The sequence below is a fragment of the Gavia stellata genome, chromosome 14 (assembly GCF_030936135.1).
Source record: "Gavia stellata isolate bGavSte3 chromosome 14, bGavSte3.hap2, whole genome shotgun sequence".
Classification (NCBI taxonomy): Eukaryota; Metazoa; Chordata; class Aves; order Gaviiformes; family Gaviidae; genus Gavia; species Gavia stellata.
Window position 1 is genome coordinate 22,129,728 of NC_082607.1, and position 251,676 is coordinate 22,381,403.

Here is a 251,676-nt window from a genome sequence, read left to right on the forward strand (position 1 = left end):
AAGTGGCTCACTACTTTGCAAACTCGAAGTACCAGTCAAACAGATGAATTTAAACAGTGTGATGGTTTTCTATTTACATAAAGTGAAAAAGACAGGAAACTGAGAGAGCTTGGGGAAAATACCCACTGGGTGAGAATGATCGTGTTTGATTTATTATTATTTTAATTGCCTAATGGTGCTAAGGGAGAGTCTAATTAAAATCCCTGGAGAAGTCTTCAAAGGATGAAAGATAAATATTCTAAAATGTTATTTATACCCTTTAATGTTTCTTCTCCCCACATAAATACAAAAATTAAATACAAAGGCTGGATCACATCTTCTGAAGCTTTTCCTTTACATATGCAATGTAGAAGAGTCAAACATAGCTGCCTAGCAATGTAGGGACTTCATAATGGCTGTGTTGCCTCCACCGGACTGCATGTCCTGATCCTTGTGTTCTCATGCTGATCTTGGCAGAACGTGAATACAGGATGGACTCCTGTCAGGCTGTCATGTAATCTTTAGCGGGCCATTGAAATGTGCCAGCATGGAGTTCTGAACTGTATTTTGATTTGGGATGATGTTTTCTGGAAAAAAAAATGGCGTAGGCTACAGCCAGATACATTGTCCAAACCCTGTCAGAGACAGAGTAAGAATTTTCTTCTTTCAGCTGCTTCCCATTTTCCCCTCTTTATGGCTTCCCATCCTCCTGATCTAGTAATAGGACTGCATATTTAATCGCACTCTAATCCAGTTTACTAAAAAATGATCCAGGTTAGTCTAAAAGGATTTAATAATGTTTTTTTCCCTTGGATTATTTTGAGAAACAGCTGTGGCACTACACTTAAATTTAAAGGGACATTATGATCCAGATGAAGGGTAGTTATGCACAGGGCAAGATAGGGGGAATAACTTCTTGTTTGACTTAGCTGTAGCCAGAGAACATAATCTGATACAGTGTTTAGGCTTAGAAATAATTACCTAGTGAATGAAAGAGATTGTCTCCCCCAAATATTTATTAATATATGCTTTGAATACTTTTAAAGTAGACCTGATAGAAAAAATTCAGGGTGAAGATCATGAAAAAGGAAAACACTTTTTATTGACAAGACTTATTTTAAACATCTCATAGGGAGGTGCTTTGTATCCTGTTCAAACTCCCATTTGACATCTAAAATAGTCTCATGTGAAATGTTTCCTTTATGAACAGTGGTTGTTCTGAAGTACAATCAGTGGCTTCAGTGGCTCTTCTGCCCAGTTTGTCAGAACAGCATGATGTTGCCTGACCGCCTGGCAATTCAAAAAGGTAGACCGGAGCTTGTTTAGAAACTGCAAGATGGTAATTTTGAATATGTTGAATGTGAACCTGGTGAATCGCTATGCAAGTTTTTTATTTCAATTTTAACAGAAATTAGAAGGAAAAAGAAATTTTAAGTTAAACCATGCATTTCTGGTATACAAGTATGCTGAATGACATGTTGTATGTTTATAGCTCTTTACTTGCTATCCTTCCTTGTTGATTTGAAAACGGATCACAGAAAAAAAAATCTAGAAACTACGAAAAAAGTTTTCTCTCACTCTCCGTTTCTCTGTCACCAATACCTTCACAGAAGCTGTCGCCTGCTTTTCTCTAGAGGTAGGCCTTTTGATGAATTGAGATTTGGGTAGCAAGGTAAAGGTCCTCTTCCCTTTTTTCATGTGTCTAAAGTATTACAGCTTCTTTCTTCATGAGTTTCTTGGGAAATTAGTTTATCTTCTACATCCTTCATGTATAAGAGGCCAACACAGGTAAAGGGGCTGGTGGAACTGGGAAAACCTCCTTTCCCAAATCTGTTAGAGAGCAAATGTATGAATTTCTTTGAATGAAAAGCAGAGCAAAGCAGCATGTATGTGTCGTCTTCTCTGCTAGCACGTATACTTCTATTCATATAAACAGATCTGTTTGTGTGCATGTTCTATAACATGTTGCTCTGTCTTCTAAAATGTCCATGCAATCATATAACACTATAATATCAGTGAACAGTTTTAGAAGATCCTGAATTAAAGCCATGCAGATATAGTCTCAATTTCTCACAGGGCTGAGTTTTATAAATATTTATATACACAAGATTTTCTGTTTGCATTAAGATATGCCCATTTATTTTAACCATATGAATAAGAGATTATTAGCAATATATTGGAGAACCACCCACAAAATGCTTACAATCAGTAAGATCTTATCCTGTGTTACAGGTTTTCTTCCTAGTTTAGTTTGAGACATTTATGCCTACAATTTAATAATTTAGTATTTATTTTTGAAGAGTGTTATTCTTGTAACTCCTAATAGAATTACTTCCATGGAGTTACTCTAAGAGTTATTTGTAAATAATTGGAAAACAGTTAGGCACATTTTCAAATTTATCTAATTTATTGAATCCAGATAATGAGTGCTTTGGCAAGTTCTGTCCATGTTGCTCAGTGCATTATCAATGCTCGTTGACATTAAGAAAAGCAGAATGTCATCTGCTGTTTCTGAGACCGAGAGTTTGATGTTGTTGAAATAAGCGATGCATGACTTTTCATATGCCAGATAACGGTGTTTTCTGTTTGTTTTCTTATGTTTTCCCTTTTTATTACCTTTGCTCCTGGTGACATTTTCAGTAATATTAAATTTTTCCAATAGAGCACTTACTTGTATGCTATCAAAAAGCTCATATTATTACGAAATTCCAACGACCAGTTCTACTGAAGGGTTTGGGGATTTTTTTTAGTGCTTTGGGTTTTCTTTGTACTTTTTCCAGACTCGTCAGTTGTCTCCAAGATACCATTGCTATCTTCTCACCTGCCAACATGGACCAAAAATTAAAGCTAACCACACTGTGAGTGTGTTTATCCTTAATTTGTGCTCTTTCAGGGGTGCACATGGAGCGAACCCTTCTTTTTGTTAGATGCTTGCTATGACTTTGTGAATGCTAAGCTGCTTGATAACAGCTTTGAAATACAGTGTCAGCTACTTTGGGATATTTCTTGCCTTTAGCCTGAAAAAAGTGTCATGTAAAATCAGTGGCTGAAGGCTGCTACTATTTCACTTAAAAGGTTTAGAGACATTAAACAAATTCTTTATTTACTTTTGGTGGTTTGCTGGTAGTAACGGTTCTTTTTCCATTACATTTGTGCTTATATTTCTTGAGCAATAATATGTGCATTCATTGAAGATTGAAGTCTTCCAAACTATTTGGCATTTACTAACATGCATGACAAATTGCTGCATTTCTTATACTTGAACAAATCTTGGCAGGTTTGGTATGATATTACATATCTGTAACTATTGCTTAGGAGATTGGCATGCTTGAATACAATTACATAGGGCAAAGAAGATTTATTTTATTAAAGGCAATATGTTGGTATAGCAACATTGTTATGTTTCTTGAGTGTTTAAAAGTGTTTTAAAAGGTTTTGTTTTCAAAAAGTAGCGTTCTTTTCAGTACACTGAAGTGTGAATATTTATTAACATCTACGGTTTACTCTAATTATATAAAATGTAACAAACCAAATACACGCAGCGTATTATATTTTATGCAATAGTACTCTATTTTATAATCAGTTCACTTAGTTTTCTGTGTTTATATATAATCAGACTAGAACTACGCTTACTTGAATCCTCAGTTGTATCATTCTTTGTGTCAGTGTCTGAAGCAAATTACCTCCTACTCAAAGACTTTGAGTGATGAATCTTAGCAGCGCAAGTTCCCTGAGATTTCTTCAATAATTAAAATGTTTTGATAATAGTCCCAGATCCTGTACTTAGAAATCAGCACTCTGAAGACAGTTAAATGAGAATGATCCTTTGAAAAGTTGAGTTTTCGCGGGGGGGGCACGGCGGGGAAATCCATTCTTGCTTTTTCTTTTTTCTTTTTTTTCTCTCTGTTCATTCTGAAACTATGACTTGATGAATGTCATTAGGCTGTAATCCATTTATTCCATGTGGCGGTGGGAACAGAGAACTAGATATTTCATTTGGACTGAGTGAACCTGAGTCACTCTGAACTGAGCCCCCGCTGCCATCAAACTGAGATATTTTCTTCTTGATCATTTTTCTTTCTTTGGCTCGGCGATTCTGGAACCAGATTTTCACCTGTGGTGTTATAAATGATATCTGATTAATTCAAAATAGTGGTCAACTTTTTACAGTAATAGTAGCAATGAAAAATATAGGTATGTTAAACAAACAAACAAAACCAACAAAAAAATCCCCACAAAAAACCATAAACCCTAAACCAAAAAAAACCCAACACTGGATTTGTGCACTGAAAAATTTGTTAGTTACTCTGTATTCATTGTCTACGTCATAATCAATAGAAAATTACTTTCTTTTCTTAGACCTGGTGTAAAGTGCACTTGCTGTGTTGTATTTAGGAACATAGGGGTCAGCTTAGGTATTTAGACTCAGGGTCCACCTAGTTCATCACCTAAGCTTTGACACTGCCATGTGTTGTTACGGAATAATTTTGAAGATTACTTCTTCATCTATGTTACAGATTAATTCAAACACAAGTAGGAAGGGTCCTTTTTCTTCATTTATATTGTGAGTGATTTGTGTGTGTATCTTATTATGTGTTTTAAAAGTTTCCCATTTTTTTGCTACTGGGCTATACATATATATGTACTGTGTTGTGTATAAATAGATATATCAGCACTACTTAATGACAGTGACTTTCCCATGCTAATTGTGCATATGAAAAGGCTCCTATCTGTTTGAAATCTACTTTTAGTTTAAGTAGCTATATTTTCTTTCCTTATGTGAAAGTGTGAACGAGTAGAAAACCCCATTTTTGTTTTCCATGTTATTAATTTTCTGTGTTCTCACTTTACAGTTTCTGTTATATCCTTTAAGGTGTGTTGAATACAATATTGCACAAAAAGTTGTACCATTGCTTTAGATTAAAAATCTCTTTATCATTTTCCAAATAGTTATTTTTTATTACCTTGCTGGTAATGACAGTGAGAAGCATTTAGCTTTGTCATAAGTCCTGTAGAAATGCAAATAGATTATGTATTTTGTCTATGTTATACTTGAAGGAAATTTACCAGTCAAACAGTGGATGGCTTTAAGAGCAAGAGCTGTGTAAAAGGAAACTACTGATTTTATGCAGTATCCCTGGTTACTCCAGGCATGTCTGTGTTCTAAATCAGCCAGCTTGCATGACATTAAAGCAGAGGTTTTGAATCTTTTATAATTGCAGTTCTCTGAAAATTTCTGATGGAGCTACATCCTACTGTATAACAAACTTTAGTCCATCAATGATAGACTTGGTTTTTGTAGTTCCTTTCTGGGGCCACGTACAGTCTGCGGAGTGTAATCTATGTACTGTTTAAGTCTGAGATTGTACATCACTGCATCCAGTGCTTGATCCTAAAATATCATTGCTTATCCATGTATCTTTACACTTCCAGCTTCAGTTGGTCCCTCTCTATTCCATGTTCTTGCACAGACTGAATGCAGAAGCAGAGGAGGCCACTGAAAGAGGAGAATACTTTAGAGAACTGAATGTGTATATTCAGAAAGAACAAAAGTTTGTGAAAATCTAAAAAGAAAGATCTCTTGTTTAAATTTACCTGGGGGCAATAAATCTGATTACTAAGGTACGAGATGCCTTATTCAGTTTCGCCAAATCTTCCCTTATCCTCCAACTGTAGCAGAACCATTGCAATTCTGTTGTATAAGGAGGGTTGGATTCAACAGTTACTATATTTGCAGACTGCAGAGCTGTGCTTCGTAAGTGTGCTCTCCAACACAGTGATTTTAGGAAATTCTTTATCCTGAATTCCTCTAGTCTTTGTATGAACACAACTAAGATACCTGGGCCCCTGCTCAGGAGACTATTCAGGACAGAGCTTGAATATGTACTTGATAGGAATGAATGCAGAGCTGCATTCCAAAGAAGCAATGGATCTAAGTATGCACTTGAAAATTTCCTGAATGGATTGTCTTGGCTACATATATGTGTATAATAGGCATAAAAATTTGGCATCAAATTTTATTTTAATTTTATAGCCTAAAGCACACTGTATATAGTATGAACCTCTACCATAGGTGGAGAACATAATAGCAAAAAGAAATCCTGACTTGAAAATCAAAGGCTGTAAAAACTCCTTAAAATGTGCTGAAATCTAACTGACTGAGGAAGAACGTGGCCTGTGGAAATAGTGGCAATAAATTTGTAACCAAAAAATACATAGATAACTTGTTTGATTGCTCTTTGAATGCTGAGTTTGCATTTTCCTGGCTTACAGCTGAAATGTATCCAGTGCTTTGGATTTTTTCTGGCCACCATTCTGTGTGATTGCAAGAAGAAATGAAATGGTGAATGGCATAACTATTGAGAACATAGCTAAGATAATGTTAAGCTGAACTGTTTAAATTCTAGCTGCCTAGCAAGCTGTTATGCACATAAGAATAAGTACTTTGTCTAGTATAAATGAATTCCTAATGTTTAGTTACCCGTAATTTGAGGTTTCTGTCCAATTAGCCTGTTTATTAATTTGTATTTGCATAGTGTATTCTCTGTGTGTCAAATATACTCACAAACTTTGTTATGGTTGCCTTCTCACTACTTTTGGATACAGAACGTGAATGCTGCTCATGTCCTCTGGCAGTAACAGTGTCTGGTGAATGGGTGCGTACGAATGATGGATAGTCTCTGTGTACCTGTCTTTCAGATAGTCCCAGGTTTGCTGCAAGTTCTGACTTTCTCCTTATTGTAATGTATCTGTTGCAGTGAAATTCCTTCTCTAATTCTAGTCTCTGATGATCTGTGTAAACAACTCGGTACTTTTCTTTTGTTCTTGTTTTACCTGTTTAAGAAAGAAATATTATTAATATGTTGAATTTGATTTTTCTAGACCATCTTTCTTTCAAACATCTCAAACATTTTACAGACATTCATTAAACTACAGAGTACTTGCATGGGATTGTTTTGTGTTACAGAGAAGGAATATGTGGTGCAGAGTAAGAAGTGAGTATTGGTTATCACAACTGTCTTTCCCTCTTTATCTCCTTCTCTCTGTAAACATACATTTAAATGTAAAGCTCAAGTGAAAAACACCCTGAAGTCTCTTAAATAATTCATAGCAGTACATAATTGGTGCTGGCTATATTTGATCTCAAAGGGTTTTCATTTCAGTGCTCATTGAAGTGACTTCCGTGTATATGCAGGCATAAATACACAGGCTTTCAAGAATGAAGTTCAGTCACAATTTGTTTAGTTGTACCATGTCCTAATTCTTTGAGTTTTTAAAGATCACCTCTTTAATACAATGAAATGTCCTACTAGAAATGCTTTTGCTCTCGTGTGGCCATAGGACATGCTTGTAAGTTCAATAATAATTTGCATTTATTTTTTTCAGAAGGGTCCAGTCTTGCAAGATGCTGAGTGCCTGTAGAGCTGTTACTGTGGGTGCTGCATGTGCTGAGCTTCCCTTTCGAGTTGAAGGCACTTGGCAATTTGTAAGGCGGGACAATAAAATACTTGTAAAAGGATTTCTGTATCATCCTTTCTCTAATGTATAAAAAATATTCTTAGATATATTAGATGAATACTTGATCAAGCATTACTTGATGTTTAGAAGGTATCTCTCATTTCATAGACTTTTTTAAACAATTCTTCATGTAATAATAATAGAGAGATCACTTTTCAACTTATTTGTTGTCCTTTGCGCTTTCAACAGCCAACTAGATAGTTTTCCTTTTTCTTCTGATCTTCCCAGTTTTTTTTTGATGTGAGTTTTCTGGGACAAACTGTAAGACAAAGACTCCTTTAAAGTGGTTCCCTAAAATCCATTGAGGTGTTAAGATGAAGCACACGCCACACAAAGGAGCGACAAGGAGATCTTATCAAGAACCCCTTTCACATTCAGAAACACAAGCCAATTGGTTTGGAATTTACAAGCCCTAAACAAATGTCAGACTCTTTCATCTTAGCAGAGGAAAAAAGGACAGAAATAGATGAAGGAATATTTTTTCCTCAGTTCTCTTTAATTTTGGACCAACACTGAGGATAGACTGCAAAATTTTTATCTGAATGCTACAGTTAGACATAGCTGAAGACATTTTAAAATACACATAATTAAGGGTGTTTTCCCAAACCCTATGCTACTTTGACTTCTAGTATGCAAGGTTTTCCTGCCTAAATTTGCAGGACTAGAACAATCATCAAACTGAGTTTACTTTTTTCAAGGTACAAATTGTTGGCTTTGAAATATTTGCTCTAAGTGATAGTTATAATGTTAACAATAGTATAGATATTCAGGTTCCTTGTAAACTGAAGGCTTAGAAGGTAATCTTTGAAAACAAGTTAAAATTCAACAGGGTTATTCCGGCTTCACTATAATCAGCAAATATAACCATGATTTGAGGGGGTGGAGAGAAGGAGTAGTTTTCCCCATTCCCCTTGGTCATAAAATTCACAGAGCATTTCTTCTGAAGACAATAAAGCTAGGAGAAGGCCTCTTTATTTGCTGTGAAAATCATCACCCTTTCCGGCAATATAACTCCTGAAGAAAAGAGGGAGAAGGAAGAGACAAGACTGCATATCAAAGCAAAGAGAAGTGTTGAAAGGGTCTGTTGCCTCAATATGACAGATAGGCCTCAAAACCTCAGACAATGTAGGCCGGTGGAAAATAGATGTCACAACTAGTTTACAAAGCAAAATAAATTAGCATTAGAGCAGAGGCCTGGCCTTTTTTCCTGCTTTTCTATTTTGCTTTCTGGCTGTGTTTCTGCTGTGATGTAATCTGAATTACTTGTACATCACTGCTTGTTTAAACAAAGACATAAAATGTGTTGCCTATAGTTAAAAAAAGCAAAGCTGAGGCTGATCTTGGAAAATATAAAAATAATGTTGTCCTTTTGTGTAGTCCCTCTAAAGTCCATTCTTCTTCTGAGAAGGGTCACTCCCAGATGAAGTTTCATATAAAGTTTTGAAAGATACAAAATCTATTTTCTAGGGCCTTGTTTAGATACCTTCTTTTCAGTAAGTTTCATGCCTTTGAAGGCTTACTCGCTCTCATAAAATACACATTTTACACTGTTCATTACACAGGTTTTAGAAAGGAATTGGTCTGAAGTTCTGCTCTTACATAACTGAAATTGATAGGGCATTTTGTCATTGATTTTTGACAAAAACGGGATCAGACTGTAAGGAATGCTGTAGATGTTCTTTTTCTCATTTTGACAGCCTGTCTGGGAAGATATCTTTGCCAAGCCCACTTCTGATGTTTGGTTTTTAAAATTTCTTACCGCCTCATATGTTTGCAATGTCTGTGTATTTGAAATAAAAAAAGGTTTGGTTCTGAATATACAGTTACAATCTTTTAGTATGAGGATTTATAATTTCAAATCAAATTTTATCTGTTGAAAGGACATAATACTTCTGTCTTCGTGATGTTTCATCCTGAGAAAAGACTTGGTCAGGTAAATTTTCGTTTCATGTTTCCTGCAATTTAATTTTTTGTATAAAATGCTAAATACAAATGTTGAATCAGAATATAGTGTATTTAATAGAGTCTAAATAGAGGGGGGGAAATTCCCATTAACGTCCCCTCCTCAAAAATAATTCCCATTGTCTTTAGGACAGTATTTCAGTAGGCTCCCTCATTTGATTAGATGTGTTTTGATTTCTGTTATTCCATGCTGCTCATGTACATCAATGTGAGTACACACCGATAGTGAAGTTAAGGATATACACATATTTATGTATACAAATACATTTATAAAGTTTAGGGCTGTAATTCTGAAATTTTAGAGCAATGAACTGTATTAAGCAGTGATAGTATAGAAGGGGAGGAGCCAGTAGCTACTTTGATAGCATGAATAATAATATGGCGATAAGGAAAAACAGAGCAACTCTGTTTCAAAGAGTGGTTATAATGGCATGAAGTAAGTTTTCTTATATTATCTTCTAGAGAAAGAATTGATAAGTTAATGTGTAACTGTTACATGCATAACTTTAGCCTTGTCATTATTTGTTTGAATTTTCTTTAATTTTTCACAACTTTTTATGTGTCAGTATTAGAATTTTCAGTTTTTATAGTTAACATTATTTTAAAAACACCAATGAAAACCCAAATCTATTCGGTACTTTTGTTGTTCTGCAAAATACCACATTGGTGCTTTACTCTGCCAACCCCCTTTTTTTTAAGCTGGGTTGCTGTCCTGAGCCCAATTCTGTGAAGTCCTGAGCTGTTTTTAACACTTCAAAGGATTGGGCTCCAGGAATGTACAGCCTCAGGACATGTATCTATTGACAGGCCCTGACTCACCTGGGCAGTAGAGTTCAGGAAGTGTTTCAGCATGTGTGTTAATTCTGTGTAAGTGCTTTTCAGGTCAGAGATTAATTTAAGCACATAACAGCTTTTCTGAATTGTATATATATTTTATGAAGTGTGAGAAACCTTTCAGGGTCTTCCATGTCTGTGCAATAATTGTAAAGCTAGGATTTAAAGTTTTAAGTCTGTTTTATTCTTTAAGAATGCTAGCGCATTTAAAATTCAGTGACAACATGACAGAGGCAGGGTTGCCTCATTGACATTCAGTAGTCTCAGTTGAATTTGGTCTACACTCAAGTCTTGCATCACTTCTACACCTGGAAATCTCTAACGATGTTAATGAAGTTACTGCTGATTTACATGAGTATACATAAGGAGGAAAAAACAGACTATAAATCTGCCTGGCTTTGAAGACCTTTGTAGAGGCTCCAAGTGGAAGGATGGCATTGTGATATCTTAATGTTCACTAGGCATTTTATATTTAGTAACAGTGGGAAAACTGTGTGTATCTGCTTTATAACTAAGAAACAATTACCAGACTAATTTTGCTTGTGAGTAGTAACCATTTGAAGGAGGATTGTGTCTCAAGCAGCAGTGCTGATTTTCTGTGTCTTCTAAGATTGCTCCAATTGCAATTGCTCTTCTTTCTTTAGAGTGTTTTCTTTGATGCTGTCTAACACACACTTACTACTTTTAACCGTAACAATAGATTTAGCAAACCTTGCTACACCCAATTTACACCTTGGGAATATACACCGAAAGGTTCATCTGGCATGCAGCTTGTGACAGAACCAGGCGCAACAATGAGTGACACTTGCAAGAAAGTGATTTTTAATTGTGTAATTGTGGCAAGCTGCAGAATTCTGGTACGTGAGAAAAATACTGTAAAACCGATTTGAAATTAAATGAAAAGGAAGCTTAACTGATGAGATATGTGGTCTGCAAACAACATAGTCTACGCTGATCATTTGAGTCAGGTTACTTCTCTAGGAATATTTCTCCTCACCTAATAAATCTAGGTAGAAAACCAAAAGACATGGGAACAACAGCAGAAAATTGCATAATCACTACAGTTGGATCAAAGCGCACAATTTTCTTTAAAAGTATTGAAAAGTCTGTAAAGATTTAAAAAGATCAACCTGATTTTATATTGCTATTTACCTTGCGGCACAAAATCATGAGGTAATATTTTTGCCTGGAACTGTTAAATGTTGCTACATTTGTTGCTCCATTAACATTCTCAAGAGTATCATGTTTTTCATCCAAAATGCTTTACAGAATGTTACAACAAAGATTCCTGGACTTGCGTGAGATGCAGCCATATCTAAACACAACAGCCATTCCACTATAGTAACCCTATAAAGCCTTTATGGGATGAAAGTGAAACTAGTGCAAATTTAGTTAAAACTGCATTAAACAGCAGTAGGTTAAATAAGTGTCATAAATGGCCCACCAGCCTATGTGCTTCAAGTAAAGTTAATTATTTATAAGACCAGCGATAGCAGAAGATGCTTTCTCAGGCTGAAAGTTGAATATACACTTACCAGTCGTGTTAGCTTGCACTGTTTTCCTCATCCATTCATAAGAGCTGTGCCTTTGGCTGTTGGGAGAGATTTGCTGTGTATTAATTGTTTCTACAGGAGGTAATCCCCCAGATCCAGCAGGATGGAGGGAGCTGTAATCAGCAGAACTGTAGGAGACCTGTCCAGGAGACGAGCCATTGATCTGCGCAGCAGCAACCGTGCTGGAAGGTCCTGGGCCGTAAGCGTTCCAGTCTTCCCGCTGTGGGCCATAGTGAGATCCCCAGGTTCCCGCAGGCTGTCCATGGTTGTCCAGAGTTGGCACATGATGATATCCCATGTAATCTGAATAGGGTGGAGTGGAGACAAAGTTTTGCACTGGCAGGTTGTTGCTGCCGCACCTTGCAGATCCTGGATACATGCTGGTTTCTTTATCTGAGAGAGAGCTCACATACGTGATTGTCACAGATTGTAAATACGTTGTCACAACATCTTGTTCTTCCGTATTTCCTTTCACCGCTTAAAAATAATTGTGGTTGGTTTTCTCTAATAATGCCACTCTGCTTGGAATCTTCTACTTCATCCTCTTTTATTATCAACTGTGTTACCAGGTGCTGGTGGTAATGGTTTACCAAGATCTTGTCTGACGTCAGCCTAACTGCCTGCCTCATAATTACATTTACATTCAAATGAAGGGCTGACCAACCCCACCTTTCTGCTAGTTCTGGTGCTTCCTCTTTTAGAGAACTTTTATCTATCCTATTACCCTTCCCTGATACTCAACAGCAATTCCAGTACTGTCAGATGATGCAACAGTTGCTTGCATTTGTAACTTAGTAAATAGACCGTTTTTAAGAAAAGACAGTGGTAACTGTAATAGCAATGTTTGGTGTTCAAATGATTCTTGCCAGAAACCTTTATTTTTGTGATGTGTTGTCAGTGGACAAGTAAATCTGTAACTCTCTTAATTTCTCATATACTCAAAAAAATCTCATTTTTACTTCTTAAATCAAGGGACACAGTCAATTTGAGTAATTGTAAGGCAGTAACTTCAGAATACAGAGCACCTTGTAAACAGCATGTCTTGAATGTAACTCTCAAAAATTTTCCTCCCTCATTACTGATGTTTGTAAGTGTTTGTCCAGCATGGGAGAAATTAAGGCTCTAACTGTAATGCACATGTTCACACTCCCCATTCAGAGTGATTTAAAGAGATGCCTTCATCTGGTGGCCACTGCAAACTGATAAATTTTCAAAAGCAGACAATAAATCTTCCTAAGAAAGATGGTGCCAGAAGGACAAAGAAAATGACACTAAAAAGTAGCAAAAAAAAGTCTTTGATTAGGCCCAGTAATATTGTTGGCTTCTGCTTCAAACTGAAGACAGCCTTTATCTGCCTGAAAGGCTGGGCTCCTTCCTCTGAAACTGCTGTATAGCAGTCTGTTTTCAGTGGTGGCAGCTTGGGTAAGTGCAGTCGGCAGGGAGAAACATCTGGGTTATCAAGTTAGTGGGTCAGAACTGCCTTGATGCTTTTCTGTAAAGCGCCTGACACATGGGTACTCTGTAGGTCAATGTAAGCGTTCCCACTGAGAAAAATCATTCTGAAAGTGGTTACTAAGAGCTTGATATTAACATGGGGGAACTAAACCTTACCTTATGATTGAGAATTGCCTCTATATGGTTGTCTAGCTACAATTTTAGAGGGAATTTGATGTATTTTTGTCTTGGATGGATTTCTTTGCAATGAGCTATTTGTCAAGGGGTATGCTTGCAAAAGAGGTGCAAATTACAATGAGTTGTTTCCCTTTACAAAGGTGTGGTTTTTCATTCAGTATCCTTTGTATTTTGACACTACTCATATTCACACATTCCTTCTAATTCCACCACTACAGGATTCTAAGTGTGTACTTAAAGAGAGGAAAGATACTCCTCTTCTGGGTTTGTTTTCTTTTTTTGAGGAAAGAATTTGTACTGAGAAGTATAGCAAAATCTTTATAATTCAGTTTGCTATATTTACAGAGTTCTTTATTAATCCTTGGGATCCTGAGAATGTTGAGGAAAGTTGCATCATGGGATAGGACATGGAAAAAGTAAGGCCTTCTGTAATTGGTGGACCCTTATAAAAATAGACATTAAAAAAAAATCGGAACAGACTCTTGATCCCTTCATCTTGAAAGAAAAGGAATTGTAATACAATTTTTGAGACCCCACAGACTTTTTAGTACTGATGTGTACTAAAAAGAACAAAGAACTCCACTGAGCATCGCCCAAATTAAACATGGTATGTGTCTTTGGCGTCTTTGGCCTATTTGTGAGCATTATGCCAGCATTTCAACTCCGATGTATTGCTAAATGTTATGCAGAGCTGTCAGTCATGGGCAGATCCATAGGAGGGTGAAGTTTTGTCTCCATTGACTGTGTCTGAAATCCATTGATATAGAACATGTGAACATTGGTTGCTCATAGATTTCACATCAGGCACGTTGTTTGACTTCTGCTCCTAAGCACACCATTTTCACATCTCAGTGAATGACATTTAATTTCATAGACTGGATTAGATGATGGTAACATTTTTAATCCCTGGTCTTTCTCTTTCTTTATGGGACGCCTCTGCGCATACCCCCCACAATTTCACTATCACTTAATCCTATTTTTTGTATCTCAGAGCTTTATCCTTTATTCTCTGTTCTTCTTTTATCTTTTGTTTATGCTCCTCCTTTCCCTTTCTTGTTTTGCCTGTTCCATTATCTGAATTTTCTTTAGATCTATTTCGATTCTTTCCAGAACGTAATTAGATCAAGATACGCCGACGGCGAATTGCTACACTGATTTGATATCAGCTAACAATAGTAAGCTTTGAATAAAGCATTTTGTTTAAAAAGATTTACATAGCAGGATAAGATTGCTGGGTAGGACTGCAGATTTTTAACACCAAAGTGAGAATAAGATAACTAAAATGGTAACCTTCAAATGGTCTTCTGCACCCTGACTCTTACGCCTCCCATTTTGTGTAACAGAACCATGTGGATATATTAAAAAGGATCCATACCTTTGCATGTAGTCTAGTAGTTTGAGGCTACTAAAATTTTGGGGTTGATGTTTTTTGAGAGCTAATTGACTTTTAATCTGAGTCTGCCTTCCCAAGAGTCATTTCTTGGTCATGCACATATCCTTCCATCTCAGATCCATCATGTCAGTAGCTTCAGAGCCACAGAACAATTGCATCTTCAGTGTATAGCAGTAACTTACACTGTAGTTCCAGAAATGCTTTTAGTGGGCATTGCTGTCAAAAAGAAAAAAAGGGAGGGAAAAAAAAAGTGAACTGCCCTTGCCCTGTCCCTATTTGCACTGTGAGGAGATGGCAGTGAGTTGCTGGTGCTAGAGGAAAGGCTAGTGTGCTGTCTGTGCCTGTTTAAAGGGCTTGTGGAACTGTTGTGTTATCGTGGGCCCTCTCCTGACTTTCTGGGGTGGTGGGAAAGCAAAAGCAGTTCAGAGGTCGTGGGCTAGACATCCAGAAATCTCATCCATATGGAGGTTTGTGTTTATACCATTTTCTGCAGTGGGTGATAAAGACCGAACAGGAAAGATCTGTGTGGTGTTGGCAGCAAGAGTGCTGTGCTCTTTGGCATACTTCAGAGAGATGGATTGCCAGAATAACTGAACTCCAAGGTTATAATTTTCCATTTTTTTTCTCCACCTGTTAAATTGCTGTGTATAATTTATCTACTTAGCCAATGTCCACAGGAGTTGCCTCAGTGTTTGCTGAACTGAAGTTTTATGTCTGTAAAATTAAATCTACTTTCAGATCTTTGGAGAAGAAATTTTTCTAGTTTTCTAACAAGTGGTTGATGAAAATCTAGCAATAATAACAAGCGCGGTGATAACCATTGGAACTAGTAAAGTTTTGTTTGTACAAGCAATGTAAAAGATATACTATGGGATATGTGCTGTTCTAAAGACCATTTCCAAACCGGGTAATAATACTATAATCACAAATGTGCAATTAAATGTTTCAATGACAGCTATTATAACTACAATTTCAGGGGCTACTGATAGATTAAAACTGGCCTGTACAACAATAATTACATTAACGGTGTTCATACCTGTGATATTCCCTTATTAGGAACCCTTACTCATAAAGTTACTCTTCCTTTTATATGGAGGTAAGAAACAAATCTGTCCATCTTTGAAGCTTGAAAATTACACAAAATCTATCTGGGGTTTTGTTCCCGAGGCGAAAAAAGCAGGTGAGCTTAGCATGTCCCATTCTGGCTAAGGTGATAGGAATAGATGTTTGTTTCCTTGCCTCCAGATGACCACTCTAATAATACATCAGTAACATCAGGCTTAGGAATGCTTCTTGCCCATACCTTTATAACTGCATTCTTGGAATTTCAATGGACTGGCTAGCTAAGGACTTTGTCAGTGACCTATGTATTGCTGATAGTTTTAATGCAGTATTTTGGAGGTGTTATTGACCCTTTATTCAAGCTGGGCTTTGCACACACACCCATTCCTCCTAAAATTAATAGTCAGCTGTAAAAATCTTGAGGGAAGTTCAGTCAGTATGTGGCATGCTGTCAGCTGAGGTCAGTTCTGTTGGAAAAAAATCTGACTAGTCATGAAGGAAGGAAGATGGTTTAAAAATTTTAAAACACACAGCTAAGGAGACTGCTCTTGCTTTCACTGAAGCTTCTACAAACACAAAGCTTCTGAAAATTTTATTTACCCTTTTTAATTGGGCTGGTTTAGTATGCAACACCCTAGTTAGGTCTCATTTTCAGGGCTTGAAATGCAAGCACATGCCAAATTGTATCTATTGACAGATGTGGCACAGCCTAGAGAGCTGAACAAGTAATGGTAGCTGAACCATTTTCACTTGCTGAACTGAGCTCTTCTGGGGAAAAAGAAAAAGGCATATATCACAAGTTTCAGTTCTGTACTGTATGTCTCTCTCATCCCTAATGTGTATTTCTTTTTCATAAGAGACCAACGGTAGAAATAAAAATGTCAGTTGTCCATGAAGCCTTCCTCAATGGTTTCCTTTTTAATTACATGCTCTGAAATTTTGGTTGTTAACAAATCCTTTTGCAAAATGATGAAAAATGTCTTGTTGGGAGCATGGTGATTGTATTTACCTTTCTGTTTATTCCACTACTGTTTTTCTAACTGCTGCTAACAATGACTTATCTTTCATTTCTTAATGCCAACTTTTGCATTTTATTAAAAGTAGCGACAATATATTTCATGTATGGCCTGCATCAGTGTTGTATTTGCCAGGAAAGAATGGTCTGGAGCTAAAGTAGAGTCTTACTATTCTGAAATCTAAATAATTTAAAATCTGCTACAAAATCAGTACTGACAGTAATAAGCGTGTGTCTTGCTGCTCAACAAGCAGACTTAATACGGCAGGAGTTACAGAGCCTGCTTGTGAACTCCAGGTTAAATTGATTCTTTTTCACAGACCCATGAAAATGAGCAGCAAATCCTCTGTTGATACTTATTTGGTTTCCTTCCTGAGTCATGTAGTGTAGGGATCCCACTTACCGTAACTAATTTACACTGACCAGAGTATAGCTAGATGGGATTATTGGGTGCTCACTAATGAATCCTTGAGACGTTCTTTGGTGTGGTCTTTCTTTCATGAGGTAACAAAGGAATTGCTTGCCTTTACTGTTTGCCATTCTTGCCATATGCATGGTTTATATCCCTGGCAGACTGACATTCCTGTTGCACAAATTTAACTCTTCTTTCATACTCCCAGGTAACAGAGATTATTGTCTATATAAAGTCTGTCCTGCCTTAGAGTGACTGTATTTTATTGTGGCTTAGAAGACCAAGACCATGCAGGGTGTATCTTAATTAAGCCTTTCCATTTATTGTGATACCTCTTAGAACAGAGTTTGTTACAAAATGTACAAGAAAGTGTTTGTGCTCTTTGAGTATGAAAACAGCTGGCAAACATTTTAATCTTAAAACCTGTGCCTATTCTTTTACACAGTGAGGTTTGCACAATATTGTGTCCAACTAGTAACATACAGTGCCGTTTCAAAATGTAACTGGCTGTGTAAGTCATTCCAGGGACGCATCATGTCAGCGTATGCTCTGGGTGTAAAAGCTTGGGTTGGAGTAAGCCTGTACTGCACCAGCAAACTGAGTAAGGGTGCTAAAGTAGGAGTATGCTTTTTAATTTTTATGTTAACATCCAGAATGAATACATTTTTGAACCTGCTCCTTGAGTAGGAGGTAGCACATACTTGATGCCCTCTCATATGTACGTTAATGACTGCATAACCCCTAGGCAATTGCAGATACTGCATATTTGAAGTTTTTTGTTTTAGAAATGTCATTTTGAATTGTGTATCTTGCTTAGTTGCATGACGTTTTTGTAGAAGGTCCTGTTCACTATGCTTTTCTTGATCTTTTTGTACCATATAGATCACAATTCTCGATGGGTAGCGGGGTTTAAAGGTTAGTGAATTCCTCTGAAAATTGGATATACCTTGATCGTTCTTTTAATCGCAATTAGGATTAAGGGCTTAGATATTCTTGTGATGTAGTCTAAGGTATGCTTTTCTTCTTCAAGGCACTTTGCTAACAACCAATCAATCTTCACAGCAACTCTGCTTTAGTGACCCTAGTTTTTAGCTGTGATAAAAGTGATAGGTTATATGATACACCCGAAGTCAGGAAGTAGGTCAGTCTTACTCTGAGGACTGGCAGCAGTATTTCATGACTCACAATTTTGGGCCAAAATACTTTCAGTTGATTTGCCTCCAACTTTATGTCTCTCTTATTTTTAATTATACACAATATAGCATCTAAGCAACAGCACTACATAAGCTTCTTAGAGAAAAATAGCTTGCTTTTGGTTTTGGTGGGCAACTGTTTAAAGGATTAAAGCACATTGAAAATATTTCGTTGAATAGTTTGCTGGTAAGTTATACAAAAAAATTGTACTACTTGAAACAATCACTGGCATAACTAGAAGGTTAATAATCTCTAAGGTATTGCCCTGGTTTATAGATACTGCTTTTGGAGCAATAAATTTTAACCTTTGAACGTGTGCTTCTGCAAATAAAATCCAGCCTTATTTTGTGTACTTAACAACTTCTGATTGGAAACACATAGCAACCTATAGCAAGCATGCTTTCAGCAAACTGGAACAGAAATGAGGGAGATCTTCAAAGTGGTCACTTATCTTCCTCAATAACTCTTCTACATGTAAACAAGATAAAACAGGTCGTTTTTCCAGATCCCCCTCTCTTTGAATGATGTTTAAATAATTTTAAAGAGAAAGAAGTTGTGTTCAGATATATTTCTTTTCTTAAAATTCTTTCTTGAAGGTCTTTTTTCTTTGTCCTTCTTAAAATTTTAATTCAAAATTAAACTATGTTATGGCAAAGTGATTAAAATAGGTAGCTATGAACTTGATCCTGCAAAACCCTGGGGCGAGTGTTCTGTGCACTTAGCTAGAACTAGGTCCTAAATTATTGTATATCAGTACAAAAGACAAAGTTTCCCTCTGTATTCTTACCTTTTGACAGGCTAATTCTGGAAATTTTTATTGACTTTTCTCTAGTATGCGAGCATAATTCTGTTTAATTGGCCAATGTGAGGATGCTTTTCTCGTTGAACCTTTTTCAGTCTCTGTAGAGACTAACAAAGTTAAATATATGTGTGTGTGTGTGTTAACTGTAGGTAAAATGCCTCTAGCATTTCCCTCTGTAGACAGAATGGCTGTTCTGTGCATTTCCAATGGATTCCTCTTTTGGACACATCCAATGGATCTCTCTTTTGGGAGACCAGTGCTTTGGTTTGGTTGCCATGCTCATCAATATGGATGGTAAATCACTTTTGTTCCAACGTGCTGTTTCTCATGTTTCGCTTTTCATAATATGTGGAAATCAGTACGAGTCTTTCTGTTGCTCAACTTTGAATTGCAGTTTCTTCATCTCATCTGTATCACCTATGCAAAGCTTCAAACTGCTGTTGCCAGCAAATGGAGCAGCATTGTGACAGGGAAGAGTGGGGATTTTACAGTGTAGATACATGTCCATTTAAAGTTGGAACTTTACTCTTATTTAGTGCTGTCCTTCTTGCAACCGTAAAATGATAAATAAAATTAAGAATTAGTGAAAACTGCCAGCTCCCTGAACCATCCTGGTCTTATCATTCTCCTCTGCTTTTTTTAAGCTTTTTTACCATCACTCTGCTTTTAAAGTTGGTATTACAATTCAATAACAGACTAATCATGAACATCTGCATGTTCACTTGCTACAGTAGCTGATACCACATTGGAAAATTATTATGAAAAAAGTCATTTATTTTAATGTTCTTTATATACAAAGTAATTTCACAATACCGACATTTTGATCATCTAATAGTACTATTTGTTATAGTTAAGGAAAAAAACCCAAGAATGTAGTGCCTAAATGATTTAATGCTCCTAAGTCTTATTTGCATCAGTGACAGAGATATTTAGGAGGACACCTTGATGAAAATTAGTGAGGATAGGCATCCTAAATTTCTGAATTGCTTTTGACAATGAGGGTATAAATTCCCAAATCACTTGCACATTTTAACAATTTTCCCTTTGCAGACAGAAGTTATGCACATGCATTTGGTAGTCATATTAGGAAGTAAGTATCCGGATTATTCTTAAGTACTGATTACTTACCAAATTCTGCTTAGTATGGAAGGGATCAGCACTTCGGGAATTGAGACCCACTTAAAAAATGCTGAGAGCTTGCATTTAAGTGAAATATTTGTTTGCTTTGTCTTCCATTAATTTGGCTTCTCAGATTTTTTTAGTGTCACAATAGCTCTGAAAGCTGGACCAAATTTAAAACTAGTTGAATGTGATTGTTGCATCTTTATCCATGGGCTATGCTGTCTCATGAAATGCAGTCACTTTTTAAAATACCTACACTTCTTAAAAGGATTTTCCCCCCTTTGCTCTTTCTTTTAGGATACAAAATGAGTCTGACATGATTTTCCTTCAATCGAATGAACTTGGGCTAAGATTCACAATTCCAGAATGCTTTCAAAACATGTATGGTAAGATTGAAGAGTGCATGTTTATACTAGTGTATCGAGCATTGGAAATCATACCTGTCAAAACCAAAAAATTCCAAAAAGCTCATCCCTGACCTTTGCCCTTAACATGTAGTGAGTTCAATCACCACAACCCAGGCTTTCCACCAAGTGAGTCAAAACATATAAGCCAGGTTTTCATTTATCAAGATCCATGTGTAAAGTCCATGAAAGTGAGATTAGTACATGGAACCTGTGTGGAGATCAAAGGAGAAGGAATATACTCTTTACCTAGGGACGAGGGACAGACAGAGCACTTGCGTACAGCTGCCGTTACTGCCTCAGAAATGTTTTACTGCCTGTGGCCCATTTTGTGCTTTTTTGTTTTTCTGTCTGCAGTGTGCTGTAACAAGTGGCCGTATCTGGTCCTCAGCTCTCCTCCCTCCCGGTGCCTACCCACCTGCTGCATGGCTGGAGGGATGCTTGCCTTGTGGCACAGACTCGGCATGGCATCCTCTTGCAGAGGCTCCCTGCAACTAGGACTCCTGGCACGCAGCAGTTCCATTGCCCTTGGGAACTCGTGCTATCCTGCAGACCTGGCAAGTGGCTCTTGGCTTACTGTACTTGAAGCTTATGTGCACAGAACTGTGTCATGCTGGGGACTCCTGCAAAACAGCTACAGCTGTCCTCTCTTACTGTAGTGCTCCATGTACTGGTAGTTTATAGAGTTCGTTATGCAGTAGCTCTTCAGGCAGCCTTACTGAGAGGCCACTACCTGCTGCAGGTTCCCGTTGTGCTGCAAACCATTCATGGGAAGTGGAGGTGGAGGAGGTGGAGGCGGGAATAAAGAACTGGGCATTTCTGAATGAGTCTGTTGGTCAGGAACTGGCATTGGGCTTACTGAGCCAGAGTCACTCTGCATAGAGCCAAGATTGCTGCCATCAAAATGAGTCATTTTCTTCTTCATTAATTTTCTTTCTTTGGCTCTGCGATTCTGGAACCAGATTTTCACCTGCGGAGGAGCAGAGGAAATTTTTTTTCAGTTGCTAATAGAACGCAATGTGGTCTTTTATGTATACAGTCAAGGGTCATAGGTAAAATCAATTGCATGAGGACCAGTGAGAAAGGCAGTGGCAAACTGAGACAACAGAACTGTTTGCTTTTCATACAGGTAATCTTTCCTATCTGGTAATAAAATACTTATTAATAGTTTGATAAAAAGAGTTTTTCAGTGTTAGTTTTATTTTTAGGAGGTATTGCTTTATGGAATGGGCTTTGATTTTTTTTTTTTTTTCCCCCCCTGTACAAAATCTAACAGAGCAGAATCTCATGTGTCATAGTGATGGCCCAAAGAATCTGAGAGTATCTTTACACTGAAAACTATATGCCCTAGTCAGAGCAAGTCAAAACCTGTTACTGGCCTATAAACTGAGGCACAAAGGCTTTCCTGTTTGGATGCTGCACATTAATTGCTTAGCTCCAATGAGTAAGCCAATGGAAATACACTTCTGAGTAGAATTTCACCAGTGCGCTACTCTTGGTACACAATGTTACTTCAAAATATTGTAGAAGCGGTGCCTTAATAGCTAAGTGCCTTTTATTGCATCCATGGATGGAGCCAGAATCTGCTGCTGCTTCCAGCACAGTCCGCTGCTTTATACCCTAGCCACTGCTCTGTCACAGAAACACAGTCATCTTTGGGAAGAAGTGAAGCAACTATTGAAGAGTACATGGTTTTTGATTAGGACAGAACAAGTGAGCACATGAGATGAAGTTGATGATTAACGGTCAATTGAAAATACAGCAGAACTTGTTCAGGTGTGAAAGGGTGAATATTCTATGCCAACTGAAAAGTCTTTGGACCTGAATCCCCAAAGTTGGATTTAAAGTAGTGCACGCCAGCTATTTATTCTTGGAAATGGCTCTGTATTACGCCTAGTCAGTGTAATGAGTCAAGCTACCTCATTCAGATATGTTGTGTTTTCTTGTTGGTGTTCAGATGGCAAAGGAAACACTTTTGTCACCATTTTCTGTAACGCAAAGAAAAATCAATGGTTTGCTGAGAAATACTGATTTGTTTAGTTATCCTTTGCTAGAAGCTAGAACGGGAAAGAGAATGATGATCAGAAATGAGGTAAAACAATAAGAGGTGATAACATCTGTGGCTGCTAGGTTGTGTTTTAAAAGAAAACCAGTGCTGAAGTCCCACAGAACATCGTAAGGAGTCTCTGTGACAGTCTTGGTGTACTTATCCTCGAGGCATTACTATTCCCGTTTTACAATTGAAGAATTCAGATACATGCAAAGCTTGTGGAAATTTGAACTAGGTCTCTTAAGTCCCAGGCTATCATGTGAGACATTTGGCAGTTCATTTTGTTGTCTTAGTTTCTGGAATATCATTTCAGTACCGAATTATGTTCCATTAAACCAGTCTCAAACACTCTCAGATCTCTTGCATTCTGATTGTGCTGAGGTAATCTAGTTTCATCCGTGCATTTGCCAAAATGCATGAAAAGATGAAACATTGTAAAAAACAAACTAACATCTGTTTCAGAATTACCCTCTGGCTTCAGTGTTCTTACCTGCCTTTGAATTTAGGTTTTTGTTCTGGTTTGTTATTAAACTAGGAATGCAGATCTGCAGCAGTGATCCAGAGAGAATTTTAGTAGGCACTTCAAGGTCATATGCCAATTATCAAATAACTACAAGTAAATAGAGATCTGTAATGTGAGACTAAAAGCTAACATGGTCAGTTGCATCTGACTTATTCTTCACCTGTTTGCCTGCCTTCCCTTCAGTATTTTTTCCCACTGTTCACTTGTTGTGCGAGTAACTCTTCTCCTGAAGTCTAATTTTCTCTCTTCTTTCTTGTCCTCATCATATCCTTTATTTCTGTATCCTTCCTATATTAGCAATGCTTTGGTTTGCCTTTTTTTTTTTCTTCATTAGATATTACATCTTTTCTTCCTTGTATAAACGATTGTTCTTTGTCCTTTTGTCTTGAGATATTCCTTCCAGTGTCCTGGATGGGATTTTGGCATAGCCAGGACAAAAGCTTTTCCAGAAAATCATTTCAGGTTTTAGGCTGAGTGCAGTGGAACTTGGGATAGGACAGTGTGTCTTCAGTCATATTCATACAATGGGGTTGTTTAATTTGTACGAAAGGGTAGTGGTGGGAGTACAGATCCCATATTACTTTCTGAATCTTACATTTTCAGAAGTGACTTCCGAGATGTAGGCTTTATGCACTGGAATTAATTTCGTTCATGACATATATTGAAGATGAAGAAGCGCAAATATTGCAAGAACGGTTGCCATGTTTCCCCAATATATGTCAAAGAAATGTATTGCATCTTTTTTGTATCACCCCTTCAAATATACTAACAAAAAGGTTTATCAGGAATTATCACTGAACTAGGAAGTTTCAAGTAAATATTGTTGGTCATTTACAGAAGCAGGGTCATAATTTTTAAATTCAGCATAATGAAGTCAAGTTATTAAGGTTTTAACAGCCAGCAAAAAGACACACAGTGTATTTTTTTTATACCTGGTTGAAATAATTTTAATTTTCAATAATTAAATACTCACATTCAGCAGCAGATTGAGAAATATTTGCAAAATGGGTATTTGCTTCTCCATTTCTGTAAGCTCTTTCAGTGTGTGCTGTGTAAGACAAGTTCAAGTTGGATGAACAGTGCTACAACTAGGTGGATTTTGGACTATGCCTGCTCAGTAGAGCCCGTAAAACAATGGTGAATCAGGCGTAACCTTCAATGAGTGATACTGACTAATAACTGACTGAGAAAACAGTGCTGTGATGGTTTGCAAATAGAAAAGGCAGCAAATGAGCATATTGTGTCCTGAAATCGATTCAGGGAGATACTGCAGTAAAGCTTTTAATTTTCTGTTTTGCTGCTTGCTTCAGCATACTGTATCAAGAAACTCCCAAGTAAAATGGGACCAAACATAGGCTCAGGCCATGTTATGAATGTCTTTGCGGGAGATCTGGCTTGGCATCTTGTCTCGGTTGTTTGCATGAGCCAGCTGAAGTGCTTGAGAGCCAGAGGCCATGTACCTGCTTTGCTTTGGTAGGGGGTGGCACAGGTCTTGGCAATTGCATGATTGAAGAAGGCAGCACAGAGTGGTTCTAGAGTAAATCGTATGTATCTTTTGACCAGAAAGGATTGTGTTTTGATTTATGTTGTGAGAGGAGAAGTGGAATTTGGAGGGGGTGGGAGGAAATAGTGTCAGGAGAAAGGAGTAGCAAGTATGTAGGAGATCTTTAACAAAAGGTAAAAGGCAGCCAAATTAGAAAATACCTTCAGGTGTCCTGAACATACTTGAGCTCATCCCTTCCATTCTCTGCTAAGACTGACCTTGTTGAAATTGGTTAAAGAATTCCCACTGACTTCAGCAGAACCAGGACTTCGGCTTCAGAAATCTCAGAAGAAACTTCTCCCTGCTACCACTATCCCAGTAAAACAGCGAGAAATCTGGGCAGGATTTTGTTGATATTTTTAAACTCTTGTTTCTCAGAACAGGAATGTATGTAAGACTGGTGTTTGCTTTTTCTGTGTTGTTGCACAGCTCCCTGATGAGAGCTGAAGTAGCGCTGATGGGATATTTAGAAACGAGTGCAAACAAGGCTGTCAGGCCGTTCAGCTGGATAGTTTGAGTTCCTACACTGCAAAGGGAACCCAGTCGCATTGTTTGGTTTTTAGAGGCATTAGCATTTTTGTGTTCTTAACCAGTACGGTTGTCTCCTCATCAGCAATAATAAATTCAAAGAAATCCTGAATGGGTGATCAATACTCTACCTGTCTCTCGGAAAGTCTTAGGTTTGCAGCAAGTTCAGACTTCCTCCTGATTGTAATGTATCTGTTGTAATGAAATTCCTTCTCTAATTCTAATCTCTGATGATCTGTGTAAACCACTCGGTACTTCTCTCTTGTTCTTGTTTTACCTGTTTTGAAAGAAGAACACATTGCTTCAAGCTAGAATTTTTTAACTTTAGTAACACAAAATATCTGGCTTTACATTTGAAAATATGTTTGTGGGTATTTTAGGCCTGATTCTCTATGCACTTACCCAGAGTAACTCCCTTGACTGCAGTGGACTCGGTCTTCATTTACAACACAAGAGGTTCATACCATCAGATTTTGGGTTTGCTCCTTAGAAAATAGATGATAAACTGGTCCTCATATTCTTTATCACCCTTGTGTTATCATTTGGGAAAGGGAAGGCATTCTTGTTAAGAGCAAGGAGCCAGGAAACCTGGGTTCTGTTCCCAACTCTGATGCAAGCTTCCTGCCTGGTGTTGAATTGCTCTGTTTCTGTGTCCCTAAAGCTGATACACTGCTACCTGTTTCAGAGTGAAATTGTGAGGGATATTTTACTGCATAGAAAATACTGAGAGCTTCCAAAGTTCCTCACTTCTTGTTGCTAGAAAAATTAATACAATATTGTGATTGTTACTGCAACTTGGAGGTTGTGTTTTTCCTTCAAGTCTGGCACAGTCTATTCACGACTTGATAATAGCACAGGGAATAGTAACGTAGATTTTCAGATGACAGTTAATGAAAAAAAGAAAGCAATAATACTTAACAAAGGACATTGAACAATGATAGAACTGCAGCATCTGTTCTTTTGCGAGCAGCACTGCTGCATCCTTTCAGCTGTGGGTACAGCTGACTGAAGCAGACATGGCTCAGCAGTATCTGGGTCGTTAAAAAGTAATGGCAAATGACATGAGCCGGTGAACACAGATGCAAGTAGCTGAAATTTGTATGGATTCTGTACAGGATAATTTCTGAGGGCAGAATATGTTGGCAGTAGTAAAAGAGAATTGAGAATGGGAAAGGCTACTGATGCTTCCTGTCTCACCCACCTTTCCTCTGTTGTTAAAGTTTATGTTAGGCAATCAATATATCAGAGATCAACACCTGCTTAAAACTAAGGCCCCTGAGCCCTAGCCTAAGGTCTTTCTACATTTTTGAAAGATTGGATCATTGTTGTGTTAAAGACCAGTGTTACACGTTTGCTAACCACGGTCTTACCATGTTTTTGTGCTTCCTTGTCTGTCTATATTTATATGGACATTTCTTCAGATGTATCTATTTAGACTGTAAATTGTCTGGGACAGGGAATGTATTTTTAGTTGGTATTTTTTTGCAGTGTGTTCCACTGTGGTTCTGTAGGTCATGAATCTTTGTCTCCTTAGTGGTCACTATAGTAGAACAGCTCCTGTAGACTCAGGTTCTCTCAGATGATGCGTAAAACCTGAGGCATATTGTGGCTTGCTGCCTGTAGCAGTCTGCTGTTGCTGCAGATGTAGCTTAGCTTCGTACAATAGCTCAGATTTGCTTACAGATCTTTTTCTGAAAAGAATGCGTGGATGCCTAACTTTTAAAAAAACAGGTTTCTCAAACTCATAATAATTGCACTCCTAATAAGAGCAGTTAAATTTTGAATGGAGAGGACTGAAACAGATTTTCAGGCACTGAACTGGTAAAATTTCAGTCTCCGAGTCGATCACCACGGCACACCGCCGCACAGCAACCAGCTTCCCCCCTGCAGGAGAGAATAGCTGGAGGTTTCATGTATCAGTGGTATCAAAGGCCTGTTTTCTCCCCAGCCCCTCCTTCCAACTCCCCTTGCTTTTGAAGTTTAAGTAGCACCCAAAGATCAGAATTCAGGGTACAGAGCTATAGCAGAATCTTGAAGTACTTTATCCCTTAATTCATAATTTAATTTCATGGGTTAATGTTTTTTTTCCTCATCTGTGGAGGGAGACGTCTCTTTGTTTTAATAGCTGAACATATTTAAGATTAACATTGCCATCGACATGCTGTATACACTGTATGGTAATGACTTGAGAGCGATATCACTTTTTTCTCTTCCAGCATTTGACAGTGAGTACTTTGCTACTTGTAAGAATTTTTGGCTCACCAAGGTATTGTTTGCATGAGAAGGTTCTTCAGGCTCTGATCCTTTTTGTACTATTTATATGGAACCTAGATACAGAGTTGTTTAGCACTGGAAGTCCTGGTCAGTGCAATGCTGTAAACAAATATTGTTACACCTCTGGTTTTGGATAATAACAGGTTCCCCTATGTGACAGGGTTTCTCTAGGGCTCTTCCTCAGCTTATAGAACAAGGTCTATATCAGAATTTGATCCTTCAGCTTCTATGCTCCATGGTGTTCAACCCTGGGAAAGCACTATGCATTAATAGTGAGTTTACAATGCAATGGGCGTTTTCCAACTGTCTTGAGGCCATCAGCCTGTTTACTTGGAATATTTCAATAGGGAAAATGGGTGTGTGCATGTTTGTGCGCGTTCCTTATGCTGGGGTTTCTGCTCAGTCCGTGCAGCCAAAACCACTTTGCTGAAATCTGTTAACTTCCCTGTGAAGGTTCTGCTGTGCTGTGCTTGGCTGGGGTAGATATATAGGACGTTCTCATTTCAGTAGCATTTCTATCATTGTGAAACTGTAGTGAAAGCAGAATTAGCCCAATTATGTTTACACTGATAATCAAGTGAAAAGTGCTGTTAATTTCACAACATTATGGTAAGAATTTTAGAGTCTCTAAAGAACAGCAGTTATTCAGTTCAGTCCACATAAATACTAGGACATTTGTTTTCATTCATTCGAAGTGTAAATTGTTTGTTTAACATATGGTCACCTGTGGTGCTTTAATGCCTCACTTGATATTTTTTAACTTTTGATCTCTCTGGCCAGTGGTTTGGTTAGGTTTTTTTCCTCTTTAACTGAGAATTTGGGGTCATTCTGAGGGACAAAATGTTTAAAATGTTTCCTTAGTCTCCTTTGTGTTGTTAAGATGGAGTACACAGAAGAGCAACAAGGTGATTTTATCTTGAACTCTATTCTCATTCAGAAGCCGTAGACAAATATCAAATGTTCTTCTATTGCCAAAACAAGGTGGTATACTTCAAGATAAACCTTCCTGTTTCTGGTTTTGAGTGCTTAAGCCCTTATTATCTGAGTAGGAGAGGGTTGGGTTTTTTGCTTTTTAAACTGAGGAAGAAATTAAACGTATGTGGAAAACAGAACTTTCTCCCATAAAATATTTTACTTTCATATGAATAGCTTTCAGTTTATTTTTAGTAGGTATGATAATATCTGGTTTCTTTCTGAAGGAAGATTGGGAGCTTTCACATCTAATTTCTTTCTTTAAGGTAAGTTAAGAGAAAGGAGAACATTTCTTTCCTCAGAGTCAACAACAATCTGAGAAAAATTCTCTATGATTTGTCACATAAAACTTGTCTTTAATAATTTGACTTTTTTGTGCAGAGTAATACCTTCTGTGAGAGACAACAGACAGTGGGAGCTGAGATCTGCCAGGCTCTCCCGAGAGGATACTTTTAGTTCTGGCAGGGTCATTTTGTAGTCTGTTAGGCCTTTACCCAGGCTCTCACTGATGTAGTGAGAGTCTTCCTAATGCCTTTGTTGGATGCTGGGTTGGAATTAGTCTGCATATGGCATTTCCTTTCAAAGGCAAAGTACACTTTTATTTGCCAAAGTTAACAGCAGCAACAAAACCTATGGCTAAATAGTTTGGGACTTTAGCCTCTAAATCAGATGGAATAGATCCACTCCACTGCATTCTGAGCCAAATCTTGCAGAGCTTCTACTTTATTTACAGTGATGCATTTTATTTCAAGGAGAAGTATTACCTGAGTAAAATTTGAGGTAGGACTAATGGATTCACCCCAGAGACAGCAGAAGGATGTTCTTCACTTCTCAGACTTCTTTAGGAGATAATGGCAGAATTTAATGATGCAATGATAAAAGTTAATATTTTAATCCAATTCTTTAGTCAAATCCTGCATATTTTACTCACTTAGGTGAGTGAAATTACCAACATTTAACTCTCTACAATCTTAATTAATCTTTTGTTAGTGACAGATCATCATTTTAATCAGCGATATAGCATCAGGTTTATTGGAAATGTGTTCTGTCATGGACAGTTATACTACGGAATTGCAAGTGGTTGGAGAGGTTATTAGTAGTTGGGGGGAAGAAAAATGAAACAAAAGAGCTTTGAAGCAGATACCTTTGCAGTATGACTGCCTTTGTGTTGGGGGAGTGGATTTCCTGGTTTTAAGGAGCTATTTAAGACCAGCAAGTTTTGTCAAAAACCTATTTTGCAAATAGTGACTCTTGAAGAGTGCCTTCAGAGTAACAAGAAGTAAGACATTTTTCAGACTTAGAAAACTTCTCATGAGATATGGTTTAACAACCCTGTTCTATCACACCCACTCTAGCAATTTTTGTGACTGGCCAAGTTTTGAGCTGGGGGAAGGGAACAGCTTTCCCATTGGTCATAAAATTCACAGAGTATTTCTTCTGAAGACAATAAAGCTAGGAGAAGGCCTCTTTATTTGCTGTGAAAATCATCACCCTTTCCGGCAATATAACTCCTGAAGAAAAGAGGGAGAAGGAAGAGACAAGACTGCATATCAAAGCAAAGAGAAGTGTTAAAAGGGTCTGTTGCCTCAATATGACAGATAGGCCTCAAAACCTCAGACAATGTAGCCCAGGAAAGGAAAAAAAACCCCACCATCGGACCTCACAACTAGTTTACAAAGCAAAATAAATTAGCATTAGAACTAGCCCTGGCCCCTTTTTCAGTGCCTCTTCTCTTAACTTTTCAGGAATACTCTTCATCTACTGAAATTGGCATCATTCATAAAATCCAGAAGCTACCTAATTTAGACAGAAGATGCCATAGTCTAGAATAAGTTTGGATTACTACAAAGCATCATAATCTGGATTCCATAGTTTAACATTGTTTCAGAGGGAGTTAATGTCTGTCCTTGACGATTGGAAGTTAGCTTAAGTCAGCTCGAAATGTGAAACAGCTTTCTGGCCTGAAGATATGCTCAGTTCAAATCTGCATCTTCACGTTAGCTCAGCATTAAGAGACAGATTAGTGATTAGAGATTTTTGAGTTTAGAAAGATATGGACTGTCAGAGATCAGGCCCCAGAGTTTTGTTTTGGGACCATCTCTGGATATCTATGCACTTTAAAAGTGTAGGAAAAGAAAGGGGCAAATTCTCCCTAGTGTAATTTCACTGACTTAATTGAAGCTGTAAAGCAAAAGTAATTTTAAGTAAATCTTGAAGACAGACATTGTGTGCTGCACATGATGTTCTGTAAAGTTAAGTTAAAAAAACCCCCTCACACACTGCCATTGTATTAGAAATTGTTACATGGATCCAATCCTGTATAATGTGGGTAATAATATTCCTGCCAGAAGTCTTGGGGCGATGAGTAGGACTATTCATTATTGCAAAGTTGGATGCCTAAAGGTTTGTGAAACATGGTGAAATTCTATGTTTATATTTTCTGCTGAGTCTTGATCATTTGTTCTTGTTACACATGTTCAGATGACTTGTGCTGGAAAGAACAGAATAGGGTCATAGAATTGGAACCTTTCAACAGGCTTGAAGAATTTTCCCTTCTGTTCTGCTGACTTCTATTTAAAATGCTGATGTTTTCCATTCTGAATATGTTCTGCTATTCTGTAATAAAGCTCATTGGCCAAATTCTATCCTTCACTTTTCTACCGTAAACTTTTCTATTCATCTTCAACGTACAGAAGTGATTGAATCCAAAGCAGAGTCATTTTTATCACCTTTAAACAATGGTTGGACAGACTGCCCTGTATGGATTTTGTCTGGCAGAAGGACCCAACCTGCAGTAAATGTAGGTGGATTTCTAAGTGGCAAGGTCAGGGGAAATCCCATTGCCAATGACCGTATAGACTAAAAAGCAAGTGATTAACTGAAATTTTTTCCAAGTGGTGTATGTTCTTTAGGCATTCAGCATTTTGCAGGAATGGCTTCTTAAGAAGCTTGTTTTTCTTCCTTAGATTTGAAGGAGTATAACTTCTTCCTTCTTCAAAGACTAGATGCTATACATTTACAGTGCGTTTGGTAATAATGCTATCAGCACCTGTCATCAGCATCAGAAAAACTGTCTTTTTGTCTTCAGAGTAATTTTTTTTTGAACAAGAATGATAGGAGAGTTGTCATCTACGGGAAAAGTCTCTGCTCATAGTTTACCTCTGTTTCAAAACTTGTTCCTTCCCTGTTTTATGGTAATGTAAGTGCAGATCTTAAAATATACTTTCAGCTTTGTGAGCAAATTCTCATTGCTGCTGGAACTGCCTGTAGTTAACTGTTCAAACCCATTGCTTTAGGCCCAGTTTTACCACAGATCTATGTTGTTTTCTCACAAAGGCAAAAAGTATACTCCTGTGTGAGTGATTGCATACCTCCATAAAAATATTGAAATCAACAGAAGATCTGTAAATTGTTCTAAGGTGGTTTTATTCTACTTTCCATCAAAGAATTTGCCTGTAATTATGATTTGTGTGTGTGTGGAATTGCCACCTCAAATCCCTAGCTGTCGTGGCTTTCTTCTGTCCTCTGTTACAATTGCTAGTTGCCTTGGCTTTGCTCGCCCTTTCAAAGTGGTTGTTTAGGAGAGGGGACAGGAGCAGTATAAGGCTTAGAAGAAGGGTCCTTTTCAATTGGTGTTCTTGGTTGAAAATACTAAGTAGTCAGTGTTTCCTCCTTCAAGTGTTCTGAGTCAAAACACATTTGCTTTCTCCTGTATCCTGAACACCCTCAAGAATGCCGTGACTAGGCATTGGATCCTACGTGCACTGCATTTAGGATTAAGTCCCAGTCCCTTCAGTTCCAAATCTGGAGGGAGAGACATTCAGACATCCTTCAACCAGAGAAAGAATGATGGATGAAAGCCTTGGTAGGTCTTTTCTGCAGGACATGCATTCCAGTAACACTAGACCAGGATGACAGTCTTGCATTAAATACTGAGATCTTCCAGTGGTTTCAAGTAGCATAACCTCATAAACTTCACTTAACACCAGTTGAAGACATGGTTTTATATTGGATGTTGTTTTTAAAGTTACGGAGCAAGACTTGAAATAACTCCTTCCTTTGTTCCAGGTTAGTTGTGTAGATAACAGAGTATCAAAACACCTGTAGGGCATGAGGCAGTGGTAGAAATTTCAATAAAGTGTTTTGTTTGTCATCTATCAGGTCATGAGGCCGCAAAGCACCAATAAGAGAAGCTAACCGTGAAATCTCTGGAGATGGAAATGTCACTGATTCTGGGCCTTGTTTCTGTAGCTGTTACAAGTCAGACTACTCAATGTAAGTCAACCTTTAGAAAGATTCTCTCCTGATCTTAAAGGGTTAAGATTACAGGAACATTTCTTGCACACTTTCAAGAATATCTTGCAAAAATCACCTGTCGTAATAATTATTGTTTCCATCGTGGAATACTATTTTTATTGATAATTAGTATTTTGCAAGAAGTAATGAACAAAAAATAAAATTAATTTGTCCAATTAATTTCTGTTCTGATTACTTCAGGTAAGTCTGAGCCTCAGTTTTTCCATCTTTAAGAATAGCAGCTCATATCTGTTTCACAGGGAATAAGGAAAGCTAATAAATAATGGGTGTGATTCCTTCACTTCCCTATACAAAACCGCTACTGAAATTCCTAAAGGTTTTGCAAAGAGGCGGAAGGGTAATGCTCAATGTATGCATACAGCTTTAAGGATGTCAAAAGCAAAGGATTCCATCTAAGAAAATGCTGAGGATTTTAATCATGGTCCAGCAAACAACATTGGTACTTGCAGTTAGCCTAGTCATGCATTTGAAGTCATTTGCAACTCTTGCATGCTCAGAATCAAACTCACCTGAGTGCATTGCTAGAGCTGACATTGCTGTTAGGGCAAATTTAAAAAAATATTTTATTTTTTGGAAAAGGGGGAGAAACAAAAGTGCCCTTGCTTTTAAACAGAGGAAAAGGAGCAAATGACGAAAAAGGAACCAACTCCAATGAAGCAGATCTGTTGGCACTGAGCATTCCTGGCCTAGCAAAAAAAATAAGAGGGGAAGAAGCAGCAGGAGAATTACTTATCTGGATTTTTCCCTAAACATGATGCAGTTCCTATTAAATGAATGGATGGGCTCCCACTAACTTCAGAGGGCGTTACACTGGCCCATGGGCATTTGGGAGGATATGCTCCTATGACGTGCTGATTTCTTCAGTTCTTCTTGAGATGAAGATGCTCAATATCTTGTTGGACCATTCCAGAATGGAGGGACTCCCAACACCTCCTGTGAATGCTCTGACCCTTGCAGGCTTGAAATTAGGGAAGTTAGAAAGCCCTAAGCATGCTTCTTAAGCAGGCAGTTAGAATGTGGTGTATTGTTTGATCGATCGATCGATCGATCGATCGATCTATCTATCTATGTATCTATCTATCTATCTATCTCACAGTGTCCCCACTATAAAAGGGACAGCACAGACAGATCAAATCAGGTCTTTCTCTCAGAGAGGCTGCAATTTAAATCCACAGGAGCAAGAGGCAGGTAGGTAAAGAAGAGATGATTAGTGTTTTTTTGAGCAAGTATTCTACTATCTGTAAATCACGTAGTTTGTGAGCAATTTCATTGCCCTTGTAAGGACTACTCAAAAGTAAACTGTAAGTTTTTGCAAGACCAGCCCTCTTGTTTTTTCTTGTGTAGTAGTCAATGAAGAACAAATATGATTTTAAAAAACCCAACTACTCTTTTTTTTTTTTTTTTTTTTTTTAAATTTACCAAAATTCTTATTCACCCAGCGTAACAACCTACTCTGATTGTCCTATTGACTTCTATGGACTTCTAAGTTGTGTTCAGCAGGAGTGAGGATGACTAGGTCTGTCCCTATAAATTAGATGCATTGTTTTAATAAAGACAATTTTTCTATATAGTTGCTTTCATTTTTCTAAAGTATGTTTTAAGTAATTACATTCCCATCAGAGATTGATTCAGTACTTGCTTTGAAAACTATTATTTACAGGCATGTGTGGAACAGAGCGGGGCGGGAGGAAGGGCTGAAAGGAGAGGAACCTTCCTGGGATGTAACACTGAAATACTGTGAGCATCTCTTTAGAGGAGGTATTGAGCATCCTTAATTTTACCGATCTCAGTGCATGTCAAAGTTGCTCAGCACCTTGTAGGATAAAATACTTTTATATAGCACATTGTGCCTCTGTTCTTTTCAGGCAGTTTTCCCTCTTTTTCTTTTCCTTCTCCACTTTCTTGTTTCATTTTTTTTTTCTATTCATACAAGGTACAGATTTTTGTTTTAGGGATGCTCAATATTTATATTTTTTCCTATTGTTCCTCATCACAATCAAACAGAACCTGTTTCTCATGCTTCATGACTTATTTTTACTGCTTAAATCCAACTGAGGAATTGTTTTGTACTCATCGACTATTATGCATCAGAGACTGATCTGTCGCTGTATTAACTGATTGTGTTACCACGGATCTTTGTATTCCTGCATATTCTGAGAGCTACTACTACAAAGTGAAGCAAGCCTTTCCTTATCATTCCTGTTTTTAAAGCATTGACTCATTGTTTGATCTTGCAAATCTCATTTCATTTCAGCGTTCTGAGGTTTAGAGAGGTTGTTTCTAATACAAAGCCTTATTTCCAGCTCCCCTACTGTATATATTTTACTTGAACTTTTCATATGTACTCTAAAACTTGCGGAAAATAAGCAAAGTATAGGTGATGGTGAAATACAATACTTTCATCATGATTTCTTTCTACAGACATGCTGCTTCATTCCAATCTATAGGACTCCTATTAAAAGCAAGTATTTGATATCACAATTTTTTTTAACATATCTGAGCTGAAAATACTTCTCACTGTCAAAGGACATGGCTTTTCATTTGCCTCAGCATTAAAGGTCAAGAAAGAAATATAATAGTCAGCTGATCAAAACCAGCATCCAATAATCAAACCAATATTTAACTGCTAGCAAGAGAATCCTTCAGAGCAATTAGGATCTTTCTTTGTTAAACTGTACGCTTCCCTCTAAACAAGGAACTTTGCAGAAAAACCCCCCAACAATGCAAAAAAAGTGAAATCTCTTCTCAGTGCCCTCATACCTGTAGAAGTGGATTGCACCGTTTTCCTCATCCATTCATAAGAGCTGTGCCTTTGGCTGTTGGGAGAGATTTGCTGTGTATTAATTGTTTCTACAGGAGGTAACCCCCCAGATCCAGCAGGATGGAGGGAGCTGTAATCAGCAGAACTGTAGGAGACCTGTCCAGGAGACGAGCCATTGATCTGCGCAGCAGCAACCGTGCTGGAAGGTCCTGGGCCGTAAGCGTTCCAGTCTTCCCGCTGTGGGCCATAGTGAGATCCCCAGGTTCCCGCAGGCTGTCCATGGTTGTCCAGAGTTGGCACATGATGATATCCCATGTAATCTGAATAGGGTGGAGTGGAGACAAAGTTTTGCACTGGCAGGTTGTTGCTGCCGCACCTTGCAGATCCTGGATACATGCTGGTTTCTTTATCCAAAAGATAACTCACATACATGATGCTCACAGCCTGGCTTTGTCTTGCTGGGACATCCTGCTCCTCACAGTGTTTGTTTGATCTCTCTTCCCCTCCTCTTTCTTTCTCTCTCTTTTCTAGCCCTGACTGGCTCTATAAATGACTCACGCTAGCCCTGATGTCCCTTTACTACACATGATTAACAATGGTTCTACCAGGTGCTGGTAGTAACAGTTTACTAAGGTCCTGCCTGATGTCACAGATAACTGCCTGCCCCAAAATTACATTTGCATTCAAATGAAGGGCTGACCATGCAGGCAACCCCACCTTGCTGCTAGTTCTAGTGCTTCCTTTCTCACAGATCCTTTATGTATTACCATCCCTGTTCTATACTTCTTGAATGTAGTTTGAAATCTCGTGGTCTTCAAGCAAAGTTGCATACATAACCAATAACTGTTCACACAGTAACAGTAGTACTTTTCTTGATCAATACACATCAGAAGCTAACTTCAGGCACTAGGTTATAGTTAAAGCCTCGTATCTGCTAGTCTGGTAGTTCTTTTGTTAGAATGTGCTATATTACTGTTTTTTTTAAAAAACTGAAAACAAAGGACCAGTTCAGTCTTTATGTCTTTAGTAAGATGCAGCTCTTACATTGTTTCTCACATGAGCACTCTTCTTGACTTCAGCTCTTAGTCCATGTGGGAGAGCACTTAGAAACCCCAGTAATCCTCATGATTTTAACATTACAAAGGATATACAAGAAGTCTCATAGTCATTTTGAGCATTTGTTCATACGAATAGTCTTGTTGATGTTAGCAAGCCTATTCATGAGCTGGCTGCTTGTCACAGTGATTGAAGTTTCTCTATTCTAACTTACAAAGTTAACAGAAAGAGAATCTGTTATTGAGAGAATGCAAAATTTGTCGCTTTCCCTATGCTTATGTCTTGTTTGTGATATTGAAATGAGTGGTAGTTTTCCCTAAAGGTTTTTCTGTTCTCATTGCTGTGCTTGTTCACAGTAAGTAACACCTTTTCTTAGAAATATGGGAACAAATTCTAGCTTTTTAGCTCAAAAAAGCAGTTTCCTAACTTTCAGGAGCAATTCTGTGTTTGTAAGTAACAAATTCCTACGAGATCATCTATAAGCAGGAGTGAGGAGAGAAAGTGTTGACTTCTTTTTTTTTAATGAGATAGATACCTTAGCATTGTCTCTTAATGAGAATTTACTCAGTTTTCATTCCTTTTCCTTTAATGATGTGATACTTAATTGCACCTTTATTAATGAACCAACTTGTTAAAAGGATTTTTTTCTTAAACAGGTGCAAAGTATAATGAGTTTTTTCTTTGTTCAGAGGTGTATTTTTTCTTTGAGGGTCTTTTACACTTAAACACCATTTAAACTTACAGGTTCCTCCTCCTGGTTCTCAGGAGGAAAGAATCACTTCACACACCTGACAACACGGTTGTTCCCTTTGGTGAGAGAATGGTTTCCTTACGCTGTGTTCACAAGATGGTTTGTAGCTGTAGTTGCGGAAAAAACTTTTTTGACTGTTAATTTCAGGGCTATGTGGAGAAGCACAGGCTACCTTCTCCGAGTATTTAAGATTTTCCTACTGTGCGCTTTGGTAAAACCTGTGCTCTTTTACATCTAGTGAGTTTTTGGAAAATGATGTTTTGCTGGCATAATTGTTGAAAGGTATTTTAAAAATCATTGGGTGGAGGGAAGCTGGGAGAAACTGTTTCTTCTGCTTGCATATGTGAGCTTATTCAGCTGCAATTTACACATCTGTGACAGCTGGCCATTCAAAATGACCAAGTATAGCTGCTGGTATAGACTCCTCAAATCTAGGGAAGTCAATAATCAGTCCATCATGTATCTGAACAGCTTAATTCTCCTATATCAGCAAAATAAATCATGTTCATCTAATAAAGAATTAGGTGTCTCTAGACAGCCTGTGTCTGTAGTTACCAATGCAAGGGGATTTAAGTGTAGCATGACCTATATATACCTTTTTTTTTTTTTTTAATAGAGTGTTTCACTCCCTTTCTCAATCACCTGGAGCATTGTGTTTGCTTGGTAGCTCTCAAGTTCAGACTGTATTGAAATAGTTACAAAGAATGATTCTTTACAGCTTTTTGTTGTAACTTGATTTCTATTTCCTTTCCTCCTCTTCAAAACTGTTGAAGACTCGTCCTTTTAAGCATTTCTATACCTCTCCTGAATGCATGTGTACCAATAAATCAGGCAGAGGTGGAAGCAGCATTTGCTCATTTACAGTAGCATTAATTGTAGCCCTCCAGCTGTCTGGAAAATGTTCTAATTACGTTCATTCGATGAAACTTTTCCTGCAGGCCTTGGCTACCTAATATACCAACAGCACAAAAGACTGCAAAAGGGCTGGGTCTCACTGCATCATTTGGATCTCAATCTGCCCTTCTTCAGCATTCAGGAATGTTGGATGCACCAGACTACAGTTGTGCATTCATTCACTATCCTAGTGCAACATTGTGACACAACAAACATGTTGATCCATTTTTTCGTAAAGGTATAACTTGGTTCATGAAACTACTGAAAGTAGTAAAACAGTGTTTATTCATGTTTATTAGAAAAAATTAGTAATTATGATATAAAAATACCCTTTGATGCTTTCAACTAACGTGTCTATATTGACAAGGATGGAGACTGTTTTCCTTGTTACATACTGCTTAAAGAAAGTACTTTACAATATATGATTGTTAAGCTGACAATACTTTACTCCTTTGGCCACACACTGTGACCACTAAGCAGGAAACTGCTTCCCATGGATTCCCAAGTACCCTAAGTTGGTCTGATTTCAGCAAGTTGTATTTTGTTTTCAGTTAGTCCGAGTATTTTTAATTTATATAATTTGAATCTAACCTATTAGTTGAACCACAGTCTTAAGACTTAGATGTTTTTTAACTGCTGGGGATATGTGAATAATCACATGCTGATATAGTTCATTTAAAACTAAACATTTTCATAGGTTCTCAAACACAAAGTATAAAGGGATTTGGATTTGAGTTGCTTTTCATACTTTCTAGCAAGTATATGTATTAGTAACAGGTGTCGTCTTGGGGAGATCGGTCTATATGTATTACCCAATCCTTTATAGATATGCTATTCTTTAGTCAAAGCTGCTTCTGGAAAAAAAATTCAGAAGTTTCCCCAGTCAATTGTTACATCTGTAAAGTGGTTGTACACAGTACTGTATGTGTACGGTATTTGGAGCTACTTATTTTGGTGAATAAAGCTTAAAGTCTGTTAGAATGCACAGTGCGTTCATATGTTAAAAAAATCACAGTTCACTTCAGAAAGGCATTCAGTAGGTAGCTAGTGGCACATCAGATGCCCAACATTTTTGTGTACATTGATACTACATACAGCAAAGTTCAGAATGTGAAACTAAATTGTAGATTTCAAACTGAGAGGAGTTTTGTTTCAGGATTTTAGCCCATTTTAAAGAAAATTGCCAATATATTTTGAATTCTGAGCTCTTTCTCTCCAACTTGGTGAAATTTAGAATTCACATTTTACTTCTTACATTATTTTACTAATAATCCTGCACTGACAATTCTGAATTTCATTTTGCTGTTGTGAATAAAGCCCCCTGCAACATTTTGGTTTAGTGCATTATGCTTTGACGTGCAGGAATGATAGCTGCCAAGTAGAAGAGAGGTCCTTCCAGAGCAGAAGCTTGGAGTAACAAAGCAGGAATCTGTCTCTCTTTCCTAAGTATGTTTTCCCTCTAACTATATTTTGAAGGATATAGTAATCTGAACCTTTACTACCCTTCTCATCTTTGCTTGACTGAAATGTAGCAAAGAGAAAGGATAGAGTCTGATCTAAATAGCTGACTTCAGTGACAACTGCCCTTGCATGACGTATTAGCAGTGTCACTGGCTAGAGGGGTGTACTGGAGGCCTGGCACATTAGAAGTGACATTGTTTTGTCTTTGATTTTTTATGAGCAAATATTATAGAGCAGATAATGGGTCTGATTTACAAAAGCTGAACAAAAAGCAATAAATAGCATCCAAATTCATAACTTACATTTTATTAAGCATATGCAGTCTTTCATCATTCTTTTGTGAGTAGCAGCATTAAGGCTAAAAAAGCAATTAAGGTGGAATTAATTGCCTTGTAAAATATTATTCTTCATTCTTAATAGCACCTATTATATGATAATAAATCCCAACCATTACAAACATGAAATGAGATTTCTCCAAGTTGATTTGTGAAGAGACCAAAGCCAAAATCTTGTAGATCTAACAAATATAGTGACAATTCTGTGTTCTGGGCTCATGTTGGGAAGCTGAAAGATGAATGGAAATGAGAAATTGTCCCGAATTCTCAAGAGAGGAAAGAACTTTATGGTTTTGAGATGAGCCTGAAACACCTTCACCTTATGGCCTCTCTGATATACATTCTTCCAGTTCTAAATTTGAATAGTTTCTATATTCTGAGGTTAAGAAGTAGCGTCCACCATAGATACTTGTTGGGAAAACATCTTTTAAGGTGGTTTTATCAGATACTGCAGATGATGATGTGATGGCTGTGGTCAGAGACTAGGCAGGAACACTGGAATGCTCCAGTCAACTTTGATTATTCCTATTCTGCTGCATGAATGGGTCTCCAGGGCTTTCCTTTGTCATGTCATAAAGCCATCGATCTGCTAAGACTGTATCCTAAGCTTTCCATGCTGATTCGTCTCAGATTGTAACTACATCACTGTCCTGGGATGTAGGCCTTCTCCTACACATCCAGTTTTTTATCTACAGACTTACAGAACTGTAGTAGCTCGTTTTAATATTTCAGAGTTTTCTTCCACACACCGCCCCCCCCCCCCCCCCCCCCTCCAAGAGTAGCAGCACTCATTTTTGGAGGCACATTTCGTTCCATTTCCAACACTGATCCTTTACTCCTGTGAAGCAATGGGGACAGCTAGTGGTCAGCTGGCTGAATGGCAAGGAGACGTTTCAAATAAATTTTTCAGTGACTATGTCCTTATTCAGATTTCAAAGTTCTTGGTCTGTTCTGTTCTCTACGGAATAGGAGTGCCTTAAGTGACGTGAATCCTATCTGTCACATGCCCAGATGCAGGAGACAGCAAAGCTAGTGGAGAGTCCTGGCTTAGAATTTTGGTTCTGTTGGAGGGATTTTTGCTATGCGATTTAATTAACTGTAACATCTGTCTTTTGAAACCTGAAGTAATACTATTACAGAACATGCCAGGCTTCTTAAAGTTAACTTTTGCAAGTAATTTTCTGTTTGACAGAGTACTCAAAGGTGTAAAATGTGCTGCAATATCGAGTTGGAGTGTGTGAGTATACAGGGCTGGTCCCTGTTACACCGATACATTGCCTCTCATGTGTCTAATATGGCATCTAGTCAGAATGCTGGTATTTCACACCCACTTCACACGAGTAGAAATGTCTTCTGAGGTGATGACAGTGAAGAACCAAGAGCAGGACTGTAGTATTTTAATCTTGTATTCTTTAAGGAGTAGCTGTGTTTCTAATGTATTTTCTTTGTTAATCAGTATATATGCTCTTAAAAGAATGATACCAACTTCCAGGATGGCGCTGCTTAGCTCTCTGTTGTGTGAAGAGAGAACTGACATATCTGAGTAGATAGTAAGATGTAGAAGGGAGGTGGAATGAACACCAAGATAGATGATTCTCAGTGCCACTAGTTTGTTCAGTTACCTTGGGCTAACCAGATAATGTGTGTTCCATATTAATCTGTAAAATAGAAGTAACACTCATGACCTCATGTGATAATGATAGAATTTAATATACCACAAAAGAGATCCTGTATGAGGAGTGTAAATCATGAATTCTTTCTTTCATCACTTACAAAATGAATTAGCTAACATATGTTGACATATGTTTAGCCTTTAGGATGGCTAAAGTAAATGGCTGTCTCATAAGAACACTGAAAATATTACTAGTTCTGAAAAGAGTATCTCTTTTCCTAACTGTTAGTTTCAGGATGCTCTGTGCTTTGAATTTTTAACACCTTGCAAAGCACTGAATCTCCTCGGGCTGTGTGAGTCATGCCACTTATGCAGTGTGATTGAAAGTGGTGAAATACTTGTAGCCTAACCTGATAGTTCACTACCAAACGTAGGAATTAACCAAAGGGGTCTGCTCAAGAAGCTTTCCAGCACACAGTACAAACAGATCCGAAGTCCCTGTTCACTGCCTCAGTCTGCTTGCACATTGCCGTTGTTGCAGGACCTCAGCTCATCATTTGGCTGCCCGCAGGAATAGGAGGGAAAACTTGTCCCGTAGACAAGCCCACTTCGGTCAGTTCATACCTGACATAGCAGCAGACCTGATATATAAGAGAAGGTTTTCAGTCCCTGCCAAAACCCCCACAAACTGTGAGGTGAATGCTTGCTGTGAACCCGGTGGCCAGCTGAGTTAAGTAAAATGTAATCTGGCATTCCAGTACTCTGGGTTTTTGTGTGTTTGTGTATATATGTTTAACACTCTTCTGCTGGTGGAAACTTGCGTGTCTGCAGCTCTTTGAAATTTAGAAGAAAACTGTGGGTTTTTTTGATATATGGCAAAACTAAATGACGGCTGCTAAATCCTGTCTGGTGAAATTCTTTTATCTTTTTTGAGAGCTCTATGAACACAGGTCTCTAGGAGCACATTCTGTTCTTTGTACCATAGATACTATTAGGCAGTTAGCTGCTGACCACAGACTGTATATGGATTATTTTAATCTAATTCTTAACTAGCATCAAGGATTTTTTTTTTTTTTTTGGGGTGTTGCTGCTGGAACTAGCATGCTTCCCCCCCCCTTTAGTAAGGAAAATATTCCTGGATATGACAGAGTGTCTAAGTATAGGTGACTGAGTGATCTATGGCTACATTTCATATAGCTGTATGGTCACTTATGAATTAAAAATAGTCACCGAAATAGCCTCTCATTAAAGTGATATTTTCCACTAGGTGGCACTTTCAATACGTAGCACAGACAAAGCCTACATGGCTGATTAAGTACCCCTATTAACTGCTATTCAAATTTGTAGTTAGTAATTGACCAAGCTAAAAAAGGATCAATGTAGTGCTGCCTGCAGCAAGTTTCACAGCTCCTTTTAATACTAACATTGATTAAATCCCCACCCCCAACTCGGTGTAAAAGAGAATTAGCGCAGAAATTATCCCCTCTCCAAATCCCTGCATCCAGCCTTCTCCGCTGCCCCACCAATCCCCCCCCGCCAACAACCCAACTAATCTTTTCTCTCCCTGGAAATTAAATGTAATTGCGTTGTTTAAAAAAACAAGTTTTATTTTAAGTTGCCAGATACAACCAAAATGAAGTACTGTTATATTTCCCCACTTCTAATAAATGCGAGCAGGCATCAAACGTCATTGCTGTGCTCCATGCTTCTTCCTACCCAGTTCACCAAGCTCCATTCCCATTGCTATTCAAGACTCTACTCAGAGTGGCGCAGGAGGTTGGAGTACGCACAAATAAAATAGGCCAATAAGCAAGGACATAAGTGACAGTGTAAGTAAAGGGCAAAGAAATAAATGACTTGGAGAAAAATGGCAGGTGCAAAGGGAAAACTGTGTAGGGACCTGAGTAGTATTAGTTTTTATATTTAGAGAATAGTTGTTTGAACTTTCCTAATGTTTCATTTCTGGTTTTGGAGTACTTTACAAAAATGGGTCTACCTAATGCCCTTTCTATGCATGAGACAGGTGACCAAAAAATCACACAGTGTAGAATATAGTTACACTAAAGCTTCGTTCTCCAGTTCCTGTAGTTTCCAGTGCTGTTGGAACTGCCCAGGAGCTTCAAGAAAAAAATTGAAGGAAACTCTGTTTGTTTTGAGGCGCGTGAGTTTTAATCTATTCAGGATGGAGTATAGGCAAGACCTAAGAATGAGAAGATCCTCAGTAAAGTGATGTGATGTTCACTGCCCAAACTGAAAGCTATTGGGGAATGGAAAGAGGCATTGAAAAAGCTTTAAACATACACATCCATAACAGAGTTGTATTGACTGATACGGGCTCAGTGGTCATCACACATCAGTTTACTACCAATAAATACACTACTCACTGCTACTGATTATGCTTATTATCCTAAATTTTTGAGTGTACAGCTGTTCAGTGAGAGCAGAAATGATAAAGATACTGAACAGCAGCTGAGGAAACCTAGATTCAGTTTTCAGCTCGTATCACCAAGTTTTGTTTTGCTGTTGGCACGTTATTTAATCTATTTGATTTATGGCAGTACAATGAATCTTGAACTGTTCAGGGGTACAATGATGAAATTCTATTCTTCACCGTAAGTTATAAATGGATGAGCTCAAGTCACTGAGAGAACTGAACTGAATTGCATCTCTTCCAATGGCTCTTGTTAAGGATGCAAGTACATTCTCAGCAGCTGAGATGTGTAAGTGTTTTTGAGTATTAAGCTTGCACATGGTCTTCCAACTGAGTGGTTTGTAGGGTTCAAAATGACTTTGTAAACTCAAAATGAGCCTTTAAGCTATTTATGTTGACTGTGCCCTTTTGAGGGAAGCTACTCTAAGTAGTAGGCTTGCAATTAGCATTGTTAAAAATTCATTATGAACCATATGAGATTATTAAAAATAAATCAAATACTTTGGGTTCACTTGTTCTGATTAGCTGAATGTATTTCTGCAAGTCCTGGTATAAACTCATGAGTTGGAAACATTCGAGTTTGGTGTTAAAAGCAAAACTTCCAATGTCACCCTGAAAGAAGCTCTGAAGTGTCTTATGTGGGAGGTTTGTAACTGTACAGCTGTTGCTTAAAGTGCACAGCATCTGCAATGCTGAAGCAAAAGATGGGTTTAAAACCAGAAATGTGTGGGCACTGAATCTGCTTATTTGGGAAGGTACCATACCTCTCATTGCCCAGTGAGCAACCTGTTTGATTGTAGCCTTAATGTGCTGAAGAATCTGTAGTGGGGAGGCTGTTACTCAGATCTGTACCTCAGAACTTGAGGGGAGTTAGGCAAGCAAATGGTTACAGTGGCAAACGTTTTCTAAAAGGGAAAATGCATAGATGCTGCTCTCTGCTTTTCTTTAAAAGGTGCTAAGTGGGAGTGGTTCTAGTTTTTAGACAGGGACAAATGGCATGTGCAATTTACTGCTGCAAGATATTATTCAGAACAAAGACCTTAGAAGGATAATTACATGAGTCATAGGAAAGACAATGTTTAAAGAATCTCAGTCCTTGTGCTTCAAGGTACAAATTGTCAAGGGTAGTTTTCCAGAATTGTCTAGTGTGTGGTTTACTGAAGTTTTCTGTAAAGTATCTGAGTTTAGGTTCTGATTATTTGAAAGACAGTATACTTGAATAAATGCATCATTGCATTTGTTTTGCATAACAATCCTTGTTTCCGCTATTACAGCTGTATAATAGCATTTAATATATTTTGTAGTGCCTTATATTAATGAAGATCAAAGTATTTTGCAGATATTTTCTATCTTTATACTTCTAGCAGCCGGATAAGTATTTTTGCTCAAATCTAATCTGTTACACTGCCACTTCTATGGCTGCTAAACTGAGCATGAGATAGTTTGGGGGTAGATGATTATCTGCATAGATACTTCTATGAACTATTTATAAATCACTTGGCATAATTATATGGAGTAAGGGCATCTTGAGAATAAAGAGTCATGGCTAACAATGTCTATTTGTGTGTTTGTTGAGCTTAATATCCTACAGACACTCTTCCTAAATATCTAGTTATTTACATAGCTGCTGCTAGTGGAACATAAGATCATCTCACAACCATTAACTAGGTTAGCCTCGTAATACTACTTGTAGGTACAAATATTCACTTTCTATAGGTAGAGAAATGAGGCAGAGAGAATTCATCTGGCAAGAAGTCAACAGTACAGCAAGAACTTTAAGTACAACTGGAATATATCTCTTAAAGCACAACCCAATGTCTTACCTACTGTGCCATTCCTTTACCTCCTTTATACTTGTTGTAACTGAGCAGATGACCTGATGTGTATGATGTATTGAAGCACTGAAACTCTGATTATGAAGTCAGTGGCAATGTCAGAACTGGGAGGGGAAAAAAAAAGACATGTCAGAACTCTTTCATTGTATACCGACTTTGTTTTGCAAATAATCCTTTTGAAGAGACACACACACACAGAGTCCTAGGATATGGATTCTGGGAAAATAACTCAAGAATACCCTTTTGATAATTTTTTTTTTTTATTTATTACTACTTGGATAGCACAAGTGGTGAGTCTCCAAAAGATACAGGCAGTGTAATTAGAAACATATCTAAAGCAGTATAAATCTTCCTTCGGGCCTGTTCAGGTCTTTCAACACTTAAATGCAGAGCTGTGGAGAGGAAGGCGGTATTCCATTCGGCTCACTGGACTGAACTTGAAAGTTGATGAGAGAGTCTCAGCTGGCATAATTTACATGTAGAAATGCTAAATGAAGGTGAAAATTACATCAGTTTATTCTCTTATTTCAATCTCTCTAGTTATTGACTGACACCTGAGTTTAGGTTTTGGAAGATGCTGCTTGTGTATTAAGGAGACAGCATAAAATAACTTTGTAGTAGGTTCTTTCTTTTCTACTGTGTCTGTCTGAAGTAATTCTTCCCTGCCTCAAAAGGCTTAAAGTGAAACTTTACAACTCCAACCAGGCAAGGTCTTGTGCCGAGTAAGGCAGAGATACCTTTCAGTTTTGAAACCAGCACAATAGGGCTGTTGTCAATGTGGCAGGAGATCAAAAGGTACTGTGTGACTAAACAGTGCTTGATGTTGCTATGGCAGATGTTTCTCAACAACCATCAGTCATACAGAGGAAATCTCAGAAATACGAGTAAACAGGATTATTGTACCAGCACCTTTAGTTCTACACAGGCTTTAGGACTGAAAAACTTATTGGGAGTGCCTGGCTGACTTAGTTTTCCGGTTGTCCTTACCTTGAGTCCTCTGAGCAGTGATCCATATATGGGGATCCATAAAGGGGTGGAATGAAAAATCCTATTGGGGTTGGAGAGGAGGGATACAGCAGAGTTTAAAATCGAGGTGATCTTTAAGGTGATTATCACTACACTAGCAAAGCTTTTCCAAAACCAAGCTTGGAGGCCACAATGAAGACCTCTGAGTATCCCACTGACTTATTTTCCACTCATTCTTAGGTGCTTATTGTTCTTAGCTTTGGTGACAATGACAGAAAGAGGAAAACGCATGCAGGTAATTGCAGTATGGTTGCTATGCAAATACATAGATTCTTTCCCATATTTTTGTAGTATAAGGCATCAGTAGTCTGCCTGCCAAAGAACATGTGCTATCTTTGGAGATTAAAAAAACCCTTATCCACACAGGTAATAATTCCATTAACTGATTTAGGGAACTGCTCAAGTCGTTCTGTAAGTTCAAGTACCTCTGACCCCTTTATGGATATATAAAGGGTGATATTTGTCTTTGGAGTGTTAAATATATGCTGTGTTGGATCCAAGAGCTTCCAAAGAGCTTTTGAATAAGCATCAAAAGTCTAATATGACATAAGTGTTAGCTTCATTTTTCGTATGGGAAAATGGGGCACTCAGATTTGCCTATGGTCACACCGTGACTCTGGAACAGAACCAAGAAGCTTCCCAGGAGTTTTGACTCTGCCTATATTTTTTCCTGTATCATTTGCTTTCTGCAATTTTTCAGATTTGCACAATTCTCAAATGTTCATCCATCTCCCTCTGAGTCATGTCCTACTTGTTCTTCTCTTCAGAACTTCTCAGGACCTAGCTGTGAATATCACCCAGGAGCCTTATTTTGCATTTCTCAGAAAACTAGTATATTGTAGCTAGAATAGTTTTAGTTGTATATGATATGTCAAAATGTCATTCTCATTCTTGTAGCAGCACTCTGATTCTTCACAGCTAGTCAGACTGGACTAGGGAGCTACTTAGTGCATGTTTATGATTTAAACAGCCTGGATAGATTGACCCTGTGGTACAGGTCACGCTTACAAAATTCTTTTTCCTTTCACATTATAAATAACCGTGGAGTTTTTTATTTTCTTTTTATCTTGGGATACAGGTAATAAAGAGTAGCAGTGTTAGTGTTCTCATGTTCTCATACTTTGCAGGCAATCTGTGTGTTTTCAGTTACTGTAAAGATTTCAGGGGGGTGGATTCTGATTATTGAAAAAAAAAGTTTTAGTTTTTTTTCCTATGGGGTTGAGAATTTCTTCTAGGCCCACACAAGCCTTTGCACAAAGTGATTGCTCAAAAGAACATTAGGACAAATGGATAATGATTATCCTAGCTTTGTGCTAAAATTCAGCTGGTCTCTTTGATTTAAATGTCTTTTTTTTTTTTTTTAATTGGCTAAATTAAAAAAGCTCTTTCCTTAACATCAAGGGTTTTCTCTTACAGTCTTAATTCCCATATCCTGATATACTGAGCATTCTTGAATTTTTTTAGCTGCAAACCTAATATGACTCCAGCAACTTTTTAAACAGAGTGAGATATTAAAGTACAGTCTTAGCAATGATAATGCATTGATTTAATTAAACATAATATTAGAAGCTCCAATTCATGGAATTCTATAATAATGTTGATTGTTTCAATGACAATAATTTTTATCTTCTTTATCTTTGCTACGTGAATATCCCTTCCTAACTGTCATGTCATGCCTCCTTTTTGACTTGCAGCTTTGGAAGTAGAGATTGCCTCCTATTTTAAATGGGTTTTCTTAGCACTTAGCATTTGTGGACTCCTAAGTCTGACCAGGAACTTGGGAAACTGTTGTAGTGTGATTTCCTTTCTGAAAAATGGAGATAAATTCTGATAGTTGAGTTCTGATGAGCCCAGCTGTGGCAGGTAAGATATAGCTGTGGCTGCCTTCTAACTACCTGCTCTGTCCCACTGAAGGAGATTTCTGCCTTCCTTGAGGTTAGCTGAATGGGCCGTGGGTGTACTGAAAAGGGAACGAACCAACCCATCCCTCTCAAATGGCATGAGGGAGCTGTGAGTTTATTTTCTTTCCTTTTCAGTTCAAAGTGCCTGAAACAATGTACAGAGTGCGTTGTGGTTTGCCAGACTGAGATTTTATGACCCTAAAGCGTGTGCTTCATGTTCTGTATGTGTCATGAATGCATGTGGAGTGATCTGAAGGTGCAACACCTGCTGGGGTAGTCATGGCAGACATGTGCAGAGTGGAGGCAGCTAGGCTTGACCTAGTCTCATCCCTACTGCCTACAGAAAGAAGATACTAGAGTAAACTGTCCTTAGAGCTGCATAAGGAAGGGTGAGCAGATTGGTTCATTCCAAAGGAGCTTGGCATAAACTAACATCTGTAGAAGGTGGTGTATAATCAGAGTACGTAAACACAGGGTGAAGCAGGAAACTAAAGTAAATACCTGATGCTGTAGATGTACTCTGAAGGCTATCCAGAAGATCTCTACAGGGCTGGCAGATATGACACAGAATCTGCAAAAGACCTACATTACTCTAGAATGGTGGCTGGAGGCTGAAGAGGGTGCCCCACAGTGTCTGAGATGGCAGTGGAGGCCCATGTTCAGGCAGCTGGGTTTCGCTCAGAAAAACATGAGCAAAACCTTACAACTTCCTTTTTACTGTCATTATTTCATCCCCTGTCTTGCTGTATAAAGCTAACGTGGAAGTTGCTTTGACTATTAAAAGCATGGAAAAATACTACTGAAATAAATATTAAGGACCCTGTGTAGGAGACGACTATACAGATGGCTATCTGGAGCAAGCGCACTTATATTTAGTGAAGATTCAAAAATTTTCTAATTGAGTTAGCAAAACAACCCTCTGTTTGTTCTGCTCCTGCTAAAGAGCAATACAATAGAGTCTAGTCCATGAATGGGGCTCATACGTGCTCCTGTGAAAGTGTTTTACTCCAAGTTTACAATATTGAAAGGGGGCTTTATACACAGTATGTAGGAACTTTCGTGAAAAAATAACCATTTATATAATTATAATTATTTCTGTACTATTTATTCCTCACGTATTGCTCTGACTGTAACTCCCAAGTGTTTTTTCCTGCCAAATTTCCTTTTTTGACTAGAACTATTTCTTTATTTCTCTTAAGGTACAGGAAGGAGTACTTGAGGTCCCAGGCTCAGTATGTTCTTTCTTTTTTTCTCAAAGTCTTCCAACAGGATATCCCATTTTCAAAATAAATACAGCATTTTGTTTTTGGAAAACAGGAAGGGCAGGCCATAGAATGATTGGCAATAAAGATTGTTGCTGAGATTTCCAAACTTGGATCTCAAATTTTAGCAGAAGGTGTACAGAACAAAACCATGAACCTTCCCTTTTGAAGGTTTTTAAGGAAAAGAAATACTAGCAGGAAATGTTAGATGGAATCTGTTTTCAGGCTTTTGTCTAAAGATACATCTTATCTGCAAACAATGCCACTTTGAATAGAGACTACCTTGTAAACATGAGGAGAATTCTTTTGTAAACTAGGTTTAGAAATTAAGTCTGCTGATCAGTGCATGAATAAAAACTAAAAAAAAAAGTTTTTATTACACAGCAAGCAGCCAATGCATCTTATTCCTATATTTGTGGTGTGGGTTTTTTGTATTTTTTTCTTCCTCTCCTACTACAGTCATGGTGCAAAAATTTAATGAGCCATCTGCTGAAAAACAGTTTTGCTCTGTAAATCAACAGGGAAAAATAGCAGCCTCTTCCTCAGAAGAGGTATTCCTTAAACATGTTCAAAGTGTGATATCTTCTCATTTTAGTGACAAACCTTTTCTTTTTTTAATTCCTTTGAGATTCATAGAGCCTGAGAAACAGCTCTTGACTGATCTGTATTCTTTACAAATGAAACTGTTAAGCATCCTGTTATACAGACAAATTTTGTCTTCAGTCATACCTGTGAGAAACACTGTCAAGATTGTGTATCTGGCCAGCTCCCATGCAAAACAGTCTACTGCTCTGCAGATTTCTCAGAGGAAGTTTGTGGTAGTGGTGGCGCTCAAATGTTAATGCTGATTTTGTTTAGTGACATTTTAATAAAATCATTTTTCATAATACAGCAACAATTTTAACATTTAAAGCAATTGAAAATATCAGCCTTAGGTTAAGCCCTTGTTTGATTATACGTAATCGGTAGTTTTTCTACGACAGAATACTAGATGCAACGTTACAGGGCATATTTTCAAAGTCTTTTATGAGATTTTAGAAGTTCTTCCATTGTCAAATGTTACCAGTCTCATCAAATCAAATCAGAGGCAAAGGATGACATTTGATAACAGTTACTTTTTCATTAGCATAGATGTATTATGCTTATGCCATACCTGCAGACTGAGTTGGAAACATGCTTCTCTCATAGTCTCCACAGAAATATATCTCAGTACAGCTATATGGATCTTGATATGTCATCAGTTGCATACATTTAGGTGTTTTCTTGCCTTGCAGTCATGATAGTTTTTATCAGCAGCCTTATTTCTCAGGAATTTATGATGAGGGTATTGCTACTTATCAGAGTGCCTCCATTTGGGTTATCATTTGTAATCCAAACCCCATCTTGTGAACAAATCTTGCATGTAAAAATTTTTAAAAGTTTACTACAACTAGGATTTTTTCCTATCTCACCCAAAAACTTTCATTTTATAAAATCTGGGCTTAGATACTGCCTCTGCTGAATGATCCACTAATAAAAACAACCCCAACCCCATAAAACCAAACTAACAGGGTCTGGTATAGAAATATCTCTGCAAGCCTGGCTGTGCTTGTGATTACCCTTTTTTTTGTTTGTTTGTTTTTTGTTACTTTTAGATATATGTAGTTCTTAAAGTAGGTTTCAGGAAAAACTTGTCAGTTTTGCTTGCTGGACAGAATACAACACAAGTCCAGTATGGTGCGGTCTTCCTTGCTCCAGAAGTTGTTGGGAAGGAAACAGTAAAGATGCTTTGATAGGTTTAGGTAGTCCTGAGAAAGACTAATGAAGAACTGTAGCTTCTACTTCTGGATCAGTGTCATGAATATTGGTAATTATATCACTAATGTTACTATTGTTAACAAGAAAAGAGTTGCACCTTTCTCCTGTTTGTAACTGCTAACTGATTTATGAACACATTAACTCTAGGGGATGTAATTTGGTTTCAAGGCATGTCAAAGTGATATTCCAGATCCACTGAACGCATCTGATTTTGCCTAATGAATAAGCGACAACAAAAAATGCTCCAGCTGGTGATCAGTGCTGCTTTTTCAGCAAATGATCCTGTTGCTATGAGACCACAGGGACTCTCAGCTAGCTGCAGTGGCGTGGCTTGATCCAAACCTAGTACAGAAGGTTTGCTCTTGCCAGATGATGCAGTTTAAGTGAGTTTGAGTATTTACAGGACCTGCTGAAGACTTGCTAATATAATATTATTTCTTTTATAAGGATGTCACCAGAAATAGAAAGACCCAGACTTATTTGTGAGGTAGATTTACAAAGAATAATGGCAAATTAAGGATTGCGTTTAAAATGAGAAGATTACAGATGGGAGAGGATCCCTGAGGTTTTGCATACCCTGCATGCCTCATGGATCAGGGAAGAGAAACTACGCACAAAGACCTGCTGGTCTGTACAAAGATCTAGTGAAACATCCAAGGGAGAAGCTTTTATTTATAAATTATTCTATAAAATGTCAGTACGCAATAGGAAGAGATAAAGGAGATGCTCTGTTTGCCTCCATTCATAGGCATTAGGCCAGAGAATACTATAAGAGTTCTAGGAGTCTTTGAGTGCAGTCTACTCCTTGAATCTCTGGTTAACACTAAACGCTTTGAAGAGAATTATAAAAACAGCGTATATATCAAGCCACGATGTCTTTAAATAAGGAAGATGAGAATGTATTGTAGTTTTTTAGTGTCAATAGAATTAGAGTATTTCTTCTTGCTATTTCCAGTTCCATCAACTGAAGGTCTAAGCAAATGCTGTTTTGTGATAGGGTCTTTGAGCTTGTAAGATAGAATTTTAGAACTGTTGCATCTTTACTAGAATAATCAGTGTGAGCTTCTTCATATGCTTCTTTGGCCATGCCTTTGCATGCTGACATCATAAAATAATGTTGTGTATAAATGTGATGAGATAGGTATTCTGCACAAACAGTTACTGGGTGGTATTCATGTGAAATGAAGATATTTTATAGCTCTGAAACAGAACTTGAGTGCACAACTCGGGAAATGGCTCCCTTGTGCTTCTCTGTAGTCAAATTGAAATTCAAATATAGAAAAGCTTGACTGATTTAATAGAATCATTTGATTATTTTCAGCCTACACATCTATAGATTTTAGAATATCAACAGAAGTGCTATGGTAAATAAGCAAGTCTGTGACAAGGAGAGCTTTTTAAAAAGATGCAGATGTTGTCGTCTCTGTCATATCTGTATCCCAAACCCACCTGCACAGTGCAACTGCTCAGAAACAGACTGGGGGGGGAAAGAACTATTTCAAGATGTTCCTTTCTTATTTCAGCTAATACAAATGCTGCTTAGGGTATATGAGAGAGCAAATGAAACCTTTGCAGACTGGTTTTTTTTTTTTTCCCCCTTTTTTTTTTCCTTTTTTTCTTTCTACTCTGTCCTCTTTTTTCTTTTCTTTCAGGGATGGTGTAAATATTAGCAAAGAAAAAAAAGACACATTATTTTGAACTGATATTCATTTGACATTAATTAGCAACATCTTAAGCCAACTCTAATGCCCTTTTGGAAACAACCACTTCCATTCAGTGTGATTAGAGTAGGATCCTACTCAACAGTAGGATGAGGAGAGAACAGAATTGCTTTCCTTGCACATTTGCTGTATCATAGAGGAGATGGGAGCTATTTTTGCTCCCTTCTGGTGATGCTGTAAAGAAACTAACAGAAGCAGAGTGGCTCTTGCAGGTCCCATATTGCAACATAGTGTATAGAAAACACAGCTTCTAGCTCAGAGCTTAGTAATCCTTAAAAGGTTTGTCAAGATAGCTACAGTCTACACCAAGCTACCCCTAGCCTACTGGAAATGCAGCTTATAAAAGAGGATTTTTTTGGTATAATCTAAACCAGTGATGAAAATAGTTCTGCTGTACTGGCAAAAAATAATTTGCTATTATATTTCAAGTCGTGCTATGTTTGTGTGGGGTTTTTTTTGGGGGGGTCACTCCCCTCACAATTGGGTAGTTCAGAAAAATTTTAAGTGTAAGTCCAAGCCTCAGAGATTCTTGTTGCAGCTCCCGTTGGACTGCTGTTGAGGTCAGGTCCTGCTATGTAGCACCACGTGATGGGAGGGAGCATGCGAATTGCACCTTATTGCTTTGCAGTAACAGGGTGGGCAGTAAGAAATGCGTACACGGAGAACTGGTACCTTGCCAGGTCAGAGGAAGGCTTGTTACCTGGTTTGAGTCATGATATCTTCCAAGTCAATAATGAGGGCCAGAGTTCAGAGCAGTGCTTGGGAAAGCTCGATTTAAAGGAGTAGCCAGCAAAGCCTGAGAAATGTGGTTGAGGGCTGGTGTTATCTGTCACAAATACTTACCAAAGCAAGTTTCTTAGGTTGTATTTTCCAATCATGGGAGTGGTCCCTTAAAAAACATAATCAGACTGTTCTAAGCTCAGTAGGATTTCAACTTCAGCTGAGCTGCTTGCTTTTCTCAGCTGAGTCACCTCCACATCCACCCCCTCCTTTTGCTGCAACTAGAGGGCAGATGGATGTTGCTGGAATTAGCCAGGCACTATACCACCTGCTGCAAGTTTCTGTATGTTCGTTATCTTTGCAGCCATCTCTTCATAATGAGGGGGAGGAAGGGCTAGAAACTTCTTTCATGCTGTATCGCACTACGTAGTATCTCTGAGGAATGGGGTTCCCTCCCCTGGGCTCAGCAGATACCATGCTTCACCCACTGAAGAATGCACCAGAAAGCAAGCAACAATGCAAGAACAGAGGGCCGCCTTTAATCCCATACTAGAGCACAACAGAACAGAATTCCACAGTAGCATCAATTTAGTGGAAAATAAAAGTGCTCCAGACTACCAGGCATTGCTGTGACATGAGATCCCTTTGCAGTGTCACGCCTGTTACCACCCAGATGGAACTGACAGCCGTGGGCAGTTTTATGGGGCTCATTGCTCCCCTTGTGTGGAAGCATGGTGTCCCATTCTTGTCACTAAGTGTCAAGAGTAGTCAGCAGGGATCCTGCTGATCATCAGAGAGACAGAAGTGACAGCAATACTTATCTAACATCTGGAAGTTCTATGCTTGGATAACACCATGTCATTTTAATCCTCATCTTATTAGATCCTCCTCTGCTAGGAAATAAGGATACCTGAAGTTTTCCTGATGGGTAAATGAATGCAGCAGTTTCTCCTGGTAGATTTCGGACTGTATCACTCTGTTTTGTTCACGTTTACCAGCTGTGTCCCCATAACCAAGTGGACTGGGAGTGTGTTCATTTTTAAAGGAGAACCTGTGGCTGTGGTGTGATCATTTGACTTGCAGGAGTAGTTGCTAGACGCTTGTTTACAGAGCAAATATATTAATCCAGCCTTTTATGTACTGAGTAGTTGTTTGCCACTCTTTACAGCAAGTCAACTGTTCTGATCTTCACATGTTCCTTATCAATTAGGTTTTATTCCCATTTTTCAAGCAGTAGAAATTTAGGCGTGGAAAAGCTAATTGCTGCTTTCAGAATTTAGGAACTACAATCTTGCAGGCCTGCTCTGAGTTCACAAGATTTCATTGCCTGGTCACACAGCTAGATGGGAACAGTGCTAATTCTGGCTGAGGTTTCTTTCAAAGGAAAGTATTAAGATATTGCTGTTCCTCCCCTCTCGCATTTCACTTATATGGATGGTATGTGTCTTAGCTGAAGGGGATTGCTATTTTATCAAACCGTAGAGATCTATCTTTGAGCAACTGCCATCGTTATTCCAAAAACATATTTGACTTTCCAATTGCAGATAGTTAAGGAATAATGTATAAACCATGTTGGACCAGTACCCCCTGCTCCCAACCCCTGGACTGAGCTCAGAAAAATGATAGTTAATCTGTATTATCATCATCTTCTGTTCCAATGACTTGTTAGTTGGGACGTGCAAAAAAGAATGAAACTGATTGCCTACCATCTGACTCTCTGCAGCAATTTCTTGGTAGTAAAATGTCTTATTCTGTACTAATGATGTGCAGAAATGCTTAGTAACACCCTTAAGTTGACAGACAGCAGGAGACACAGCTTGTATTATATATGGTAGCTTTTAATATTTTATTCAGTGCTCTTGTGTAACTGTACTTTTACATTTGTGCTTTGTGGCTTTGGAGTTACAAATTAGATGGCTTAAGCTTGCTGTAGAGTGCTGAGAAGTGTTTGTAGCTTTTGTTGTATGAAGTAGAGGTTCTGCTAAACATTTATTATGTAATTATGGAGGTAATTGGCTACAATGATTAAAGTGATATTTCTCAATTGTACCTTTGTGTTTGTCTCCCTCAGCCTTTCCACAGAGGAACCAGCTTCTCCCACAGTGCTTAGTCGCTACAGTGAGAGGTTAACAAATTTGCAGTTGCAGCTCAAACAGTTGGCAGTTTCAAGTAGGGTCCCCAGTAATTCAGAGGGTTTTTTATAGTGTTTGTCCTATAAAAGTGGAATGCAAAGCTGGGACAAGTTTGGGAATCCCTGACTTCAGTGTTTTCTGCCTTAACATTAATCGATCTTTTACCTTTGATGTAGCTACCATAAGCATTTCTTTTTTGTATCTTAGAGTGCTGCTCACTGCACAGGCAGATGGTAACTTTCATTCCTTTTGCCAAAGAGCTTACAGTCTAATAGATGATGCAGCCAAGAAGTGGGAGAGAAAAAAAAGGGAGAGAACATTCTTTACTGAGTATCACTTACCAGGATAGTAGTAGAGCTAGAACAGAAGCATCACCTAAGAGTTGGGTGGGAAGGACATCACCAGCTTGAGGGTATACAGGGAATGTGCCAGCCCAGGGCAGAACTCAGGCCTTCAAAGCTTTCAAATTAAATCCTCTTCTATCTCCAAAGAAAATCAAAGGAAAACCAGTCATTTGTTTAAGGTTGAGGATACTCAGCCTTTTCAATAGAAAATCAAATATAACCTCCCTTTGGAATAAGATGAACTGCTGAGTTTCTGACCTCTTGTGGTCAGTTATGACACTGTGGTATTTTTTCTATGAGTGGAGCTTGTTATCTTACTTTAATTTGAAGTCCTGGCCTAAATTCAAGAGTAGATAACATAGGCTTTTATCTACCTATATTCCGTCTCAAGAGGGAAAGTTATTCCTAAATAGTTATTGAGTGCTGTGAGCTGTTTTATGTGACTTCCTTCCTCTGTTGCCTACCTGGGCCATAAACCTTGTGCAATACTAGTACCACTCCTATAAATGCTTAGACCTAACCTTCCTTTGGATTAAAAGTTTTTTTCTTCCACCAGGACAGTAGATAATGGGCCCACTGAGTCCTCTAAGTTTGTATGCGATGAGATGGATGCTCATCTACATGAGGAATATTATGTTTTATTCCCAGATAGTATGGGAGCATAGTTGCAGTCATCTTCTTTCTAGCAGAATAGATGTGGTCATGAAATATTTTCAGTTTCTAGAAGAACAAATTCTGGTCTCAATACAAGGAATCTTCTGTTTTGTACAATCTTCTGCACAGTCTGATATGTTCTTCGTGTGGTCTGAACTTGGGGAACATAGGTAAACACTGATCCCAAAGTGGTGTAATCAGGAGGAATCACTGGATCTGAAAACAGTCTTTAGACTGATGCTTGCCTACATCAGCCTGTCTTGGAGTTCAGGTGAAGAGAAATCAAAGTGTAGAAGGGACTGTACCTGAACACTGATTTCAAGTACAAAGTAAGTTTATTTGGAGATTTTATAAACATGCAACTAAAACTGAAGGTCTGGCTAGGTATTTTTTACTTTTTTTGGATAACATTATAGTTGAGATGATCTGTAACAAAGAAACGTGATTAAGCAGAGTCCACTATTTATTTTGAGGAATATCTTCTTTTTCTCTAGAGCAAGATGCTTTCTTCTTGTGTACTGAAACACCCTCCCACTTTGCAGCTGTTATTCTTAACACCAGTACTGTTGATATAAAAAATAATGTAAAAATAATTGTAAGATTAAAAAAACCCTCAATTTTCAGACATGAAATAATTCAGAATTTGTGTTTTAATATCTTTAAATAAGTATTTGATTAAATTGATATAAACTAATAAAGAACATCAATGAAAAACAATTGTTCCTGCAAAATTGTTCTGATCAATTTTGAGTCTTCAGGACAAAAAGAAAAGTTTTAAAGTAGCTGCTTCATGTTTGTTACCTTCTGGCACCATTACCCAGCAAAGGTCTGAGGTCATTCCCCAAAATCATCTTCTCTCATACATCGCCTCTTAGAAACCCTGCAAGGCGCTGCAGAGACAACAGCAAGAAATGGTGTAGTACAGCTGTGTGACAGCTACTCAGCGTACAGATATGCTTTGACTATTCAGTGTAGAGATCTGTTCAGCTGAAATGATGGAGACAGCAATAGAGAAGATCAGGAAACAAGACCTGCAGGTTTTTTTTTCCATTTAGGTGAGTGGTTTCTTAGCAGGCAGTACCATTTCCCTGCATTGCTCATAGGACTTTTTTCCTATGCAGAACAGCCTCAGTATTCATCTCTTCACAGAGGTGGACAATGAGACACATCCTGCATTGAACTCAGGAATGAGGCTCCAGAACAGGCATTCAGTAGGAGCGACAGAGGCAAACACTGTACCTAGTCTTAAATTAAACCTTGATTAACAGGTAACAGGTACAGGGGACTGCACTCAGTGAACCAATGATGTCCTTTTCAGTCCTGTGTCCCCAAATGATGGAGCATGTGTCATCAGTAATTGCCAAGTGCTTACAGAGGGCACAAAAGTGCTTGTAAAAATAAACTTGTGATGGCACACAGATTACATAATGACAATGTCCATGTCAGGGGCTGTAAAGACCTGTGTCACTCAAGACTCTGCTGCTTCAAAGTCAGATGTCATAGCAGTATCACAGCACTTAGAGAGGCTCTGGGAGAGAGGAAACGGGAATTGCCAAGAGCATTGTGCCTCAAGAATTCACAGTTTGTATCTTCACACAGTTTGAATCTTTACACAGTTTGACAAAGCTCATACTCCCTTTTTGGGGGGTTCCCCAGTGAGTCACCTTTCTTCTCCCTTGTGTAGTATTGAAAGTGAGGACCCGACTTCCCACAGCCACTCGCACATTCACAAGGCGTTTCACTACACATCTGGGAAGATGTTTTGAGAGGAGTGAATGGGGAACTTCTGGCTGTGCTGCAGCTGCAGCTACTTTCTGGCAGTGGAGCTGACCTAATGTGGCAGCAAAGCAACTGAAAGGCTCCTGAGAGGAATACTGTGGCTTGAGGAACATCAGAGTGGGTGTATGTCAGATTGATATCTTCAGACTGCAGGAGACGTGCGGATGGCACATCATACACAGAACACATTAGAAATTTTCGTACTTGATTTGTTCCCCAGTACTGTAGTGGTGCATAGGATCACTGCAATTGGGAACACATGAAAGCCTCTCGTGGTGCATCTGTGACTTACAGTACATGGCATCTTCCAGATGCAAGTATACGTCCAGGATACTTGGACGTATAAGTCACAAATTCAGTGCTCGTCTGTCCCGATAGACTGCTTGATGGAAAAGCTTGGTTCAGACAGTGATATTTAGTTAATTTTGATACCTGTGAGAGGAAATTAAGGCATTTAGGAAACAAAGGTAAAGTCCTCCAACAAGGATTGGGCCTTATTGAGTGCATATACATTACAGTGCTACAGAAATGCCAGAGGCTTTGCAGGACTGGCGTACTGTATTGCCTCATACTTTCAGAGCAATATGCAAATACTAAAACCATTAAAAACCCACTTGACTCACAGCTCCTCCTCCATTTGACATTTAAATTTCAAGATCAAGATAAGGAGAGTCAAATCAGAATACCTGTATTTAAAATCAGGTGACACTCTACTGGTACTACTTACAGATGGCTGAGTAACTATCAGCTGAGTAGAGGAGAAGTCTGACCATCAAAATCTGTTTTCAACAGAAGTGCGTAGAGGTATCCTCATTAAGCATTTATAGTCATATTCACAGTGGATCTATGTGACATTACTATGGGTTATGAATGTTAGGAGTTCTGTGACAGGAGAAAGGCTTTATGTTTGTGGGGAATTCCAATAACTCTGGAAGAAACTTCTTTACTACTTCCTTGGTAAAAAAACCCAACCAACCAAAACCCAAAACCACCACAAAAACCACACACACACACACAAAACCAACTAACTTCTGGGAACATGAAAGTACATCAGAGTACATTTTGAGTAAATTTTCTTGTTTTAGCTAGATATTAAGGAACAGGGAGAAAATAAGTTACAGATTTTAAAAATTCCATTATTTTGCATTATTCAACTTATGGCTTGCTTCATTTTGTCGGCATGTATTGTGAAGGGAGACAGCAAGTTAAAATCATAGAACAGTGACATTAGACAGATTCTGTCCTCTGAAGCATATGGACAGCCTGAGACAAGTGTACAGGAAGTATCATTGACTTGCTAGTGTTTTGGTTTGAACCCCTATCAGTAATCAGTGCAGTAATTAAATTACAGTGGAGACTTCTGATATTTTTACTAGTTTTTTGGTTCATTGTTTATCCTGCATAAGTGCATGTCAGCTGACAGTTACAGCTTAGACTCCTGTTGTGTTCCCCTCTACCCTGATCGTGCAATCCATCTTCCCAGCATAATTTTGTTCCACATAATCTTCCTTTCATGCTTTTCTTGCAGAACTCTTGAGTCATATTCCTTCTAAAGACTTCTACTTCCATGTAGTTTGCCAACTCTAAGCCATCTTGGCCAACAAGCCTTTGCACTTCTTCCAATCTGTAGCTATGCTGCTGCAGAGATGAGACAGCATACTGGATTTGAGACACTGTGTTCCTCTCAGGGAAGCTCTTTTTCATATTCCTTGTTTCATAGTTTTTCTTGACCATTTGAAAGATAGAGCTGCTCTTCGTACATAGCACAGGAAACAGCCACCTACTTGCTTCTGTTCCGTGTTTGGCTTTAGTATGTGAGGAGCCCCAGTGACTGATAGTGCAGAAGTTCATGCATTCAAGTTCTTTGGTAAAACCATCTATTTCCTTTCTGCTCTTTCAGGTCTTAGTGTGGTAATTCCAGTTACTAAATTGTTTGGGCATTACAGAGTACAGAACTCATTCACAGCCTGAACCATGCTTAAAAACACAATTCTGAGGAGGTCCCACTAAAGACAACCACAACTCTGAAAGTCAGAACTAGCATCTGAGACAAAAAGAAAGGTGTTTTATTTCAGCACATTTGATACATTTTTAAAGCAAACCCCAAATTTAATTTCTATTTTTACCTGAAAAGCATCAGCACTGCAAAACTCATGCCGCATGTAACACAGACAACTTAGATCTGGAGAAGTTTTTCTTATGGTGACTGACAGGTAGTATTTTTCAGTCAAGTCTGTACCTGTCTTCTTCCCTGAGCTGAATGCATCTGGCAGACAGACATAATCATTGTATGAGAAACAGCAGATCTACTGTAGGAAGTACAGGGCAAAAATATTGCTAGATGTATCTCTGCAACATGACAAAAGCTCTGAGCTAGTTTATTTTCCAGTGTTTACTTATTCCTAGTAAATTCAGTTGCTTAAGCTTATTTTGAACTAGTCCTAATCAAATGCTGACCCTGCCTGCAAGAAATATTTTTCTCTATCAGCTACTTGAGCATTTTGAAGCTAATTTCGGTCACTAATTTATGCATCTATATGCATGATGATATATGCATAATGTTTTTGGAGAAACATTTGTTAAGGCTGACAATAGTAACTGCCAGATATGTTGTAGGTGGATTTTTTTTGAGTGTTTGCCATCCTTTCTAGCGAAAACCATTTATGTACTTCTCCAGACTAAGAACTTCATTAATGACCTTCATTTAGGAACTACATAGCAAGAACAGGACTACAACAAAGAACAGAATTCCCAAAGCGCAAAATCCTAATCCATTGGCCCAGCCAGCAAATCGCCTTAGCAGAACGGGGTTTGCAGAGGTCTAGAACAGTGCTTACTCCTCTCAGCAGAAGAGTAAACAAAACCACTAGGCAGTACACTGGATCATTTTAGAGGTGAGAGGGCTGAATATTTGCATGACTCTTCTTTTTTATCTGCTTCCTGAGGGTATCTGAATAAATTGTGTTAAATTATTGACATGTCTTCTCTCTTCCATCCTCAATTCTTAAATTTCATCTAACAACCTTGCCACAACTAAATTTGTGTCCACTGACCTAACACTCCCTCGCCCCCACTTCCCTTTTAATCGCTACAGACAGCCATAATTTTTAAACCATATGGAAAAATAAACCTTTCCTTTAGAGCAATTTACAGCCTGGTACCTGGATTTTGCTTGTTTGCTAGCACATTCATTTGATAACTATTTTTCTGTTGCTTTAACAGAATGTACAATCCTGGGTAGTTTTATAAGGTGGCCTGTCTGTTTCAGCAGGCGTGGGTCCTGCCTCGCCTCTGTTTTATCAGCTGCCTCCAGGTTGAGACTAATCAGGCAATACAAAAGCCAGCAGGCTGCTCTGATTGAGAGAGATGCCAGGAAAACTCTGAATCAAAGACTCTAGGAAACAAGTGATTACCCACAGTTGGCGCTGCAGCAAGGCACGGACCTTACAAGACAGGTTAGGAGAAAAGGCTGTTTGTAATAAGGATTACCTTTTTCTGAGTTTAAGTAAGAAATGAAGCACTGAGGCTGAAGGACTTTCCTGGGACAGAGGTCCTGGCAACTGTATTCCTATGATGTGAAGGCCTAGCCTCAAAACCACTAGCTTACTGTACACAGGCTAAACAGCCATCCACAGTTACGACTTAGTCACTTCTGAGCTGAGACTGCACTGCTCCAACGAAACAAGTTGCTGGCCACAGAGCTGCTGAAGACAGTTAGGACTCCTAGATGATGGAGGAAGAAACAAGGGGCTGCAGGCATTTTTTAAATTCCTGTTTCACTCTTCAGCTGTTTCACTCTCGAAATCCTCTATAGTTGAATGAGGAACAAAGCTGAACAAAGAGAACTGTTTACAAATACAAAATGAAGGGTGTGGAGGCAAAGCTTATCTGACTCTCAAACATACCATGTAGGTAAAATGCATCCACATGTGTGATGACATTAACTTGAACTAAATACAGTGCTTCAGGAGCTGGCCTGCTGTACTAGTGATGCTGAATGAACAAAGGAAAAGATTGTAATATCTCCCAGGGTTATCTAAATGCTGTGTCTAATTTTGGTCTCCCTGGGTTTCTGGAGGTTGCTGTTAGCAAAAGGCAGCAGCACAGTGCGGGGGGGGGCAGTTCCCTCCTTGGCAGGTCAGCCAGAGAAGCCTGCTGCAGCGCACGTCACCTCCCACCTTGAGGGCTGCTGAGAAGCTGAGCCAGCTGGATGCCATGTAGGAGGAAATTCCTGCAACCTTTGCTAGAGAGACCCGTTAAATAACTTTCCCTTTTCCTCTTATGCCTCCAGTGCTTAGATAATGCAAGGACAAATCCTACTAATCCTGAGGGGTCTTCAGGTGCCGTTTGGAAATATCTCAGCAGTCTTAGCCACAGATGACCTTTAACTTGCGCAGCGCTGTGCAGTTGCTGAGTGGTAGGAAAGAAGTGAAGCTTCAACTATTCCAAATCTGGCCCTGCAAGGTAAATGTGAAATACTGAGTTTGCTTAGCCCTAAGAAGTTAATCTCTATGTCCTCTCATTTTCCTCCCCTGTAGTTGGTGGCAGCAGGGAAAATGGGTGGACAGGGAAAGGCAGAACTGTTGGAGCTGAAGAGGGAAGGGGGACATGACTACAGGGGTAGGTAGGTACATAGAGGTCTGTGTTGACACACTTTGAAGAGTTGATTTTATCCATTGAACTGATTTGATAGTTAATGTGATTTTGGTCTCAGAGACTGTTGACTTCATAAATTTTTAAAATTACTTCTCACTTCCAAAAGTTTCGTCATCCAGATGAATAGATTTTCCCCTATTGTTTTAAAGGGGAAGGCAATGGCTGGCTTAGAATTGTCAAATAAGTGGTGATTTCTGGAAATTTAAGATCCAAAATAGTTTTAGAATTTCATAAAACAATTTACCTTTTTTTTTTCCCAATGTTAAAAACTTTAAAGAACTGTTGCCAATCTTGCCAAGTATTACAATGTAGTACTCTGCTGGGACTGTCAGAAAGTGAAAGACTATGAAAATAAGAATGACATAAAATAGTCTCCTTTAAAATCAGTTTAGTTTTTACATTGTACATTGTGGTCAAAGACACAGGATTTAGATATTAAAGTTGTGTTGTTAATAAACAGGATCCTAATGAGTTAGCAGATGCCTTAAGTTTAAACTGATGCAGTTAATTCCATGCATAAATATTTAAAAACACATTTTCACTTACTTGAGGGAAGGAGACTGGAGTTGGAGCAGTAGGAAGGTGAGCACAGTTATAGTCACAGAGTTTCTTTATGTTCCAATACAGAACCAAAATATATTTCCAAACCTCAAAAGGCATTTGTGAATCAAGTTAATGTTCAAGCAGCTCTGTCATGTTCCTTTGGTCAGTATTATTTGCAAAGCCTCTTATTTTCATGGGGCATGCCTTCATCCTATGTTTCAAAATAAACCTTGTACTGGACTAATCAGTGGGACCAAACCAGAGTGATTTAAATGTCTATTTTAGTAGAAATTACCCCTGTGTCCTCTGCTTTAGTATCTCCTAGATCCTTTCTGGGTGTCTGCACTTGAGAAGATTGCTTTTGTCCTTCCATCTCTCTTCATGAGACTTGAATCCAAAACTCATAGAGAGCAATTCAGAGACTTGATAAACAATCATCCTTGCTTATCAGCTTAGCAACATGAGGCACAAACAAAGCACCCCAAATATGTTTTCATACCCCAGCGTGACTCAGTGCATTGCTAAAGTCTCTACTACATCAGACCCTCAAGCTAACCTATGGAAAACAAACCATATCTTAGAAGGAGGTTCATTTCAGAAGCTGATAGAGTCTGGGAGCATTCCAGAATTGGTTTAGTTTGCCTCTGGGAAGGCTTGAGTAGCAGTAGCTAGGGAACTATTCAGTAACAGCAACAGCTTGTTTCTCAAAGATTTAACTCTGTATTTGTGGTGCTTGCAGGGATAAGGAAATAGCTTCTCTTGATCACTTTGAATAAATGTTTCATGAACACATAAATAGCTAATGTAAAAGGAATTTAAACGTGTTATCCAGAAACAATTCACTGTTACTGAGTCTGAAATAGTAAGCAAAAAGGCAACAAAGCCCTGCTGTAGTTAAAAATGCTGCAAGCAATGATGTGCCTCTCTGCACTGAAGATACTACATGTGATTGTACTGGCCAAGCACAGACATCCAAATATTAACTTTTTGTGCCATGAGCTGGCATTGGCAAAACAAAAGTAAGTTACCTTTTAAAATTACACCGTTAACATTAGACTTCTGATTTATTCTCCCCTATTCACATTCTTCAGTGTCAGATAAACGATACCTCTCATGAATCAGGCCTCTTCCTCTCCAGGATTCAAAAAGTACCACACCTGCTTAGGCCACTAATACGGAGGGAACAAAACCAAGATAAATACACTGGAAGTCGGTCACAGTATATGAAGGCTGGGGCCTTTTGAGAAGGCAGTCAGGACTTAAACCTAGTAACTGTATAAGCAGGTGAAATAACCACTGTTGCTTGCTGTCTCCAAGAAGGAATTTGATCTCTTATCTGGCACTGCATCTTCTAATGGGGACCTTAAGCATATTCAGTGGAGAAGACGACGTTTTTGATTCTTATTAAGCTTTACTTTATATGGCAGAATTTATTTAATTTTGAACTATATGGTAGGCTCAGGACTCCTTTGCACTTACAAAGGACAGTCACTACTGTAAAGTGCTGATAAATAAAAGGATATGTGGACGGAAGGGGACACAAAAATAACAGTACGGCCAAGTGATGCTAGTCAAGTCAATTAGTTTAAGTATTCTGGGATTGTAGGTAGAAATTGATACCCCAAATTTAAGTTTTTCTCCCTGCTATAAGACCATTCTTTCTTTATGCACGTAACCAAGAAGAGAACAGTACTTGTACGCAGTATATAATAACTGCTTTTGCACCTTGCTCAATGTGAAATTAAAATGATCCAGAGAAAGAACAGGTAGGATGTTAACTCTGCCAGGTCACTTAAAATGTACATCTTTTTAACTGGGGAAGTAATTCAGATCATTAAGGGGATTAATAGTGAAAAACCTCCAGATAAAGCAACTTTTCTCAGGAACACATTTATCTTGAAATAGGGAAGCTGTAGAATTGGAAGAATTATATCATTCACAAAGACCTTGTTGAACTCAGTGCCCGGAAACATTTGGGAATTATGCGAGTGACCTATTTTGATTTCACCAGAGGGTGAAGTAGCTGCCTAGTCAGTCACCTTTGTACAGAAGTTGTCCTGATTAACAGGCAGTTAATGGGAGCAGCTGGAACTACTGCTAAACTTAGTGCATACCAGTGAAACTTCTTTTTCAATGGCAGCGTTTGCATTTAAATGAGGAAGTCAGACACCTTGCAGTGCAGCAGTGGTTCTGAAGTACAAAGACAGCATTAATCACTGAAAAGAGAAAACAGCAATGCCTACCCAATTCTACAGCTAGGTCTGGAATATTCACCTGTAAGAGATATGCCATCTTGTTACTTGAACTGTAATCCACAGATCCTCAAAATACAACTCAATTCCTATACAAGAGACCTTGCCTTTCTACTCAAGCAACAAAATTTTAAGCTACCCTTCTTAATTTTGTTAATTATTAAATGACAGGAGGCCAGCTTCAGACAGAAAATCTTCAACATGTCAAAGCTTCCATGAAATTAATTTGTTCAGAGCCACTATGAGAGTTTAAGCACAGGCAATCATCCTCCGCTTTCACCAAAAGGCATCGATATAGTCTGAGGTATTTTGATGAAAGAAGTGATTTCTTCTTATTTTCATCCCTGCTTTGTTCAAAGAATGTAATTATTCTAATACCAGTTACAAATTGTAGAGAAAAAACAAACTAACAAAAAACCTTCAGAATATTTTTAAAGTTACTCAGTACTGAAAGATACAGTGGACGATCTTATTTTTTGATTTTTTGCTACCCAATGGATATAATTTGAATTCTCACAGCCAAGTTGCAATTTTTCATGAACTGCCAAGGTACCAAAAATTGCTTTGTGGACTGGTTTTTATGCATTTGTAAATGCATTTCTGCTCTTTACCAAAAGAGATCAGAATCAGTGTTTTCAGATTCTATATAGCAAAGTTCACAAAAATTCTTGTTTATCTTAACTATTTGGAGTGAGATTATATCAAGTCCTGGGAGGGCACAGTATGAAGCAGTGACAATCATGAAGTCCCAATTAGGGAATGGGTTGCAATGTGGCTAGAAGGCAAAATTTTCCCAGTAAGGCAACTTAGAAAATGATCCAGATTCTTTTTAAAAAATAAATAAGCAAGTACTGGTAGGTGATGAAGTAATCAAACAGTGACCTTTTAAACTGTATATACCAGAGCATTTCCTAGTTTAGTATCTGACACCTAAGGTCTGCAGAAGCTCTGGTGTCTTTTGGCCTGTTCATTCACGTGCCTTAGTCACGTGGAGATCACTTGACTTGAAACTGCCAGTAGAGTGTCGGCATCAAAGTATTAAAGCACTGGTGCCACACGTGCGATACTGCTTTTGCGCATGCTTAAACCCTTTGACTTCTCCCTTAGGGACAGATGATGTGTAATATAATTGCATACTTAGAGCAGAAAGGCTAACCAGTGATTTATTTAACAGTCTAGGTAGTACAGTGAACCCAACTACTAAGAACTTGGCTCAGATGTAACTCCACATCACACTAATATAAAAGTTACTCTGAGGTGATCATGGCAGCTTTTCTAAGTAGACTAGGGATGAACTTGACAAGCATTCTCTAGTTTGTGCTCAAGAAAGCTAAATGACAAAGCCAGGAATATTTCCACCTAGACAGATTAAAGTATTTTTGAACTCTAATGGGGGCGAAGGGAAGAGGGCTGAGATGGCACCTGTCCATTTCCCATGACTTAAGGTATGTGCCCTTGACAATAAATCCACGTTCTCCGACTTAAAGACTCTTTTTCTAATGGCTTGTGGTACTTCACATAAATCTTATCTTTGAAGAGCATCAAATCTGGGATCTACTATGGAAGTAGAAGTAGTACACTCAATACTAAAACAGCACCTGTCATCTGGATGCTGCAGGTGTATGCAATATAAGGTTTAAATGGAAATTACAGTGTTCAGTTCTACGCCAAAGTAAAAACTGTGCTCAATCAGCAGGCAGGCATGTCTGAAGGAACACAGGGAAAAAACTACAGCATTCAAATCTAAACCCAGAGGAAATCAGATAGCATCAGCTTTCATGTATTCAATAGGCTTCGTGTAATTAACTGTTCCAGAAAGGAATGGAAAAACCTGATTGTTTGCAGAAGTAATTTAACACATCTTAGACTGCATTGGCTTATCCCAGAGATTGAAAGAAATTTCTGCAACTTCAGTAAAGAGTCACTCCAGCAGATAGCTTTAACACTCTAAGTCAGGAATGGATGAGGCTACAATACACATTGTCCTCTCTAGAGGGAGGAAGTTAATTTCCAGCCTCTGAGGCCCATTATAGCTCAAAATTCCAGATGGCCCATACTTATCTCAGTCAACTTCAGTTTCTCTGCCTTGCTCAAAGTCTATTTTAAGTCATTCCATCCTTGAGGAAAAATTTCCTCTGGAGTTTCACAGAGATTAGACCCAATGAACTTCCATGAGAACAACTGTTGCATGATTGGATTCCCTAGGATTTTAAAATCTTGTAACTTACTACAAGGACACAAAATACAAAGAGATACCATACATACTAGCAGCGCAGGTCTTATCTAAGCTAGATGATGATGATGACTGGAGAAAATGCTAGAATAACAGCTAAAAGAAAGCAACAGCTGTTCTATAAAGAGAGGCACTGATTATTAGCCATATTCTTCAAACCATTTTAGTTTAATTACATTTCATTTTACTGGCTAACATTTTGATGAAGTAAATTTAGAGACTTCTTTATGTTCTTTCAAAAACCCTAGAACTCAATTAACAGGCTTTGTCGACTTGGACTTCAATGTCTTGGGTACAGAGTAGTTTAGAAACTTAAATAAAGAAGCCCATTGTAAACTATAGAAAGCTGCAGTTTCCTCCTGAACTTTTAACTCGGCCAGTTAGGCAGGTGTTAGGACGTAATTTCCATTACTTTGACTATGCTTGTATTAAACTGTATTAGTTAGCTGAAGTTATAGTGCACTTCTAAATCCTATCCCAGAACATGAAAATAAAATGTTATACATCAGTTTTCTGCAATTCAGAAGGCAATTTTGAAAAAAAATGCAAACCAACAAACCTGACAAACTTAAGTCCCCTGTGAATTCAGGGCCTCAAAAATGACTTATTTGTTGTCCCAGGTAAATTTTTGCATTCAGCCCATTTTGGACCTCACAGTTTACCGTGGTGATGCAGCTCCAACAGCTCTCTCTCATCAACTTACCATTTGTCTTTGAAGCTGCAGATTTCTTTTATTTTGACCTAAAATTAACTAGTAAAAATTATTTCCTCAACTCTTAGCTACTGAGGTAGGTCCCAGATCACAGTGACCTGGTTTTCATAAAATATAATCAGTGTCGAGAGTTAGGCATTTTATAATTCTTTATGAGAAAAAACAGACTCCCAAACATAAAGATCCTCTGAATTAAAAAACTATTTCCTACAAGCTCAAACCTTTCCTTTCTCTCTAGCCCTCCATGGGGAAGTCCTAGAGGTTAACAAAAGTTCAGGGATGAGGTTGCCTTTTAAGACTTTTGTCCATAGTAACATAAGCACCTGCAATCTTGAAGAAGGACATTTAGTCATAGATGGGAAGGAATTATTAAAGTTACTGTCCTGGATAATACAACATTTTGTTACACCCAGAACACTACACCCACAGGCTAGTTCTGTATGAGAAAGGCAAAGCAAGGCCCCTGATCCTGGGGAAATTGGGTTATTGGCTTTTCCTCCTCTTGAAGCCATCTTACTGGAGCATGCTCATGGAGGACGGGAGCTGGACTTTCTAACTGAATCAGCAAAAAATGGCAAAGAAGGTATTTCTAACCTATAATTTCATTCCTACTTGTTTTCACAAAGGTTTTTAAAGAGACAGTTAAAGTAGCGAACTTCTGAAAGACACAAAGCTCCTTCAGCAATTAAATCTTCACTATCAGTTTGCCTGTGCTATGCAGAGCTGTGGGAGGAGCAGGCTATAAAGCTTCTGTACCAGGTGGGTGGAATTTGTTTGAATGAGGGTTGAGGAACAGAAAGGACAGGGCTCGAGCTGGGGCTGCTTCATATCAGGCTAAAATTCTTAATTCTACCTTTCTTTCTTTTTTTTAAATTTTATTTTTACTTTTTCCATTTAGAAATAGGTATCTTGAATAGATCAGTACTAGTTAGGGAAGTAGAATGGATAACCCATTAGGCTTCTTGTCTTTTTCCGATTTCTCAACTTTTTTTCTTTGCTTATTTAAAACATTTCTGTCTATCAAGAAGGGCTATCATCTGTCAGCTCTTTCTTTTGAACTGCTAGACACTAATCTCAAGTCTGGATCACACTGACTCATGAAGAGAGATAAAATTATCACCTTTGAGTCACTTGACTGAGCAGTGACCTAGTAGGATGGGAATACGACTTTAAAAGGGAGCTGAAGTACCAGTTGTTAAGAAGACTATGTGGGGTGATGCAAACAGCCTAAATTAAATTAAACATGCAAATCTAGCCCCAACATTTAGACAGTAGTCATTCTGGTGGGAATGGGACATTCCTGGGTGTTTGTTCAGGCTGAGCAAAGCACCTGGAAGCCTATTATCAAAAATGGTTCTGTGCTTTTATTTTGCTTTTTTTGGCCCATGTGATGCTCCCATAAACTGTCTGTACCAGTCTGCAGTACTCTGTCTGCCATCTCAAAATAGCAAAGTGAGTCCTGTATCTAAAGGTCCGTACTCTCAAGCTCTCCTCCTTTTATCTTCAAATGAGAGCTCTGCCAGAGATGCAGAAATAGTTTCACTTCACTAATTTCACCAATAGATGTCTCTGACCGATCATGGTTACTCCAGCCAGTCCTGCCTTCGTAGTGCAGGCAGCACTGCGTCATACCGGCATTCAGGGTCATGATGGCAGCTCTGGAGAACTTCTGGCAGGTTAGGTGGGGCTTTGGACAGAGAGGATTGCTGATTTCCTTCCCTGCTGTGCAGGTGGGAAGCAAATGGCGAGTTCAGGAAAGCAGCAAACTTGTTTGCTAGTCCCAAAGGTTACCAAAATATTATCCTAGGTGATAGCATTTGGTCCTCTGCTGAATAAATTCTTCTTTGCTTAATGCTAATACGTCTTTGTCTACTTAACGCCCTGAAGATAAGAAGTGCTAAGTGTGATTATTTTTAAAATAGTACCCAACCACCTTTTGAGCATGAGTTTGAGTACGCCTGGATTAAGTTCACTGCATATAGTGATTGCCCTGAGTGCAGGAAGAAGCAGAGCTTGCTTATCAGGGAGAAGAAAAAAAGCGTTCCGGGCAGGATTACAGATTACGTTTTGCAGAGATTTGCTTTGTTATCTAGAGATGGAAGCTACCGTAGGGCCGCTTCTTCCATGCCTCGTGCCTCTGGGGGAGACATCACTGTGTTGTTGGGGGCCGTGGCCTCTGGTTATTCTTGCTGTTGGCTAGTTGAAGGCTGCTGGATGCTATTCTGGACGACTGTACATGCAAAGGACTTTTGAGAAAATGAGATATTCCTTTTAAACCTGTAATCACATGAACATTTACCTCTCATTGTTGAGACTGTGCCTTTTCAAAATTACTTAAGCCCTAACAGAGTCCTGTCAGGTAAATACTGTTACTCCAGTGGCAAATTTTGGAACACAGCTTCACATCCCTGAATTGCATTCATTGTCTTCTCACTGAAACAAATCTGGTTTAACTGTTTATATGTATGTTATGAATCTGTCTGCATTTGTTTCTGTAATGATCTATTAGCTGGGTAGTGGTATACATATTAATAACAAGCCAATGGTTACTGCTCAGTATTCATTTCAATAATGACGTTAATTATTTTCTAGAGGGCTACCAGAGTGGACAATTCTGACAAATTTTTCTTCTGTGCGCAAACACAGAGAATAAATTCAAATTCAGCTTTTTAAATGAAAGAAAATGGGAGGAAATATCTATTAAAAAGAGTTAACATAAATGCACTTTCTGAGTGAATGTTGCCCTTATGGTAATGTTGCTGTTTGCCTTTGTAATCAGGACTATTTTTATATAACCCACTTCATTTTTTTTGCTCTTTGGTTTTTCAAATATTGTTCTCACTGTTTAAATTTGTATGCATGAACCCATGTATAGGGCTAAGTACATAGTAATGTAGAATAAAGGGTAGAAAGATTTGCTGTGCAGAAGATAAGAGATTTGCTAATATTCATCTGTTAAAATAAGATGATAAAATAGTCCAAAAGAAGGCAAATGCATTTTATTCCATATGCCTTTGTGCCATTCACCTCGGGGAAAATGAAATAGAATGCTCTTGTGTTTATAAAAATAGCAGAGAAGTAGGATTACTGTGGTAGAACTTAAACTTACGCCACTGTAATCCAAACCTATTCTTTTCCTTTTTCATCTAATATTTCTAATTTACAGTCCAAGTAGGCTATAAATACTTGGAATTGTTTATCAATGAAGTCATCACCGGAATGGCCACCTCATGGAATTAGTTCCTAATGAGATTATTAGGCCTATGTTTATTTTGTGGGCTCTGTATAGCTGACATAAACTTAGACATTGTTATTTTGCTGTCAAGATTGTGTCTGAAGCTCATTTTCTTTTCCAAGACTTTAAATCTAATATAGCAGAGCTCCCAGAAAGTAACAGGGCTATTTCTGTTATAGAAATCTTCATTAGGCACTGGGGAAAAATGACCTTGACCAAGCTGCCAGCCAACTACATGTTTATACTAATCAGACAACTAAAATACAACACAAAAATCAAGAAGAGAAGTGGGTTTTCTCTTTTTTGATGCATTTTCATAGACCCTTGTTCTAAATGTGCTGTTTTTACCTAGAAGAATAACTTATTTCACCAGTGAGGTGAAGTCTTCCATGGACGAACAGGGTTATGCAAGAATTGTGCATGATGATGATGAAGATAAAGTGGAGCGCAGTAGTGTTTGACAAAATCTCACAATGACAATGTTCAGCACTTTAGATGAGGAAATGATGAAAGATTCTGTCTGCATGTAAAATCACAAGGGAAGTTTTGCAAAAGCAATGTATAATTACGCAAGTAGCAATTTTCAGTGCCATTTCTCTTTAATACATTTGACTTGTCTGTGGAATTTTTTTAAGTGCAGTTGATCAGAACACTATTTAGGCCTAATCTGAAAGATTGTATACACTCAGCACTCTGTTATATGGCAGTGGGACATTACTGGTTGCGTGGAACATAAGAATTGCCATGCTGTATGAGACCTCTGGGACTCACTTCCATTAAAGTGTCTCTGACAGATCAGAACTAGATACCTCAGAAAACAGTGCAAGAAGTCCTTTGAACCACAAAATCGTAATTGACCAGAGAGGTTGTTTTATCAAATCAACCACCAACTGTCCCTGATTATGTTCTAGAGATTGGATATTATCTTTTATCTTTATCCTTACTAATACAACTAATTCCACATTCCCACCTCATACACCTCCTTAAAGCATACAATGTACTTTAATAAAATGTGCAGGTAAAGAATTTTCTGTACTAATTTTTGGAGCATGCTGTTTCAGAAGTATTTCAGTTTCTATCAGCACTGTCACGTGCTGGGTCATAGCAGATGTATGGTATCATCCCTACACCTGGGCTGAGCTTTAACCAGGATTGATTTGGTCTATCAGGTATTAATTTGTTTTGCAGAGCATTTCCTTAGTCAGATGTCTTTGAAAGAGGTCTCACTGGCAGTGCAGGATAAGCAGAGATTTTTGCCTAACCAAAAAGTCCCTTGATTAATTATTCTGTTTTGAGGTGTGAAAGCTCTTTGAACTTGAACTTTTTCTCAGTAGAGCTGAGTTACTGGAGAATCAAATTCACGTCAACAAAAAGCCATAGATTACTTTTGTTCCAGTTTTTCCAGGATCTGTTCCACTTACCTAGGCCTTCGGTATACAAAGAGCAAAGTTAAAGGAAGTCCTTAGTATAGTGTGACTGTCAAGTAATTTATTCAAGATGGGATTACATCTCTTTCCAGATACAGGTTAATGTTCATACTGATGTAATGCCACATCCTCCAGTGAGATTTATATTGGTGTAAAATGAGCATCTTCTTTTCAAAGGTATGCTCTTTCTACCATTTGTTGATTGGTTTTGTATCATTGTTTCCTTTAAGAATGAGCTTGGGAATAATTATTGCCTTTTAGCATGGAGTTTCCTAGTAGCCTTTTTTTTAAAAAAAGGAAGCATTTAGTTTAATTGTTGTGAGATTAATAGGCAGGACAAGGAGATACAATAAGAGGTAGCATGTTCATATTTGTAAAATCTTTAGACAAGTTTGAGTGAGTTCTCTAATTAACCACAGGAAGACTATATAGCTGCTGAATAAATGAGCAGAAAAAATAATACCTGTAGTCGATTAGAATGCCTGAAAACCAGGAAATATATTGTTGATCTTGCAAAAAGTGTTCACATTGGACAAATGGTCAGGAGAACCGAAAATGAACGTCTGATGCCTTTTTGCTTGTGTGAGCATACTATGAAGTAGAGTTACACTGTGATTTACAGTGATGTAAAAGGGAATCAGGTCTACACTTTTTGCAAACTTAAGACAGTCCATTAACTCTGTTTTAGCTCAGTAAATTTGTTCTATTTAATGGTATTTTAAGTCAGTTTTAGAAACAGAAAAAAAAAATCAGGGAATCACTTGATAACGAAGGTAGTATGAGAATTTTTGGAGACTGAATTGCCACACTATGTGTGCTACGTTAACAGACCACTATCTGAAAAGCACCCACATTCCCATTTGTGGTATAGAGATTTGTTGAATGACATTTATTGACTCTTTCCTCAAAATGCTACGATGTACAGGACATTATAGATATGGCAATTTCCTTAACGGCTTCTTGTCCCCTGGAAAAAAATTAAAACTTGAAACCCACGAAGAAGATGATTTGTAGTGCAGTTCCTGAGCATCAGTACATTGCAGTTATATCAGGCACAATTGTGGTAGTTACTGCATCAAGTGTTCCTGGAAAGCTGCCAAAATTAATACTCAGCTTCTCGGAAGAGCTAACAAAATGGCTACTGTAGTCAAATCTCTCAAGATACTGCCTTCTTTGCTGGCCTTTGGATGTGGAAAACAACTTTTACTGGGCAAATCCCTTGTGAGGAAGCCCCAGTTTCTAGGAGAGGCATGCAAATATTGAGCAGGATTGTCTGTCTGGATTGCCTACCTGTATTTTGAGAGCAAATCTGAGCTGTACACTAGAGAAATATTCCTGATTTGGAGCCACAGAGTAGATGATATTAAAATGGCTTTGTGAAGCTGAGTCTTTTGCTATGTAGATGAAATTTTCTCATCACAGTGTAGCTCTTCCATTTGTATGCTTGATTTCAACAGAAGGGAAGAATGAGGTGAATCACAGAAACAGACTGTCGTTAGAGGTGGGATACATATCATCAAGAATACATATCATCATACCCTGTGCTCTACTTCTTCCATGATCAACAAGGTGGCTTCCAGTTTTAAGGACTGTGAGTGAAGTGACTTTCAGGCAGCATGCTTAAGAAATTGTGTATATCTTTGTGTGGTAACAGGGAAAATGGAGTGCATAATGCTGGACTTGTGAAAATGCACTTTCAGTGTTACAGATCAGTGGGACTGGGAATGTATCTGGAGTATTACATGCTTTACAGATACTTCCCAGATGCTGTACAGAGTGGAGCACTCACAGTTGCTTCTGAGAAAGTTATTTCTTCACAATTGGTACGTACAGATGAGGAACTAACTTTTAGTTCTCATTTCACAAGGAATGTTTTTGAAATCACTTGTTACATGAGAACACGGGGTGCCATCTCATACCCAGCTGCTGCTACATTTAGTATCCAGCATTTTGTAGTACCAGAGGTTTCAGAGAAAGGCGCAAAAAGTTGCAGAGAGGATGAAAATGTAATAAGCAACTTTTGGGAAAGTTTCTCTCATGTGTTCTGACTTTGAATCCCAAAGCGTTTCTATTTCTTCTCTAATATTGTATTTCTTTGACCCCTTCTAAATGTGGATGTTCTAATTATCCACACAAATGTTCAGTTCTCTTTTGGCTCTTACTGAATTCCTGCAGGTCACCAGCTCTGGCTCATAATTTCATGAGTCACTGCTGAATATGCACAAATGTTGGTAGTTAGGACAGTCTGACCCTTAGCTTCCAGCACGACAATGTTCCATTCAATCTTTTAAGAGATTACTTCAAAGAAACCCTTTCTCTTGGATATCCCATGCAGTTTTGTCATTATTTGAAATTATAAATGTATTTACCTTTTAAAGATGGTTTGGTGAGGCAGTGGGTTTACTCTTGGAGCAATGGAAATGCAATCCACAGAACAGGCTTGCTCAGTATGAACAAGTGATGCATCTGTATCTCGTTGCCCTTTTCCTTTCCACAGAGGAGCTCCTGTGATGCCACAGGTGTATCTAATGCAGAGTCATTACCTTTCACAGGATCTGTGAAAAGGAGGGCTTGGCTTCAAGTTACCCTTCAAACATGATCAGACTCTTCTAGAAGACTGTTCTGCTCAGGTGCGTAGTAAAAGTATTAATCTGTATCTGTATTAGCATTAATGATATTAGTGATGGGACAGTAAGAGCCTTATAATGTTATAATCTATATCATATAGGGCTATGGATAGAGGATGTAAACCTTGCTGAATGACCAGTTACACTCTTTCATAATTCATAGCTTCTACTAGAAGCTTCTCACTTAATTTCAAAACATTTAAAACACTGATTAAGAGATGCTTTTGGTTATTTAGGGACACAGATTTTCTTTGGACAGGTTTGGATCTTGTGCTCTGGTCAAAGGACTGTCTGACCTCAGACTGTTTAATTTCTCTTTCTTTTGTTTATGACAACCAGTTCTCAAAGGCAAAGCCATTGTTTGTATTATTTTGCTGAGTAGTTCTAGGAGACTCGTAACCAAGCTGATATGCCAGAAGTAGCTGTACATATTTAGTATATTGCTATCAGGTTTCAGTCAAATGGATTCACTTGCTGAGCAGCAATTGAAAGTGTTTCTAACCTGTGATCTTGTAGGTATTAGAAGTATGTGGAATGAGGGTGACACTGAATCAGGTATTGCCCTTCAAGAGTAGTTTGAATCAAGTCTTTGAAAACAATGTATTTTTCCAGTGCTTTTCAAACTGAAGCACTCTTCTCTACAAAATTCCTTGTAGAAAAATGGGTAATTTGCCCTGCTCTGGAATGCAGCCTCTTCTAGAGTGCAACGTGGCTTGAATTACTACATGGCAGTTTGGGGAGAGCAGGTGAAGAGAATGGTTTTAACTAGAAATGCAGGAGGAGGGAAGGCAAAATAATCCCTTATGATTTAAGTCTGCAAGGGGCAGAAGGAAGTTCTTTTAAGTCACTTGAGGCCTACTTGCTTGTTCATAGATCTACAAGGCCAGGAGGGACCATTAGATCATCTAGACTGAGTTGGAGTATTACAGACCCTAGAATATGCAGGTGCAGTGATTTGCCATGTGGAGTTAATTGAACAAGCTGGGCTTCAGACAAGAGATGGCCAGGACCCAAGATGAGTTATGATATTTAGGTAAGGAGTGTGCAAAGCAGTGGCCTAAGGCAGATCCTGTCACTGTCGTTCTTCAACAGAAGACTTGCTGTGGGAAGCTGAATACCCATCTTTCCTTCTTGGTCCCTGTCAATGACAATGAAGATTGCTGAGAACAGGCTGCCATTCTGTGAATCTTGGTAAAAGCAAATGCCACCTGGGTATTGACACTTTGGTTGGGCTTTTTAGTCCCCTACCCCATTGCGATGGGAATGTAGTTGGGAGTGCTGCTTGAAAGGTAGTAGAGAGCTCATTTTACTCTGCATTTTATGAGCTTATAACCTTAACAAATCTGTAGGAGCTGTTTACTGTCAGAAAGATAAAATCATCATTCATAGACTCAATATTTCAAAAAAGTGCTTTTTTTGGTCCCCTTTGCTACCTTTTTATAGCTCATAAAGAATGATTTGGTTTTCCTCCTTTGTTTCTGTTGTAGTTTATGAACCTGCCAGCTAATAAAATTTCAGGAAAATCTAATTCTATTGAAAAGTTCAATTCAATTTTTTTTAATCGGAATTTTATTTGAACACCCTTGTTTTAACATAGCTGCCAGCAACATGAGCAGTTTTAGGGTTTGCTGGAGAATGCTTTTCATTTCTCATTCAAAAGATGTGCTGGATTTTAATAATTTCCAAGGGCAGGAGTTGATACTAAAATGACATACTGCTGTTGCCTGCACAAAAAGCCTCCAGGCACCCTAACGAAAGCATTGCCAGCAATAAGATTGCAAGCAAGGACATTGTGCTTTTGACTCTCTATACTGTGGAAGTGAAGAAGAATAATGGAATTCCCTTACATCCATTCTTGCTCAGTGTACACCAGCCTTCTGAGTTTATGAATAAAAGGTGTTTTTCCATTGCACAAAGACCCTTATAAAAACCAGGAATCCCCTGGCACTGGCTCATCTCAACATCTACTGTAATTTTGGGTGTACCAAGAAAGGCCAGAATGCATTGTGTGCTTCATGCTAGCCATTCTTGGGGATTATCTACTGCTGGCCTCTGTGGTCGGAGTGAAGTTGCAACAGCCCTAAAGCTGCTGGCTCCCAACTAAATCAGAAGTCATAGTTTTGTCTGAGCTGATGGACAATGCAAAGGTGGATTTCAGCTATTTTTGCCTTCTCTTTCCACATTCTAACTGCGACCTTGAACTGATGGGTGCTTTTTGTCAAAATTTTTCAGAGAATATTCAGCTGAACACTTCATAAAAATATTTTTGGTTTGATATTTATGTGCTGTGAGTGGTATCCTAGGACACCTGGCAGGGGACTGCACATTTCAACAGAACATCAGAAATGATGATGTAATTAACTTAACAAAATTAACAAAATACTGCAAATTTTCACTTAGGTTCCTTCTATGACCAAATGCTTAGAAGAAATTAATAGTTTTTAAGATACTTTTCACTTCTAGAATATATATTGTCCCAGCTATAGACTAATTAAGGCTTTGTTCACTCTTTTACCCTAGTACAGTCTTACCTCCAGTTTTCTCTGTATATCCCTCTTGGCTTTCTAGAGTAGTCTGACTGGCTAGCCAAGCTGATTGCTTAATGCTTTGATAGCAAAGTTTGCATTTTGCATAAAACTTTTTGCTGTTACAGTTGATTGGTAACAGAACTTCCCTTGTCCAGTGGTTGGTGGAAAAATCAACATATACCATGTGCTGATGTTACCAGTGATGTCTGCAGGATCAGTGTAAGACGTTCAGAGAGTGCTTTCTTCTGAGATGTGCAGGTTCTTTTATGGAAAGGATATGGAAAAGGTTAATCTTTTTGGATTAACCTCTGCCTTAGGAACAAAGCACAGTCAAAGGGTGCTTTCTCTAGCGCTGGGTGAAAAAAGAGTTCTTTGTACCCTCCCACCCTCAGTAAACTCAGAAACCCCAAAAACTTACAGGCTGTCCCCCAGAATCCTCTCTGGTTCTTGTGTTCACTCTTGTGCGTAAGCTGTGTCTGAGTTGATAGTGACTGTTGTTTATATTCACAGTCACTGTTTATCTGTCTGGTATCATTTGTGTTGTTCCTTTCAGGAGCATAGTACTTCAGACATATATACCAACCTGGTGTCATGCGTTGTTTTGTACAGTGCCCTATGCACACAAAGTAGGAAATGGAAAGTTCTTGTTTCTCTTTGCATCCTGATCACCCTTTTCCACCTCATAAATCACTGAAACTCTCAACAATCACTTCTGTATTGACTTATGCCACAATGTCAGTGCGTTCCCACAGTTGGCTGTGTTGCTTTCTGGTTTCCTTAGCGGTTGTGCTAGATGCGCAGACACCAATTTGTGGGGCTTCTTGGAAGGAGATTGAAATGAATCTTAGCATTGACTGTGTTGTATTCTGGAGGATGTTGCAGTATCTTAATGCCGAATCAATGATAAGCTGCTTCTCGGCTGTTTCTGCCAATACTTTCAGATCTGGGATCAAGGAATTAAGAGCTGTCAGTGAACCACTGAACCTGTGGTATCTGCCAAGATCCTTGTTCTATGCAGTCCCACAGTTTGAGGCTGAGGTTGCACCTTTTGGGCTGCAGTGTCTACTGTGCTGTCTTGCAGTCTTAAGCAGTATTTAACACCCTTTAAATAAATCTCCATGAAAGCTTTGGATCAGCTCCTTCTTTGTGGTTTGTGTTGCTCACGTGCTCACGGTGCAAGATCTGAAAGTACATTCTTACTCTTGATATGTCACAGATTACTGAAAGCTCCTTAAATTAAAGCCCTAAACTTATGCAGTGCGGTGTGTAATTCTGAGCCATGTTACCTGTGTTTGTACAACAGGGATATGGTGCAACACTGGTCAAACTTCCAGCATCTTGTTTTAATACTGTGAAAACTAGGAATAATTATTTGTTGGAAGGTAAATTTCTTCTTTGGCTTTTTCATGTTGTAGATAGGGGATGAATTTTGGCACGTCTACTTACAGATATTTATGATACTCCATCTCTCCTTTTTCTTAAGGCAGTGGCAATGAGAACAATGATATTGTGTTTCCTTTTATTTCTTAAGTGTGTGGTTGGTTAGTTTGTTTGTTTTAAATATTCCATTGAGAATCAGCCTGGGCAGGTGCAGTGGCTGACATATGTGCACCAAAATAAAACAAGCTGATAGAGGAAATCTGAATAAAACCCCTTGCCATGGAGTCAGCTGAGAATGACAGTGCTGTGCCAGTAAACATGCTTCATCACAGGAGTGTCTCATATTTCTGTTTGATTTTCCATTTGACTAGTGAAGTAGCAGCAATAGATTCAGGCCATGAAAGGTGTTTAGGCCTGGTTCAATCAAACCAGCTGTTGAAATCATGGCTATTTCTCAGAATACCTATTCAGCATACCCTGTTGATGCTATCAGGAAATTCTTGGAGGTGAACAAATTTACACTGAGAACCTGACCTAATGCCAGATTCCCTGTTCTTCAACACACCCTGTGTGGTTCAGCTGCTGAGCTACAGTGTTCTGTAGTCTCATGTTAGCAGGGTTTCTATGTCAGACCTTTACATGTCATGCATAGGGAAGTGAATGAAATCCAAAGCAAGATCTGTAGCTCCCTGTGTGTAGGAATTAGAAAGATGTATTTGCTTGGGAATAAATTTGTAATGTTTTGCAGAGATCAGTTTTATAAGTTATATAAGCATTTGTAAGTTTATAAGTTATATAAGCATTCAACAATCTTTGCCTAAAAAAATAGAACTAAAAGTTAAATGGGGTGAATGACCCATGCTACTTCATTGTCAGAACAAGTATTACTAGTAAAATGTCTAAAACTACAGTGACACATAGTTCTTCACTATAATTAACACAAAATAATTGTAATCAGGATATTATGGTGATGGTTTAGTGGAGTTTTGAAATACTCTTTTACACTGTAGCTGGCTCTTGGATTCATCTTTGCCATGGCCTTGTTGCAAAGAAGATCAGTCAGCAATAAGTGTTTATAAATGACCAAAATCTGTTCAAATACTAAAAAGCAACATAATAGATCTGAGGAATATCTGTTTTAAGGGAGGAACTTCCAGAATGGTGGCATGTCCTGGATCAATAACTTTGTATACAGAGTTGAGTGAATTTACCCCAGTCTTAATTGACTTCTTTAGTTCCAACTTGTAAATCCGGGGAGTAATTGTCAACATCTGTGGTGGAAGCTGTGGGGAAGAAGACTAACACAAGATCACAGGGTTCTTTAATGCCTTAAAATCTTTACATCAACACTGAAATGAGCCTAACAGAAAGGGAATTGTATTTCAGCATTTCTCATGGTTTACATGTCTGTTAGTATAATTTCTCAGCTGTTTTAAATGAAGTGGTCCAAGCTATTGTGTGGCAGATTTTTGAGTCTGTCTTGTCAGAAGGCAGACAGTTCAACTGAAGTGTATACAAAGGGACTATCTTTCCCTTTAGATGTGCATTGAAGTGGTTGAGATGAAACCTTACACATAATTTAAAAAAAAAAAAAGTCAGTTATTCAATTCTATGGATTTTCAATCCTAAAGACTTCAAGATTTTAATGTCTCTTTCTCAAAAAATTCAGCACATATTTATTTGCCTTCTGCAAGTCTTGTTAAAGGACTTTTTCTCTTGCGGACATCAACTAACACAACTAAAACCAAACTATCCCATCCAAAGACTCTTTCATCTAAAAACATAGAGAAGTTTTTAGCAATTTAATAAATTCATAAGCAAAAACTTTTCCAGTAAAGAACTATGGTCATTTTTCTCTCTTGAGAAGATGAGTAAAGAACTATGGTCATATTTCTCTCTTGAGAAGATGAGTGCCTCATCTTTACAAGTAGTGTCTACTCTGAATTGATCAAGCTTGATGTTTTACTAATTTTCATAGTTTCTACACATTTTCTTAGCTTTGTAAGACATGTGAACCAGTGATGATAGATTGAAATGATTTTGCAAATATATACACATTTTTATCTGTGTGGCAAACAAAAATATTGAAATATGAAGTGTCATTATTACAATTTGAATCTTTCTGTGAGCAAATTGTATTCACCAGTAAATGTAAATATTGCAGCTGTGTTAAAGTTTTGTTGACTATCTTTGCAATCCCTTTCATCCCTCATTAAAATAGAGTCCTAACAAGCATTCTTTGCAGGCATATGTGACAAACTTCTTTTAGTTGTCTGGGAAATGCTTTTCTTTCAATTTCATACTAGAAATATTTCATGTGATGCTTCATGTCACTTTTTGGGACTTAGCTTTTAAAATAAAAGTACCATACTAAGGAGTTCTTCCTTTTATGGGAGTTTTTCTTTATCTGGAATGTATCTTATGCTCATTTCCTTTTAAGTATATAACCATGATGGAAGAAGAACGCTTTCCTTTATGACTTTGTCATCCCATGCCAAAAATTCTAGCTTAGAGCTTTTGCTTTCTATATATAAGAATCGGTTTTGCCAACCCGATTCCAATTGTCGTCTTGCAATATAATTTTCATAATTTAATTCTGGTATGACTTCCTCATGACATCTTGATGATGGTGGAAAGAATTAACCAGCTGCAAAAATGCCTGAGACTTTGCTAGAAGCCTGCTAATAGCCTATTATGGTCTCAGAAAAAAATGGAGACAGGTGGGGACCTGGATGGGCTCTGCTATGGCTCTTTGTCCTGCTTGTCTTGCTTTGGAACAGTAGCACTGCTCAAGTGTGATTTCACCTTCTGTCTCTTCAACTTGGGGCTCTTTAGACTAACAGGTTTTTTTGGTGGTTCATTGCTTTTGTGATAGCCCTCAGGCATTTTAACTTCCTTGCACATCAGAAGTGACAGCATTTTGAAAGCTGGGTTTGTACCTGTTCCAAAGGCCACCTGTGCCATGGATGGACTCTCCTTGGTCTAGGTCTTCCCTAACTTCCTAAACTTTTCTGTGCCCTTTTTTTTTAATTTTATTATTATTTTTGTTTGGTTTGGGGTTTTTTGTGAGTACAGATTATGTATTAAACATAGTTTACTTGCTTGCAATATCAGCACAGATCAGGAGAGAATCTTTTAGCTATTAGTAATAATCAAAAATATGCCTGATCCTTCCAGAGCAGCAGCTAAGACTGAACCCAACCCAATGGAGTAACTGGGAATAGCAAGATGGTATCTGAAGTGTGGGAATATAAACACCAACAAATACCCTCCCATGAAATGCAGCCTATACAGTATTTCTTTTCCGATTTCAGGCTCCCATTGAAGAGTCATCAAAAACAAAGGGAGGGTCTTGAATCTGTCTTGGGATTTATGCTGTCCTTTGCTGGACATTTTTCACGTATTTTGACATAACTTGTACTGTGCTTACAAAATGATTTGCAGCCTTTGCCTGCCTTTAAAGCAAATCAAGCATGCTCCCTACATAGTCATTTGATTTGAATTTCCTAAACCCCCGAATACATGGCAGGGAACTAGAGTAATGAAATGGTCTAATAGTCACCTTTGTTTTGATGTCTTCAGTCTCCCTCCAGTTGTGATCTTTGCTATGAACTTTAGAGAAGTGGTAACCTCCCTGGAACCAGTAACAACACTAGCAAGAAGATCTAGGAACTGATTTACACAGTGGCCTCAGCTTGCATTTTTCATATTTATGCTGGCAGTTTCAAAGATGAAAATAACTGCAGGGGTAGTTTTATATTCACTTTTTGGAGGTAAAGATCTACTCAGTGGGTGCTGATCAGGTACTTGGTCTTCCATTATTTGAATTTATGAAATACAGACAGGCAGAGATGGAGTTTAAGCTTCTTTGTTAAGTGTTATGCTATGTAACGGGCATACTATTTATTTTGGGTATAATAGGGTTCATCCGTATCAGAGCTTTATAAATCTCACTTAAAACTTTCTTTGTTGTTCTGTCTTAGTATTGGCATGCTGTGGTGGTATATTTCAGTTTTAGGAGAACAACATTCTACAGAACAAAACAAAACTTAGTTATTCATTATCAAGACAAGAATACTTGTTATATGTTGGAAACCAGAAAAAATAGTCATTACTTGTAAAGGATGGTATAATCTTCCCCTATGTGTCTCATTGCACTCAGTCTGAATTGGCACATGCCTGAGAACACTGTCAAGTGTTTAAATGTAATTTAAAAAAAAACGAACAACAAAATCCTATGGAAACTTGATATGGTCCGTGACAAACTGCAACATATAATGATGCACCAGGAAGTACCCCTTAGTAGGTCTTTCACCGACCATCCCCAAGCTTGCAGAGATGGGCATGGGAGGACCTGGACTGAAAATGAAACAGTGTCTCTAGAGAAAATTTCAAGGCCCTTCACGAGCTAATAGGCTTCTTTTCTTGTTTTCTGATGTATGACAGACTAAACATTCTCATCTTGTTGTCTTGATATTGAATACCCTATACTGTTCTAGTTTTGTACAATGTTCCTTAAACATCTGTTGTGCTATACATTCACATACATGCAGAAGTCTACTACCGAATTTTCCATAGATATCCCCACAACTAAAAAACTTTAGTCACCACTTGCTCATAAATATGTTCGCATGAATGTAGGTTTTTGGTTTTGTTTTTTTCTTACTTTCCCACAGCCCAACAGGAACGTTGCTCTGGTTCTGTTGATGTATACTCTCTTCTGAACCACTCTTTAAGTACTTTTCACTATCCTTGGCAAGCACTGAGAAACTTCTGCCATCAGTTTAAGTTGAAGGCTTGGCTATTGGAAAAGGAGGACCAAAACGGAAGAGAATACTCAGCAGAGGAAATAGTTGGGAGATGTTTCTGGTTTTTGCTTTAGATGGCGTCCGTTCTTCTGTAGCACTGTTGCTGAGCACTTTGCATAGAAACAGAAATGGAGTGAATTTTCTGAAGGGCAAATGCTGGACTATATCTGAATCAAGTGGTCTGACTATACACTAATGCAGATATCAGTGCAGCTCAGTCTGTTAGGTGTCAGGGGGACTTAACTAAATCCTTGATGCAAGCAAAATTTATTAATGTCACAGTACCAAGATTCTTCTGCCTTTGCATAGACTTTCAAGCTACCATGATTACTTACTTTCCCTTTTCAGGTCTATTCCCATTATATCAGATTGGAATAGGGCAGTATGAACAGGTTTTGCATCCTCCGTTCCATTTCTCTTTTTGCTTACAGACTACTCAGTTAGTAGTCAATATTTAAGCCTATTAAAAATATCGCTCTTTGCTGAATGGGCTTAAAACAGAAAAAAAGATGGGCGTTAGTCTTGCTTAAATAAAAAACTCCCTGACACCTAAATACTAACTGCAGTCTTAGGAAATAGATTATTGTTAATTGTACCACTCTTGGGAGAACGTTAGGAGGACCGAACTACTTAGTATGATTTAGGGCAGTATTACATTGCATTTTTTGCTTAAAGAGCTGTGGTTTGCTCAAGTCCAGAGAAAATTTTGAATAAGTAAAATTTGTTCTTGGGTACATCTGGAATCTAGTTTTCTGTCTTTATCAGCTGGGGATATTCTTTCTTCCCTTGACTCAAATGTATGTAGGCTATCAGAGGCACGGAGTAGAGAACTGCAAAATCAGTGCTTCTCTGTGTTTGAGTGGAAGTTCCCTTAAGGAAGTTTGATGCAGCAGTGCAGGACCTGGCACCAGTAAGAAGTGTGTACTTTACTCACAAAACAGAGAGAAGCAATGCATCATGGCCAGCTCCAAAACTGCCCTTAGCATCATTTGAAGAAGGGCATGTTTTCTTCTCATTTCCTAGCTTTTCCTTTCTGGAAGGAAGTAATGGTACAAAGGGAAGGAATGAAGTTGACTTCACTTTTTCGTTGCAATCTGTTGGCATGTCCCGCTTATTACAAAATCCTGAAGGCATCTGGGATCTCACAAATTCAAAGATTAGTATCAAGGCAAAACAGTGTTGCATCAGCACAGACAAAAATATCATTCAGCAGTGGAGGGATGCTGAGTCAACAGGTGTCAGTGCAATGGTCTGATCCATTTATGAGTCATCACGACAATAGGAGGAATTATTGAGGCAACCTCCAGTGCAGTTTGGAGTTCAGAAACAATCCGTCAGGGAGACAAGAAGTCGTTTGTGATGTTCAGATTTTGATCTAGTTATTTTAGTGCATGGGGAGATAATGTTTTGGCTTCAGTCCACCATCCTATCCTTCTTTCATGGGGTTGTAAAGTCATGTTACACTTCTATCTTGACATCGTGTCATGAGGGTGGTTTGTTGCTTGTTTCAGAAGCTTTGGGGAAAGAGAGGAAAGTAATTCAGTACATCTCAGATGTTTTAGGAGACATGACTAAGGAAGCCCATTGCCTCGATCCACCACATTCATGATTCTCACCCCCTTCCACCTGCTCTCCTTGCCTTACCCCTGCTTGTCTTTGTAGTTCTGCTGCACGCTAAGATGGCTTGTGACATTCTAGCTTGGGGCATAAACAGTGAAAGACAGGATTTGAAAAATATACATGAATAAAAGGTCAAAACTCTCCCAGGAAAGAATAAAGTTCTTGATTTTTTTGTGTGTTTTTTTTTTTTAAATGCATAGTTATGAAAAGCAAATTAACCTTTGGGTTTTTGAGGAATTCACTGTGACAATGGTCCAGCTTAAAAATAAACAACTGCTACTCCAAGTAGAGTGTCCAAAGATGCCCAGGTTTATTCTGTTTGCCCTGAGGATCACCAAGTGTGCAGTCCTTGCTTTAAAAAGTCATGCTAATATTGCTCATCCACAGCAGCCTGGAAGGGCAGAAGGCATGGGCCTACATGTGGGAGTTGCGGGTATAATTTTTTTTTTTCTTAGTTCAGCTGGAAAACAAGGACTTCATTATGATATTGGTCTCTTTGATCTTACCTGCTCTCAGGTTACAATTTTTCTTTAGCAATGTTACAGTGGAAGAAAGAAAGACAAAAGAGCAAAACTATAAATTACAACGTTTTCACGGAAACAACTGTGAAAAGAAACATTTGTGGAAAAAGGAGAAACACTCTTGTATCTTACTCAGTCAAGTCACAGTGTATTATTGACAGATGCATGGTCCTCTTCCCCCCATGTGACCTGGAGGAAATAAGTCCTGGCTTCATTTGCAAAAAAGACTGTAATCTTAGGTTTTAAAAAACTTTCTATAATGATTTTAGAAATTTGATTTGATTTTGAAGACTTGCCCTTCCAGAGAATTATGGTAAGAATGTGACCCTGAAAGAAGTTCAGGAAAATGGACACTTCACAATTAATATAGTGGACATGATTAGCTAATGACTAGTATCACTATTTAGGTGTGATAAATGGAAAAATTATGGTATTAGAGAACACTGGGGTACTACTTGTTATCTGACAAGTGAAGTAGAGTAGCATTAAGAAAAAACAAAAGGCAGAAGTGTATATATGAAGCCATAAGATAAAATTGCCTGTAAGTTTTCTTAGAGTAGCCAACTTACTCTTACTTGTACCCAACAAGAATGCCATTTGTTTCACTTCTGTATGTGAGATCAGTGTTGCCACATCTTTTGTTCTGATGCAGACAAAACAGTAATTAACTATTAGCAGATGCCACTTAACATATGATTCCCAGAGCTCTGCTGAGGCTCAAGGTGAATCACTAACCTAATCGCTAACTAATCACTAATATTTTGAAAGGCTAGACCTGTGTGGCATGGAGGTTTTACGCTGGTAATTTGGCTGCGTAGACAAATATAATTTACATGCAGAGAGGCTATATTAGAATGAAATAATGAGCCAGACTCGATTGTAGGATAATTCAGGTTGGAAAGGACCTCAGGTGGTTTGTAGTCAACCCTCCTGCACAGAGCAGGGTCTGGGCCTCTCTGGGCAACCTGCTCCGCTTCTTGACTGTTGTTGTGGAGAAAAAAGTTCCTTTGTATGTCCATATCTGCACCTCTCTTGTTTCAATTGTCTCTCATTTCTCTTCCTCCTGCCATGTACCACTGCGAAGAGCCTGGCTCCTCCTTGACAGCAGCCCCCGCATGCCTGTGATGAGGGTGTTAGGTCCCCCTGAAGCTGTCCTTTCTCCAGGTTGAACAAGCCCAGCTCCCTCAGCCTCTGCTCACAGAGCAAGTGCTCTGAGTCCTGCCCGTCTTGGTGGCCCTCTGCTGAACTCAGTCCAGTTATCAGTGTCTTGCTTGTGCTGGTGGGGGATGCAGTATTCTAGATGTGGTTTAATGAGTGCTAAGTAGAAAGGGATAATCGCTTCCCCTGGCTGTGCTCCCATTAATGCAGCCCAGGATGCTGCTGGCCTTACTTGCTGCCAGGGCACACAGCTGGCTCATGTTCAGCTTATGTCTACCAAGACCCACAGGGCCCTTTCAGCAGAGCTCTTCCCCAGCCAGTCAGTCCCCGGCATGTATTACTTCAAGGGTTTAGTCCTTCCCAAGCACAGGTTTTGTCCTTGTTGAATTTCATAAGGTTCCTAATGTTGCTCTTAGTATTTGAAATAGGATTTTTTTTTTCTTCTTTTAGATGGATCAAATCCTACTCTGAGTGAAATCACTGAACTGAGTAAACCACCTGTGTAGCTACAGTTTGCCCTAGAAAGTATGCAAGTGCTAGTTGTAATCCTTTAGTATCATTACCATGGATTTAGACAAGAGCACTCAGTAGACATATATTCCTACCCTTTCTAGGACAGGTAGAATCACACTTTAATCACTTGCCATTAAAGGGAGACAAACAGTTGCATTTGCATACATTGGGTTACATGCATTACTTATTTTCCACAGCATGTTGTAAGTTCTCATTTCAACTAAAGCTACTTATGTATGCTCCCTGGTTAGCAAAGGACTGACAGACTAACTCCACCTCTTTGTCTCCTCTGCGGTCAACCCACACTCTGAAGAAAAATCTCTGGACCTAGAAGGTGCACAACTTAAACGAAAGAGGAAATATTTCTTCTTTACTGGGTATTATTTCTTCTCAGTGAGGAATAGGCTAGATTCAGACCCAAGGGATTCTGTGTAGATCATGTACTCAGACTAAGGACCATCAGTGACAAATGCATAGGAAGAATATGGGAGGCTCTCCTCATTAATTTCATTACCTTGACATTTGGCATTTGATATTACGACAGCTTATATTTTGAAATACCCTTCAGTCCTGTTACTTCCTGGCAGCAACGGCCCTATCTTAAAGGCCGCTTAAAGAAATATGGAATAGGAATATTTAGAAGCCTTGTTACTCTGCCCTTGTGGTTTGTGCAGATATGGAGTAAGTATTCACTGACTCTGCAGTGACGAAAGGAACAGGCAGGTCTTACTTTGTGCATCAGTGCGGATAAGAAAAGATGATGTGAACCGCCGGAACTATGATCTCCTGCATTCTGTTTCCTGAGTCCCTGTAGAAGGAAGCAGTTTAAACAGAGGAGTTTCTCCTCTCTAAGTTTTGATGAATACTAACTCATCAGGCTATAATAACAATTGCAACTCCTCATAACTGACTTCAGTACTGTTAACAATAATGGTTATATTTATGGCCCCTGTAGGACTTCATCCACTCTTTATGCAGAGCAAGTTCACGGCAGTACAGTCAGCAGGGGGCATTCAGTGTGCCACTTCAAACAGGCAATAGCCAGCGATAAAATCCATCCCGAGATCCCATGAAAGTCGTGGGCCACTTCATAGGTTTTGAAGCAAAATTATTATCTACTGCTTATGGGCCTCACTGTGTACAAAGCATATAAAAATAACAGTGTTTTCCACTCTTGCAGAGCCTTTGCACTTTACAAAGCCTCTTATTATGAGAGGAAAGAAAAAGGACCTGACTGGAAATCAGCTGGATTCTCTTCTCAGCTTTCTAATGTGACTACCACAAAATCTGCTTATCTTGCTCCTAAATCTTTCTCTTGCTAGTCCCTGTTTTCTTCTTGGATTTTTATCACCTCAAACCACCAAGTTTCAATACTTTAGGCTGAGATTTTCTGGTCTTGCATCTCTACGTGCTGCTGCTGTAAACCCCAAAATTTTTAACATCATATATGCCAAAACTAAGGGACAGAGAAGTTAAATACCCTCGCTAAGACCTAAAAGAAAAGCTTACATTTCTTGATTCCTAGTGTTGTACTTTTTTTCCCCAAATTCTTTTTCCAAGGCATGTCATAACAGAGTACCTTCCATACATGTAACTCAAGCTGTATGTGATTAATAATTCACATTTTGTGCTAAAAGCAAATCAGTTAATTTTGTATATTTTCCTTCTGCCATTTAATACATTAGTTTCCCCATAAAGGAGACTCTATATTGCCTAGCATGCAATGACTCATGCGTTATGTAAGTAGCTGAATCATTTTATAGTTTACAGAGAAGAATGTTCTTGCCCATGTATTTCTCCAGCAAATTGGGCCAGCACTTTCTGAGATCTGTGACTCTTTTAAGCAGATGTAGTGGTTAGATACCTCTGAGCAATGACAGTGTGGCAGGCTTATGTCTTAAGTTTTGAACCCTCTGTAGAAATTAATAGGAGATCTATGCCTTGTAAAAATCTCTGAAAACTGTTGCATTATTTATTTATATTCTGCTTCAAGGACAACACTTTTCAAGCCAAGAGATGACACAAAGGAGCCCTGGGCTGTATAAATATAGAATCTTTTTATTTTTTTTGGTTAATAGATACAGTACAATTTTTGACTACATAAGAAAGCGTTGTTTTCAGTGCATACATTCTTCAGACAGACAGGAACATGGCAGACAAACATTCCTTGGTGTTTTGAGTATTACATGGCACACAGTTTATTTTCTTTAAGTCCCTAGTTACTGGGTTTTCCCAATTTTCATTAGCCGCTTTGACAACTCAAGGTCTAAGGAAAAATTAATTGAGTAATAAGGATGTGCTGACTCTTGTGGCACAGGACAATGGATGCTGCTCAGTGCATACCATACTAGTCTTCCTGTAACCACAGCCCTTATGGCATCATATTTGCTTGGGGTCCCAAATGACTCAGTTCAGCAAGTTTTCTTTTCTATGTTAACACAATATGAAAACAACACGTATCAAACAAACAAGCCAGTGCTTGGGCTCAACACTCAAATCCTATACAGTGACTGACTCTCGATAGGGTCAAATCCAGACATCCTCCCTGAATTTTACCTGCATAAGATGGTGCTGGTGTCAATATTTTGGCAAAATTCTTTCCGTTTTCTTTGTGGTGTAGTATAAAACCAGGAAAATGGATCTTGGGGTTTGGCCATTACTATTTGCAGGGAGGGACAAAAGAATTATTGCTGCCTTCTGTATTTTCCACTCACATTACGATAAGAAAAAAAATTATAGGCTGATCTCTGAGTGTGATACTGATCCTGGCTGTCTCCTGTGTTCAGGAAAACGCAATAATGCTTTATCTTGTTATGTAGCTATTTGCTAGTGATGTTTCCCTGCAAACATTTCCTGGTGTTGTCCAGTTGGTGCTGGTGGGAGCTAGAGACCATTGACCCAAGACCACACCCTTACAGCTGGAATAGGGCCAGACCAAATTTGTAAAGCGAACTAGGACGCGACAAGGCAGTGCCAACGCTCAGTGTGAAGGATCATTGAGAAGATCAGTCATAAGCTTTTGACTGGCCAGTTACAGGCTTACATGCCGACTAACATTCCAACAGTATACAAGAGCATAAATACAAAGAGAGAAGTGCCTGGACACTCTAAGTTATCCTAGGCATTTGCCAAGCAGCCTAACTGAAGAGTAGTGTTTGTATTAGTGGGATGTCTTAAGCAGAGCAGTTTATGTCTGCGGGCAGCCCTAAATGTATACATCTTCAGCATTCAGTGGTTTTATTTGAGACTTTTACTCAGACTTTAGGTTTTTATCTGACCTTCCTTGATATCCTGAGTAGATGGTGTGGGCCCAGCGTCCTGGTTAGGACCCCCTTCTTGTGAGGATAACTTGGAAGAACCTAAGAGAAACCTCATTGTTTGAGAAAGGACTAGGAGAAAGATGAGATTCATCTAGATAGTCACCAACCTTGGTTTTGCTCCAGATACCAAATATTGAAAAATCAATAGATTAAAAAGCTTTTCTTGTTCAGGAAGGATACAGAGAGGCTTCCAGACAAACCAAAATAAAGTAGTTTCCCTTGCCTATATTGGAAAAATGTTAATGTGAAAAAAGCTTGCTTTAGATTATCTAGTTCAGCTTCTGCAAGAGCAGAATATACAAGAAATAGCAGAGTGAAATAGTCCTATACCTGATCTTATTCAAAAGGCAGAGAAAAGCAATTCAAAGGAACTGTGAAGAACAAATATCAAGAAACAGATGAAAAGTAGAGAAAAGAGGAGATAGGAAACCAGATTGTTAAAAACACCAGCCTGAAGAATAACATGCAGGTGAAGGCACTTATCCTTGGACACCTATGTGGCAGGTGATTGTTGGAGAGAAGACAACTCATTTCTGTGGTGAGCTCTGAGTTCCTTTGCTCCGATTCTCTGGGGTTCCAGGAGGACAAAACCAGTAGGAGTAAGCACAGTTAAAGAAAACAAAGGTATATGTTAATACCAGATACCATTGCGCTCGGTCAGGTTAGATAAAGCAGGTGGCTGACAGCAGTCGAATAAGAATCCCTGAGAAGTCTGAAAAAATAAACATCACGTCATTTAAACAATTTGGCCCCTTCCAGCCAATACACCAGCCTTGAGTTACAACAGAGGCAGTGAAAATTCCTTGCTTTTACCTTGAGCTGCATGGTGACACTTCCAGGAATGAGATAAACCTGCCAGATTCCTCCAGATCCCTGTTTCCTAGCTGAAACTAAATAACGCGGAGAATATGTGAGAGCCAGAGATACTCACAGCCAAGAGGAGAACTGCTATGAAATGGCACTAGTAGGGTATTGTAAACTGGAGCCTGGCCTGCAAGCGTTAGTGAAATGTTTAGTAACAATACTTAACTCTGTTATGTCTGGGTATCTTTCTCTTTTGACTAAAATGTTACAAATTTTACCATATAAATGAATCATTCTATTTGTTTCTACTGGGTAAACTATATACATCGTTGTAAGAAAAGAACAATAATTAAATTAAGGGAGGAGAGAAAAGGACAAACAAAATATTAGTAAATAAAATAGAAGACACATGTTCAATAATACTTTTCAGGCAATACTTTTGCTTGTTACATTTAGTATAAGGAGGAAAAAAATCTTCCACTCAAAATAAACATTGGAAACACAGCTGCCCAAACATCAGTCACTTGCCATTTCCAGAACACTTGAAGGCCGTTATCGCGGGTTCGGAGGGTATCTTTGCTCTCTGAAGAAATGGCTGTCGATACTGCTCGAGACAGCTGTTGATTTTGCCACGGCAGAGGAGCCCTCCGTTTGCTGGGGGCCGTCAAAGCAACCAGTGTTTTAAAATGTGTCTTGAGCACTTGAGTCTGCGCTCTGTTTCCACATCCCCTCCTGCGATGCAGAAAGGCTGGTACATGTTACTGAGACCCAGAAAGGGACCTGGCTACCAGCGCTCCATTAGAGTGTCCGCTTGGGTCCCACTCGGGAAACACTCTTCATGTTCCTCTGGTCTCAGAGAAACCTCTACAGTTCATCCTTGATAAAGTGGGAAGATGATATACTTAGCTCTCTTAGAAGCAGACAGTTCACCCAGCAGTGTTTCCCATTCTTTTTCAAAATAGGGAGCATACTTGCAGGTTTTTTTCCCTATATGTACTTATTTTAAAGTTTAGAAGCAAAGGTTTTTAAACATTGTCATTTTCTTACCCTACAGAACAAGGCACAATAACAAACCATCTCACACTGATGCCATTAACAGTAGAGCCAGACAAACTGTCTGCACCTTTTTTCTTTTTGCCATGTGAATAAATTATTTCTAAAAGAAGTGATTGATTATTTGATCACAGCTATAGATAGTTAATTTACTATTTGATGAAAAACTGATCCAATGAGCTTTCTGGGGCTCATCAGATGAATTCTTTCCCAGTAATTTCTTCTGTTATATGACCAGCTCTACTTAATACATAGGTACTAAAGTACAAAGAAGTGCAAAAATGAGCATAAAGCAACTACAGACCACAGCTATCTAGCAGGTCCACTATGAACAAGGGGCTCATGAGTTACTGCAGGCGATTTCCTTAATACATTGAAACTGAAGTCAAGGAGAACGAGAAGTGCAGTTCCCCAGAGCCCATGCTTCAGATGCTTTAGCGTTCACAGTTAACATGGTATGGGGTTTGGAGATTTGTTTCCCCCTTTGATAATACCTGAGGCTTGTTTGTGTTTACTTCAATGTAACCAACTGTAACCGATCATCCAGAAATGTTTTCTTCACTGCTGTGAAGCTGTTTATGCTGTCTTGCCAAGGTAATATAATTGTTTTGCAAGTGTTGGATTTTTTTTTCTTCCTTTAGTTTGTAATCATGAAGAAAAATTCCTTTTCTCTGAAGAAGTTAAATCAGTGTCAAGTCTAAGAAGAAAAGGAAAGGGATGTGCAGACCTTGGAAGAAACTGCACCGAGAGTCATTTATAGATCTGGGTTTGTAACTTAGGAAGTTATAGCCTTGATTGTTAATGACCATCTTTCCCATCCTTGCTTTTTATACTTGCAACCTAGATACTTTTTCCCTTCCTAGGTTTCTAAAGTCAGTTCTGATTGTTACATAGCACATTAAATGACAAGGATTATGTGCTTATTTTTGAAGTTGTTGGGGGTATGCATGGGACATGGGTATATGTACTTGCAGACCAACAGTCCCTGCCACACGCAGCTTTTGGGCAGGGGGCAACGCGCTTTGAATTTCTCAAATGTGAGAATTTCTGATCCATTCAGTCCTGCGTGATTAGGCTGCAAAAAAGGCTTTGAATTACCATGAACGCGTGAAGGGTTTAGATGCAGAGGGCATTGCATATCATCCCAATATTTACCTTGGCAAGACAGTCAGAGACAAGTATGTGTCACATACGCTTAGTTTAGCGTGGGCTAATATTCCCAGGATCAAGCTGTTGGGCATCTGCCACAGAATCCAAAGGAAATGCTTTTTTTTTTTTTTCTTTTTAGTAAATAGCCTGTGTGCAGAAAGGAAACATAAAAATGCTGTTACCCTGCTGGTGCCTCAAGGGTGTATGTGCATTTATGTGTAACTCTCATGTTGTTAATGAGTATATTATGCACATTCACACAAACGTGCATGTGCGCTGGGAAATTCTGTCTATTTAAGCTTAAAAAGGTTCTTATTTAAGGCAGTGATTTTGCCTTGCGATCATTACAGATGCATCTCCATCAAGGTTCCCTATTGCATGTATGCTAAATAAATTGCTGTTTGGACAAGGAGAAAACAGGGAAACAGATTTAACCCCATTGTATGCCCTGATGGCCCAAAAGACCAGCCTGCCTCTTGATAAATGAGTACTATCTGCTTTCTCTGCACCATTTCATTTTTTAGGAGTGTATCCTATAGGCAGTGGACATTATTAAATCACAAACTGTAACCAAAATATTTTGGATTTCAAAATATTTCAGAAATATATATGGAAGGTGAGATCCCAAGTTAAGAATGATGTTTCAATTTTGGATTTTCTCCAAAAGCAGAAGGTTAGCGTGTATGGCTGTTGTTTTTAAGTGATCCCTTACAGCATTGTACTAAACAATCCCTGCGGGATGCGTGCAGGACCAGTAGAATGAATCCTGTTTTCACAACTAGCTTGACATGACTCTTGGTGACTCTTATGGAGTAAAATGTGAATGAAGGAACTTGTAAATCTGCAAATGCCGATGAACAGTCCCAGCTAGGGGAGGAAGGAATGGAAGCAGTTCTGGGTTACAGCTCCTACTTACAATTCTGATAGGCAGAATTTTAATTTACTGCATATGTTGCAATAGGCCTTTAAAAATAGCAAAGAAGATGCACTTAAAATGTTTCTATTCACATCAGAGATGTGCCAGAAGAAACATATGACCCATTGTCCTGTCAGATTTCCCTTCCGTTTTTACCCAGCCTCTCTATCCAGGCATGGAGGCGTGTAAGAATCTAGCACGGTTAAGAGAGGTGCAGGATGCCCTGTGTCAGGTTGGGCTGATTACACAGGAGGGGCCGAGTAGTGAATGACAGAGTTGTAATCTGGCGGTGGGCTGTGGCATTCCAGATTTGGATCCATAGGAAGGAGAACAGAGTCTTCCAGCGTGAAGTCCATGGTGTCCTCTTCGACCTGTACTGCTGGCTGGTATTTGACAGCCTCACGCTCGTGATCAGATAATATGGATTCTTTGCTCTTGCTAACAGCTCGCCGCCTGTTGAGAACAAACAGTATCATGTATTAACCCTGTGTCCATAAGGTTATGTCTCTATGTGTAATTAATGGTCAAAATTATTCTTTAAAAAAATAAATATGTAAAGAATTTCAATTTACCTTTGCAGCATCCTGTAAGACAGTGACATTTTACAGATTGGCTAAGGGAACTATCTATCTAATTAGATATTTCAAATAACTCAGTGTTTTAGAAGTAGACAGAGGAGTAAATCCAGGAGTCCTGTTGCCCTGTCTTTTTGGCTTACCACATTTCAGTGCACTATATAAATCTTAGTTATAAATGTTCCTGTCCTATACCTACAATAATATTCTTTCTCATTGTTCTGACATAGGTCAGTAAAAATTTGACTTTTCTGAAAGCAGAACTGAAGCCTATGACTTTTCTTTAAGTATAATAAAGGATGAAATAATGAATAATCTAACAGACTGTAATTTAAAATGATACTGAAAGCAAGAGTGTGTGTTGAACACACTCTTGCAGTGTAGGGCAAAATATCTCTTATATTCACTAGCCCTTTAAAACTACTGAGCAGTACGCTGGTGAAGGGCAGCGCTTTTCAACATTACAACTGCTGGTCTGAAACTCGTGCTATTAAAGAGAGCCAGCTTTCATCTTCTGCTGTCTTCTCTTGTTATAGGTGATGAAGGCGGTGGGAGAGAAGCAACTTACATCACATGGAGCAACCTCAAAATTAAAAGTAGGAGAACCCCGGAGAGGATTGGTATCACAAGGTGACCTTGAGGAACAGCAAGTGGTGTGGAGAAAAGAAAAGGTACTTTCTGTCATAGGCTGCCTTGAAAATAATGTTCTGTTAAGCCTGGTTTCTTCCATCTGAGGAATTAATTGGACGAGGTCTGGATAATTTAGGGTTGGTTCTTAAAAGGATCTCAATGAGAGAATGGGTCTTGAACTTCTCCACTTTGCTTGGGGACCCTGTAACATGCATCTCTTTGGAATAAGCCTCACTCACAGACTGATTACGGCATTGCTTATGTCTCAGTTCACAATGCCTTACGAATGTGCCTGGGAGAATCTAAAATCAGGCAGTGCTAAAGCACTTCATGTGTACATTTCATATGTGTTTAAAGGAGCATAAAGCTACATTCTAATGACCCTAAACCAAATCCGAATAATCAACAGTTCATCAGATAATTGTATAATTCATTACACTTATTCTATTTGTGCTGCTGTGGTGCTTACAGTCCCCAACAGCTGATCAGGGATTCAGTGTGGTGCTTTAGGAAGAAAGCCCATTCCCACTCCAGGAAAAAAAAAACAATAGCTAAGACACAGATACAGTAATTGGAGGAAGGGGAACAAAATTCATGAATAGGAAAAGCAGCAGATCCAAGACACCAACTCTGTGCGCTGTCATGTTTTTGTGATGGTACAGCAGAGAGAACTGCTGCAGGCTTAAGAGCACGTTGATGCTTGGCATGACAGAATTGTAGTATACAGTAGGCCCAGCTCCCTTCAACTATGAAAGGGTAAATATGTCCTGCTAGATTATGCTACTATGACTTAGAAGTTGTGTTATCTTGCCTCTGAATCTGGAACCTGTCAAAAGCTTCAGTTTTCCCACAAGCTGCAGATACTTTCAGTCTGGCTGACAGAACTAGTGTCAGCATCTTCCCTTACAATTTTTGCTAATTCTGGAAAGGTCACAAGTGTGCAGTGCATTGGCTAGGGTAGAACACTGACTGGTTTGTGATCTGTGCACAACCACATTGAACAGCCTGTAGGGTCCATCTGTAAATTATTTATCCCTGTAGTTCTCTTCTTGGGGGAGTGTGGGGAGTAGGTGATATTCTGTGTATCATAGTCCGTGAAGCCAGTCATCCTAAGCCAGGAGCTGAGATGTTCAGCCAAATTCAGACATAACAAACAGCTGCAACTCTAAACAGCTGCCATGCGAGATTGGCTGCTTCAGAGCTGGCCTGATTTTAGCGTGCTGTGGTGGCTTTCCACAGCACGTTTGCATCTCCGGCTCTGTCTCTAGGAAGTGAACCCAGGACCCCTGAGTTGTAAGAGCCAGCCCACCATGTCTTGCACCTCTAGAATAAACTTGGGTTCTCTGACTTTGAAAATGCTGAGGCAGAGATTATAGATTAAAGCTAACATTACTGTGCTTTTCGACCTGCACAAGGCATTGAAACTAAACCTGGTGAGTGGCAAAGCAGAAATTCTACATAAATAGTAGGCCCGAGAACTTAACAAAAATGTAGCACACTCTGCTTTCACAATCTAAGTTTTTCCTCTTTGTCTGGAGAAAAATGTGAGTGGAAACTTCTCCTGCATACTATACATTTGGCAGCTGTCCCTTTCTATACACACATGCTTTCTCTGTAGAGAAATTCTTCCTTGGCATGGGGAATGGGACCACAACTTTGCTTCACTGTTTATTTATGGTTTTTTCTTTTTGTTGTTCAGTTCTATTGACTCGTGTCAGACAATTCCACGGATGCTCTGGCTTCTAATTTGCCAGGTATTGAAGTTGTCAGTGGAGACAGAGGGAAGCTTGAAAGTATCTGTTTAACTTGGCCCCCAGCCTGCATATCTCAGAGTGCTGGAGAAAAAGAAATGTTATTAGGATTTAGTTTGGCCACACAATGTGAAATTTTCAGACCAATGTAGACTCCCAGCAAGTGTTCTTGTTAGGTTTCTGTCCCTGTATGTCAGGAGACTGGATATCTGGGAACGACTCTGCCTATTGCTGAAATCATGCTGGTGTTTGAAGAAGGACTCTTAAATGCTGACATCTAGTATTTGCTCTGAAGACAGAAAGCTGATGAGTTAGGTCAGAAGCAAGTTTTGTCATTAGCTGTCTTATGGCAGACCAAAATGCAATTAACTTTTCAAAAATATTCCTTTCATCTAAATGCATTTCCTAAATTAAAGCTATCCAAGGGTCTTTGCATTTTTCCTTTTAATGCTCTATATTACTGACACTTCAATCTACTCTGTTCATGCTCAGCAACAGAGAAATGTACATATGCTTGGACAGTATATTGGAAAATGAGACTGCAGCATCCCTTTTCTGTCTGTCCTTGAAATCTCATTTGCTACATAAAACTGCCACACTGAATCAGACATCAGTCTTGCCTCTGGCAGTGGTCAGTACTTAATGCTTCAGAGGAAAGCAAAAACCCCTTTATGCTCTGAGCCAATTGTACTACCCTGTATAAGATAGAAAAATTCTCCCTGAGCCCTACCAATAAACATTTTCTGATTGAAGGCATTAGATTTGATTAATCACACAATTATGCAGCTACAGAAGTTAATAATGGTTATGTAATTAAATAATTTCATTAAAAGCTAGCCATTACTTGGTTCAGTGCTTCTCCTGGGTTGGCATTGCACTGCCCCAAAAGGTATCTCCCTACTGATTTTGCTTCTGCCTGACTTCTGAGTGCTGCAGCTGCAGGAGGCGATAAAAGAGATGTTCAGTTTTGATAAATCTGCTCATAACTGTGAATGTCTCAGCCCAGTCCCACTGGACTGTTAGTATTCTCACCACGACACAATACTGAAGATGAGGCGCGTGAATACCGTGACATTCAACTGAAACACATTTGCTCACTGACCCAAGCTGGTCACATTTTACACAATGACCAACCTGAAAACTCATCTGTCCTTGCAAGAATGTGTACTATTTGGGGCAGGATAAGGGGAAAGATGAGAAGCTGAACGCTGCCATTTCCTGACCTCAAACAGATTTGTAACCTAAAGGACCCTCTTTCATAATGTGCATGTTTCTGTGGAGTGCTGACTGGGGAAACGTTTTGCAGAATGCAGTGAGCTGGCTTCAGCCTTGTTTCATAGGCTGCGATGAGAGTTAGCCAAGGCACAGCACTGGACTCCCCTCTTTCAGAAAGATACTGTCAAGCTAGGCAGGTTTACAGGGGGAAGTACAGAAGTGGTGAAAGCACTGGAAGAACCAATACTAGAAGATTAGAAGAATGCAAATCGGTAGCAGCAAAACAACTAAGAGTGACATTCATAATTACCAGCAAATCCTGCTACACTTCAGGCTGTATTTCTACAGTGTCCCTGAACCTGGTGCCAGTGTTGAGTCTGTTAGATGTAAAACCAAATGAGGTGGAGGAACCTACTGGTGTGGACCCAGTGTTGATACCTGAAAGCCTGCCAGGTCCATAAATAGGACTGTGTCAAGCAGCCCGATTATCACAGAGCTTGGGCTCTCTGCTACTGCACCCATGTGTAGTGTGTCTGTGTGGGGCCACAATATAGTTAGTAGGTCTCGTGACCCAGACGCAAGCTTGGACAGGTGTGTTTTAGTGTGGTACTGTGGGTAGTGAGAGCTGTTAACAGAACCCATTTTTACTGTGCTATGTCAGATTTCCTTGTACAGATGAAGCTGAAAAGTTTAGGAATTAAACTAGATGAAGGAAAAATTAGCCAGAATATTAAGTAATCTTTCACAATCTTTTTTAAGTTTTCTGGAGAGGTGTCAAAGTTGTTTAGAAGATACCACAGAAGATAATCCTGTAATAGCTAGAAAGCCTAAATGACCTAATGAGACTTTTTCATCCTACTGTATGAACCAGAGATTTTGGTTAGAGGTAGAAAAATACTGAAATCATCAAACAGCTGGGAAATCATTACTGGAGCTGGTTATTTTATGTGAGAGGGAGCCAGTTTCTATTAGCCTAAATCTCAGGGTCAATGACTTGAAAAGGAGCATGGAGAAAGAGAGATGACCATGAGAAAATCACCCTATCCAGTGAGGGACTACGGTAGCAAGTGTAGCACTTACTCCCAGTGCTGTGGAGCAGCTCTTATTGCATTGCAATAAGACGCCCAGGTATCTTGCCCTCAATAGGAAAAACTAATAGACTGTTGTGTCCATGTAGAAATCCTGGCCTTGTTCAGAAGCTGTGTTTAGGGAAAGATGAGAAATGGGGCTGAGTGTCGCCAAGTAGAGCAGTTTGTCTCAGGACCGCATCTCATAATAACAAGCAGGAGCTTCAGGGCTTTATAACAGCTTTCAGAGGTGTTTAATGAGGCACAGTGTAAGAGTGATTAGCTTTTTAAAATTTTTCTGCAATGAAAGAAATAAAAGGGTTTTTTTGTTTTTTTTTCTTCTGATAGTTATGACTGATTCACAGTTTGCTTTAATTCATTTTAGATGGGGTGCTGTGCAGTGAGAATTTAATCCTGGGTTCCCCTCTGGCAGTATCAGGGTTCATCTCTGGCAGTATCACTGCATCACTAGTCTACTGGCCTGGAGAACTCAAGGGGTTAGGATCAAGAATTCATTATTTTGAAACACTTCTAAATACAAAGTACAGCTAGCATGAAGTTTTAACAGGCCAAAGCCACCCACTCATTGAGTATGCATCCCCTTGCATGTGTGGCAAAGTTGGTCAGCTGTCCCTGACACTAGCTCCAGCATTCAAAATGCAGTGAGATGAAAAGCACTGCAGTCAAAACCAAGCTGGGGACCACAGCCTTTCACAATTCTCCTTTTAGTCCTTGCCACTGTAAGCATGTAGTATAATCCTAGAAAAAAGTGGCAAACATAACTCCCAAGTAGCTACTCATTCAAAGTTACTTATATTTTGGAGAGCTCAAGTCAGGTGCTGCACGACACAACAGTAAGTACACATGCTATCTCAGCGTGCTCACCACAGAAGAAAAATCTTCTGAAACTAAGTTCTGCTATGGAGCAAACATATTTCCATGCCTCATTTTTTCTGAGATGGTGCAAAAGGATTCTAGCCCAATCAGCTGGGTTGCATTTTTGTTGGGCACCTTGTATTTGGACATGAATGCCTGATGCTCCTGAGCAACATCAGTTTGTTTCAATATTACTGACTTGCCTTAGGCCCAGTTTGGCTTTGGCAAAGGCAGAGCCCTCAGTGATGTGATCTGGATGCAGCATCCAGAGCCCAGAGCGTATCAGCTGAGCCTCAGTCAGCTGGTGTCATGGGACTTGGCCAGAACCAGATAAGTAATTTCAGAGCAACTGAGGATAATTGGGTTGGGGGGGGGAGAAGGGAAAAGGGATGGAGGGAGGACAACTGAGCAGATATCAAACCTATTATAATTTTAAACAATAACTTGATTATAGAGTCTCTGGGAGAATTTTAAAGCAGTGCTTGGCAGTAGCATGTTAATATTATGAGATGAAACATGACACCAGAGTCATCCCATCATTAAATCCCCGCTATGTTGAACGTGCTTCCTTGAATGCTAACTCCAGTGTCATTGTATCAGTCAATCTTTCTGTCCCTCACTACAGCTACTGTTGTGGCTTTGTACTTTAGCGGTATAAAATGCTTAGAGCTCAGAAATGGTTAGCCCAGTCTAACAGTGGGCCCAGGCCCAGAGTAGCAGATTCACCTTCAATAAACTCTTGACACTGACACTCTATGGTGTGTAGTGTTGCCAAATTTTAAACTTGACAGCGAAATGAACGCAAGATAAATAAACAGCAAGATTTTGGCAAAATAATAAATGCAGCCACCCTGGTTTAGAAAGCATGCTAAGCCTTTGAACAGTTTTGTTTTAGAAAAGGAAGACTATTTGAAAAGGATCCAGGGTAAATGTTTTTGGTAGAGAGAGATACACAATTAACAAGGGTAACTTTATCGCCCCTATTAAACCCACACTCTCTTCTGACCTCTCCTAGACTATTCTATATGCTTTTGAGGCTTGTTTTTCAAGTTAGTAGTGCAGGAGTGCCAAGGGATGTCGTGTCCTTAAATGAGAGGGCATCAGGATGCTCTGTGACTATGTAAAAAATGGTATTTGTGCCAATGATAGTCTGCAAGATTAGAAAAAAAAAAAGTTGACAAAATAGCTTTCTCACCTGGACCTCAAACACTCAATGAAGGATGTGGCCAAGAAAAAAAGACACCTCTGTCTGTTCAATGGTAGCTAGGGTCCTGGGAATAAGGAGACAACAAACACAGCTTGCTGCAGGGTTTGCTTTTGTAGCAGACCTCTGCTAAGATGGTCTTTTGCGGTCGGGCTGGCACAGAAAGTATCAGGTATCTCATGATGAATGGAATCCCTATGGAAGCGTTGACTGTAAATGGGGAGAGCCCCAGATGGTGTGGGTCAGGCAGAGATTCAGTGAACTCAGCAGAGCCGTGTTACTTCATGTTCACTCCCAGGGGGCCTGATAGCAGTTCAGAAGGTTTTCCTGGAAATCTTGAAAGAACAGGCTGTTATGGAATTTTTGTGTTTCTACATCTGGCTGGATGTTGATTTTTCTGATTTTCAGCAGAAAGCCTGGCAGGGGGAGAGAGAGAACCTTCCTCTGCCAACTATTTATCCAAACGAGGGAAATGCAATAGGGGAAACAGCAGTCAGAGGTGACTGACAGAAATCTTTAGAAGGATAAATCCTGTCAGGGAGGCTGTTTGTGTGTGTGTATGTGTTGGATTTGTGTCAACATGACATCATGCAGAAAAGAGAGGTAAATCAGCCCGGGTAAAGCATCATAGTAATGCAGTTCCTGACATTTGAGCTCCTTTTTTTAGAGCTGGTGCCATTTGGTCTCCATAGCAATGCACTATGCTGTGCAGAAATCCTCTCGGCATAGGATAAAACCATGGAACCGTACCTAGATTTCTGCTAATCCCCCAACAGGTACAACACTGGGACAGTACTACAGGGGAAATACTGCTGAATACCATTACCCCTGAACTCACACTCCTATCCAGCAGAATCTGTAGCATTTGAAGGCTCCCTGTTAGTGCTGCAAGGCTCTCTAGCCTTCCTTGCATAACGTTTTCCCTTTTTCTCTTTCTCCTTCTCTCCTGCCTTCAAACATCTAGGAATTTATGGTTTTAAGGCCTGAAAGGACAAGGCAAGCTCCTTCCACCTTGCTTTTCTCCCTGAGTGAGGGAGTTAGCCCCTCTGAAATACTGTTAGGTTCTGACAATGCACTCTCATGTGAACTCTCTCATACTATGCAGAAATTGCACTGTTTTTTTCTCATCTATCATTTCTCTTTAATGTAGAAAAATGCTGACTTGATGTAGAACAAGCAATTGCTCTGGCGGGAAAGGTCATTGAGTTTAATACAGAGGAAACTAACAGAAATCTCAATAGATTTCAGAGAAAACTCTAGGCAATTCAGTAAAAGTCTAATTACCTTCATTAACCCAATAGACATGGAATTCATTGCTACAGAATTGTTTCTTTTTTAATATTTTGGGTAGCTATTTTTTGAAATTCTACAAGTTGACATTTTAATCATTAAAATGGGTTACTATTGTTAATATACTTTTCTAGGAAGGTGGAGACCACCTGTTTCACTGCTAGGTCAACTCTCTGCCTGTGCCTGATTATTACAGAAATGTTAAGAACTGTGAGGTAACTTTTAGCTAAAAGCTAAATATCTGCTTTTATTCTTCTGTGATTGTCTGTACTATGAATGGATAAACATATAGCAAACACTGTCACAGCCACTATTTGTACACCAAATTTGAACAATATAATTCATAGGATCATGAAGGTGGGTAGGACTAAGGGACTTCTTTGTGGGACTGTCTTCATAGTTATGATAAAGTCAATGCAGAAATCATGGTTCTGGTAGATGTACTTGCTTTGCAGTGCTTATATTACTTTTTACCATACATGCCTTCTTAACTTTTCTCACATCCCATCAATTGCAAAGGTGCCAGTCCATCTGTATGTCTCAAGTTAAACATAGCTTTGTTAGACACTGTTATAATTATAAATGTTACTTTCTGGATTAATAAATCACGTTCTTCAAACTTTGTTCCATCAGTAAAGGAGAACACTGGAGAAGCAGTCAAGAAACAGCTGAAGTAGATAAGTGTATCTCAGCTCTTTTGCTCCTATAATTTGCCATGTGCAGAATATTCTGCCCCGGGAGATCAGATCATGAATGGGAGACACCAGCTTCACTAGAGACCACTCTCTTGGTTTTTTGAATGTGATTCAGACTCACGAGGCAACTTGGCATTTTGGAAGAAGAGTTAAATCGGTTGATGAGACATTATGTGCTCAAAGCTGATGCAACAAGTTTTCATTTTTCACAGAATCATTAAGGTTGGAAAAGACCTTTAAGATCATTTATCACATGAATCAACATTTTTCATGTTAATTAACCTGCATGTTAATGCTGCAATAGTGCAGCATTCCTTTCAGAGCCCTGCAACTCTGTTTTATGTTCAACTTCTTTCTGGAAGCAAAGTTTATGTTATAACTTTCTTGATCTTAAAATGCATTAACCACGGTCTTTCAGTTATAGGACTGAAATCCAGGGTTGCTCTTCCTTCTAGCTTGTTTAAATAGTCTAATAGTTTTCCTTTTGGAATCAGAAACAAAATTGCAAATTTTGGAAGCATTTTTCTGAATGAGACTCTGTCTTCAAAAGAAATATCCAAAAGTACTCACGCTAGAGCCATGATCCCATAAGGCCAAGAACGGATTTCCAGCCTCTTCGGGCTTTTTATCTCATCTGACGTCAACACCATCCCGCTGTCCGACTCCTGAGTAGCAAAAGGAAGAGAACGTCAGCAGAGTGGCAAACGATCATGACAGCATGGAGCACTTTTGAATTAGAAATGGCTTCTGTGGGGAAAGTGTGGAGAAGAGTCAGACTAAACCACTGTTAAAGTCAGTAGAAAAGGAAAGCCAAGGACGTAGTTCGAATACCAAATTCCAGCTATCTTATTTTGTGATGATACCGCTTTTGGGCAAGTTGATAGAATTTCATCTTATAAAACTGTCTCCAGCTACAGAGCAGACAAAGCAAGGGCATGAGAATGCAACTTCTCCTTCACTGCGGCCTGTTGAGGTTGGGGCTCCCTGTCCATGCATTTATCAGGGAGAGACTGCCAACAAGGTGGCCATCTGTAGATGTTATATTGTAGTGTTATATACTGATACTTGCGTGCTGAAACGAATGTAGGAGCTACCAACTATTCGATGTAATTGCAAGGTTCCAACCAACAACCTGGAGGGCAAATGTTTGCATCAAAACTCTCAATTGTGTGCTATTTAGTGAAGTGCTTAACACATAGATATGTCCAGTTGGTATATGAAATTAAGCCCATTCTTCAGAATATTCTCTTATCAGGGCTTATATTATCAGTTTTTATCCAGCTGTTCCTGATGCTGCTGATATTTAGCCTGAGAACATTTGTCTTGTTTTAGTGATGATAAAGTTTTTGAGCTGTATTTTGAAAGAGCACCCTTAAAATGAACATATCAAAAAATAATTTGACATTTTCAAACTTGAAATTGATATTAAGCATGACATATGGATACCATCTAGGTAGGATAGCTGAGATATGAATAGACAGAAATTCATAAAGAATATATACAATAATACTGGCTAGGCTCCTCAGAGAAAACGTACCCTAGATACCTGCTAGAAATACTCTTTTAGAAACATTGAAATTTTAAGGAAGTGGAAGTTCGGTATCATTTTGGCAAATTCAAGTGCTTTGCAAAGATATATAACCTAAAAGGCTCATTGTACTTTGGTTATGGATTTTTTTTTATGAGCTGTCCAACACAACTATCTTGATTAGTCTTAAAGCTGAGGTGGTGATTCCGCTGCACTTGAAGTTGAGTGTCAAGGTTGCAATTAAGACCAAGCTCTTATTGTGCTAAGTGCTACACAAGTTCACAGACATGCAGAGTCCTTGTTTTAATTAATTTAAAAAATATTGAATGTTCTGGGGGGTTCCTTTGCATTTGAAATATTTTGTGATGCTGGAAAGTTGCATGTCTGTCTGTCAAAACCAAGAAAGCAAAAGACTTCAACATGGGAAGTGAAACTCTAGTTAGTCTTATTTTACCAGTCAAACTGATTGAAACAGGAAAAATAATCCCAGCAAACAATAAAGAAAAAGCAAAAGCCTTTTTATAAATGCTTTAGTAGTATATCAGTTGTTAGTAAGATCAGTCTAGAAACTGGTTTTCAAAGTATAAAGTAAAATCCTAAATTAATTAGATGTCTCAAAACCTCAGTAAAACCCAGTTTTTCTCTCTGGCTTTTATCTTGGCTATTTGCCCTTAAAATACATGGTCTAGAAACAATTTATCTGAGTGCTGCTTTGCATTTTGCTTACAGAAGAATTGTTAAAAGAATATCCACAGAGATTACAGGTAAGCAGCACAATTGCAGGAAGGTGTGGTAGAGCACTCTCAGACTTCCTGGGCAACTATTTGAAATAATGACCTAATCAGTATTAATGTCTTGATATTTAAGGTAATTTTAGTAACACAAGTGCACTTACTTTATCCAAAAGTAGATCACACCATAATTTTCCTTTAAAAGATCCTCATTGAAATATAACATTTATTTCTGATCTGTTAATGCATTATTATCCTTTTTTGAAACTTTTCCCCCTTCAGGTAGGGACTTACTTTAAAATGCCATGTACAGGGAGCATTTAGGAAAGTTATGCTCACGCCGGCAGCAGTAATCTCTTACTGATACTGGATCTATCTGGTAAATGTCTTTGTGTGATTCAGAGGGACAGATTTTTATCCTGCAAGAGGAAAGATGTAGGAGCCAGAGAAATTTCTAAGCCTTCTAATCCCTAAGATGCACTGATAAAGGCACAGAAATTACATCTGGCAAAATACTAGGGAATAATGGGCATCAATTCATGCTAACAAGAGAACAGATGAGAAATACGCTCTATTTGTCAAGGACATGAAATATGTCTAGGACGAGGTGTGGCTAGAGACTTGCCCCTTCCCAAGAGAGTTCTGGAGCATCGGGCCTGTTCCCTGACTAGCAGAGTAGACAGGCTGGCTTTTTTCAATAAAACTGTACACATCTTTCTTTTCTTTTGCTGCTCTAGCCATCTGATGCTTGCTCTCTTTCTCTGATAGAAGGTTTCCTCAGGGCTTCATGCTTCCTCCCTAGACTTCAATCTGCTTCAAACATGTGTGCATTACAAAGATCCCTCCTTAGCGGCACAGAATCTGCCATTGAGGCAAGTGGTGTGGACTGCATATAGCACTACAGCCAGTGAGTACCTGGACCATAGAGGAAATTAATGGGTTAGGTTGTTTGGTGGGTTTTCTTTCTTTTTTCTTTTTTTTTTCAAAATGACGAATTAAAAATAGCCAAAAACCCCTCTACCCTTGGAACATGTAATTTCAGAGGAAGCCAACAAGCAGAGCCATCGTTCAGTAACAAAACAAGCTTTTCCACTGGAGTGAAAATTAAACTGTTCAACGCTGTCCCACTCTGCAGTGCCGTTAAACTAGCAATAAATATGTTCACTTAGGGTGGGGAAAAGCCAGGGTTAAAGCCCTTTATGTGAATCAAGTAGAGCAGGAACTTGAATCTTGGTCTTGTTTATCCAGAACTCAATACCCTCACCACCACCAAGTTATTGGCTGTCTCAGCCAGCCAGAATGTGTTCTGGACACATTTCCTTCAAAAGGCTCCATTTCAATGAGCTGCCATTTTCTTATGGGGCAGAAAACATATTGAAATATGTAATATAAAACCCCTTAGCCTGATCAAAGCCAGGATAATCCTGCATGAGCTTCTCTTTAAATTATTTCTTAAACTAAATGCAGGTCCCTCTTTGTTGTCACACAGACCTATGTGTGAGATGCTAGGGCCAAATCTCCTGCTTGATTTAAAGCTTTTTCTTAGCAAACAGATTTCAAAAGCTCTAATAACTGTTTCTGGTGCTGGTGCTGGTCTGTGAACCTGGTAGAGAAGGTTGCAATCACCTCACTTACCTCATGCATCACTTTTTCCTTTTCCACTGGCACCTCATCAAACGTCTTCACACTCAGTGGTCGCTTCTTGCTGTTGTTACTGAAAGCAAGAAAGTTGAGGGGTCAGTGTTAAACCCAAGCAGATGCTGCACCAGTTGGTAGCTCACTTAACATCCATGACGCAGCTCAGTTTCCTGGACCAGTCTTCTTTTTTCATCTCTTGTAACTAATAAACAATGCCCTGACAAATTTGTCTGTCTAACTCCTTTAAAACAGCCATATTGAGAGGGCACAACAAACAGCACCCAGCTATATCAAATCTTTCGTTCCTTCCTGCCCCTCCGTATATATGTTTCTTACCCGGTTTCCACTGCACTCCAGCGGTTAACACGGTTGTTCAAGTTTTCTTCCACAGGGCAAGTTTTGGAGTTAGATTCTCCCTCAGGACACAAGGTGATGTTCAGTGGAATATAGTCTTTACCATCCTATACGATTAATAACATAAAAGAACACAAAACTAGTAAAGATAATTTTGTACTGCATCTCAGTTGTAAAAGGTTGTTGTATTCTACAGAGCTTTACACTGAGAAAGGACTAGATCTTATTTTAACTTTGTGATGTTTCTTCAAAGTGATTAAGTTGTTCTTCACAACATGTGGAAGTTAGAATGCATAGCTTTATCCAACATTTACTGTGTAGGAGGCTTTGTATGAGGAAAATGGTTCACTTTGGGAAACCTATGATGTAGCATAGCTGAAAATGGTCTCTAACATCTGCAGTTAGTGTGTTTTCTCTTCCAGGCATCTCAGCCTGAGCTATTGCTTCACTGGTCTTTATAGCAGTTACAAGACTTCTAAATGTCCCTCACGTATGGCACAGCAGTGCGATGGCTGTACTGAGGGTGTCGATATATGTGCATCCTGTTTAAAAGTAGCTGACTTTGCTGACTTTCACAGCAGTATCTTTGATGAGTTAGCAGCAATTTCTTTGTGATCATTACTACATTCCAGATGTGAGGCTGTTCTGCCTCAGTGAAAGTGAACAGAATGTCACTGATTTGCACTTCAGGAAAGCAGTCCTCTGTATTGTCATTGCGTTGGCCTCTTTGGGAATTCCAAGGGACCAGTCTCAGGGACACCTAAATCCAAGTTTAAGCCATGTGTTTGGGAGAAGGGAGGGAGTGGCATGAAGTCACAAAACCTCTATGGCCAATGCAACTTTAACAGATTTTGGAACTGGTAAAAGAATATTGCCTATGTGTAGACTTTTTGCTTATGTTCAACTTAAGGAGTTGCAGCTTAGCAAGAGCCAGTCCTTTAAAATGGTAGCCTTAAAGGATTTTATTTCTTGTCCTTACAAGAAATTGATGCTGCGAGTTTAATAGAATTCAGTACACATCTTAATAAGCTCTGCATTGTCATTACACCCCTGCAGTAATCTTCGGAAATGACTCTTCCTTTAAGTCCTAAAACTAGTTGTTCAAATTCCCCTTTACTTGATTTTTTTTTTTTTTTTTAATTTTGAGAAGCAGTTAAGTGCCCTATTCCCTTATCATGATTTTTATGTTTCCTTAAAGTACTTTGGTTATGGGATAAAACTCACAAGCTCTTCATATTATGAACTGGGCCCTCTTCAACTTAGCTTCAATAAATTTGTTTACAAACAAAAAGGAGCTGGAGGAGAGTGTTTGATTTCTTCTTAAATTAAATTGACAGTTATATAACTGGTCTGGTTGTTTTTACTGAAGAAGAAAACAACTGATTTAACTATTATGAAATTAATAATTATTTAATTGACTTTCTGAGCTTTAAACTGCATCATTTTAAAGTTCCTAAGAGCACTGATGAACATAAGCTCAGAAAATGAGAGAGGAAGTTCAGACCAACTACTGGCAGTTTAATATGTTGGAATCTAATTAAAATTGTTTGTGAGATAAAGCACTATTGTTCCTCTAAGGGGCAACTGAGCCTTTTTTTAATTAATGTGAGTTTCTGCTTATTATGGGTGGATAAGCATCTAGTTTTGAAATATTATCCCCTTTGAATAGTTAACATTTTCTTTACTTATCCCAGCAGCCATTTTCCTTGTGATGTCTGTTATGAAGTCAAATCTAGTATTACTGCTCAACAGTCTTTACCTGTGCATACGCATAGACATATCCACATATGTATACATCTATATGTACACATTTGTTCAAGAAATGTTTGTATTGCTGTACCTGCTGTACATTGGCTTGAAGAAGATCTCCTAAGCGCTCCACAAGCTCAGTGAAAGTAGGCCTTTCTGTGGGTACTCCATGCCAACAATCCAGCATTGTCTGGTAGCTAGATAAAAACCACAGGTATTAAGAATGGAAAAGGATAGGAGCTTTGCTTCCAAACTGTTTCTTTCTGCTGCTGCTTGTTTTGGTCATTGTCTGGATGGTTTTGGATTAAGACAGGTTCAAATCTCCATGTGCTGAAATTCTATTCTAGTTTCCATGTGTGATGCTTTTTCCTTCTGAATTCTTGTCTCAACTGAGCCTGTAGGCTTTTTATTTTCACCAAACTTAAAATTTGACTGATAGGCCCTAATGATATTGCTGAAATAAGTCATGGTTATGGATGCCTAGTTTCTGTCACAGAACTGGAAATCAAGGCAGACATAGCAGTGTCGTGAACTGAGATTTGTGAACTACAGCTGACATGGGGAGCTCTGTTAATCTTGTTGTTGGCAAAGGTCAAGCTGACTTGGTCTGTCTTTAGCATTCGTCTGTGGTATCAGGACACACAAGATATGCACAACTACAATGTTTACTGAAAACAAAATACATAGGTGTCATCTGATGAGGTCTCCTTCCTCCTCCACACTTAAATACCATCTCTTTTGTAATACTTAAATGACATGTATCAATTCTCAATACAAAACCAGGAGCTCTTACACTTCTGGAGTAGAGTACTCTGGAGATCTCATCCGGGTTCCTTCTTTGAGCCGTCGGCAAAAGTCCTCATCTATCTGCACTCCAGGGTATGGTGAGGCACCTGATGGGAGAAATAAGAAGGAGGGTCCAGAATGGCACAGTCCCTATTTCCCAGTCCGGTGAATTAAATCACATGTCGGTGATTTCTGGTGAGCATTTGAGATCACCCAGAGTCTGACAGTAAAAGAAGCTAGAGCAAAGACGGGATTGCAATCACTTACTATCTATGTGTTTTATTTGGAAACCTGTTACAGACTCACTCTGTCTCTTTAGAGATTTCAATCATGCACTCTCCTTTGCATTCGTGGTATAGCCAGGACCGCTCCAAGGTAAAATACAGCAGAGGAGAAAAAAGTTTTATTAGTTTCAGACTTTAAATGACCTCTTGGTCTGTGGTAGAAATGTTCCAGCTCATTCAATTGGTGACATACTGTTTTCCAAACTGTCAGTCTGCCAATATCCTGCACTAAGTGAATACACATGACGTAAGTAAGTCCTGCTCATCATTCATTGCCTTAGAATCTCTGGCCTCGCTGGCCTCTGTGAGTAAGTGCAGAGAAAGCTCTAAGCATCTGGCTCCTGCAGAAGGCCGTGAGAACCTTGCAGTTCAGCCTCAGGAGTGGAGTTGTAGTCCTCCTTTCCTCGTTCACCAATTTAATAATATATATGTATTATGCAGTCCTACAGGTGAAATTTCCTTGAAAAATGACCTTCCAAATTTTTAGCCTTGTTTTCTTTTCTGAGTGTGAGTTCAATGCTGCTTATTTTCAGGGCCACTCTATTGTCAGTGTGAAACCTGTGAGCACAGTTCATGGCAACTGTAATTGCTTTTAAGAGGTAGACTTCTGTAAAGGGACTGGTAGTATTATATTAACTTGAGCAAAAGTTGGCCTAGCAGTCATCAAAATGAAGGAGTGAGACTTATTTCATTTCCTGTGTAAATGGTTATCTTGAGAGGAGTGACTAATATAAATGTATGTATGCATTGAATGTGCTCTTCTCTTCAACTAATGAGCGAGCGGGGGCTTTTCAGAGGTTGTGATCTTTGTTGTATGACATCTGCACTACATGATGCACCATAAATAAGGGGAAAAAATATATAATTTGAGAAAGTGCTCTAGCATCTGAGTAATCCAGACTTCATAGGTAAAATTCAAGAGATGTCTACACTGAAGTTTGAAAGGTTACTGAACCTAGTGTGGATAGACCTAAAAGATCTATAAGCTTTCCTCCCTCCCTTCTCAGCAAAGGCTTCACATGCAGTGCAACCCTTGTCTTTCACATTTTGGCATTCTAGAGGCTGGATGGTGAATTTGGAAGAAAATTTAATCAAGTCTTAACATAGGGGATTGAATGGAATCTGGATCTGTATCCAGCCCTCAAGGAATCTGTGTATGATTTACCATCTATAACATTCCTGCCTATTTCCTGCATTCCCCCCCCCATTTGGAAACAACATCATATGCTGTGCACTTGGGGGCACAACAAGCACAGCAGAAATCTTTTGGATGAAAGCAGTGAAGAGGGTGCCAAAATGTGGCTATTCCCAGAATTATTCTACTCTGTGAATCTGACTGCTCAATTTGCAGAACTATGCACTAGGGAGTAAAGATCCTGGCAACTTCCTAAGAGGGCATCTCAACACAGCAAATAGGCTCCAATGACGTTCAAAGCTCAGGGATGCTTAGCCACAGCACATCTGAATTCCCTTGATGTGCAAGTATCAGATCACAGTATTAAGAGCGTTTTCTGGAGTTATGTAGGTTGGAAATAGTCAGGAGCATAATTTCTGCTTTATGTCTTGATTTTCCTTCCTAGTTTTGTCTTGGCCTGTCATTATGATCATAATAACCTGCTAATGTAATGTTTAGCTCACATGGCATCACCCATCAGCCAAAGATCTCAAAACCGCCCTCTATCAACTCACAAGATCTCTCCATCTGTTGATGGATAGAAACTATAGTGTCACTTTCCCACAGTTACACTGTGACAAAAGGGTAAGGGTAGGAACAGGCTCTGGGAGCACTAAACTGCTGTCTGCATACATCTCCTGAACTCTCACTAGCTTGTCTTTTCTTCTGTGCAGGTTTCTCTTTACAAACCTTCACAAGGTACTGAGGCTTCATGAATACATCTGCAGCTTGCCCAGTTGATCCCATATCTATCTAACAGTGACGCACCCTCTCAAGAGAAGCGAGCGTAAGCCTCACTTGATCCAGTTAGCCCTAGATTGTCAGTGCACTGGGGCAACACTGAAAACAACACCCCTCATTAGAGAAGAGATGGGCTGCATGGCCTTTTTCATTCATTTCTGACTGCATTATGCGATTGTTGCGCCATCACGGCCAACTGATTTCCATCAGGAGGAGCTGAATGGAGTCATGCCATTGATGCGTGGCTGTTGTACACTGACCATTCTGATGTGCAAAAGAAACCCCTCAGTTTGCTGAGTATCACGGGCCGGATCTGGCTCATAAGTGTGGCAGAGGTTAGTGAGAAGAATTAGTCTTGCAAATACATTGACTGGGACTGAGACCTTGAGGGAGGGCAACACGGTAGAACTGGGTGAAGAATCCCACTTGACCTCACAATCTGAGTTACCTTTCTTTGATTACATCATTGATCATATCAACTGCAATATGTTGGTGAGTGCAGCTACAGGGAAGGCAAAGAAAAGTAATTTTTGATTGCATGATATTTTGGTAGTTTATATTTTGACCGGTGCTGGCTTCCTACCAGCTGGAGGCAGCTGAGATCATAAAAGCAAGGAACTCTCCCTTTTCCACCTCCACGCACCATTGTACTTCATATGGATTATGTGATAAGCCTAATAACTTGGATTTGGGATGCTGAGACAGCTTGGGAGAAACGTAGGCTGAAACATATGGTGTAAGGTCTACACATGATGTTTTCCTTAGGGGAAATCTCTTCCAAAATGCTCAAAGATGTGGCATGCATTGGATATGGTAGCACTCTTTTGATCTGGGTTTTATTTTAGTAGGATAATAAGATGCTGATGTTATACTACCAGGCACTGCTTGCTTACATAATTATCTTTGATTGCTTTTTGAACAACGCACATTTAAATTCCAGGAGACACCTACATTCTGTAATGCGCCACGTAAGTGACTTCAAGATGTATTAAACATTGCTGTCAGGCATGTTTAATACAGAGTCAGGCATTACCTGACGTGAGGTGTGCTGACCCCATTTAAATAACGTAAAGCTCAATGTAAACTCAGCCCCAGATGAAAATTAACAGTCTTTCAAGTCCTGATTTCTCTGTGTATCACCAAACTGGATGCAGTCTGCCAGCCTTTCTGGAGGAAGCCTATTGTGTTTCATTCAACTTCTGACCCTGAGAGGACCCATGTCCAAACTAAACCATGCATTTTACTAACCAGTATTTTTTCCTTTTTTAGAGGGTGCTAAGTCTGTGGGACCCAGTAAAAAGCAGCAGTTGCGAATGGGAGCCAAAACATACCCTGTAGCAATGACAAATAACTTCCATCCCCTGGCTCTCAATGATCTGTAAAACTTTTATATAAGAGAGTTCAATCAGTGACACAAATCCTTAATTAAATATTTATCGTGTGAGCTGCAGATGTGTGTAGTGCCAAACCACAGACATGCCTGGATGATCAGTATGAAAAACCCTCTTAGAGAAAATGACTGCTTTTGAATCTGTGCCACGGATTGAAGAAAGTAGTTTGTGATCTACGTCATAACGAGGGCAGAGGCTGCTCTACGGATGGCAGCCCTTGGAGTAATTTAGTAGATTCCTCTGAATTCCGAAGAGGACAGCCTATTGTTCCAAGTAAGCACCTTCATTAAGAAAAGAGGCTATCTAAAATTAAAAGAAACCAGATAAATTATTTTTAAAAATAGTTAAAAATAGAGATGAATTTCAGTGACTATATTTTAATTTTTATTAGTCTTCAATATTAAAAGCCAAATGACCTGAAGTTCACATCTGTTAAACTCTGTCAGGACTTTGGGAATGATATAAACAGTTTGCCTTCTGCAGTGGTCCTTGCTATTCATCAGTATTCAGTTCATTTGGTTCCTTGGAGATACCCAATGGAGAGACTGTCCCCTCTGAGCATGTCTCTGCATGCTAATGCTAATAACTCTTCTTGAATAATCTATTAGAACTGGGGCATTGCCAGTGCTTCTGGAGCTTCATCTTTCTGTGGTGTTTCAAAACACATGCAGCAGGTGATGCTGTTACAGAGCCATGAAGGCGTTACACCAAAATAACAAAACTCTAAATAAACAGGACCGAACTCCGGAAAAAGCAGTAACTGCCACTTGTTTTAACCATTTGAGTGTGAACTTTCTGGTTTGCATGCAGATATGGACTAGAGAAAAGTCCAAATCAAAGACTTGGACTGAAATCAGGTTGTGATCTTTCAGCCAGCCCTAAATAAAGATTAGGATAGAAACAGCTCCGGACTTTGCATCCAGTTCTGGACTTGGCATCTTGAGCCCAATCATTAATTTCAACTGATCCATGAACCAAACATAGTAGGAGATTACAGAGTTTGCTTTAAAATTCAGCAGCTTGAGTTGACAACGCTTCTTGTTTTCTTTTGTCTGCAAATGCTGATTAAAAAGCCAGAGCTGACATTCCTAAATTCCCTCAGGAAAACAGAACTTGTCACTCTGCAAGGAGAATTTGAGAGCAGCAAAGTCCGACTGTCTGCAAGACTGCTTGTCTAAATTTCAGGGCTTTATCTGCTGGACAGTAACCAGATCTCAGTGAGGCTGAGATTTCGAACAGCAGCGTAAGATGAAATCTATAGTACATAAAGAACACCATTACTATTCTTTCAAAAATGTTGTGGCTTGCAAATGATATGGCCAGAAGAGTACACATTCTACCTGTTCGCTGCCAAAATGACTTATGCAGAGTCTAGCACTGGTTCTCGTATCAACCTGACGGCAGCTGCTGCCAATACATTTTTCTTACTTAGAAAATCTTACTTAGATGTTGTGGGGAAGATAATCAAGCTGGGATAAAATGTCATGTGGGCAAACTCCCTTGTGTTCCATGGGCTGCCACTAGCAACATCAGACCACTATGTCAACAGCAGTATAATCCTCTGCAACCTTTGAGCTGTGTGGTTTTCTGAAGCAGAGTGCTTAGGGGAAAATATCGTTTGACAGGGAAACTTCTTCATTGCTCTCAAAGAAATATTTCACTCCGAGCAGCAGAGGCTTGCATTATCTCTGTGCTCTGTTGGTTTCAGTAATTACAAATGTTAGGTCCAGGGTTTTGGATTTTGTTTTGTTCCCCCCTCCCCAATATTCACTGTTTTCATGTACTAGCTGGAGTTCTCATTGACTTCAGTCCAGTGACTTTATTTTACACCTGACCTGCACTGTGCACTTGTACTAACTGAAATAGAAACATGGCACCACGTTATCACCTTTTGTTAAAAGTTTTTCTTAGCAATAGAGCCATAAATTAGGGAAAAAGAGGGTTTTAAACCATTCTTACCTAGAGAAAATATTTCCCATAGCAGCACTCCGAAAGACCATACGTCACTCTGTGTTGTGTAAATTTTGTCGAAAATAGCTTCTGGAGCCATCCATTTGAGTGGAAGTCTTGCCTAAGAATGCAAAAGACACCAGAAGTTGCCAGAACTGTTGTTACTAATCTGCCTAAGCCCTAGGGGAATAAAAACTTGAGATGAGCATTTCAAGTTTCTTCCACTTACATCTCCTTTCCGTACATAGTCAGGGTCTTTATAAATATCCCTGGCTAGTCCAAAGTCACAGATCTTAACCACGTTGTTCTCTGAAAGAAGGATGTTCCTTGCTGCCAAATCCCGATGAATGCACTGTGAAGGAATGAGGACAAGCAAGATCAGAGGGTCTGCCTGGACAACGAGCCACTGCTAGAGTTGAAAGCATGGGACCTTCTTTGGAAATGGAAAGATAAATGAACTTCTGTTGCGAGCATGTTAGAGAAGGCAAATGCGTGTGGGAATCTGCCGCAAATATACTGTCATATGCAAAAGAGAAAATAACTCGGGGATCAAGGCACGTATTACAGTTAGTTTTCTGATTTTTCTATGTGAAATAACTTTCACAGTTATGATGAGACAAAGGGAGTGCCATTTCCAGTTAACTGTTCCGTGAGAGATTTGGGAGAGATCAAAAAGCAGCTGCAGCTACCTTTGCAAATGCAGTCCCATGAGTGTGTGTGAGGCTGGGGTTACTGTGCTCATGATTTCTGTGTGTGCTACCCTGGTAGCTGTGTGGCAAGTACAAGCTCTCAGTTTTGTGCATACTTTGGCATGCGTATTACATTCAATTTACTTGAAAAGCAGGCATTCCACAGGATACAAACATACATTTTTGTATCCAAAAGAGGTGCTAACTTTGCTGATAGTCTCCAACATTGCTGACAAGCTAAATAAATAGCTGCATACTCCCTCTTCATTTTTTGGTAGTACTTTTGTTGACAACACTAGAAGGATCTTTCTCTATGAGAAGCCTTTTCTGCATTTATTTATGAGACAGTTCCGCGAATTGTCTTACAATCTGTATTCACTCCTATCTAAACTCTCATGTTACAGATGCCAGTCCTTGTAGCCAAGAACATGATGGATATTCCTTCACAACTCCTTCAGTGCTACTTATTGCTTAACCACGAGAACTAATGTGATCTCCAACACTTTAATATAAGAGCAAAAAGCATATTACTCAGGCTCAAAAGTATATTTGGATTTCTTCGTATCAGACACTCATGGTTCTGTGGAAGAAGTTCAGCCCTGACGTTTTAATGAGCTCACTTTTCGGGAGGCGAGAAACTCCATGCCTTTTGCCACTTGGAAGCTATAGCAAATCAGATCCTCCAAAGTCAGGGGCCGCTTGTACAGATCCTCAGCATCTAGGAGAGATCACAGACATGGCAAAACACTAGAGCAACAGCTCCAAACTTTCTTGGCACTGGTGCCACTTGCGTGCTGATGACCCCAGCCCTCCATCTGAGTATTGTTATAGGAGTTGTCCACTAGGAATACAGCTCTGGTTTAGGAACCACTGACCTAGAGGCAGAAGATCAGATGATTAAAAAAGTTCCATCCAACATTAATACTGTCATTTAGCTATGGGGAAAACAACATCTGGGGATAAAAGTGAGGGAAAGTGTTTATAGTGAGTGAGTGATGAGACTGGGGACCGACTGGCCCCACAAATCTTCTGGTAAAATATTGCTATTACTCCTCTTACACAACAGGGACAACTTTTATATGCATATGTTATTGCAAATCTCTTTTTGTGAGACAGTTGGAGTGGGGCACAGGCAAGAGAAAGAATTTGCTATTTCAGGAACAAGTCAAGCTGCGTAAGGACTTGTAAAGTGTGCGACAGTGTGTGTGGCACTAGCCAAGTAACAGAAACCTTTACAATAAAAGATCTGGGATTAGATGGGTTTCTTTTACCTTCTTCATCATCTTCTGAATCGCTGTAACTCTTATCTTCAATAAATCCTGAGCTGGCAGAGCTTCCCGTGCTGGCTACGCTCTCAAGGCGCCTCTTGATCAGTTCGGTCAAATCACTGTTGGACTCATCCAGACTTTTCTCTGCTTGGTCAGAGTTTTCCTGGGACTAGAAATGGTATAAAATTGATTTTTAACTTTGGGTGATGCAACGCCAGGGGATTCAAAATATGTAACAGAATGGCATATGGAGAAAGTGTCCTCTGAAGATGAGCTCAAAACATGTTTGAACATGATGTTCCCTGAATAGCAGAACTAATGAAGCTTGGTTTCCTATTTATTAATGCAGAACCTCCCATTTTACTGATAGCAATATTCCACCATAAAAGCTGGAAGCTGGCCACATGAGACTGATAGATGAGCAGAGAGATATTGCAATTCTGTACCTCTTGCTTTCTTAGGAAACCATGCTAAAAATCATAGTTCAAGGTATGCGCATGATGTGTGCTGAAATGCATCTGTCTCACTGTATCCTGGGGAGTGAGACATAACCAGTCCTGGCAGTTCATGAAGACAATGGTGAGAAAAGAACTTTTGAGTGACTGTACCAGGAAAACCTCCTTCTCTTACAGAAAGCTCCTTATGTACTTTTGTGCCTGTACACAATAGCAATAATAATTATAATAATAGAATCATCCGGGAAAATAATCTTGGGGAGGCTCCCGTTTCTGGCAGGGCTTAGATCAGAGAGCCCTTTCGATGCTGTATTTTCACAATGAAGAGGTAGTCCCATCGTCTCCCCATCGCTGATTTCTGGCCTCCTGTGTCTTCCCCCATATCCTAGCCCAATTTGTGCTAGCACAAATGTTTGTGTGGTTGCAGACAACCGTTTGGAAACCAAACCCATTTGGTTAGTTTTAATGCAGACCATGTTCATGATCCAGTTTGCTGCACACAGCACAGGGGAAGGGAGAACACAGAAGACGGGAATGAGCAGATGATGGAAGGGTGAGCTGCTTTCGGTATCTGGCAGGGGGTAGGCCTAGAAACAAAAATCCCTAAAATGGACTTGTATTTTGGGAGGGTTCACCTTCTCCTACTTCAGTTAATACCAGTTTTTCACTACTGCTTTGTTGCCCCCCTTGTGCTGGGTAGTATCTCGCAAGTAATTCCCTCTCTTTCTGAAATGCACTAGAGTGCTTGGGTATTTGCAACTAATTCTTTAGCAGGTGCTAGAAAAGAAGAGGATGGGAGTGAGATCCTACAGGGAAAAAGGTTTCCTTTTCTTGCTCATACGACTTGAAATGTGCCTATATGCATACCAAACTGTCTCAGTGCTAATGCAGAAAAAAAACCAACTTGTGGTCAGTGATTGTTAATTCTCTGCCTTGTGATTATGGGAAGCCTGTCATTTTTTTACCTTGTATGCAATGAAATCTCCTCGTTTTCCTCTCAGATAGTTGGACAGATTTCCATATTTGCAATATTCTACTATGACCATTAAAGGACCTAAAAAGACAGTGAAAGTCAAATGAGTTTTGAAGCACTGCAAAGCACTTAATACTAACTTATCCTCACAAATCCTCTTCAAAATAAGTAAATGCTGTCATTCCTGTTATACAGATGAGGAAATTAGGAAACAGAGAAGTGACACTGCAGAAGCACACAATCAGTAGTGGATATGGAGAGAAGGGAATACAGTACTGATTCTTAGTTTTCCCCAGTAGATGGTAACCGTTGGTATTTATTCCTTATTTATAAACAAAGGACAATTCAAAATGATAAATGAGAATGTACAATCCCATATGCTATTGAGGTTATTTCACTCTATACATAAATCCATAGCATGGAGCAGTTTTCATTTTTCTCTGCTGCCTTCACAATTGTTTGGTTTGGGTTGAGGTGATGCCACTAGAGGCAATAAAAGTATGCAGGATCAGAGACAGATCTAGATCAAAAGTTGCAAAAATATTTAGTCTGAAGTTTTTGAAAGCCTGGGAAGTCCTATCAGTTTCTTCCTTTCTTATTTCTGTGCGAACTACTGTAGAGTTCAGTGCAATTGCTGCTTTTATATAATTATGCATATTTTTAAGATCTGCTTGAAAATGCTTTTATGTTTCAATGGGAGCTATTAGGAAAGGGAAAAGCTACATTCTCTACCTTTAGCATAATCACTGCTTTTTGTAATCATCAAATGTAAGATAAGGTGAAATTGTGGGACTAGAATGTATATAAACATGTATTTTTATCAATCCTAAGCAACCAGACTTTCATGTCCAGAAACCTTTTTCGGCCTAGGAGGTCTGTAGTTCAGACTTCGGAGTTTGAACTTCAAAGGAAAAGTGCCGAGAGCTGCGCTTGGCCATTCGGGAAGGAAGCAGCTCTAAGCAGTGCTTCTATCCGGCTGTATCACAAATGTGCGTACAGACTTGTACTGCAGTTGGTCCCCTTGGTCCAGTCTGACACGTACAATATTGACTGGAAAGGCTGAGAGCAGGTCTGTAAGGGAGAGTGGAGGGGTCGAGGAGGGAAGGGTGAACCTCAGAGGTTCTGGTTGCTGCATCCTGTCTGAGACTGGGTGATGAGTACCGTTTGGAAGCAGATCGTCCCATTAAAAGGGAGATGGTGAATTCCAGCAATAATAACCAATAGCTTGCCGATAATAACATTGCGTATTTCTGCTAGGCAATTTATTTGCACAAGTCCTATAGCACTGCTAGATTGAATACACACCTTTGGGCTGTTCAGGACTTCCAGTTCCTATTGACTACAGCTGTAACATGTTCAGCACCTGAGTACACTGTTACCAGTGACTGCAAAAACACAACTGGCCCAAAATCAGAGCTGACAGCAGTTCTGCTGCTGACCGTATGACACTGCTCGCTTGGGCTTAAAGGCAGCAGTGCTGGAATCTGGCAGTGCACAAGAGATCTCTGGGGGACATTGTTCTGAAGAACCTAAAGTCGAATGTCCCTCATGAATGCCCTGAGGAAATGCAGATTCCAGTACAGCTTTAAAGCTCCAGTTAGTGATTTATTCATGTTTTTGAAATGCTTCCTAGACACGGCCTCTCCATATTTTATTTCGTCATTCTAAAGCATATACTATGCATTAGTTGTAGCTGCTTAACATCAGACACTCAGCCAAGGTGTTAAAATTTGTTATTAGTTATATTGTTAAGATAATATGTGTGCGTACTTAATATCAGTCTTCATCAGGAATACCGTTATAGGGTTACATAAAACCTAACAAGGAAGGAGAAAGCACTGTATTCTGCAATGGCATTTTAATAGCAACTCTTATCCCAGTGTCTGTCTTGAGAGCTCAAGGCTGTTTTTCTTTAGTCTGCAGTTGCATTGCTCAAAGGTAAAAAAAACAGCACCTGCCTACAGTGTGGTTTAAACAAACCAGCACACCTCAGTGCCCTGCAAGGCCGTGCTGCACCGCTCTGCTCCCCAGCATAGTCAATGCCTAGGGTTTCCTAGGCAGCTAGGCCAGCAGGGAAGAGCGAGGATTACCTCTTCGCTCAGGAGGGCAATCAGGGTGGAGCAGGCTGGAAAATGGGAAACTGAGGGACTCCCGGGAGAAAAAGTTCCTCAGAGATTGGACGATCACAGTATTTGATTTGTTACTGACATGTGGTTTACTATGCAGCTAGAACTCTGTGGCTGAATTAGTGCTTTGGCTAAAAACTATTGACCTCTTAGTAATGCTGCCATGTTCTAGGCACCTGTTTGTATTACGCCACCTCACTGACTTGACAGGAGAGTCACCAGCATTCATAACATTACTTCCCCTCTACTCACCGTCCCAAGCAAAGGCTACTTGCTTATGCATCTGAATCTTAAAACCCGCCAGCTAAAGCTGGCCATCCTCCCATACAAGCTTTTGGGCTCTGCAGTGCTACTACAATTCCTGCAAGTTCCCTGTTTGTGGCTCCTGGATTGCAGCAGTGTCTGTGGCTGCCGGTTGCTGACTGCTCCTTGAGGAATGGGGAGTATCTTGCTGGAGGGAAGATTTCTCTCCTGGCATCCTACCAGATCTACCTCACTGAACTTTTCCTTTTTCCCCCGTGACTGGACAACTACATGTTCTTTGAGAAGATGACTGCTTCGGAGTCTCAGATGACAACAGATGTGTGCACCATCTCTCTTGCTCTTTCCCTTTAATTTATTTTACTCTGTTTTTTGGGTTTTTTTTGTCCTCAGCTCTCCTAAATCTGTCCTTTGGGGATTGTTTTGAAGGTTCATTGTAAGCAGTAAAGAGGCATCTTTGAGAGCTGTTACCCTGAAGTTAAAGCACAGTATAGTAACAGACAAGGATGCTTTGTTTGGCAGTATGGGAAGGGATGTTTTAGTGACAAAGGTCTAAGATTTATAGAGTCTTTTTTTTAAGTCTGCACATTGCAACAGATTCTTTGTATGATGTACAGCTGGTTGTGTCAGCTCAGCCCCTTGGAAGTCCATGCTGATGCTCCATTCAGCTTTGGACTGCCTCAGCCTTCCTGTATACTACACAAAACATGCCTGCATTTGCCCGGCAAAAGTGAAGTGCTTGGGAAAGGAGGAGGCCTCAAGCAGCTAAGTGCTCTGCCTGGTGCATCCTCCTGATAAGGCAGGGAAGAGGAGGGAGAAGAACGTTTGAAATGATCAGCAGTGCCTATGTGGAGGAATTGGGCACCTAACTGTGATTAAGGATCCTGCCTCCCTTCAGTCCGTAATCCCTTTTGTAAACAAGCTTACAAAGGACAGAGGAAAAGAAAATAGAGAAGTGACACCACTGGCTGGGAGAAGACATTCAGAAACCATTGATGAGATGTGGCCATATTCTGCAGTAGCAGAAGCTCTCCTGTGAGCAGAGGTAGAAATGCTTGTGCTTGCATTAACTGTATGTGCATGAGACTTGGACTCCACCACAGATACAGCTGAACACCATTGTATCTGAAAAGTGTTTCTTCTTTGCTCCTTATTTACTGAGGACTTCTCACCTCCAGCTTTGGTGCAGGCTCCCAGCAGGTTGACTACATTCAGATGATGTCCTATATGGATGAGGATCTTCAGTTCAGACATTAAAGCCTTGCATTCATTAGTAGTTGCACATTCTGCTTAAGATAAACAGGAAAAAAATCATCTTTACACAACAGGATATTTTTAACAGGACACAGCAAGATCCTGTTTATACTTGGAAACAAAACCTACCCAGCTTACTTGCAGTATCTTTGCTTTTCAGACTCTTAAACAGATAATAATTCATCCGTTTCATTGTTTGTTGACCTTTATGAAGTGAAATAACACTTTATCTTTTGGGTGACTCTTCCTTTCTCTAGCATAGGTTATGGAGGGTTACTGTCCTACAGGAGAACCCTCCCCCCAAATCAGATACGAGAAAGCCTTTGCAAGGACTGAATTTTGCAAGCTTAGCAAAGGAACAACTAACCACTCCAAGCAACAACAGCACACAGAATAACGTGTTCCTCCATCTACGATGGTAATGTGCAGTTTAGTAGTACTTCTTTACAATACCTCAGAATATATTTTTCCACAGTACTGAGCAACTCTCCACTGCAGGTGGTGGGGGAGTCCAACACACCTGCAGGTTGGGTCCCAAAATGTACTGGAGAATGTACAGGATTACTAAATCTCAGCCCTCATTGAGATCTCCTCGACCCAAGAAGTACATATTCCAGCAAAGCAGAGGGGGCCATGTTTGTGTGTGAACCATGAACTTGACACTTGATGAAGCACTGGCTAGCCAGTTATACTGTAGTTCCATTCTGTTTTGCTGCCAAAGCTAAGGAAGGCACTCTCAGGCCAGAATGTTGTTCAGATGCTGGCTTGTTTCCTCTGCCTTCTTTCCAAAACTTTCATGATGTATTTTAAGAAAAGGGGCTGTGTCCTGTTTCCTCTGGTTTTGCCTTTGCATCATTTAAGATTTAAATATGAAGAAAGAGTTACATAACCGATCATTCGGTGTGACAAATGTAACCTCTTTATCTGTTTGTAGAATTCTCCATAAACAAATCTTTCACCGAATTGTGTCATAAAGAAGGAGCTATTCCAAGCCCAAGATTTCTTCAGTCAACAGTGTTTGTAGATGGGTGTGTGCATGGGTGGTGTTACTCCTGATTTATACCCTGGCATGAGCTGGAACACGTCTGGCAAAATCTAAACAGAACAGCCTCAGAAGTGTTTCAGATAATCTTGCATATTAACTTTTAGCCTTCAGCCCAGAACCGATACCAGCCTACTTCATGGAAATGACAGATAATGCTCGAGTTACAGAAATGCAGACATCTCCACAGCCCTTTTTTTTTTCTCCTGAATGGATTGACTCACACTAGAGAATCTGTTTTATTCAGGAAAGTGATGAATTATGGGCATGTTAGTTGGGGAGGGACAGGTTAGAGCAGGAGGCTCCTGCCTCCACTGGGGGAGGAAGGTGTGAAATGATGGAGGAACTGTCAAATAGTTTGCTGAATATGTGCAGGCAGGGTAGAGTTGACATGAGGATCAGCTGGGAAGCACAGCATGGAAGTGAATGAAAACCCAGAGCTATCCAGGGCAGTAAGTTTTGGATGGAGAAGGGAGTGTGTCTGGATCAGGGGCTTCTAGGATATTACAGGGATCTGAAGATGACATGGAACAGAAGAAACAACAGCAGGAGAGAAGATGATCTGAAGATCTACTGACTAATGCAGAGAAGGGAGACCAGATTCGGAGGAGGTCCAGACAGGTGATAAACCGGCGTTTTTGAAAGTTCAGAGAGATGGGAAGTAGCAGAGCATCAGGAGAAGCAGCTAGCAACGGAAGGCAAATACCATGATAGAAGTTCCTGAATCATGGCATTGCAGGGGTTAATACTGTCATGCAGAGCAATGTGGGCTATGAAAAGCCATCCAGTGAGCATTGATTGTACCTTTGAAAAAATCCTAAGCGAACAGTTAAAAACCTCCAACCCAAGTAGTCAATGTACTGGCTGATGCATTTATTCATAAGCTGTCTGCAGAGGCTTTGTATGTAAATATAATATGAAAGAATAGTCTCCAAGTTCCCCCCTTCCCCACCACTGAATGGTAAAAGCTTTCCTTAATTTCAATAATTGCAAGCAAGTTCTCTCTAATTCACTCCCTTGGCATTGCTTTTTTTTCAACCCCTTGAACTGTTCTACATCTGGAAGGGCCGTGATCGAAGGCCTAGATCCAATTTCAGACTATCTAATGTAATTACATTCTGTAATCTGTTTCCCTCCTAACCCCACAGACCTGGAAGCTGCTGTTTTCCTCCTCTAGGAATACAAGACTTAATCAGCAGCAGAGCATGGAAGCCGCTTGTCATTTCCTACACGTTAACATCCACTGTATAATGACTAATTGCTCCCATATGACAAACCCACTCCCTTCTGAACACAATGAACTTGGGACTGGTTTGGAGCTGAGAACTGGAAACCTCATTGCCCACAGGTTCCCTGAGGAGTCTTGTGAGAATCTCAGAGGGATATGTACCTTTAAGCATTTTTACGGCAACTGTTTTGCAGGTTGAAGATTTATCAATGCCAAAAGCAGACGCCTCCACCACCTTCCCAAAAGCACCATGACCCAGTGTTTTACCTAGAGAAGCAAGAGTCAAGAATGAGCCAAAGGGGACTTACGACAGTCTGCATCAGAGGGAAACATGCATTCTCAGCTATGCAAGAAATACAAGACTCCAGTGCCCAGGCACAACACAGACGTAGACCCATAGTCAATAGAAGCCTGTATCACATATTTGCAGTATATGGATATAAACGGTATGATTTATATCCGTATGACAAATGCAATACAGTATGTGATAGAACAGAGTAGAATAAATCAATTTGCATTCAGCTGAAGGCAAGGCTGAATACATATATATGGCTTAAGGGTAAAACCATTATGAATAGTTGTCCTGAAGCCCAGGGAAGTCAGAGTTTGGGTTAAACATAGAATTGTGGAACCTTGATCTCTCACGGATCACAGTCATGGAGATAGCCAGCTAAGGCACTCAGGCAGTCAGGACCTTTTAACCCTTCAGTTATTTACTTTTATTTGATGTAAAAGCTATACTAAATGGAATTGAAGATTATAATCTTTTTCTATTTTCCCTTTCATTTGAATTTTCATGCCTGTATTACCTAGTGTGCTCTGAGGGCTCTGACCCACAATGCAGCAGTGGATGGGCTTTTTGGTTCTGCTAGTTTGACCCTATGTCCCACCATCATCTCATTTTTTGCTATTTTTGTCTGTCTTCCTCCTTCTTCCATGTTTTCCGGCTAAAGCACCGAGAGCACACACAAATACAGATATATTCCCTACACTCATCATTGCACACAGATGTTACTGTTTCTCTATACAAACACAACCTGCTTTTTACATTTTCTTGCTCCATCATCCAGTGAGCTGAGCTGTTGAATGATACTCAGTTCATTTTTTCATGATAGCTCTTTACAACTCAAAGCCAAGTTCAAATGATCGATAAGGAATTGATTATTTGATGAATTGATAGATTTTTTCAAAATAAAATTCACTGAAAGACTGTCACCTTTCCTATTGACTTCTCTCTCCCTTTTCCTCTAAGGGTGTGAAACCATACTTTTGGCAGGGCCAATACCTGGAGGTACCTTTCTTCCCTGTCAAGAGCTTGGCTTCACTTCTCCAAGAAAGAAAGAGGTGGTAGCTGTTTTGAGAGAGATGACATCCTTGCTTTTCTTTCCAAATCCCTTGTTTCACCCCCCATTAAGGATGATCCTGAATTCTGTGACTCACTGCTGATTCTCCCCAAGGATGGTAGTACACTTGCACTAAATGACAGGCTGCTTCTTGGTTTGTACAACAGAGCCACTGAAATTGAGGAGCGTTAGAAATCATCATTCTTTACAGTAATAATACCCAAACCACTCACCCAGCCGCAGTCTGTCTCTCGGGAACTCCCATTTACTGCTGTCATAGGGAAGACGGTCACACTGCTCGTCAAGAGGCATTTCCTCTGGATCCATTATAATTGACAGGTATCCTGTTTTAATATCTGTGGCATCAGGCTAAAAACAGGGTGTGAAGAAATTATTCACAGTATTTATCCTGCAATTCTAATGGGAGAGCTGTCATCTACAAGACTGAGTGCTGGCTGGGGAGTTCCCTGAATTCCAGACTTAGCTCTGAAATTTATTCTGGACCATGAATGCATCACTTCAGCTTCCTGCCACTCTTTTTTTTTTATATCTGGGAAATAAATGTTTATGTATGCCTGCCACTCATGGGTGTTGGGAAGAGTCACTGATTAATGTTGGTAAACACTCCGAGGACACAAAATCTATCACTGTCTTCTACCAGTATCTATTAAAGGAAATTAGTGCTTTTCTATGGGAGCTCCAGGAGTTGCACTTCCTGGTGAACTATGGAGCATTTTGGCATTTTCATAGTGTTTTGTTTTGCAGGCTTGAGTCTCCCAAGTTACCCCCTTCACGGCTATTACTTGTTACAACTTAAAATTGAAAGCTGGTGAAAACTGCTGCTTCTAATGCTGCTCAGTGAGAAACCGTGATTTGGTGGGTCCTGTGAGCAGACTTGCATGGGTGTAAAATGTAATAGGAAATTCACTGCTGTCCACAACTCTGTTAAACTGAGGTCAAGGAGGAAAACATTAATTTAATCACTGTATTTGCAACAGGAGGGGAAATTTTACTCCAGTATTAGGATTCAGCACTGGAACTGTAGTTTGGTGAGCTTCAGAGCAGAAAGCTGTGGTTGCCTTTGTTTTTATTGTTTGTTTTAGGAAAAACAGACCAACATTCCTTGGAACTTTACTGAAACTTCACTTTTTTGAGTCACAAAAGGGAGATGAAAGAATAGCAAGACTAGGAGACAAAATAAGCTGTGTGGTTTGAGCTGATTTCTAGAGCAAACATCCTAGGATCTTTCTTAAAACAGGGCCCCCTTTAATATCTGTGTTTCAGAGAAATCTTGTTGTACGAAGACTGAAATTAAGCCCTCATTTTAGGGGATTTAGGATTTTTTTCGGTTTCCTAATCTTGCAAGCCAGTTTGACTCATAAAGAGTGAGGAGCCTGATTTTGTGGTACTATGGAAGTGGGTAAAAATTTCACAAGTGCAAGTGATCTCTAGAGAAGTCAAAGGACTATCAGCAGAAATCTTGGACTGAAATTTTATAGGAACATTTTACATAGTTTTTCTACGATCTGTCCCAACACTCGGCCCTAAACTCTGATGCTACGCATAAACCGGGCCCAATCCCAGACCCTTCGTGCAAAATGAAAGCTCTCTTACTTTTCTCAGCTTCCGAATGAATAGAGTCAGAAGAAGCCAGAAGAGGGTAGCAGCTAGACCAGTGCAGACCAAAATGATAACTTCAATGTTGGATTTCTCCTCAGAACCTGTAGGTTAAATGTACAACCAAACTTTAAATGTAGCCCAAGTCCATGACTGAACAATAGTTCTCATCAGTCTAACACAATATATGCGTTTTGCCGTAGCTCGGAACTCACCTTGTATTTTAATGAAGGCCGATGTGCTGTCTTGGCCCATGTCATTGGATGCCTTGCATTCATAGAGCCCTTCATCATCCTTTTTCACTCGCTCAATGACCAGGGTATTATTTTCCATGGAAATTCCTGTTGTAAGGCATTTCAGTTAATATTATCGCAATAACCTACCTGCCTACAAATGCTTTTAGGAGACAACTGAGAGTCAGCTCCCATCCATGCAGGCCTGGTACGCACTGCTGTTAGGAGGCACTTTAATACTATGCTCCTCATTGTGGTCTGGCAACAACCTTTCCCTGACTTTTTTTTTTCTCCTCAATACCTGTGTAAATTGCTTGGGGATCATTTAACCAACAGCAAATGTGGCTGTTAATTTATTAAGAGCAGACAGAGCCTGAGAAAACTTCTATGGAGGTTAGTGAAGCGATGGGGTGATAGGTTTTCTGATAGCAATAAGATACCCTGGAAAAAAAGGGAACTCAGTGAAATTATTGGAGAAAGTCGGTGTCTTGGAGGCTGTGGGAAGTGATGGGAGTTCTAACATGTGGAACATGGAAATCAGGTTATGCACATCCCTGGAAAAATCACTGCGTGGAGCAATCCTGGATTCACAGGCAGCCGGGGGCTAGAGGTGGACTGGGAAGAGGGAGGTTGCCTAGATATGACCTATGTGAGGCTTTTCTACATTTAGTTTTCCTGATTAATTTTCCACATTTAATTTTTCCTGATTTGTGGCACAAAACTGAGAGCTCATCTGTTTCACTATGGATCTGTTTGGGGCAGAAATAGGGAAACAGGTCAGGCTTTGAATCCAAAAGGGAAGGACATTTTGAGTTTCTGGGTGTTCTGCCTATGAATCCAGTTGCTGTTAACAAGAGTACTGCACGTAACTTGCCATGCACTGTGCTGAAATATTTACCCTGAGGTGTTTTTTCAAATATTTTATTTATGTTTCCATTGGTTGGATGAGTTACATGCTTGTCCCTCTAGAATTATTTATAAAATTTCAGTAGCTATAAAGAGTTTCCCTCAGAACAGTCTGATCTGAATTATGGATGATCCTAGATTTCCTACCTAGTCCAAGATGCAAAATTAAAGTCACAGGACCAGCTACTGACATGGGATTCTCCATGATTTATATGAGATCTGAGGACAGAGAGCTGAGCAGGAGTTCCAGGCTCAGGTAAGGGAGCCCATGCTCCCTGCCCATGGTAGTGCTGTACCAGTTGAGCTGAGAGCACATTCTCATTACGATGTTGCGGGACATAAAGAAAGGATGTGTAATATGCCGTGGCATGCTCTGGACCTGATTGTTAGGTGACTGCCCACAATTTGCTGCAATATATTCTGATCAAGCCCCAAGGATATGTGACCGTTCAGGCTTGTGTTTTCAGACCCACCTGACAAGCAGGTACACTCTGTCTCAGTTTTGTACATAAACTGTTGTCTCGCACAAGCAGACTGAACAGCAGCACACTGTACTGCTTGATTTACTAATGTTATGCTAACGTATGCAGACTATATGGCTGACTCTGCAGACACATGCGGAAGGCAAGCTGCATAAGCAGGCGTTGGGTTGCAACCGGTTGACAGCTTTGACCTCGAAGTCCAAGCTGGGGACTACTGCAGTGGTCGGGCATATTTGGATTTGTGTGTGTGTTTTCTGAGGTTGTGTATAGCATCCCGACTCAGCCATGCTTGCAGCAGCCGTGGAGTTGTAAGTCCTATGTTTGTGGCGAACCTGCAAGTCCATTATCCTGTGTTCCGTACAATACCTCAGCATGCTCAGGGAGCAAGTACACTCACCTGATGCTGCTGAAATGGGGTAGCCGTTCTTCCTCCACGTAATCTGAGGTTCTGGTGTTCCACTGACTTTGCACTCCAGAACGATCTTGCCGCTGATGTTAACCTCCAGATCCGTGAGGTTTTGTATCACATATGGTGCTGTCTTTGCTATGGTCACAAAGGAAAAGAGTACACAGTAAGATTTCAGAAAGCACCTCCCACACCTCTGCCATCTTCTCTTCTTTGGCCACCTGCATGGCCTCTCTGGACTGGAAGTGGCAAAGATTTCGTTGATGGGCAGTAGCAAAAATCCCCCAAAAGATTATGGGAGGTGTGGGTGAGTTCATTTGGCTTATTTTCAAACTGACTAAGCTTAGATCTGGCTGCAGCTCCAACCTCCTTGAGTTTCTCGTCCTCTGAAGAAAACAGAGGACAGTGCGTGGGTAGAGCAAATGCAGAGTGAATGCAAAAAAAGAAAGGAGGAGGCAAAGAGGAAACAGTTCTAAAGGTTTTGTGTCCTCCATCACGAGTGCAGTTATCTACTTACTACAAAGCATGTTAACCTCCACTTTAGGTTCATTTATAAAAGGTACAGGAAAGCCATGAATAAAATCATAAGCATAACATAAAAAATACATAAAACCTGCAATAAGGACAGTAGCTGATGGGTGTTAGTACATTTAAAAGACCTTGTTTGTATAGGGGAAGGAGGGCTGGTTTGGAGGGGCATTTCCATGCATGTTCTCCAGAAGAATTGCCTCTCTGACATGTGCCTGACAAATAAGAGACCCCAGTAATTCTCAGAAGAATGTGATCAAGGTTCCAGTTCTCCCATGGATGTATTCCCAGTTTAGCTGTGTTTTTCCCATAGCCATCATGTGTAGGTGTCTGTGTAGGTGGAAATTTGACTAAATGAATAAAAATATCTGCCAGGGGAGAGAAAAGTGAATTGCCTGAAGGCAGAGTGCAGAGAAAGCCCAGTGCCTCCATGTCAGATGATGCTGACAGGTGGCTCCGGTACCGGCTGTGGGGACAAGCCAAACCGCTAGCACTCTGTAATACCAGGGTGAGATTCTTTCCCTTCCTCCGCACGTCAGGAAGAGGCAGGTGCTCATGCCATTTCTTAAAATAAGTCACCTCCCACTCAGGTATCAGAGCCGTGCTAGCCACAGCTGTGGCGTGGGTGAGCTTTTCCTCCTTGTGCATGTGCCTGCACGGAGGGGGAAGGGACTGCGAGAGTGTTGTTGACTGCACGGGGTAGGAGACTGCATGGGAAATGTGCTCGTTCACTCAAACAAGGGTGAAGCCAGCACTGCGCGGCCTGGTTTTTACCGAAGTGACAAGTGTTTATGGCAGCGTAGCTGTCCCTTCAGTGTCTCATTAGCCATTAATGTAAGTGGAGAAGCCAATTTGAAATTCACTGTCTAATTTGGCTTCTGAAGGACTGTCTTCTGCGCCCTGGCTTGCTGCTGTTTATTTCAATTCTACTCCATTTCTGTGCTTTGAGTTTTTCTTTGCCATTGGAAGATAGCTAATAAATTCACCCGTTCCAGCAGCACTTTTTCCTCTGAGAAGGCTTAGAGCCGATCACTCACTTTCTTCACTATGAAGCAGAAGAAACTTCACTAACTTTCAGTGAGTTTCTATTGGAAGAAGTGTCCTGCCCTTTATATTCACGTAGCCAAAGAAACCAGGCTTCAGGATCTGTAGTGTTACTATTTTAATGAAAATAAAAGAAAAGCGTTGGGAGGTTGGGTATAAATAAGAAAATACTGTTGCTACAACGAAGTGCATCCCAGTTGCCCAGAATAAATGGTACGTGTCACTTGATTATACGAGTGGCATTTGTGATTACATCTGCTGGGTCCAAATCTATTTAGTATCTATATCATCCCGGCAGCTGTAAGTGAGTGGAGTCTTCTAACAAAGTCATATAGATCTGGGGCGACAGTCCCAAATGACAGAGTTGTGCTGTTAGTAATATGGTGGGTGATGCCTTTTCTCCTCAGTCAACACTATATCTGCACCCAGCATGGAGTCAGGAAGGTAAAATGCAGCTGAAATCACCTTTATGTGTAAGGCAGGTATTTTATACAAAACCAGCAGTGGCTGGATGGGTAATACATATGGCTAGGTGTCAATCCACATACAGTAATGCGAAAAAACCCCCAAAGCAAAGCACAAAGTCTATGTTAGGATAGTCCCTAGGAAATGCTGGGCACCTTCTGCTTTGAAAGGCTTCAAAGGGAGCAGCAGATGCACAGCATTTCTGCTCCTGCAGCAGACGATAGCACGTCCCACTGTCGTTTTCTATTGGCAGGACCTACCTCTGACGAGGAGCTGAGTGTGCTGTTCCAGCGTGTCGGTGCTGTTGTGCTGGTTCTGGGCTCTGCACTTGTAGAGGCCACTCTGTTCCTTCGTGACGTTAGTAATGACCAGTGTCAAAGAAATGGAATAGTTGTCAGTTTTCTTGATCACTGAGTCACTGAGAGCCGCCTCTGAGGAGGGGTAATACCAGGCCAGGTGACTGTAGATGTACTTGGAGGCCCGGCAAGTCAGCCGGACGTCGTTCCCCACAATGGTTGTGACTTGTGGGTCTGTTTGCAAGCCAAACGGCACGTCTAAGAGGAAGAGAAAACATGTTTATAATTAAGTCACAACAGAGAAGATCTTTGGCTGCCTGTTTGCAACTTGATGGTCAAATTTCAAAGGCCAGCTGTAATGGAATGAGCCAATTTTAATGAGACTCATATTTGCATGGGCAAAGAGACTGGTGCTTGTGAATTAGGTAGGTGAATGTACCTCTCACATCCCAGTGCTGACCTGTGGTAGTCTGGCCCTCAGTATTCTAATCATTACATTTTCGCTTAATGAGTTGAAAGTTTATAAATAGAAATAGTTAATGGACTAGGAGAGTTTAATCAAGAGAGATTTCTATCCAGGTAGGCAAATGTGTTCATGAGCTCTTCTCTTTCTCTCTGCAATCAGTGCTTGAAAATATAATTGCGTAAGAATAAAGAGACCTATTCCCATTTCTCAGAAGTAACGCTCTCTTTCTTCACCACTGAACAATCTTCCCAGTTCTCTCATATTTCAACTATGCCAATATTTATTTTCATCACTTGTGCCTTGGTGGATATTTACTTGATCACTGAATGGATTAACTGATCTAATGATGTGTAAGTCCTTGAGGCCTTTATATTTAGTAGATAAATGCTTTCAGGCATGAGTCCAATCTATCCACAAAAGAGTAAGCTGTTTCTTGCTATATTTTTAGTAACTTTTCACTCCAGAAAAAAAATCAATTTTCCTGAAGTGGTGAACTGAATCCATTTGAAGACAAAAACATTTCTGAGTAGAATGCCAGAGTCTGGCCTACAGACACATTCCTATGACTGCATTAGCCGCCAGAGACCTACAATTAAATTGGGTCTGAAAGATATCTTTTCCCTTTTCATTCTGGTAGTTTCAGTGAACTCTCCACCCAACAGACTTGAATGAAAGTGCATTGATAACCACAGTGACCTGGAATTATTCTTCTGTCCGTTAGACCAGGATTTTCAAGCAGCTGAGGGTTATGAGGAATCCCTTACATATTTTACCAGGCGTAGTACCGGGATGGGACACTTTGGGAGGACTTGCTCTGGATTACCTTCTGAACATGAACAGTGTTCGCAACAAATCTGATAGATTGTTGCCTCAGTACCAAGCTGTTAGCAAGATGCTTTCTCAAGCTAGGATGAAATGGATGGTACTTTGAGAAGGACAGAAGTTAAAGGGGAGCAAGTATGCATTGCACTTGCAACCTGACAAATTCCGCATGGGAGCTGGAATTTGGCCAGGGGCTCACACTGCAAACTCTTGCAAAAAGTTCTGCCGAAGCTACGGTTGAGCATAAATAGTGAGGCTGTTGAAATAACCAATCTGCCTTATAATAAACCATATATTATATAAAATACAGAGCCCTGAGGGAGCTTTCAGATATGATTAAAAGTCTCTCTTCTTCACAAGTCATCTGGAATAGAACCAATAAGCTTTTCTTCATGGTTTTTAAAGACTGGCACCAGAAATGTTTTATAAAAGGTCCAAAAAGAGAAGAGACCCCTCAGGCCACAGCTGTGGAAATTGTTATTTTTCTTTTCTTTCCTTGTCATGAAATTTCAGTTTACTTTATGCAGTGTTTTGTTAGGCTCAGTTGCTCTCTTTCTTGCTTAGTGCTAGCCGTACAGTCAAACTGACTTGTGTAATACAGCCATTCTTCACATCTGATGTCCTGTGGTTCCAACATATCAAGATGATGCTTATCAAAAAGGGAGAAAAGTCTGAGGCCAGCAGAACTTCTCTAAACAGGAAGAATTAAGGTCCAGTGAAAACACTGGGATGTGGCATGAGCAGCATCTCAGCACCTCTCCTGAATCTGTCAAACCAAAATAGGGAAAAAGTGCCCTCTTAACTTGCCTTTTTCTTAGTTTCTCTTCTAAGCATTTGCTATTTGTTCCAGCAAGAGTTATAGTACTAAGGTAGATGGATCTTTGGTTAGACTCAGTTCTTTAGAAAGCTCAGTGGTCTGGGAGACCTCCTGAGAGCTCCTCCACTCTGAGTTATCCTATGAGCCTAACTGCTGGGTCTCAGTGAAAGTATAAAGGGATCCCAGGTAAAGTGATGAGGTAGGAGTTTGGTCACATTACCCGGGGTAAAACACAGTGAACCCCTGCAAATCTGCAGGACAAGCTAAACCTTGGCCTTAAGCAGTTAAGCTGGCAGCCCCATTTGCCCTTGCTTCTGCCTCTCAGGAAGCCTTTTCTTCAGGAGAATTTCTTCTTACAACTCGCAGCCCCGTTTGTTTTGCAGGGTGAGTTTCCCTGAATGGCTGTGGGAGAATGCCCACCCCAGGGGCAATACTGTGTCTCTTGGGATAAGGCATTGCCTTGTGTATGGCTGGAGTGCCCAGAGATCTCTGACATTTCGGTGCAAATTCCCAGTTAATTTGATGTGTTAATTTCCAAGCCCTGAATTGTGAAGGATGCTTGATAGTTTTGCCTTGCTGCTGAACTTCACCAGTACTGGGTTTTTTCTATGAACTTAACATTCTGGGAGTAGAGGGCTGGCTTGTTTTTCTTATCATTTCTTCTACTGACATTTTTTATTTAGCATTTTGAATATTTTTAGCTGGAACCTGTGCTGTTCTCTTCCATCTTGTTAGCCTTTCAAGAAGCTCTTTCAGCTCCAATAGAATATTCATTGATTTTCATTACAGTAGAAGGAAAAAGAGAGGAAAAAAGAGGCTCTCTTGCTCTCCTCTCTCTTTTCTCCTCCTGCCTGGATTATCTGGGGAGTAACTGCAGCTTTGAGAGCACATTATAAGTCAGTTCATCTCTTAGACTACTTTGCTTACACAATCTTGAACCTGAGCAGTTGATTAACTTCCTCTCTCTGAACAGATACAGTGTTTTATAAGACTCCTATTAAGCTGGCTAAAAGAATGCACCGTGGGGCCTTTTCTCTTTTATCAGCAGTCACCAAACATTTGTCTTTCGTATTGTATTACAGTGTAGTAGCCGCGAATTTCACTCTCGACTGTGTGGGATTCCATGGCAAAATAGGGAAATGAGCCATTGGGGGAAGGTAAAAAGTCAGCATAAATCAAAAGAAAGTCTGGCTCCATTTGTATTTACAAGGAATTAATTGGTTTTAATTTCCTGTGCTTTGCACAATAATCTGTGTAATTCAAAACTTCTGCTCTTTCCCAAATTCCATCCCTGTGCCTGTCAGGGTGGGGGGGTTGCCATCAGGCACATGCATGTAGGGAGAGTGAGAAAAAGAAAGGGTGAGCCCTACCATCTGAAACAGCGCAAAGCTTTTCATAAATCCTGTAAACATGTCAGGAATAAGCAAATTGAGAGTGGCAAGCAGTTGTAGAACAGCCCAGTTCATACATTGTTCCAGTATCCGATAGCAGATTTTATCTCATGTTTGAAATATAATATTTTCTTTCTGGTAGAAATCTTTAACTCCCTTTTTCTGAGTTGTTTTTGCAATCAGATAAGCCCTTGAAAAAGGGCTTTTGTTATTATTTGTTATTCTTATCATAATTCATTTATATTTCAAGAACATTCAGAGGTTTCATATGGGTGGATCCCATTTTGTTGTATGTAGTACAATCATACAAAGGCTAGAATTTGATTTACTGTGGACCTACAGTAATATATAGTTGCCCTTTCCAAGGTGCAGAGCAGAGATTAGAAGGTAAATAATACTTGTTCACGGCAGAGAATACCTCCAGGAGACATCAGGTCAGCTTTTCACCGCACTAGGACGGTTGCAGTCTGCCTTGAGCGTCCTTTGGTGTGTAACCGGTGGTGGGCAGTGACATGAGGCAGCTCTGAGCATCTGATGGCTCACCCACATTGCCTCTGCCCATGACAAAATAGTCATCTGACTTAAATGGGAACACTGGTGTCAAAACTGTGGTAGGCAAGATAGGCAGGAGACAGATGTTGTTTCCACAAGAAACAGTAAAAAGGATTTACACAAAACAAAAATACTTGAATAAGAGTTAGGCCAGGGCATGATGGATAACACTGCTACTGCATTGCTATGGGAGTTTCTGCTGCCATGAACAGCTTTAGGAGAGCTTCAGTGGGACATTGGCAGTCAGGACATCTGCAGAAAGAGCTCAGAGGCTTCAGGGCTGTCACTGAATGATAAGATTTCTCATCTCAACCTTATATGGTTTGGTTTCAGCGTGATCTCCACACCCTGTTGACCCTTCACTGAAATGAATTCTGCTGGCACAGAAATGATTTAAAAATAGATACCAGTGCTATTTCCTAGTGTCCGTGGGAGTTTTTGCGGGGGTTCTGCAGTGGAAAAACAAAATGGCTGTTGACATTATTCCATTGGAATAAATACATTTTTCTGAAATGGATGTGGTGGTGATGAAAGCACCAGACTGAAGTAGGGCATGTCCCCAGAAAGCAGGTGTGCCCCGACAACACCTGATGAAGTTTCCCTGTAACACTCTGCTATGTCCTGACAAAACATTTCAACCCTGACCTAGCGGAACAGGTTTTTGAGGGAAGAGGAGAGTTTAGCCTCTGTAGCATCTTCAGGTTTCTTAGCAGGGAGAAGTTAATTAAGCTCAATTCAGCCAAAATGTTTGGAAGCAGCTCAGGATCCACCAGCTTGTTTGTCGGTAGGAGATAATGGGAGACCAGGTCTTTAAAATCAACAAATTGCTGAATTAATTGTGGAGTCCCACAACTAGCAGCTGTTTTGCAGAGAACAGAGCACTGTGAAGTGCTATGAACATTTGCTAGATGTTGTCCTAAAGGCCCAGACATCACTTGTGCGCTCTCAGACTCTAACTCAGCCTTTATCTCAGCTTTTAGGTTCAATTTGCACAAAATTAACCAGCCTAGCGATTGTAAAGTGGCCTGCTTAGAGCCTTATGCTTTTGGACTTCCCCTCTTTAGTACCTCATGAACTGTCCCTGAATGTCCCTCCAACGTGGAGGCTAGAGGCAACTCCTGGTGAGAGTAACCTGGCAGTTGCTTAGCCTCTTCCAAGTGCACCCAGTAGAAGACAGTGGACTTTTTCATCTGTGAGGCAGACCTTCAGCAGCAGCTCTTATAGCAGCCTGGCCACTTGTTGGAGTAATATGCATTACTCAGCAGAGGACCATCATGTAAAGAAACCCGGCAGCAGGTCACTCTGCTGCTATTTTACCACTGCCACATGACCTACTTTAGGATCAGGATGGCCACATTTAGAAAGATTTAATTTCTTTCTACTCCATAAACACCACTATTTTTAAACACAGCACTTACAAAAGTCAGTCATGCTCGTTCAGCATCTGCCTGTTCCCCAGAGTGGCACAGACTCACAGACTTTTCTTCACAGGCAGGAATATATCTGTCTTGCCAAGCCCTGTTCACCTCCTGGTCTGTTTTGGTGGAAACGTTTCCACCATAACCGCTGTCAGTAATTTTGTCCAGTGATTCATTTCCTTCATAATTAAAATTGCATGATTAAAACATTTGTGTCTCAAAACATTGCTAGATTGATCTTAAAATAAAAAATCTGAAAGATTAGCTCACGGGGCGGTGGGGGGGGGAACCCTACATAACTTTATTAAAATAAAACATAGCTGTGAAAGGTGCATGGATTGATCTAACCCTTTGGATCTGACCTTATGCTAGTTGCTTATTTAGTTGCTGCAGCATTGGTTTTATTCACCAAGTATTACGAAGTACTGCAAATAGCTTGGGAACATACGGCTTTGAGTAACCCATCCAAACATAACAGCTGGCAGAATTCAGAGCAGAAACAAACCCACGTGAAGACTCAACACTTGGAAGTGGTGAAGTGTAAAATTAATAGCTGGTCTTCAGCCTGCCTTGGACATCTTGAGGACCTCTTATGTCTGAGCTGTATCTCTCAAAAGTCCACCTTGAAGGGCTTTTTCCTGAGTAAATAAGAGTTAGGGCTTTGGAAAATATCTTTTGGAGACTTAAATGCTCTTCTGTCTCCATAGGGCACTGGGGTAATACAAAGAAGCTGTAAATGGAGGTGAAATCTTTCCCCCATATGGCACCAGCTTCATTATCGTTGGATGACATTTTTTGTATTGGCACTTCTGTGTAATAAGAATGATAACAACATTTAGTGAGTCTTTTTCTGGTTAGCCCGATTTGAAATGTGCTGAATTACTTCAGAGCAGTGGAGTCAAACAACATAGGATGCAAGAGAGGCAGGGGAATGCAGAGCACTGCCACGAGCGAGCTTTGCCCTCAGAACTTGCTTCATGAGGAAGAAAGCAAGTAGTGAGAATCAGACATTTACCTTCCAGGACATTTCTGCACTCTTTGTTCTAAAAATTGTTATTTTGATGCAAATTCTACGAGCCAACATCCACTCATCCATAAAGTGAGCACAGAAATGATTCAGTTTGTTCTGGTTAAGCACTTGAACAAGGCTGTCGCTGGACTCTTCTCTTTTTTTAAACTCCCATCTCTTCTAAAAGCATTATGTAGGTCTCGATCTCACTACTAAAGAATTTCTGTGTCGAAAGGTTAAGCAGATATTTGTTTGAATTTGTGTTCTTTGGAGAAATAGCATGTCCACCTCCTCCCTCCTTAAAGGGCACTGGAAAGGCTAATTGCTCAGGCAGGGATCCAATGTCACAACAACTCCCAGTGATATCAGCCCTGGATTAGGTCTCAATATTGGCCTTGCTCACCTTTGCTATGTCTGCTGACTTAATTGGAGACCAACCGTTCTCCTGAGTCAGGGAGAGGCTTCAGGCCTTTGGAAGACTACAAAGGACTTAGCTTTTGCTAGAGGTTTCATGAGGACAGCGCTCAAATGTCGTGAGTGGTGCTTTAAGACACAGACAGCGAGACTCAGGGCCTGCATCTGCAGCTTGAAAAGGGCAAAAGGGGCATCACTTCTGATGCTGGACATGTCAAACTCAGCTGCGCACTGACGCAGGACCCAGCCTTGCCTGTGGTGAAGAGCCTGGGACTGTGTGATTGGGAGTGCTCTGAAAACACAACATGCAGGCATTCCCAGAAGTTTTAACGAGCACTCACCAGCCATATAAAACTTTATGGTAAATCAGATCATCAGCATCTAGTTTTTGTGTAGTGTCTCTTGTGTTGTTTACCTGAGACATAGAACTCAATCCTCCTCTCTTCTTCGCCGATCTTGTTTGAAGCCACACAGTAATAGATTCCTGATGCACTGCTGTTTTCCATAGTTAGTGTGCTCACAATCTGCCAAGCAAAGAGAGAAAAAGTAAAGGTTTTGAGTGTAGTGTAGGCTTAGCAGAGAGGCTTGAGAGTAGTGGATAAATGTGTGTTTTACAGTAGAAAAACAGTTAGCAAAGGAGTTTCTAGTCGTGAGTGAAGATCACAAACAGACAAGTGCCTCTATTAGGTTTTTGGTCTCTCATCTCACGTCACCTCAGCCCAGTTAATTCTCTTCCCTCCTCATTCCTAAACCTTCCAATTCTTTTCTTCCTGTCTCCCCCGTGAAAAACAGGGTTCCCCTTTGACACACTGCCAAGGTCTTTGTGTGACAACATCAGCAAAATCTAAAGCGAAGGACCTGGAAGATTCATCTAAGACACTGGAAATGAAGGCCCACATCCACCTGTTTTCTTTTCTGCTTTTCAGTCATGGTTTCCATGCATAACAGGACACCTACATTTGCATGGGAAGCAGGTCATTCATATGGATGTGGTATAAAGAATATTGCAGGATTTTGCTTTGCTATAACCCCAGAGAAGGGAGGGAGGGCTGTGGCCCCTTTGGGCTCCAGCTCACTCTTATAAACTGTGCTTGGAAGCCCCTTGATGCCATAACCTTTCCTCAGAGCCTTACCAGAACTTGTGCTCTGGAGAAGCTGCCTGTGCTAAGACACTTGGCAAGTGCAGAAAGAAAGGGAGGATCATGAAGGAGAAGGAAGGAACACTTGTCCTGAGCTTCAGCACATGGAAAAAGGAAGTGGTTCAGTTACTCATGGGGCTGAACTCAAACACATCCTTAAGAACTTGTGTTCCTTAGACATCCTAAGCCCTTTCTTCTGCATAGGGCCTTCTTAATGAGGAGCCAGCCATAAGGCACTCCCCTGTCCCTGTCAGGATGCAACATCATGAGCTCATGGAGGACTATCCACAGGTTGTGGCTTTAATTATTTCTAGTACTTCCTTTGGACTGCTAGCAAGAAATCAGGGTCTAACCCATGAAGACAGTTCTTGCAAGATTACTTTGCTTCCCCTGCAGCCATTCACCTGAGGAACTCTGAGCCCTCACATTTGGAACAAATATCACTTTCTTTGCTGTTCTCTCTAAAGACTTTGAGAATCAAAACTTATATAACACCCTCTGGCCCTTTGTCCTTATCTCCAGAGAGCGCTTTGAAGTGCACAAAAGCATCTCTGGACTTTCTTTTTAATATCCTAAACTAAACTCACACAAGACATTCCTTTACTCCTCATAAGGCTGCACTAAAGAGTGTGTCTATAGCTGTGTGGGATGTATTTTCGGAGAGTTATTTAAGATTTTCTGAGCTTTGGCACTTTAAATCCTGTAGGGAAATGAATTTCAAAGGTTTTGATCCCACGTGCATTTTACATTCTAATGGGGACCATTTTCAGCAGAATAATGGGTAAGAGGAAAAATACCTACTTTTCATGGGCACCACAGAAATTAACCAACAATAGGGACAAACGAAATTTAGGGGTGAAAACAGGAGACCAGTAAACCCAGCTCCCTCTGGTGTCCACCAAAGAAAGAGCTGTGCAGTTCTGATTTATTTCTGATGTGAAAATAGCTCTAACTTGGATATAAAATCACCCAGAGAAGCAGTCTGCTCCTCCTCCTCTTTCTATTCCTGTAGCAGTGGGCCTAATGCCACAGGTTGTTAACAGGCACATGTTCAGAGCACTACCCCTGACTTTAAGCAGTAGACACTGCCTTTTGAATTACTGCTGAATCAGGACCAAGATCTTTCTTCTCATGATTACTGGATCTTAGAATTTTATATTTGGGAATAGAAAAAGCCAATATAAATGTACGTGCTGAGGACAGAAGGGGATAAATTTGGACAGCTCTTTAAGAGCTATTAGTCTTGCTAAGTGACGGCTCTAGATGGGAAGTCAAGGATAATACTGTAGGGCCAGTTAAAATCATAAAGGGGAATGTAATTATCCATTTTGGAATATGTCAAAGTGTTAGGGGTGACACTGTGACCCTTCTAAAAACTGATGCAATGCCTCAAGCTACATTTGGTGGCCCAGAGGTAAATGCACACATACGCTCATGAACACACACAGATGCTAATGTCTCTAACTACGTAACTCAAGAAAAGTCTGACATGGCAGTAGGAAAAAAAAGAGCAAATAGCTATACTGAGACCTCATCTTAGCTAATCTCAATTGTGTCTATATGTGAAGGTGAAAAATATGTTAAAATGGTAGTCTGGGACTATCTGGACAATCTGGGGACAAATTCTTGGGAAAAATTTACTAGGGAAAGAGAGAAAGTAATTTTTTGTTTGTACGCTCAACATCACTGTCACGCACTTGGATACCAGTTTGCTACAACCTGAGCACAACAGATAATGCACTTCACCATCTTGTGGTAGAACTAGCACCTCCCAGAGTCCTCCAAAATGTGACTTTTAAAGCAGCAGCATCCAGCAGAGAAATATATGTGATTTCAGAGCTGGAAATGAAGGATTTTGAGTGATTTTCTTGTAATAAGATGAATCCCTTGCAATCACTATGCGTCAGCTTTTCACTCTAGCTGTGTGCTCCTGGGTAAATCCCTGAGATTGGGAGTTCAATTATCTTTCCAGCAACTTAAATAAAGTTCTCAGCTGCCAAACTAACCTAATCCTGGTTTAGTCCTCAACAGGGTGATGCTTTGGAACACTAACATGCCATACCAAAGGGCATCCAAATCCTCCTTCCCTCTGTAAGACTACATAGTTTTGTCTTTTACCAAAAGGAACCTGAAAGAAACATTTAGGAAGCCAGCAGTGGTATCTGCTTTTTGAAGTGTCTGTAGATCAAGGATATCCTGTTGAAATCAGTCAAGGAGATCCCATTGAAAAGTAACCCCTATTAATCCAGGTGTTAAACCCCATAGTATTCACAATGCTGATGTTTTGGCAGTTGTTCATCACCTGTTACTGTAGGCAACGCAAGTTGAACAAACTTGAAAATTTGAAATTTGTCTGTACTTGGTCATAGTGGCAGGTAGGGATAAGGATTTTGTTCTTCTAAATGCCATCCCTATACTTTCAGTGCAACCATTTCAAGGAAAGTCTGCAAAAAGAAGTTGAATGAGAAAATGGTTTGAACTCGAGCAACCAAACATAGGAATATTTTCCTATTATTAACAGTGAAAACTGCCTGCAGAGTTCTCTCTCAGTGGAGTGGCACAGTCCCAGTGTTCGGGACCTTTAGTACAGAGTGGAAAAAATTCTGAGGAGATAATCTACTTTGTGTGCTTAGTCCATGCACCTGGCAGAGTATTTTCCATTCCTGGAATCAGAGCCAGGATAGAAAAGTTAGAGACATGTTGGCATTCGCCACATCTAGACTCATGAAATTACAGAACGACCTTAGCTGCGCGGGACCGCTGGTGGTCTCCTGCCTGATCTCTTACTCAAAGCAGGGCTCACATCAAAGCTGTTTCTCATGCCTTCTACTCAGAAAACTCTGCTCCCGGACAGAGCACAGCACTTTCTGCGAAGTAATGCTGCTGATGTGAAATCTGCAATTGCCTTGAAACATTGTATCTCTTCAGTGTAATTACTATTCATGAACTTCATTACTGTTCATTTACAGCCTGGAAGTTTGCACTTTTTAGTTTACCTTTTCCTCCATGTCCTAGTCAAGAGCAGTTCAGACTAAATGACACGTTAACCCTTGCCAATGTACTCCAGCCACAAGTGGTAGCACAAACTATGTGGCTGTTCAGTCCTTAGCTTCTGTGCAGACTGCGCTGGAACCAATGGTAATTAGTAACAAATTATTGGCATGCAATGTCTAGACATCTTCCTAGTGGGAGCTGGACTGAGATCCTGCGAGTTCAGGGCATACCAAATACCAAACACCCTTCGGACCAGTTTTGATTGCCTGTGCTGAATCTGGAAGTAAAGGGCTCCATTTCCTATTACTTAACCTAAAGGCCACCCAATACTGTGAGCCCAAAGAAGGGATTATTAGCTAATAAATAATTACTATGAAAGAATAAACTAAGTTTAAAACTCAATAAGAAAAGAAATAAAATGACTGATCTCTGAAGAACAGCTATGACAAGTAAATAGACATTTCTGCTGGGAAAACTCATAATGGAATAGTTCAATAAAGTCCATATGTCTTGCACTGTAATGTTCCTGAACTGATAAAAACAAGCTATTTTAGAAGCAGCCAAATAACATTCCACAGCAATGTACCATGAGTGTTTTAAGACATCTTGTAGTAAGGACAGAGCAGCAAGACCTTTTTTTAAGCTGGAGCCAGCATGAATTAATCTATCTTGTTATTCCTTGCTTTCTCTTTCCTTTGTCTAATCCCTCCCTCCAATGGCTTTAGTTAATTCTTCTCTCTTTCACTTCGTTAGCTATATGTGGGCGAGGATGAGGAGTAGAAAAAGTGGGTGGAAAACTTCTCAGCTGTCTAACTCTGGCAGAGCTGGGGTGGAGGTTGCTAGAGGGATTTGTAATTATAGGAACTTCACCAGAGACCCCGCAAAGAAAATATTCAGCTAGCTCCCAATCCATCTACTTGAATGGCAGAGAATAACACTTATTTTTATAGCCTGACAATTCTGATCTATGCTCTTAGTTCATTCATTCAAAACATGCTAAAGGATGGACTGAGGACAAGTTACAAGAGAAGTCTGTGAGTTGACGGAGAACTTCTAGGGTTTGCTCTCATCTCTGGCAGTGGGTGTTTCTCTCCCTGTAAAAGGAGAGCAATCATTGCCTTCCTCACAGGGTATGGCAGAGCTGACGGTAGTACCATGTGATCAGGAAAGGCACTGGACAGGGCAGGAAACTGGGGAAAACCAGAGATTTGAGGTGCCTCTGGAGGAACTGGTATACAGTTCTAGTATGGATGGACTGATCACTCTCTGGCCCTAGGGCAGGTGGGTAGGTGCTGGCTAGTCATCAGCAGTTACCACCCCCATGCTTCTTCCTTGCACCCGGTGATTGCAGCTAATGAATTTAACAGGGCAGGGAAGACAGAGGGCCGTTTCTTATGTCCCTGCTGCTAGCCAGGCTCTCTCAAGAAGACCTGCCAAGGACAGCGTAGTAGTCCATGTGCCCCTGTGCTTGGGTAGTGCCTGAAACATCTGGGCTAGTCTCCCACAGAGTGGATGCTTTGTTCAAAAACCCAGCCACGTGACTCTTCACCTTCCTTGCCAGAGACTAAAGTGACAAGGCTTGTGGGAGCTCACTGAAACGGGCACCCACACAGGGGGACAGATTTAAACAGCCCTATTGAGTTGCTCACATACTTTTCACCAAACGCATCCCGCTAGTCTAATGTAGTATGTTTGTTCCTTCAGGAGGTTTAAACCTGGCATTTTTGGGTCAATTTTCTTGAGTGGTTATGAATTTCACCAGCAAAAGAGATATACGAGTTTCATTGCAGAAACATCCATATGGCCAGGCTGCTCTCTCATATATACATGAAAGGGAGAAAAGAGATGAAAAGAAATTCCCAGTGAGGACTGAATTATGTATGGATCTTGCTATTCTTTTCTGCCATGTCCTGTTCTCCCAAGCTCAGACCAGTACGTTCAGTTTACTAACAGGAGAGGAAATAAAATAGCAATCTAGCTTCTCGCAACTTGAAGAGGAAATTCAGGCAATTCAGGCAATCATGGGTGTTTCACCTGGTGTTAAAAAGCTGTCTTCAGAGGTAGCTACTCAGTAGTATAAATCACAAAGTGAAAAGTTCAATATTGACTCAAAACCACCGGGAAAATTAAACTAGCACGATGCAATGGCCTCAACCACTATTTGACAGAAACTTCAGTGAAGTACATCATAACGTTAAGGATAACCACATGCTTTTCTTTAGGAATGAGACTCAGTCTTTAGAAGACAGGAGGGGGTGAAATTCACTTCTTTATCTGTGGAATAATAATGGAATAATCATGATGATGAAGATGACAAGAGACCTCCATTTTACATGCCACTTTTGTAAATAGACGTCTAAAGATCTTCATGTGATCAAAGATCACACCAAGCATCAGTGGTCTGCTGGAAAAATCCTTGCTTGCTGCCCTGCAAGCTAGCTTTTGAGCAAGATTCTTGATCTGGCAATTTCTGGGCGTTTGTTCCCATATTCTTAGCAGCTCTAAAAAGTTAATGCATTTTTTCGTATGCCGCTGAACCAGCATGTATTGCTACAGTTCATTGAGGGTGAACTCTAGAGATGCTGAGAAATCTTAGAGACTAGGTAAATTCCACCCTCTGCTCTGAGACTCCAGCTATCATTGGGCAGGCTCAAATCACACAGGAAAAATAACCAATCTCAGCTAATCCCAGCATCATAACACAGTCAATAAAAGCCACACTCAGTCAGACTCCAACATCTTTATTATTTCATCTGGCTAGACAATGCAGATGAATTACTTGCTAGGACATGGTGGGAATGGATTGGGCTGTTTCCTGTCTATTCCATTTCTGGTGGGAATAACGACTGATAAAACACAAGGAAAAGTCTGAAGGCTATGAGTTTTCATCAGTGTCTTTTTTTGAATTATATTGTAGTATCTGAAGACTCCACTCAACACAGATAGCCTTGGACTTCAGAAAGGGGGAAGGAGAGGAATCGTCTGCTAATCTAAGCAGGGAGACAGTGCTGAAACCTGAGATTCATAAAATCTAGTTTTATTAATTTGAATAAATCTTAATCAGGACATAAAAATTATTAGAAAACACCTCAGAATGTGTTTTCAACCAGTGGATCAGCAGGAGATGAAACTAATGAATATACTATAAATTGTAAATTATGTAACTTGTAAAGAAGTATTTTTATGAAACTTTAATAATGAAATACGTAAAAGCTTAAGTTAAAGGGTTGCAGGCTCAGCTTTTGAACATGTCTAAAAAATGAACACTTCAGGATGCCTGGAGTCTCTAGAAAGAGCAGAGATGGCTGCGCAGGGCAGAGCGAGGAGCAGCCTCGGGGCTGTTTGTGCTACTCAAGGTGTGAGCAGCCGCAAAGCTCTTGGGGAACAAGAGGAGTCCTTTTGAGGACTGCCTGGTCCTTGTACTGAGGTTCCCTCATGGTCCTTATCTCCACTAAGCAGTTGTGTCTCCCTTCTCCTAGCACTCCAGTGTCCACTGTGTTTTACAGGCAGGAAACTGAGGCACATGGTGATGTCAGGACTGACCTGTGGGTAGGTGCTATGGTGTCCTCTGTGGGAGTGGAGCACTATTTCTCCTCTGATTGCTGTACCTGGAGATTGCTGTACCTTTTCTTTCTAGGGGAAAGCTGGGAAGTCCCTAATCATGCACCAGCATAGACTGAGGATGTATATGGAGTGTCCCACTGGATCCAGGAGCTCTGTGGCACTCCTAAAACACCTCATTCAGAGACTGCAGCCAAGTCCCGTCTTAAGTCCAGTAGCAGACTAAAATTTCACCCAGTTGCATATTTGCCTCAGCAAAGTTGGTAAAACAAGAAATGGGAGTGGTGTACATATGCATAAAACAAACTAAAATGTTTCTAGTTTTGTGTTGTTGAGGTGTCTTACTATCCCAGCATGTGGGACAATTCAGCAACCAACAGATATTTTCTGAGTCACAGCCATTGTGAAACCCTTCACTTTTATATGGGGACTAATATAACTTTAAGACTGATCATCAGATACATACTAAGCTCTTGGACACCAGATCATCTATTTAGACAGACTATATGGAGAGAAACAGTAGCCATGAGAGCTGCAAAACTCTTGTCAGTCCATGCAGCAACCAGAAAGTCTTAGAAAAGTCACCAAACTCCATTTTTCACAAGTAAGTTGCACTTTGTAGGTAGTTGCTTTTACCTAAGATCTAAAATTCTTAGAGAATAGATTAAAAACTGAGGTTAAGGGGCACTATGCTGACTAAATAAATCCAATTTATAAATATCTTCCAACAAGGGGAAAACTCAGGAATGAAATGTGAACACTGATTTTCTCCTTCCCAGCCCAACCTCCATGTTTTCAGAGCTCTGTTTTAGATTATGTTTAGAGCTGGAAAGTCTCCATGAGAAAGAGCAGATGGCTAAGGCACTGATCCTGCCAGATGCTGATTTAGTCTGGACCCAATCCAGAAGAGCACTTTAGCTTTGTGCTTAACTTTAAGCATGGGAGTAGCCCAAGAATTATCATATGCTTAAAGGTATACCAGGATACAAACTGCAGCATTCAGCACCTTGCAGGATTAGGCACTAAACTATCTGGAGCATCCACCTCGAAACCTGTAGCTGCAAAACCACTCCTAAAGTTACAAACCTTCGTAAGAGCAACAGGGGTAAAACAACCGTTTGAGCCAGACCACAGCATCTTCTCCAAGGCAGAGCCAGAAGTTTGTGAATCTAGAGCAGAACAGCCGAAGCAATTTCTCAAGGATTACCATGGATGTGTGTAAACAGTATCACTCGGTATCACCACAGGTAACCGGGAGGCATTTAACAGATAATTCATGGCTGGGATCTTTGCAGCTCATGCAAGAAGTGTGCTCCCGGTGCTGTTTGGAAGGGGAAGCAGACTGGGAAGTGTAGAAAGAAGGAGGTCTTCCCACCTTCATTGGCACGGTAACATGGTTCGCAACCCAAATGGGTAAAGAAATGCTGACAACTCCAGCCGAAACAGGCAGGTACTGCAGGCGCTTACACACTCTGAAAATCAGGCCAGCTATCTCTGGCCACCGCAGGCCTCTTAAATTACACAGCTGTTTAACTCTGGCTACTGGGAGAGTAGGCAAGATTGGGCAGTACGAAGTGCTCTCTAAGTGCTAAGCATTTTAATGAACTTGGAGCCCTTATCAGTTGTGTGCGCTTCACAGGACCCCTCTTGCACTGAACCAGTCTTACACTCTCTCAAGACTGAGGGAGACAGGGAGGTTTTTGACCCAGAAGTCTTTGGAGAGTTTTAAACAGGGTATGTGACATCATTGCCAGAATCCCGGCATTTATAAACAGCAGAGATCTGAAAATGATCCCAGGGCTGTGGAATTTAAAGCATGCTAACAACCCGCAGCAGCTTGGGAACTGCGGGGAGAGAGCTCCGTGTGAGGCAGCGTCCCCTCCATAAAGCCCGCTGCTATTCCATGACATCATTGCTCAGATTTTCATCAGACACATACCTTTCTTTTATCCCCGTGCTTCATGGTTATGTTTTCAATGCTTCTGATCTTGTTGCCTATGAACATGTTCTCCTGAACCACAATTTTTTGCCCATCGGGGTTGCATCTGGAGGTAGAAAAGCAAAGGTGGTGTTCAAGAACCTGACTCACTGCAGATAACCCAGGGAGGCATTATTAAAGAGAGAGAATGTCATGCTTAGACAATAGTCTTAGGTCTTAAAAACTCCTAAAAGCTATTGCTGCTGGAGATTGTTACCTCTTCGTGAAACTACTGTATTCCTGCATCGCAACATTTCAAAATTGTTTACAGAACACCTTGACAGAGGTAGACAAAGGTCAGTGTATGACCAGCAAGGAAATCCCAAACTTTCTGAAGATTGAAAATAGAAAATACTGGACAACTAATCAAATCACGTGAGTTTAATCTGGCTAATATGAGTTGTACTCCAGCTCAGTGCAGCTGTGGCTTTTTAAGTGCTCTTTTAGCACTTGCAGTGCATGTCAAAATTCAAAATGCCAGTCACTCAAAACTGTGGGGAGGTGAATGTTGCTGAGCGTGTCTGTCTATCTGCTCAGCTTTCCAACATGAAGTGCAGGCTGAGGGAGTAGAATGGATAAATAGTGGGATAACAATAGCAGAAGGCTCCTTTAATACTGCATATTCCCCAGAAGATAACCATATCTCAGTCAGTTATCAGTCTTCAGTTTTGAATTACAGGCAAAGAGCAGTGTATGTAGCATGTCATGCGGAAAGGCGTATCTGCACCATCCAAGGCAAAAGTCTTTTCTATCTTCTTTAACTGCAACCCTTGGAATAAATGAGCAGAGACACAGGCCTTCTCATGCTTAGGAGCGCAAAGGCTTCAGCAAGGCTAGAGCTCCAGGCATCCTGGCTGAGGGTGCTGCCAGCTGTGCAGCTCGAGGAAGCCTTTCATTTTAAAGTTGCCAGTTCAGCTCCAGTCCAGCAAGCTGGGTGTTACGCACTGTAACTCCGTGACGGCAAGTTAGTGAAGTCAGTTCAGTTCCACAGCTAGCTGCAATTGCACCTTGCACAAGTCATCACAGTGCACGACAGGAAAGTGTCTTTATGGCCTCCTCCGCCTCACAGAGGCACCGCACTTCCCATGGCCGGTCCCGGCGGCCTCTGAGCCCACCGTAGCAGATTAGGTTTAAAGGAGGTAAAATGAATGTGGACTTCTATAGGTGATGACCAAGGGCCAATGCTGCAGAAAACTAACCCATAAATCAGCCGTGCATTTGCCAAATCCGCACAAGACGCATGGGTAACACCCTGGGTCAAGGGAGGGTTTATAGCTCTCAAAAGAGCCTAATTAGAAGATGTCTTGAGTGACTTCCTGCAAGGCACAATTCTGTCTTGAGGATGAAGGGAAAAAACTCAAAGGAAGCAAATCACATCACAGCTATAAGGAACAATGATAGTGTTTTGGGATTCAAAGTGCAGTAGTGAGGAGGGGGGAGAAAAAGAGAGAGAGAGAGGAAGTGAGACAACAGAAGGAAATGGGGTCTGTGTCATTTCCCACAGGAATCCTCCTACAGCTTCTGCTGGAACAAGATAAGGCTGCCTCGGAGGCCAGAAGAGGTAGACACCACTCTGCAATTGTATTTAAATTGATAAGATCAGGGAGTCAGAGAGCTGGAACAAGGGTTATACAAGGTCTTTTGCCACCAGGTCACTGGTTTGAATCTGGCTTAATTCAGCATTCATGACCAATTCTCTCTCCCTAGATAGAAGGTCTGGAAATGATTTCAGGTCATTCTGTGGCTTTCCTACAGAATGCATAACCTGTTTCCTTATGGTTTTTCCATTCTGCTCTTGCTGAATGCCTCCGAAGCAGCAGCTTGTATGCCTTCTGCTGACCTGTGATGCCAACAGCCCTACCTAAGCCTGCAAATCTCTGCCGTTTTATTCCTGCAGAAGCAGTGTAACTACCTAAATGAGGTAACGGGCTACTTCCCTTGTGGAGGGGCACAAGGCCACTTTTTAGACCCAGCCTCAGACTAGATCACCCAACATCACTGCAACTGCTGCAGCAGAGAACCTGGGAAAGGAGCGTCTCTGTGATTTTTCCCTGTCTCATGACTTGCCATTCACAGCATTTGGAAACGCACTGGAAGGGTCAGAAAATAAGGAACCATCCAGCAATTTTCTCTCTTGCTTCCTAGACCTGCCTTCATTTTTTTATGGATGGAAGACCCGACTTCAGCCCTCTTATTGCAGGGAAGAGTTGAAGTGCAGTCAGAAATGTTATACATGGCTCCTGTATGTCCCCTGGGGCTACCAGGGAAAGTATTCAGACCTCATCCAAGACGTCTCTCTATAGAACACTCTGCTCATATAACAGCAGGAGCAAAGAAAACGTCTACTTGTAGAAGGCGAATCTCGAAAGGCATCATGTGTTTTAACTTGCCTCATTCCTCTTTGACAGTTCTGACCCAGTGACTTGCTCTGTGTCTTCACACCTCAGGCTGCCTCCAGACTTTAGCAAAGAAGCATCCTCAGGAAGGCATGATAGCCTGGTTACCTCTTCCAGCTTCTGCAACGCAGATGCTGCCACAGGAGCCCATGCTCAGTGTACACTAGTGAAGACAGCCCTTAGGAAGTGGCATAAATTCCATATGGCAACTAAATGAAGCCAAGCCTTTGGCAGGTTTGTCTGACAATAGCTCTTACAGGGGAAAAAAGTGTGTTACCTCTGCACAGAAAGCGCCTATCTGTTTCTTCTTGGTCAACCATGTAGGCTGTATCCACGAAATGTAAGAAAAGATCTTGGTAAGTCAGAGTGGCATTGCTGTTCAAGTTAAAGACAATTCAAGCCTGATCTTTAGTCACTTTAAACTGATTTGACACAATTCTGATAATATAGAAGGTGCTTGTAACTCCAAGAAGATCATACACAACTGGATGTCTGCTGGGTTCATAACCCTTGAGATCTTTAGGTGGGGAATCACAGCTTGTGATTTTAGACTAAGATAAATAAGATGTACTGGAAAGAAAAACTGACTTGAAACTACCAAACTATTTTGCAACATGTTCACCCATAGGAATGTCCACTTACAGCGTGTCTGTGAGGCTGCAGGGCTGCCACTTCCACTCGATCTTCGGGTCAGGATTCCCGCTTACGGTGCACTGGATTTTGTGTTTGCTTCTTAATTCCACCCGCTCAATCTTATCAAAATCAGTTTCCTTTTCGTAGATTTTGGGTCTCTCTAAAGAAAAAAAAAAAACAACAACAAAAAAAGCGCAAATGAGCAAATTTACATCCATGGTCATAGTCCTGTTTCCGTCAAAGGTTTTGAAACTTTTTGCTGTGATCACTAAGTGATGATTTAGTGACGCTACTGAAGTTGTAGGGAAATTACCAGCAGTGCTGAAAGTATACACTTGCAGAAACATGGGTATTAGTTGCGGTGTTTCAGAAAATACATTGAAATGCTACCACATGCATCCTAATTGCTTTCAAATGTTGTCATGGACCTGCTATACTTCTGGAAAATTTATGCTATGAAATGTCTTTTGGTCGGGGACTGCAGGGTCAGGCTGTTAGTCTACGTACCACAGGCAAAATAGCATTCGACTTCTGATGTCACCTCCTGAGAGGAACCTTATCAAACAGCTGCTGCTCTGCAATATTGTTACCATTGTGCAGGTTCTTCCCAGGGTTTTGGAAAAGAAGTCTTTTTGATCTGAAAACTTCGCTTTCCTTTTCTGTTTGTGTGTAACGTGCACTGGATGAAGGGGCGAAGAAAGCAAGGAAGAAGTGGTGGGGAGAAAACACTTGTAGAATAATGCCAAGAAATTCTCACCAACAGCCAGACCATTAAAAATGTCACTGCATTATTCGCATCTGGAGGGGTTGCAAGATCACACCCTTGGACTGGAAATCTCTCAAGAACAAACTTTTGTGTGACACTTTCAGGGCTGCTTGTTGCCAGCAGGAAAGAAATGCTTTGTCCCATCTACTTCCAGCTCCCACGGGAACATGTGAAAATGAGAAATAATACCAAAAAATCCCCAAAGTGAACTGAACTTTTCCTAACCTCGGAGAGGGTGGGTTTGAGTTTGGGGTGAAAGCACAGGCTCTTCCCTTATGCAGACAGCTCTGCCCATCCCTAGCCATATCTCTTTGTCTGCTTCTCATAACAGGAAATCAAACAGATTTATTGGTCGGGGTCCCTCTGTGGAACACCTCTGTGCAGCCAAGTGCGGCTGCTTTACGCTGAGGGCTTTTGACAAGTTGGGAAGTGAATGTAGATTAGATTTCTATTTTTCGGGTTAACTTATTTTTTCTGCTGTCAGGGAGGCCCCAGATATGTAAATATGAGCTACTGCCCACCTCATCAATCTTGAGCCCTTTCCCTCTTTTTTTAATAGCTTTTTTTCCCTTCCAGCCCTCTACTCTTACAAGAGGACTGACCAGGCTGATCCCGTGTCTCGGTGGGATCCTTGCTTTCCATTTCTCATGGCTGCCAGGTCAGACTCTGAAAGATCTTCTGACCTCATCATTGCCTGAAAATACATCAGCATTTCCTTCTCCGCCACATGAAAGGAGTATTGACTGTAGTTGGTTCAGCCGTATCCTAACTGCCATGCTATAGTAAAACATTAGCTGCTTTAAAGAACCTTCATTAGGTCCTGATTAACATTTCACTTGAAAAACCCAAATGACAGGCCCTGTTTGGTTTTGCTCTTGTGTTCCCTTTTGCTTTTTTCATCCCCTTTGGTTGAGTTTTGTTTCCCCACCTGCCTGCAGATGATGTTCTATCAGGCTCAAAAATCCACTCCTCTCTTCTTCGTCCCTTCAGACAGGGGGAGGGATTGTCTTTTCGTGAAGGAGAAGACGAAGAAGGGAGCAGACAGAAAAGTACTTCAGACTGTGGTTAGGGTCTCTCAAACTCACATCCTCATCTGTCACATGGACACAGGGTTTCCTGTGTCCACATCGCTCTGGGTTATGCAACGTATCGCTGATCAAGTGCTTTGAGATTTGTAAGCAATTCACAGGAAAAATTATTGGGACTAATGTTGAATTTCCCTGTAACTGGCATCTCATTTCCCATCAGTAAATTATTTCTGATCATAAAAATAATTTTGTAAAACCCCCTGGAGAGAGAAGCACATTTTTCATTATCTAGGACATTTTTCTTTTCAGTCTCAAATCCTGTGTTCAGCATGTCTGGACTGACCTCAAAAGCGTGATTTTCACTTGGAGAAAGAGACTCAAAGTTCAGTGTGAAAGGTTACTCAAGTGCTATGTGAAAGGTTACTCAAGTGTTACATTTTCTGGGCTGTAAGAACAAAGCTTTACACACTCAGGGAGGGAGACGGTATGCTTGTGTGGTTTTGTGTGTGTGAAAGAGTATGGGGGGACAAGCTTTGATTACAATCTTTTAATATCAGGAGATTTTTCTGTATTCTTGGTGAAATGATGAACACGTTGACTGTCATCTAAATTATCCTTCCAAAAAAGAAATAATAATTTTAACTTGATCTAATTCAAACAAGAACATACATGAGTGACGAATGAATTCTTAATTCCACAATTACTTTACTGCATGGCACTATTAAATATTACTTGAAACCTAAAATGAGTCAAAATGATTCATCAATTGAAATAATTATTATTTATGAGGCTTAAGCAATTATTTTCTTAAAACTTGAGGGGCTGGCTAAAAATGCCTCCCCATAATTTCTTTCACAGTGCCTTAGAGTTAGTGTGGGGTCGTAGCTAATTATGGGCATGACACTCAGAAATTGAAGCAATTTTTATAAGTGTCTCTCTCTTTTTCCCTGCAAAGGTTGTAATGGTGGTAGGTGTCATTCTGCAAATGACTCTCACTGCAGCGCTACCGCAGTGGGGACGAGGCCCTTCCACAGTTTTGAATGTGCCTTCTCTGTGCTTGTAAAGGTGTTGGCATTGGCCCCAGTGTGCTGCAGGCTTGTGATGTGGAATGTGGGGTACTCGTACAGGGGATATTTCTTGGGCTGAAAGCTTTCCAAACCTCTGCACACTGCCATGGCCGTTTCACCTCTTACCGTGCCCCCTGAAGGCAACTGAAGCTTTTCCGTTCACTTCGCTTGTGGCTGGGCCAAATCCTGTTTACAGAAGTTGCCTCTATCAGTGATGGAAACAAGTTAACTGGCTTCTGTGGTGGATACCGGCCTTTTAGATTTGCTCAGACTATAACTAGTTAGTTGGCTCATTGGGCTGGCATCTGCAGCAGTCTCGCCTGCGAAAGGCTCTCCACATTAGCATGATGAGGAGTTTTTAGCCTAAAGCCAGTGATTATCTAAGGTACACCTAGTAGTGTGTTTCTCAAATAACTCTTTCCCTTCTCCAAACGGTGCTTTGCTTTCTCTTTCATATTTGCTTACTCTAAGCAGCATGGTGGCTTATGCACAAACTCTTATCTTTGCTCATGTTTAGGTGTGAGGTAAGGCTTGGGGTACGAATCCATTTGTAAGCACTGCCAAAATCCAAGTATTTTTCTGGTTGCACCTTAAATTATGCAGCTGAAGTGTAGATTTCATCAACACATGTACGTTTGCATGTGTATTGCTGTTTTTTAAGCATGCAAAAAAAAAAAGCTGTTGGGAATGGAGAGCTTCAGCAGGCATTGGACTAATGGCAGTACAAAAGTTGAGTAAACAAGCAAGCTGCCTCTGCACAGCCCCTGCAGTGCACCTTGCCTCCTCCAGTAAGTGCAGTGCAGAGTCTTCCTTTCTCCTTGAAGCTCTGCACCTGTGCCGAGAGCTGACCTACAGCACCCTCTGCTATCCTAACCTTGGGCTCACTGAACCCCTTCCTACAGAGCCTTGCTCCCAACCAGCAGTCCTGCCTGCTACAGCAGTGCTGAACTGCAAGAGGAGATCTTTAAATACACTTCATTCCTGACCTAAAGTATCTTTCGCTATCCCACTTCTTGCTTCCCACTACCCCCCGCACCGACATCTGGCTGCTTACTTTCAGCCTCCGCCTCCCATCCCTTGGCCATTTCCCTCCCCAGGCTGAGTTTTCTCAAGCAGAAGCCAAACAAACCTTAAAAGCTTTCTTGTCTCTGGCTGCATTTGGAACGTGCAATGTTCAGATGGCTTTAAATGTATCGAAAGAAATGGGTTTTCGTCCTTGCTGCCTTAAAGTGTGATTGTATCCCCAACTCGCTTTGCAGAGGTGCAGTTGCTGGTGTGAGAGCTGACCTGAATAACTAAAGACTTCGCTGCTGCTGCACTGTGAAATGCAATCAAAAAGCAGTTCTGCTTACTGTAAATTTCAAATTGATCAGCATTATGTAACTCTCACTTTCTGGTGTTATCTTTAGTTTATGGCATTAGGAGCAAATAATATGTGCAAGGATTAGGACATTAACCCTCTGGCATTACCCCTTTTGCAAGAGACTCTTCTATCTCTAAATTCATTGCAGATGTTATGATGGGTTGCACACTTGTCACCCAAAGGAGCATCCAAATATAGAGGACAGCACATAGGAAGTTTCCCTGCCTTTTTTAGAGAAACTTTGCTTTACTTTCAGTGACCCCTGACTGAACTGCTATTTACATACCCTCCCCACTACCATTTAAACTGGGTTTCGAAAAATCTTTTCACATTAAGTACATCATTAAAGTAACATAGAGTGGTCCAGTGAAGCATTTAGTCTCAACCTTATGTACTTCGCTGGACATGGGGCTTCATTAAAACTATTGATAGAGAGGCAACTTGTTTTCTATTTATCCTTTCTGTTTCCCAAAAGCAAAAATAATTTGCACTTTAGAATCTTTCATCTCATGTTTGTATGGTACTTAATGGAAATAGAAGCTCTGCAAGTTGAGCTAGGTGAATATTCTGTATGGTAGATAGGAAACGTGTTAAGTTTGGACTAATCAAACAGTATGGGGAAAAGAGGATGAAATTTCCCCCAAAGTAAAACCACTTTGTCTGTGTTCAGCTTACAAGTGATCTCTGTGGTTTCGGGTTTTTTCCCCCCCTTTTTTATTAAAAGGAAAGAAAGAAAAAATTAGTTAAATGACCTGAAAACAAAACTTTTGTTTCCGGCTGAACAGAACATTGTGTTTGACCCCAGCTGATTTTGTCTGGGTGGTTTTCTTTGTTTTGTTCTGTTTGCTTTTTTGGTTTTATTTTGCGCAGCACTACATACAAGGCTGCTGTGAAGTGGGTGCACAGCATTGTCCCCACGGTACCTCTGAGGAAGCAGATGCCAAGATGAAATGAGTGGCTAAAATCTCTCTGTGAGTAAATACCATGGCCAGGAATAGAATTAGGGTCACCGATTATCGGTCACCTGCCTAATCTCTAGCACACACACCCTGCTGCTCCATTGTAACCCGCTGTTAGGGCTGGGAATGCCAGCAGGGTGGAAGCAAATGGAATAGAAACCATGCAGTGGGATACTGTATGAATAGATGTTAAGAAAAATCACAGGGCACTTGACCTACCCTACAGGGAATTTTGTTGTTAAAATGGCAGTGCAGCTTGGTTTTGTTTTTTCTGACCTTGTCCTGTCACTTTTGCATGTATCTGTCTTCCCCTTGTAGGAAGAAAGCTGTCTTTTCCAGTCCTGTACTGCCTTTCCCAGATCTGTCATTCAACCCCGATGAGGCCAAGCTTTGGGGAAAAAAAAGGGTTTTCTCTCGTCTGTCTCTCCCCATCTTATTTTTTGTGGCTAAACAGAGTTCAAAAGCAAATGTGTAATGATGAACTGCTTAATTTTTAGCAGAGCAGGCAGTTTTCTAGGATTTTTGTCTCTGCCCCCTTTGCTTGCTTTTCAAAAGAGAAAAACAACAGTTAATATACCTGCAGGCTTGGCTGAGAGACGGCATGGAAACCACATGCTGCCACTTTGCGACTTCCCCCCACCACTCTGGTTTTTAAGGGCTGTCAGAGAGAGATTGCTGCTGCGAAGACGTGAGTTGAATGCTTCAGATTTTTCTGGCAAACACCAGCAGGCCCCCACCTTCCTCTTCCTAAAATTGCTTTGGCTACTTCCAACAAAATGAAAATAGCTCATCTGACTTTTTCATTAGGGGCTCTCCTGGGAGCACACAGAGGCTGAATGGAGGCTGGACTGCGGAGCTGCAAGTGTGCAGGCTTTGCATGATGTCAGTGAGAAAATTCTTCATAATTTGCTAATAATTAGTGTGCCGGAAAGGCCCACTGCAGTCTGTTTGTGCTGCTACGTTTTTTTCTTCTCTTTCATATATCTCCCAGAAAAAGTCAGTTGTTTCTCTGCTGCCTGTGTCTGATAAATGAGACTTGAAGGATAGACTGGAGCACTCTATCTCTTTGCCCTTGCTCTTCTCAGCTGAGTGTCCTGCCCACCCAAAGCATTGGCCACAGCCATTGCTGCCAGTACCCGGGAGGAAAGCAAAGCAATGGGCTTGGGGAGGAACACACTGGAACAGCGGTTCGATGGAGACAGGCTGTGGTTTGTTTGGGGGTTTCTAGCTTGCTTGGCTGGCCCAGGCGGTGGAAAATTAGATTTTCTATTTTGACTTTTCCTGAATGGGTCATCCTCCAAGGAGCTAGGCAGGAGGTGGATATGATACACAAAGGAAAACCAGTCCTGGCAGGATACTGAAGCATGCAGGCAAGGTGAAGGTAGATCATTTTATGTAGCCCTGCTTCTCGCATCTGGCTCAGCCCTTTAACCTAGTTGGGTTGCACCAATAATCCAAAGAAATTCATGTTTCTCACAGTGCAACAGCGACCAACTTAGAGATTTCAGTGGCCCTTCCATGCACAAAAGACTGTGGGAGCCTCCCCTCAGTCTTCAACTGGCTTTAATTGAGATCCATCACTCTAAGAGCTCGTTTTCTCTAAACTAGCATATCCCAAATGTATTAACCTCATCCTGAAGGCTCATTTCCCTCTTCAGACTATTTCTGGGACCGGTTGAGGTGATGGGGTATTGTTCACATGGATCACCACATATTTATTAACTTTTATGGAGATCACTGGGGACTCCTTTGATGTCAACTCATCCCTTGCAAGCCAAAGTAGGTCAGGCACAGAACTCCCTTTGCCTTTGCTTTTAAACCAAATATGAAGAGCTGGCCTGACTACAGAGTAGGGCATCATTAAGTGCTCTGGAGCTAATTCTCCCTAGTAACACATTGAGGTATAGCTGGTCACCTCACTGACGTAACAAGGAGCACATGGCAACGCACACGTGAATTCTCCATGCACCCCTTTTATTCCAGTCCTTACCCAGGAGAGAGGAAATTCATAAGGAGCCTGTGAGTTACTGCTGCTTATGGTAGAGGCTATTTCTGGCACTTAATCCTGCGTTTCTTATAGATACAACACAAGAGCTTGGGGGATCAAGGACTCTATGAGGAAATGTAATTTCAGTTGACTAGAGCAGCTGGAACCCAAAGCAATATTTGCTGGAAGACCCTTGAGGGAGCACAGGAGAGAAACTTTGGGACAAAGAAGAAAGGCAAAGTGGTGAAGGAGGTTATTCATCCCATTTTTGAATTAACTTACGCTTCAATATAATCTTCACTCACAATGTGGTGGTCAGAGCATGCTGACTGCTCCATAAGGGCTCAGCACGAACCCTGATACATGCAGATGACTTGTACAAGAGTGAGAATGAAATGCAGCCTGCTTGCCCATAAATAGATTTGAGGTTTTTTTGTTTATGTTTTGTTCTGAAACTGCTTTGTACTCCAGCCCGGAATAACTCTTTTCTCCCACATTTCTCCTTCTTGGCTGGCTCAGATGTGCAGCCACCAGCTGTTTGCTAGGATTGTTCCTTCTCCTTGCTCCCTCCCCTCCAAATTCTTCAGGACATTATTTTCTTGAAGCTTTTCTCAAGAAGAATTTAATCAAACAAAACAAAAACACAGCAACCCACCGCTTCTTGGACAGTGTTTGATGTGTAAATATGTAAAGAAGGAGTGTTTTGAAAATGCAATCAGCTACCTCCTGGGGACTTGAGTCCTACAGTGAGCCAAGGTGACTCCACAAGGGAGATACGTGCTCCCGCAAGATCAAATTCCAGCTGCAGTGGGAGCACGGGTGACAAGAGGCACAGCTAAGCCGATTCTTAAAGAGACATTTTTTGAATAGCAGCATGATTCTCCTCCAGGCCAGGCAGCATGCTTCTTCCGGCACATTATCAACCAGGTCCTCGCCTGGGGCCGGCATTGCTATCAGTTCCCACCCTGCAGCTCTGGGAGTTATTTGCCCATTTTGCTCCTTCTTGCCCTGTGGAGCTGAGATGATTGATACCTCTGCACTCTGCAGATACTCATCAGTTTTATGGCCGTATCAAACTTTGGGGGGAAATAGCTCTTAATATTTTACTCATTACTGTGGAGTGAAATACCTTGCACATACAGTGTACGCTTTATGACAGAACTACGGTGATTGCTACCAATTAAATATACGGGAGGTGACTCCAAGGAAAGCCCGCAGCAGTGCTGGTCTTCTAGAAGGTCAGGAGATACACTGCATATAAGCTCCTGTCCTGCAGGGCTCAAGGGGATGACTTCTTATCTTGTTCTCATCCTGCTTAAAGCGTTCTCTTCTGCTGCCATTATTATTGACTAAAATACACTGCAAAAATTAATATAGTGCAATTTAATGACTGAGTCCTGCTGCTATTTATAGTTTGTTCGTGAACAACAATTTACAACGCCATTAACTTTAAACTTCCTCTCCACCTAGTTCAAATTCGCAGTTGATGGGTTTGTCACAGCACGCTGACTGCCAGTTATACTATCCGTGATGCTCAGGAACATTAGCGATGTATTATTTTGAAGAGACTCACAGGAGAGGGGGCTGTATGCTTACTTATAATTTCTTCAGTGCAGTGCCCCCTTGCAGCAAAAGAAAACATATTCAAATGGCATTTATCTTCTCATTCAAAAGTCTATTTAAATAATTTTCTATCTTCTCTTTAATAGCATAGATCAGAACTCACTCGCTTTCACAGATGCAGCTCTGAAATTTAAAAGCCTGGCCCTGGCTTTTGGGGAGCAATGCAGTTACTCAAAAAGAAATGTTACTCCTCAGTAATAGGGAGCTGGTGCATGGTTAGGTACTCAGCATGAGGCTTATCGGGTGCTGAATTGCTGCAGGCTCCACCTTTCAGACATGATGCAAAACTGATGCTCCTACCACTGTGTTCGCTTGCAAGCCCAAGAGCATTTTTCCATCAAGTCTGCTAATCCCTGTGTTCAAATTCCAGCTTCAGTAACTGCAGGCTGCCTATGGTTCTACGCAGAGTCATTAATCACCCCTCCCAGCTCAGGGGTGGTTGTGTTTCGGTGGTGGGCCAGGTAATCCCTGCATAAAACAGCTAGAAAGTGTGTTTTGGTCTCCTTCTCCATGTTTAAGTGTCTGCTGAAACTCCAAGCAATTTAATCTATTCAGGTACAATACCAGGATTTCAGTCATGATGACCGGAGATAAAGTGTCAGGTTATTTGTTGAGGAGTTAAGGGGAAAATTCAAATCTGCGTTCAGTTTGGAGCTTCAGGATTTTTTTTTGAAAGTAAGGCAAATGATGCCCAGATCTGAAAAAGCAGTCCCTTTACTCTAACTGAAAGCACAAGAAAAAAGGCAGTTTGCTGATGTCGGATAAGCTTCAAGAGCAAAACTTGCCTTTTTTTGTCTCTACCCGCATGCATCTCACCAAAATGACCCTCTCCTTAGGCTGAGTGCTTCACAGACAGCATGTCAGGTTAGTGCTGCAGAGAAGAGCCTGGCAAAGGCAAGAGAGATTTCCTAGGTGTTTTGTGTCCGTCCTGTCTACAAGCAAGGCAAATATCCTCATTGTTTGCAGCCTTTAGCTTAAAAACAATGGCACTCTTTGGCAGATATTTCCCTTTGCTTGCTCTCGTTTCTGGGATGACTTTCTTTTACCAGAAGAGAAACGCTGTTCATTTTTCCTGTGCTTCGCCGCGCAACACTTTCTCCACTCGGGAACATTCCTGCAGCTGCTGGACTTCGCAGACTCTTGAGAAATGGCGGTTTTGCAATTAAATAATTATTCCTGATTGAAGTCTTTGTTGGCCTGATCCCTCAGAAAGGCTAACAATGAGCACCATGCTAGGCATGCAGTGTGTGTGAGAGACAGAATACCACATACTTGTACATACAATAAAGATGAAAGGCTTGTACTGTAGTTAAGAGCATGGGATGGTTTAATCCTGAAATAGCATCTTGCTGATACAAACAAGGTCTGTTTGTTTTTTATATGCCTATTTGGGGAATGGCTGCTCTTCAAGTAAACATTCTCTTTTGCATGCAAACACCAATATTTACCTTGACAAGATAGTTTATTATCATTCTTAATTTTCTCTTCCTTTGGATATTTCCGTTCTCTTAACAAGATGGCAAAACCATTGTATGGATAAACAATCTCAAGTGAACAAATTGCTGCAGCTTAACGCATTCCTCCTCATCAGCTGAGCTGCAGTACCTGGCCGTAAGCAAGTTCTTAGCTCTCTCCACTCCTAAATCACACCTTAGTTTATGTTTAGGGTGGTTTAAGGTGGTTTAAGCTACCGTATCTAGCTAGCATTTTTAATAGGCCGAATGTGCCTAAGTGACCAGTTCTCCATTTGTTAGGCATTATTCCTTTGTGAAAGGTGAAATGAGAAAAACACAAATGCTGGAAGTTACATGGTGCTACAGTACACAAGTATACAAAACAGGACAACTGAGAATATTTTTAGATGTAAAGAGGATTAGGAGAAAAGAATTCACCACAGAAAAGAAAGCAAACCTATCCCAATAACTTTATCTATCTCACTGCCTGAGTGAACCTCGGGAAATACAAAGGGAAGCAGAGCTAACTTTTGCTGAACTCCTACTTGGCCTCATGATTCAATCTCTGTTGCCAAATTCAATGGATTAAAAGAGGCAGTGGATGTGCAAAGAGACAATGTGGCTCTGTCTTCCATTATCCCAGCAAGGGAGATTAATAAATGTGATTCCACTATCTATTTTCCCTCTATGTCAAGTGAACCTGCTTCAGTGCACACCACAGTTCAGTTTTCTCCAGATTCCCCTGAAACTGAACCTGTCTCTCAAGTGCTCCCAGAAGATAAATGACAATACATAAAATACAGACTTAGAAAGTATTTCTGTAGCAGGATGATGGACAGACATAAAAGACAGGGGAGCTTATCTAGTTCCTTCCGTCAGCCCTCTTGGGACTTTTCCTGTCCTAACAGATGTTCTCCAGTGCTTTGCCCAAGCTAGTTTTAAATCTCAAGGCATAAAACTTCCATCACTTCTCTTGGGAAACTGTGCCCCTAGCTCTAAGACCTCATTGCTAGATATCCTCCCAAACTCCTATTAAAATTTGCGTCCTCTTAAGTTTGTTCACTTTCAAGCCATTTCTGCTTCTCTCTCTGGAGACTGTCCCGACACAAAGGTGCTGCAGGCTATTTCTGAGGTGCAATATCTCAGTGGAAAGTGACTTTAGATGACCTAATTTCACACTAACTCCTCATACCCAGCTCTCCATTCTCTTGCTTGAATTTAACACGTGGTGAAATGAGGTGGATCTTCAGTGGTTCCTAAGTAAGGTGGTAATCTATGCACAGTGCTATATCAGCTCTTATCAGCTAAACATGGGGAAATGTCACCCATTCCTGCTGACTGGTAAAGTAAGATCACACAAAAAATGAGAAGGAACCCAGTAGAAGCATTACAAACATCAAGTCCTTACCTGTCACTACCAGCTGCATGGTGAGGTTCTTATACAGGCCATATTTTGCATTGCTCAAGACGATGGTGTAGTTTCCAGCATGCTTTGGTCTCACATCTCTTATGCCCAGTCTGTACTTCATTGGATCCGGCTCATAGCAAGTGTGGTTATCCTTGATCAGTTTGCCGTCTTTGTACCTGTTTTGAAAGTCCCAACAAGGCTTATCATGTGCATGCATGCATGTTAGCCCTCAGAAAACCTACCTGTTACCCGAATTAGGGTGGGTAAAGAGTCATCCTTCGGAAACAGCAAGGGAAACAGATCTATAGTCACTGCTTGAATTGGACGTCTACTCCTTTTATCCTCCCCCACTCAAGCTGAGTAGCATCTGCAGTGCTATGGGATGGCTTCATCCAACAAACAGGAAAAAGATATTTTAATGGATCTGAATGAACAGTGCCTCTTGCATGCTCAACTGTGGTGAGAAATGTGCACCTAGATGCCCCCGAATTATGCTGGATGTGCAATACTAAGTGCAGGAAATCATGGATTAGCCAAAATTTATGTCATCAGTTTTAAAACAAGATACTAATTAAGCAGAATTGTCTTTCCATATGTATATATGACCATTTACTGTTTCTGAAAAAGCTAGCCTGTGGCCTAGAGAATTTACAGTCAATAGGAGGTCAGTGAGGAATCCATAGTCTTGAATCTTTGCTAGCTAAGAGTAGCATAGCAGAGTCTGCATGAGCAGACTCCTCTTCACTGCTAATGTGATATGCAGATTTGGGTTATGAATGTGCAATAGGCCAGGCTTTGCCACACACAGAGCTTTAGGCTTGGTGGAAGGAGAAGCTGGGGCATGTGTCCTACTGCCTGAGAATGCTGGAAACCTCCTTTACAGTCGTTTAAACAACTGTACTGAGAGACCTCCAACATCAACAACTGTAGCCCTGAACACGCAGGGAAGGCAGCTCGGGTGGTCCCAGGCAGCTACCAAGGCGCTCCACGCTGAGGCCCGAGAACAAAGCCTTGGCAGAGAAAAGGGAGACGGTCCCCACTTCAACTCACAAAAACATTTCCATCTCCTAAATAACAGCAACAATTAAAAATATCTCCTGGCAGCACTGATTTCACTGGTCTGACTGAGTGTTAGAGAATTTCACGTTATTTTGCTGTGAGAAAAAATGCAGCAAACCCATCCCTGACCAACACCTTTTGTGGACTGCCAGGCCCCCCGAGTGGCACTCAGCTGGCCAAGGAAAAGTGCACTGTGCGGGTGCTAACTCACCCGAGCTACCTTCTCTGCCAGGACAGGCAAACCCATGCCAGCTGTCCTATGGGATTTCACATAGTTGAAGATGTATAAGGTGTCAGATGGGGTTGCTAAAGACCCCCTGTAGAACGAAGCATAGAAAAAGGAGCAACAGAGAGGACAAGTGATGAAAGGGTAAAGAGAGAAATTAATGTCTTCTGGGGTTGCTGACATGTTGCCCCTCCTATTAAGTTGATCCATTACAGTCCTTGTGGAGCCTTTAGTTAGCTCGGGAGGATTCACTGCATTGTCTGCAAGGATCTGACATTGCTGGTGGTACAGGATTGGAGAGAATTATTTAAAAGTTATGAAGAGAAACAATTTCTCATGTTGAGAATGTGTCCTGCAGCTTTCTGTTATGCACTGCCTCCTTGCAAACTGACCACCCCTAATGGTGGTAAACTGGCAACTCTTTCCCAATAGCTTTCTACTTGAGTCTTCCAAGTAGTTCTGTGTCCAGGGTAAATGAAACTCCCATTTTTCCTGTAGGGACCTTTTCTGCATGACTAGGAGAGAAAAATATCATGGGAAAAAGGTATGGCTTGCCCAGCTTCATAGAGCGTATGTCAGCACAGAAGGGAGTCACATCTCCTTAGCTGAACTGTGAGACCACAGCTGTGAGCGTTCCCAGCTCTCATCTTTTATCTGTGTGGTAAGGACCAGTGAAAATCTGTTCTAGACAGGAGCCCAAAATAAGGGCGCGTATTCCTGATTTTGCTCAAGATGATGGTACTCACCAGGTGACGCTTGGACGAGGAAAGGCGTCCACCTTTGCAGCTAGTTTCAGTGACTTGTGTCCTGATGTAATCTCGTAGTAAGGCCCTTTCTTATGCGAAACCGTAATGAAAGGTTTGTCTGGAAAGAGAAATGAGGAGGAGGAGAAGTAATGGCAGATCTGCCACGGTACAGTACTCACATCTTTGGGTTGCGTTGTGTCTAGCCTGGATTTTTTGCGCTACAGATCTGCAGAAGCTGCAGACAACCAAATGGAATGACAAGCTGTTACCGCAGTTCCCCTGCAAAGCCCAACCACAGCCAGGAAGGTCTATCTCCAAGTGAAGGACTTTATATTTAAAGCAGAGAATATGCATCTGCATTGCCCCTGGAGCTGTGTATAAAAATGCCTGGGGTATCTCTTGTCCATGTGAATGCCAGCAGGCCAGATTTTCCAGGGCATCAGCAACCACACTTGGTGCCAGCTTTTTCAGAACAGTTCAGCTCCCTGTTAATCCATGTCCTCAGACATGTCTCACTCTTGAACTCTAGGCTAAAGTTTCTTTGAAAATACAGTGCTGGGTGCTGCCTCTCTCATAGATTGATTAGAGATTATAGATGATTAATGGTTGTTTTAACTAGTTGGCATTCTTCCTAACGCCACCTGCATATCAACAGATTTAATAATGTGGCATTATCCTTTAAGTTTAACAGTCTTGGTTCTTGGGTATTCTGGTTTAGCTGCAGAACTTACCATATACTGTAACTGTGACATTGGCCTCCAGCCTTGTTACGTTGAATGTTTTGCATACATACAGGCCTCCGTCTTGCATGGTGACGTTTTCAATTGTCAGGCTACTGCCAACTTTATACACCATGCCACTCTGGTCTATTGTTCTTCTAGGATAAGGGTGCTGGAAGTCAGAAAAAAGGGGGTCAAAAAGCAGCATAAAGTGGATTAATTAGTTCATCCTTTCAAAGTCTGCCAATAAAGAAAAGCAGTGATTCATATCAAAATTATCATATCTCCCCATCACTGAAATAAATAATATAAAAGACAAATCAGCAGGAAGAGCTCTTGTGTGAGGTTTCATTATCAAGTCTAATAAGAGAGAGAAACAGAGTGGAACTGTGGCGCTTCTCTACGGAAATCTGGGCAGGCAGGTAAGTAAGGGGATGCATCGCAGATCAGCCCTTCGCAGGGACCAAATCCCAGGGATCTCAGTGCAAAACTGCTGTTGGCATCTGTAGGGCCAGAGTTGTGCTTTGGTTTTGGTTTTTTTTTTTTTTTTTTTTTTGTCACAGTCAGTATTCTTCTGTCTTAAAAAACTCCTACTTTCTAAAAGAAATATATTATGATGTAAATAGAATATATTATGACAGCCAAGTGTAGAATTTTAGAAAGCAATTATCGCTTCTGATAGGATTTTTGAACCCAGAGATTTGGCCAAGATATTTTACATTTGTAATGTTACAAATCTAAGGAGGGTTCACAGAAAAACAACCGTCTTCCATCATATGGGGTTCAAGAAACAAAATTCAGTAACACCATATTGCTTGCACCTAAATTCTATGTTATATTTTCTGTAGTTCCTTCATCAAAACAAAATCAGACATTCTTTCTTTAAGTAAACAAAATAAGTCAAAAATAATCCATTTTTAGGAATCACATTTAACACTTTTCCAAGACGCTTAGGTGCTTCTTTGAAATGTATATTTTGCTGAGCTAAAAAGAAAAAAAGCGATCATTTTAACTCCAAGTGTCAAATAGAACCATGAGTAGTATCTCAGATAAATGAACTGATTTGGAAAACACTCCTTCTTCCTCTGTTTCTCCTTAGGAGAACTGAAAGGTTTTAGTACATCAAACCAAATGCTCAGTCTCTTGCATGTTTCTACTTCAAATTTGGCATTTTTGGATTGCATTCCACAGAAAGCTCAAGAACCTGCACTCAGAATTTAAATTTCATTCTTTGGTGGAGATTTCAGCAGATACCATTTCACTTTTTCCTACTTAATAAATGCCAAGGTGGGTGAGCAGACTGACAACTTGCAACCTTCATGGCTGCCTTTGAGACTTGCCACTGTGAGCTGGGATCAACAAAGAGGCCAGAAAAAATGAGACAGCTATTCTTCCCAACAAGAAACATACACTCCTGGCTTTTCTTGCAAGCGTATATTTAGCCTGAGATTTGCAGTTTAATTTGCAGGTTCAAGATGGTCAGATAAGTTTTAGATTCATCCAAACTAAAAATACAATCAATTGTAGGCTTACAAATGGTTGGCTATATTTCAGAATAAGTAGTAGTTAGGGTTTACTCAGCCGTGTGAACAGATCTTTCTTTCTGGTAGGGGAGACCGCATGAAAGCAGAATACTGATTTTTCATCCACTCACTCTCCCATTAGGACATGTCCATATGAACTCAATGCGCCCGTTGATGAAGGTTTCTGCTCTGCATTCCAAATAGAGAGTTTCTCCGACCAGCAGTTTTTTGGGAGTTGCTTTCAGAGCCAGGTTCTGTACTCTCCCCTCTGAAATGAAAAAAGCAAAGGTATAACCACGCAGCACTCTCTGCATCAATCACACTTAAGATGAAATCCGCACTCCGATTGCCTCTCTAACATCCGCTCCTTTCACAGTTTCCAAAACACCTCACTTCTGTCATTTCTATGGAAATTGTTGGAAATGTCCACACAATGGAAACATTCAAAAAACATGTAGATGTGGCATGTGTTCAAAAAACGTGTAGATGTGTAGACGTGGCGCTGCGGGACATGGTTTAGTGGGCATGGTGGGGTTGGGTTGATGGTTGGACTTGATGATCTTACAGGTCTTTTCCAACCTTAATGACTCTGTGATTCTGTGATTAGTTCAGTTGTATGAATGCCTGAACATCAGCCAATCAAACTACATGATCATGTGGACACAGGAATTTATGAATTACTTTTCTTGTGTTTGCCATGTTTGGCTCCAACCCTCACTCATCAGCTCCACAGCCATCCTCAGAAAAAGTTTTCAAAAGCGACTCATCTGTTTGAGTGCCTCAACATTTGCATGTCGGAGAGAGAATTAATTTCTGTAAAATGTGAAACACGTTTCTCCGGCCCTCTGATGATCAGCTACCTTTCCTTTCTGAATGGGACCCCAAATCTTGGTCCTACATATTTATTGATGCCTGAAATACATCAACTCTGACATAAGCCGGCATCATGTCTATGGTGCCCCATGCCAAACACACATCTGACACCGCACAGTAACCCATTATAGAGTAAGGTATTGCCTGCGTTCTTTTGGGCTAGAGAGGGGTGACCTAATGGGGATTTTAGCTTTGCATTCGTCATTCTAGTAAAAAATAATTACTCCAACAATGAAGAAAAAGAGACAGAGAGATTTACAGGACTCTTATTTGGCTGCCCTACAAGTTTACCAGCCTGTTGTTTAAAGCTGAGTGCTAATTGTATAGAAGGATGCCATGATCTAATGGGAATGAAGTCACAATAAACTCTCCTCTGTCAAAAATATAATACATGAGGAGAGAAAGAAAATACATTGAAAACAAAGGCAAAATATGTTCTAATTGGCTTCATATAAATCCCCAGCACTCAAAAATTTAATGTTTAGTTGCTTCAAATTCAGATTTTAATTCTGAGCAGAAGCTCAACTCTGAGTACAAGGGAAAGGGTATAGTAAGTCACCAAGAGAAACCATATAAAAAGCAAAGATTTGAATCAGCAGTTTAATATGACTTTTATACCACGATCTTGTGTGTTTAATGACCAGAAGCAATAAGAAAGCTACTGTTTGGTTTATCCTAAACCAGCAGTTGTTTTAATGTAAATATAGCTCAATCCAAGCAAACAAAGCCTTGGTGGGGTTTGAATAAAATACTCCTGGTTTGCACCACCTCAACACTTGGTAATTTTTCAAAACCAGGAGTGGATCAAATCCAAGTTCTATTGAATAGGAAAAAAGGGGAAGAATGAGTTTGTTTTTAGTGTTCCAGCTTGGACTTGGTACAGATACATACCAATTAGATATATCAAATATAATAGAGGCTAACCAAGAAATAATACCCAGGGGCTTAGCTATGAAATAGAAACATTGTGGTTGTTTCTTGGCGCACAGTAGTCACTCACCCAATCTCTGTGCTAGGTAATATGAGGTAAACACACTTCCATTGACATTTGCAGTGCATGTGAGTACTCCAGAGTAAACAAAAGAATGCGAGGGGATGATGAATCCTCTTCGTGGGTCCCACTCCACCCCCTTGAAGTTCATCTCTACCGAATAAGGATACTGAAAGAGAACAGACAGGCAGGAGGCTTGTGAGACATTCCCTTTCCCCTCAGACCATAGAGGCAACCAGCCAAGGCTGTTCTGCTTTAGAAGCGGGGTAGATATTTGACCTGTCAGGGTGGTTGGTGGTCTCATTCCACACATATCTTAAGCAACATCAACATAAGCAAATAGAAAAGCCCTCCCTAAGGTATGACTGTCTTTGAAATCCAAAACTTGGGCATCATAACTGGGGCTTTTGACTCAGTAGCCCCAGTCCTCTTGGATCTTAGGCAAGATACCATGCTACCCATTGTAGGTCCCATTTCCCTCAGCTCTTTACTGGAAATAATTATGGCTATCTTATATGAATTTTGTAGGGTAATATTTTTGGAAGTGTTTAAGGACAAAACTTGCTTCTCCTAATGCTGCATGTAGCTACCACATGTTTTCCTGGGATCTCACAGTACTTGAAAAATATGTGTGAAGTTAGACCTCAAAAAACCAGAATTATTCATGTCACTAACTCACCTGACGGCAGTCATCTATAAGCTATGGTCTATGGCTAGTCACCAGATTCTCTCTATGTCACAGAAAGGGATGAGTCACTTTCAAAGGAGCCTAGTGATTTCCACTAGGAACGGAAGCAGCCTGGATGACTTAAGATGGCAAATCATAGGATGGAAGAAATAAGGGGACTTAGTAACAGAGACATTTTTTGTCCGAAATTCATAAATACTGGTAATGTTCTGAGATTCTTGAAAAAACAGTATTTGTAAATTCTCCTTATGAGGAAGAAGTGAGGACACAAAAGGCAAATGTGGAAAATAAACTAGAGCAGAATTTAATAAGAATCAATGCTCCGTGTACCCTTGGACAGCACCAATGTTAAGCAGGTTAGCTTTTGCTGGTGGGAATAATTAATTTATTATTATTATTAACACACAGGGAAATCATCTGTTTACTAGAGAAAATGCAATTTACTTTCCAATCATTTTGAAAACCCTGGATTATAACGTAGAAAAGAAATAAGTGGAATTAAATGCAGACAGATAACTCAGGAGCCTGTAAAAGAGCAGATGACTGAAATTCACCCATTTCAGCCTGTTTGCAGGCAGGTGAATGGGAGCACAGGCTGCAGGTCTGCCTTTTGCAGCAGGACACAGGGAGGCTCGTTAGGACTGAAGGTGCACGGCAGGAGTGTTGAGATCACTTTTGGCTGAAAAACGAAGGGTTTGGGGAAGCCTCAGTGAGCCTACAGTTGCCACATGATAACTAACTTTATTTGCACAGTGCTTTTCCCTCCTTCTTGTCATATATTGGCTTCTCAAAGATGAGGCAAGTTAATGTTTTCCTTTTCAGACCTACCTTGGTTTAGCTTTTGGAGCTAACCAAGGGAAGAGCTGCACTAGAGACCACAAGTGGGAATTTCCCCAGTGACATAATAGTTTAGCTTTTATTCTTGTTGTTACGCAGCATGCAATTTATTTTTCTGTCTCCAAACAAACAGTAGTCTTGTATGGCAGTGTGCTTTAAATAGGTTTCAGTTTAAATAATACTCCTGTTCCAAAGAAATTTCAGCTCCAGGCTTTGAAAGCTGATGCTCATAGCTCTCATATGAATACACAATTGATCAGGTTGGCATTGTTTTAGGTCGCTTGTTATTACATATTCAGCACGTATCAAAGACAAAGGAATGATGTCTGTGGGGCAGTGACTGGTGATGTTGCTGTGGGGAAGCAGGCACAGCGAGACAGTTGCTTTCTTTTGGAAGTGCAGTTCTCTTCTGACAGTAATAGGAAACATGGATCTCATGTAAATACTTTTGAAGTAATCAAGCTGGGGCATCTCTGTTCAGAATCATTAGGAAAATTCAGGAAAATTACAGAAAAATATCTGAGACCTGAGGTTTAATCATGCTTTAACCACCATGAAGGTCAAAGCTGTAAGTGGCAAATGCACACTGGACCAGATCAGTGACTAAACAGATCTGACAAGACTGAAAATGCTTTTTTGCCCAGAATTAAAATCATATCAAGTATAATTAAAAGTTTGAATTTTGTGTCTTAGCATGGGTTTATTAATAACAAAGATGATATGTAGAGTTAACTGGGATCTGTTCAGTATTAGCAAGAGGTGCCTTTCCCCATACATATTTAAAGGCCAGAGAGTGCAATGATTTTAAAGTATAATGGTAACATAAGGAACTTAATTTACAGTGGAAAAAAGTACATTTTCTACAAGAATAATAAAATGTGATAAAGCTGAACTTCATGGTTTGGCAGCTCTGCTCCCTGATGGCTAGGGGAAAGGGAAAGAAAAAATAACCCTACTCAGGAGGCCCTTTTCAACACTACACACATCTTAAACATCTTTATAAAATATTCAAAAATATATACTTAAACAATCAAACAAAAAGCATCAATGCTGCTTGAAGGAAATCACTGTGGCTTTCCTCCCTTTGAAGTTCGTTGTCTGTTGGAGATTAAATTTGGAAGAAGAGGATGTTCTAAATTTGTCTGATCGCCTTATTCACCTCTCCCCCGCCATCCTTACCTCCACCCCTCTCCCGCCTCGCTTCCTCTCCGCATGGGAAGCCGCCACCTTGGCTCCACACGACGCTATGAAATTCCCAGACAGGGCGAAACAAGCGGTGACTTTCTGTAGATGGAGCCCGGGGCTGGCGGCTCCGGAGCCAACACACGCCTCCCAAAGCGCATCCCCTCGAGTGCTCACAGCCTCAGGAGGGTTCCTTTGGGGAGCGGCACTCAACATCTACATCCCTGCCCTGCAGTCCAGCTGCTCTCCCTTGAAGGGGAAAAAATCTTTTGGGGGACAATTTTCTTTGCAATTCAAAAGGGAGATTTCAGTGGAGATTTCATTCCAGCAGCAGCTTGCAGCAAGGTAAAGGACTTCAGTTTGTGTTTGAAGAAATTACCGGGAGCGATTTTAGCTGTCGAGCAGGGAAAGCAGGGCTGCCTCTAAGTAAGGGAATAAATGTGGAGGTCTGCTTGGTCGAGGTTCCAAGGCCACTTCTAGGCTCATGTGACTGTGCCAAAGTCAGCAGCAGTACTCCAGCAATAAATTTGGCTAAAATAAGATGGGGATGTTGCATTTTTATAGCCAAGGAGGAGAAGGTGATAACACTTATCCAGGCTAAAGTGATAAGCTGTAACTGGAGAGGAGCCTTATTCCCCCCCTTTTAACCCCTACTGACAAAATTTAAAAATAGAGAACTGCTAAAGCGATAAGGCCAGTGCTGTCCCTCTGCACGTCTACTGGGAATTTGCCATTGGTCTCAGCAGGAGCCGGGGCACTGTTTCAGGCCTCCGTGATTTCACATGCTGTCTCCCAGGAGAAGGAGACATCTAACAACTAAGACATCTAACTGCTAAGAGGAGCAGGGGTCCTCAGACCCCTCTACCAGCACAGCATCAGCCTATCTGCGTGTGCTCCACTATCGTACCATATCCAGCAGAACAACCTCGCCTCTCATGGCCCCTCCAGAACAAGCTGTGGAAAAGGGGCAGAGGCAGACGATGAGCTCTTGTAGGACAAGAGGTAAAAGGTAGGATAGGAGCCAGGAGACCTATGTTCTGTTTCTCACTCTGTGATAGACTTCTCTATAGAGCAATTCTAAAGCCCTTTAAATGAGTGACTAGGTCTCCATTGATAGAGGAAGGCCCAGGCTTTAAATTTCCATTTTTTTTATACAAAATGGCCTTGGTCTCCACAGACCATTCTGTAACCTTGACATTCAGGTGTAACTGCGGCTGAAGGGATGGATGCTGCAGCCATTTATTCCTGAGGCTGAAGCTTGGTTTAAATTTATGAAGTCAAGTAGACATGGGCAACTGTTCTGAGGAGATTCAAGGTATGAGAGATAAGCTTTCATGAGAATAGCTAATAGCCAGGTGTTATACAAAGAATTTTGAAGAAAAATAGTGCCTTGTCATCTATCTTTGCCAATTTATGGAGGAACAACAAGCCACAAGATAAGAAAAATATGTGATAAACAGCCTAATCCCCAAAACACCCTTGTACACTGTTCAATAGGAACACACTGCAAGAGCAGGACTGTTCTTCTGGATTTTCAGTGTCTTCACTATTTTTTTTCTGAAACTTACCTTGCTTCATACATTTTATTTTGTATATTTACCCATTGTGTGGGCAGCCCAGACCTCTGAATTGTTTGAGTTTCTCTGAAACAGTCACTTACCTGGGTAAGCTTGGGTTTGATATCTGGCGAAGTAACTCGGCAAGGGACAACAACCGTTTTCTTAGCATTTAAAATGTAGATTATTTCGGGATGTTCCGGGTGAATCTCCACAAAAGGATTTCTGTAGTCTGCAGGGAAAAGGACATTGATTTGCAAAACTGCTCTGTTACTGATCAATGACCAGAAGGGCACTGTAATCCTAGTGGCTGGCTGCCCAGAGAAAGCCCACTGCAGCCTGAGACAAGAGATCTGGTCACATCTTGCTTGTTTGCAAATGCCAGTGTCATCTAGGGATTATAGCCAATGACGAAGAATCGGAATACCCCATTTCTAACCCTATTTTACCAGTTTGCAGTGTAATCTTGTAAAAACTCCTTTTCTTATCCATGCCCTGTCTGTAAAAATGAAGTTAATAAATCAGCTGCAGAGGTCTTCATGGCAGTGGAGTTAGCTCTTTCCCCAGTGCTCTGAATGTCTTTCATAGGCGATATTACACCTCAGCACTCCTGAATTCCACAGCAGTTAAGTGTTACAATAGGTTTACAGCAGTTAAGGAAAAGCTAGTGAAAAAAAAAAAGCTTGTTTTCTGTAAATGAGCACCTCTAGAACACTGCAGAAAGCATGCAAAAAGGGGATGTAGACCCACGATACTCAAAGCTAGGCAAGAATAATCTGTTTAACCTAACAGTGAAGTAACTTGGTCACACTCTTGGGGAACTGTGGGATTTTCTACAGATCTGCTACATTAAATCAGACTGGATATACATATACAATAAAAATAAACAGAAGTCTGAGGCAGTTTAAGTTAATAAAGCTTCTGAGTCTCATTCACTGGTTTTTCATTGTATGAATACAGTGATGGTCATCAGAAAATTAAAATAATGCTTGGGAAATCCTAAAACCTTCACGATTTTTCTAAAAAGCATTCTTTGACTTGATATTCTTAGGGTATAAAGTTTCAAATACCATTCAGCTAATGCAATACCAACTACACCACACAGTGTAGGCAGTGCACCATTTTTGGATTATACTGTTGACAGGAAAGGTTGTGCACCCTGTACAATAACCTCAACCTGCTTATCCTTGGCTTGGGACCTGCCTCCACAAGCTTCATTATATTGTGGAAATGGCTTCACCTAAAGCATGGGAAATAGCTGACATGAAAGGTTTGTGAACAATCTGGGTTGCAAAAATGTGCTCTAAAGTATTCTGACAGTACTTTAAAAAAGGATGTGCTATGAGGAAATGAAAATCAGTTTTCAAAAGAATGCTTAACTACTCCCAAAAGGGCTAAATTGGTAATGAAGGCAGTCGGCCGGGGCTGACACGTCCATCGCTATGGATCGGCAGGAGGCCTTCAACAGTGGCCAAACACTTTATGGCTTTGGAAAAGGGAAACACCTACAGTGTAGGCGACCGGTTCTCCGATGCTGTATAATGAGGAGAAGTGTCCTTCTTGATGAAGATCATTAATGTACTTCCTGAACTACCCTTGTCTTCTCATATCATGTTTCCTCTCTAATTCCTGATGTCATATTAAGAGACTTTTAATAGAGAAAAAAAATCAATTACTTATCGCTCGCTGGATCTATCCCCACTGTTCCTCCAGAAATTACCCAGAAGGGCACGTCTCTGTGCAAAGACATGAAGAAGCCCACGCTCTACCCAGTCAAGACGCCAATGCTCCTTCTGGATCTTGGGGAGCCCTCCCGAGGGGGAGCGGGGCGGGGGGCCGGGGCGGAGGAGCCGCGCTGCAGGCGGGCTGTGCTGGACAGTTCCCCGGCGGCGACGCGCCCGGCCCGGGCGCTGCCGGGGCGAAACCCCCTCGCAGCAGCAGCAGCAGCAGCAGCAGCAGCAGCAGCAGCAGCAGCAGCAGCAGCAGCAGCAGCAGCAGCCGCCGGCCCCCCTGTTTGGCATGCATTCATCCCACCCCGCAGCACGGTGTCAGAGGACCTCCAGTAAAGGCAGCATATCCCCTCATCTGGGATCAGACGCCTCTCAAAAGCAAAAAATCAAAGCCACAGGCTGCGTTTAAGAGCCGGAACGGTGTAATTGTCTTGGTTTAGCACCAATGTGTCAGGCCAGCCGGCCCCGATCCTTTCACCTAAATGCATGCTCTCATTTTACATCTAAGGCTGTTGTGGCAGCTGCTCTGTGATTGCAGAAAGCCCCAGCTGAAGTGTGTTGGAGTAATGCTGTTTATTCATCCCATTAATCCTTACATTACTGTATTCAGACCCCTCTCCCTCCTTCATTTGTTGGCAAAACTGGGAATGTTCTAAAATCTCCATGAAAAGATGGCCAAATATTTCTCTAACTTTTTTAGCTAGTGAGGAAAAAAAATCCTCTACATGGAGTTTTAATAATCCCAAGTATCCCTTTCTGGGTGTTGACCATTTTGGCTACTCTCGACAAAGAGTCTAAAATTGGGAAACCCCCCAGAATTTCTCCTTTCCCTGTACTCCATCCCTGGCAAAGAGTCTTTTGCTTCAAATCAGTGGGGATCCATTTTTCAATTTTAAACAAATGTTCACCCTTTGGACCCTAGCAGGGAGTTGTGTATTCTGTGCTGGATGATCTGTAATTAAACAGTAGGTGAAGTGCTTATTTATGTTGCATTTTTCTGGGTATCAAGTGTTCTACATGTAAGTGATGTAACTATGCTTATTGCTGACCTGCAGACCAGTTTGAACATGGAGTGTGAGATTTGGATTTGCTCTTCCACAGCTCCACTGACAAAGGAAAACACAGAGTTGGTTTATCTCACTCGCTTTGTCTTCATTTCCCCACGACTGGTAACTCATCTGGGAACAGGTCATTCATTTGGGGATATCAATGTTCATTTCCTGACTAATGACAACAGTCTTTGCTTAAGGAATGTCATGGAAATATGTAAGTGCTGTCACTTGGAATTAATCTTCAAAGAATTAGCTCGGTGCAGCGCTGGAGTTCCTTTGCTCCACAACCCAAACCAGTTCTGCTCACAAAAACATGAAGGGTGAAAGGCAGGGATTGAGACAGGAGCGTGGGACTGTTGCCTTTTGTATTTTTGATAGCTTAATTTTAGCTCTGAGAACTGGAAATAGGATTCAGCAGACAAAATGTGGCTTCATCACGATGAGTGCAAATGTTGATTGGAGCTCCTTGTGTGTATCAGAAAGGTCACACGTGTTGTGATGATGTTTTACAAATGGCACTTGGGTCACTGTGCAAATACAAGAGGTGTGTGATTAATGTGGGGAGCTGGGACAAGGAGCTGATCCGTAGCATGGAACACCAGGCAGTGAAACAGAAGATAAAAGACCAGAAATCTGGATGATGTCTATCATTTCTAGTAATGTCTTTTCATGTCAGCTTTTATTGCATGCCATTGCTTTATTCTGACTGGGTTGGTCTATAAAAAAGCAGGTACTTTGGAGTAAGGGCGTATTATGTGAGAGAGATTAATTAGAATTTAAAAATTAGACCTGTAATCTCCCCACATTTAGGAAGTTTCAGATACACATCTGAACTTTCTGGTTAGGCAGGCACTAGTTCTAATCAAACCTTGAGCTGAGAAACCTGATCTCTGGAGCACAACTTTGTACCTTGTTCCAATCCCTAAAACTACTAGGAAAGGTTTATACTCAATCCAGTGTCTTATGCACTTTCCCAAACAGGTAAGCTAAATTCTTCTATTGAGTCACGTTATGAAAATGAATTTAGTGTTTGTCCCTGACCATTGGTGCTGCTCAACACCTCTGCAGCTAAACCATACCTGGAGGTATCAGATGGGACGATATTTTTATAGCCAATTTTAAAGCTTGTGCAAATGGTGAAAGGCCTTTCTGCTTAAAAGACGACCCTGGGTTAGTAAAAGCAGATCCTTGGATTATTTGTTGTGGGGAAAAAGCAGAGAAAGGAGATTTTTGTGTATTTGTAACAAACACTGGGAGTGCAAAAAAGTGTCAGAGGAAGTGTATTCATATCTATTTCTAGTCCTATGGAGAAAAAGAGAGAACAACTGATGGGCCACCTGACAGGGGGCTAGGACAAGAGGATAAGCCAAGAGGAGACTTGCTGTGAAAAAAGGAGCTTCTTGATACCAAACTATTCACAAATCAGGCTCAGATTTTGACTAATTGTGTTGACTGAAAAGATGGGAGCACTGAATTTAAAAATATGTGTGCCAGTATTTTTAGAGGGAATTTCTGAATAGCACTGTTTGTTTGAAAAGCAACATAAATCAAAAGAGGGCAGCTAAGCAAAAATTAAATAATCCTAAAATGTCAGAAAATATTGAATTATGCAATGATTGAAATATCTTCGACAAAACAGAATAAAATTTCTTAAAAATATTACCTGTTCAGGGGAAAAAAAAAAAAATTTAACCCCATTCTCCTCCATCATGTCTCCCTACCTCCAAGACTGACCTCTACCAAATTTTCAGATTCACTGCAGACCAAAAAATAATCTACTTTTTTTCATCTGTAAATAGGACAGATACTCATCGTGGTGGTACTAAACTACTGAAGAACACCTGAACAGGAAGCATGAATTTACAGTTTATAGAACAGAAACTGTATTTCATTCCTAATTGATTTTTAATAGCAGCCTGCACCTGAATTGCCATATGTCTAGCTAGTAGCTAGAATTACACTATCCCAGATCATAAACTACAGTCGGAATTGGAAGCCAAATTATATAAATCTAGCCTCTTACCATCAGTATTTGAAATCTAGATAGTGTTTTAAAACCACTGTGCAATTAACAACAGCAAAAGGCAGTTTCTGGGTTATAAAGATTGGGTCGGGAAAGGAGAGGATGGCTTGAACTGCAACTGATTGTTCATGTCTCTGGTAGATGTCAGGTCTCATGGGCATTATTTTCTGGTTTGGAAACAAAGAGTAAAAGGTTTTATATTTTATGGGTCCTTCTCTTTCCTACAGTAAGTGAGGTTTCCTAGAGCCCTGTGCAGTAAGCAGACGACTATAATTTGTGTTATCTCGACGCTTTATCCCGTTTATGGCCTCAGCCTAAAGAGAGTTCTCTGTCTACCAAAGGCTTCCTTTCTTCCCTATTTCAGTCTGCTATATCGGAGCTCTTAGGCAGGGTGGGATACCTGCGTGGGTTAGTGGAGCCGCTCCTAAAGTGAATATGTTAATGTGGCAGCTGCTTGCAGGGCTAAACTACTACGGTTTTGACCTGGGAGCTTAAACGTGAGGTTAGGGCTACACTTTGGCCATCAGTGGAAAGTGACCCTGGAACGAAAGGAAAAGGCAGGTGAAGGTCAAACACTCGCTAAATAACCCACTCAGGCCAGGGAGGCTTTTTTTCCTCCCTAACTGTGAAACCCTGGGCAAAAGAAAAAATAATATCATCAAGCACTAAAGAGTCCCAGCACGGAGAACAACAGAGCGAACCTCCGTGCATCCTGCAGCCTGCTTCTGCTTCGCTCCTGCGGCTCTAAAAACCCACATAAGCAGGAGCAAGCCGACCCCACTTGCATTGGGAAGGAGATGCTCTGAGCAAGAGCACTTTTCCAGGCAGCTGGACTGTTCACTTAACAGATAAGCAAATATAAAGTGGCTCAGCTTTGGATCTTAACAAAATGACAAAGAATAATACTGAATAGGGAACTAATCAACTGCCAGCTGATACCTTTGTTATGGTTTGTGCAGACAAAAAACTGAATCCTTCATGAAACTCCTAAGTAGTTCAGACTGACTGTGGCATGGAAAAATGATCTGCTGGAACATCAGGAGTGTCACTGCCAACTTTACAAACATGTTCACCACCTTAAGTTAATCAGCAATCAGTTAACTCCTTGTAAAAAGGTCTCTCGGAGACAGAACTTCTTGAAACAAAAGGGACAGGGTCACTTTTCTTTAAAAATGATAACCTTAGCCTCAAGGAAGATCTCTAATTCCAGATGGTGTAAATCAATTGCACTCAACTGTCGCAGTTTGGAGAGCTGTGGCACGAGGAATGCAGGTGTTGTCCTCTCTGCAGTTACCAGCACTGAACTCCCAGCGAAAAAACTCTCAGCAAAGAAACACTTTATGAAAATAAGGTATTTCCCTGTAGCTTGGCAGATCTGTTCCTTCTGAGTTGGGAAGGTAATATGCCCTATGAATCTTACCCATGAAGAAAAACCCATCAATTCCCATAGGATAGTTAAAACGAATAATTTACCGAGGGCTGCAAAGCTCATTATATGTGAAGAAAGACAAGAGCCGTAGCACATTAGGGACTTATCAGCTGCAGCACCAGCTCCAAGGCAAGGGAAAGGCCCCTTCCCTTCAGTCTCAGACTGGCTGTCTAGCTCTCCAGGTCAGTGGAAGTTTGCAGGAAACTGCAGCCAGGCCAGGGTGTTACTGTTTACCCAGCACCGCTCAAGAGGGAACACAAACAGCAAAGCGAAGGAAGCAGAGGCAGCGGGACAGCAGAGGGGAAGGGGGCCTGCTGTCCAGCCACAGGGACGGAGCCAGGCAGAAAAATCAAGCATGCCGCACAGAAAAGCAACTCAAAGGTCAAGTGCCTACAAGAACATTGTTTACCTTCAGGCAGTGAAGCCTTTCATGTTTAAATTCTCGTTCTGTCTAGGAGCAGATTAATTGCTGCTTGAGATGAGCTTAGGGAGGGTCCCTTTTAACTCAGCAGTGTAGTAGCAATTGCCTGGGGAACGTGCAGTTCCCTCTTCAAGCCTCCGCAGTGACAGCATGCGAACACAGATAGGGGACTCCTTCACCTCGCGGTGACATCTGTTCTTTTGTTTAGTGTTATCTGTAGTATAGGTGACTATCTACCAGGAAGTGGCGGAGGTCTGTTATTATGTCATGCTCACTTGCTATTTGAATCCCACTCTCCAGAGGGCTCACGGCCCTGTCCCACCAGCTGATGAAGCCGAGGGACTTAGAAGCCCTCAGCATTGTACCCGAGGAACTCAGCATGTCGTAGACTCAGGCTCTCTCCTACAGCTCTTTACTTTTCAGCATTCTATCACCTGCCTGCGTGTTGGGAACATCCTCTTGAGACAGGCACACAGGATTTTGTACAGGATTTTGGGTGCTCTTCATTTCTGCTCATGTTTCGTACACCGAGACGGCAATTTGTCTCATGATATTTGTATCATATCTAAAGCTGTGGAAATAACATCACCTCTCCCTTCAGATTCTATCCGTCAGTCCACAGAGATGATAAACACTAAATGGCCTTTGAGGACAGTTGTCCCTGGTTGTTCATGTCTGTGAAATTCCTGAACATTCTCATTTTGCTTCTCACTTTGTTCCTGCTAAAGATAATTCTCTTACCCTCACTATTTATTTTCTTCATTCAGTCATACCTTAGCTGGGAAGCCTGGGCAGAGTTTCACAGGTTCTTTAAGTTCATGTTTTGTCATAATGCCCATGAAGTTTGTCTTCATCAAGGTCAAGAACACTGAGAGGAGGTTTATAATCTGTTCTTTATGTTAATAGGATCATTAGCAGTTAAGTGACACTTTGGTCAGGGTGTTTTGGAAAGCTTTACAAGGAGGTTGCCTAGTCTGCTGTATTCCTCCTGGTAACCCATCAAAGCTTCTTCTAGGTACAGGAGTAACTTCTGTAAAGTCACTTGTTTTTAAACTGGATCTTTGGAAATAAAGGACTTTTCAGTTTGGCAGGCCAATGAAAAGAATTGGTGGTGGAATGTTTAGATTAAACAAAAAGCAGACTATTTTCTCTTCAGGCAAAACAAAAGTGACTGCAAAACCCCCAGAAGCCATTCTGAATCAACATGAAGCATTCTGTTTTGGTCAAATGAAATACATTCTTCCCCTGGAGATTACTGTTAGAAACACAGGAATATTTGTAGAGAAAAATATTACTTTAGAAAGTGTTACTTCAAAAATTGCGGAAGCAAAACGCTTCTCACTACCAAACAAATAAAAGCCAACATGGAAAGATTCATTTTTTTTAAAGAACGAGTCTCCATACTTTGGCTGAAATTGTGTTTCAAGCATCAGAAGAATTCATAAATTCTGACTCCCCACACTAGATTTTAGGCAGGCGTAGACTTAATAGAAAATATTCACCAGCTTTACCTGAAGTCCCATCGTTAAGAACAGGTCTCCTACATTAGCTGCTGCCAGATGCAGACCTTGGGTAAGGCTCAGCAATTAGCAATTACTGAGTGGATAAGAAACGGGAAGGAAGAAATGGGGGAAATGTGTGTGTGATCTTGGCCGTCAGGCTTTCATTTAGAAATTCTTTATCAATGAGAAGGAGAGGATCGTTACCTCTTCCTGCTGGGATGTCAAGTGCTGCCACTGACTTAGTGCCAGGAACTTATGCTGCTTACTCAGCATGGTATCTTACAAGGCTCCTCCACTTAAAAGTGACCCTTTACGATATGATTTGGACATACTGAATGTCTTGATTCAGAATTGAAAGCATCTTACTTTTCCCTTGGCTCCAGTCCTTAATACTTGAGGAACAACAGAGAGGGTCCTGCACAGTGACATAGCCTATATTCCCATGTCATGTGTCCCTAAACACTGTTAACTCGGATATGGTGCCAAACCCTTCCACCAGTCTGTGCGAGACAGCCAGCTTATCAGCTGGGCTCCACACTGAGCAGCCAGGACAGCATTTGCCTATCTCAGCTTGTTGAGTGTCTGGCAGCACGTGTAGCTGTCTCAGTGTCTCCAGTGTGAAAGAAAGAAGAAATGCAGCTCCAAGTCTGTTCTCACTGGTGATATCTTCTGGAAAGCAAGCCAAAGCCCAAGTCAGGGCTGTCACCCTGGCCCTGCATTTCTGCTTCTCACATTCGGATTATCTCTGTGAACTGTCAAGAGAATTAAGGAGGCAGAAATCGTCTTCAAAGAACATCAGAACCAAAATATGATCTCATGTGAGGGGTGCTTTCATGCACTTCCATCCTCTTTAGATTTCTCTTAGTGGGGAAGGGCTGAAGAAGATGGGGCTTCACATCTCTGGGCTGCACTGTTCGGTAAAGAAGAGACAGTGGTTGATGTGACACTCTACCCTGAAGCAGTACTTGTACCACCTCTCCTCCTCATTCTTTGCAATAGCGAGGGAGAGCTCATACCCTTCTTTGGGGTTGCCTTGCTGCTGGAGCTGATGAGCAGTGAGACGCATGCTCTGACAGGACAAGCTGCTTGGGTGCATCCCCCTTTTTCCTTCAGAATGGCCTTAACAGGACTTGTGTTCCCATATAAAAGTCTGTCTTGCTTCAAATTTGATTTCCAGTTCTTGTGCTCTGGACTCCTGGCAGGACTGCACTATGGCTCAAGCCTGCAGTGCTGGTGCTTCATAGTGTCCATATGACCGTTAAAAGGAGCCAGAACTCAAATTCTCCGCAGGGGTATCTTCTACTTACACTGTGTTCCTGTGAACATCAGTGCTGAAAACCAAATGTATGGAAACAAATGACGCCTTCAATCCTGCCATATTCCTAACTCACAGTAACACTGAGGTGGTGAAACACCAGCAGCTGAATGCTCTGGGTGGGAAGACACTGTTAAAATGGTCACCAATCTTTGAGTTCAAAGGAATTGGTGATTCTACCCCAGTGTACTTGGACCCTTGTGCGGCAGCCAACACCGAGGTATTGGGCTCACATACATCATTCTGTGCCAATTACAGTATCTTGGTCAGAGGAGGTGGGACTCGCGTTTCTGAAGTAGTTATGTGAGAACCAGCCCTATCATGGCCATAATTATTTCAAGAAAAAGCCCTGGTTTGCATAAAAAATAACACAGGATGTCAGTCACTGGCCTGCTCGCCCCATGTCTGCGATGAGGAGGTTGCCTCCTTTAGCCCTACAGTTCTAGCACTGCAGTACTGTTGGGGTGTGTGCACAGGAGTCAAAGCACAACTTGGAAATGTGGATGAACTTTTCTAGACACTATTTGGCAAGACGTGACCAGTTCCAGTTACCACAGTAATAATATTGGACAAGTTGCTGATGGAGGAAAGCAAAACAGAATTGAGCTCATGCTCCTTCCTACCGATGCATTGACTGAGCAGTACAAAAAGGTGTAGCAAATCCTTTACTGCTGCATAGAGCTAAGGACTGCAAGGGGAAATCACTGCAAAAGCTGAGGCAGCGTTTCAGCTGGTACAGAGAGCTCTTCCAGCTCATGCCCTGAGGGCTTTCTTACTTTGAGACAGTTGCTTTGCTGACAGTAACAGTATTTCAAATAGCTGAGGGCTGCAAACCCTGAATTCTGTCTAGGCTGGGGCCTGGGATAGCCCTTTGGGAAGGTGGAGTGAATCTTTGCTTGCATTGCCTTTTTTTCCTCCCTTCTCTAAGCCATGTTAAATTTTATATGTGCCCTAGGAAACATTGTAGAGAGGGCTCCCTATATTTTAACACAAAATAGACAGCCTGCCCTTTCCTTTGGCACAGGGATCTCAAAGGTTGAAATAAATGAGTATGTTCCTCAGAGGGAAGTATCCATTTGGTTGGGAAGGGTAATTGCAGGAGATAGATAGAAGCAAATGACATTGGCTAGCTGGCTTTGGCAGCATTTGCAGTGGAAATGCCGTCTACATGAGTCTTTCTGACGTGGGCTCCTACGCGAGCAGCTAGTTTGCAGTGAAGACTTGTCTTTACTGCTACTGGGCCAGAACTGGCTCAGCAGAGACAGCATATTCTGGGGACTGAGGGTGGGCTTCCCCGATTCGCCCTGTTCTCTGACAGCAGCCACAAGAGAGTTGCTTGGCTGCTCTTCCCGTTCAGCACTGCGGCGCCGTGTTCGACCAGATGCTGCGTTTCACTGCAGAGATTATCCCTCAGAGTTGCCATGAAGCTAAACAACGCCGTTAAAAAACGCCCAACTATTTCTGGTCCAGCCCTAAGCTACGTTGTATTTTCACCAAGGAGATGGGCAACAGGAGAAGGGGCTTGTCTTGCCTTTTAATTACGATCCTTGGGACTTGCAGCTGCAGCGGGAAGCAGAAAAGGCCGCGGGAACAATTATTCAGGATTAAGATCCTGAGTTCTCCCTCCCTCCCTCCAGAGTGTCGGTGCACAGCTGAGGCATGGCGGCTGACCCTGCCGCCTTCAGGTCCCTTATGATCTGACTGATGTGCAGGGGTCACAGCTCAATTGCACGGGGGGGAGAGCTGCTGAATGCCAGATTCTGACAGAGCTTAGAAACTCCACCAGGGAGGCTGTAAAAACAGAAGCAAGCACAGGAAATAATAGCCAATAAGCGGGGCTTCCGATACAATCATGTTCTCATTTCGGCGTCAAGCAGCAGGCCAGGAATGAAGGGAAAAAATACCATTCCCCTTCCTTTTTTGGCAATAATGGCTTGTAACCTCAGAGGAATCTCCAGCCTTTGGGGTCCGGCTCAACGTTTTCTCACTCCACCTGGCTCAGCCTCATAAACACCCCGCCGAGCACTCGCTCTCTCCACAACACATCCGGAGAGATGTCTTTTGGACCTCACCCTTGTCTGGCACTTACAGGGAACTGCGAGTTTCTTCACTTGGAGACAACTTTTGGGTTTCTAAGTGATGCTGGGAAGCTGTAAGACCAATTACCTTAAAAAGGCATGTTTAAATATTGAATAAAATCATAGGTACATTCCGAATGCCTTTCTTAACTCCACAATTCGTAGAGCCCTCACTGAAGAACAGCTTTCTTGTCCCCAAAACAGCCTGCTGGATTTCAACAAATATACACAGGAATTGAATGGGAGGAAGAGCATGCCCTCAGGACAGCATCCATGCTGAGGTATAAATAGCTTCACTTCACTGGGGCCAAGCAGCTTCCTCAGACTGGCAGGCCAGATCCCAGCAGGCACTTGCAAGCCTGCAAGACTGAACTGCTGTGGCAGAGCTCTGCTTTGGGGTGGATGAGCAGCTGGCTTGCTAGGACATGGACCAGAGGGATCCCCGCTGACTTGCCTTTCTCACTACTTCACCCATGGAGCGCATAGTACAAGCTGGTTCATTTTCTACCCACTTTTCCTTCAATGACTTTTAAAGCACAGGAGTCTGAGTAAGAGCTTTGAGAGCAGGGAGGGCATATGACACAATAAAATTGCTTCTGAGAGAGGACAGTCTTGGAGGGTGATTTAGAGACAACAGCCATCCAGTGCTCTTTTTCAGGGGAACCTTGGCACAGCAATCTCAGGCGAGCAAGAGGACATCCTGTGATTTTTTTTAGATTAGCACCGTTCCAAGTGCATCGCCGGCAAGCATTTCATAACTTGAGATATTTTCTTAAGGAAAATGCTCAGGTGGTCCCAAAAGATCCATAACATTTCCTGCACGTGCTCCCGCCATAGAGTAATGAGGGCCTGGGTAGCCAGCCAGGGCACTGAATCAGGATAGAGAATTGAGTTTTCAATGCACTATTTCCTGAGGGTAGGCATTGGGCTGGGTTAACAATATTAGATGTGGGGCATCTGAGCAGTGTGTAATGAGAAAAGGAAACAGCTCAGCACAAGAACTAGGGTGGATAAAGCAAGCAGGGCTTAGAGTAACAAGGAAAAATCAGAAAAAGGAAATAGAAAGGGAGAAAAAAATTACTGCAGGAACTAACAAGTAACACCAAAAAGCTACTTTCCGATAAGAGGAAGACTTGCTGGGAAAGCAGGATAAGGGTAGAAAGGGACTATTTGCAATGGACATAAAGAGACAGGAAAATGTCATCCACATGAATCAAACAGGTGTGTTCACCTAGTAGTGCAGAAGTTGAGTTTAGCTGTGTGGGTATATCCCAGTTCCCTTGGGACGGACATCACGCCTCGTAATGGTTTCACCATCATTAGCAATACCATGAGACTATCAGAGCTGCCCAGCAAATACATCTATTTTCTGTAAGTATAAGTTTGCTGAACTATTCAAATAATATCAGACAAATTCATTGCCTCTCTAGATTTGTTTTAGTAAGAGGATTCAAAGAATCACATTTTAGCATTTACTAGAAAATTGAAATGAATTCATTTTCATGAGTTTGTGGGGAACTGAATAGTAAGCCTATTCAGCACCAATGGAGTTCATGTCATCCCCTATTCAAGACACTAAAAGTCAACTCCTTTATCTGACTGCTCACAATCTCAGCTTGGAAAATCCAAGATGATTCAGTGGTTTAGTAATGCATTTGTCAAGTAGATTTGAAAAAAAAGTCAGCATTTTGGGGAATATTCTTCTAACAAAAATTCGTATTATTGAAATGGTTGTTCAGTATGTTATATTCACTTAATCACAGAGGGCCATGCTCCTCTGAAGTTTCTGCTTCCATTTATTATTGGATCTGAACTCAATGATTCTGACACATGGGGGAGAGGCAGCTCAAAGAGAACAAAAATGAGCAATGGGCCATTTTTTACAATAAAATATGTATAATGCAGTCCTCCAGCTTTACTAAGTATGTCTCACAGATGTGAAGGACAACGCAGTATACAAATGTGTAGGAGAGAGGAATTGCAAAGAATGTTGTTGGGGAGTTTCATGCCTGGGGAGGAAGGGAAAGAGAGAGGACTTGGGTATTCAGGATGAATCTTAGGAAAAGCACTGTGATAGCAAAACCCTTTAGGATAAAAGAATTTAGTCTTAAAAGGAAAAGAAAAGGAAAAGAGGTTTAAAGAAATCAGTGTATCAGTTATTTGGACCACAAAACTAGATGGGACAAGCTAGTTTTCAAGTCCTGGAATTGAACAAGATAGGTAATTTCTGGTTCTCACATCTGTATCCCTGTGAATTCAGCTGGCATGAAAATCCAAATATATCCAGCCTCTTCAAAATGTCGAAGCTGGTGCTTGCCAGTGGGGAGGTGGGATTTGTGAAAGCATCTGAATTGGATTGCTTGTTCTACCTAGCCCAGATCCCACAGCTGAACACAGCCTGTATTATCAAAAAGCAGTAACAAAAAAATGAAGTGGAATTCTTACCTTTAACAAACACATAAATCTTGGCCATGAGAGCCTCATTAGGTGGGGAGTCATCATGAATGCAGGTGAAGTAACCGGTGTCATTAGCTGTGACTTTCCTGATGACAAGCATGCTGCAGCTTTGCCTTGTGTTATTGCGACAATTACTTATGTGCACCCGGGGGTCTTCCTTCAGGTCCCCTCTCAAAAGCCAGCTTACAGAAGGTGCTCCCCTGTAAACACAACACACCAAAATTAAAGATAGTCATGTCTTCAGACAAAATTTGGGCTTCCTTCTGGCTAGCTGTTATCGATGTTCCCTGTCTTCCTACTCTTGTCATTTGGAAATGAATACTAAAGGTTGCTAGGTGCTTGCGTTTCCACCCATAAGCAATTAAGGTGGATCACCCCACATTCTTCCCCAGAGCCAAGGAGATTCCTGAAATAGTCTGTGGGAAATGTAGCAAGCTAGATCCTGGAGGAAAGTTCAATTTTTATTTTAACAGATTTCCTGAACATGAGTTTGGTTTTATAACACTATTTTTTAGCCACTTCAAGCACCAGATAACATTATATGTTTCTTCCATGCCGAGGACTTTGCGTATTTTAACAGCTAAATTAACTTATATTTTCTTATACTAAGGCTGCATGGAGAGAGGAGAACATTTATGTAACTTCGCATCACCTTTCTTGCTTAATCAGCAGTGACTCAATCTTGATTTTTGTGAAGGGCCTGGAACTAATCAGATTACAAATCTTAGAATATCTGCTCAAGACACTTTTTTTTTCAATTCACCTTGTCACGGCAGTCAGAACATAAAGCTAGCAGGGCAGATGATACACCATTTCACCCACCTGACCCATTCGTTGTCTTACCTGTGATCACAGATAATGTCAAATGCAATTCTACGTAGTTCACTGACAAAAAGCAAGGCCTTTTTGTTGCAGGACTCAGAAAGAGCTTTCAACTGATGCAAGTCAGCTCGGTAACAGGCACTGGTTGTGCTAGTCCTATTGCGCTGGAAACACCAGGCCACGCCATGGCAGCAGGAGCTCTTGGAGCTCTCTTCTGCTTGGGCTGCACTTTGAGGGCTCTGCTGATGTACCAGTACATGCTACACGTGCTTATGAGATGAAGATTATGGTCTTTTTGTAGCAGACTGGGTTTTGGTGGTCAGTGTGGAAACTGGTGGGGTATGGGGGTAATCGTCCGTGGGTTTTTCTGGGGAAAAAGTTAATATTAGAGGGAGGTGGTCCTGCCTGTCTGTGTTTGCAGAGAGAAGCCACTCTCCAAAAGGACGGGGGTTTGACTCACCCCTTCTCACTCAGTGAATTCCCATTGACCCAATTGCATTTGCTGAGCTGAGGAAGGAGTAAGAACCTCTGGATTTCCCCAACTGAGTGTCGCCAGGGAGAAATCCGGTCTAGACACATCGACGCAGTATAGAGATGCTAGTATCTAGCAAGCAAGCTGCGTGAAGTTTCCAGTTAGCTAATAACTCTAACTACTCTTTCTGTGCCAGTGGCTTTGTAGTGGTGCAATAGGTGCAATAAGGGAACGCGTTTGCCAGCAAATTCAGTGACACTTAAACAAACATCCTCTTGGCCCCCGTTTCTGCCCGTCCTTTTGTCGCCTTCCTGAGGATGATGCAGACATGGGGCTGAACTCTTGAGGTTATTCCCAGCACGTAGCTGAATGAAAGCACTGGGAAAAGTGTGAATATCCTCCCTGGTGAACAGCCTCACCCTCGTTTTTGGATGTACTGTTGACTTGGACAACCCCACCTCATCCGTCATACCAGCTTCCGGTCCTTCACAGCGATGAATTATTTTTTGACATGGAGGTCCCTACCCAGTGCTTTTTCCCTACCTTACTAACGTCATTAATGACGTAATGACCACTTCTGTCAAGAAAGGGGACTCCTGGCCCGGAATATGGAACTATGCCACTTCGCATTCAGACACTCAACTCCCAGCATGTCATCATGTCCCTGCCCCTCTACTGTCACCCAGTCTGGTGTCCATCAGGGCTGGAAATCTGCAACGGTGGCTTTGCAGAGCAGGTCAGGGATTTCACATGCCTGCGCTTCCTTACATGAGCCCACTTTTTCCTCCTGCATATTTTATCTTGGTGGCAGATGAAGACTTTGGCTATTGCTTTGGGATTTTCACACATCTGGCAGAGGGGAGTCGCAGCAGTGGCTTTGGCCAGGCCACCAAAAATCAGGAAATCCAGGCCAAGAACCTCAAATGAATGGAGTTTAAGGGACAAGGGATGTTCACACAGAGTTACCACAGTCTTCAGCAGCTACCTGCTCGGTCTGCTGTCTCGTGCTGTGTGCTCCACACAGCCCTAATGCCTCCTGGAAGCACGAAGGACTTCAGAGCTCCCTTTGGGCCAGTTCAGAGATAATCTGTGAGCGTGCAGGTGCTGGTGTGTCAGAGGAGGCAGGATGACAGACATCCACAAACGACCTGGTACAGGGAATCTCGCACTCGATGTGCAGAAATCACACTTCTAGCTTCTATTCCCAGCTCTTGTGTGACCTGAGTCAAGGAACTGGAGTGCTCCGGGCCTCTGTTCCCGTGCTAGCATGGCAGCGTGCTAGCATACTGTTCTGCTTCTCAGACCTGTCGTGTGGATTTATTGCTTTGCATCCATAAAGCAATTTGGGACTGAAGTGCTAATAATTTCTTCATCTATTTCTTCATCTGGTGATATGAGAAAAATAGGATGTTCCTACAGATTGAAAAGGCAGTGGATGGAGAACTGCTGAAAAGTATTTATTTAATTGGCCTGGAGCACTACACCGAACTCATGTCCACATAATGTGTTTTATGAAGTACTGCATCTAGATTTTAAAGGACTGTTTAAACTTTATTGCCATCGTGCTTGCTGCTTGCCAAGCTAAAAATACCACTGTAAGGTTGTTTTGACCTCATAAGCCACACGGCTAGCTGGAGGTATTTGGAAAAAACCTGCCTCACACTCCAGAAGGCATCACAAATTTACACAGTATGAGTCAATTTATCTTTCACTATTACAGTGAATTAAATAGACTAGGACAAAAATCAGAAGGGACATACACGTCAGCATAAACTACAGCTTAGATTCACCTTCCCACAGCTTTTTCTTATTGTTTCCAGTAACTTCTGTTGCAAGAAACCATGTAGTGGCTACAGTCAAGGGGACTTTGCAAGAAGGTGTAAAAGTAATGTGTGTGTGTGAAAGAGAGAGAGAAACTGTGATGGTCTGTATCCCTTAAGCCTTCTCTCCTACAATGCTCTCGGAAGAAATTAGAAAACAACCTCTCACAGTAGCTTGGTGTATAAATCACACTCAGAACAAGCAACATCTGCCTACATCTCAGTCTGAGGCCTTTTGTGTGACCGAGCAAGCTAATGTACGTTTGACACAGCAGAAAGTGCTCTGACTCTTTGTATTTGCTACTCAGTCATGTGCCAGTCAGCTGTGCCCAAGCGTTATATCCCCCATTTCCAGAGGATCACCTCCCTGTAAATATATGTCATTACCAAAACTGTGCTTGTTTCTTGCATGGCTAGTTTTTACACATTGTGCCAAGAACTGAAGAGCTGCTATAATTTACAGTATCAGCAGTCTGGTTTTTTATGAGTCTTGGTTATCTTTGATTTAAAGACTATGATATGTTTAAACAGGTCAGGTCTTTGAGTGTACACATACTATCTGCTGGTGATTTAACTGTCATCTTATAGGCTAGATGGTATTTGAGGTTAGGAAGTTTAAGCTCATACATACACATATGTAAAGAGCTAATGACATGCCCTGGAGATCTTGTTTGTCATTTACTTATGGACAGGGAGCGAAAGAGTGATTTTAGCTGCAGAGGAGCTGAATCTGAACCTATTTTCTGATGAAGATTTTCCAGCCATGTCCTTAAGCATGGTACATCCCCCTCCCACAAGCTTTCCCATGTGCTGACTCGGGATTTTGCTTGGGCCCTTTTACAGCATAAAGAATCTGGCGAAGCTGAATGCTGACCTGAGACTTTCCTCCCTGCTCTATTACAGCCCGTCAAATTCTCCTCCACGCGGAAGTGCGTGTGAGGGTAAACAGTTCCCAGCCAGCTGTGCAGCAGTCTTTGCTCTACCCTACCCAGAAGCTGTGCTGTGCCAAGGTAATCAATACAGCCAAGGAAATCCAGCATTGCTGGAGCAATCCTTACCTGCATTTTATTTTTAGGGTGTCTCCTGGTAAGATGACAATGTGGTCTTTTGCAATGCTTAGCGCTGGTTTCTCAAAAAATTCTTCCTCAGCAAGACCTGACCCAAATAAAGAAGAAATCATCATTAGACAGGCTATTCAGTATGCTTAGAACAGGCACAATACAGTTGAGGCAAGCTTTTTGTTTTGTAAACAGTTCCTAATTTGGGGGCCCACACAGTGCTTGCATTTGTACTGATGCAATTCAGTTGAGCGTGGAGTTAGTCATGAGATCCCCTTAGTTTGTTTTTAGTTTCCTTTATTCATCTCTTTCTTTTCTAAGGTTGAGCACCTGCATTTCTGCTAATGGTCTTTCTCTCCTTTTATTTAGAGCTAGCTTTATTACTGAATTATTGCAGTTTTAGGAGAACAGATTAATTTCAAAAGGATTTTACACACATATAAAAGTGGAAGGAGTCAGGTCTTTGGGAAATAATTTGAAATGTGAGCTCATACATTACATTTTAATCAATGGGAGAAGAGAAAACAATAATTCTGGGGAGCAACTCTTTGATTCACAACTGTGAAGCATCTGCTATATTGAAAGCAAATCAAAAGCCTGCTGTTTTCCAAAGCACCGTTCCCAAATACTGCGTTGGAACTAAATAGCGAACTGCTTGCTTTGTGGGCACCATGGCTGTATACTGGTGTAATGCTCCAAGGCAAATTTGCAGTGGTGTCTGGGACACCATCATCAGTGCTAGTGTGAGAAGGTTTGTCAGGTCTCTAATGACAATGGTCTTTAATGACAGTAGTGATAAAGGTCTCTCTCATCATCATCTCCTGGCTCAGGAAATGTCTTCTGAATGTGAAACTGTCCTCAGTGAGACGCATATCTGAGTGTACATCTGTGACAATATAATTTTCAGAAAGTGAAACTGAGAAGAAACAGAAGTGAGGATGGCCAGGCTGGTTTCCTTGTCCAAATTCAAAGTAACGTAATCAAGGAAAGGAGAAAACAGACTTAGATAAGTATCTCAATTTCCAAAGCTCTGACATTAAAGCCGTATGTTTTCTTTCCCCTCCTGCTCTTCAAATCTATATCTTCTCCTTTGCCTTGAACTTGATAAGCCAGAAATCTTTAGCTGGGCTTATAACAGAGGCATTATTCTCAGCAGAATAGTGAAGATAACATTAGGGTTTAACTTTTCAACTGGATGAAACAGTGATTTTCTTGCCTCCCACCCCCCATCGCTCATCTCTTTTTTGCTGGATTAGAGGAAAATGCTCTTAGCCTGGCATATTCTCAGTGAGGAGAGTGAATCACTCCCACTTTGGAGAGTCTGGCTTCTTCCATGAGCCATTCAAATTCCCATCAGTAACTCAGCGGAGCCCAGCTGATCTCACGGCACCAGAGAATCCTTCCCAAAGCGGATCCTGCCCAGACAGCATGTTGCTGGACTCCCTTCGAAGGCATACTGACCCTTCCTATAGACCTCTAGCTGAGACTTTAAACCAGTCCTGGCCCTTGCTTCAGCAACAGAGATATCCCCCCCCCCCATTTTTGCATAACTGATGACACTGTAGCTCTATCTCCAAAGTCCTTTGCAGAATAAGAAGTTGGAGTTTGGCCAACACAAACTCCCTCCGATGCATCTGTGTGACATTTTTTAGCATGGCCCTACCTAAAAACTGCTATTACATGTAATGCTGTGGAAGCAAAATAGCCAGTGTGTTCCAGCCCTGCTGTTCTCCTCTTTCTTTTAAGAAGTACCATTATTCCTAAACACATTCAGGATGATACGTGCGGGGTGCAGCATCACATTTAGCAAAGAATAAACAGAAAAAGCCCCAAACTCTGCAGGAGGAGACACTATCAGGCAAGTATGCCCTTGCACTTGACTCCGAGTCCCCTCCGGTTTCTAGCAACAACCAGCTCACACTGAGCATGGGCTGAGCTTCGGCATGTCTTATTTCATGGTGCTGATGTATTTCAGTCTGTTAAGACCATGTGCTGAGCTTTGCAAAAACAATCCAAAAAACGGCCACCAGCTTTGAATATGTTTGCCAAGTGTCATTTAATTGTTGTTTGGGTCCTGTGTAGCTCTCCCAGGACACAGCTACTACCGTGATCTGCTCTGGGCTGTTTATGCTGTGACTTCAGCCAGGTGCTGCTTCAACTTAGAAGATCCTGGGGTTTGAAATAATCCTTTCTTTCTTTCCTCTTGTGCCTTCAGTTGTTCTTAGGGCTTAGGGGGGCTTAACTGATGTCTCGAGCTGGCCTTTTGAACAGGCCTGAATTTTACCTCTCATGAGCAAGCGTGAGACTGTCGGAGGGGAGTGCAGTGCCAGGCAGCTGGCATTAGACCTGAGCTGCTATTGTGACCGGAGAGCAATGCAGTCCTTGGGCTTTTATAATAGTTGAGACTGTTCTGCTAAAAGAAAGAAAAGTATTTTTCAATTATTCTGTTTATACTTCTGAGCGACTTCTTTCCCAAAGTTTATTTTGGCTTCGGGAGCTGAAGAAAAGAATAAGTGAAGTGTAATTTCAGTGCTTTTCTACCCCATGGAGGACAGGAGGAGAAATTCCTCTGCCACACACACATTTGATCGCTGCTGCCAGGTGACAAGGGGTTTATATAAACACAGCGTGTGTCCTTTTTGGCACACCAGAGCCAAAGCTGAGTGGACTGGAAAATAAAAAGTTTGAGGGCAAAGCTGAGAGAGTAGTGGGGGAACAGGTTAGACTGTGCTACATTAGGACACCTGAATGCCAAAACTGGCAAAAAAGCCTTGCAAAATTTTTAACCTCTCATGGTCCCTTCAGAGCTAGACTTCATTTTTTGGAGGCAAAGCTGGGGACAGCCCTGGGGCATGTTGGATGAGAAGAAAGCGATCTACTCCACTTTCATATTTGTTTTATATATTTGAGGAGACTCATGGTTTTAAGAGGGCATTAGGGTGCTGCAAGCAGCTCCTGCAGAGAGAAGCGGGCATGTAGGCTACATTGTGCTTGGCAGTGCATACCCTGGTTTTCCACGATCCTGCACCCTAACATTTGTTTAACTTTGGATTCTCATTCACACCGGGCAGTGGTGCCAGGGCAACCTGGGTTGCAGGTAGATACTGTTTAGCTTGTGCAAAGACTGAGTCGTCTAGGACATTGTGTGCAGGTCTCTTGCTTGCTGGTAAGCTTTTGATTGCAGGAGTTGTGAGACACAGGCAGGTGCCATCTAGTTCTGGGAAGGGCAAAGTTAACCCCATGTTGGCATCTCATAGAAAGGCATTGTTTAAATACGCCATGTAGCTTAGTTGCAGTGCTCTTCCTTCTTCTTAGTGGGCTATGTGAATGTTCACCATTTTAATGTATTTCATTTTGGTTTTACGCCTTTAGTCAAGAAATGTCTCACACTTCTCAAAAGAAGTTTTCCACAGCTACTCTGCACTTTATATAAAAACTCTCAGACTTGAAGAACATCTGTCTGAAGCAGTACTCTGTGGTACGCTATAAAACCAGGACCTACAACCTGCCCAGGGTGGGGCGGGAGACCCATGCTGCTGGACCAAGTCCTGTTGAAGCTAGAGTGTTCTGATTGCACAACTCAAATTACAATGTCCAGGCCTAAAATAACATTCTCCTCTGCTAAATAATTTTCATCATGCTCTAGGGCTACAAGGGTCATAAAATTAAAAACAAGTACTTGTGCCAACCATGTCATTACCATAGCAAAGCTCTGCAGAGGAACAAACAGGTTGGCAGGCTCTGTTCTGCAGAACGATGCGTAAAGGCCCAGGAGACAGCATGGGTACCATGGCTGTTGCTGCCATTTTCTTTGTGAAGCTAGCAACCCTGCCTGGTTGGGGTGAGGAACCTGGTGCAGCATCCTTCCTTAGATCCTCTGGTATGGTTTGAGATAAGATACTAGAGGGATAATACTGCGGAATTAGCAGAGAGCCCATTGCCTCCTGCAGACCTACAAAAAGGTCTTAGCACAATATACCCTCTGTAAACCAAGGGATAATGACAGGCTCCTCCTGGGAAGTGACGTGTTGCATCTGACGTTAGGTTCCCGCCCTCAATTACTTGTGGCCAATGCAAGTTGACTATAGCAAGACTCAAGAGCATAGTGTCACCAGGCTAAAGATAGCCCCTGGAAAGAGCCCTGAGTCAGGACAGACCTTCTGTCCAGGGCCTCATTGCACCATTTCTAATTCCAAGAGTTTAGTCTTACCTTCAGTTTAGACTTTAACATTCTGCTCTTGACGGTGAAAACCCCAAACACAGCACAAGCACACAAACCCTTGGGAGTGAGATGTGAAAGGTTGACTGATACATCATCCAGGGAAGAAAAGTATATTGAAAACTGTTTTTCCTGGGATAATCTGATTTTGCAGCACAGCCAACATTAAACATGAGAGGATCCACAGGCACAGGGTAACGTGTGACCTCCCTCACCTCTCTGTCAGATGATTTCTAACTCTATCTCACTTGTCTGAGGAAGATCCCTCCCACACTAAGCAAATGCCTGATTGTTCATGCTAGGACCATCAGTGAGCATGGATAAAAACTATTTTTAATCTCTGTTTCTTATTGTAACAGTCTTCCTTCAGGCCTCCTCTAGGCACTGTAACTACCCAGTAGCTATCCCAAAAAGAGCGCTCACAAATGCTTGTGAGATTGAACGTGTCTAGGTATTGTACAGAGTGACAGCTAACGTCAGTATGATATCTGATTAAGAGATCCACATATCCCTTTTGGGCACTGCAGCACACAGAGGAGGGGAAAGCTGAAAGAACAGTATCAAAGAGCACCTAACCTCTGCATCAGATGACAAAGAAATAATTGCTAGGCAAACCGGAGACTACTGTGCTGACAGCTAAATGAAGCAGGTTAGACTAAGGCCCTGATTCCACAAAGACTTGGGCACACAAATAGCTTTTTGCACATGATTGAACTCCAGGGACTATTCATGTGTGTAAAGTCACTCTTGTGCATAGATCTGGGCCCTAGGACACATCAGGTCCCAGCAGAAAGGACTGGAAGTCAGTTTTAGAGCTGATCTTAGTTGGGGAAGGTGAGAGGCATATACACAACGTTTGAAAACTGTTTTGTTCATTGCTGGCAATAGATTGGGGATACTTCTGTGAGCTGTGCTTACCTTAAAGCATTTCTGAGTCAGAGCCTGGATCAGGACCATAACCTGTGCTCTGAAAACACTCCAGCATCAATGGGGGCTGTATGAACAGCGTGCGTGGCCCTGGTCATTGGTAGTAAGGTGATCACCAATAATATGGATTGTGCAGATGAAGAGCTGTTACCTACGCTGCCTGCTAGGGAAAAACTGGTGAAGTTCAGTCTCTCCAAATGACTTTGTGTCTGCAGCAGTAAATGAGATGAAGGAGAGACAATGTGCTTTCCTCTGGGATGCCAGGGTACCTCATCACAAGCACACAGTGTGAGCACATCTGAAAAATGAACAGGTACCCATTTTAGAGGGTATTTTCCTGACTATATCCTCAAGGAAATCCTATTTTCACTGGAATTAGAAAGCCCAAGGACTCATTGAAAAGCTGTGTGTGTTTAGACCAATGGCCTGTAATAATTTTAGGATTTATTTCAAGGTTACCCCCTAAGAAAAGAGAAGACACGACAGTACTGCCAGCATTATTGTATCATAAGCCTTGCAATATTTGGTGTGTTTATTAAGTCTTCAGCTCCTGGAATCAGCTTTCACTTGTTATGATCGAGTAATTTTCTATTATTTAAAAGGCTTAAAAAGACAGTAGCAAATAACTAAAAAGACCCACCTCCCGCCCTTCTTGTTGTGAATTTGGGTGGGAGGAGGACATCTAATTTTTGATTCTGCTAGACTCATGCATTGACATTAATAAAATGTCTTATGCTTTCTATTAAAAATGCAGAATTTTCTAAATGAAATATTATTGCTAGCATTGACTTTCCCAGCAAAGAAGAATGGATGCTCTTGTGGTGACTTTCTTGGCTGTAAGTCAGGAACAAACCTCTCAATTTTTGTCTTTTCTGCCGGCTAGTGAATTCTGTGTCAAGCCACCTGATGGGTACCAAGTCAGTACAGAGGGCAAAGGCCCCCATGATGGGCTGCAGATGGGGAATGTGTAGGTCAGAAAGGGTTGTTAGAGGGTAACTTACTCTCTAGACCTAATGTGGTTTGATTGCCTCTCTGCCATTTCATTTCTCTCCTGATTTGCTCAGGGAGTTGGTTTTGATCAGGTTATTTGCTCTCCTAAGCCTCAATCCTCCACGTGTATATCGAAGATCATGATTTAACTTGTCTGTACAGATTTAAACCCTTCATCTTTTCCTATGCATCTGTACAGCGCTTAATGTAGGGGAGCTGTGACTTCCTCATCAGGTGCTAATACAGGCCAAACCCCTGTAGGTTACAGGTTTATTCCCTGCTGAACTACTTTTTCTAGAGGAGGAGATGAGTAGGGGTTTAGACCCTGTCTCAGTCCTAGTCTCACATGAGGTAGGAATGCCACTTTAAAAAGTACTCCATGTGCTGGAGGCTGGTAGCCAAGCTATTCTCCTCATACCCAATATAATTGCAAAATCAAGAAAAAATACCCCAAAACAGTGGGCAAACTAAAATAAGACAGCACCACCACCTTTGCTGAGGAATCCAAACCATAGATGTGTGACAACTCTCACAAATGGAGGGTGAAACACAAAGAAAGCAGATAATTAATGGACCCAAGAAGCACGCTTGACTGTAATGGGGAAAAAATAATCTCCCTGAAAGGCCTGTCCCTGGAAAGCAGATGGGAAATGGGCTGCAGATCCTCCAGGAAAGTACAGCTCATGCTCTGTGTGCAGCTTGCTTCTCCATGCCCAGGGACCAGGACCTCACCGACACTTGGCCATAGATCAACCTACCCTCTTTCCTGCCAACTGAAACCCACCTGTGGGACTGCTGAATGCTGCCGGTGCCCACCACCCATCCAAGCTCAGCAACGGGGGCATGAGCAGAGTAAGGGGTTCACCTGGAAACTGTTCCAGAGTGGTAAAGGACCCTGGAGCGTGCTCCTCTGTGCTGGCTCTTGCAAGCCCAACACATCATCTACGTGAGAAAAGCAAAGAGCCCACTACAGTGGACCTCAGAGTCCCTTGAATACCCATCACTATCTTTTGCCAGAATTGTCTCCTTTGCCTACGCTGCTGCTATTCAAACAGAATTATTTTTAAGAAAAATGGTTCAGCAACTTTTAAAGAATTTCTATGTTCTTTGTTTGTTTAAGGGGAATGGTTACAAGAAGCATATCTTCCTGTTGTTTTCCACCTAGAAATAACCAGGAATCCCCCAGAGTGGTCCTGCAACAGAAATGCTGTGTAAGGGCACAGAACTAGCAACTTGAAGGCCAGAGCCAGAGCTTCCATTCCTACAGAAGCTGAAGAAGTTCATCCAAAATTAAATTAGCAATCACAAACTCTTCAGGAGAGGTGGCTAAGATTCTTTCAGTATATTTGAACGCTAGTGTTAACCCAAGAGTATCGGCTGGCAAAGCAACAGGCTTCATGTTTTCGTTAATTTTCCAAGCCGGAGAAGCTAGTATTTGTTTAGCTGACTCATGAGAAAGGGGAGTAGTTCACACCCATTCTTCTTCTCTGCCTGCCACAAATAGAAGTTTTGTGTAGCTCAGCCAGAGGCAGTAGTTTGGGTGTAAATGTTCCTAGTGACAACAACAAAAAATTAAATCATTAGTCTCAAGCAGAGGAGACATCAACAAGAGCACAGTAAAAACAACTGCTAAGTAGAGCAAGTGTTTAAAGATAAGATAAGACATTGGCCCTGCTCTTGGGATTTGTTCCTACAAGGCTTTTCCTCACCCATAGATGCATCAGCATTTCCTGATGAAGTGGCACAGGGTCACTCTGGCTTCCTTCTGCAATCAGCAGAAACTCTTCAGCAAGGCCACCTTATTGCTTTGTGTGCTGACGCTTAAAACCCCTGTGTCAATTAACAGGAACTTTTCTCTGTTTTTCTGCAATCAAAACATAACCTTTGGAGTTCAACTACACCTGCTCAAAGGCAACTCCCTGAACATACAATGCCATGCGCTTTCTTGGCTGTCCATGATATGGATCGCTGTATCAGTTGCAGATTTATGGAAGGAGGTCACAGAAAGCAACTCTAGGTCAAAATTGTTTGGTCTTTGGCGGCAGCAGCTTATTAATCAGAGCCATTGTTTTCCCTCTGACACTGCAGAGTGTAGAGTCCTAAAGAACGACAGAGTTATCACCACCCTGTGCTTATGTTGAGTTATGTAGCGAGGGGACATGTCCTTTCTTTGTAACTGGATGACAAGTCGAGAACTTAGATCTACAGCCATAAAATAAACATGAAATCTGGGAAAGGAGGTGGCAACATCTGCAATCATCTTCCATGCACTCAAGCACAGTTTAAAGTATTTAGGAAATGCAGTAATCTCATGTCGATGGAAAAAAGGCTGTGAATGTTGTTATTTCTTGATCCAAATTATGGCAATTCCTCTGGGAAAGAGAAGACCTGGCAAATCTCCATGATTAGCAAATATGCAGACCCAGTGGGAACGAGACACACAAAAAAAGAGACCACACTATGTGCTAAAGACTTTAGGGGAAAAAAAAATCAAAAAATGTGAGGTATGAAACTGTCTTTGCCTCCCCCCCCAACGTGGTCTCCTGAGAAAAGCTTTAGGGTTGCAGATGCAAGTGTTTCCAATGATTCCCAGACAGGATTACTTCATAGGCACTCCAGACATAGCTTTCATTCTTCCTTGACTTGACCATCCTGAGGAGAGGGCACATTCTTCAGACAAGGCTGCGAGTGAGAGGAGGAACACGGGCATGCATTGGTCTCTAGGATGAACCACCATGGGGAGCAGCCCCTGCGAGAGCCTGACATACCTCTCTGCTGGCGGCTTTGGCCCCAAGGCTCTCTCTCCACTCTCACTGCAGTCCACCACAGCACATGTTCTGCCTGCCCTTCACCTCCTCCCAGAGGACTCAACAAATGAGGACATATTGCTACTCAGTCTTCAGGTACAATATAGCATTTATCTGGAAGTGAATCTAGCCAAGATTTCTCTCCTTTCTTCAGAGCACTGGGTAGGAGAATGGGAAGGTAGAAGGCTGTCGAGATCTGTCTTCACTGGGTCTTTCCAGGCTTCCCTGTGTCCCTGTGTCAACTCAGAATTGTCACCACAGGTGAACTCCTGGGAGTGTATTTGTGCATTGATGGATAGATAGCTGGATATTTTTATTGCATGTCAGCCCAACAGCTCCTCATAGCTACAGACAGTAAACCATGGATCAAGTTATGATTCCAGCTTGTCAAAACCCTACGTTCAGTTCCCGATAATCTAACCAGAATTGCTCTATGCAGGGTAATTTGTATGCGGTGAGCAGTTACTTAGAAAGTTTCGGATGCTAAGGAAGGAATGTTTTAAAACTCTTTTAACTAAATTACTTTATTATTTTGAGTAGCTATCAGCAGATTAGCTCATTTATCAAACGTGACATGTAAGGCTGAAAAGTCAACAGCAGTAATTCACAGACTTCATGTGTGTCACAGCACAGCACTAAACACTGTGTTCACTCTACACATCAATGGGATTGAATTTGGCACCTCTCTATATTTCTTTCAAAATTATTTGTTTTGTACAGCTGCAAATAATGAAAGCAATTGTTGTGCTGACTCTATTCCAAGAACTATTCCCCAACCTGCTCATGTGCAGAGAAAGAATCAGTCACTATTGAAATCTATCTTGATAAGAGCCAGGACCTCGCATGAAAAAACAAGTAGTAAATCTCTGTTGATGCAAGAGTGATTTCTCTCTTGTTCCTATCCAGTTTTAACATTTATACTGGACTTTTAACCTGGAATAAAGGGGCTGCCTATACTCAGGATAAGAGTAAAGCTCTTCAGGCTGAATATTTCCTTACAGAGAATGGACAGTTTTAAGTTAGAGCGGTAGTAGAAAAATTTTCAATAGGTCTTCTCTTCTACACAGTTTTATACCTTTCTTATCTTTTTCTATTGAAGTGACAGTAGCCATCAGATTAAAAAACCCAATCATTTTCTTTTCTGTGTGGATATGATATGGTAATTTTTTTTTTTTTTTACTTGTTAATCACAACATTGTTGCACGCTTCTTGGCAGACTGGAAATATATATAGTGGTTCCTATATGACACTTTCTGTAGAGGGAACATGGTGCGCCGAGGCAACATTAAAGCTGCATGCAGGCAGGAGGCAGGGAGAACGCAGTGGGGTTTATTCTCCTGAAGGCAAGACGTTGCCTTTAGTTCAGCGTTTAGCAAGCAACGCAATAACCCATACATGCATCAGCTTATAATTCATGCCGACTGCCAGTAGAGGTCAGAGTTTAAGCTGGCATCATAAAATATTAAGGAGGGATTTCCCTTTGGTTTCCATAAAAGTTGCTATCGGGAGCGACCGTCAGTGGTGAGATGAAATTTTTGCCAGAATTCAATAAAGTAGTGCTGTTTTCACACTTGTTGAAAATCTGTTCAGGTATCTGGTTGTACAGGCACCCAGAGCATACGGTAAGAGCCATAGATCTAATCTAGTCCCCATCATTGTTAAAGTATAAGCATGGAACAACTTTCAATAATAATTTAGAGCCATCAGACTTGTTTCTCAAGGAGAGCTTTGGTACCATGGGGGCTTGGAAAATAACACTCACGTAAATTAAAAGCAAACAGATGAAAATGAAAGTTCCTCAAGTTAAAGAGGTCAGTAAATTAAGTTTCATTTGGTTACACCACACAAATTAAAGCACTGGCCAGTATTAACTCAAAATACAATCCCACTTGCCATATGTACATATATTTACATAGCTGTTGAGGCATGCTAACTTTGAAATTCTCTTAGCCCAGCTATTTAAGATGTTAGCCAGAACATGCATTAACAGAGAAATTTTGCATGTAACATAAGGTAATGCTAACAAGCAACACAGTATTTCAAACTTCTGAGTCAATTAAGTTATTGTACTGTATGTCAGTTTACTCCTTTGACAATAAAATATGATGATAATTCATCCTAAGTAAAAGACTTTGGAAAAGTATAAGAGGGATACCTTAGAGAGACATTAAAATGATCAGAGAAGAAGAGAGAGAAGTTACAAAATTCCTGCAACTCTGATTTAGCAAAAAGTATGTTTCTTTGACAGCATTGTATGGTCTCTACCATCATTCAGCCTCTGCCTGTATGTATCAAATGAGAGGAGGATGCTCACTCACGTCTCTCCTCTACCATCTGCAGAGTAAATCAGTGACTCCCAAGTCTTTCTTCTTGTTTCGTCAGCTACTTGCGCATGAGACTGTTGGGAAAACCTCCAAACTAGCTGTACCATATCCTTAAGGACTGTACGGTACAGAACGACCTTTCTAAGATCTGAAAAAAGATGTTTTAAGCCCAACTGATGGGAATTATCAGGATATGCCGTGTGGATCCGCTCTGGGTCCTGTCTTTCCTTCCGGAAATCTTTGTACACGGAAATTATTTGTTTGCAGCACACTGTAACGGGGCCTTTAGATGCTACAATAATATTTTTTTTGTAAATTGGAGCGCTTAACAGGAGAGGTTGGAATCATGGGAGATCCAATACCAAGGGCAGCTATTTATCTGCTTTTTCTGTTGCAACTGGTAAGAGTCTAGGGAGAGAAAAGAAAATCTTCCCAAGGTTGAGTTATATCAGCCTGTGTAATTCATCTCCCAAAGGAAGCAATGATGCCAGCCCTATCTTTAGGAATATTTAAAATTAGATGAGATAAAGTGCTAGGAGATGTCCTTCAGAAAACATTTGCTGGTGACCTACATGAAGTAATCTCTAAGAGCTTCAGCTGCCACATTTAGGCAGTATTAGGGCAATGATGTTCTGCTGAGATGGCCTACCAGGGCCTGACTTGAGGTACAGGTCTCTTCCCTTTCCAAACTTCTTTGGTACTACCTCAGCACTGCTGAGATTCAACGGCCGGAGTGGACGTTCTCAGCTTTGGACTCCAAAGTGTCCATGAACCAGACCTCAAAAGAGGACTATGGCTGTTCTCCAAGAAATGCAAGAGCTGGCAGAGGAATTTGGATGAGGTTCTCCTGCATGATAAGAGGGTGGCTTGCAAAACCACTTTGGACCATGCTCCATAGCTAAATCCTAGTATTAGGATTTAGTCATCAAGCACTGACCACCAAATGCTTATGGATTAGCTGCTCAGAGAGACGGCCTCTTTTCTCAGGCCACATGCCCCAAGTTTTGCTACTCAGCGCCTTGCTGGTGTGAATCTGGCAGTCAGCCCTGCTCCCTGGGGGTGCCGGTGGGTCGTATAGGCAGCATCACACAAACTTTGGTGGAAACTGGGCAATACATATTCTCAGGCCTTTTGCATAGTCGTGAATTCCTCCTCCCCATCACCCAGCCCTCTTTTCTAGGAAAAAATATCAGCTTGCACGGGAACACTTCTTTGTAAAGAACATCTGTGTCCTCCTGTATGATGAATCACTGACCTGCAGAAGGAGCAGGCCAAGGGAAGGCCACAAGAGGGATGGAGTTGAAATCAGAACAGGGAAGGTGAATGGTCAGAGTGAAGCGGAACAAAAGCCCACCCCAGTTAGCATTGTTTTATCATTTTTCCTTGAGCTATAAATCCAGAAGCAAATGAGCCTCCCGAGATCAACTCAACTGAAGCACCACACTAAACGGAGATGGATTTGATCAAATCACAGGGATCATATGTGTCAGAAACGTGTAAATGCTTAGTGTCAGTAAAATCTGCTTGGTGGGTAATTACTTTGTTTTCTCAGTTTCTTAAGTTTACCCATTAAGAAGAAATGAGCTGAAACCAACTTTGGACTTGACGCTGGAATCTGTTTTCGATCAGCTCTGTGTTCCACTTCTGTCAGCTTTGTCTGTGTGCCTGTCTCAAGAGGTTTTCCTTTTTTTTGGTTTGTTTTGAAGGGTGGGAGGTTGCTATTTCGGGAGACAAGATAAAAGCTGTTTGCTGGAGATGGGGAGAGAGAACCTAACGATCTCCTTAAAAACCAATCGCAGTTTCAGTTACGTTTCTGCAGCCCCAGGTGATGTTATGTTATCTCTTGCCTGCAACCTCCCTGGGTAGTTTGGCCAAACTAGGTCTGGAAGCTGGTTTCCTCACTGGTTTGCATTAAGCTGGAAAGTACCAATCGGACCCAGGGAATTGGCTGCAAATCATTTGTGAAATCCTTCTTAATGACAAACTCCACCAGGCCGTGGAACAGGGCTTCAATCACTTCCTTACAGCCTCCACCGCACTGTTACCCTGACATGACCCCAATGTCTCTCCTGTTTGTTAGGCTTCTCCGCAGCTGTGACATAATGTTTTTGATGGCAGGGTTTGGAGGAATTCTGCTTGTGGCAAAGCAGGAATCTGCTTTGAATTAGCACTGCACATATTTATCAAGTCTACATAGCATGGCTGCCTGTTGACAAAAGTCCCTTCTTCTATCCCCCGCAGGTTTCCAGATTAGCTCACTTGACCTGCGAAGCTTCGGAGGAAACGCAGTTGCTGGTGTCTGGGCGCAGCCTCCCACAAGCCCAGAGAAGGGGCAGCAGGTGGGTGATACCCCAGGTGTGATGCCCAGAGCTAAGCTTGCTTCTTTAGTGCCAGATCCTGACTTTCGGGTTTACTTTGAGGGGCTTTGCGGGGGTTCAGACACTTAAAGGACTCCTTTGCCTGGCTGCCCTGGTGCTGGCTGTGTCCTCCGTGCTGCTGCAGCTCCTTAGCTAGAGCAATTCCTTCTCTAACAGGTTTGTTAGGTTGCAGCAGATCAGTTCATCATCTGGAAAAACTATGGCATGGGGGAGATGATTGCACAGTGACCTTGGAAACAGCAGATTTGCTTTGTGGGATCCTGCTTTTAAAGGTGCTTTACCGCAGTCACTTCCAAGAAAAGTAAACATTGCCAGGTACCCAGGAGCCAACCCGGTTTGCATTAAAGCCACCTACGCCACTTAGCAAAAGCTGGGCAGGAAATTCTTCTCTCTTCATGTCTAAATATTTAAGATCTATTTATTTATTTTAATTCCTGTTGTGCATGGGGATAAAATGCAAATCCTTCAAAGGTTTTTCTTATTATGAAAAGCAGCAACAGAAAAAGACTCATCTAAAAATAGCCAGATATTTAGGGCAGCCCCCGGTAGTGGGAGACACAGATTCAGAGGCTTGATTCCACCAAGGAACGTGGTGTCTCCAGCATCCTACACATGCATCTCAATTACAAGGTCATGGCATCGCTGGGTTGTGAACAGAAACACCATCCTGGCTGGAGAACCTTTCCTGGAAAATTGCATCTAACCCAGCCACTTTCTACACAGAATTTTGCCACAGTGTAATTTTCTAATGAAAAGCTGTTTTTTCATAAAACCCCTAACTGGTTCTATTTTTACTATTGATTTCAAACAGAGCAGAAACAAGGACACCACTTGTTTTCTTTTCCTAAAAATCTCACCTCTTCAGCCCAAGAGTTTACTGCAGTTCCTATAGACAGACAAAACGTGCAGTTGCCCTTTGAAAAATAAAATTAGTTCTTGTGCTGGATAGTTAACAAAATCCACAAATGTGACTCTAGAAGTAATTAAATGAGGAAAGCAGCTCCTGGTTTTGGAGCTCTCTCCTCACTACCTCTTGCAGAGTATCAGAAGCCCTGGTAAGAAATACAGAACTATATGAAAATGACTAAGAGAAAAGGGAATCATGAAAGTTAAGTGAGCACTGAATGAAAGCAAAGTGAACACTGTATGTCACCAAGAAAGAAAAATGTCACCATTTGGATTCAGGAGGAGAAAAGCACCAAGGTGGAAGATGAAAGAATAATGCAAATGCACGCAGGCAATTAATAAGGTTCCTCCCCATACTGAATCCACGCATACAGGCTTGATTTGCGGCACTAAGATTTCAGAGAACTAATCCCAGTAATGAAATCCAGATCTGAGACACTGCAGGATAAGCAAACAGCTTATCAAGGTAGAGCAAGCATTTGCTGGGGTCCTTACTTGCTCCTTTCAGAGGTCTGTTCTCTCTCGTCTCAATTAGTCAGTAAAATTTTTAGTACGGCATACGAATTTTGGTCTGGCAGATGTGAACTATGTTACTGAGGGATTTCTCCACATGCTGAAGAAAATCAACAGATTCCTAGCGTCTCTTGCTGAATATGGTGGTATTTGTGCATGATATATATCAGGGGAAGAGGGGTAAGCAACCCCCACTACAAAGAAACAGATACTTTGAAAAAGCAAGTATTGCGCAGTCAAGTAAAGGTGTTGTTTATTTTTTTTTTCTGGATGTGCCATAAGGTTACGCAGATGTCTGGATCTGCATGACCAAGCCAAGATGAGACCAGCCACTAGCCTAGCCAACGACATGCAATACTTTGACTCAAAGAAACACGCTTGTTTTCCAGCTGGAAAGGGAGGCTGACCATTTTGTTGCACTCTTAGGCTATTGAAATGTTTATATCAATTTAAAACAGACTCTTGGGGAGAGTACAAAAACAAAGATGAATTTTCAGGCTGAAACCTCAGATGCCAAATTGTAAACCCTTGGCTAAAAGGTCTTAGGGTAGAAACAACTGCACAGCATTAACTGCATAGCAGTGGTTCATACAGGAGCCATAAGAATAAAGATAGTATTTAGGAAAATTGTGAGGCATTTCATTTGGGCTTTAGTGCAAGGTCACAGGATGTAAGCAGCTTTGGGAGAAAAAAAAATATTGTCTGAGAGTAAAGAGCTGTATGTCAAACACCAATCCCGCAAACCTTATTCACAAGAGCTGTTTTGTTGATATGAACATCTGTCCAGTGGGAACACGCCTCTGAGCCCAGGTTGACTTCACCTTGCAGTCCAAGATAAAGAGAGCATGACACTGGGCAATGGCACCGTAACTATGGGGCAGTTTCCACTGCAAGGAAACAGAAACTCTCATGTGCTCACACTACCACTGGGAAGAAGGATAGCAGATCAGTTTTGGTATTCTTAATTTATTTGAGCTGTTTTAAAATTACAAGTCCCTAAACCAAGTATTAGATCTGTTGAGCTTTTTAATAATCCTTCCAAAAGAGTTCTGTTTGTTTCTTTTTCAGTTAGTTTTGTTTGTTTGGCTTTTGGCCATGAAAATATAGCTCATCTTAAAAGATTTAATGTGATTGTACCAGGATATCAGAAAAGCATGATTCAATGTTACAGGACTCAGAAAACACAATCCAATTCATACAAGTATAATGGTACTCTCCTGCTGCGTGAGTGCCATACAGCCCCATACCCACACAGCAGAAATGCTAATGTTTGAGCAATCCCAGGGCCTGGTTCAGGTCAGTTTTACTGCTGTGCACCAACTGATTTTCTCCTGCTCTCCTCAAATACACACGAGCAGCAATGTGGACTGTACAGCCTGGCCTGCTTGCGAGTTAACAATGCTAAGCATGACCTGTTTACTGTTTCAAAATGCGTATGTATGAGTAATTCTCTTTGTATGATTCATTTAACTGTCTTTGTTGTTCCTTAGACCAGCAATACAGTTATTTTAGAAGATGTGTTATTTTATTGCTGCAATGAACAAGGGAACTTTCTCTTTTCCCTGGTTTTCAGAAAAATATGGAATGTTAGGAAGGGGTCAGACAGAGAGAAAGAAAATTTGTCATTTTTCCTTTGAAGTGTCCAGTTCTGAACTGGGTTAGAATCTTCCATGTGTCCTGTATGGGCTTAGATCCTCTTGACACAGTCTCGTAAGCCAATGAGTTGCAGTAGGGAGTGAATGCAGCTATGACTTCAATCTCTCTAGCCTTTCCTGGGCGTCTTATTCCCTAGTGGAACAAGATCCTTTGCAGCAGATCCAAATGGACTCTTGCACTGGAAGCAGCAGTTCAACCTCTTAGACATTCACACTTTGCATGAAGTTTGCAAGCTGGATTTTACGATTTTATCATGTGCCTCCCTGTACTGACATGAGATCACGTTATAGTTTAAAGGCAAAATAAATCTGCAGGTGTGTTGTTACATAGTGGAAGGATTCTAGAGTTGTAATTCAGGTACCTAGCAATAAAATAGAAGGCAATAAGAAGGCTCATGTAGGAACCTTCCATTTGCAAACTTCTGCAATATGCTAATTTATCTGTTCCACTGATGATTCCTTAAATGAACATTTTTTATTGAAGACCTGAATCCTGAGGATTTGGAGAACAGTAACGTGCAAATCTTCTTTCCCCTTCTCATTAAGCCCTGCTTTAACTGTGAGGTTTAGGATCTGCAGTCTTTGCTGACCCTCCAGGACTGCCACAGGAAGAGGGAGGAAAGGAAATCGTTTTGTATTCAGATCCAAATATAAAATCAGCTTGATGTTCTTTTCTCCCTCATCAAGCGATTCATGTTCCTCCCCCTTTCCGACTTCACCCGACACTGCAAAATCAGCGCACTTTGTTGAGTCCTTAATGCAAGGTCCAACAGAAAAAGTAATCCAAGTACAAAGTTGAATGTTTTTCTATTTAAAATGCAAACAGAATAAAATCTGCGGCTTCAGCTCTTCTGTTTTCTTAAACGAAAAGACTGTGCACCCCAATCCTGTGCAGGATTCAGCAAAAGACAGAAAGGTGCTTTCAGTTACAGAAGACCTCGACTGTCTGATTCTTGTTCCAAAACATGATGAGGCGCCTCCTGAAGCTCACAGCTATGGTATCCCACCCTCACCACCCTCTCTGTTCCCATACCAGGCCAGGATGGGCAGTCAGTGTCCCACAGTGCGCAGTGAGAGGCTGTCTGGCTTTGAGAGAAGGCAGGAAACATCAGGAGTCACCCCAAGATAAACCTGTTTCCCCAGAAGTTCCATCTATCTCCCACAGACTAGGAGGAACACGTAAGGTGCTGACAAGCTCTGAGATTTTGGCTCCCTCTTAAGCGTTAAATCTATTTTGCTGTGACACAAGCTATTCTTCCCAAAGCGGAGATCAGCTGGTAGCACCTCAACCATGGGAAGCTTATGAGGGCAAGGCTTTGAGCTGGTGCTTTGGGTGGGGGTGAATTTGCACCCCTCGCCCCTATTCACAGGGGTTCATTGTGCACATGTATCCAGCCTGACTTTCTCTCATAATGTGCTTTCATCTCTCCCTGTTTTAAAGAAACCAGTGACCACCCCACCCTGTCATACAACAACTGTAGGGCTATTTACCACTTTGAAAGGAAATCCCATGTCACAACCCCTAGGAGCACAAGGAATAATGTCCGGAATTCCTTTATCTGTGACTAGCCCTGGCGCACAGTCTCTTTCCCGTCTCTTAAGTATACACAAATATATTCTTTTCTTTTGCAAGGCAATGGGCCCAGATTTTAATGATGGTTTATTAAAAAAAAAAAGGCTTTGGCAAGACTCAAGAACAAACGTTCTCTGACTTCAGGCCCTTTTGTTCTTCAAGGTGAAGAGTTACTATAAAGAATAAGGAAAAATGAATCACTGGTCTTTGCCCTCCATAGTAAATTTGACCTCCACTGTTTTAACAGGACCTAAAATTGGTGTCCTGAGCTAATCAGGGAAGTAATGTGCTAAGTCTTTCTCCATGGCTGCTCTGCATGATGATTTTGTTTAAAGTGATCAAAATGACTCTTTGGACATTGCAATTTTTTTAACCCTCAGCACAAGGCTTCTGTTCATGTTTTCATGCCAAATTTTCCCCAATTAAAGGTCATACATATCTTATCAGTTTGTAGAGTGATGGAGTAAAAGGCACTAATGGACACTATCAATTCTGAGGGCAGTGCTCCCCTTGGATGAGCGGATGGAAAGGAGTGAGAGGCGGCAGGTACTCAAGTGCCCCCATACACATGGGTCCAGAGCTCTGGCCATTCCCTGCACACACCAGACCTTGCAGCACTGTAACGTGATCTGCTCACACTATAAAGATGATGACCAGGGTCTCACGTCTCTATCTGAGACAGCCTCCCAGGGCTGGCAGATACAAGGCATCTCTGCGATGCTTCTGTCCTTCCATAGCATGAGCTAGAAGCCTACAGGGTTACGCGCCAACACCCCAAGCAGCACTGGGTGCCTCTGCGTAGGCAGCTGAATCGGGCGCTGCCATTTGCCTCCTTCCAGGCCAGCAGAACAATGCAGGGTGCAACCTGGACCATCAGCTCCGGGAGAGAGGGGAGGCAAATCTATAGTAGGAAACGGCTGGGAGCAAGGAAGTTGCAACAGAAATATTGGCACCAGCAATCGGAGGGAGGCGGGGGAGGCAGGCAGGAGAAGGAATCTTTCCAGGAAAAGAACATTTGTATCAGATACTTCCAAAAATAAAATATCATCGTGTCAGAGAAATGTTCTAAATATTGGCAGCGCTGCTGGCTTGGCCCGCCACTCTTTTCGTCACTCTTGCAAATAATTTTCAAAAAAGTGTTTACGATCCTTCGCTTTTGAGTCCTTCCATGCAAAAGGAAGACACGTGCCAACAGGGGACCACAGAGCAGCCCCGAGTGATTCATGGCACCCTCTTCTCACTGGGTGGTGATATTAGAAAGCTGACAGCCTTGTTGCAGCACAAATAACTCACCAGCTGGAGTTTACCGGCTCTTTTATTTATATTCCTACAGCATACAGGCAATGCCAGATGTGCTGTCCCTGATTCATGTATATTGTGTTTGATGTCTCTCATCAGAATCAACCCTGGGCTAAATCCAGAAACTAAACTGTTTTTAGCAGAGATAAATATTTAGGCAAATCTGTGACTGGCAAAAACCTGTCCCTCTCTTTGCATCCTCTTTAAAACTGAAATAAAGGTAGCAGCTCAGAGCGTGAGCACATCAAAGATCTTGTCTACACAGGAGGAACGCGGTGCGCTCTCACTGCCGACTGAACAACTGCCATTTAAAAAGTCTCCAAAGAAGGGGAGAATTTGGCAGGAGAGGACCTTCCAGGGGCTGAAACCAGAGTATTTACAGAGCATTGTGCCTGTGTGCTGGACCACAGCATCAAATTAGCACCTGCTCTTATCTATGTACTGTCAGGCTTTCTCCTGTCTCTAGGGCATGACAGACAGTTGTTGATAGTAGACGCTATCATGGACTCTGACAACAGCGGGGAAATAAATTACACTGCTTGCCCTGCCTTTTGTCAGGTGTGGATGTATGTGTAATAAGCTGACTTTGGATGCCTGTTAGTTGTAAGTCTTGATTTTCCTTTGCCCTCTATGGTCTCGTCCACAAAGTGTGCATATAACACAGAGGTTTCAGTTGTAGGACAGTATGTGGAGAGGCTGCATACATGGGTTTTTCCTGCTTGTTGACAAGCTCACTTATTTCTCCACTTACTGAGTGATCTACGCTACATGAATAAATCCAGCACGCCTCTCTGAGCTTTGTTGCAAGGTCTCCTGAGAATGGCCTCTCTTTCCTATGTTGGGATCTTCCACAATTCCCACAGCTCTGGCTTGCCTGTCCTGCCCACATCAGAGGGGTTGCCTTGACAAGAAGCCTCATCAGAGCAGGGAGGATGGTCTGGCTGTGCAAGGCTCAAGTGAAGGGTCTGAAGGGGAAATTCAGGGTGGTCCTTCTCTTGTTCAAGTCAGTGATTTCATTGTGGCACAGCCCATATGCCAGTTAACCTCTAGTACTATCCTGCTTACAACAAAAGTACATGATGGTCTGAACTCCTATGGGAATCGACTAGCTGGGTGAATTTGATTCATGCAAATCAAAGCAAAGTAGTCCCTTCCATTTCCCTGCACTGTCACTTTCTGACTGCATGCATGTCTATTCTGAGAAATGCTGATTTTGGATGCAGGTACTATGGGGACTACACAATGTGAGTCTGTTGATATCACTTATAAAGGCAGGCAAGCATCACAAACTTAGCAAAGTACCCAACGTCCTGGGTAGGGGGGTTCAGGAATACCTCCCTATTTTGTATCCTGCCTGATATCTGCTTTTGAATGAGGTCAGAAGATATTGTTATTCCCATCAGAATGTTGCTGTGTTGAAATGTGGAATTTTTCAGGAATTTTTCATTAACGTTGGCTCTGGCAGATAAAATACTGGCCATGCCAAAGACAACATGCTTGGGAATATGTTGCTTTTGAGCACAAAGATACTGTACCCTTAGCACTGCAGTTCGCACAGCAAATGGATTGCCCCAGCTGACAAATAGAATAATAGCCATGAAAACTGATAATGCCCAGGTATTTTGTTTTACCTATAGATTTTCGTCTTAATTCAAATGCCAGGATAGCATATTCCAGTGAAAACTCATTTATGTTGTTCCCTTTTAAGTGAGAGAAACTGCTTGGTATGAGATAAAGCAATTGTAATTCTAGCTTAGCCTGGATGTAAAGATCAACTTTCTAACCCTTCAATAATTTGATCTTTTTTAGATGGCTTAACTACATGTGAAAAGAGGCAGATTATTGGTCACGTGTGTCCAAAGCAGTGGCTGAATAAGTGCTAAGTGTTCAGGAGCCTTTCTGGGCCAGCTTCACAAACGTACTTTGCCACAGGGTAAGTGAGGAATTCATGACAACCATCATCAGTAAACCCATCCGGTCCGTGGTCTTTTGCACTGAGAGGTGTCTGTGACAGTCATTTTGTGAGGCAGACTTCTCCCTCACCAGCTAGGCATGGCCAGCACACCTTGATTCCTCCCTCACCCTCCAGAAACCACCATACAGAGCTTCAGTGAGATATTTTGGTTCCTGGGGCATCTTTCTGCACTATAGGCTTCTGTCTCCACTGCCTCCTGCTCACTTCATTCCCAGAGACTTGCAGCCTCCTTCTTCCTTTGGCAGCCCCTTTGCAACCCCGTTCACACTCAGGCTGTGCGCTTCTCTCTCCTAAACCTAATCCTAACCCCAACCCTGACCCTAACCCTAACCCTACACAGTGCCCAGGTCCAACACTGACCCCATCTGGGCTCCTTTTGTCCTGTTGGCTTCTGTCCTACCAAGATGCCCCAGCAGAGATGTCTTTCTACCTGCTGGAGACAGAAATGTGTACTTAAAAGTAAATCCTTAAGAGATCTGCCTGGCCAGCTGCTTGTGAAAAACAATACGCTTTCCAAAGAGGAACAATGTCTCTTTTTGTCCTTTTTCCCACCCTTCCTCAAGACAAAATCTTAACAAATACTAAAATAAGCATTAGAGGTTTGGTCTCCAGGTATGAGAAGATGCCTGAAATGGGTTGTCTTGTTTGTATATGCGTGTCACATTCATCTTTCATTTTCCGCATGTCTATGCCCACCCTCTAAGGGCCTTTGGGGTTGAAGATCCAATATACTGTGCCCAAAAATGAGAAAATCTTTTGTGGAAACCGATCCTTAACCTTAGCTCTGTGTTTGGGTAGGTACAGATGTCATAGCAAAACATCCATGGCTGAGAAAGGACAGTGCCAAAATGGCAATAATAATAATAATCATCATCATCATCATCATCATAACAGTCTGCATTTCTAAGATTAGTTGCGAGATGGCTTACAAAGGGATTTAACCTTGCAACATGTTTGCGTGGTTGGTAAGTAATTGCTATTATATACTGCTGGAAACTGAAGACAGATAAGATAAGTATCTTACTTAAGGTCATACAGGAAGCCTGCAGCACGGCAGGAATTAGAGCTCAAGTAAATTGGCTCCCAGTTCTGTGTTGAGCTGCAGGATCATCCAGGGAAAGGCTCTCTTCGCTTTCTGTAGGAGCTGGAGGGACCTGGCACTAGTGAGTATCTGGTGTGAACAGCAGTGCCCTCTCCTCTGAGGGTGGCCAGGGGACAAGCACACGGGACAAAGAGGAAATAGAGTCCAACAATGTATTTTGAACCCTTGCTGCATGCTGCTCAACTGCAGCTCCTTCCTCCTCCCGAAAAGCGTGCAAGTTCCAGAACAAGTGACCTCCTAGTGAGGGGGATTTCTCTTTTTGCTTCTCAACTTTGATAAATCCAATATTCCCTTGCGCAGTCCGATACCTATAATTACCTTATTTCTACTGGAGCGAAAGCAGTAAGCAAACAAATGGGCTATAAGGGTGTGAGGGCTACCTCCCTCCAAGGAGGAGGGGAAACTCCTCCTGAGCACCAGCACAAACACTCAGTCGCACTCCAGGCTCATTAACCAGCTCTCCAAGAAGCACCTACAGCATAGATGTGCACAGGGGAGACGAAAACAAACTCTCAATCTGGAATCCTTTAACTGTAACAGGCACTCAGCAGGGGAATCCATCAGACGGGAGCTGAAAATTAGCTTTGCAAATTTCTCTGTGCCAGAAGACACAGCCAGAATGAAAAGCAAGAGGCTTTTTGGAATATAGTTGCAATTGGAGTGATGCTGCATCCATTTGCACCTATGCCTATGTGCCCGCGTGCATGTGTGTGTCCACGCGCACTTCATTATTCCTCTGAGGAAACTAGCAACCTAACTGCATATGTGTGGGCCAAGAGGCTGAGGGAGGTACTGTGTTAAAAGAAATTCAGGAATAACTGTAGCCTTTCATGCCCTGTGCATCACTGCCATGCACCTGGTGGTACCCAGGACGTGCAAGCAGGGTCTGCAAGCCAGCGTTAGCAGGGAGTGCTGTGTTAGACACACCTTTTGGATGGGACAGGCAGCATTTCAGAAGCAGGCGTGACACTCTTCAGAATGTGCGAAGCTGTTTACAGAAGGCAGGGTAGCAATGACTGATCTAGTCTTTAATCTTCTTCACCTCACCTGCTTGGCTCTGTTCCCATGCAAAGTGAGACCATGGCATGTCCGTGCAAAAGAGCAACAGCCAAACCCAAGTTCTATAGGAGTCTGTCTGGAGGACAGGAGAGAGATTAATTTCTGACAGTTCAGGCCAAGCCTATCATGGTATCCTAGTCCTAATCCTTACAACCTTAAATGCCTCAATATCCTTGTAGCTTCAAATGGCTTTTTCTCTGGTGGTGGAAGTGAAAGATGAAGTAAATCTAGTGCAGTTCCTGAGCTGCTTTTTCTCTTCAAAACATTTATCACCCTAGTACCTACAAACTGAAGAATGCGGTTTATGCAGCAACTGAGCTGTGGTCCTGAGCAAAGTGTCCATGCTAATTAGTGCAGTGAACACAACTGTAATTCCATCAGCCACTTCACGTCTTGGGTGTTCCTGTATCATACCCTGCTGAAGCCCCCGTTCTGGAGTTAGTGCTGCCAAAGCCATTGCAGATGCTCCCCAAGTGAGCTCCCCTAAGGTGTTTCTCAAAGGACGGGAGACTAAAGTTGAGTTACTTAAACATCACATGGCTTATGTCCAACCCACCTGACACCCTTGTTGGTTTGGAGCATGGCATCGGGCCAGCAGCCGCCCCAGCATCCCCCACCCAGGTCAGCCGAAACCCCACAGACCTGGCCTGCTCTGCTCTGCTCCTGGCCCTCCCGCTCACTCCAAAAGCGTCCCTCAACGCACCACCACGTCTGCCTGAAGCATTTCCACGTCAGGCCTCTGCTGCAGGGAGGCTGCCTGATGTGCAGTATGTCTAACAAGACAGCAGTTCAAGGCAGAGGAAGACGTCAAACCAAATTATGCCTGAATCCATGTTCCTAAGAATGTAAAGGAAATGCAGTCAAAATGAACTATACAACCACAGAAAGTTAATGTATGCTCGTTTGTATATCAGACCATTGTCCAGGGGAACTCTCCGTTTCCTCTCGGGATCTATAATGAATAGACCTATAAGAGAATGTTATGGTGGCAGAGATTTCTCTTTTCCTACTATTTAACTTAGAACAATATAGAATCCAAACAAAAAGGCAGCCTTTCAAAGGCCAGCAGTACAATACACACTGAAGGACATCACTTTGACCATTAAATGAAAGAGCGCGAGAGACCTTTGCCCTACGTATGCTGAGAATTCCTCTCAATTCCTTTATCATATACACTGCAAGAAGATCAGCGTATGAGATACGGTCCTTACATCCCACCACACCCAAGTGTCACTACTTTGCTTTCACTACCAGCAGATGTCAAGAGCAGAACCGAGATAAGCAGGAAGATTTTAAAACAGGAAAGATGACTAAAGGAATTAGGCTGTTCTGGGCTCTCCTAATGATGCTCTTTAACCCCTTTTACTGTCTCTTTTTAAGTCTGGTTAGCCTAGCTCTAAATTTAAGGAGAATGCCTATGGTGACACCAGACAAGACTAGATATATTGGTCAGTCTGGGAATTAAAGAATCAGCAGCCCCAAACAATGGCCCTGGAAAGCATTAGCTACCTGATTCATCAAGGTGAAGTCTTTATCCTGAACCATAATGGCGATGGCTTTAATGATGTCAGTATTAACTATCATTGCTGCTCCAAGGTTGCAAAAGAAATGCATAGAAAGAGTTTAACCACTGTATCAGAAATGTCCAGAACCTCTGACAGCAATCCCAAAGTCATAGAATAAAGCCTTCAGTATTTCCCTCACACAGATTGTCAAGCACTGGACTCTGGATTAAAGATTACACTTGGCCTTTTGTTCAGGAAAAGGGCTAGTTCATCGATAAGGCGATTTCCACCTTATCAATTACAAAGTGTGGTCGCACTAGGTGTGACCCAGGAAAGAAGAAGAAGCAGCCACCTGAGGAGAAGGGGTAGTGACAGCACCGTTGCTATGTGAATGCCCATCCCTCTATCCCCTCCTGCACACGGCGAAAACCTTCAGTGGCTTTTTTTTATGCAGTAAACCAGCCCCTAAAGGACATTCTGCAGTACTGCACAGGCAATGCGAGCTACCCAAGGCACTTGCAGACCCTGGACCAACTAATTGTGTTTACAAATGGATCTGATTTATGCTGTAGGAGATTCATGCTGTCAGCTTTGTGTCTCATATTTCTGGCCAAACTGATTCTACCCAGTCATTTATCTTACAGTGATTATTCCCATTTTCCCAAGCAATAGCTGCCTGTTTCTGAAAGACATCTTTATCTTTTTAATGTAAGTTTCTTGAAAACAAGACTTTTATATAAAAAAATCAGTTAAATCAGGAAGATGTTGAGACCAAAATTTTTCAGTCAAGTGGTCAGATTGAGGGACGTCCCAGGCACAGGTAGACAGAAAGGCAGAATGTCAAAGTTGCGTTGCTCAATGCCAGACACAAATCCCTGTAGCATTTAAAAGTCTACATTCATGTTTTAAAGTACAGCGATACTGTGGTATTGTATGATGGAAGAGCAAATAGCATTGAACAGCAGCTATGCCAACTTTACTCCATGGAAATCAAAACTAGCTCAGTTTTAGCTTTTCCATTTGAGCACAGAATTTTCAGCTTTACTGCCCTGATTTTCTCAATAGTGCAGGACAGTTTGGCAAATGAAAACTGAGATTTATACCCAGACAAAACTGTCTCCTTTCCTCTTCTTTTGTCCTTCTGCCAGAAACTCGCCAGAAAGCTGAAGATACTGTCATGAAGAATGTTAAAACAAATGGTGCACATATTCTTGGGATGGGAAAAGGGGAGCCTTTCTCTTGGGAGCATTAGTCTGCGCTTGTAGACTTGTGCGATATCGTAGTGCCCATTTGTGGCTGCCTGCCCTAGAAGATATTGTATACCAGCTCTGACATGCTGGATAGTATATGAGGAAAAGAAGATCAGTAATTTAATGTTAATAACAATATAACAGCCATAGTTATGCACAAAATTCAATAGAGATCAACTTCGGTAACCAGAAGGCGGCACACTACTTCATCGTTTGCTAAATTAAATTAATAATGGCATTTCTCTATGTAGGTTTGAACATTACATTTCAAATGCAAAGCAAGCAACAATAAAAAAGGCAAAGTACGTGGCTAATTTATACCAAATATTTTTATCCTTGGTATAAAGATCGCAGACCAATTAATATATTGTGGACCCCCAAATTTCTTTTAGGGGGTCTTTGTAGCTCCTCTTTCTAGTCTAACAATGCTCTTCTGATATAAGCCATAGCGTATAAACAACTGACTCTGCTGGTCTTTCTGTTTGAAAAGTCTAGAGATCAGAATAATCCCATGTCTCCATAATACTAAGAAGAAGAAATCAGCCTTGTATACATTCTCCTTCAAATGTGATGACAAAATTTTCTGATGGGGATTGCAGTGTACACTACTGTCTGGAGCCAGATGGCGGGAACCTTCAACATACCCTGCTCAGCAGCTTGCCGTCTTCCTGAATTCACCTTGCCCAGACAGCCCCTTCATCCCAGGAGTTGTGCCATACTGGGTCTTTGTTTTGACCTGCACTTCTCTTTCATTAGGGCAGGGTGATATTGCCCAAACTGACCCAGAGAATGAAGCTACCCATGTTTATTTGACTTGGTGAGAAAGCCATGAGAAAACAGTCCAATTGTGAGCACAGCCTAGAAACCCCGGAGCTATTCCAAACCTATAAATACATCACACTGAAGATTTGGTGTATCTCCTCTCTGGATGAAGTCAGAACCTGATGTATCAGTGGATTAAGTAATAAAACTGTTAACAGGATCATTAGCGGCTTCACAGTAACAACTGGGCCTTACTTTCCCAGAGACCCACGGTATCATTATATTTGGAAAAGTCATCACTGAGTGGGATGATGAGCTGTGAGAAACACACGACTCTTTCAAAGTGAGATGGGCCAACTGCATTGAGATCGCAGCCAGAGGAGGCTCTGCCCCAGGGAATCCCTCCCCATTGCATGCTCTGCTTGGTTCATGCTGACATAGGATTCTGGGGATTAATTACTCTTTCTGGTAATTCCTATTGGGCCAAACCCTGTTCTTAGCTGTTGCTCCATCCTTACTCAATAGAAAATTTGCCAAGACTGAAAAACAGTTGTTTTAAGCACGAGAGCCTCCAGGAGGCTTAGCAGAATGGGATCTTTAAAGCCAAAATAAATGTGAAGTGAGAGCGTACACTGGAGCATTCAGGAATAGCAGTAGGGGTTGTTGTGCTGCCTCACGCAACTGGATGTTGCTGCAGTCTCGGTGTAGGGGCCACGCGCTGGCTTGCCTTCATCAGAGGAAAGTAAGCAGGTTACTTAGCTTTCTCACAGTGAATTTTCACATCCAAAACAAATCAGGATTTTCCAGCAAGATCAGTAGAATCTCTACCTTTATAAAGCATGCAGTGAGAGAGCAGCTTTCAGTCAGTTCTTTTCTCACTCAGATTCTACCAAAAAATGTATAAACAACCGTAATAAAATAAATGTTCTTGGTCACACAAAGGCAAATTCAAGGACAAGCTATTGTCTTCAGCCAAGCTACAGCTTTAAACCTGTGTAACTAAGAGCAAATCTTGTCCCAAGTGCATGAACATGAAATGAGAATAATCCAGACATGATCCATTTGTGGAGAAAAAAATGTGGCAGGACAAAAGGTTAGCCGATTCTCTCTGCTTCGCACCATGTAATAGCTTAAATTGTGTTTAAAAGGTTCTCAGGGTGACATCATTGTTTAAATTCACTTGAATCATCCTCTAATTGTAACAGTACAAAACCCTTTTAACTAGCCAACTTTGCTGTTTAGCTCTGTCCTGCTGTGTCATGCAGCAAGAGCTAATACAACTTCCTTGCCTCATACCCATCCAGAAGGAGATCTGGGAAGAGCATTTCTCCCCACACCTGGGTGCTGCATTATTATTTCTTCTGATATTCCTCATGGGTTAAGAAGAAAAGTAATACTTGTGGTTTTAAGTAGTGGATGCTCATGAAGTCCTTTCCCTTACCTTTGCAAATTGGCAATGATAGTATTAATTCCGGAGTGGAGCGGCAGTGAATGGAGTGGGTACCCTTCCCTATGTGGAAGTGGGGGATGTACCTAGTGACCCAGCGCTAGACGACACGACACCTGTGGGATTTATTTTTCTGCAAGGAAAGACAGAGACCTGGAGGTTTGCAACTGATAATCCACAGTGCTTTACTTCCCTCCTTTCAAACACAGTTGTATACGCCTTCCTGTTAAGGGTTCTGGGCAATCTCTTCCAACAGCCATTTCCTGTATGGAGGCGTATTGTAATTAGGATTGCCCACAAGAAGGGTTTCCAAATGCTACCGTGTGGGCATGTGTTACAGCCCCTCGGGGAGCCGGCTTCAGGCAGCTGGCAGAACAAGTGAAGAAGCAGAGGGGAAAAACACATTTTATAACTCCTGGAGGACACACTGTAGTAGGCGTCCGTACATTAAAGGTCTGAAACACCAACCCCTGCGCAACCCAACCCAAAAACTGGGGAAGTCCAGGCTCAGTATCAGCTTTCAGGGATGATCTTCATGGCTACAAAGGGCCGAAGTGAGCCCTTCTCAGTAGCTGTGAGGGAATCGAGGATCAGGACTGGGATTCTGGGAGGCCCCACGCTCACATCACCCACTGCCAGCTTCTGGGGACAGGGAGGAAATTGCTTTAACTCCTAAATTATTGTATGCAGCACTAATTGCAGTTAATGAGATATGAGTTAACGGTGAACAGGATGAGTGCCTTATAGAATAGCTGCTTCTGTGTATTTGTGTGGAATATCCCTATGAGCAGTCCCATTTTACTCACAGCTATAGAAAAACAGGCAAAGTAGCCCCATGGTGGTTGGCACTTTTCCTGCAAACTGACCTTAGTGTATCTGTAAGGAAGAATTCAAGGTGTGCAATTTCTGAGCTGCGGACTCTAAGGAAGCAAACATTTTGGCGGAGGTGTTTTAGATTCATGGAGATTTTGTAAAAAATGGAACAGGTAATGACTAGGTCAGGCTTCCTTGACCCTCAAATCAAGAACAATCCCAGCAGGGCTGAAAACTCCCCTCTCTACTTCCTTGGCAATCATGTTCCCACAGTTCAGAAAAACACAGGAAGATCTAAGGAAACCTATGTGGAAATCCAGAAGACAAAGGCAAGTGATCTGAAAATAGAAGGTTGGTCCCTATATTTCCTTTACATTCTGGGCCTGAGTTCAGTTTCTGGCTGAATTTTGAAATCTTGGGGACCATATGCTTTTGCCATTCCCTGCAGGGCACAAAGGAAAACCGGCTTCTTCAGCCTTTCATCATTCGAAGGGTTAGACGAGGTTCTTTCCTTCTTGCTAGGTAATGTCAAGGACTCCTCAGTGCTAAAAGCTTTACTGCTTAGAGCCACAACAAAAGCCCTGAATGCTGGTTACACACACACCACGCACTAGCTGTGACTCCTTCTGCATTTCTAGATATTGGGGGGAAGGCTTGCGAAAATTGCTTCTTGTAAAATTCCCTACAGCAGGAAGGCTTAGGGCATCTGCTTGCAGAAAGCAAGAGATTCAGCTGCAGTTCTCAGGCAATCCCACTTTGGCTTGCCAAAATCTCTGCAGCAGACACAATTTTAAAGGCAAAATTCATTTTGGTACAGGAAAGAGAGACTGTGCAGACTCCTGTTATGGAAAGGCTGAGAAATTCCTCTTGGCTTTTTCTAATGTAAAAATTCAAGGAATCCTAAGCCCTGAGGGGAGTTTAGGAGACATCCAGGAAAGGGGGGGAGAGCAGGAGAGGGATGTAGGATGTAGTGAGGACAAAAAGTATGTGCTGTAAAGACAGACTAATCCAAGGACTTGGAGATGTGGGTACTGGGCTGCCTCAAAAGCAGTCCACAGACTTACTCACTATCCATCAGAGCACATAGCTGTATTACACTGTTAGTAACAGCCTAATACAAAAGTTAACAACATCTGCACGGGGCAGTAGCTCAGCTGCCCTTAGTATGTGAATTCACTGCTTACATTTCCAAAGCCTTTGAACGCCCAGAGCTGAGACAGTCACTCGGGTATATACAGTGTAATGCCAGCGGTGGCTGCATGTGCTGCAAGCCCTGTCTCAGCTACGGCAAAGAAAAGCACCATCACACCAGGTTCAGCGCTGTGAAGTGGGGATTGGACTTGATCCAAGAGATTCTTCCCTGTTTTGTATTCTAGTGATTGGTGAATGCAGGAGATATGATCAGCTTGTAAAAGCAGTCACAAGATTTGCCTAGTTCAGTTCCGAATTTATGTTAACACCTGGTTTCAGGTGAGCTGGGCTTCCCCACACAAGTCTGTTCAGCACTTGGGCAGCGAGGAATTTGCACAAAACGGGCAGCCATCAGTTCTGCTCATCACAGCCTCATGAGATCAGACTCCCTACCTTCTCTGAACCTTCCTCCTTCCCCGCTTGAGGAAGCGGCTCATGGACAAGTCTCTAAGGTCACACCTCCCATACAGAACACCTTGCTTCACATGATTTGTTCTAAACTTGCCTCGCTTCTGATGATTGCAAGCTCTCTGCTGCTAAAGTTCTGCTCCCTGGGGCAAGCTTCAAGCATGTGCTTATATTAAATGCCATTTCCAGGTAATAACCTTGGCTGGTTTTGATTTTTCTACTATTTTCTCTGTGGCCTTAAAAAGAAAAATTAAAGAAGTGCCTAACTTAGTGAGGAGATCAGTTCTCTGTTACACACATTTTATGCCAGCTTATTTACGTAGCCAATTTTTTTTGGTCGTTGTGACTGAGTACAGTTAGATGCTCTGCCCAAAGGTGAGGAGCAGAGGAACAGGAATGTCTTGATCGTCACTCTGAAGCCTTCATGTCCTGTCAGTCATCTGAGCTGGTTTCTGAAGGAAAACACTAGGGACAGATCTATTTTGTTCCTAGCTGTTGTTTAGATATTCCAAACATCTTTTAATTACTTCCACTCGTAATTCCCATTCCAGTGACATCAGGCTGGTTTAGAGAAAAAAGGAAAGGTGGAGCAAGGCTGATCAGAGGAAATATCAAACTAAGTATGTGAAGTTCAGTAGGGCTGAGCTTCAGTGTCCTTCTCGTACTTACTTTGAAAGTCAAATGCTCCTGGAAATTTCCCCTGTAGTTTTAAAAAAAGCAGGTTGCTGTTGCTGCCCCCCAAAACTGTTTTGCAATGTAAACTGAAAGCAGCTTCTTTGTTCATCCTGTCCTTTGCTGATGATCAAGTGACCCTTGCTGCATACACTTTGCAAAAGTCTTTGGAAGCAAAAGACGAGTTTCATCTCTGAATGTATATGGCATAGGGCAGATTTTCACCCTCCTTCAAACTGCACTGGCAATTTGGAAGACAAACTTAGGAAAAACACAGATCACCTACCACTTACTGTACCTAAGAAATCTCCTGTTGTGGTTGGAAACCTTTTGCCCTTGTTCATAAACCTACTAGCAACATAAATATTATATATTCAGCCCAACTTGATCTATTACTTCAAACTGAAGTAGATTGAGCTATTGCTTTGTACAAATACTTCATCATAAAATGAACAACTCAGAGAACGTATGAAAGGACAGAGATAACTCAAATGTACCTCGTTGCTCTTATTTAGATTGATACATATTAGCAAATCAATGGGGAAATGTGTGCAGATAACTATTTTTTTAAATTTTTAAAGAAAATATAGTGAGTTCTTATAACAGACACCTTCAACAAACAATCTGGTTTGTATTCTCAGTATTTTTTTGGGTGCGATGCTGTTTTTCCAAAGTTCAGGGAGTATTCAGAAATACTTAACATTTTTTTCCTTGCCTTAAATGGATGAATTAGTGTAAAGAGATTTCCAGTTGGTTTTAAATGTGGCAGCTTCAGGCAGGAGGCTCATATATCACAATCTTAAAAAAAGTCTTCTCTGCTTTTTATAACATTTTCCCACAGTAAAGCAAATGTTTAGGAATAACACCAATTAAGAGACACATTTTTGGTTTACTAGAACCGATCAACAGCCCATATTGTCAGCTATCCAATCCTCAGCTTGCCAGCACTGGCTGCCTCAGGGAAAGGCAGGAGCATACCCTTAATGCCTCTGACTTTGCAACAGTGCACCGACCGCTGAGCCCGCAGTCTTCCCGGCTATACGCAGTGAGCATCCTAGGCAGCAAACCAGGAGACTTAGCTACTGAGACATGGCATATTTGCAATGTGTATGGCAGCAAGCTGAATTGCCCATCCTAGTATATTCTGTTTGTAGAAGAGGTTGCAAAATGAAACAAAATTTTTCGATTTCAAACTTGCTTTAATTTCAACGGGATCAGGCAGGACCTAATTTTTATTCTTAAATCTTATTAGTTTTCCAGTATTAAATCACTGAAATTACTGAGTTTATTCCAATACCTGAAAAGTCATTTGGATTGCTCATATATTAAAAACTTTTTGACGATAATGTCAGGGGGTAAAAACCACTACATTTTTCATGCAAGATATAAGGTGTCGCTATTGTCAAAAATTCTTTGCAAATTGTTTTTTAAAGGGCTATTTTTTAACCAACCCACACCGTACCTACAACATGTGCCAGCTGTTGGCATTTGCACAATATTTGCTCCATCAAAAGTTTTCGGCAGAAAGACCCTAACGAGTGCTCTAAGGACTTGAACATAAGCTGTGTAATAAGTAAAAAGAAAGTGGAAATTTAATGATACTTGTAGAACTGTCTTAGGAAATCTAAAGACGCATGAAATATTTTGAAGCTGTGTTTTATAACAAGGCAGGAAATTATTAGGATGATGTTTGCATGGTCTCTTCCCCCTGCTGAAACACCCACAAGGACTGAAAATGCCAAATAAGTTAGGAGTTCTCTAAAGGAGACCATCCATTGGTCTGGATGAATTTAATGGCTATGGTTAACTTCTGTCCTCTGGCATCCACGCACACCTAGGCAGCCTTGGCTGGCTGCTGAGCAGCATGCAGAAGATAATGACACAGCAGTTGCAATCAGCTACTAATACAGAAGGAGAGGGCACTCGGACTCCTTTGCTAAGGTTTGGTGTCAGCTGAGAGACTTTCCTTTCACCTGGGCACCTGGGAAGTCCTGACTGGGGAGATATCCCTCAGCTGAGCAGCTGCACCGCCCTCACTCAGCACCTCGGTACTGAATGTCTTCCACAGTTGTAAAATCTTCTCTCTGCGTTGCAGACTAAATTGTTTGGATCTGAATCAGAGTCAGTCTCTTCAGCGCAACTCTGCCTAATTTTGAGCACAAAGATCCCAGAGAAGGTTTAACCTACAGCTTGCGGAACAGATCTGTGCCTCTTGTGCCATGAGAGGTCAAACGAAGTTTCATTGAATTCATTGCTGGAGACGAACTTTGAGGGAAAGGTGACTGAGGAGTTAACACCTCAATAGCATCAGTGCTATCCAGAATCCTCCGACTTCCTGGCCCTAATTCAGTTGGCTTCCAGCCTAATTAGGGCACACAAAGACTATGCTAAAATATTATCTTTTCCTAATGATGGACAAAGGTCTGACATCCATAATGCTGCTTCCAAATCCATCATCAGCCTTTGCCTACAGGGACAGTTAGCGATGTGCCTGCCTTTCTTTGTCACAGGATGCGGACATCGCCTTCTCTCTGCCTTCTCTGTGCCTGGCACTGATGGGAAAGTGAATCTGGACCAAATTCCAAAGTTATTAGGACCAAAATTATTAAGAAAGTAACCTGGTAAGGACGGACCCAAGTCATCCCTGAAATGTGGGTAGCATCTCTAGCCAGGCTTTTCACCCACCTCCTCAGTAACAATTGCACTGTGCTCCCCTTCATCTGGGAGCCTCAGGAACACTTGTAGCAAGACACACTTTCTCCTTTCTGCCAAATACTTGTTACTGTCTCTCTCTGATCCGTTAAAGTCTATGGTGATTTTGTGAAAATCACACTGGATTTCTGGTAACATGCCTTCTATGGGCAGCTTTTCCAGACTATTCAGACGTTAAAACTACCGTAGCGTGCAGCTGGCTGCTCACGCACGTGTCAGCCGGATGGAGCACATTATGGGAATTCTCCCAGGGCTGCGTGAGCTTCCTACTCCGCGTCGGGTGGAACTCAAGGTGTGGGTACCGGTGTCCGGCGTGGTGCGGGACTGCCTTCTCTGGGGTTAACTTGGGCACTGCTGCCAGGTCATAGAATCATTTAGGTTGGAAAAGACCTTTAAGATCATCAAGTCCAACAGTTAACCTAACACTGCCAAGTCCACCAGGTCGCTAGGCTTTCTGTGGTGGAGGGGCTCCTTTTTACCTGTAAGGTTTGCTGCTTCAGGGTTTTTTGGCAAAAGCTGGACAAGCCCTTTGGAGCACAATCTCAGGCTTAGCTAATTATTCTGTAGGTAACTGTGGGGAAGGTACTGTAGGGGCTATGTGAAATTCACTGGCGCTGGTGCTTGCTGGTCAATTCCTTTCTGCAGAAGGAACACATTAAATCCCTGAATGAATCCAAGAAAATCAAGGACAGTGATGCTTCACAGTGTTTCCAGAAGCTATCCTCTTGATATTAAACTATGAAAAGATTACAATATGCTAAAGAAGCAAGAGTCTTGTGCTGTGAAATACGTACACTATAAAAAAAATAAATCATCATTACTGTCAGAAGGAATTCCCCAGTAAATAACAGACCATCTCCCTTACACAATTTGCAGTGTCATGAATGAATAGCATGGTAATCCAGCGAAATCCTTATGCTTAATGAGATAATGAAAAGTCATACGGCAGATGGAAAAGCTCCTCTAAATCTCATTAACCTGCCTCTTGGCTCTTCTGATCTCGGTGAAAATCGGGAGCAACTCCAGGAGGGAGAGTGTGTTTGCAGCAGGGTGAAATGAGTGCTGGAGAAGGGGGAACCTAACCTAGCATCGGGGCTGAGAAGGGGAACGCAGTGGAGAAACACCACACGAGGAAGAACTGAAATATGGAAGAGAAGGCAGGCGTCTGCCTGCGATGTCTCTACCTGCGCACCTCCGGCACGAGCGCTCATCCCTCCCGAAAAAAGCAAGCTAGCCCCCACGCCCCCCCCCCCCAAAAAAGGCTTTTGAAGCCTTTTCTCCCTCAGGTCTGCTTCAAACGATCAAATGCGAGTTGGAACGCTCCCCGGTCGGGCGGAGAGGCACAAAGACGCGAGGGCCCACAAGCCGCTCTTTTTAACCAAGTGCAGAAACCTCACGGGGAGCAGGAGCGGGGCAAAAAACATGATGTCCTTCAAGTGCAACACACTTCAAGGAGATCTTTTTTGCCCTCTAGATACGGCTTCCTTGATTTCCAAATCCCTCTTCATGAAACCCTGACCCCTCGGAGGCGTAAAACCCGAGTTGCCCGCACCGTCGGGGGGGGGGGGTTGGAGCCAGAAAGGCGGCACCTGCCCGCCGGTTACCCGGGGGCAGAGGCGGGTTGCAACCCCACGGGGCCGCTCGGGCCGGCGAGGGGGAGCGCGGAGAGCCGCGGGGGCTCCGCGGAGCCCCCGCGGCTCTCCGCGCCCCCCCCCCCCCGGCCCCTCAGCGCTCCCGGGAGCACCGGCGGCGGGCACGGGAAGGCGGGACGCCACCTAGCGCCACCTAGCGTCCCGCCGCGCGCCCCCGCCTGAGGCACCGCGGGGCGGGGGGGGTGCGGACACAGCACCGCCGGTACCGCCGACCCCGGGGCAGCGGCTGCCTGCACCCCCCCCTCATTCCCGCCTGCGCTTCCACGTCCCCGGGGGCGGCGGAGGTGTGAGCACGGCAGGTCCCGCCGCGGGGGAGAACGAGAAGCCCACGTGTGAGCGGGTCTTACCGTGCATCAGGAGCAGCCCCTGAAGGGCGTAGACGGCCAGGGCGGCTCTCGGCCTGGGGACCATCGCCGGTGCCGGTGGCTGCTATATCCCTTGTGAGGCGCGGGAGGAGAGGTCCGCGAACGGGGACGAGTTTTCTTTCCAGCAAGAAGTTTCTGAGAGCCTGCGGGCTGGAGCGGGAAGGGAGGGGAAGAACGAGGCGCGCAGAAGTTCCCACTTGTTGATTCCCGTTAAATTGTTCTTTCCATTCACCGCTTCATCCTTGGGCTGCAGACTTTGTTTTCCTTCCTTTCTCCTCGAGGTGCAAGTTTTTAGGCTTTCCCCCCTCCCTTTTCACAGTAACTTTATTCCTCGTTTCCCCCTGTTTCATGGGGTGCCTGAGGGGACGACTGTTACTCCGCCTGAGAAGAGCAGGCTCCCCAGCCCGCCTGGGTGCTGCAAAGTGGCTCAAGGGGTTAAAAAGCAGAGCAAAGCACCAGAAAAGTTTGGCAAAAAGTTTCCTCCAGTCAGTGAGTGGCTGCTCGGAGCAGTCCTTCGCCCGGAGTTGGGGCTAAGGTGGCTCAAAGCTCCTAGGTGTGTGTATGCCGGAGGTGCAGGTGCTGCAGAGCTCAGGAGGAAGAACAAGCCTCTCAACTTCAGCGAGTTGTGCAAGGCAGGACGAGAGGGAGCTTCCAGGTCCCCCAGCCTGGCTACCTGCCGGGGGGCACCCCGCAGCACCCGGGGCAGGCAGCCGGCAGGCAGCGGGGCTTGGGCATGGCCAGATCCCGCCTTAGGTGTTCCTTTCTCCCTTTCCCCCACCCCTCTGGGTTTGGTTTGCTTTCGCTGGGAAGTTTGATGCGAGCCCGAGATTCTTTATAGGGACAGGAAAAAAAAAAAAAAAGGAGGAAGGAGAGACGTCACCAGCCGAGGCAAGGGGACTTCACTCTCTCTCTCTCCCTCCCTGTCATTTCACAAAGCTCCTGGATTTCCTGTTGCTGCTGCCTGAGATGGGGCAAAGAAATGAGCCGACTTGTCCCCCGCTGCCTGCCAGCATCGCCTGTCCCTGCAAAGCCGGAGCTGCGTGAGCATCAGGTGGCAACACCTTCCCCCCGTCCTGCCCCCGCCTCCCCCAAAGGCAGAAGGCTGGCCAGGGTGTCGCATCTCCCTCCTGGCTCCGGGGCTCCCGGGGCGCCAGGGCACGGGGAAGGGGAGCGCAGAGGGACACCACCTGAGAAGCAGGCTCTCTTGCAGGAGAGCTGTCTTTGCCCCCCTTTCCCCTGGTTATTTAGCAGTTTGGGGTTCTCTTTATGCCACTCAGTGTATCCTGCTGGAATGCCACCTCCGTCCTCCCTGCCCTGCTGCCTCCCTTCTTGCGGCAGCCACTGCTGCGCATCCCTCGCTCTTGGGGCACAGAGAAAGTTTCTTGTTTGAATAGGAGATTTTGGGCAGCCCTAATGGTGTTACTATTGCTACAGCACAGCTGCCTCCCTGATCTCTCTCGTGGGTTTCTCATAGCAGCTGCTTCTGTGTCACCTGAGCATTATCTCCAGGCACTTGGGTGTAGACAGATCCACCCATGCATGGAGGCTTCCAGCCTGTCCACGTGCCTTTGCTCTTGCCACGCCAGGCGGGATTTCAGCAGGGGCGAGCACTCCTGCGATGGTGGGGGACAGCGCGGTTTTGGCAGGGGGCATGCAGATGCCTCCCCTTTCGCCTCCGCCCCAGGAGAGCACAGTCTTTTCCTGGTTCAGGGCTGCTCCCTCAGCCACAGGTGCCTCCTGGGCCAGCGCAGCCTCAGCTGCAAGGGTCAGAAACTACGGTTAGTTATTGCCAGGCATCCTGGGAGATGTCCCAGCGCACGTAAGGGGCACTTCTGGAAATGCAGCCAGCATTCAGGTGATGGGGAGGGAGCTATGCCGTGCTATTGCAATGCACATACCAATTATGTGGCTTTTAACATACACAAACCACTGCACTATACTGAAAATGAGGGAGTGGTGGAAGCTCTACAGCTGCCCACACAGATTGTCATTCCCAATAATGCCACAAATGAGATGCTGGGGTTAAATAAGCCAGTTTCTCATCTCCTATGTCAGGCTTGTGTTCTGTTACATGGAGAAAAGGAGGCTGAGGGGAGACCTCATCGCTCTCTACAACTACCTGAAAGGGGGTTGTGGTGAGGTGGGTGTTGGTCTCTTCTCCCAAGTGACAAGTGATAGGACAGGAGGAAATGGCCTCAAGATGCGCCAGGGGAGGTTTATATTGGATATTAGGAGAAAATTCTTCACTGAAATGGTTGTCAGACACCGGAATAGGCTGCCCAGGGAGGTGACCTTGGAGGTATTTAAAAGACGTGTGGACGGGGCGCTTAGGGAGAGGGGTTAGTGGTGGACTTAGCAGGGTTAGGTTTACAGATGGACTTGATGATCTCAAAGGTCTTTTCCAACCTAAATGATTCTATGATTCTATGATTACAGCCACACAGCAAAGCACTGTCAGTCCCCGTGGCTGAATAACAGGGTTGGTTTGCATTTTTTTTGTTACTCTTGCTCAGTTTGTCTTCAAAAGAAGAGGAGGAAGATAGCAGGTGCATTAGACCTTATACTGTATATATATCAACATTTTTAGTGAAACTGAGCTGTGATCAGGGTATTATGAAGGTTTTCATGCCTCTTTTTAGTGTACTTCTAAATTCTTGATGTACGTAACAAGTATGTACGCTACATTAAAATGACCTAGAGCAAAGTGAGACATAGGTACGGCTCTGTGAGTTGCAAATCCATCTGTTATCCTGCAAGGAAAATGGGTGCTTCAGAAGATCAGAATTGATACCTGGTGTAGAAGGGTCCCAAATGCGAACAGTAAATGGAACACAGAATAGCCTCAGGTATTTCCGGTTTTCTGAACAAGAAGCATCATTTCTCATGCACAGCGTTAAATCAGGAACGCTTTTCTCAACATCACATGATGTCACCAGTTAATGCTAATTTTCATACAAGTGTCCAGATCATTCTTAAGGTGACAAATGCATTTTCTATGCCTCAAATTAATTTTTAGAACATACAACTTCCTCAGATCTGTGTTGCAGTAACTGACTTCTAAATAGTTATGGATAATAGTGAAGACCAAGCTTACAGGAAGCTTAACTGAAGAATGAAAATTCTGGCTTAATTATAAAACTGTAGTTTATTTTTTGATCTACAGGGAAGTGTTTAAGAATTCATTGGAGGTTACTGACCAGCTGCTAGCAAATCATGTTGTATTTGTGTAATGCCCCAGATAATCTTTTATCTGTTGATAAACTTAATTGATCTTTTAATTGAGATTAAATGCCTATAGTGTGCAGTTTCACAAGGAATTCGGTGTGAGAACCTGTCCAAATGGTCCTGGGAACTATTTTTAGTTCTCAAAATATGCAAAATCAAAGATACGGTTGTAAGAGTGGCACATTTTGTTCCTGAGCATCTTCATATGCCTCTAGCAACCTGTTAGAGCTTTTCCAAAGCATAACTTCCCTAACACAACAGCATGTTCTGTTCGTACAGATGGGAAAAGCGATTTGCTAACTGGACTAGAACCTCTTCGTAATAGTACAGCTTGTTTTGCCGTAACAATTATTCCATCTGAGGAACTCAAAGCTCCTTACTAATATTAACAAATATCTTAGCCTCATAATACTTGTGGGAATTGAAGTAGGGCTGGAAAAGGTCATTTCACTTCCTCATTAAATGCTTTCAGCTTTGCAAAGGCACCTGGCAGGTGTATCAGTATGACCATAACTAACTAAAATAATAATAACAAGGAAGTGAAGATTGCTGTGTCTGGTGGAAATACTAGACAACTGGGATGGAAAGCAATAACCTGTAAGAATTTGGCCAGAACATCAGGGCTATGGCCTCGTGCACGGTGAAGCACTAGGTCCAAGCAGTGGAGTTTTGCAGGACCAAGGCAGTGTAGTCTGTGAGACCTGCACTAACTAGAGACTGACCATGCAACTTGCCTGGCCATCCCTTGGAGTATCTTCCAGCCATTATGGCATTGGCCTGACATAGAGGATTACACCAATTATTCCCTTTTATCAACTTGGCAGGGGACGATACGAGAGCTGGGGACTCCTTAGCTTTGTCTTGCTCATCATAAGTAAGCATGTATCTAGGAAGCGCAGCAGAGGGAATGGCTGTTGATCAGACCAGGGCCTGGAATTGTGTCCTCCACTGCGTGCTGTGTTTAGCCTTAGCCAAAGGTAAAATGTATCTAACCTAAACGTAGCTGTCCGAATGTTAGGTGTCTAATCAGGGCTAGTTATCTAGTCTGCCCTGCTTAGTGACGGCAGAGATAGGCTCCTCTGATTCATCCCATTTATGCAAACCTCTGTTTTACAAACCTCCTTTGGCAGGTGCCTGTTTGCCTCCCTCAACAATAGCAGAGAGAAGAGACAAGTTTAGCTTATAAGCCTAAATTTTAGATGGCTAGTTCTGCCCTGTTTCTTCAGGTGGAGGCACTTGGACGCAAAGACAGACTTTCCTATCAGCTTGACAGAGACAGTCCTGACCAGAGGCATGTTCTGCAAAATGGAGTTATTCTCCAAAGCAGCTCTTGCCCTTTCAGTTGGAGAGAGCTGGTGTTCACAGCTGTGTGCTATGCTAGTGAGTGCTGGCTTGGACTTCCAGAGCTGAGCTTTGCCTGCAGAAAGAGAAGCAAGGAGAGCATGACGATGGATTGAAAGACATTTTTCTGTGTTAGTGATCTTTGGTAGGAGAGGAGAAGGGCAGTGACTACCTTTAAGGACAGTGAGTTGGCAGGCCCATAGATTTTCATTGCAGTGTGCTATATCAAGGAGTTCTTTATCATTTTCCTGAGAGGACCTAGAATGCTTTTTGGATGGACAGCTTTCCATGTCCTGTAAATTCAAGCCCCCAGAAGAGGTGGTGGAAACAGGCAGGACATTGCAAACGTGCCTTGCACTTTACTGTGTTGTTCTGGGATAAAACAGCGCATGTCCCATGAATTCAGTTATTATTTATTTGATGTATACGATGCCTTGGAGGCATATGCTGACCTCCAAGACAGCAAGGTGCTGGCTACATATGGGTCCCTAAGCCAGTAAACCAAAGTAAAGCCGTCACTTCCTAGAGTACATAGTCCACCCCCAGTCCCACATCCCCTCACACAGATGGTAGCATTGCCAATGGTAGCTGCCTTGATCCTGAGGAGAGCTGCAAGGCCATCGCTGGGTGTGCTGCACTCCACAAGCTGGTCAGGCTGCCTTTTGTGCACACACATCCCATAGGCCCTTGGGGATCAAAAGAGAAGTTAACATTGGCAGTCTGCGAGCAAACAGGGTGGGGAACTTTTTGATGAAAATATTTTTCATTGGCAAATGGCGTGTTATCAAAACAGAAACCTTCTGTGCAAAGTCTCAGTTTGGAATAACTTCTGCTAGGGGTGCAGTTTCTAGGGAAAACGAGCACCATTGCAGCCTCACCTGCAACTTGGTGATCTCCTGCGTGTGCAAGGTCTGATTTCAAGATGCTAGTCTGAATTAGGTCAGAAAACGGTAGTCTCACGTCTTGCAGGAGTCCTCTGTTCAGCAAGTCCATTGGCTGTCCTTCGGCTGTTTCACTCAGCTTCTTGCAGACATGTTTGCTTATTTATTCCTTTGCTTTGAAAAAACAGAAAAAAAGGCCTCAAGAAAACCCCATTTGGCTCAAGCACAGAATGGGAACAAAATGTTTCTCTAGCTGTGAAAAACAATTCCTGCACAACTTTGTTCAAATACACAGTAGTACACAGGTGATTAGAAGCCTAATAGCAAGAGATGTGGGGCCAGCAGAGCCATGGGCATGTTTCTGATGACTTGCTGCTCCTCTGTGGGGCGGCGGCTTCAGACGGAGGGACAGGAAGAACACAGTCATTAACAGAGCCTCTGCCCAACTTTCTTCTTTATACAAGAATGGAAAACAAGACAAAGAAGGGTTTAATGAATCATCTGAAGCCACAAAGCAAAGCTGGAAGAGGCCTGTCAGTCACTTTTAAGAACAACAACAGAGCAAAAGTATAAGTAATATACTGCAAGCAGTTTTATTTTTGTTTAAAAACTGTCAAGAATGAGGAGTTTTCTCGGTGTGACCTTTTATCCATCCCTGCCTAGCATCCTGGCAGGCTCTTCCCTCGCTGTCCGGTTGAGGTTTGTCACTGCTTGCATCCACTGCCGTCCAAGCCCCGGTCCTAGCCTGCCTGGCTGCTCTTCCCTCACACAACCTTTCTTGCCCTTTCACTGGTGCAAAAACGTGGGGACCTGCCTGAAAAACTTCTTAAACACATGTGTTCAGACACCAGAGGAAAGCAGGACATTTCATCCTTTTGCTGGAAACTGGGGAGATTAAAGGCTAAAGATTACTCACCTCCCATTATACGGCACTTTGAATTGTAGTCTGTTTTTTTAAACTTTAACATGGGGGAAATGTGTGATGTTCCATCTCTTTGTGTTTCCTCTCTGAGGTTGTTTTTGAGCATCTCCTCATAGCTGTTTGACTCGAATCCTTTATAACTGAGGCTGCCTGGGGAGATCCTTACAGCTTATAAATATAATCTAGGCCTTGGGCCCGTACAGCTCTTAGGAAGAATTAACTGGTTTGGAGCAGTAGACAGACTTCTGAGCCAAGAGTACAAAACAAGAGAAATGTTAAGGAAAATAAATAGCCATCAACAAAAGGAGACAGGCACGGGGTTTGATCACTGTTTTGTTCTGCTAGAGTCTGTGGCAGAAAGACAAAGATATCCACCTAATGAGGAAGAAATTCATGAGCCAGGTTTCATCCATACACAGCATTTGAGGTAAGAAAAATATTCCATCCCTTTGAGGTACCTTCATCCAGACCTTCTCCCTGCAGTGACCTTCCTCAGTCAGAGGCCAGATTTTATGTGAAAGGTTTTCCTTCACCAGAATATGAACTTCAAAGTGTGAGAAAAATGGGTTTCATCCAGCTGTAGGTCTCAGAGTGAGCGACCAAGAATGCTCGCTTTATTTATTTTTCTTTGGATTCTAATTCCCTCTTACTCTTTCTCTCTCTTTGGGGATAAAGCAGGATTTTCTTACCACTAAGACTGAGAATGAGAAACATGGTTCACATCCATGGTTCTCTGCAGACCTTCCCTTTATGCTGAAGGTTTCTGCTCATGTCTCCAAAGCACGATCACCAATTAGAACTGTCTGATTCAAATAACTGGAGTGGAGGGAGAGAAGCCTTAGAGGAAGAAAAAGCACAGATAGGCCTTGACAGTGGCAAGACAGAAAACCACTAGCGATTCCAGAGCACTCACATTAATCAAGACACTAGACACATCAATCACAAAAGTGTTAGGATTAATTCAACCGATAGCACAAGGCTGGAACCCTATACTGTGAGCTTTTTAACTTGGTACCAGAGGGGCACTGTGCCCCAGTTTATTATTTAAGTCTTAACATGTACCGATGCTTAGTCCAAAGATTTTTAACAGCTATATTACAAATGCTGCACCTCAGTCCAGCCATCCCCTCCTTATGCTGCCTAGTGCAAACTGTGGTGGCAGTTTTGGATCAGCCTGTACTGGCCTCTTTTCTCACCGTGTTTGCTACCTTTAAGTGACTGCAGTAACCATAGAGCAGCGTCTGGAGCAATGATGTAAGATGTTCCCTTCAGCACTGACCTGGAAGGCCAGTGGGGAGAGGCCAGGACAGCCCCAGATGTCCCACTTGCCAGGAAGGCCATCCAGCAAAGCTACACAATCCAGCCGCCAGCTGGAGAGTATCTGATAATCTTGCAGTGATGTGAGTGTCATTAATCATGACGCTATTTTTTTTTTTCCTATTGCATAGGCTAAAAGAATATGCTCAGCACTCCTTTCATTGAGCTGCCATCTTTCTGTTAGATTTCACAAGTAAATGCTTCTTGTCTCCATAGGACAAGCATTGAGATTATCGCTGGTTACACTAGCTCCAAAGTAAATCAGAGAGAGCTACATGACTCAGTGCAGCCAAGCCTGTGAGGCAAAAATAGCAGGCTGATGTGCTGAGATGATGGAGAGAATCAAAGAGACACTGTCTAGCAAAATTAAAATGTCTGCAAATGAGCTTTCAGCCAATGCAGAGCCAAAAGAAATGTTTCTTCCATGGACTTATTTATTTTTGAAATCTGAAAGGAAGCAGTTGCTAAAGACAAATAGACATTGTGCTGAAGGTTTTAGAAATGAGACGTGGTGGCACAAAGACACTGATAGTGAAACTGCCATCACTGATCTTCATTGTCCAAGCCAAGAGGGACTGAAAAGAAGCTTGAGCTAAAGCCAACAGAAGTGAATAGAAGTGAATGGGAAGATTCCCACTGCCTTTAATGAGTTTTGGCTCTGAACCTAGATGAAGAAACGTAACTAGCAATGAATAAACTAGATTCTAAAAATCCTTTCACCCTTAACAGAACAGAGTGGTATCAGTAAAATGACAAAGGGAATCTGTTTACGATGCAGTTTTTTCAAAGGGTGGCTATGTCCCACATTGAATAAAAAAATCTAAGCTTCACGTATTGTCCTTGTATAGGTCAGCAGCAGCAGCCATCAGGCTGGAATCTCAAAGCAGAAAACCCAAACCTGTCCTGGCTCCCCTAGCAGAAGGCCTCTCTTCCACCATCCAGCATGCTAGCAGCTTTAGCATCCTCTCGCCAAGGCCAGCCACTACTACCTGGAAAGGATGAGGTGTCACGCTGAAGAGGATAGAGTGCAACGATGAACAGCCGTGCATATAAACAGAAAGCGCTTCAAGAAAGTAAGTACCTGCCTCAAGGCTGTGGTGTGTCCTACTTGTGATAGAAGGACCTGGTGCAGCCCTGGGGCACTGCAAAACCAAGACTCATTCGTTGGCACAATTAATTGTAAAATTAAGGAAGGGGGTGCAGAGAGAGCTTATAGGAGGATAGCAGGACAGTTTCATCTATCTGTCCAGTTCCTGCTCACCCCAGAGGGTGCGTGTGGAAGGAAAGCAGAAGAAATATTTCGTGTTTGTTCATCATCTATGCTTCAAATAGAATTCAACTGTAGGAGACCATGATGGCTTTTGCAGGCAGGCTGGCTTGGATGTAAGAGTCTTTCTCGGCAAGGTCACCAAGTGAGTCAGCGCAAGGCCAGGAATAGCGCTCAGGACCAGCACGTCTGAGCGGCTGTGTGGAGCTGGAGACAACAGGCTCTCCTTTGTCTCCCGGGAGTCACCGCCCCAGCCAGGGAGCCCTGCTCAGGCCCTTGTTTCAGCACAGCCCGTGCCATGAATTTCAGAGATAAAGCATACACTTCTTGGATGCTGTTTTCTGTAAAAAAAAAAGTTAGCAAGACCTTGCTGTTCTCAGCGACTGCATTCTGCTGTTTTGCCTGTAAATGAAGTTAGATATGTTCTTCCTGTTTGGTGCTCTTCCTTCTCCAAGTTTTTCCATTAGCAGTCTCTTAAACTCAGTGGGATGTCAGATATTAGGTGGGAGGAACAATCTAGTTGTCAGGGCATTAGTCTTCAGTTCAATAGCATCATTCAAACTGCTCCTCTGCCAAAGCCCACCTGTATGTTCCTGGAAAAGTCACTTGATCTCTCTGTCCTTTCGCTCCTCATCTGTAAAGCTGGGTTAAGTATATATCCCAAAGACACAGAGTTCTCATAAAAGTTGTGCTCCAGACTGCAGTAACACCAGCTATTGAGTACCATAGTTATCCTGAACAAGGAGTCTCAGCCTGGCAAGGTACAAGATTTACTAGCAAAGGTGAGAATGTGTGTTGGGGTTAAATGGGAGAAGGATGTCACTACAGCCTCCCATGGTACCATGGCATGGGGGTGAGACTGACTGGTCCTGGCAAGCTGAATTGAAACTGCAGTGCAGTAAAGCCTGTATCCCATGGCAGGTGAGTTCTGCTTGTTTCTGCCCACAATGTTCAGTAACAAGTGAAGCTTACAAGTGAAAAAAAAAAAGCTGGTCCGCCTTTTTAAAAACCCAAAACTTTGTGTTTTCTGGAGGCCAGGCACCTGCTATCTCACAGCCTGTTTACTAACATTTAAAGAACAAAGCAGTTATTTTTTAACAGCCTTAATATCCCCAGCAACACCACAAGGGTGTACAGAGGTTCTTTGTCTTTTGGCCATCAGGAAGAATGAAAAATACTGCAGGGATTTTGTACGCTAACTGACAGAGGTGGGAATAGCAAGGGCTTTCAGTAGGAAAAACAAGGATTTAAAAATCAGCAAGGTGGGCTCTGAAGACTGACTTGAGCATTTCTCATCTCTGCTTCTCTCTCTTATCATTTCTTTGTACAAGTGTTTGTTTTAGTCTCTTGGCTGGTGTGTTTGGCAGTTAGGATCGAGATCTCTAATCACAGCAACCATTTTAGTTGTGTGTGAGGTAGCACTTTCTTCAGATGAGAGTTAAACTCACAGTCTGTTTTAAAAACGCAACCAAAACATGAAACTGCTGCTTAAGATTTTTCCTCTTAGCTTTAAGCTCCTTGAGCCAGACTTGCTCCATTTCTCCACGCAGCGCGAAGTCCACACTGACTGCTGGAGAAATTGCCATCTGCTGCACATTTGCTCTGAATCTGGGTGTCTTTTGTTAACTCATAGGTTTGTGGCAACAGTTAATAGGTCACAGAAAACTTTCTCTTCTTCTCCAGAGTCCAGGGACATCCTCAGATTTATTGCCCCTTGCTACTGGCTTAATCCAAGATGGGAGCGCTTGGCATGAGCTGTAGTGGCAGCAATGCTGCACGGAGGAGTTCACCCGGGAGACTTCAGCCATTTTGCAGGAAGGGACCAAAGGAGAGCTCCACTGGGACCGTTGTGGGTTTGCCTCAGTCCAGACTCAGATTTCAAAAAAAAGGACCAAATCTCTCAAAAAAAGTTGGGAAGGAGGGGAGGAATTGCACTTCTCTCTGTCCACACAGTGTGTCACCCTTACTCCATGCCATTGTGCACTCATATAACATTCCTATGGGATCATAAATGACTTTTAAAGGAGCAAACTTCACTGACTTACTTACAGTTCATAAACTGACACTGTGCAGGTGAAATGGGGATTTTACTCGTGACATCTTTAGCCTGCAGAAGGATTAAACTAGCAACTTCTTTTGAAGGAAGAGGCAGCTTTGGGAAATGAGCCATCGAGGTATCCTGCCAGCACCAATGGCGTGATGGGGGTGTTGCAAGGCCAAGAGCTGCCTCTTCCTTCCCAGCATTATCCCAGAGCACTAAGGAAAGGAATTGTCCTTTTGGTCTTCCCTTCAGGGTTCGTAACCAAGCTTCCCGTTTCCACCTGCCAAATGCTGCTTGCTGGAGCCAACAGGCATGAACACCAACACTGACAGCGGAGCCTCTTTAGAAAGATTTGACTGTTGCTTTCACATCAGCCGAAGGCAAAAAGACTTTCTAAGTCTCGTTTCTCCTGCAGCTCCCCATGGCCTCATCACATGTTTTCAGATCTTCTCCTCAGCTCTCCTGCATCTCATTCAGCCATACCATTTTGTCTTCCTTCCTCCATTTTTGCATGATGAAGCCCTTCCTGTCCTCCCAACTCTTTTTGAGTCATGCTGGCCTCTCACAACGACCCTTCTGCTCCCCTTTGTCACCAGCCTGTGCACCCCTCCACCGCACCAGCTCCTCTGCTCCTTTACTGCTTCAGCATGGCCCTGATCTGTCTTCACAGCCTGTCCTAGCCCACCAGCCTTTCTCATGGTGTTACCAGTAGTGCTGTACTTTCACCCTCCTTGCTTGTTTGGACGGTTATGCCACATGTCCGTGCCTAGCTACTGTGATGTCCCAGACACTGCGTGTCCCCACACAGTGCCACAATTGCTCTGCGCTCCTTGGGTTTCATCACAAGCAAGCGAAAGCCGTTGTGTTATACTGTGTTTGACATGTACTGCAACACCCTGCTCCAGGGAGTAGCAGGTTTGACCTGGGGCAAACTGGAGGGAACGTACTTCTTTTGGTAATAATAGCACTCCCACTTTCCTTGATGAAGTAGTGATGATAGTTTGTGTGGAAAGAGGCAAGGTGCAGGATTTGAAAATTGCAACGTGTCTCCTTTCCAAGAAGACATGTAATTGTATTGGAGGTGTACCTGGGGGGTGGGATTCAGCACATCTTTCTATTTCCCAGTTATGTTGGCTTTATTACTCCATTTCAGCGGGTTTTTGCTACTCTATTAGAGGTACATTGCAGTGGTCTCAGAAAACCCATCACTTTCAGTGGGACTATTTCAGGAATAAGGGACTATTCAAAATGCATAAAGGTAGCAGAATATGGCAGATGGAAGCTGATACAGAGATGTAACAAAGAGCATTTCAGAAGGTACTTTCTGCCATTTTTATGCACTGTATTAAAATTTAATAGGCATGAAACCATCAAGGTTCTGTAGAAATCTAACTGTTTTATAGAAATTGTTTAAAAATATATAAGCTGCATCTTCTGTTAGCGTATATTGGCAAAATCAGTAGAGCTATGCTGCTAGACTGTCTGTCTTTCTGTGCCATGTACTTGAGTAACAAATTAGTTGTCTGCCATAGATTGTTGGAGAATGGTCACAAATTGTAGACTGAAATTATTAGCCTGTGTTAAAGGCTATAGCATTCTTCTAGAAGAGTTTTTCTTTTAGACCCATAAGCATCAAAATAATGCTACAGCTTGATGGCTGAATAACAGCATCCTTCAAATCCCTTCTCCTAGCCCCGGAAACCTGAGCTGAAGTTTAGATGTCCTTTTGACAAGTAATGTCATGACATTCTTACAGTTCTGATATTAACTCAATTCTGTGTGATGTGGCTGTTCTTTGTCCTCTTCCTTGAGTCAAGAAAGCAATGCCCCTGAATGACAAGGAAAATGTTTCGGGGTCAGCTGCTAATACTTGTTTTTTGCCATCCTGTTTGGCAGTAGCTTATTACCAGTGTGGGCCTGGACAGCAATAGGGATTTTGCAATGGTTTGCAATGTTATGGTGACAAAGAATTATTTACTGCTTCAATCTCGTAGCAATGTTGATGCCACTCCTCCACCCCCTCCAAACATAAAGCAAGATAGGGAAAATGGTCTAGAAAAGGAGAAGAAGCCTGGATACTGTGTTCAGTTCTGAGCTCCCCGGTTCAAGAAGGACAGGGAACTGCTGGAGAGGGTACAGCAACAGGCTACAAAGATGATTAGGGGACTGGAACATCTTTCATATGAGGAAAGGCTGAGGGACTTGGGTCTTTTTAGTCTGGAGAAGAGAAGACTGAGGGAGGATCTTATTAATGCTTATAAATACTTAAGGGGTGGGTGTCAGGAGGATGGGGCCAGTCTTGTTTCAGTGGTGCCCAGTAACAGGATGAGAGGTAATGGGCACAAACTTGGTCATGGGAAGTTCCATCTAAACATGAGGAGGAACTTCTTTACTTTGAGGGTGGCAGAGCACTGGAACAAGCTGCCCAGAGAGGCTGTGGAGTCTCCTTCTCTGGAGATATTCAAAACTCGCCTCGATGCATTCCTGTGCAACCTGCTCTAGGTGAACCTGCTCTGGCGGGGGGTTTGGACTAGATGATCTCCAGAGGTCCCTTCCAACCCCTGTCATTCTGTGATTCTGTGATCTCATTTTAATAGTGAGTCCAGTGAACACTTCCCTTCCCCTTCCTCCTTTCCAGAGGCCACATCCCTCTGGCAACTATGGTAGTTGCTTACACTGAAAAGTCATATTATTCAGTTACAGTCCTAGCTTCTTTTAATGCAATTTAGCAGCTGAAAATCAGGAGGAGAGCCAACAGCATAGGAGCAGCCAGCTCCTTGCGCTCCTCCAGCAGCCGGCCCGCACACCATAGCGTGGGGCTGCTGCCATGGCTGCAAAGACTACACTGCTCTGAGCGGAAAGGCAGCAAATCTTTTCTTTGGCTTCTGACATTCCTTCTGCTTTTGCACAGGACGGGGAAGAGAGGCAGGTTTAAGACCTGTGGGATGCTTCCCTGCAGATGCTTGCAGAGAGGCAGTGCATATCTAAGGATGCTAGTAAGAAATAAGACTCAGCTGGGAACAGCAAGAAGAAATAGGTGGGGGAGAAGCAGCTTCCTGTAATGTTCTCCATTTAGCACAAAAACGTTTAAGAACATAAGACCATCCATAGTACATCACATCAAAGATTCATCTACTCCATCATCTTGCCTGACAGTGACTCGAATTGGAGGCATTTAAGAAGGCAGCGAGGAAATAGTCTTTTCCAAGATTAGTATCCCAGCCTGCAACTGTCTGGGCACATGCTGACTGCGAGGGGCGGGTGTGTCTTTTTGCTTAGTAACTCTTGGTGTATGTAAAAGCATACATGTAAAGCATGTATGCTTTTAATATCCAGAGCAAGGTTTTCCACAGCCTGTCTGCAAGGTGCATGCAGAAATATCTTCTTTGGTTTCTTTTCAGCATGCTACCTGCTAGTTTTATTTACTGCTCCCCAAGTTTCTCAGTGCAGCTCTTGTTGCCTCTTCACCTTCCTCGTGCCACTCCCATGATTTTATAGACCTGCATCATTCCCTCCCTCCCTCAGTTACCTATTTTTCAGACTGGAAACTCCCAGTTTGCTTAGCCAGTCCTGGCATTGAAGGTGTTCCGTATCACCTTTTTTTTTTAACCTTTTTCAATGGAGATCAGTCTCTAATTTGCTGTTAATGAAAGAAGCAATAACTTCCTCTGCACCTATGGAACAAAAAGCCCTGAGGAGTGATGGAGCAGGCTAAGTCTGCAGAAATGGGAGTCAGTTGATGTGAGGAAGGTTTGGCCCCCATAAACCCATAATATATTCTACGAGAACTGTAGAGAGTTTCCCATCAGCCAAGAAAAGAGAGAAGCAAAGCAGAAAGCGCTCTCGAAACTATTTGGGAAACAAAGGGAACCTTTCTGAGACAAATTTCCCAAGTGTCTGAGTCTGTTTATTTCTGTGCTTAGTTCAGATTTTGTTTTCACCCACACTCACACTTCATGCTGGGTTCTCATCACAATGCTGTAAGAAGCCACCTGTGCATGACACCCCCAAACGAAGACCATAAACCCCTCATTCAGAAACACCATCTCCCCTAGCCACAGCCCTGCAGATTCCATTCTCTCTTTCCTTTCCCTTCTTACAACTGACCTGTGCAACTTTCCCCCCAATGGCAGTGATTTTAGGGTCCCTCCATTCTCAGAAGCTCAACCTGAGGTGCCTTAGAGGGGAGTTAATCATAAAGAAGATGTTTATCTCTTTCTCATTCTTTTAAAAAGCCTCAAGATGAGCATGCAAATTCACAAAGGTAAATCCCAGCCACAGGCTTAATACGGAAATCACGATGGACATCTGATAGTGCACTCAACTATGCATTCACTCTGATTTATCCTGGACAGACCGCTGTTACAAAGGGCTATCTTGCCCTCTATTCTTGCATGATATGATAGTTAAACTATCATGCTACAGATGATTTGATCATTTCTCTTTTCATCTGCCTGTGGTCTATTGCCACGTGTTGTCTCTGATGTGACAGGGGCCCTGAGAGCCATTATGTGGGAAACTCCAGGGAAAATGGGAAAGCTGCTTATTTTTCTTGGCATACGAATGATTGTTCTGGCCAAACTGAGTCCAGTTTTGTGTGTGTTTATGTCACACTTTATTATTTGCATGGCTAGTCCTGGTATGGGTTTCAGGGGCTGGTGGTTTTGTAATTTGTACAACCCTTGGTCTGTCTGCCTTCGCTGTCCTCCGCTGTAGTTGTGGCAGTTTCCTTTTTTATTACCACTTCCTCCTGAGGGAGCAGTAATTTTTGGTCAGAGGTTAACCTCATTTGCTGAAGCATCCAACTTCTATGCCAATAGATCTATAAAAATGGAGAATGGGGATGAGGAGATGGGAAATAAATAAAATAGATATTCTTCAAATGACATACACAGCTATTCTTGTTGAGACACAGAAACAAAGGAATTTCTGTAATAGCTGAGATCAATATAAAATCCAGTGTTCTGCCTTTGTCAATGTATTGTAGCAATATTTTGGAGGAAAAGGACAACTCCATTAAGTAAAAGTTGTGGAGCCATCTGCCTGTAACGGGCTTTGCTCTCTAAGCCAATTTGTTTCCCGAGCCAAATGGTAATTGGTGGACACCTTACAGCTTAACACTCCCTTATCACTACAGGTTTTTACGTAGTTCGGTGCAACCGTGGGTCCTCCCCTTGTGCATACAGCACTGCTAAGCTCTTGACTTGGATGGCATTTTGTGGTAATGAGTTCTGCAGATTAGCCAGGCATAAAGATGTTTCTTTCCTTTGCATAGCGATGACAAGTGGCCACAACTCAAACTTTCACATTGCAGCTCTCTACCTCCAGCTTTAGAAGGAGCTGGAAAAAATGCATTGCTTGACAGAAGCTGCTGTGAGGTTTCACACCAGCATGAGGGAAAGGACAGGGTTGGATGCGTTTGTGTTACGAGACCTTGAGTACCTGAGATTTGTCTGGGCAACTCACGCTAGTGTGTGAGAGCTGAAACTCAGGTGTTAGTGACTCTGGCAGCTATAGTGATTTTCCCTTAAAGTCCAAGCCCTTGGAATTAAGTGGATGTGCCAGATGCTGATGCCAGGCTTCTGGGTTTTTTTCAGGGTAGATTCTAGCCTTTGTATGTATGTGTGGAACTATGAAGTGCAAAACCAGAAGGCAAGTAAGGAGATCTGGGGCATGTGATTCCTATTCCTTCAGAAACATACTAGAGCTTTATTACTGATGTGGAAGCAGGAGAAGGAATAAACACTTAATTCTTCAAGCTGTGATAGCAGCCACAGACTTTCTGGCCTTCCTTACAATGAGATTTTGGTCTGTTGTACACAATACTCTGTCTCTAGTCACAAGAGAGACTGCTTCAAAGTATGTCCTCTGTGCAGTGTCTTTATTACTAAAGGTGAACAGCGAGACCCGTTAGTTCTGAACCAGCTGTAGGATTGGTCCTGCAAAACTACAGCACATCTCTCGAGACCATAGGTACTTTATCTATTTAGTATTTAGTATTTTTATATATTTCTGTATTATGATTCTATTGTATTTCTATAGTTTGTTTTGGGTTTTTTTTCTGTTTGTATGCAGACATGGAACATGTCTATAATGCTCACTCAGTGCACACATGACTTCCAAAGCCTATATTGAGCAAAAAATAAGACAGGATTCATTTCCACTTACATGTTCCATCCTCCCCTTTCTGCCCCACAATTTTTTTTCATGACATTCAACGTTAATCATAAACATGCAGTGTTGGTGATCAAGCAATTATCCAAGTAATCATCAAGCTCAGTTGCTGGTTCTAGGGCAGGGTCTGCAGTTTGATTGACAGCTGTCAGGAATGGTCTGTTCTTAGAGATCACTCACATCTTGCCCACCAACCCTCTGCTGTTTAACCACACACTGAAATCTGTTTTCTACTGTCTGTCCAGCACTGTCCTCTCAGCTAATGTCTTTTAGCCTTTTCCCCAGTAGCCACCAAGAGCAAATGATCACCATTCCTGTTGTTGGCTATTGCTTATTGATTAGTAGATCAGTTCCTGGAAGTAATGATGACTCAGATCCACAAAAATGTTAGAAGGCTGTTGAGGCAGTGTGAGCAGAGCAGTAATAATCCAGGTCTTTTGCAAAACTACGGGACTTGTATTTCTCCCTGAACCTCCTTCTATTTTCCCATGGGGTGGGGGTTAATAGGACAAGCTCTCTGGTTCACAGCCGTGGGTGGGCGTCCTGTGTGTCTCAGCCAGCCTCAGGCTTCAGCTCCCCTGGATGTAATGAAGCTACTTCTGCTTCCTTGGTAGAGCTCTGTCCTAATTTTGGCTTCAGCATAGATGATTCTGTTAGCGCTTGCTAGACGGAGCAGCTTATCAAGCTTGGCTGATAGCTGGCTAGCTCTGCAATGTATAAATCAGTTGATATGTTCCTAATTTGGTCCCCCAGAAATGGGCTGAATCTGACGAGGCAATAATTTTAGGTTGCAGGAGTCATGTTTGGCTAAGATGAGTTGGCAGCTTCCCTGAGACTGAAAGAAAATATTCTAAATAAAATGAAGAGCACTACAAAGCCTAGCTTTAAATAAAAATTAGGCTTTGACACTAACTGGAAGAAGCCAAATTTCCAGCTGCCGATAGGATTCCCAGCTCCCTGGAACGTAGTCTGAGATTCTTGGCTCACTTTGTCTCAACAGTTTAATAATCATTTGGGCTGAAAAAGCCCCAAAGTGTTGTCCATCAAAGTGATTTTGAACATAAGTTAAAATTGTCCAGGGAACTCCTCTAATTAGCTGCAGCCTGACATGGGGTTTATTACTTGCTGCAGAGGCTGCAAATACCCTCATCCAAGCAATTTAGCTGTTCTCCATCCTCCTCCAAACATGGCCCTGTCCCATCTCAAATAGGCTAACCAGAACTTGTAATGGAGAGGGAGCACCAGACCATGAGCCCCAGTCCTGTGCAAAATTCCCATGAAAAACGTATTTTGAGGTTACTCATCCCTGTGGTTATTTTTTGGCAGGTCCTGTTTGGTAAACTGCCCTGTGTTCCGTGTTTACTGATGGGAACAGGGTGGGGATTGCTGTTGCACTGAGGAATTATAAATATATGCCGCATCCTTTCAGCAACGGATAAAGCAACTCCCCTGGTTTGAACCAAATGACTCCAGCTCAACTTTCAGAGCACCCAAACTGTGTGATCCACAGTCTGTGAGATTCCCTGGTGGCAGACAGAACATCCTGGAAAAAAAACCCCAAAGCCTAAACAAAACAGCCTCCTGTGAGCTAAATACAGGGATACACAGGAAAAGCTTTTAATCTTGGATAGACAGTCATAATTGTCCTGCCTTCCTCTCCCCTAAAGAAAAAAGAGAATCCTATAAAACATGTTTTACTACCCAAGACATCTTCTGATAAATGAGAATGGGAGAGGGGAAGTGGGAGAGGAGGGAGCACCTTGTGAACGAATGAAATCCTAGGCTCTGATCTAGGACATTAATACAAAACACACCTCATGCTCACAGAATAAATAGGCATAATTTCTCCAGGAAAAATGTAGATGAACAGCATCAATGTTGCATTTAATTTTCTTTCCTCTGTTCTGGGCAGTTGTTTTCCTGGGGATCAATGAACATTTTAACTGCTAGACATCCCACCTCTGGCAGGAGAACAATGAACAGTACCAACAAAGTAAATCCCACTGAACTAAATGCACCTAGAAACACCAGTTCAGCTCTATAGAGGCCAGAGGGTGAAGATGTGGGGCCTATATCCATGTGGAAGGTGTGCTGAGGCCACAGGCTCTCTCTGGGACATTCGGAAGAGGAAGTTTGGTCCTTCTGCTTCTCCATTCAGACCCCATGCCGAGCAGAGTTTGGCCAACTCTGAGCCCTGAAAAGAGGTGTCCAGGATCCCACTGCATTCAATCATATGTTCCAAATTTTCTTGTCATCCTCATGCACCCAGGCTTCTCTTGAGTCTCTTTCTCTGGCCACTCGGTTCAAGTCAGCTTATGAAAATAAGTAAAAATCTCTTTATCCTGAATCCATTCCCGCTTAAGAAACAAGCAGGAGATTTAGTGGGGAGTGTGGAGAGATCGTGCAGAGAGGGGAGCGGTGAGAAGACAGACCCCAAATCAAAGCCTGTTATCATATTACTCTGCTCTGTAACAAGGATATTAGGCTGGATATCAGGCTGGATCGTAGGAAAAATGTCTTTACTGAGAGAGTGGTGAAACACTGGAATAAGCTGCCCAGGGAAGTGGTAGAGTCACCGTCACGGGAAGTGTTCAAGGAATGTGTGGACGAGGCATTGTGGGACATGGTTTAGTGGGCATGGTGGGGTTGGTTCATGGTTGGACTTGGTGGTCTTACAGGTCATTTCCAAACGTAGTGATTCTGTGATTCTGTGAAAAGAGCGTGAGTGGACTAATGACAGGAGCCCCACACCACATACTGGGAGACACTCCCAGGAAAAGTCAGGGTTGTTGTAGGGATATGTGCAAGGACACATCCTAAACCTGTCGCCTTGCGTGAGGGAGCCTTCTCGGCAGCTGACCCAACCCACCCAACCCACCATGCTGTGTCTGGGGAGCTGAAACAGCAGGTCAATGGTTG

The 251,676-nt window shown here is 41.5% G+C and overlaps 3 protein-coding genes across 3 annotated transcripts; all 3 read right to left on the bottom strand.

Moving 5' to 3' along the window:
- Positions 1 to 3,886: 3,886 nt before the first annotated feature.
- LOC104257878 (homeobox protein CDX-4) lies at positions 3,887 to 21,405 on the bottom strand. Its single transcript, XM_009812792.2, has 4 exons — positions 21,297 to 21,405; positions 11,829 to 12,323; positions 6,668 to 6,813; positions 3,887 to 4,093 (listed from the first exon to the last, which is right to left on the bottom strand). Exons 1-4 carry the CDS (start codon positions 21,403 to 21,405, stop codon positions 3,887 to 3,889), a joined length of 957 nt encoding a protein of 318 aa, XP_009811094.2.
- A 192-nt stretch (positions 21,406 to 21,597) lies between these two features.
- LOC104257879 (homeobox protein CDX-1) lies at positions 21,598 to 36,282 on the bottom strand. Its single transcript, XM_009812793.2, has 3 exons — positions 35,850 to 36,282; positions 25,658 to 25,803; positions 21,598 to 21,852 (listed from the first exon to the last, which is right to left on the bottom strand). The coding sequence occupies exons 1-3, from the start codon at positions 36,280 to 36,282 to the stop codon at positions 21,598 to 21,600; spliced, it is 834 nt and encodes a 277-aa protein (XP_009811095.1).
- A 55,536-nt stretch (positions 36,283 to 91,818) lies between these two features.
- LOC104257880 (vascular endothelial growth factor receptor kdr-like) lies at positions 91,819 to 232,238 on the bottom strand. The gene is made up of 30 exons (XM_059824618.1): positions 231,572 to 232,238; positions 195,086 to 195,182; positions 190,902 to 191,113; positions 177,011 to 177,138; positions 172,653 to 172,812; positions 170,911 to 171,047; positions 169,269 to 169,428; positions 168,538 to 168,655; positions 166,507 to 166,682; positions 154,861 to 155,011; positions 151,784 to 151,889; positions 142,566 to 142,674; positions 135,226 to 135,519; positions 132,920 to 133,066; positions 131,117 to 131,242; positions 130,899 to 131,005; positions 129,518 to 129,653; positions 128,104 to 128,208; positions 125,590 to 125,703; positions 122,023 to 122,111; positions 120,606 to 120,771; positions 119,955 to 120,052; positions 118,875 to 118,997; positions 118,655 to 118,766; positions 113,113 to 113,212; positions 112,411 to 112,516; positions 110,553 to 110,677; positions 110,214 to 110,292; positions 106,890 to 106,984; positions 91,819 to 97,469 (listed from the first exon to the last, which is right to left on the bottom strand). Exons 1-30 carry the CDS (start codon positions 231,633 to 231,635, stop codon positions 97,259 to 97,261), a joined length of 3,951 nt encoding a protein of 1,316 aa, XP_059680601.1. The 5' UTR covers positions 231,636 to 232,238; the 3' UTR covers positions 91,819 to 97,258.
- Between the last annotated feature and the right edge of the window lie 19,438 nt (positions 232,239 to 251,676).

Excerpts from the sequence above, each read along its gene's own strand:
- LOC104257878 (XM_009812792.2), bottom strand. The coding sequence starts at position 21,405 with ATGGAACTGCTGCGTGCCAGGAGTCCTAGTTGCAGGGAGCCTCTGCAA. Across the intron at positions 12,324-21,296 it reads TCCAGCCATGCAGCAGGTGG|CGGTGAAAGGAAATACGGAA; the intron begins GTAGGCACCGGG and ends ATTATTTTTAAG. Across the intron at positions 4,094-6,667 it reads TGGGACTATCTGAAAGACAG|GTGAAAATCTGGTTCCAGAA; the intron begins GTACACAGAGAC and ends ATAACACCACAG.
- LOC104257879 (XM_009812793.2), bottom strand. The coding sequence starts at position 36,282 with ATGTATGTGAGTTATCTTTTGGATAAAGAAACCAGCATGTATCCAGGA. Across the intron at positions 25,804-35,849 it reads GGTGCAATCCACTTCTACAG|GTAAAACAAGAACAAGAGAG; the intron begins GTATGAGGGCAC and ends CTTTCAAAACAG. Across the intron at positions 21,853-25,657 it reads TAAGACTTTCCGAGAGACAG|GTGAAAATCTGGTTCCAGAA; the intron begins GTAGAGTATTGA and ends GCTCCTCCGCAG.
- LOC104257880 (XM_059824618.1), bottom strand. The coding sequence starts at position 231,635 with ATGGTCCCCAGGCCGAGAGCCGCCCTGGCCGTCTACGCCCTTCAGGGG. Across the intron at positions 133,067-135,225 it reads CACTCAGCTCCTCGTCAGAG|CAAAGACAGCACCATATGTG; the intron begins GTAGGTCCTGCC and ends TTGTGACCATAG. Across the intron at positions 120,053-120,605 it reads TTCAGAAGATGATGAAGAAG|ATGCTGAGGATCTGTACAAG; the intron begins GTAAAAGAAACC and ends GATCTCTCCTAG.